The sequence below is a fragment of the Poecilia reticulata genome, chromosome 2 (genome assembly GCF_904066995.2).
Source record: "Poecilia reticulata chromosome 2, P_reticulata-male-v2, whole genome shotgun sequence".
Lineage (NCBI taxonomy): Eukaryota > Metazoa > Chordata > Actinopteri > Cyprinodontiformes > Poeciliidae > Poecilia > Poecilia reticulata.
In genome coordinates this window covers 5,304,305-5,592,662 of record NC_088831.1, presented here as the reverse complement: position 1 = coordinate 5,592,662, position 288,358 = coordinate 5,304,305, and the positions used below count along the sequence as shown (strand labels likewise).

Here is a 288,358-nt window from a genome sequence, read left to right as displayed (position 1 = left end):
CAAAGCTGTGGTAATAGCAAAAAAGCTAATCTACAATTCAGTTGTTTTTTTTTTTACCTTCTTTGTTTCTAAAATTCACTTTTTGACACATTTAGTAACCTGTTCAATAATTTTACAAAGCATGTTACTGTTTTGTTCCAATTGTTTGCCAACTGTGAGCTATTCCCCCAAATCAGCTTTTTATTTGCTAATGGGGTGTGGAGTTTTGAGGATATCATTATCGAGTTTTTACATAACTTATTGCTTACCTTTTAAAAGGTTGAAGAAATTATTATTTTTGTTCTAATACTTAATTATTAATCTTATTTTTTTAAACACACAACTGTTTTTCTCTACGTCTCCGTCATTACTTTTACCAGAACAGTCAGTTCTTACTACGACGTTCCCAAATTCTTGGAATTGGTGTGTTTAGCTCATTATTGCCCTCAATGACAAGACTATTGGCGACTTCAGCAATAAACAGCATGTTAAAAACATGACAGGGCTGGGCAGCCATTTTGGATTTTTCAGGAAATTAGAAGTGACGCTCCAGCTGATTTTTCCTACTTGGAACTTTGAGAATTCTCTAGAAATGTGGCTCTCATGGTGGCAGGGTGTTGGAGTAACTCTGTTACATTGGTTCCGATTTATTTCTTTTTGTAGATTTGTGTTAATTTTAATTTATTTATTTTTTGCACGTTTGAATAATTATTCATTCTGATTTTGGATGCTGTGCAGCTGGCAGGATTTTTTTTCTCTTACTTTAGTTTTCACCTTTGGACAATTAGCATGATGCGTAACCATGGCGACAAGGTGTCTTTAGTTTTGTTTTTTTGTGTGTTTTTTTAGCAACCTGGAGCAGGTGATTATCATCTCTATCCATCCATCCATCCATCCAAGGGGGTGCTGGTACCTATCTCCAACTAACGTTCCGAGCGAGAGGCGGGGTTCACCCTGGACAGGTTGCCAGTCTGTTGCAGGACAACACAGAGACACACAGGACAAACAACCATGCACACACACACACACACTCACACCTAGGGACAATTTAGACAGACCAATTAACCTGACAGTCATGTCAATTAACCTGACAGTCATGTTTTTGGACTGTGGGAGGAAACCGGAGTACCCGGAGAAAACCCACACATGCACAGGGAGAACATGCAAACTTCATGCAGAAAGACCGGGGCCGGGAATCGAGCCCAGAACCTTCTTGCTGCAAGGCAACAGCTCTACCAACTGCGCCACTGTGCAGCCAATGGTTATCATCTCAAAAGCTCAATACCTGACCATTCAGCCACACACAGATTTAAAGAGGAGAGGCAAAAGCAAATGAGGTGGATTAGCAGTGTTCGCCAACAATTGATGGTGTCATCCAGGACATGTTAGTGCAGAATATCATTTTTGCCATCATACAGCAACAGTCTCTTCAGTCATGGGCCTCTTCAGATCTGTTGCCAGTATGACTGTTACTGCTTCCTGCTCACAGATTTAGCAGGAAATCTATTAAAGATACTTTAAACCATAGCAGTCCCTTTTATGTTACTTAAGATTTGTGCCAGATTCATCCACACCATCATCCATGAGGTTTCCAGTAACACATTGTTAACTCCCAATTCAGCTACTTTAAAGGATGTTATGCAGAAAAGCATGAATACATAATTGAGTGTTGGATTGCTTGATGCACTTTAGCTTTCTTACAGTACAGAACATAATTCCAACCAGAATATAATTCCTCTATTTTTCAGTTTTGCTTTAGTGAATGCTTTGATAAAGAAACCTACATGTCGCATTGGAAAGTCAGCTGGGTTTAGACTCCTTTCTGAGCACCAACAGGAAACCACTTACTCCTTTTCTTCTTTTCTCCTCCGCTATTTTAGCTTAATGTATTCCAATCACAGCTTATGTGCACTAGGTCCAAGGTAGCAAAAAAAAAAAAAGAAAACAAAAAGAAGAAATATACAGTTCTGGTTAAAAGCAAAAGCAAATCATGACGAAAAAGACTGATGATGTTAAAGAGTAAATACTGACTGACTGATTTAAGAACATGACTGCATTACAGCTGAAATAATAGGAATTATGTATGGACAAGTATTTGTCAATGAGATGTGTCACACCAACTAAAGCCAACTACAACACATCCAAAACTTGTGTGGTTAGTAGTCATTTTGACTTCCTGTCAGATGATTTTAAACTGAACCACATAGCAAATATTTAAAAAAATTGCATTTCACTTCATCTAATCTGTAGAAAATATGTTTTTTTTCTTTCTGATTTAGCCACAGGATTACGGTTTTCAAGTCAGAATTCTTGTTTGTGGACTCTAATCATCCGTACTGTCTAGGTGGCGCAGTATAAAAAAATACAATTGTCTAGGTCGCCACCTACTGGTAGGGGTGGGGACAGGTAGCTGCTGTAAGGTCAACTTAATCTTTTATAAAAGACAATGTACATAAAAATAGCAGTTATGTGTAGCCACGACTTTCCTCGTGTGTTGTGTTTTGAAAGTGAAAGATAAAAAAAACATGCATACACAGAAAGAAAATGAAGCAAGCTACGCCTCCCATAGTTTACCACTAATTTGATTGACCTTGTCCTTCAGCTGTGTACTTCACCTCTTCGGACCCCACACAAAAGAGGTAAGTACCGAGTTGAGGTGTATAAAACATACATATTTCCCATGTTACATCTTCATATGTTCAGCTTAAAAAGACGCGTGGAAGAATGTTGAATCATGATTTTATAGAAACGCACACTCTCTCTGACGCGACTTTTCCGTCGACCTCCAGTGTCAACCTCCGTAAAACTGCGCCATAATGATCTAATTTTATATACAATATTTGAAAAATTCACGCTCAGATTTTCCTTTCGGCTTTCTAGTTGATTTTTTCAAAGTTTTTTGAGAGTTAAGCATTTTAACATTTTTCTTAATATACAGTTTATACAGCGAGCGGCTGTCGTTGTCTTAATGAGCTGAAGTTAGCTTTGAAGTGGAAGCTGTGAGTCAGATACTAACTTCAGTGTTTTCCACATGAAAAGCTGTCACTTGTTTATAGAATAACCCTGAATCTCAGGGGGACGCATTTAAAAGTACATATTTGAAGTTTTTCCTTAGTTGCAGAATTATGGAGCTAAATCACGGCCATTTTGTTTGTTTAAAAAACACAAAAATGTAATGACAATAGGAAACAAAGACTATTTACTTTTAAATCTATTGTTTCCTAGTCAAATGTTTTTTTGTTTTTTTTTTTACCAGGGATTCACCTTTTCCAAGCTGAATATTGTTATTCTGTTCTAAATTTGTTTTTGACCTTCGGTTTTTTATTTTTTCCCAATTTCATGTGAATTTATATCAGATGCAAATCCCCTAGCCCTGATCTGGCATGAATGAGCAGCAAAACATGATGGAGAGAATAATAATAATAATGAACAGAATGATTGGCAGCAGAAGACGGAGCAACACAGTACATTTCTAAAAGCTAAACAAACGGGTTCAAACCTATCTTTGCTCAACCTTCAGCAAATTTGCTGCACTTTATTACATATTCACACATATATGTAACACAAATGTTTATGTATTAAAATTGGTACTATTAAAATTTTCTGAGACTGAATTTTGCATTTTCATTATGGGAGCCATAATCATCAAAATGACAAGAAATAAAAGCTTGAAATATTTCACTATTTGTAGTAAATCCTAATAATACGCTAATCTCACTTTCAAAAAAAAAAATAAATTCAACTGTTTCATGATGCACTGCACAATGTTTTCTTAATTGTAACTGTTACAGGGAAGCTTGCTGTAGTAATGACAGGTGACTGCGTCTGAAAGATACACATTCAAAATAATTGCATTTAAATGCTGACATTGTAGCAACACAGCTGCAATGCAACGCGCCACTTTATAAAGCCGTCCGCTCGCTGGGGGTGAGGCATGGCGCGGCTTTCTGCTGTGTGAAGATAATGCTGGATGGCAGCATTTCAGGGCTCAGCCGCACGAACAGCAGCCGCTCTCCCTCACGCTTTTACATCAACAACGGCATGACGGAGGAGCACGATAGAATAACACAGCTGCTTAAGAACTCAGCGACTTAAAGTGTGACAGGACTCCCATCAGGCAGCTCGCTGCCACAGGTTGTGTGATGCCGCCGCTCCTGACAGCCGCGCCGTCAAGAGTGCAGGTGTCAGAGACACTCCATCAGTTAGCGGTAATATGTGATCACACCACACTGACCTCTGGGAAATTGAGTCTTTAATCACGACCACTCCAGATCCAGCCTCCCAGTGAATTAGCATTCCCGAGATGCGATCTCATCTGTCTGCTTCGACTGCCAATTCGTTCAGTGAGGGGACACTGTTTGACTTTGCGGCATGTAATGTCGATGTGATTCTGATTGATGGAACCGGGCGCTGGAGGCTGATTGACGCCTCTGTTTTCAATGTGGAAATAGAAACCAATGTCATTTAAAGGGAAGCTAAAGCTAGCGGCTAGTTTGAGACGAACTCAATAATAAATTGAACTTTGAGTTCAAACTGTAAACTTGAACAACACCATTGTGGTTATTTTATGGACACAAATTGTAGTCCTGTTTGGGCAGGTTGGTTATTTACACAGGAAATGAAGGTAGGAGGCGGTGCGCCGCCAATGGTCTTCCTGTTAGAAACATTGTCTCTGGTGAATGTACCTAGATTCACTATAGATCCTCTAGTAAAACTCAAACGCTTAATACTTTAGATTAATATGCGTGTCATTTCCTGTTGCCACTACAAGACAAATATGTAAATAAGTGCACACACCACTTTTATTTCAGCTTTTAGTTAAAAATGAACAAAAGCTGTTTTGGCTGCTTGCTCATGTTATGGCAATATTACCCCTGAAAAATGAGTAAAAGTGGTTTGCTCATGGTTCAACGGCTGCAAATGGGCTTTGGAATAATTTTGTGCAGCCACAATTGAAAAATTACTTCTGGACTTTTTGGTGGTGTGTACACATTTTAATTAAAGCACAAACTCAGGGTAGTGTTAAACCACGTAAACCTCTACACCTGAACAAAACAATGATGTACATTATGGCTACATATAGACTTAAACAGAATCAGCTTTATTTGTTAAGTTTGTGCACACAAAAATGGAAGCAAACTTCAGTTTCACTTTGCTCTCTCTCAATGAAAACATTTTAAATGTAAATATATAAAAACAAAAATAAAAGGTTTTGTGAAAACATTGTATACAGACAGTGTTTAAAAAAGAAGAAGAAGAAGAAATGAATAATAGTGTAAAAATGCATTTATGACATCTTGTTTTTGCAAATAGCGCTCTGTAGCGCAGACCTGGAGGTAAAAGTCCAATCAGTTTGTGTCCAGGATGTGTGGGGTCTGCAGGGATCTTAGCTGCTCTTTCCCCTGACCCTAAAACCTGTACATGAAAAAGTTCATGGAAACAGCAAAATTTAAAATAACTTCCTTAATGTCACCTAAAAAAAGAAAAGGTTTTTCATTAGCTTAAGGTGTTTTTTTCTGAAAAAAAGGAGGGTGAAAACACAGCCCTGTGGGACACCAGTGTTAATGGTTCTAAGGTAGGAGAAAATGCTGCAGGTGCTCAATGGACCTCATGACCACAGATGTCATGTTGGTGCTTTTGAAGGGGGTGGGGGACATGAGACTACTTCCTTCATTTCAAAATAAGAGTCTCAAACATAGTCAGAGGGTGTAAAACACTTTCCTTCCTATGTAATTCCTATAATAAAAGCTTAAATTTCACCAGATAAATTCAAATGCTGATGGTGATTGGATAATGTGTCATGAGACAGATTTCGCCATGATTTTATGTTTTATGTATTGTTAACTAATAAGCTTAAATTTGACTTGTGAACACCAACTACTTTCTTATTGTCTTGAAATCTTTTATAGATAATTAGTTTAGTCTATTCTCTCCTCCAGCAGAACATGAGCGGCCATTACAGCCCCACTAATGAGAGCAAACTAATTGGCTCATGGGAGCATTAAATTATGTTTCAATCTGGTGAGAAATGTCCCCTTACAGCAGGGGAGACTTCCTGTGAGCGTTCCTGGTTGGTCGGCAGGAGAAAAGATACGTTTCATTTTTGATCTGTGGATGAGCCTCGGTTCAATCAGACTAAATGATTTTCCTGTTGTCGACCGATCTGTTCAAGTGTCCACTTCACTGGTGAAAATAAATCATTTCTGAAAATACAATCCTGACCTTTGGGGGAAAACAGAATGGCTGGCGCAGTGACAGGAACGGAATTAAACGTGGCTGCAACCAAAAATGACGTTTGCTTCAGATTAGCTTTGCGTTTAATCTTTCTGTGTGTTTTGTTCCACTCATGCGTTAACATGGCAGAACATGTGCATCAAGAACAACTTTAAAAAGTGTCGAGGTCGCACTCATTTTCACTGCGTTGCACTCAAACATGCTCTGACACAAAGAACCAAAGTAACAGGATTTCTTTGCCTTAGACTGGAAAGTGGACGTTAGCTCCAAAAGAACATAATTTTTCGATGACACATGGTAATGGCTTTTATTACAGCAATCACTGTTATTGCCGCTGTAACTAAGTAATTGTTGCCACAGGCATAATGAGAACCTGGCGTCCTGAATGTAAGTTAGATATTGATTTTAACTGATAGACTGTGACGATCTAAGAAAGTAGTTCCTCAGCTGTCCATTGCTTTCCTAGGCAGGTGGGACTCTTGAAACTGTTGGTACCGCTGAGCCAACGATCAGTCATGTTTCCCTAAGACACCTCAGACTTTGTATGTGGTTCAGGATTGGCTTAATGTGTCTTCTGTTCTAGATATTTCTGTTGTGGTAGGTTTTGAAGACGTAGTCTGTACAACAATAATCTCACCACAAAGAAAATAATTTGTTAAGGTAAATAGAAGTGGATTTCTTTGCACTCAAAACCATCCGTCTTTGGAACAATTTTTGCTTTAGGACTAACAATACGACTGGAGGCAGCAACCCGAAGCTAAGGAGAAGAGGTCACGACAAAGTTCATGCTAACACAGCAACAGATGGCTCTGGTGGATTTGGCAACTAAACTTCAAGGTGACTGCAGGTGATGTTGCTGAATATAAAGTTTTTTAGGTAAGAAAATCTATTGTTTCTTCTTGGTTTTTAGTTGTGTTCTGTCTATATAAACATCTTCTAGCATCCCTAAATCACCTTATGTTTAATTTAGAACTGATTTCTATAAGTAGCTACAACAGCAATTTGTATTTCCTCAGTGTTTAAGCCAACTGAATGATAAGTTGTGAAAATAAGTATTTTAACTTTCATACCAACATTAGCATTAACTTACATAGATATTTAGGGCTTGTCATTCTGTGACAAATTATCTTCTCAAAATAGCATCCTAACAAGTTCTAACCCTCACAAGTGAAAGAACAGCAGTTAATATGTTTGAAAGTGAGACTTTTAGCTACTTTCATTCACTAATGACATGCTTTACACTACCGTAAGATGGCTTGTTGATAGAAAATATTTTGGTAATGCACTTAAAACAGAGCAAAGAATAGGAAACAATGCTGATCAAAACTGGAGCAGAAATCATATGTAACTGAATACTGCTAGAGCTAATGAGCTCTTAAATCTGTGTGTAGGGTGCTGATAGGCTAGATCTCCAAGCTCATGTTCTCAGACAACATTTCTCCTGACTTCCACCTCCTTATTTGACGAATGTGATACATTTGCATTAGTGTTAAAAACTTTGTTTTCTCTACTTATTTTTGATGGCCATTACAGATTGACACTTTTGTGAACTTTCTAATCACACAGCCTATTAATATACAAACAAGCATCTAGTTTACTAGTTTACTATTAGCAGCTCCTTCTGAATTCAGTTTGCATTTATTATGACTGTTTTGTTCTCTGAATTCAAGAGATAAAAAACCCTGACCATAAATGCAGTGCATAGACGATTACCACCGGGTTTTCTTGTTAAGATTCTTATTTAATGTGTGGCCTTGGGTCTATTCTACCAGATTCAAGTGTTAATTTAAAGGTCAGCAGGCGAATTGTTCAGCTTCAATCAAGCACACCGCAGACATCTGTCATAGCAGCTGACAGGGTGACGATTATTTTCAATGAACTATTTCTTCGGTATGTCATCGTTTTAGAAAAAGAAAGACCTTGCTAATATTCCTCCACAGGGGGAAAAATATAGCTGTTGTCTGATCTGGTGTAAATGCGTCAGGTGAGTTGAGCGACTCATGAATGTTGTTCTTTGACCTTGGAAGCCGCTCTGCGTTTGGGGACGACATTCTGCTCTCATTAAGTGTTTAATCTTCTCATTCATTAGAGAAGTGGGAGAGTGTCACGGTTACACCAAAGGCCAGGCGACATGGGAGCACTTGTATTTTTGTTCAGCTGACCCCAACGTTGAGAAAACGTTCCCTCTGAGAAGAATAAAAATAAAAAAAGAAGCCGTCTTCAGGTCTGTTGAGGTTTGTCTTCAACAACCGCAGGTTATTTTACTGACCTACATCACTGCTGATTTCCCAGTGTGTTTGTAGGCCTCATTTTAGGGAGCGTTCTGTCTACATGACCCATTCTCAGTTGTTGAAGCAAATTATTTAAAGGTTCTGTTGTTTATTGCTGGAGTTCTGCTATTAGTCTGCTGCATTTGGTTTGTTTTAACCTTTTGCTTTGTATCTCGGTGTGGCAGCCTCACAAGTGTGTGTTTTTCTTTTTTTTTTAGAAATTTGGCAAACTGTGAGCCAGGTAAGGTCACCTTTAAGGAGGTAATTTGTTCGTCTCCGTTCTGGTAGGTGGTACAAGGCTCTGAGGGCAAAGTGCAATTGATTTTTTTCTGTTTTGCTCTCAAGCTGCCAAATCCTCCACCGCTGATGTAAGGGCTGACTTCATCCACTTCCTGTCAACGCTTCATGGGGGAAAGCAAGAGAAAAGCCCCGGATCTTAAGGTGTGTACTTTGAAGGTCTTTCGTGTCCCTAGCTGGACTAGCTATATATTTTCTTCCAAAATATAGTTTAGAAATGTACGTGCATCAGACGCCCGATGTAGAGAACGGTGACAAACACAAACTATTTGTAAGGATGACCTTTGTACGGTGTCCCAGAAGGGTCAACAAAAAGCAAAAGTCCACTGAGTGTGATCAGTTTTCTCTGTCCAACATTGTTTTCCTCTCTGGTTTTATGCTCATATATAAACGGCCATATTTGCAGGTCAAAAATCAATAATGTGCATCAGTGTGTCGTATTTCTTTAAAGCAAGCGCAGACAAACCAATTCTTCTCCCCCACTGCTCTCAGAGAATGAGAAAGCGATGCAATCATAAGAATATTTGTGCTGATTCTCCCCTCACTTCATCTGTTCTAAACACGCAGCCCAAATAAAACAAGTTCACGCCCCGTCCTCGCTCTCCTCGGCCTCACCGCTTTCTGAACAAAATGAGTCAACAGACGTCGTGAGAGAAACTGAAATAGGTTGAGCAGGAACAAAAAATGTTGTTTTATTAAAGACTTTGCACAGGGTGCTATGCTCTACAGATAGAGGACACCATTAATATTAATTATGAGGTTGTAATTGACTGATAACGTCTCGTCTTCTGAATAGAGGTCATTATGGATGCTTGAACATCTAGTATGGCTAACTAGAAATAATTTAAAAGATAAATTAGATGAATGAAGCTACCATTTTTCTCTATGTATTAACATTTTTCTAAGACATTAAATCTGATTGGATCTCTACATGTCACCATTGTCTGGTTTTGCTGTTGATTAGCTACATTTGTTGTTAGAATCATTGTGAACAAAAATAAGTCGGATCTAGCCTGACTTTTGAAAAAATTGAATTTCAGCAGACAAGCTCAAAAAAGGCACCAAATGTTACAAGCATCTATTAATGTACATAAATCCAAAGTGATTTCCTGCAGATATTAATTTTGTGAGTTTTAATTTGTTTTAAACTGCTAAAGTCAGCAAAAGCAGACAGCGAGTGAATAAGCTGCTATTTTTTTCCCCCATTTTGAGCAAATTTATGGCGACATCACTGCGAGTAAGGCGTCATATTACTGAGAACCACCTGCAGATCTCCCTTCAAATGAATCCAGTTGTTGATTTTTAATTCTATGTTTGCCTAGCCATATTCGATTTCTTGATAGAAATGCAGCTGAGGTGGTTTGCAAAATAATCCACTGAGAAATGACTTTTTATCTGGTCATGTATGAAATAGAGCTGGATGTCTTTAACCATCTTTTCATTCTGTATAATAGCAGCGCTTGATAGAAGCACAGTGCGTGTTTTATGGGGGTATAATTGCTTTGCTGGGCCTATTTGCATAGGTAATTAATGCTGACAGACATAGCTCTTTTTCTGTTTTTAATCAGCCGCCTGAATGGGAACGAGGGGAGGAAATTGCTGAGAGTGATTGTGGGCTGTCCTCTTAATTTGTCACCAACATTCAGAAAAAAGTAAATACACAGAAAATGTATTTAAAAAACATTTAATTTCAGTGTCGCACAATTTATGCCATTAAAATGCTTCTGTGTCGGCCAGAAAGTCGAATAAAAAAATGAGATGAAAACAAGAGGGGTTCTTTTTTCCTTAAAGGGATTTTTGTAGAAACTTAACCCACAACAACATGAAAGTGACGACCAGGTTTAGTGATTCCATCAGGGCAAGTCGCCTTCATTTCCTGCCATCCGATCTGACATTTTAGTGAAATCCTCTTAAATTGGGACAACCAGTAGAAAAGGTTGATTTGCCATGATGGGGAAAATGTTGCTGTTCAGCTTGGTTTGTTCAACATAAAACAGGAAATCAAATAATTGTGACAGTTCTTAACGACTGCAGTGACATTTGTGAATAATGCGTTTTCCTCCCTCTTTTTTATGATCTTAATTTCCCTGCCACCTTTTACAAATCCTTTGCAGTCGGATTAAGATGAATATATTGCACAGCTTTAGCTTGATGGATGGAAAAGGACCTGAATACAAACGCAAGTCACAGTTTTCAGACTTTTCCATAATCACTATAAAATAACGCTCATAGCACGACAAATTGTGAAAAAAACTAAACGGATACGAATGGTTTTGCAAGGAGTCAAAAGAGTTTTATAGAAATTAGATGTGGAATCTTTTGGGTCTTCAGTAGTCCAACAAAATGTCTCTGGCAGTGTTTATTAGCTGTGCTTTAAGGTGTTAGATAAGTGTGTTGTTATTGGGGCCATAAAGAAGCCCAGGGCCGCTCATGGTCAATGATGACTGGGTTTATCGCGCCCTGTGATTATCTCCCTTTAAGACCTCGGCCGTCATATTGTCCACATTGGCCCGTCACCACTAACATTCATTGTCTTTAATACCACAGCGAGGAAGAGTAACTGCCCTCCCACCTTCGATAAAATACAGACCAAAGACGAAAGAAGGATGCTGACTTTGAACAGCCGCCCACCGGGTTATGAGCTTTCCTCCTATACTACCCAAAGTTCCTGGCGTTTGACTGCCTTTAAATAAAACCACCATCTCTGCAGAGAGAATAATATGATCTATTTTTCCCCCTCATTCACTCACCGGCCCCAAACGGCACACGCCCGGCCCCTTCGCGTCGAGTCTAAATAACAGCAGCTATTAATCTCGTCGACACTTGAGGCCTGATTGGATTTTCTGCGCAGCTCGTCTTGACACGGCGCAGGATTTCTCATCTATTCAGGCGTCACCTTGTCAGATATTTATTTATTTGCTCACTGCATACCTGCATTCAGCACCTGGGAGCCGCATGATGAATGGGGAAAAAGTGCTATAAGACCTCGCTGGATGGTCTTGAGAGAGAGAGACAGGCGAAGGAAATGAGACAATTACAGGAGGTCAGGCAGAGCAAGGCCTGGATGGAAATATTTAGTTTCAGTTGCAGTGTTTAATAATTATGTAATGTTATTACAAATTAAACTCTATGTTACATTTAATTTTGAAAAGTCTAATCCTCACAGGTTTAGCTTACTTTAAATCTTCTCTAAATCACAACTTTTAAATTAGAATGTCTTCAGATATTGACTAGAATGCTTCCGACAAGAGGCAGCAAGACTTTGTTAATGTCTATTTATACTTGGCTGATGAGCCTCCGGTCACCAGGTGGCAGCAGCGTTCAAATTCAAGGTAAAAAAAAGTCTTAAATTAAAAGTAAGTTGGCCTTAAATGTGTTCATCACAAGTTGACAGACTTTTCTGTCAGGCAAAAAAAATTGAGTCACACGCAGACATCATTGTGTTGTGACTAACTGCTGACATACCATTCCTAGCTAGCTGGCTTTTTTTTTTTTTTGCATCCATCCTGGGTAAGTTCATATATTTCTTTGGAGATACAGGTCTTAAATCTTACTGTGTTAAGTGTAAATAAAACCAGCAAAATTCCATTGAATGATTTGACTTTCTCCTTTGAGAATCTTATAGTCTGGATTAAACGTTACTTATTGAGCTAATAAACTGAACTTGGAAATTGTTTTGAGATTTAAAGCAATAAATTGAGCTCATTTTATTAATCTGTTTTGATAATCATCTTGTGGAATGCTGATTATAAATGGTTTATGCAGATATATTAAATATCATCAGATTTTCGATAGTATTTTTTATGAGTAAATTATATCCCAATGCCGAACAGCTCCCCCTTCTGGCTGGAGGGTTAATGTGTTCTTCAGAAATCGGTGTAATACATTGTTCATCTCAGATTGTCTCAGTGGTTGGAGATTAAAAGCATCTCTAAATACACATTTTAAGAGTTTGGGCTGGAATTTAAATAAACTACAGATCCTGACAATGAAAGGCAGAAAAAAATAAAAGTTCAGATCAGGATTACAGTCATTTACTCTAAAGCATTTAGTAAGATTTTCAGAAACAGATCCATTGCATTCTGGACCATTTCATAAGCAGTCTGTGGGAAAGGAGATTATCAGTTCAATGTGCTGAAGCACGATACTGAAGTGTTTATGTCTATACGTGAATAAGAATGTGCAAGGTCAGCGTTTGTGTGCTGCATCTCTTCACACTTATAAGCTATTTGCTAGTGTCTAGTTATGAAACGTTAGTAAAATACATCAGATCATGGCTGTAAACTAAAAAAAATAAGGATGTATTTTTCCCTGAAACAATCTTGTGATTGCATTTGAAAATAAAAATCCTCATGTTTGGGGTATACACTCTGTGTTTTGTGTCGACAAGTTCACAGACATGTCAGACAAGGACAACGACAATTTCAGTCTGTCTCTCTAAACCCAGAAATATCATGTCTGCAAAGCAAGCTTTGTGGAAACGGCCTTGTTTTTTTTTTTGTTTTGTTTTGCATTCAGCGCCGTGTTTCCTTGTCAGCAACACGGAAGCAGCCAAAACAATCTCTCCTTTATCTTCCGAGGCTTTCCTAAGCCGCGCGGAGCAATCCGAATCAGACGGGAGGACGCGGCGACAGAGTAGACGGAGACTTAAGCCTGCCTCAGATTTTCAGAGACGCGGCGGCGACTCGTTGGGAGCTTCTGGGAGACGGATTTAGAGTCGGGATATAAAAACAAAACACAGAGGGGAAAGAGACAAAAAGCCAACGAGAGGAAAATGCAGTCGGAAAGCGTCATAGTAGAAATGCGCACAGCTTGATGCGCAAAGTGAGTTTCCCACAACACCATCCAGTGGCTAATGACGCTCCGTTTTAGCTCCACACGAGGCCTTTCTGTTCTTTATTACTGAGGTCAACTTGTGACCTGAAGCAGAAACATGAGCAATAAAACTCCTGCTGGAAGCTAATCATTTTTTCCTACTGGCCAGGAAAGGAGAAGTTCGGTGGTGGCAGCTGGATCTCTCCTGGTCTGGCGTTTTAAAAACGGGGCTTATTCAGCTCATGCTGGGAATTAAATGAGAACGTTCACACTGCCGCCTTATCTGCCAGCTCAGCGTTGCCACAGGAAACGCAAGAAAATGCCGGAACCTGCCGTGAAAAATTTAAAGAAGGGAAATGGATAACTTTGAAATAAAGAGAATAATCTTCCAGCAACTCCACTGCTTACTAATTATAGTGAGAGTAATTATGTTTGTTGATTCCAAAGACGAACTCAATTATTACAAAGTTTGGTGTATGCAGAGGAAAAAGCAGGCTCATTATCCCGTGTTAGGAGGTTTATTCTTAGCCTTTGGTTACCAAATTCAAAAGAGTTTTGTTTTTCACCAGTATTTCTTTCAGAACATTGTTTGCTTTCAGAGTGACCTAACCAGGACTTCAGTTGGATTCAATTAAAATGACTTTATTTGTTCCCAAGGGGCAATTTAAATTTACATGTTGTTCTAACGGTACCTGCTCAGGTCATGGGTCGTTTCTGTTCACTGAAAAATGACCCAAGTTCATTTTGTGAGTTTTATTTTTTGTGCTGTGGCCTCTGGGGGTGATAATGTGCTGGAGTTTTTTTTTATTGTTCACTTACAAGAGGAGAAGAAGAAAATAACAAGGAAAGAACTTGGGTTACACCGATTGCAGTTTTGCAAAATACACAAATTTGAATAAAAAACCCTGTTTCTAACACAAAAAGTTTTTCTTAAATCAAAATACATGATTTTTTTTCAAAATTATCGCGTTTCCATTAAGCAAATTTATTTTTGCAATTCTAATTTGCGCAATTTTATGGTCAACGGAAACGCAGCTACTGAAACTCAGCGCCAGTCGTTATTCTGTATTTTTTGCGTTGTTTTGTGGCTGTGTTACAGCGCCACCGATTGGCCCGGCATGCCCACTACAGCGCTCTCAGGAGTTTTAAATGCTGTCATGTGGACGCACATCTTTTTTTTAACTGTTTACAAACATTTATCGTATTCGTCTTTGTGTAGATTGATGGTCGCTTTTGGTGGTGGCAGGATCATACTGTAGGAATGCCTTTTTTTCAGGAACAAAATCTATTGGAGAAGAAATACTGTAGGCTCAGACCATTTTGTGTTGATTCAAACACAGAAATAAACACAAGGTCAGCTTGTGTTGACCTTGGCTTTACTTCTAGTTTAGTTCGAAGTGAACCCAGCCCCAAATCTCATGCTCACGGTGAAAATTGAACAGAAGGCTACAAAAGACGAAGCATTGTGGATTGGGAAAAAAAAAACAACCTAATTTAAGAGCCGTCGCCTCAAAAGCACAAACACATAAAGACGAGGTGTGGATAAAGATGAGCTCATCCAGCAGCTCGCTTTATGAGGCCGTCAGACGCCGGACTCCCTCGCCGCCTCCTGACGGGTCGAGCGAGAGTTGCTGGTTGGCAGGAAGCAAAAGAAAACCCAGACGACACGGGCGACCTTTACAACGATGTTTGACACTCTTAGCAGAAATAAGGAGCTTTAGCTGAGAATGTTGACACGAGAAAGTCAGGCAGGCTGCTCCAGCTACCTGAGCTCCACTCCGAGCCCATGAGCTATTTATGAGGCTCCGCTCTGAAATATGCAAATATTAATAAGCTCGCAGCTGGTCATAAATATGAGACTGCGGCGCTCACAGGAAGGTGAGGCCGAGCTCTATACGCCTCCTCCAGTTCCAGGGGAGCGGCTTTCATCCCAGGACATTAAGAGTTAATTTATAGCCGCCGCTATGCAGATTCAGGCCGGCTGTCGCGCTCGTCTCCGTCAGGCGCTTCCTGATGTATGCGTCCAATTTAAATCCCATCCATCTGTTCCGGGTGACGGGAAATAATTCACGCTGTGCAGCTCTGTCAGCGACTGGACCGTTCTGTCCCGCTACATATCAGTTTTTGTGTCGTAACTTTTTGGGTTTGTTCCACGCGTCTCAGCTGTCTCAGCTTGACGCTCCTCACCTCACGAGGCTCTTTAGAGGAATCTGAAAACATACATTTGATTCGCACAACGAGTTCGACTGTTTGATTGAATCGACTTTTGCTGCTGTGCGCATTTAAACAGTGAAAGCTTCCTGCTGTTCTAATATTTGTAAATCACATACATTTCAAGACTTAAAAAGAAAAAAAAAAGTATAATCTTTAGAGTATTCGCAAATTTCCCTGAAAGCAACACGACGAATGACCTCCATCTGCTCGATGGAAAATTTGGCCCCTGTAGGTTTCAGAAGGGGCTGCAGTTTTCTCCGTACACACCTCATGGTCTAACACACACACGCACGCACGCACGCACGCACGCACACACACACACACACACACACACACACACACACACACACACACACACACACACAGCCTACAGTCAGCTTCCATCAGATCTGAACCCAACATGCCCTCTGAAACCCACACAACCCGGACAGAACTCCAGTAATATTCTTGCTTTTAGGCAACAACAACAGAAAAAAAACCATCCAGCGCTTCCAAAAATAACCTTCGGTCACCAAGGCTGCACTGACCAGGAAATGTTTCAGCAAGGCACGCATGGAGGAGCTCGGTGTCAGGCCAGCCTGGTTCTCTCACCTTGGTAGAGAAGTGAGAACGCAGATGGTGAATTATTCCAGAGATTCTCGTAAAGCCTCAAGAGTCCAAGTGACACGGAGGTCATGTGAACTGGAAGGACAATTAGCGTAAAAAGAAAGTTCAAACATGCTCAGAAGGATTAGAAAAGGGCTTAAAGAAAATAACATTTTCTGCAGCCGATTAATCCGCTTTGAGAAAATTGCCCCCAGAGTCTGAACTGGCCAACGAAACCGAGATCTCTGAGCTCCAAACTAAAACATGTTCACATCCATCCACCGTTTTCCATTTTGTCCTGTTCCACCCACCAACTTCATAATTTTTTATATATAATAACCAACACCAAGTAGTTATTAGGCGGCAGGAAAATTACACGAGATCGTAAACAGGTTTTGTCGATGCAGATCTGAAAAGTGCGGGGTGTTTATATATACACAGTGGAAACACATTTTGCTGCAGTTAGACATTTTCTGCCTTTCTTTGCTAAACAGCTCAAACTCAGATTGGATGAAGAGTTCACGTGAGCATATATTTTTAAGTTTGTCACAAATTTTCAACTGGACTTGACTTTGGACTTTGACTAGGCCGTCCTATTACATTAACTTGCTTTGATCCAAACCGGGACTGATCTTCCAGAATTGTGTTTTATTAACCTCCAGTCATCTTCCCATTAACTCTGACTCACTTCCACAGCATGATGCTGCCTCTACCAAGTCTAATTTTAAATCAAAGGCTTATATTTAGACACATCTGTCGTTCTGCTTTAAACCTCTCAATAACTTTATCCCTAACTTGTCTGCCGCTGTTTCTTGGTCACTAATGCTCGTATCCAAGCAAAAGAGGCTAAAAACAAAATGCTAACAGTTTTGAAATCCACAGTTTGTTGCTGTTATATGGGAAGACGCATAAGAAACAGGATGTGTCTTTGTACAGAAATAGAAGCATTCCTGATGGTCCAGCTCTCTGCCTCGTTATGAGCCCCATTTACCACCAACCTCGAACTAATCACACACCTTTCATTTCCCCCTCGCCTTAGCTGCTTAAACGCTCCACCACCGGGTTGCTTGGCCTATTGCAGGGCGTCCCATTACTCAGCATATTGCATCCCATTGCCACGGGGGGCAAAGAAGCTGTGAATGCCAATTATTCCATGTGTGTACTCGTCGGCAGACTGTTCCTGTGAATTTTCTGAAAGAAAATAAAGTTATTAACTGATAACGGCGTGGCAGCCGGAGGATGAGCGGCGGTCGTTTCCACACGATAAAAAACAAGCGCGTCGTGAAGTCGCGCACTGGAGTAGAACTCCCAGGTCGCGCCGTAGTTTTGCCAGAGTTGTCGGAGGAAGTCATCAAACAGGAGCGTTTGACGCCGACACGTCAGCCGGGAATATTTCCATTATGAGTTAGTCATTAAAGCCGGCGCGCGTTTTCCGCCGACAGAATACCCGAAAGGTTCCCACGGTGGAGCCGTTTGAGCGCGGCGCCTCGTCGACAGCGTTCTGTTCATCTGCGAGTGCAGAACGGAGGATGCCATTTTATTTCTCCTGCATGGAATCCCACAGGGCCGCCGCCGCTGCCAGACAGGCTGGCGGCGCTCGGTGTTATCCGTGTTGCATCCCACACACGCCGATCACCTGGTGTCACACCTGACAAGTGTCTTGCAGAAGCCGCATAGTGGATGACCTTTGAAGAAAGCCAATCAATATGTTTTTCCTTCAATTGCTTTCTTCTTCAAAGAGGGAATAAAAAGTTTTCAGACGCAACAGGAAAAAAAAAAAAAAAATGCCCGCCTCTTTTTTGCTTTCCTCATTTGTGGGCTTCTGTGAAAAAGAGCTGCCAGGCGCTAATGATTTCAGATAATTACGTTCACCGCTGCACGCGCGTAAGTGGTGACACACAGGGGCCACCACGAACACAAGTCTTTGTTGGCCTTATGTAATAATATTCATCTTATTATTCAAACTGATACATGTTAAAACAGCCCAACCAATACAGGGCCTTCAGGGAAGCATTTGAATGATTATACAGCAACAGCCTTAGTCAATGCACAGGAATGAGTAAACAACACTCCTTCAAATGTTTGGTTTAATTTCACAGAGAAAAAAAAAGTGTGATACAGTAAATTGCTGATATCGCTATATATTTCAATAGCAATCCTTATCCTAATGGATATAATTCGCAACAAGCAGCGGTCAAAGGGAGCTAATTTGTTTGCTTAGCATTTTTGCTAACTTTGAAAATGTTTACCACAGTTAGCTTCCCCTATAGGCATTTTTCCTGATAAACTCTACAGCGCTAATTTACATGGCTGTTTTGTAAACTTTCACTTCAATAAGTTTAACACTCCAAAGACTTGTTTCGTCAGACACAATCATGCAGGCAGGTGTTGAATTACAAATTTAATCTAGATATGATATAAAATGTGTCACTGACGCATTGTGGCTATCAACATGGTTAAATTTAGCATTGGCTTCCACTAAAAACTATGTTGGTTTAGCACTTTAGTATTAGTAGAACTAATATTTATGATTAGTGCTTTAGGGTTAGCGCAACTAACTTCAGAGTTGGTTATATCAGGTGTCTCGACGACAGCAGAACAAATTAAACAGCCCAATGAAACTATTAGTGGTTCCCAAACTTTTTCTCCTGGACCCCCCCAGTGGTTTCCAAACTATTTCTGGCTTACAAATAGCTGTCTGGTTGAACGATGCGTGTGAGCGAAGGGGGGGTGGATTCTTAGACTCCCTGTTATGCTCAGCCCCAGGGAATCAACTTTTTTGGGGGCAAAATGAATCATAGCTGAACATTGAGAACACCAGTAGCCTACAAGCTACTTGTTAACAAGCTTAAGGTGCTGTATTGATATTAGCTAGTCATCCTTTAGTTAACTTTACCTGCATCCAACAGCTTTACTCAACTCAGTCTGTTAGTTTGGGGGAAAAACTGTGAAAAGTTCTTTGTGTTTTGCTGGTTTGCTGCCATGATTCTAACACACACCTGCGTAGCTGCACAGCAGCAGCAGCAGGTCTCCTTCACTGCCGCACAGGTGTAAACCCAGCGTCGTAGCACTCATGTTGCGTTTAATATGAGCGCTAGGCGGCTCGGAAAAACAGGTTACGACATGTTAACAACGGATTAAACAGTTTTAACTGCTGATAAAAGTGACAGAGGACATAAATATGGGAAGTGCAGAAGCCCCTACTGTATCAAATTGACAGAGGAATAACAGAGTTGCCCATTGTAAGGTAAAAACCCAGCGCATACAGCGATCATGTTTTTTTTTTTCATTAAGATGGCTTCCGGGCGCCCCACAGTTTGGGAACCTCTGCGTTAGTCGATGCATCAATATGTGAAGGAAAAAACTTCCAAATCAAGAAGGGATTATAAGGAGGAGAGTTTTTAACAACCAGAAGTTTTTGGTGACGAGTCATCCTGGAGGATCCTCGGTTCCATCAAACTTCAGCTACAGTTTGTTGGACGATCTTAAAAAAGGTGAAAACAAGTTATAAAGCTCAAGAGTTTTTAGGCTGAATCACTGGAGCTGGTGGTCTTCACCTTTATAAGAAAGAACTTAATGGATAATAGAGTTAAGTGATTAAGTTTGTGAGTATTTATCCTGAGTAATTAAAGTTTGTGAGAAAACTTTTATTCTGATCTCTTGTAGGCGTAGTCAGACGTTATCCTGAACAGTATGGCTGATATTGCTTTAAATATTATTTAACTTCCCAGCCACGTTGTGCTGTTTTAATTTTTATCCAAAACCTTCAGTTTGGTTTAATGTTCAAGATGCGTTGAAAGTGCTGCTCACAAAACATTGTCTTGATTTATATGAGTTATTCTGTTTAGAGGTTGAATATTTGACCATCAGGTCAGCCATCAGTAGATTCTAACCATGTGATCAGATAATTGGTCACAGGGAAGAGGATTCATTTTTTATCAGAATATTGATTATTGGTGGCTTTCTACTTGTGTGTGTGCTGGGTTAATTGTTTTTACAGAAAGAGGCCAATCAGCATAAGGTTTGTTTTAAGGTTTGGCTGGTTAAAAGTAACTAATGGATTATGTTGTCATCACACCACAGCTAATCTACAGAAGAATGGCCTAAAACATAATACGAATAACAGCGGTTCACTCAACCCAAACCTTAATGTGACTGATATAGTAAACGAAAACCCAAACTAGCATGAACATTCAAGCTTTAAATAATTACACTTGACCTTACCATAACACTTTGTCACTCTGTTTTGTGAGAAACTCGCCGACAGATTCTCCTGTAAGCCATAACTCGTCTGATGAAAGATTAAAAAAATAAATAAAAAAAACGTTATTCCTGACTAATGCAACTTAATGGCACAAAATGGGCAGAAAAAGTGTGATTCATGTAGTTTGGAGGAAAATGTCACATCCTTCCATTCTGCTGTGAAACAGCGTATTTTTTGCAGAACCTCAAGTACCTTGTAAAAATGATTTTTGTCATTCATGATGTATTTCATTCAGATTTTATGTGATAGACGAGCACAAAAGGCCATAAATGTGATAGTAATTGTAATACAAAACCCAGTATTTTCACTTTACAACATTGTGTTGCTGTCACATAAAATCCCAGTGAACGACATAAAGGTTTGTGGTTGTAACAAGGTGTGTGAATACTTTGCACTGTCGCTGTAATTGCTGAGAGGCATTTTCCAGCTCATAGTTGGACAGACTTTGATTTAATCACAGGATGGAGTCTGCCTGATTTGTCCACCACCTGCACAGACAGCAGGAATGCTTCCAGAGGCAAGAGGAAGGTTTGGCGGCACTCGCTGTGAAGAGCGCAGCTGCTGGAGAGAGCGGCCGCCGTAATTAGATGCTTTCGCTCCTACGGAGAAATCAAATGTATATTAACTTCCAGGTTACGTGCATTGAAAGTGTGCGGAACAAATCAGACGTAAAATCGTATGAAACAGGTTTATTTAATCTCAAGTAATGGAAAAAGAACGAAAAAGCACTCAAAAACAGTAAGATCTGTTCTCAGTATATACTTCTCCAGCTCTCTTTGTTCAAGTAATAGAAAATGCCGCCGTTTGCAGCCTGCTCACAGCACTGCCAGATACAAAATACTCCACTGCACACATCAGAGGTTAACATTCACCTGGGAATGCTAGCAGCCATGTTCTCTCTCTGATCTGATACTCTTTAAATCTTTTAGAAAACAAAACGTCTGTGCAAAACATTGATGTTCTCTCATAAACACTATTGCGTTCAACATTGACTCATCACATTGTAGATCCACAATAGTTCTCACAATGACTGCTGTAGTATCAGATATCCAGAAAAACACCTTGATCAGAAAATACAACAAATACATGAAGAACATTCAAAAGTCAGGGCTTGCGACTAAGCCGAGCAGAGCGTCTGTCAGCTTTTCTCTCATCTGCACTCCTGGTAATTGGGGACAGTCTGTGCCTTGTATAAATGCTAAACACATGTTTATGCTTCCCCGTCATGTAAAAATCCCTCCACTGCTGGCGTGGACATGGGATCCGCACGTTCCTCTCTTGGCCCCTGCTTGAAGTTGGTGCGAACAGGATAATCCAGAGGAGTTTGCTTTGGTCTTGCACAGGAAAGCACAACAAAGCCCCCGAAAGCATCTCTGGAGGACGGATCAGTCTGCTAACATTTCAGGTGTTTCTTGCTGGTCATGTCGTTCCAGATGCGGTGCATCTCTTCCGGGGAGATCTGGTGGACGGTGACCACCCGGCGGTAGCGGCAGAGACTGTATGCCATCTTCCAGTGGTTGAAGCCGCTGTTCTGGAAAGGGTGGATGCCTAACTTGCGGAGACACACGCCAACGTACACGTCCTCCAGGTGCAGCAGCCTGGTGTGTAAGGAGGTCTTGTATATGAGCTCGGCTACGTCTGCTGAGAAGACGTATCCTGTGCCAGAGCAGAACGGTGGGTACTTGCTTTCTGGGTAGAGATCCCTTGGCATGTACCACTTGCTGCGCATGTCTCTGATTGGCCCACCGTTGATGACATAGCCTGTAAAATACCTCCGCCTTGGCTTGGTGGTGGGCTTAAGGAGGTTATAGATGAGGTTCTCCATGTTGACAAAAATGTCGCTGTCTGTTTTGAGAACGTATTGAGACTTAGGGCAGAATGTGGCCACCCAGCGCATGCCCATCAGCGTTTTAAGCGTCAGGTTGTGGTACGAGTCGATAAAATCCTCCACGACTATGTCATGAAATATCTGACTCTCCTGCTCCACCATCTGGTTGAGGACGGTGTCTATGCTCCGGCCCAATAGGAAGAGCGTGACCACGCGCACATCCGGAAACGTTGTCTCGTCGCCCCACGTCTCCCTGATGGCCTGGCGGGCATTGAACTCCTTGTGGGTGGTGCTGATCAGGATGACGAGGAAAGGTGGCTCGGCCTCGCACTTCTTGGCCTCGTTGATGAGGTAGCCAAAGTCGTGCGGGTTGAGCGAGCGCGTGCGGATGTTGCTGAACGTGGAGTTCTTGCTCACTTTGGGGGCCTTGCGCATCGGGATAGAAACTTGGCCCACGTAGGAAGAGGAAGGGCGGGAGCCGCTCAGGTACCACAGAGCGCTGGCCCAGCATACCACCGTCAGCAAGTACAGGCAGGAGACCTTAGAAGGCATCACTGTTCCCTGGGCTGGCATTATCAGCAGTGGCGGTAGTGTTGGAAAAGTTGATGCCACCCCTCCATGGGTAGTGCTAGAGCCGGCGGCGCAGCGTCTGGCTGCCTCCACAACACCGCTGACATTAATTTCAGATAATGGGTCCTCTACCGTCTACTGCTGGTGTTGTGATTGAGAAGGAGTACTAAGGAGACGCCTTAAATCCGTAGCTTCACAGACTCCCATTGCAGCTCGGAGAAAGGTCCTCAGTTCTCTGTTGTTGCATCTGGCAAAACAAAAAGGGAAAGACAAATCAAAGCCATGTAATAAAACAGCAGCAAGATCAGCATGTTAACCAGTGGAACAGATTTTATATTCCGGACGAGGCATTTATAGTGGCACAGCACATTTTTTTCCTCCCCATTTCATTACAGCCTATAAAATCAGCAGCTGTGCAGGCTTATCCTGTCACTGTGATGAGAGCACTGTAGTTTGAAGAAAGAGAATATCGGAAGGAACACTGGGGCCCGCTCTGTCTTCAGTCCCACCACTCTCTGTTTGCAAATGCTGTTTATCTCGCTCTTATCCCCCTCGGACCGAGGCAGCGGCTGACAAATCAGAGCCACAGCAGCAACAGAGAGGAGGAGGAAGAGACGGATGGAGGCCGAGGTGAAACGGTCTCACGAGAACAGATTAATATCCACTTCCTCGTCTCACTCTCCCACCTCTTCACTCTGTCTCCTCTCGCCTCATGTAGACTTTACATATTATTTTGTGAGCTGCACAGAACCTCGTTGCTAACCAAACACCTACAGTGTCTGACAGTTCATGCTCACACCATAAACTTTTCTACATTTTGTCATATAATAAAACCTCAATGTATGCAACAGCATTTCTTGTCAAATGCAACAAGAAAATAAAACCAAGTGCCTCGAAAGAAGAAGGTTGAAGTAAAAAAACTTGTTCTCAAGTATATTACAATGTAAAACAATAATCAGTAAGTACACATATGTATTTATATATGTATATATGGTGCAGTTCAGTCTCGGGCCTAATACTGGTCCTGGTGGTACCCCGCAAGTTATGTTCAACAATGGTGATCAAATTGTACAAACTGTCAATATAACATTTCAACTTCAGGCTGTACTTCTACAGCAATGCATTGTGGGTACAGACTAATCATTTCCTGCATGGATGGAAAAGTTGAGAGGAAACGGAACATCTTTACACCCTTCAAAATAAGAGCGACGTCCAAGTATTTGAAGAGTTCTTAACAGTTGACAAAACGTCAACACAGATGCCAAACTTTGTTCAACTTAATGTTTAACAAAACTGTCAAGTAAATTAGCATTTTAGAATTTATCTGGAAAAATGGAGAAGCTAGGTGAGCTAAATAAAAAAAATGAGTTCCGCTATTATTGCATTAGCCGATTAATAAGTATGCCAATTATTCTAAAAGCAACAAGTTGCTGCGTGTGTATGAATTCTCATGGAGACAAACGCAGCTCTGGTGGTGGCAGTATCATCCTGGGTTGATGCTACCCAAGCAGAGACAGGGAAGCCGGTCAGAACTGAACAGAGGTGATTTAGGAGGATCACCCGCTGAAAATATTTATTACATTTGAGTGGATTTGGGTATCAGCTGATGTCTGTTTGCTGTCAGAACGTCAAAGTAAATGAAATCCCATCTTTTCAAAGACTCTTATTCGCTCCAGATATGATGTAATCGCCTGTGATGTGACAGCAGCTCTGCATACCACAAGCAACGATAAAAAAAAAAAAAAGAAAATCAGATTAGAGATAGCACAATCTACTAAGATGCCTCTGGTGCTCTGTTCTAAGATAGTCGGGCTGGAGATGCGAGCGGCTCGTTCCTTTATCAAGCCGTGGATTCTGTTGTGTCTTGCGGGACCGCGATTGGTCTTTTCATCAAGGCGTTCGGTCCTCCTCCCTCCACTATCTCTTCCCTCTCCCTCTGAAGCAGATTCATCAATCTCATGGTCCAGTAGAAGCCATCTCATCACGTCTGCTTTCCCACACCCCCTCCCTCGGCGTGCCCTCAATCACACCCTCCGTCTCCACTTCACTGAATGCTTGATCCATCTTTATATGTCTCGCTGCCTTCCTCCCCCGCCTCTCCTCAGCCTTTTATTGTTTTTGTCTAGTTTTAGGCCTCCTACACCATCATCTTCCTTTGCTCACATCACTTGAAACTCTATTTACCCTCTCTGCCATGCTCTAATTTTTCTTCTTCTAGGGAGGAGTCAGCAATCCTTTTTTTTCTTATTTTTTCTAACTTCTTGACAGCTCCTACTTGCTACCTAAGCTTCTTTAAAAAAAAAAAAACTCGACAAATTATCATATTCACCCTATATTGTCGACCTTACTCCCAATCTTCCTGTTAGAGCATCACCTTGCTTTGCCTCAGGGAAGGTTTATTGGATTCATAAACCCGCAAAAGTACTTTACACTCACTTTTCCAGCAAACGGAACAAGCAATATCCTCCAGAGTGATGCAGCTCGCGGGATTCTGAGACTCCGTTTCCACGAGAAGCAAATTGAAAGATGGATGTACAGTTTCATGCTGCTCTGTGACTTTGAAATGCATTAGCAGTCGACAGATGACCTCTTTGTTACGTGTTTTACTTTTATGATATTCTACCAGGCGAAACGGTTTTCCAACTTTGTGCATCTTAAAGTAGGGATGTGGTGTGAGTTTACTGCATAAATTCCCAGAGAAAAATCTAAGATTCAAAAAGCATTTCGCTTGGTTATGAATAACTATCCAGTGTCCAAGGCAAATATTGATGAAATTAGTCATTTAGATCAAAATTACCAAGCTGTGGCACATCTGATTATCAGGAAATAGCCCAGTAGTTCACAGTCTCTGTTATTGCCTAAGTAGTGTTAGGTTTTAAGAATGAAAGCTAGTAAAATTACTAAAACATAAAAAAACAAAACAAAAAAATGAACAACAAAAAAAGAACTGAGCCAATCACTAATAACATAGTGACATATTGAAACAACAGCTCAGTAACAGTGAATGTTTAAAACCAGGTTTATGGTTAGAGATTTGGAGACGAGCCAAATTAACTTTAGTATGTAAATTAATGACACTAGTATGTGTTCAAACAACCAGTTCATGTTACCGAGCAGAAGTGAGGATATAAAAAAAAGTTAATATAATTTCAATAATCTTTAGGACAACTGATTTTTAATGTATTAACTATCCACATTTGAGCATAGCATTGGTCCAATTGATGTCCAGATTGACCCTCTAATTTATTGTTAACTTTGTCATGTTTCTTATTTTTGTTTTCTGGTTCATTTTAGGAGGTAATTGTTTGGATCTTTCACACTTTCCAGATTTGTAAAAGCCAAGTATAATTTTACTTTCACTTCAGCACAGCGTACTACGTGACAAAATATAGAAGAAAAAAAAATATCAAGGGCTTTGAGTAGTTTAGCACGGTGCTGCATATAGAGAAATAAAAGACTAGCAAGGTTACATGGTGACTAAGTGCTACTTTTATATAGCTCCATAATGAACGCCTTGCTCATAAAACCAAGCTAATAGTTAAAAACCACCTCGCTGCAGCGTAAACATACATTAGCATGAAAATGAAGCAGAAAGAAATTACAGTTATTTTCAACAGCCAGTCGCAAAACTCTGTACTGGCAGCGGGAACTGTTGTCATGACAGCACGACGACGAGCCACAGGAGAACCGAGTGAAAGAAAATGATGAGAAGTAAAGCAGGCTTTGTACCATATGCTGGTGTTAAGTGCTTGGGTGTGTTGAATCCCCCTCCCCCCCCCCTTCAGATGGGAAAGGATTTTAGGCCTGAATTGAGCTTTTCTGCACTAGTTATTGCTCCATTACTCCTCACGTTATGATCGTCTGCGTGTGGCAGAAAAGTCAGCTGGTAAAACAGAATACTAAATTCAGTGCAGTAATGAAACATTCATGCACTTCTCGAATGTTAGCCCTTTCGAGTGATTTTTTTTTAACAGTTAAAACTAAAAAGAAAAAGCCTAACTTGTGTAATCTGGTACTAAATTTATTTAAAGACTCTCACAAGTAATTGGGGAACCATTTTTTTATGCCTGATTGTAGCAGACGGGGGAAATTTCATTCTCATTGCAGGCTTATTTTAACAGCATACCAGTTTAGAACCTCAGAGCTGTGGAACAGCAACTATAAAAAGTCAAGATCATAACTTAACATCTGTCCAGACCTTGTAGTCGGTCGTATCTTTGGAATTCACTCATTTTGACCATGAGGAACTCAGTTAGGACACTTAGTCTACATGCTGCTCCGCATCCTCTCTGGATGTCCTGGTGCAGAACTAAAAACCTAAAATATTAATAACGATTAAAGCTGCAGCAGAAGGCTGCTCTGAAACTGACCTGATGACAGGAATCCCTCGGAGATGTCCTACTTTTTAGCTTCGAAAGTTAGTTGACGCTCTTTTTGTCTCTGCATTAGTTGTTTTTTTTTTTTTATGTGACTTTATCACATTTGTAACGTTAGAGCTGCAAACTTGACTGTATTTTACTGAGACCTTCAGCAATAAAAAAAACAAAAACAAATGTCTTTCTTCCAGTCAATTCCATAAAGGCCTTCAATTCATGCAAAATATAAGTTAGCCTGAAATACGTTAATCACAGGTCTTCAATTTTGTCATGTCAGGATGATTTAATCTTGTATATGTAGATTATTTTTCTTTTTTTCAAAAATCAGACAAAAGTTTGAAACATTTTTGCGTTTTATGACTCGAGGTGGTTGAGGCTACCGCTAACTAGCTGCTAATAAGCCTTTGCTAGCTAGATTTTTGTTTTTAAAGTCTATCATGGGTAAGTATGAATTTATCACCGGTTTATTTATCAGCATTGTTTATTTCCAGGAGCCACAAACAGACTCTAGAATGTTCCCCTATACTTATAGTTTTTTCAGTCTTAAATTTCATTCAAGGTGGAACTAAAAAGGTTTTTAAAAAGTCTTAAATTTGACCTGTTAAAGACCATATATCCTTTTTCTTCCACTTCTTGGTGTGTGTTGGTCTGTCAGATAAAATTCCCATGAGACATTTTAACATTTGCGGTTAACCAAACAAATCATTAATAAATTAAACAGAAATAAATACTTAAGCAAATCACTGAGTGCTGGTCCCTGAATCAGCTCCTAGTGCTCAGAGAATTGTTACACAAGCTGTGGAAAGAAACTCTGCCTCCAGATCTAAAGACTTAAACACCCTAGAAATCTATTAGAAGTTTACGACACAAACATTATTCCACTGGGAGATCCTAAAACACTCGTAATGTTTTTAAGAACACAAACTTCTCCAACTGTGAGACTTAAGATCTGTGAGAGCATGGAGAGAAAATATAAAACATACTATGTGTCCATGTCACAGGACATTCATCAGACAAGCTGCAGCATAAAAGGAAGTTTAACTGATTTAACTTCTGGGAAATGAGTCACTGCTTTAACTTATGTAGTCTGAGTTACATTTTTATTAAAATTTCTAGCACTTGTCTTGTAGGAAGAAAATTCTAGGTTCAAATTATGTTTTGGGGTTTGCATTAGAGATGCACCACTTCAATATTAATATCTGTGTTGGTTCCAACATTTAATTTTTTTTTTCAGATTGGGCAATTGTGACATTAATGGGCAGATCTATTCAGTCTATTTCTATGTTTTGTGTTATGAGCGATAACATGCTGAATTTTACATATTTAAAACTCCTATTTGCACTTTATGAACCATTTGAAATGTGATTTGTTCCTGTTTATTTTTGATATGTTTGATCAAGCTAGTAAGCCTATTTGATTCTTTATTTTACATTGGCTGATCTACTCCTAATTGCAGATTGAACAAATTAAAGTTGTTGTTCATGTTTCACTAAGCCTGTGAAGCCATTGGGGTATTTATGTGTGTGGATTCAGCTGATACTAAACCTCAGATATTGGTATCGGTATCGGAAGTGTAAAAAGTGGATCGGTGCGTCCCCAGTTTACAAGAATGGCCGTTTACCACAATCAGAATTATTTTTGCACAGTGCTTTATGATCTGATGAGTAAAAAGTGTGCTAATATGACTCAGACAGTCAAATAGATGTGATGCTGCGTTTCTCCTGGGGTGAGAGAGGAATCAGCTGCATCATCTTTGCAATCAGTGACCTCCATGCTACGGTTCAAAAAGCTGGAAGGCCAGAGAGAAGTGGGAGTTGTGGTCTCGTTTAATGTTGCGCCCGATAATTGATTGCAGTCATTAGTGGCGCGTGGTGTGACCTTGCTGGCAGGAAGGGGGGAGGGGGAGAGTCTGGAGCGTGAGTCAGCGAGGGAGCCGGTCAGAGAGGGAAAACAAAGAGGTCGGTGTAATAGAGTGCACTGCGTGGCGCGTGTGTTTGAGGCGAAGGGACGGGGGCCGACGCATCTGAAGGTAAATAAATCATACTCTGATGTCGGCGCTGACATCTTACATCCTCGCTGCCTGCTTCCATATTACAGATCTAACGACTGGCGGGGGAAAAAATAGCGAGCCGCCTCCATCAATTCTGCTTTTTCATGACTGCTGATTTAAGGAACGTTGTCAAAAATGTTCAGTTCTTTACAGTACTGTATAATGATGTGGTAATAGTATCTGAAAGTGAGGCATGACCTGCAAATATCACTCACTGGCAAAAATATAAGTGAGTGGATAATACATACAGAGGAAAAAAACAAAAAAAAAACAACAACTCCAGAGAGTGGAGTGGGTATTGTATTAGAATGAGTGTGTACGCTTTATGATTACAGAGCGAGCAGGTCGCCTGAGGGGACGAACTCAAACACTTTCCCTTCAAAACCAAACAGACTTAAAGGTCTGAAGGCTGTGAGATGTGAGGAATGGACCGCTGTCTTTGTATATTTGGGTTTTCTGCACTGGCCACACTTTTCTAAACCCATAAAATCAACTGTTGGAATTTCATGTACAAAACTATTTTATTTAGATTTTCATATATCAAAAAAATTATGCAAGTTGTGTAGTGAAATATTTTTATAAGATATCAGCAACTTTTTACAGTGTACTAAACTGTTCAAGTTAAATTCTAAATATTAGTTAACATTATTTGAGTTATTTATGTAAAGTTATTGTAAATGAGTTTTGAATTGACTTAAACATGCGCACTATAAAAATCAGTTTTTGGTTCATACTTAAAAGCCATTAAACATTTAAAATGTTCAACGAGTTCTAGATAAAGAATTTAGCATTGCACTGTTAGCATGTTCAGCATCCAGCAGAGAAGTAAGGCTAAAACATTTATGGCATGCATTTAAATACAAATATTTCCTTAGCAAAAGTGGAAAACTCATAAATGGTTGGGAAAATTTTATGTCGGAACAAATGACCAGATTTAGCTAGCTTAGCAACAACTAATGCTGGGAAAATGTATCTTAATCACCCAGATGGACTTGATATTAATCTGATTTAAAAGTCAGATTAATATCTGACTTTATCTGAGGAAATTGTTACACATATTTTGCATCAACAATCTGACCTGAGATAATGAGTAACATATTACTGAAGTAGTTAGAAAAGTAAAGCGAGAGCTGGTAAACTTTATTCCTGAAGTCCACAACAGCATTAGCGTTGCAGCTAAACATTAAAACTAGATACCATTTTTTGAAATCTACTCAAAGTTCTCATGTAATTTCCCAGCTCAGATGATGCCTTTCATTGGCAACAAGTTGACTTCTTTAGGATTTGTCGAAAACACATTCCCAAATAACAAAATGAAAAATAATTCAAACGGCCAATATTTAACACTCCCAACATTCCTTTTTTATAGTGTTGCGTTAACTGAATTGTATAAAACTCAGCCAGTGTTTCCGTCTGCAACCCAAACTCCACATCTCATCTCCAGCTGCTGCTGCTCCGCATGTGAATGCTCATCAGACTGTAGAATCGTCACAGAGAGAGAAAACTAAAAGCTGCCTGCGCTTTTGATCCTCTTTCACTCCAATCTTCTGTAAAGTCTGCCAGCTTTAAAACTCTGAAAAAAAGGGATAATTAATGAGACAAATGTAAAAGCAGCGGCCAGATTGGTTCGCATTCCACCTAATATGGAAGAGGCGCAATTAAAACGTCAGGGCTGGACGGCTTCCAGCGCGCCTGCAACTCTGCTGCGGCTGCTTGCATAATAAAAGGCTGGATGATCGCTGAAGAGCAGCACTAGCAGCTGGATAATCAGTATTAGCGGCCACAGGCTGGACACTCTGGGTCTGCTGCTGCGGAGCCTCTGAATGCAAAGCAGCTTTGGAGTGACAGAGGAAATGGGATATCAATAGCAGCCAACAGATTTGGCTGCGCTCTCTCCCCACTCCAGCGCCAACTTGAGCCCAAACTGTGCCGGGGCGGAGCGCGCCGCGGCCAAACAAAGTTCTCACAAGACTGACGAGGCTAAAAAGGACATCATGATTACTCAAACTTCTGCTAAGGCGGTTTGGTTGCCTCCATGTCATTAAGAAGCCCAAAGAAAATGACAAATGCTATAATTTCTTTTACAAATCAGATTCCAAAAGATGCAGCTGACATTTATATTCACCCCCTAAACGCAGCGCGCCGGTACCTTCCTGAGCAAACTCATTAGTGATGCGATCTCAGGATAAATCCAGCTGTTCGGTGATGTGGAGGCCTCAGGGGTCAGTTAAATAACTTTAGTAAACAAACAGCATCGTGGAGACCAAGAAACGCAGCAGATGGATCAGGAATGAAGGTACAGAGAGGTTTAAAGAAGAATTACCTTTAAAAAATCTAAAATTAGATACCACTGAAAACTGCAGGTGCACCGATTGCAGTCTTGGGGCCGATTACTGATCTTTAAAAAGCCTGACTTGCCGATTTTGACCGATACCCATTTTTTTGTCTGAACAGTTGCCAAGTTGGCAATAATGGGATGACTGTTAATGGCAACCTTTGCAGAGAAAGAAAAATCAGTCACACGTTTTATTGGCTGATTACTAAACCTGTCTCAATCAGCAGTTAATCGCATAAGGGATGCTTTGATTAATGAGTTTATCGATCAGCTAACGATTAATTGACAAGTGGGCATTTTGTTAAAAACCAAACTTTTCTCCTATATCAATATCAACCACTGTCTTTTCAAAACAATTTGTTTTATTTTGGATACTTAAAACATTGTCCAGTTCCAGTGTCAAAAATAAAGCTTGCTGGTCTTTGAGAGAGTGAACTTGAATTTTGATCAAATTATTACTTGAAAATAGACTCAAAACAACATTATCGCTTATCGCAATCATTTCAGGGACAATTTATTGGAGTAATATTTATTGCCACAGGCCTACAGATGACCTAAAATTAAGGACATTTGGAGTGATTTAATTTATCGGTTCAGCTTTACAATAACCAACCAAAACTTGGCTACCAAACTACCAAACTACCAAGCTAGCCAAAAACAAAACAAAAAAACTCCCATTTGCATTTAGATAAAAATGTATTGGTTGTTTTTGTCTGTCCCATAAAACCCCAATAAGAACATCGAAATGTTTGACTTTGACAAAACAAAATGCCACATGTTTAACCAGGAGGTAAGCTGAGAATCAGAAGTGAGGACCTCTGCTCTGAATGCTGATCCCTCGTTATAAATTGGACATCTCAGCTTGATTCACGGTGGTGATGCATTCGACTGTCCGCCCGGGTGACACTGCAGTTCTGCAGCAGGTGAACTCAATGTTGCATCAGGCAGAGTGGGGGCAACGCCCCGACATGACACATGAATTATGTTAATCACACTGAGGGGTACGGCCTGCGACGCCAGCTGGGCGCGACGCCGAGGCAAACCCAGACGGCTCAGTTAAAGTAAAAGCATTTAAGGACTGATGTGGATCAGCGAGGTGGGAATAAAGCTCAAAGATCTGGCGGCAGCAGTCAGGATTAATGGTGGTGATGAAACGTAACAGCTGGAGTCACCAGAGAGCCGGAGCATCCCGGGGCGAGACGCTGCGAGACCTTTTAAAACTTCTGCATTATCCAGGGCCGACTTCTGATGAGCGCTCGTGTTCTACGGCGGCCTTCAACGCGTTCAGGGGCTCGAACTTTAAGAGCTGCTTCTCCGGCCACTGCCAGCTTTGTTTCTGCAGCGTCAGGGATCTGCAGTGGAACGACGCCACATAATACTCCAAGAACACGTATAGAGAGAGGCCCATTCTAAGCCAACATCACTTGGAGGTTTCTTTGCAAAATGAAAGAATTTATGAATTTATTTTGAATTTAAGAGCTATCTATTAAATTTCAATTACTTTCTCAATAAGAGGCTTTATATTTCTTGTAACAAATTTCATTGTTCTAAACATAATGCTATGAAAGGTATTTTTAGTGGTCGGTAACTATGCAAAACTGATAACCTAGCAACTATTGCTAAGACAATTCCAGTTTCAAATGGACATGTGACGTTATACTTTGGGAACTTTGTAGCTGGCGGCCATCTTGGTAGGTATCTGTATCCAACTGTCATGACAGTTGCTATGGAGTTGCTATGACAGCAATCAAGTTGCGCTCGCTTCGTTCCTAATTTATAAACAATATAAGTGCATTACAACTATTACTCTATTAGTTTTTGAGTACTCTACTATCTTTGTGGTTTATCTATGCTTTGCCTACCAAGATGGCGGTTGAGTGGACGGATCACTTCCGGTTCAGACTTGTGGGAACTACGTATGTGAGATGGTTCATGCTTGTATTATCAATAGAGTGAAAGGTGGTTTCAAAGAGAACACATTTTGAATTTAGCATCCTAAGAAGTGTAAAAAAAGTCTAAGTTATGTTTTTGCAGCATTTCATTAATATTACCGTCATAGGTAACGTTTTATTTGAAGGGGTGTGCATAAGACTGACATGACACTGTCATAAACATGACATAACATCTGTCATGAACATAAAGAAGTCTTTATGAATGTTTATGACAGTTGTCATGAAGTGTCATAAACGGTAAATAATGACACTTTTAATGCCAAGTTGCTCTAAAAGTTGCATTAAAAGTCCATTAAAAGTGCCAACTTTGCATGATTTTGTAAATTATGATAATTTAATGCAAAGTTGGCATTTTTAATGGACTTTTAATGCAACTTTTAGAGCAACTTTGCATTAAAAGTGTCATTATTTACTGAATGACACTTCATGACAACTGCCATAGACATTCATAAAGACTTGTTCATGTTCATGACAGGTGTCATGTCAGTCTTATGCACACCCCTTCAAATAAAGCGTTACCCAGTCATAGGATGAGCATTCTGTTTACTTGCTATGACGTAAGCTGAAATCCTGTTTTCTATCCCTGCCTAAAGATTTGTTGCCGTTCATCCTGAACTTATTGATTCAGGGTTCAAAGTTCAGAGCTAATCTCGCTTCAGAAAGAGTTAATTTTCAGTCATATCAGGTAATCTGCGGATCACACAGCTCGACACGCGGTTTGTTTTCAGACTCAAAAACAAATCCAAGAAGGCGATCGATATATCAGCCTGCAGTGGAATGCACACACCAACCTCTAAGTCGTCCCTTTGGTCAACTTTTACCTTTTAAACAGACTTTCTCCATCTCTTATGATGATATCTGAACCTCCTACCTGGAAAAGCTCACTGGGTTTTTCTCTGCTTCTGTCAGTAAAGCAATAAATTGGTGTTACATACTATTGGGGGAGTATCATATCCTGGAGGAAACCTTTTATTAAAACATCCACAAAGTAATAATAGTAGAGTGACAGGTGGCTCTAAGTGATCCGAAAGGAGAGGCAGAAATATTCACATCGTTTTCTGAGGACAAAACGCGAACCTGAGCGAGGTGAACGGCATGCCAATGATTCATGTTAAAGTGTTTCGCTCTGAAAAATGAGGCAACCATCGAATGGAGGAAAAAGGAAAAAAAAAAAAAAAGTGCCACTTCACCTGATTATGAAACGGAGGAAAAATTTGGATAAGTGATCTTCCATTCTGGGCACAAATTGGCAATTTAGACACTTGGTTGATAAAATTAGATCCCTCCTAAGTACACCCTGCTCTCCACTGAAAGAATAATGAATGGCGATTTGAGCTGGGGATTATTTCCCGAAAAAGAACAACGGATGCGTTGCAGTCGTCAGCCTACAGCGGTTTTACTCTGGTTTCCTACACGGGTTTTTTTTAGGTCAAAATTTCAGACTCTGTGTTCCCTATTTATAATCAGACATGGGGTCAGTCTTTCTTTCATTGGTTTAAAGTCCTTTTAACAAGACGCCAGAGGAAGTCACACAGTAAATCATCAAGTATTCACTCTTAACATATGGATAAGCATATTTAAATGCTTATCCACTCTAGAGGAAACTTTGATGCATACGCTGCAGTAGAAAACAGGAAGGTTGAATCCGTCACAGAAAAATTGCTGCATTTCATCAGACTTAATGATTAGCATATTAGCATTTTACAAATTGTTGGATTTAGCAGCCATCTGTAAGGCTGAACTGAAAAAACACAGACAAACCCAGAGTGTTTAATGTGCTTTGAAATATGTACAACCCTTAAGCTTTTTCTCATCTTACTCTTAGTAACTGGGGTTTAATGGACAGGTCAACACAAAACAGAAGAGAAATGGACACGTGTACAGGTGGGCGATCAAATTTAAATCATTTTTAAATATTGATATAAGTTTTTGGAGGTTATAAACTCTCATTAACATCTTCTAACAAAAGTAGCACCAAGTTGATTGATTTCTTAAATATGGGAGAGCATGGTTGACCTATGACCTCTGGAAGCTTTTATTAATATCTTAAAAACGATAGAAGCACAGTTTGAGCTGGAAATTTTTGCAGACCAAACTAAATTTTTTGCCAAACAAATGAATATTTTTGCGGCACAAACGGTCGCACCAAGTTGGTGGGGGTAAATTCACTCTGGTTCTCTCCTCATGTCTCCTGGATTTTTCATCAATTTTGAACCGACTGCAGTAGTTTATAAAGCATAATCAGAATCATCAGCTCTAAACGTCTCTCCTGTTGGCAAAAGGCAGTCAGTCATGTTAACATCAGGGGAGCCAGGAAGTGTGAAGGGAGCTGTCATTTCTGGACCTCTTTTCATACCTAATATTCACACTTATTAATTTAACCCGGTAAACATCTGGAAGGAGGCTGTTGGGGGCAGAAGATTAGCTCCACTGCAAACATTCAAGCAAAGCATGTACAGTGCCGCAATCTGCTCACTGAATGCCACCGCTGCGCTTCACCCTGCCTCTTAAAGGGGGGTTTGAGGGGGTAGATGGGTTGGAGAGGGACTAGGAGTTATCAGTGAACACCATCTCAGTGCTGCCAGACAGATACAGCATGGAACAGGCTGAACACATCCCCATTATACAGCAGGGTGCAGACAACTGCACCTGTCGAGATAACACGCAGCACTCTGGGCTATAACGGAGGAGGACACACACCATGCAGCGCAGGCAGAACATTCACTGAGTTTTACCCAACTTGTCCTCACTTGCAGATGTCCCTTTGTGTTTAAAAAAAGAATACAGTTTTTTTTATTTTATTTTATTTTTTTGTGGTATTGTGTGCACACAGGTAGCCGTGCTCACACCTGCCTGGTGCCGTGATTTGGAGCTGACGGAGCTCCTCTTAGTGGCTCTGTTGAGACTGAAGAGGTGAGCGGATGCTGGATGAAGGGTCCAGTGGTAATTACCCTGTCTACTATCTCGTTCACCACACACACACACACACACACACACACACACACACACACACACACACACACACACACTGCACACACACACACACACACACACACACACACACACACTGCTGATGGCAGCATAGGATGAGGACATGCAGCTTCAGCATTCCTCACTGTAAATAACAGTCCCCTACTGAGGGGGCACAGGGAGCAGCACTCATCCTGCAGAGTCTCCAGAGCCGAGGTCTGGCAGGGTCTGGGTACAGTATGCAGGATTCAGGAAACTATTCATATACTCGGTTTATATTTGGGCCAAAAGATTTTATTTTGGTCTACATTTGAGTGAGTATTTTGACTTTATTATAATTTCTAGGTATATTTTCTACCTCCAAGCTGGATGAAAGTGAATGCTTAATGGATGTAAGCCTAGCATGTGACGTGTATCTATGTAATGAGGGAGGAGGTCAAAACCCTACATCAACATGTGCATAAATAATAGGCAGCTTCTTTTCTCTAGAAAAAAAATGGGCCAAAAAGAGAGATGTAAAGTTGTCCTACTACTCTTCATTGAACATTTTTTTGCACAAAATCATACTTAGATAATTAAATGTAGTCTGCTCAGTTCTTATTTCAGGGCCTCCTGTTAATTTTAATCCATAAGCTGCTGCTGGCCACGTCCCCTAACTCAACGTTTACACTCGCGTGAAAAAGGGTGCAGACAATTGCACAATTATACAACTGAACATCTTGGAAAAGCAGAAGTGGGGCCTCCTGCGTAACCAACAATAATGCAGCAAGTGGTTTCCTGAAGGGAAGGGTAAGTCAACAACAAAACAGTCGTCTTTTCCAGCAGCCATTGTACAGCACAGACAGCAGTAAGACCAGCGGACCAACTGTGCTGGAGACCTGCTTTGGTTGCTATTGTGACAAGGTCTTCTTTGCTAAGGTTGCAAGGTGAGGAGCAGTGTCTGCTGATTTGTGACTTCACATTCTGAAAGTAAAAAAAAACAAACAACCTTGTGCTGTTTTCAGAAGCAGGAGAAAACTAATTGGAAGTATAAAAATGTGCAAAATGTGAATTTTGCATAATAAGTCCCCTTTAATCAATTCTGAAAAGAATTAGTTTGTGATTATAAAAAAATAATCCTCATGAATAAGACTTTCCTAATAATTTTGCAGTAGTTTGTTTGGAACGTTAGAGCATATACAATGTTTTAGAGGTATCTATGCTAGCATAAAGGACCTAAAATAAATATCTGGATTCTTTGGGCTCTTTGTTTTATTAAGAAATGAAAACAACTGGCTTGTGATTTTCCCAAGCCAATAATGAGAAATTAATCCTGACAAAAGTGCTTCATGTTTGTATACAAACCTAAATCCACTGAAATCCCAGGTGGAATCAAATGTTGTTTTGTATTTCAGGCATTGATGCAACTTATAATTAACAAGTAAAACAATTAAACTGAGATCTGTAATCAGCTTATGTCGCCTGTTTAGGCTGCATTTTCATGGAGAGCCTCACTGAGTATGAATCCCGGAAACTATGAGCTGAATTTGAATTAAACTAACAGGTACGTGACACACAATGTATGTTTAAAGTAAACACTGGCAGTAAATCCTTCATTATGTCTGAACTTAGATTTAGAATCTAGAGAGTCTGTTGGCATATATTTATATTTTATTGCTGTTCTAGATGTTAATGATCATGACAGGTACTGATCAATGTCTTACTATATAAGGTCTTACTGTTGGTGTTAATATACAATAATAAATATATCTAAAGTGTTTCCTCATTTAATATGCATTTCTTTGCGAACCTTTATAATTCTAACCCTAAAAGGGTTCAATGTCGGTAAAGCACCTTGTGTCAGACTTGACTCTATAAAGCCTCTATAAATCACGTTTGATTGATTGAATATTTGCTCAGCAGATAGTTTCTTTGCCCAGAGTGACAAAGAAGAGGAAATCTGTTGCCAGGTTTCCAGTGTGTACAGCAGAACGTGAAAAACTGGACCAAAAATCTTTGGGGAAAAACCTACGGAAGTCCAAACTTGCAAAATTGCTACAAACTATAGAAATAAATGGCTTGGTAAAGTAATTAATATGCCAAATAGTACATTCAAAAAATAAAAAGTACTTTCCCACGTCATTTGTTTATAGAGTAACAAATTTATGTTTATAATTTTTAGGAGTATTGATTTAACATCACTACTATTTATTTGTACATTTTCTATCCATTCTTAATATAAACTCTATATAAATCCTTTCAGAATAAGAGTGTGATGTTGCAGCTAAGTGAATGCTTCCAACACTGAAATGAAATTCTTTGTGGTGTCTATTGCCCTATAAAGACATTCCCAAAGTCAAAATAAACCGATCCCACTTCATTATCGCATGGATCCAGCACAGAATTGACTCTGTGCTGGACTGAATGAGTAGCGCGATAACCCGCGGTTCGGCTGACCACAGCTGCCTAGGGCTCTCTGATGAGGCCGTTATCTCCAGGCAGCATGAGGTCCGGTCAGAGGCCACGCTGCCCAGCGCGCCCCCGGTAAATAAATGATTTCACCCGTCGGAGCTGCTCAGCTTCAGCTGCACTAAACAGTTTGAGTCGGCGTATGAGTGAGGATGATGAGTAGCAGAGGTTGGGGAAAAGTGTGGCCACTTCGCCTTTGATCTCAGTTTAAAACAAAAACATGAACCCAAAGACTTCAGGTCTGTCCATCTGTTCTGTGGTGGACTCATCAGCATTAGTAGCTTTAGATGCATCTATGGGTATAAAGTAGAGCTGTAGGTTTATTTTACTGCACTATTAGAGTGCAGATGTTGAATCTGGTACAGTGACCACCACTGTTACATAGATAAGGACAAGCATGTTTTTTATTGCACTGGGTTAAATATAATGAACAGCCTTAGGTTTTATTTCACTGTCTCTGGTGGACTGCCCTAGCAAACCCTGAAAATAAAATGGAGGAATTTATCAAACTGTGAGCCCAAAATCAAACTCACTCCAAAACTGACACAGATACCAAATGAATTGACATCTTATTGTGATGTGGGTTTTATTATAGAGACACTCCAGCTTTTGCAGTTAAACTACTTCATATCTTCCAGGAGGGCTACAAACAAGGTTCAGGAATGTCTTTGAGAGAATGTTTGAGCATTCCTCTTGTATTTGTGAAGTGAAACACTGATGTTGATGAGTCTGTTGTAATTAAAACCAAGTGATCAGTTCTTCTTGCTCATTCAGGTTCTTTTAGCCATTGCTTTGTGTGAGATCATGTTGAGAGGTGTCATCTATACAGAAACTAAAACTTTAAAAACAAAAAAATAGCTTGAAATGTGTTGCAGAATTAAGGGATCCTTTAACTGGAAGAAATGGCCCAAGCCCAACAAAAAACCTCACCAAACCTGCCACCAAACGTAACACCTGTCTCAACACAATCAGTCATGATTCTTCTCCTAGCCACTGGGAAACCAAACCTCGTCCATTGCAGTTCAGAAACTAGAGTCCAGGCATAATTTACCCTTCTACATCCAACTCCTGTTAATGTAAGGCTTGAATGCAGATGGTTAGACATAAAAACCAAAACCGTGACTGTTCTCAAGTTGAACCGAGGTCACTTAAAGTTTGGAAGTCTATAGTTATTAACTCTGCCAACAGTTGGCACGAGATGGTTGTCAAAGTACAATCAGAATGGGTGCATTTATACATTTGTCTGCCTTACAGGGTGCATTAAACATTACTTAACCTTGCTAATAAAATTGATTATATCCTGGAAATATAATCAGAACAAAAAGTGCTTGAAGATCCAAAACATTGTGAGGATTTACAGTTAGGCTATGCACTAACGTATGATTGTACATCTAGCTGCCTGTCTAGATCATTGACTCTTTAATGAGACCTTTTCAAACATTCCAGCCTCCAGGCCAGACTTTGACGGAGCCTGTTGTTACAAATAAGAAATGGGGTAGGTGACGGGGGCAGGCAAGTGCAAAAGAAATGTAGAGAGAACGACAGAGTGGGAGGATCAAAAATGTCGCAATGAAAAAATGGGAAGTGGTTGAAGGGACAGAGTAATGAGATGGCTTTAAACCCCTGGACTGTGATTTTTACTGTCCAAAGGCCCAAATGACCATAATATATCCGCAGTGGCATAATGGCATCGCCGTTAATCAATACAAGTGACTGATTTTTCTGCCAAGTGCTGAGGCGTCAAGTTTTCGACCTTGTAAATAAAAACACCCATTAGGTGACTCAACACCCCTTTAAAGTATTTCTCTAATTAGGATTAAGGAGACATGAACTGTGGGAAGGTGAATCAAATCGGTTTACAGGGAGTCTGCTCCTCTTTAACACTGGGCTTCCCAGATGACTTACTGACTGAACCTCTGACTGGCTTTACTGTCCCACAACGGTCTGACCATCGACCAGAGATCTGGGAGGCTTAACTCTTCTTTACTGCATGCAGTGAGAGAGCAGCAGAGAAAGGAGAAAAAAGAACCAGCTGGATCCTTTGATACAGTATCTGCAAATGGTGAATAAAAAAGAAAGAGTCTGTATTTGTGACGCCTTCTGGGGGAACCCATTAGACTCAAAATTTCAGCTGTTAACTTAAATCTGCTTTACTAAAACACTTTTAGATGCTTTACATCTTGCCTCATCTCTTTATATGTCTCTTCCAAGGAGAAGAGGTTCTTTTAAAGCCGTCAAAGCAATAGGCCTCCAGGCTTCTTGAAGTTCGTTGGTGTCTTGCAGCTTTTATTGATTTTCAGCTGAGTTGGGACTGACTTAATAGGCTCAGACGTGTGTCAAACACTCTGAGATCAGGTCAGGTCAAAGTCACAGATGTAAAAGGCTCAAAAAGAAATTCAAACATGCCCATATCTAGCAACACTCTGCAGCTCCTCACACCTACTACTACCTAGTTCTATAAAAGAAGGGAAACATGCTCTCCAGTAAGTTCTATGTCAAACCCACCCGTAGGAAAAGTCCAGAAAACATCTAAAGAAAGGAATCCTAATTTGACTCCTGAATTAACTCAGGAAATAAGAGACAGGGTCTGATCAACAGACCCCATCTCTATGACCAAAGCCTCTAGCATACTTCATTTGAAGCCAAACGGTCAAAGTATGGTCACATGGTTATAGGACGATCGTGGTCTCACAGACCTTTTATAAATCCAACAATTATTAACGATCAAAACACCAAGATCAATTTAAATCTAAGCAATCCTTCACAACTATAACTGGATGTATATTGAAAGCCATGGTCTTGGATGTAGAGAAGCTATAGGATGTTTCATACCACATAGTTGAGTTGTCTCTATTTGATTGGATAGTGAATATGAGAAATTTCTCATAGGATTTCTGGGACGTAGGTTTTCAGACAGACCCTACAGGGCCTTGATGAGCTCTTACACCCGTCCAAACAAAGCAGTCTCTGTGAAGGATCAAACTCTTGTCTATTTAAAACAAAAAACAAATAGCTCTAGTATGAAATAACCTTTAATTTGATAGTCAAGACATTATGAAATGCTCTTTTAAAATGTTAGAAGCAATTAAGATAGTTGCATAAAGAATCTCTATATTGATGAAACAACTTCAATCTCAAAGACACCAACAGACACACTGCGGCCATCGGTTATTTGAAACAAATGCAAACGTTAAGATGTTCTAACATGATGTAGACTGTCAGGACTGACTTTTTGAATTTATGTGGCTTCATGCCAGACAACTCATCTTTTTTTTTCCAGATGAAAACATCTACAGGAAGTAATAAACTTTTTCTTGATGTCTCACAACTTTAATAAAGCCAACTCATTCTTTCTCTGCATCTAACCACATAATTTGATTAAAAACACATTCACTGACATTATCACCACAACGTAACTTCATCGCTCAGTTATGCCATATTTGGTAGAGCGATGGTGAAACTGTCATCCGTTTGGTAGATAGTGGTGTTCACCCAGCGGATGATGCAGCATGTATGAGAAAAATGTGCTGCGCTACGTTATCGGTGACAGGAAGTGATCCGGCACTGATATCATTTATGACAGCTGTACGGTGGGGGACCTGAGTGATTAGCAGCAGTAAACGCCGTCAGACAGATTGATTTGGTGCAGCCAACACCATCTTCTGTGTCAGTAGGGTTAGGAAATAACCACAAACACAAAAATCTGACACTGTGTCAATTAAAATTAATGCCATTAACACACAATGTCCACAGTGAAACATGGTAGTAGCAGCAGCATGCTGAGGGGGTGTTTTTCTCTAGTTTATTACAAAAACTGTATTCAGAAGGGAAAAATCCAGCCCCAAATATCTACTTTTTACTGGATGAAAAAGAAAAAAACACTGGTAAAGAAGAAACTTAGGTTGTAAATTTTAACCAGTTTCATTTTGTCCTTTTGTTCCTTCAACACCTTGCTAATATTTTCCAATCTGTCCTTGACTGATAGCAGAGAACTCACATAAGAAAGCAGGAACATTCAGCTGCAGGCTAATGCAATTTGGGCTCAGCTAAAAAGAGTCAAAGAAGAAAAAAACGTCTCAATTCTGATGACCACAGCTCCAAAATTAAAATCAAATGAAGCTTCTTTTTCCAACTTTAAAATTATCTTTTTAAATCTCAGAGTGCCAAACAAAACCACCATCATCAGGCAGAAATGAAAGAGCCTTAATAAAGCTGTAATAAGTTGTGTCTCGACTCTTTGAAATGCATATTAGCATGCTTCCAAGAATATGTAAGAAATGAAGTAAAAACAACTGTTGTATAAGTCGGTGCAGCATAAACCAGCCACCTTTATGTTTACCTCCCTGTAAACTCAATCATTTTCAGAAATACATTTTAACATTCTGTTCCTTTCCTTCCAAAAAAAAGAAGAATCCACCAAATCATTTTTTCTGACCCTAAAATATGTAAAATCCATGAGAAATATTCAAATTATGTTTTTATAAATGCCGCTAATAGCTACGTTTTTATTTGTGAAACTTTCGCTAAACACAGTTAAATCAAACAATTTGTTTTAAACACTTCAGAAAGCAAAGTTTAGGAACAAAATTGATCAATTTCTAGGAGAAACTTTCCATTTTCCTCTGGTCTTAAATGCATCTGTGAGAAAGAAAAGAGCCATGACTCACCATTAGAGCCGAGAGCAGAAGTGAGGCTGAGCGTCCATGTCTGCTTCTGCTTGAAACTCCTGAGGAGATTTTAGTCCAGTTTGCAGGAAGATCATCTGTGGAGAAAAGAGGCAGCACTAGGTGATTGTTCAACTTCTACATACATACTTTCATGTGTGATTATACATGTTAATATAACTGCATTAGTAGTGAAAATACCCTTAAATAGACGGGTGTTTTCCCTACTGACATTAAGACTTAATGACATCAAGATTTTCTAAAAGTTGCTCAAAGTGCTTTGAAACTTTCTAGAAACTTTAGTTTAAGAGCTTTTCTGCAAGAACAGAAAAATTAAGATTCATTTGGGAGGGAAGCAACAGAGGAGTGAAGATGAGTTCACTGAAAGATGGAAATAAACGACTTCAGAAAAGTTGATCTGGGAGCTGGGAAGCTGTCTATGGACTATGAACAATAATCAGTTTTAATCTGAACGAATCAGACAGAAATATTGACAGACTTGAGTCCTGGGCCAGTTGCTCAAAAAAGGTTTTTGACTTAAACCGAGGACTTGAATTAAACTCGACTCTCACGAACAACCTTTGCGTCATCAAGCAGCATTTACAATGACTCTTGGCAGATGCTCACACTCCTCTGTTAAAGGGTGCGCTTCATTTATTCATCAAGGACATTTGCAGACTGCAGGCTTGTAATGGTTCATGACAACAAATCCATGTTTTACCACCAGAACAACAACCACATCCATGTCTCTACAACTGAAACTCTGCACTCAGTGACTTTGGGTTGATTTCAAAAACAAAACTGGCAAACAGTACCAAGAAGCGTTCAGTTTTTCAAAATAAAAGCACTTCCTGTCTAAATAATTCTAAAATGTAACATTAAGAGGAGCTACTTTCCTCTGAAAATCAAATTTAAGACTTTTTAAGCCTCATAGTGCCAAACTTAAGTCTGTTTTTATTTTTTTGCACAGAATGTATCTAACCTCAATCAGTCAGTACCCAAAATTAACGTCATCCAGCCAAAAGGCAATAAATTTGCGCTTTATGACGATGGACACAAAGAGTTAGCTAGCTAGCGAGGGCATATTAGCAGCTAGCTACTGGTAGCCTCAACGGGACGCAATACAGACGTCTTCGCATGACTCAAACCTCCGTCTGATGGAACATTTCGGTGAGAAAAAAAACCCCAGCATAGAATATTTGAGATTAAACAATCACTCGACAACAAAATTTAAGAACTGTGATGGATGTATTTAAGGCCAACTCACATTTTAAAAATGCACATTTATAACTTGAAACATTTTACATTTAGAATTTTCTTAAAATGTACATTAGTTTTTACATACATTGTTTATTCTGTAAAAGATAGATTTAAATGTTCATGTGATAAATTCTTTTCAAGATAATGACCTCAATTCAAAACCAAAACGCAAAATTTGATGTATTATTCTTATCATTACTAAAACCTGTGAATATTCTGAGTTGATTTAGACTTTGGGTGAAAGAGTTGAGACTCTCAGGTGCAAAGTGAATGTAGAACTGTCAGCGGCATTATGCAATTCACAATTCATCCCTTCATATGAATTAATATGAAGGGATGAATTGTGAATTGCATAATGCCGCAGACAGGAAATTAAACCAGGTTTTATACTCATGACAAATATGACAAAATATATGCATGTGTGCATTTAATCAGGTTCTGTTCAGAGTTATTTAACTTTCTTTTCTTGCACTCCATCAGTGAGTAATGCTTTACACTCCAAGCTTTTGTTTCCACTATTCAGTGAGCAGGTCTGCATTGTAACTTTCATTAAATCACTAATTAAAAACACCCATAATCAATGCTCCGAGTCTTCAGATCATCTTATCATCGACTTAATTACGGCTGATTGCGGTTTGTAGCAGAGCTCATTGCAACTTAATTTTAATTAAAACAAGAATTGCTAGATAAACTCACTGCAAACATGTCAAGATGGAGAGGAAGCCATCTTGCCGTTCAGGCCCGCTGGTTCGGAGTGTGACAGCGGTTGTATTTTATGTTTTTAAACAAATTACTTGGACGGAGACGGGATTCATAATGCCTAGCTGGAGGGCTCAGTCGCAAGAGGAGAAACGTTTGGATTCCTTCTAAAAGTTTGATCAGAAGACTAATCACCTTTTAGTTTCCACACAAACACGAAGTAGTGCATTACTCAGAAATGTAAATAGTTTAAAAGTCTAAATAAATTCCAGTGGAGTACTTTTCCATCAGAGGTCCTTAAGCTAATGCCTAATAATTAGACTGTGTAATTTGTTCTCAGTATAAATACAGCTGTTCTGGAAAAGCAAAATGTTCTTTCCTCAAGTAAGACCACTGACCGAGCAATGATTGCTTCCTGATTGTTGGTTAAGATTTGATTATAAGCAAGATTCTACAAGACTGTCTAAGTCTGATTATGCACCACAATCTCTTTATGCAGGTTAAATATAGCAGCGATGGTTTTGTAAAGATGAAATAAATAACCTGACTGGTATGACCTCAAGAGTGAACCTCAAACAATATTGCATTTCCAGCTTCAACATATGAGTTTCCAAATTAGTATTTTCATTTATGTCCTGAGCTGAATATTAACTGATTCAATAACAAGGTTCAATTATGGCTTTGACCAGATGTACTGGGTTAGATAGCCTGACAATGGGCAGGATGAAGTCTAACATGAATAAGCATGATTTCTGTTTTTGGTTCAATTTTTAATTAAAAACCAGAAGATAAAAAATAACCTCATACTGGTTGAATCAGACTTTCATGGGCTCAATTTTTTTTTGTTTAAAACCAAAATTCTTCTTAATGTACCAATAGAAAAAAAGCAAAATTCTACTTTGTGCAATTTTAACTAAAACTTCAACTTTTATTTATTAAATTAATACAGTAATAAAAACAGATCATGTTGAATCACAACAGCAAGAAAATTCAGGTTATAGTTTGACTATTTTCACTTCTGTGTGAACTTAGATCAAGTTTACACTTTACATGGCTAGCTGATAGCCACATAAGCTTAGTCCAAGCTAAGCTTAATCTACTTAGCACACTGCTTAAGTAGCTGGCTTCATCTAGCTTCTTAGCACTGTAGTTAAGTAGCTACAGTAGCACTGTAACACTTTCACTCAAAGTTCACTGTACTATCAGTTTTCATAAAGGAGCAAGTTGCTTCTTAGTGCTGTAACTTCTTAGCACCAAACTTGATGAGTTGCCAAAAAGACAAAATGACTTTTTGGTAACTCATTTTTGTTTTGACACATATTTTGTTTAAATATGTGTTAGTGTGCCAACTACTTCAGTCCACCAAAGATAAGCTGTGCTAAGCTAACTACTTAGCACAGGTAGCTTAGCACAGACTAACTGTGCTAAGCTTAGCACAGGCTAACTGTGTTAAGCTTAGCACAGGCTAACTGTGTTAAGCTTAGCACAAGCTTACTGTGTTAAACTTAGCACAGGCTAACTGTGTTAAGCTTGCACAGTTAGCCTAGCTGGTAGGTAGCTAGTAGGTAGCTTAGCTTAACCAGTGATTTACATAGCACAGGTTAAGCTAAGCTACCTACTTAGCACAAGTAGCTTAGCACAGGCTAGCTGTACTAAGCTAGCCTGTACTTAGCACAGGTTATCTTTGGTGAACTGTAGCAGTTAGCGCACTGACATATTTAAATAAAATCATTTTGTCTTTTTGGTAACTCATCAAACTTGGTCTCTGTTTTTGAGCTATTTGTGGTTTGATCTCCTCTAGTCAACAAGTTGAAGCAAACTTTTACAGAAACTGCTGTGTGATTCTGGCAAAGCGCAACACATTTTTCACAGGAAATGCAACAACTACGACACACGAAACTGAGTGCTGGTGCAGCTGGTAGGGAAATCATTTCTCGTAAAAGGTGGCAGCGAGAGTTTCATTGTATCATTTTAATGAGTCACGCTGTCATGCTCAAGGAAGTGATGGGCTGGATGCCGTGTTCGCTCGCAGATTTTACAGCCAGGAGTTAAGAATCTGCTGTTTAAAGTCAACACCGCTGCGACACACATTTGTATCACACACCCAGAGCCCCTGTTGTTTTAGTGCTTTCAAAAAAAAAACTTTATGATCCATAAATCTGATGTATCGGCTGATATGCAGCAGATGCTACAGAACTTGTAGTTATCCATCTCCTAAATGCCAAATAGTGCTTTCTGTCATCGAGTGCAGAGAGGGGCACACCGACTAGTTCCCCCTCTATTCTCTCAGAAATACCTTACATGTGAGCTACGTAGTGTTTTACAAATCCACTCCAAGTCAAACAATGAGGCAAATTTTATTAAATATTATAGGACTGGGAGAAACGGCACGTCTCAATATCTTCTAACACTCGTAATCCAATAAGTTCACTGTACGGCTATCAGTTTTCATAAAGGAGCGAGCCGCTGAGTGAGAACATCTTCCACACACCGGATTAGCAACGCATATAAAAGAAGCACCCTCTTCCACGGTCATTAATTAGTGAAATGACTTTCCAAATATGCCTTTTGTTAAAGATCCAATCTGAAGCTATAATTCAGCACAGACTAACTGTTGGGTTTTTGTTGGCATTGAGGGCGGAGTGGGGGATTATTTGTGCAAAGAGCTAATTTGAATCATTCTATTCAAGCAGTGTGTACATTTTATTATTCAGAACCAGGCCTCCTCTGGGTAATGGGACCTTTAGCGATAATTGTTTTTGAAGTTTCAACATTTTGCATGTGGTTTGAATTATGTAGTTTTAATCCTCCTGCTGCTCTGGTAGCTGGTTCGTTTGAACATCTATACCCTGATATTTACGTACACAGCCTAAAAAAGGACAAGTATCTCCTGTTTAATGTGTTTATTTTCCACACAGCTCATCATGCACATCACTAAGTAAAACACTATGGATTTCCTATATGAACTCTCTGTGTTGAATATATTTGACTTTCAACCTTTAATATCACGTCTCACTGCATAATTTTGCACAAGAACATCCAGCTAAGAAATCCACTCTTGGCCATCGTCAGAGTCCTGGCCTAAGATGGCATACAGAAGTCCCCCTCTAATTGGGTTGTTTATGGATTTGGAGAGTTTCCTTCAAAGTTTGGTATTAATGCATTTTAAAATTCAAAAAGCTACGTTTATATGTTACGTTTCACCTCCAAAAGAGTAGCTGACGCCAGCGCTCTCCGCAGCCATCGATCAAAACTACTACAACTATTAGACTCAAGTAAGGACAGCAAGAACGTCAATAGGACAGCCTTGGGAAAACGCCAATGACCTAAAGCGAAATAAAGATTTTCTTTAGCCACAAAGTTTACATAAGTCTTCAATAGCACTGACCACCCGCTTAATATTGAGTGTCTAAGTTTTACTGGAAAAACTGCTCTAACAAAAGAAGATTTCTTTCCATTTCCTGTGACGTGAGCATTGGAGGAAATGAGGTTATTGTTGGGGCAACAACTGCATTAGGACTGAGTGTTTTGGTGAATAACAGACTGCTTCTGGTGAAAAACCTTGGATCCAAACTAAAGAATGTTCTGCTGTTTCCATATCTGGTGAGTGCACCATGACCCAAAACTGCATGTATAAATACAAGTCTGTATTGTTGCCAGGAAATGGGGAAGATGGTAGTTTTTAAGCCCAGCTGCTAATGCTATAGCTCAGCTAATGCTAAAGCTAACTGCAGCTGCCATTAGTTCTGCGGTGCTTATAAGATAACTTGTTCTGTTTGGATCATGATTGCCTGTAGCCTGGTGTCAAAACTCAAACACACATTAGTATTTGTATTAGTGGAACTAAAGGTGCATTTGGAACTTATTTTGAAAATCCAGCTGCTATTTTCATCTTTAGTGGCTGAGCTGCTAATTCTGGATTACGCCAAATTGTGTTTTTCACCGCCATAAATTTTTATATTGTAATATTGCTTTCTAATTTAGCAAATGATTCTTGAGACATTATTTCATTAAAATGGTCTATTTTTGTCTGGTTGTTTAAACACATACAGACTTTTAGAGCTAATTTAGCCTCAATTCCTCATAACAAACTTTACTTCTTAAATATGTGTATATATATATATATAGATATATATTCAACCTGAACTGTGATATCACTGCAATATTTTTAACTAGTGTTTGTTGTCCCATTTTTTCTTTAGGTTATTAGTTTTCATATTCTTCTTTTTCGCTTTTAATAAATTAGCCTAGTCAAATAGTGTATTGGCTAAGATATTTTAACTGCATGGCAGTAATTTTTTAAATCCTTATTGTAAAGAAGAGTTTATGTTTATGCTGTGCATGTGTGCAACTAAAGGGGCTGAAGACAAGTACATGTCACATTTGTGGATTTATTTTTATTTGTACACAATGTGAAAAAAGTTCCAGGGCTTTGAAAGTGAAAACGGATCCGGATCATAAGACGGAGGCCGTGAGTCACTCCTCACTTTTTAAATCTTTTACTGGGTTTTGTTGGCTCTCTCCTCTCTGTTGTTTACAGACTTCAAGATGAAACTTTAATGCTGTCCATGCGAGGAGTTCAAAGAGAGTACAAGAAGTAAACATGTGGGAACAGGAAGTTACATGTGGGAGACGGATTGAGCGAGAACTGACAAAAACATTAGAATTACTATTTATGTGTTTTTTTGTTTTCCATAAAAAATTCTATTGAAGGTCAATTTGGAGAAAAATTATTTCCAACCCTTCTTTAGTTGCTGTAAATCCTCCATCATCTTCTTTAGCAATCTTTTGGAGTTTGGTTATGCATTTCTTCATAATAGTAATTACAGTTCTTTGACTAGGAGACTGAAAACATCTATTTCTGATTCATGTGAATACTTTAAATATTCAACATGGAAACGTGAAGCAAACACGGTCGATCTGTTCGCACACCTGACTGCACATCGACCGAACAGAGCAGCTCATGACGTTCGATACTTTTACAGCCTGAAATAATCAGCAGAGACAATGCAGAGCCCATTTTCCAGAAGCTGCGCCGCTGATTATGGTTTCTAAAGCAAGACCAATTAGCAAGACCCATCAAGCTGTGCTGCTGAGAGTCCTCGTTTAGATTTAATTACATGATAGAAGTACGGCTGCCAGCGAGAGAGAGGGTGAGCAAAAACATAACTGTTTATCAAACACTGTCCTGGTTCTGAATGCCTTGGTTAATGTGTCACTTTCCTTACTCTGCCACTGGAAAGAAAAAAAAGACTATTATTTTAAGAGCTGAATGCAAATTAGTTTCTAATTTACATAAAAAGTTATTTGATTAATCTTAGCGCCACACAGACATGTATGGTAGGAACTTGGTTTAAAGTTCCTAGTGTAAACCAAATTTGCTAGTCTGCATATCAACTGGGGTTGTCAACGTTAACGCACTGCAGATTAATCACATTCCCTATTTCATTTCCAAAAGCCTAGATCTTGTACTGCACTTTAAAAAACACTCTAAAGAAAACACTGCAATGGAAGTTTGGATAAAAACCAATGGAGAGGTCATTACGTCAAGTTGCTGCTTGTAAAGATGATTCTGAAAGCTGTTAAATCGTTTCAGCTTCTTTTCTTTTCTTTTTTTGCCTTTACCAAATTTTAAGACTTTTTCCCCCCCAATATGGGCTCATGTCTCATTTTGAGAGCAGAAAACTCAAAGTACAGAGCATCTGTGTTGGTTTTAGTCGTTTTAGTGTTTTTGATGACACAGTTTAAAACCTGCTAGCATCAACACCTCAGCGAGACGTTCTGCTGGAAATCCCAGCCTGCAAGTGGAAACAGCCTGGGGTTTGATTCCACTTCCCAGTTAATGAAAGCCGTCAGCTGTGCTTTATTGTCGCTTCAAAGGAACTGATGTAGCACAAAGTAAAACAAGTTACTGCCCTTCAGTCAGTCGGCAAGCCACTGAACGGTCCCATCGATGAAAATAATACAAATTGTTGTATGCTTTGAAAATAAGCAACAACCTGCCCTTTAGATATGCATGAAAATAGGAACAAAACCATAAAAATGCGGTTTTTCAGATTGTATTCACTTCAGTTTTGTGCTACTTGGATCTGGATCCATTCTTCTTCCTGTGATCTTTTCACGTTCTACTGGCTGCACCGAAACCCAAAACCCTAATCAATTCCAACATGTGGAACTCTTAAAGGGTTTTTATTAACTCGACCTTTTGTCCACTAAACGGTGTTCCCTTCAGAGGCCAAAACTTTCAGCAGTCATACACAAAAAAGTTTTTTTTTTTAAAATTCTGCCAAAAAATCTTGAAGAGCCATAAAAATACATTTAAGTAGCATATTATTACTACTTTAAATTTTATGCACACTATAAAATTAAATGTTACTGTGATAAAATTAAAAATAAAGTTGGCAAATAAGCCAAGGATAGCCATACTAACACTGGGAGTGCTACATTACCAATATGCTATAATTTAGGATAATTCATACTCCTGCTTTGCCTTCATAATTAAGCTAATTTTTAAAGATTAAATCTTATTCTGGAATGTTTGAACATAAAAAGAGAAAATGGAAGAAATATAGGCGTTTTGGTGCTTATGCCCCCATTTTTTTCTTATATTTTTAAATTGGTAAACTTTCTGCTGCTTGTATGGATGAGATGTGAACACATAATTTAATTCTAACTTTAACTTTGTTTACTTTTTGCAGTTTGACCTGCGTGCCATTTAAAGGTTTATTCCTTTTAATGAGATTTGTTATGCTGATTCTTCATCCACACCACATACCGTTAAACTGAAGTCATCCGAACTCGAGCAAATCAGGCCTGGATCTGAACTGAGACACCGTAATGAGCCCCAGTTTGTGGCCTCCGCTGCAGGAGAGCTCCACGCCTCGCCACTAACCTGCCGTGTGCTAATGACTGTACAGATCACGCTGTACTGCCACCTCCTACATATATACACAAGCACACATATGGACACGTGAACACCAATATGTAGACATGCACTGCTGTCGTTATGTGTTCCTACACCGTACTAATGGCCAATTATTCTAGATTTCTGTCCATTGGTAAATCTAACGAGCGTGTTTGCTGAATATACCAAACTAACTTTATCCTGTGGTAGAAGTTTCTTCTCAAAGAGGTTTTTACCACTCATATGCCTTGTCAGTCGGCATAACAGACTGAGACTGGATTTGAGATTCAAGGAGAGATGCCAGAAACCAGTTGGTGTTAAAGCCAAAAACCAGAATGGAACAACAAGAACCTGAAGTACAACAAGAAGATCACTCCCTAAAGCCCCTTCTACATTGTCAAGCCTCACTCAATCAGCCTCACTCAGTCAAAACCCTTGCGGCTTTGCCTGACTTGTACTACCTATGTAGTGGTTACAAAAAACAATGAGGAACCGGTTATAGTCTGAAAATGGAGATGAATCTGGCTGGGACTGACTGAAGAAGAAACAGTTAAAGCTTATGATCCTCTACTTTCACAACCCAATGCGAAAGTAAAGGACCAAGAGGAACCATTATGGAAAGATAAGCCCCTGTGTGGCAGGTATCAAAGGCAAATGAAAGAAAAGCTACCAATGGGTGGAGACGGATAGACTGAAGGAGAGTATAGAGGCAGTAGAGGCTCCCAGCTCAAGAACAATAGAGGATGGGTTCTACTGCACCAAACATGAACCAAGATGCCCACGAATCAGTCAAATCCAAGAAATACCAAGAAACAAAGAAAAATGACCATAAGACACTAGAGAAATACCAAAGGCTCAAAGTTGTGAAGAGTCGAGGCCCAATGGTGATATCGCCTAGAAATGAAGCTGGCTGAAGTGTAAAAAGTTTTCTTCATTAATTTATTTTGACTGATTTAACAGTTAATTATAACTTTCAGAAAATCAACTTGGAAGGGGAAATATTATGAGTGATTAAAACAGAACAGTTTTCTCCTAATCATGGCAGCCATCTGGATCATTTCCTGCTTTTTACCATTTCCTGCTCAACAAGTTTTTCCAGGGAAAGTGCATGCATGACTCATTCCAAGCAGAGAGGGGTCCATCTCTACAGAATACTGATACACCCACCACCTTCCAGTGAAACTTCCTTTATCTGGTGGTGGAGTTCAGTCACTTTCATCAATACTTTCACAGGGCAACACAAACTGAGGAACAGGTGAAGAGCAGGTGGATAAAAACCAAAGGGCACACGAGGCATACATGTGGAATGACGCCTGGAGTGTGCTCAGCTCATTAGCTGCTGCACATGATGTTTGACTGCTCTTTGAACACACGGCTGTGTCGCAGTCTGGACTGCCGTTGACATATTGGTGACATCAAAGAGAATATTTGAGGGGCTGAGCAGTACGCCACATCACACCGAGGTGACGAAGCTGCACACCCCACTGCCATCAAAGCGTTTTTGTGTGTATGAAAGGAAAGAGCTGTGAGCAGAGGAGAAAAGAGGATTTGTGGCATTATGCATATGCTAATTAGATGTCGCTTTGTGTCAAAACTTTTTGCGCTGCATACCTAAATGAGAATTGAGAGAAACACTCTGTGTCCCACTGAGTTCGAGAAAAACTGAGACTTTGAGGTTTCAATTTGGGTTTTTCCATCGAGAGCTAACCAGAGCTGGTGCTGGGTTCAGTTCTACTGGTCCTATAATGGAACCAGAGTGGTTTTCTACACTTGAGACCCAACTTTACCATATCAATGTGTGACTATAATATCGGTTCACCCACTGGAACTCCATGTGAGGGGAAATCATTCTGTGAAATTAGCTAAATTTGTGTGAAATTATGCAAAATTTTGATCTTGCACATGTAACGTGACTGAAGAAAGCTGAAAATGTTGAAATGTGTTCACCGTTATTGCGTCCTGTGTGTTGGGTTTCACCGAGGGTGGCGGAGACTTTCACCTGTCCCTGCCATTCGTTGCTCCCCACATGTCCAATGTGTCTCAATGGCAATAATTCTGCAAAGAGTGGACTACAATTCAAAAGTTTGGAGTCACAAAGTGGGGCAAACTATCTGTATTTGCCATAAAATGACCAATACATGAGCTACACTTGTTTAGAGCTAACAACAGGTTAGCTAGGTAAAGAAAGCCATAATGTTCTGACATAATTTCATGTGAAACACGTTTAGGTTCTTCGTTTGTTTCCAAACTCAACTCATACAGCTAGTTTTTAGGAAACCACCTTTTTCTAGTGCAGTTTGCTGAAGTGCTAGTCTAATGTTAGCATGTTTACTCTGTTGTGATATGGCTTATTAGTTAAGCTTCTAGCATTATTCAGTCAGGCATTAGTTGATGACGCGTGGAGAAATTCACTGAAAAAGCGGAAAAAGTTGCGTTCCAACTTCCTAAATCTTTTTGAAGGTCATAAAACTCAATTACTTGTGTTTCAGCTGCTCTCCATCGAGATTACAAACATGTTTCTAACAAGTCAGGCCCACCCCCAAAATAAACCAAGTGTGTGGAAAATGAGAAACAGGTTTGATTCTTGTCTACGTTTGAGCCGCAAAGAGAGCAGAGGGAAAATAAGCACAACACAGTGTGTGACCTCAGCCAATAAAAATTCATTTTGTAAGCCTAATGGTCCCCTGCGACTCCCCCATCGCAGGAGTTTGTGATCTCCTTTGCTGAGCAGCGGCGCCCTTATTCCCCATGCTGTCTGTTTACCTGAACGTAGTGGGGAGAAAAACTGAATCCAGCAGCAGGAGGGAGTCTAAGCTCTGAGCGATGGCTGCACCCTTGAACTCCTCCTCTGGCTCAACGTTTCGCTCAGACAAAAAGGCAATTATCGCACATTGGCTCTCTGCCTCGTCTGCGGATCCCCAGCAAATGTGGAAGAGGAAAAAGTTTTGGGGAAAAATGCCTTTAAAAAAAAGAAAAGAAAAAGAAAAGCATTTCTGCGTTGCCACGGACACAAGTGCGCATCTTCACCAACAACTCGCTATGCTGTGGGAGCAAAATACCAAAAGCAAAAAGCCTGGTGTGTGGGTGTGCGCGTGGGTGGAACATTGTTATGCACCCGGTGTGTGTGTGTGTGTGTGTGTGTGCGTGTGTATGCGTGTGTGCGTGTGTGTGTGTGTGTGTGTGTGCGTGTGTATGCGTGTGTGTGTGTGTGTGTGTGTGTGACAGAGTTTCTCATCAATTAACAAGCCACTGCTGAACTCCTGTGCTCAGGTTTGTGAACAGTTGTGCAAAAAATTTGCACCGATGATAGATTTAACACCGCTCATAGCTAAGAAATAATCCTAGAAAAATAAATAAAAATGTACAGCGTGACCCTCATCGTCTTGTTCTGCTGCCTGCATGACAATGGAGACCCTGAGCTTTCAGTGCAATGAGACAGAAAATGAACAGAGCTTGCCCAGAAAACGTTTTAATGACTCCTAATTATCATTGACATGGTGCCAAGTGATACGGTAGTCATGCAGGACAAACTAATCCTTTTAACTACTTTAACTACATATTATCAAGACATGTCTATTGAAAAATGCATTGTAGGGATAATTTGAAATCTGCTGCGTGTGCAAAGTGCTTAAAGCGTGACGTTAACACCCCCATATGCTCCGTTTCTTTGCGTTTATGTGAAAAAAACGACTTTTGCTCGACATAGAAAAGTTTCGAACAGCATTTAGTTATCTCTTACAACAGTTTGCTTTTTGTTATAAATGTTTCAGCTCAAACACCTTTTAATAAGAAGCACAGATAACATGAGTAGATGCAAAAAGCAGTTTTTAAATGAGGCGATGCTATCCGACCCAACCTGCCAGTGAAAAATGAACTGCCTGCATGTTTGATACGATTGTAAATTATCTGTTAGTCACCTTTTCTTGTTCAAAACACACCAAGAATATCCGATATACTAAAACTAATTTGGGAAATAACCAATACTGAAATGATTTCCCCTACATCTACTTACTTAAACTATATGACTTTCTCTACTTTGTCATTTTAGCCAAATGCAAAATGCTAAGGAGGCTGAAAATGATGCCACACGTTCAACGTTCATTATGTTTAATGTTAAATTTATTCATGACATCTGCTCTCTAAGACGATGACAGCAGTCAAACAGTGCACATTTGTAAATCTTCACAAAACTAAAATCAACCTGTTAAGAAGCGACAAGTGAAAAGCACATCAGTCGTACATTAATACTCAACAGTTTATGACGTTGTGCTGTGCAGCAGGCGTCATTGTCACTGGTTCGTCATAAAAACACCTTTTATATCAGTGAATTATTCTGACGGAATGGCCGATACCAATACAATGCCAATAATATTGTGTATCCCTACTGACCAGTTTCCAATCCCTACTGACCATGTCTCCGAAGCTGCTATGAATGCTCATTTTTATACCCACAAAGTTAAATGTAAGCACCGCACTGATAAAAAAAATAGCTAACTTCTCCTCTCCACAGAAACAACATCCACATAGAAGAGTGTGAAAGTTGGTCTATTCACTGATCAGAAAACGATCTGGTTCTTCTGTGAATCGCACCAATCTGGTCAACAGCTGATTCCTTGGAGAGGCTGAAATTAAAAGAGCATCAGTGAGTAGCCGGCATTCAGGAATACAACCCTGAGACTAAAGAGGATGGGTGGCCTTTTGACAGAGGGCTTCTCCTAGGAGAGGACTTTATTACTTTTCAAGGCCTCATCAGTGATTCTCTCATTAACAGCTTACATGACCCTCCATGTAAAGCACCATACATTACACAACCACCGAGTGTGACCTGCAAAGCCAGCATTAAATTACACAGGCGTAGGAAGGCAGGTCATTACGCTGCGTGGCAGATAATTTTCTGTTCAATTCTGCCAGCCTTGTTTTTACTCCCTCCTCTCATTCCATGCACAATAACCCCTCTCTCTGATGAAGGGCTTATGGCAGCAGAGATACCACGGATGGACTATTACTGAATATTTCATAGCGATACTGCATTAAATTTTTAATTAGATTTTAAACAGCCTGGTACGAAAGGATTGTTCTGAGCCACTTCTGGAGATCCTAATGTGATCGGCGATGTGAATTTAGCCGAGCTATTTCTGTGCAAATATGTTCGCAGAGAGCCTCGCGGCGTTTGCTCATGACACAGATTTAAACACGTGTTTACACAGCTCCGGGGCCGTTTTCTGATCGCAAAGATGTGCCGGGTTTTCTTCAGTGTGTTCGTTCGTTACGGGGAACCAATAACCAAACTGCTTTTTTCTAATAATAATTAATTCCTGTTTTATTTTAGAGAACTGAGTCAACATAAAGAAGTCTTTTGTTAAACCCCAAGCATGATAAAAGTTTAATTAGTTTATTAAATTCTACCAGAATAATTTGAATTCAGCTTCCTGTGTACGGTTTTATCGGTATAATGTCTCAGAAACCGATTAAACTTTCTTAGGATATCCGTAATAATAATGATAATAATCCTTGTTGTCTTCCAAATGTTGCATTATAAGCACAGATTGTGTTTTATAGGGACTTTATGTGAGAGACACACAAAGGAAAATGATGCATAGTTTAAAAAGTCTGAAAAATGCGACCTCCATGTTTATGCATCTCCCAGGATTCGACATTTTAAGGAACGAACCTTCACCGCAATTACAGCTGCGAGGTTTTTGGAATCTGTCAGATTAAATTTCACACTGGTGGAGTCTGCAAATTAGATGAGTTCCAAAGTTGCATTTGGTTTTACTCTATATAGGGGTCTCAATAATATGTACCCCACACTTTTTTTTTTGCATTTTTAAATGCACAGCATCCTCACACATTACAGTTATGATAGCCATGGTGATCTATCACATAAAATCCTAATTAAATAAACTGAACTTGAACGTTCTACTTTGGTTTACCAGACAGCAGATTTATCCCCACATTCCTGAAGCTCTGTATACAGACACCTTATTTCAATTAATTTTTTAGAAGCAGTTTTGTAGCATTAAGTTGCCTTGAAACAAGTTTCAACATTTAAAAATCCCATTTTTGTTTTCATGGACTACTTTAATGACCTTATGAGCCGTCTGTCCTTTCAAGGAATGACGGACAGGGACCCCATTTATCATTCACAGACAAGTACTAAATCTATTATCTCTTGATAAATGTAACTCATCAGTGGTATTAGTCTTAACCGACTGTTTTGCTGGTTCATTCAGAAGCATGCTGTACGATCTGACCCTCAAATGTCCATTTTTAACACAGTAAACCAACCAAACAGGAAGATGCTTCATATGCCCCTTAAATGGACATGATAACATAATAAGTCAAATGCATATTTGTCTCTGAGCAGCACTGAGACAAATATGTCTCAGTGCATATTTGTCTGAGACATATTTAGAATGAATATGTCTCAGACAATGAATATTTAGAATATTCATTGTCTGAATGAATATTTAGAAATCTAGGTAGTGTGCGCGCACACACACACACACACACACACACACACACACACACACACCCGCACGCACACACACACACACAAAAATCAGTTCAAACATGAACCAAAAAAGTCACAGAAATTTCATGAAAACTGCTTGTTAATATAAAAGATAAGATGAGCAAGTGAGAATACTAACATTCCTAAAACTTTTTGATGATCTGGTTTACAGAGTAAACGATGCCTTTAGCTTAAGTTACACACAACATTCTCTGCAGCAGGCTTAAGAAACACAAGGCTCATGACTTAAATGGTCTTTGAAAGGTTAGAATAACGCTCACGCAAATAGAAGTGATTTCAAAAGAAACGCTGGGCGGAAATCCTGAAAACTGTTTTGTTCTGCGGAGCAGCAATCTAAATCCCAAAGACAATGGAAATGTGTAGGCGACGTACAGTAAGCCCTTCTACTGTATGCTTTAATGTTGACGTCTGTAGCAGCTCAAATACCTTCAGCAACAATCCAGCTGAAGACATTTGTTTGATGTTCTGGGTACAGATTTTGGGAGTTATGTGAAAACACTGTAGATAGAACAATCTAATTAGCAAACCTATACAGATCTACATTAATGGATGAATTAAATTGCGCAGTGATAATTCTGTTTTTGATGCAATCTGGCATTACTCTGGCTGGACACTCTTAGCAGAACAGAAAGAAAACATTGAAACCAGTTGGTTTCCTTTAGGGCTGAGTTTGGTGCCATAAACAGGCTATTTATGAAGCATAATGTCAGCGTGTAAGAACCATCAAGCCTCCAATGAACCGAAAACTGTTGAAACATCAGAGCTTAGCAGAGTCAGGATGAGGCTTTTACACCACAAAGAACATCATGAAGTTTAAGAATTTAACTTCTTAACTAATGAAACTGCTGGATGATCCAACATAAAAACATCATACTATTAAAGACGTACAATGTTGGGATTGCCCCAACCGTATAGGCCATTTGTAAACTGTGCTTTACAGAAACCTACCATTTGTCACGTATCCTCCAATAAATACGCCAAATTCTTGTTGGAGACAAAAACCCTGCAAGTTATTTTGTTTGGGAAATGATTCATATTTGTGCAGCACATGGGAAAACGTTTGTGTGCTTCTTTGTAATGTACATTTCTAGCAATAGACATTCCTATAGAGCAGAGCTATTTATTTTTTGTTTTGTGCTTCAGCGTTTTTGCTAACTGTGAAAACACCTAGCGCACTTAGCTTGCCCTGAATTAAGTTTTCTAGATACATTTTGGAGTTCTAATTTTGTTGGCTGTTGAGCCAAAGGCATACAGGTATTTGTGTGACAAAATTGACCCTATGCCATGTACATGCCATGTTGCAACATGGCATGTAACAACATGGTCTGCTAAATACCATGTTAGTATAGCACTTTAGCATTAGCACAACTATTGTTTGTAATCAGTGCTTTAGGGCAACAAACTTTTTAGTTAGGCTGGTACTGATCAACTAAATACAATTTTTGTCATCTAAAGGTGCTTTAGAGCGACGGTTTGCAGCTGTGATGCTGCTCTCAGACTAAGACTGGATATAAGCAGGTTTTCCACATTTCCCATGACTCAGATTAACATCAGAGACAGAAAAAGTCTTGCTTCCTCACTCCAGCAAAGGCTCCAATAGCCTAAACTGCTGGAAATCAGAAGAATTTCATAGAGCAACTCTAGTATATCGAAGGAATAGTAAGAAAGGAGATTTAAGCTGACCCTGTCATTAAACTGACTGGGCTTTTATTCCGCTGCTCACACCCACCTGCTGCTTGTAATGCTGCCACCCACACACACCTTCAAGAATTCAGTCGCTCTGATCTCTCTAATCTCTTGATGAAGCGCATCACTCTTCCTCCTGCTGGGTTTATATCAAAGCTACACATCTGACTCTCCTAATTAATATAGAGGAGACGGTCTGTACGACGTCTCTCTGAAGAAGGTAGGACACCGCTGGTTGAATCTGCTCTGCTGATTATGGACGCGTGCCAAAACTCGCCTCTGTTTCCACATTGTTTGGTTCGACAAACTGTTGCTAAGCCACACACTTGCTTTACACCGTATCCAGAGTGGTTTGATTGAGAGTTGTGAGTGAAGGTGAAATCCTCTTACATGCTTGAGTCCACTCCTATGTGGAAACTTTATTTTTCTAAGACGCCAAGCTTTTTTTACTCTGTCCAGCCTTGAGCATTACAATACGCCATCCATTCAGTGGCATTGGAAACGGGCCTAAAAGCAAGAGATTGGATAAACACTCCAGCTAGTCGTAATGTGAATGTTTCAGCTGAAAACAGCTGTGTTTTTGATCATTCTCAGATTTACCCTATATAAATTATTCACACGCCTTTGCCACAATCAGTCAGACTAAAAGGAGTTTGATGTGATAGGTCAACACAAACCAGGCTATGCGGTATTTTCCGCACTTTAAGGCGCACCACATTATAAGGTGCACCTTCAATGAATGGCCTATTTTAAAACTTTTTCCATATATAAGGGACACCGCATTATAAGGCGCATTGAATAGATGCTACAGTTTGGGTACTCTATTATTACACATCCACAATGTAAAGAAGTGTTCCCCGAGTACTTTATATAGTATGCTGCCCCAGTTGCTGTTTCACTCACGGTTTTGGTGTTGTGATATTGTGCCCAACTGCTAAATGGGTAACACAAACCAACTGACACACTGCCACCGCAGTCTCTGTCTCTCTTCCCCCGCCCCTCCCCCTCCTGGCTTTAAATGTATTATTAAACTTTATTAACAAACCAGCGTTCTGACAAGTATCCCAGCATGGACTGCGCACTTCTTCTTCTACCGGGGAAAATGAAGTCGGCAGCTGCTTACCGTAGTTGCTAGACCTGTTGTGGCTCAATATTGGTCCATATATAAGGCACACCGGATTATAAGGCGCACTGTCGGCTTTTGAGGAAATTGAAGGTTTTTAGGTGCGCCTTATAGTGCGGAAAATACAGTAATCATAAAATGGTAGGAAAATTATGCATGGTAAAATCCAATCCAACCAACTGTATTCAGAAGTCTCTAATCAGTAAATAGGGTCTAAATTATGTCATTTATTTTCAGTCCATCATCCATCATCTTGTCAAATTTTTAAAAAGTTTGCTTAATTAAGGAAATGTTCAAACAGGGACCAGTTCCAGGATGGAAAAGACGATGTCTTAACAGTCAGGTCGTAGTTTTATACCTCAAAATGACATCAAATGAGATTCCAGTCATCATGTAATCTGTACCATGAAATGATTGGTCAGTGTTTTAAATTTATATTTCATTGACACTTCATTATCAATTTTAATTGTCTGGACAGTGGAAGGAAATTACCTGAAACTTACAGCTACAGTTTTAATAATGTGATTTGTGTTAAAGCATATTCATGTGTCCAGTCAAAGTCCAGTCGTAGATCCAATTGAAAATCTGGGGCAAGATTTGAACATGTTTAGTCATTGGTGTTTTCCATCCAATCTAAGATGGTAGGAAAGAGTCAAATCCTGTGTGAGTTATACCTTCTACATTGATGCTTCTACAAAGTATTGACTCAGGAAGGTTGACACTGTTTGGTTATAAATTCTGAAAGCCAGAAATAGGTTTGATTCTTGGCTGGGGCCCAAATGCAGGGAGTTTGTATGTTGTTCCCTTGAATAGTTGGGTTCTCTTCAGGTACTCTAGTTTCCTCTGACAGAACAACAGCCATGCTAGATTATCCGAACGGTCTACATCAGTTATGTACTTCTTGCCCATTAACCATCAGAAACCAGGACTAGATCTGATCTTGTCCTTGCAAGGATGTAAAAGATGAATTTTTACTTCGAGTTCAATTGCACACTATTTTGTGATAGTCTTAACGGACAATCCAGATAAAGTACATTGATGTTTGGGCTGTCCAAATTTGAAAAACTCAAGGGGCGTGCATATTTTTTTATAGCACTGTAAGGTTTAGAACTAACTGATACATATACAGCCAAAACAATATGCATTAAAGTTCAGTTGCAGTTTTTTTGACGGTGACTTCTGCCTGTCAGATTTGCTCCCTTCAAGGTGAGGAGAAATCTCCTCCTCACGTAGTTTATCCTCTAGAGACTTGGCTGCTTTTCCCCCTGAGCTCTGTCCTTCCTGGCAGCTGGGGCTCCACAGTCCCGTTTGTCATTTCCACTTCAATTTCTTCTGCCTCCACGATGGGGGCTCCCACTGCACTGCGCATTTTCAAGCGTCCCTTGAAAGACAAGACAAATCTCATGGGCTGCCAAGGGTGCATAGCCCGGTTTAAACCAAGAGCAACCCTTGCGAACTCTAGACTATCTGACGGTCCTGTACCTTCCGAGACAAACTGTAATGAGTAAAGTAATGAATGATGGGACCCTAATCCAGCCTGCAATGACATTCATTGGGTAGTTGGGGTCATGAACAAAATCCAGAGCAACCACTGGGGCAAAACCGAAGCAAGGGGAGGTGCTAATTGGTCCCGCTTAAGGGCAAGGGTGAGGGTTACAGTGCAGCCGTTTGCCAATGGAGCGGCTGATTCGCACACTTATTATTCTGAAGGTGTGATGGTCAGGGAGGTGGAGGAAAAGAGCTGACGAGGGGTTATGTTGACTGCTGGACCTTGTGATGATATGAACCCCCCAAGGGGAGGACAGAGAACCTAAAAACAGCATTCCACTGCATTCCACTCCCCAACACGTGACGGAGCATGTGTGGATGAGCTGAAGCCGAGCGCCAAGCAGTTAGGTGCACATTTGCAAGTTGCTGCAAGGTCAGAGCAGCCCTCATTTCTCAGTGTCATACCGGAGGACAAGAAAGAGGCGGGCAGGTGGAAGGAGGAGCTGTCATTGTGTCTGTGTGAGGATATAAGCGAGGGGAGGGCGGCGGGGGTTTCAAGTATCCGAGTCCTTGCAGAGTCCTTGAACTCCTGTCTTCTGTTGCTGCTCACAAGCAGAAAAGAAATGCCTTTCTGGTAATGGAGGATTGCAGAGGAGGAAGCGATGATTTTATGAATCCTTCTCCATCTATTCAGTGTCGGTAAGCCGAGCAGCTCTGCTTCCGGCAACAATAACTCTGACAAGTGAGCTTCATTTAAAGATGAATGAGGCATCCATCAAGTAGGAGATTATACAGCCTGAGCCATAAACTGATCTAGATCTAGTTTGCAAATTTAAACATATGTAAATAAACTGAATCAAATCCTCCAGTGTTATGCAGCACAAGGCTATGCAGAAACTAAATCAAATATTAATGCTTCAACAATATTACACTGCTGCAGACCTTTAGCATATTGACATTTTTTTTTTTGTCTAAGTGAGGAGTCAGTTTGAACCAACTTCAAACCTCTGTCCCTCAGCAGCCAGCATGGAAATATCACAAGTTGGTTTATAGAAATAAACAGCTGCAGGCTCGACTTCCTGACCCCCCGGTGACCTTCTTACTGCAAGTTAACAGCAAACTAAACATACAACTAAATAACAAAATTTAAATGCTGGGAACAGAACAAAAAAATGAGAAATTGTTTCAAATAACAGCTTTCATCTGTAGAACATAACCAATCCATTTCATAATAATCTCCCACAACATGGCCACAGTTGAAGTAGATAGCCAGGTTTATGGAGTGAACAAACTTATTCACGTGTGATTTTAACTGCGTCTCTATTTCTGTTACAATCTCAAAATTGTGTTTTTTTTCCCCGACATTAACAGAACAACGTCAAAGTTTTTATTGGAAATGCAGATACAGTAACAACATGAGATGTGGAGCAGAAATCACTGCTGCAACAATTGCTGCATTTCTAATTACCATCGCCACTTCTTCTTCTACCAACAACAAAATTGTTGTCCCCCCCCTCTGGACACGTCTGCTGGGAAAGAATAACTTTTGAATTAATTGTTTCTTTATCAGCTGGCGAGCATGAAGCCCGGGTCTGGGGTTCAGACGTCTGTGGCAGCTGCTTTTATTGTGATAATTTTAATGAGCTGAATGCTCCTGTGTAAATTCACCATGAATAGGAAAATAACTGATTATATCAGCTTATCTTTCATCATCCAAAAGTGTCATTTTTTTCCCCTTTTTGAATCATCTTGAAAGCTCATGTGTTCAGATGAGGTTTTGTATCACCTCAATGATGAAATACAAAAATGCAACATGTTATAGGTCTTTTTAAAAGTAGGCAATGTGGAAAATTGGACTTTATTTTCCTCTTATTGCGTTCAGGAAAATATGGAAGCTCCAGATTTTTTTAAATTCCCTTTTTTTAATTCCTTGAATGACATTTTTCTATCTCTGTACTCCAGTTTGCGCATTATGTTTAATATTCAGGAAGTGACATCTGCTGGTCGGCTTGCTGGCAACAAGTAGTTATTACACAGGGGGAAATAACTTCTGTTCACACAAAGTTGTTCCATTACTCATTTTTAATAATATTAATTTGATAAACACACTTTTAAAATGGGGTGACTTTAGAGTCATCATTAATATCTCCCAGACTGCATGTACTGTAATGTCTTGTTTCTACTTAGTGGGACAACACGAGTTGTTACAATTCAGTTTGCCATTTTCTGGTCCGGCGATTCAGAAAAAGGTTTCAGTGGACTCACTGGGAAGGCGGGGTGAGACCCAAACGTCTAATGTTCAGCTAAAGTAGCACCGTGACAAATATGACTCAGTAGTAAATCTTGATGTTGTTCCATCCCCCAATCAATGGACTAACTATAACATTGTCCAATGGACCTACAGGTGAGGAGGTTCCAGGAATGGCGTAGAAACAGACAAAATGGTGTACTAACCCATGGTGGAGCGCTCTGTGGAAACGAGGTGTTGGGCTACCCGTTCACAGCATCGGGTTTTGTTTCTGGAAATGGATTTACAGAGTCTGGTTTCTGCTGTCGCAGAATTATGTCACATTTCTTATAATTGCCATAAAAGTTGGATTAAATGCGACATGAATGTTCAGACGGCAGACGCTCTGAAAACCATCGGATATGTATCTGATTTAATCCAAAATATGGAAGTGGTACAAATCATATTTTTGTGAGGGAGAAAAGCTCAGAATAGTCTGGTTTTCCAAAGCGTTTGTTCGTTTCACACAAGTGAACAGCACCAGCTGAAAACGTAACAAATGTTGCAATTTTGGAGTCTACCGGACTATCAGGTGTGAAAACATTAGCATTTAAACTGAATCTTTTAGTCATTTTCTGCTCTGGAACTTTACTTGCAGCAAAAAGACACACACACCAAGGCTCTGCCAAGTCTTACTAATATCCCTGGTCTCTGTAAAGACTGGTTATAATCAGTAGTCAAGTCAAATATTTGTTTGTGTACAACCACTACAGCTCATGAGTGTGTCTGAATTGACCCTTCAAGTTGAAATAAGTCCAACAACTACTTTTACATAACATGCCACCGACACACAGCTCTTACTATGCTATCCAACCCACTTGGAGTCACCAGAATGGCCCCAGAGTTTGCACTCCCACATACAAGAGTGCAAACTAAATGTGTGTGTTGGTCTCACTTGTGTTGGTCAAAACTGTGGAAACTTTAGTGTTTAATTTATTTCTGTATTTTCAGCAGTAAACAGAGGTGTAGCAGTAAACATGAAAATGACTGATGAGCAAAGATGAACATATTCTATCGTTTACTGTGTATTTTTCACATCACGTTTTTCCCCCTGCCTTCATTTTTCTTCCTGCCTTTCCGTTCCTGTCCCCTTTAAGACGGCAAAGACAGAACAATGAGCTAGTTGACAAAACGCCGACGTGATGTATGTGCATCGAAAAATACTGGCTTTTGAACCCGTTTCTAATTTATGCAGGATCAGAACCACCATTGTCCCAAAGTCCAAGCCCCCACAATGAAGCCAAGGCAATGCGGAGCTCTATGAAGTGTGCCGTCAATACGTGGAGGGAGGGGGGCCTATTCATCCACAGAGTTTAGCTTTATCAAAGTCATGCATGGTTAAGAGTATGCAATTGCTCATTAAATACACAAAAGACTGGAGGATTTGCTGAGGAGAAAGCTTCCCAGCCAGGACTCCTTTGCTCATTTCAGATATCAAACATCCCAGTTCAAAGAGGTGGGGTGCGCCAGCTGAAAACACCTCCGGGAAATGGGAACTGCGCAGAGTATAGGAAAGATGTGAGGGGTAAACAGTGGGAGCACGAGTGGGCAAAGGAGATTTACCATACAAGAAGAGTGAAGAATCACAAAATGCACCGGAGGAGGCTGCGCCGGCACGTCTCTCTCAGGAACAGCGTTTTCATTTTCATGCGCTTTCACCTTGATAGCTTGCCATTGGTGGTTAAGCTCAAATGTGGATTTCTACTGCCGTACACACACGCAGGGTTTTCTCTTCGCTTTAACATTCAAAAGGCAAGCGAGTGGCTTTTCAGGTTCCATGGGCCATTCACACCCACAAAACATGAATGAAACAACCGCGATTTACATTCAATTCATATTAGGAGAGATGCAAATCGGAACTTAAGGGGTCAAAAAGATGGAGGTGGACTAAATACAACGGTGACGTTTTACTGATAAATTCTCCTTCAGAAGAAGTTTGTGTAAAATGTATTCAGATTAAAAGGTACACATATGGGCTGCTATGACATCACATCAATGATATTTTTATTCATTTTGTTTTGATACTAAGCAGAAATACAACAGTCATTTTGCTCATGGAATCCTAAAATAGTAAGCTAGCGTAACAGAAGTGACTCACCCCATTGGTTCCCACAACATGGCTCTTCATGTTGCTCATGACTGAAATTATTAGGCATTATTCTTTTAAACGATATATGGAAAGAAAAAAAAATCTAGATAAAATTGGAGGCATCAGTCAATAGGAATAGGTCTGAACATATCAAAAGGTTATTTTTTATTTTTAAGTATTATTTTTAAAAGTTGAACTTTTTAAATTCTTAGTGCACATTCAACTATTTTCTTTGGTTTTCAGTCATAGTTCAGCAGCTTTCAGAGACGAAAATTAAATAAAACAATGTCTGAAAAAAATGTTAATTACTTCAAATTATGGGAGTACATAAATGATTATTTTTGTAAAGTGTGTTGAGACGTCATATGTTGTGAATCGGCTCTATCTAGATAAACTGAACTGAGCTGAATTACCGTCTCACTGCTGTGATATTACGCTGTGCAGGTGTCTGAGGGGCCTTAGCGCTCGCTCTCGTCTGGGGTCGTAAAGTTTTACTCTGCGTTCTCCAGCGGGAGCCACTGGTTCAGGTGGTAAAGCAGATTTCTGGTATTTCACAACTTTGTCGGAACATGTGTTCCACGTAAGGCTGCTTTGCTTTTTTTTTTTTGTCAGACTATGCATTTTTCAGGCACATAGTGCCATTTTATAGCACAATCAAACTTACCTCCAGTTGTTATAAAAATGCTGTATATATATATCACACATAAAAGAAATTTGGCTTCACAAATTGACACCTTGAAAGAGGCCTCTGTCTCATCATCACAACCATGCTAATTGATGCTGGCTAGTCTGAAGGAGCTGAGTGACGGCAGTGTGAGGGGTAGAACGGTTGATTCAAGGATTACTAAAACATGTATGAAGAAATCAAAGCAACACTCCAGAGATGTTTTTGATGAGGGAATAACATCATATAAAGCTCAAAATATAGCTATTTAAATGTAGCCAAACATTCTCCAATTTCTTGCCAACAATATCATCTGCTGTGCCTTCCATCTTTTTTTTCTTCAAAGCACTAATTTGTGTTCTTATATCAGTCATGTCTACCTGTTATCTGAAGCTGTGAGTGCACAAGGAAATCTCACCTTTACAAAATATCAAACGACAAACACCTTCAGACTAAAATCAGGAACTCGGAACACATATGGCCATCCAGTGACTGGATATAAAACAAGCAACTGTGCTTGTGTCTGCAAAACGGTTTGCGAGCGAGAGCAGCGGTGTGATGATCTGACGCGGGAGAAGCCGTTAAAGCTGCAGACAGCTCCGGCTGGTGACTGAATGTTTATGGACTCCTCTCAAGGATGTGTCAGCCAAAAAACTTTAAATTAGCGGCGAAGTGAAAAACAACTTTAAGGAGAGGATGCGCTCCACTGATTTCAAAACAAAAACAGCTTCCGAGCTTCACTTTAGATGAAACCTTCATTTGTCAAGAGATGCTCCGAGTGGCGAGGAAAAGAGTCGTCTGCTCAAGTGAGTACGAGTTACAGCTCACCGCAACACAGAGAGGAGGCTCTAATGCTCCGGTTTTTTTTTTTCTTTCTTCACAGCTCTTTAAAACGGCAGATTCAGTGGTGACACAATTTCTAGTTTTCTCACAGATATTAGGTTTTACAAACAGGAAGTTACTGACGCTGGAGTTCTGGGGGAACATAAAGACACGGGGAGTTCTGACATTTCTGGTTTACTCTAAAACGGCTGTAGTCTTTCTTTAGGAGCCATCAAAGATGCACTCAGTTGGTATTGGTATGTGTTTGGTATTGTACTACTCAGTATTTATTTGTTGTCTTTATTAAGAACATCCTTGGAGATGATCATGATTGCGCTTTTAGCTGTTTTTCATCTTGAATCCATGAAGCGTTTGCTCAAACTGTCCAAAATGGCCAAATCTCCCCTATGTGACCTCTTCAATCAGACATTACTTTCAATTTGAGGTTCGAGTTTGTTCTGGTCGTCCCAGCAACAGGTCAAAACCAGGAGACAAGTACTAGTCTTTTATTTAACAGAGGTCTCATGATCGTATTCTTTACATTTAAAGAGGAGAGGTAAACTGGACGCCTGGTATTTTCAGGGGTTTGGGATACCAGTATTGCTAAAAACTATGGAGACTTAACATCCCCACTAAGAAAGGTTCCTATTTTAAAAGTTCAAACACTAAATATACCTTAATATCCACTGTTATGCATTATGCATATGTTATACATAGTAACACTCTTGGCACTACTGCAAAAACTAACATTTTCCTCAACTCTGCTCTTGGAGTTTCTGCTAGCCTGGTATAAACCAGTTTCCTGTTCTACGCGTTGCACGGTCTGGACCCTCGGCTATTGAGAAAGAATTGCTTGCTAGAGGCATGGACTCTGTTTAGGTTTTAAATGATTGGATCTGATTTTACCCAATCGCTATTTGACTGGGACGTATGTAATACGCCAGTTCGATGAAGCTTAGCAGAATTTACATGTCAAGTAAACAACCCAGTGGTGGTAGGGCCATGACATCTGTGCCAGCAAAAAGAATGTCATACATTCCTCTTGATCCTACTAACATTTAGCTGTGGCGTATGTCTTGTACCAGCTTTAGTGTGAAGGAATCTACACTATGAAGTTTATTGGAAAGCGTAGCCAACATGGCTCTGATCATTTCTTGCCATTGCCAGACTATAACCTTCAATTGCCAGACTACAATTCTAAAATAACCCCCAACATCATCGTTCACAACTCCCTGATTGAAGTTGAACCAGAAAAATCAAGCTCAAAGACAGACAGAGCACTGAACGAAGATGGGAATTGAGCAGAATTAAAAAAAAAAGCAATGGTCAGGTTATGGTACAACCAATCAGTGGTAAGGGAAATTAATGGCACTGCTAGAAGGGCTGCTTTCCAAAAGGTAGCCAATAGTGCCAAGTAGAATTTTTCAGCTTCCCAGGGTGCAGTTTGTTTTGGAATCTGTCAATACTGAACCACAAACAGGCGGAGATCCACTCAACTCTTTCTGACCAAAATTTTGGTGACTGACTCGTCTTGACAACTACAAAATTCAAGAATTTCCTGTGTGTTTCATTAACCCCTCAGAGTTTTAAAGAGGTTAATGTGAATGGTTACAGAAAAAAGAGTGAAAATAAGTCACTGAACCCCGCAGTCTACTGAGATCTCGTGATATTTAAAGCTCACAACATCTGATAGGAAGTCTGTCTAGAAATTACACAGAGGTTGTTAACTCTGCTAATTTCCTCATAAAATGTGTTAAAAGTTTAAAAATGCTACCATCATATGTTCTTTTAGACCCACATTTATGCTATTAGTGATTCTTGTATCAGACAAAACGCATACTCACAGCTTATACCTCTTAGAAAACACACACATTCTTAAATCGTTCCACAAAATTACCGAAAAAACTCCTGTGGATTTTGTTTCAAAGCCTACTTGTCGATAGAAACCTCACCAGATTCTCATTTAGAGTGGCAGGTCCAATCTTTTAGAACTGGCCTTCCCAGCTGTGATATTTTGGACGCCTTTCGTCAGATCGCTTTATTGATCTGACGGCACAAGAGTGTTTATTGTACTTCCCTGGCCATAATCACTAAGGAATCCCTCGAAATGGAATAATGCCAGTCAGTGAGGGCGCCAAACTGTGCAATAAAGGCTCAACAGTTTTAGCACTGCCTCTGGGTGTGCAGTCCATCAGTGTGTGCACGCTGTCACAGTTTTCCTTACAATAAATCAAGCAGCAGGTCAAGCAGAGCTCATTTAGGGGAAGCGCACAAGCTGCACTCGAAACGAGGGACGACCCTTAAGGAAAATACATTTAACACGTTCTGTTCGCGGAGATAAATTAACGTTTGCACTGACAATTAATTATGTAGAGTTCACGCATCCTCACACACGTACTAAATTCTTTTCCACTCAGCTCTCCGCCTCCCACCACGCCAAAATGGATTTTCCCCTGAGGCCAGCATTCAGGGTTTCGCATTTGTAATGACCCGCAATAATTCAGCCATGATTGATCAGCCAAATTGACTAATGGGTTGCAGCGTTCCAAGAAGTGCATCTCGAAGGTTTTTGTTTTTTGTTGTTTTTTTCCACCCAGTATTGTGCCTGCCTTCACTTTTGCTGCTTGGCGATGCAACTCATCACCACTGGATGATACTTGAGCGTGGTCGGCTGATGAGACCGTGCATGACAAATGGTGCAGTACGTTTGCAGATTTTAGCTATGACGACTGAAAAGAAAAACACCTTTGGAAGATGTACGAGTTGGTGGAGTAATGTATTCTTAGAAGAAAAGAGCAAAAAATTGGTCCCGAGACATGATAAAGTGCCCTCTGGGGTACTTTTGAAGAAGTTATGCAAAGCTGGGATCTGTGGGGCATAACGTTCAATTATTTCACCAATAGGCTATTGGATGATCACTAAACATCTACACAGACACACAAACATATTCATATCCAATTTTTGTTTACAAATTTTGACTAGTTATAATCACAAATATGCAGCCCATACATATTTCTATTTTGCTAAAATTTGACATTTTCCTTCTTCATAATTGTGGGCTTCATTTTGTTAGTTCATCAAGTAAAAACCCAATAAAATACATTAAAAATACTTTTTCTTTCAAACTGGGATTAAAATCATCTCCTAGAAGGATCCCAACTATTTAGCTAAACAGGAAGCAAATTCTTGCCTTTGTATGTTTAAATTAACATATTAAGTACTTGACAAGTCTCTCTACTGCTGATCCAAGAAAACAGGGGATGCTGTATGTTCCTCATCAATCCCACTGACATATTTATGCTTCCACTTAATGTTTTAACCTACGACGGTGAACGAATCAGCCATGCATTCACATTCCACTGGAGTTTTATGCAGTACTTATGTATTTTTTCCCCCCATTATTATATGGTGCTTTATTATTATTGATTTTTTTTTACTTCCTTTTGCTACCATCTCTACAAAAACACACTCTGTGCTAAAAATACCTAAAAGACTGCATTGGACATCGGACGTTTCGTGTTGCTTCTGCGTTTGTTCACTTCATCTGAAAGCCTGCGTTTAATTTATCTGTATTTAGACTCAAGTTTTTGAAAATGACCTTCAACAAAACTGAAACTGACAGGTTTTCCCGGCAACGAACAAAGCGAGTTTTGAATACATTCCTAACGTGACGCTTTCCTTTTCGACTGTCTTTAGAAAAAGGGAATTTCAGCGCAATTAGGCCCTTGAACGCCACAACACAGATGCAGCACCCGTTTTGTCTGGCTGCGGAGCTGCTGCAATTAAAAATGACATCATGCTAAAATACTCTTCATGGCTAAAATGCAAATTATATGCAGATTAGTAATATGATTCATGTATTAATTTACCGTGCTGAGTGGTGATTAGGTGTGTGGGAGTTAGTGGCAGTTGCAGAAGCTCGCTAATGGCTAAAAACATTATGATGGGAGGGAGAGGGGAGCTTTGGCCGGCCTTTTCCCTTCATTTACTGTGAGGGGTGACCTTTTCGCAGAGTTCCCGCTCGTGGCGTTGGGGAAGCTCACATATGTAGGGGATTTGAACTTTAGCTCATGCGGAGCATCTGACATATGGAAGATAACCGTTTCCCTCTCTGCAGGCGACCGCTTGCACTGAGCAGCAAATAGAAACAGAGTGACAGCTGCTCTTTATGTCTTATTTAAACAGACATTAGCAACAGTTTGCCTCAGTGGCCAAGAGCGAGAATAAACTGCCAGATTTACACCCCGTCATCTGAGATAATGAGGATGATGTCGAGAGACAAGAATTCGAGTAAACTTTAAAATTCATTTGTGGAGGGCTCCTCCTGTAGTGCTAATAAAAAACTTAGCAGTTGTATTTCACATTAAGTGAAAGGCATGGCTGTATGCTAGCTCAAGCCCCATAAAACACACTAATTCTTTCTCATTTTAACACTTGGGGATGTTAAACCTGCAACATTGCACTGACGAATAACACAATGTCCAGACTAAAGTTGTTATGTCTCCAGCTCTGAAAGGGAAAATTCAGGTCCATGTATCCAGAGTGGCGATGGAAGCCGGGAGAAATGTCTACGTTTATTAGTTTGGAAACGTAACCACACGATTAATATAGAAGCATTCAGTTCCTGTTCTGACCAGCATTGTTGTGGTGATGTGGACAAGAATGAGTCAGCACATTTCTCCTGACAACGTAACCAGAATAGCTGATTATGCAGGTCTCACTTTTCACCACATAAGCGCTCCATGTTTTGGCTGTGGAATGCTGCAGGAATGAAACATTATTTCAAGAAACAGGTCAAGCACTTACTTTATCCACAACACACTGCTTGATGCTAAAAACTCACTTGAAGGGAATGCCTCATATTACAATAATAAAGTCATAATATTACAAAAAGACAGAATATGACTTCTCATATGAATTTATTCTTGTAATAAAGATTCTTGTGATATTTTGACTTTATATAAGAAATATATAACTTATATATTTTTATTTTCTTAACATGGCCTATTTCTTTAAAATAAAGCCTTCATCTAACCAAATCAAAGTAAGATCCATGTGTCCCTTGTATATTAATACAACATATATATTTGACATATTGACAGAAACCTCCAAATGCAAAACGTCTTGAATCCCACTGCATGTCTGCTGCTGCCTGCATGCTGCTTTCCTCTCTACAGCCCCCCCAGACCCCCCCACTCATCACTTGTTGGCATGTTGGGGGGGTAAAACTTGTCAGAGGGAAAACTTTCACCAAAAAGTTTTGTCCAGAATTCTGAAACTGCAGTTTTTCTTCTCGTTCTGTAAAATATTCAACCTCAATCTCCTCCAGTTGCAGAAATGGTTTGGTCCGTTCAGGAGGTTCTAAAAGGCCCTGATCACCAAACGCCCAGCTGATGTTGATCAACACAGAACGCACAGTGCAGGAATGCGTTTGGCTGCTTTGTGCTCTCGTACGTTTCTCTCTTTGTCTTCTCTGTTTTGCGTTTCACATCACGAAACGTGGAGCCTGGGAGTAATTCAATCAAAGTGGGCAGCCATCTTGGGTCGATTCTAATTCAATTGAGTTCTTTTGTTACAGTGCCAATTCCCAACAAAAGTCATCTCACGCTGATATACAGAAGATTTAGTGATTTCAGTATTATGAAAGAGAATGAATGCATTGATTGACAAAAGTTGAAATCTAACTGCAAACAGAAGTAATACAGCATGTAGGGGGTCCAACATTTGTCTATAGAACTTGAAGAATGTGTTGGTGTGCCACAAATGTCGATATATCATACGGGTGTTTTATGTGGTAGTACAGAGTACAAATATGAAATGGAAATGTTTGAAAAATATGACAAAAGCATGAACGATATTGAAAGGCGGTTCTAGTCTTTCGATTCTGATATCCCTGATTAAAATCAACCAACAGCCTTCAGAACATGCATAATTAGTAAAGTCCAGCTGTGTGTAATTTAATCTAATCATAACACAGCTGTTTGGTGAAGCCCTCAGAGGCATTAGCTAACAAACAGCATCAAGAAGACCAAAGAGACACAGCAGACAGATCCGACAGATCTCTGCTCAAGCCGTCATCCCAGATTGTAACAAGTACAGCAGAAGCACAAACCAAACAAGACGTAGCTGTCCACCAAACTGACAGGCAGGGAAGGATGGAGGGGACCAATAAGCCAGGAGTACAAGAACAGGAAGTAGAAAGCCAAAAACAAAACAAAACAAATGAGGTTCCAACAAGACAATAACTTAAAAACATACAGCCTGAGCTACCATGCAATGGTTTAGATCAAAGCATATTTAAGTTTTAGAATCGCCTAGTCAAAGTCCACACATGAATCCAATTGAGGATATGTAGGTAAGACAGTAAATTATAGGGATTGTTGCAGTAATAAATTATTCTGACTATTAATTGAATAAAAAAAATTGCCACATTCTCCAGACTTTTCTTTAAACCCAAAATAAAATAAATAAATAAATTACTTTTTTAAATAAGCAAAAAATAATAATAAAATCATTGCCTAAAATGCAGAAACATACATATGGTGCATTTGAACCAGTTGGAGGTAAAAAAAAAAAAAAAAAAAGTTCTTAGAGTTTTGGCTAAAACATAATTGCAGATAAAGGTGTTTTCTTCATCTATGCAAAATGTATGTTTATTTTGTAGTTCTGTCTTAATTATTGTATTAATAAACACGCCACGCTATCATCCTCCAACTTCTTCGTTGTGCAGAAGCAGCTTTTCTGCTATCGTAATGTCTAAGCAAAGCAAGTCATTCTTGTTCAGTTTTTTTCTAAAGGTGCCAGACTTCAATGTTTTAACATGCTGAGCAAAGCTTTTAGAGTTTGTACAGTACTTAAAACACTGGCGGCAGGTGTTTCAAATAGTCTGGAGATGGCTTTACAAACCTCACCAGACTGATGGGCAGCTATAATTGCTTCTCTAAGGTTATCATTTAGACATTTTTGCTTTGTTTTTGTAACACCAAAACTGTTCTTGGATGGTGTATCTACGTTTCTGTGAAAGAAAGAGTGCGCCTCAGAGGCAAGAATAACTCCAGCCTTCTTCCCTCTTCTTGGCTTCCTTCCCGTTAAAAGCTCAGTGATGTAGACATCTACTGTGTCAGCATCTTATGAAGAGACTCTTAAAATCAGAAATGGGCTTAACCCCCAACTACGCAGTGATTTGACAAACAGACAGGCAACCTGAGGTCAGTGTAGCATGCCGTACCTGACCCTGCTGGCTGTCATCTGATGCGGCATGTCCGCCATCTAGTCACGCCATCTCTGCAAGAAAAATAAATAAAGACAAAGCAAGGTCAGAGGATCTGCGGCATTCATAACTTTCCCAACATGTTTTTCCGAAACGTCATTGTGCATCTATAGAAAATAAATCCCTTAAAGACGAATAAATGAATTTCAATTTACTTTAGCTGAACCCATTCTGTCAGGAGATAAAGACAACAGATCAGCGATGCACTGGCAAATTGGACACACGCAAACACAGCCTCTCCTTCGTGTGAACTCCAAAACAGCTCGAGTCGACTGAAATGCATCTTGACTGGAGTTTTAAGTGCAATCAAGTCGATGGCTCATCAGTATGCCGAAGCCGCCACCGCCACCCCCCTCCTATCTCCGAGCCGTGGCAACAAACAGACACGATGGAAGACGGAACGATCTTTCACCAGAACTTATCATTCAAGACCCACTTGCGCCTGCAAAAGGTCAAATGAAATTCTGTTCCATCAAGCTGGGTTTTTTCACTTGATTAATAAGCTTCTGGTGCAGACGCTGCGCCTAAAAACACCAGGCTCTCCAGAGTGCTTCAAGTCGTCTCTTACTTTGAGGATGTCAACCTTGATATGGGTCTGACTGACAACAACAACGTGACTTTCACGTTTCAGTATCTTCCCTGATCTGCTGAAACAGACTTCTCCTAACGCCTGACATGAAAATATTGAGTAAAATATTATTACTGATGTATTGTCACCGTCAGAAAAACATGGCCCCTGCAGTACAGACCAAGCATGTTTCCATGCGTCCCTCAGTCTTCACACTTTGGGTGGGGGAAGAGTCCTGTACGCACTTTACGACCTGTCGAATCTTTATACAACGTCGTAAAGTCTCTACAGTTAATCAGGGTTTCTGCAGGTTTCACCAAGTCAAATTTAAGACTTAAGACCTTTTTAAGACCATTATTAATGAAATTTAAGACCTGTATTGCAACAGAAACGTACAGAAGAACATTTCATACATTATATATGCATATCTATATCTAAGAATGAAAAACTATTGAACAAACGGCATTAGCTATAGATCTCGTCACACTTACTGTAGTCGACATTAAAGGCATACATTCTTTGAGCTGTATTTCACTCCATAGCAACAACTTTGTTGAAATAAACTTCTTCACTTTGGTGATTCATTTGCAGGTGTGGCGTATAACCCAAAGCAGCAGCAGCAGCAAAGTAGGGAACCCCAACAGTAATCCATAAAAATCCTCTAAAGAACGTCCCATGAAAGACTTGGCAAAAGAACCATTAGCAGGGAGTTTAATTGGCAAATTGCAGAAGCAAAGAGAAGCTTACGCACTCCAGGGAGGAGTGAGGTGACTGGATGTCGAAGAGGAGGAATTAGTAACAAGGAACAGGTGATGAATTGATAATAGAAACGGCAAACCATTACCCAGGAGCCAGATCAAAACAAAAGAGTACATAGGTGAAGAAATGAACTTAATTTAAAATAAACGTATACTTAAATAGTTTCATGAAAGATGCAAAGTCAAATTTGACGATGAAAATGTAAGAAACCAAAAACGGTTATCTGCTAATTACTTAGCACAAGCTAGTCTTAGCTTGTAGTCAATATTGGAAAGCAAAACTTTAAGAAGTGCAATATATTAATAATCAATAATAATAGATGGTTATGGGGTAAATCTCTCAACCCATCCTTTAGTTAGCTCAGCATTAAACTTTGTCCTCGGGTCAAAATAACCGAGATTTGTATGTGTTTTCCCTATACACAGAAAATGAGGACAACAGGAGGGTTAAATGTAAAAAACTCATAACACAATCCTCATGTTATGTCATCAGTCTTTTAATTACATATAAAAACAGTCAATTAAACTGACAATAATAAAATTATTGACCTTTTCATCAATGCATAGAAAGCAGACTAGGAAGATTAAACCCAATCAATTCTAATTTTAGCTATGTAAAAAACGCTAGAGTGAAATCAACTCCACTCTAGGATAAATATTTCCTCTAGGAATAATTTAAAACCAGTTTATTTTTTAAAGCTTGGATTAACTATTTTATGCCCAAAGCTAATGCTAATGTCAAACTTCCTAAGTTACTGAGCTTCTATGATGAGATTGTTGACACTAAACAGCAGCTAACTGCAGAGTTTGGAGGGGGGCAAGTTTACAAGCTACCTTACTAGAATACATGTAAATAAAAGGTTTACGATTTCAATAAAGTTTTATTCCTTAACCGCAAAATGCTGCGGTTTTTATTTATGGACATGGACGACAACCCAGATGAGCAAAACAAACTTCATATTTAAAATGATTTGGGTACCGTTTTAAATTAGCGTTAGACATATCTGAACAATATTTTTTTTAAAAATGCCATATCAATACCAATTTGTAACCAATGCTGCTGGTTATATTTGAAAACGTTGTTAGTGTAGTTTCTTTGCAAAAATCATATCTGTCAGAGCCAACGGGGCAGAAAAATAGATAGGAAAAAAGAAAGTTCCTCCATGCAGTCTGTGAATCAGTTGTCTGAGGAGATTGATGTATTTTGGATCCAAGAGTGGAAATGACTGACATTACTGTAGAGCTTTGCCTAAAGGAAACCCTGAAATAAAAAAAAAATAAAAAAGAAAGATCTGAAGATGAGCCCCAGTGAAGATGGAGTCCGTTCTCTGCTAGCACTCCCCAGGAAGTCTGCAGGGCGAGTCGAGTAATTGGGAGAAAACTTCCAGCCAGTGGACTCAGACTGTCGTCGCTCGGCAGTCGGCAACCCGATCGCAGCTTCACCCAGCTGTCAAGCTCAGATCCGAAGTAATCAAACACCGCCATTAACAAGCTGCTCATGCTCCAAAATGGCTCATGGAGAGAGGGAAATGACCTAACTAAACAGAGGCAAAGGAATACTTATTAGTGCATTACAAACGCAGAGCAGTCCGGCCTCACTGCAGAAGCTAATTCAGACGTCTCTGTCGTGCATTTTGCCTCGCGGTGGAATCATGCCTCTGCTTTCCATTTACATGATTTTTTCCGATGATGGGAGAAATGTGCCATTAGGAATGCATTACGCCTCCCTCCCCTCGTCACAGTGCTAATCAGCATAATGTGAATTATTGCTATCATTACAGTGGGTGGCTGAGAAATAACAGTAGGTCTTAATTATTCAACAATGAGAAATAATAAAAGGAAAGCAAATGCACCTTTAGTTTGTGCTGCCAACAGTCATTAGGCTTTGGACCCGTCTCCCCTTTGGGAACAGAACCAGGTCCTGTGTCTGTGTTGTGGGTATCGTTCAGAAGTCCAATGAGCAACGAGCCCCGCCCCCGCCCCAAACCTGATGGCAACCTTGGTGCTGTTTGTCTGAGAGAGCAGAGCGAGGGAATCATGGGAACCCAGTGGATGTTGGGATTCGCAGTAATTGTATCAAGTTACAAAGTCTCAGGCTAATTACCGTCGTTTCCGTGAGCAATTAAAAAGGAAAACTGGGGGTGTGATTTGCAGAAACTCGTTTTTAATTGATGTTCATCTTCCATTTTCCAAGTTAAAGTAGGTTGGGTTATTACTCAGAACTCTCCACACGATATACGGTCTCGTTTATATTTTTAGGTATAAGCCACTCCATGTAGATGGAGCTAAAAAGTATAGACACAGGGATAAGGGAGTAGGCCAGTTATGCTAGCTTGACTTTGACAACTTTAGCATATAGAGGTGCTGTGGAATTTGGTGTTTTTCAGTTCAGTTTAAAAAAAAACACAAAACTGTAGCATAGCCGACAACATGAAAAAAAACCTAATTTGAGTGGTTTTGAGTTATTATTCAACAGTTCTGCATTATTTTTGCTTTTGCTGCGGTGCACTGCACTCATTTAATAATAACCACATCTTCAGGTTAGCATGTAAAATAATCACCTTTTTGCTCTCCAGCATTGTGAGCTTGTGCAAAATGTCTATAACATAGAGTATATGTGCTCCCCTTAAACTCTTTCATATGTTGTATTACAGCCACTTATTTCATTTACATTTGAATTTATAGATCAGCTCTTTCTGGAGACTGAAGGATGAACCTCCAAACCCAGTTTCAAGTCGTACGTAATCCGTGATTCTTTTCATTAAGAGCTTAGATTTTCTTCGTCCTTCAAATTAAAAAAAGGGAGTGAATAAATGATTCTATGCAATCAATTAGAGTTGTAATAGAAACCTGAGAAAATATTTGTTTCAATAAGGACTACATTTAAATATGCAGTCTTAATATATCAAGTTTTTTGATGCAAGAGTTTGGGATTAATCCTTGCTTTGTCCAAAACCTGTAATAGTCAAATAATATTACAACAACATTACAATACAACTTCAACTACTGATAATGTGATAATCAATTGGTGTTAAAACCATGTAACATAAATATTTGTGCTTTTCTCTATTCTTTAGCCTATCAAGCTGTAGCAACACACATTTGGTTTCAGTCAACACATGAAAGGAATCATCACTTTATTGGCTTTTTAAAAAGCTTCACATAATTCAAACCTGCCTGCTGTGCTGCATTATTCCTGCGTTGTTGTTTTTTTATGTAGCAGTTCTGCAGAGCGACAAATTAAAATGGCCTTTTCCCCTTCCTTTGTCAAGTGAAATTAGTACTGTTGATTTTATCAGGTAAAACCTGTCAGTCAGAAAGACGTTTAATCTGAATCCCCGTTCAATCGGCTCCAGTGGGTGACGAGCACAGCCAGAGGAAGAAGCTAAGGATACCACGGCTAATCTTTAAATGTATGAAAAAAAGAATGACATCCAATTTAATCTAGTCTAAAAGCTACAGTAACCAAAGTGAGTCAAAGTAACTCCTGTGATTCCTTCTAAAACGCCTCATGCGACAGCTCCTTTTACTCGTCCCATCATGCACACTCTTGAATTTTAGACGATTTACTGCAATTGGTGGTTGACAAACACAATTGGCGCAGTTAGCCTCCCTACTGGTCAACTTATCTATCTGCATAATATAACAAAGATTCAAGCTACCTTTTGAACAAACCTCCAACACCACTCAGAAGAGAACCAGATTTGTTGACTTATCACAGCAGAGCGCTGAACAGACTGCGTGGAATTCTTGGTTTCTCATCGAATTTATAGGCAACCAGTAGGGGGCGCCAAAAACCACCAATTACAGGACAATTATGAAACATATTTTAGCAGGAATTTCATTTGCATATCTAATACCCATTACACTCAGATCCTTTTAACTTTAAATTTTAGGCCATAAAGTTAAATATAAAGTTACCTAGCTGAGGTTTCAATTGTTTTGACCAACACAATGTAGTCCATAATGTTAACTAGCAAAGGAAAGCATAGAAAGTATTGTATTTTTTTAATGTAGCTTTTTGACTCAAACAAATGTACACCACACTTTTCAAATTCTTAGTTATGAAAAAATATCCAAAGAAACACATTATATTTACTCCATTTAACAGTGTCATATTGTATTGACTTGTCACATAAAACCCCAACTGAGGACATTTCTTGTGGTTGTAAATTGAGAAAGTGTTGAAAAGCTTCCAGGGCAATAAAACGTTTTGAAGATTAAAAGTAATTTTCCTAGAGATTAATATGTGTTTGCTGCATTCAGAGATGGCACTGCAGGGCTTCTCTGACCTTTCAGAATCAGCTGCCAATCAAATTAGAGTCAATTTCCTACTTTGACACGGTGATTACAGCCGACATGATTCACAGCTTTGAACCGGCGCCCTTCAAAAGAAAACCAACTTTGTGAACGTCGGAGGAAACGTCGAGTGACTTCACCGAGAATCGGCTTTCCCTTCGGTTCGGATCCGACGGCCAACAGCCACATCCATCAGATCTGACATTTCGCCGTGACGTCCCGCTGGCGCTCCGACGACAATGCTGACCACTGATCTGTACTGCTAACTGCCCCGGCGGGGTGGGGGCCGCTGCCTTTGTGTGGCCTAAAAGGTCAACACAGATACGGTTTAGATACGGAACCGAACGGACGGGATAATTAATGTTCATCCCCGAGGCTTCCTGTCAGCCGCTGTTGGCAACATCGACAAACTGAGACAAGGAGCACGTATGGAAATTAACTTAGATTTTTTTTTCCCCCTTCCGTTTCATTTGGCCGGCCGGCGCTCGTTCTCCTCGGTGAGAGTAGCGAAGGAAATGAAATCCAAGGTCACATTTCACTCGCCCCGCGCGGCGGATTCGGTTTCAATTGAAATTCCGCCACGTATCCAGATCACATGGGTCTCTGTCAAAGCAAAGCTGCATTCCACACCCTGCCGGCTTTGCACAAAAGACAGCTCTCTTCCTTGTGAAGTCTCTCTAAAGCCTTTCAGATCAGCAGAGATGTGAATTATCTGACATATTTTCTGCATTATTAAGCAGACCCTTTCGGACGAGGGTGTGAAAACCTGACAAAACATTTATGGAGGTTCTAATGTCAAAACTGCTTACCTTGAGGGGAAGAAAACAAAATCAAAAACAAAAAATACAGGTGAGTTTTCCAGTTTAGCTCAAGTTACTGGTGCAAATATATGAATAGAACTATTGACTGATTCCTTGACAAGAAAAAAAACTTGATTCTTTGAACCAAAAGGTGTTATGTACAATGTATCAGTGAGTGTAGAGACAACTATACAAATGATCAATACAGAACTCTGGTCTGCCTAAAATCCTAGACTTCAGTTCTGTTGAAGTGAACTCTGGCGCGGTTTGAATGCATGTGAACAAAGACCGCTCTAAAAGCAGAAAGGGCAGGGCATTCTGGGTAATTACAACCAAAACGAATGCACATATATTGCTGGCAGGAGAAATGGCTCATTGTCTTTCACCAGACACCAAAGAGAAATCCTACAACCAACTGCTGAAATTTAACACCACTCCATTTTTGCTTACATTTCTTGAAGGAGGAAATTGCACTCATCTTCTTCAGAGGTCTTTGAGTCGTTTCCTTCAGTGTTTCGTGGTGCAGCGCCCCGATAGGCGAGGTGGGGGAACAAATCAAAAGGTTTGGTTTGTTGGGCAGTGTAGTGTGGAAGTGAAAACACTTGGAAATGTAACAAATGCTGCAATTTTGGTCCCCAAGTGAAGCGAGTGTACAAGACCATCAGGCGTGAAAACAGCCTTAGAGTGAGTTGACAACCATAGACCACTGAACTTGATCTAGGACTTAGATTAGTACAAGACCATTTTGGTCTGTACCTTGTGCTTAACACATTGGGTAGGTTCATCCAAACCTCACATCAGCAGGTGAAATGTAAAGCACTATGGTACAAAAACACCCACTACTGGACGACTCCATCCGTCTACCAAGCCCTCCTACATTTCACCAACCATCCATCACTTCATTTATTAATCAATCTGTCCATTCATCTATCAATTCTGTTACCTACCCCTCCTTGTGTCCGTCAATCCATTTCTACATTATCCATCTATCTGCTTATCCATTTTTATCCTATTAATTCACCCGTTTTATTTTACCCATCTGTTTAGACCATTTTAACAATCCCACTTCATTACCAACTTGCCCTCTTTTTTTGTGCAGACCGTTTTTAACCAGGAAAGCCTCAGAGGTTGGATGCATACAATAAATAAAATCTTTCAGGCTTCAGACACTTTAAATAAATCTCTATCCATCTTTATTTTTTATTTTTTGGATAAGCCAGAGCAAGTCCTCTTGTGAAGGTAGAATAACACGCTGCTGTCACCATGATTAATGTCAACCTGACTCCGTTTGTCTTTTCTGTGCTCTGTTCCACACAAATTAATGGTAAAACAGACCTTTTTCACTCCCTCTCTCTCTCAGGTAATTCTGCTTCTCTCCATTTGTTCTGCCTTGTTTAAGGAAATAAACATAAAATGGGCAAAGAAAAGCACATTTTGTCCTTTGTCCATTCAGCCTGGAATTGCTCCCTCCATCATTTTTTTTTCTTTCTCGTTATTCATCCGTCTTGGTTCCTTCTTACTTGGCTGACAGTTTAGAACAAAGTTAGAGGAGCTGAATAACAATTACACATATATCGTGTAGCTTATGTGCAACCCTCTGTTTTACCCGTAGCATTTTCCCCAGATTTTTGAATGTTAATGTCAAGCTGTTGAAAATGAAGAAAAACAGCTTTAATTTCTGTAATTACACACCTACAAGAGTCAGACACACTTGTCTTAATATACCTGTTTTGTGTTTGTTATATGACTTTTAGCTGTAAATGGTTGACATTTTCAGCAGGCACTGTGTTATTAAAACCCTGATTATGATTTTAATTCGAATCTGAGATTTAGATAATTAAGTCCTCAAATATGAAGATTAAGGGTCTCTCTCAAGCTCTCAGCATTCATTGTCGAGAATTTAAACTTGGGACCTTAAAAAAGGCAGATTATAAATATACAAACAAAAAAACGTCTTAATATGAAATTGGAGTTCATGTAGAAGCAGGGTGTGTAAGCAAAGTTTAGCCGAGACAAATCACAGGATTCTGTTTATTTTAAAGCTCAGTGGGGGCTGCATAAAAAAAAAACTATTTTAAATGTATATTAACATTTATACCAATTGTAACCTACTGACTCATAAGCTAAATAAGCAACAAATGTGGGATTGGTTCAAATGACATTCAGTTTTAGGCTTGATTGAATAAATATCACATGTGGTGTTCCTCAAGGTTCTGTTACCGGGCCTCTTGTATTTAGTATGGCCTCACTATGCTGATGATGCACTGCTTTATATTTCTGTCACCAGTTTTCAACTTAAATTTTTTTATTTGAATTTGGCTGCTTTCTTTATGTATTAGTGCTACAGACATGCCTTGACACCATAAAACTAGAAAAACTGAAGTTATGTTTTGTTTCAAAGCCAAACTGCATACTGTGTATTTTTATAAAACCCCCTTTGTGTTAATATCTCATCAGAGATAGTCAAGATAGATAGCCTATTTAATACATAAAAGGGCTTCATTACAGCTACATTCTAATATAAATTTGAATAAAATTGAGAAAACAAAAAATACTGTTAATTTACATGTGATAAAAAACATTATTCAACTAATTTGAGAAAATTAGATAATTCCTTTATTTTCTGTAGAATTAAGACAAACCTAATAAATATTCAACATTCATTTAATCTGCTACTAAAACATCAGTTTTGTGTTTCCATTCACATCTTTCAACTAGTGCAAATTTAAAATAACCCTCTTTACTGCAAATATTTTTTTCCCCATGCATAGTAAATTATGGAAATTGCATTACTGATTAGAATCACAATGTAATAAGATTTTTTTTCTCTTCCTCTCCTACTTTCAATCAGTGCAGCTGTGCAAAGGAGAAATGGGTCATATCGCCCCATTTCGCTTCTGTAACCTCTCAGTTCATAATGAATAGTTCTTAATGAGTAGGATCTCTTCAGGCAATCTTTAACATGAATTGTGTCATCTTCATTGTGCTGCACACTTAGCCTTTCAATAGATAAGTGGCCATCACCTTTCACCTGCATAGAAGTAGGAGTCTGCTGTACTACTTTGCTAAAAAGGTCCAATCTGGACAACAACCTTAACCCCATTGTAACAAAGCCTCTTAGGGGTTTGCAACAGTGGTGAGCTAGAGCTGAACAAACGTCCAACTGGTGATACATTTGTGCGTAAAGTTCTTAACATACAGGAAGGGATGTTGCTTCATTTCCATTTGTTTCATGTGAAATTTGTATAAAGAGATGACAATCACCTCCCCTTTTCCAGCCAAGCGACCGATGACATCACCATCACTTATGAGATGCAATAAAACTAGCTAGCAAGGGTGTGTTAGCATCTAGCGTACTGGTAGCTTCAACTGCCTCAAGTCAAAGAACGCAAGATGTCCGTGTGCAACCCAAAACGTTGCCCGATAGAGAAGTCCCGTGACAAAATATAAAACTACATTAACAAGATTATTGTATTTAAGGCCAACTTATATTTTTTAAAATAAATTATGGCCTTACATTTAGATATATGAATTTAAGACTTTTTAAGATTTCATAAGTCTTAAAAATTTAAATCAATTCAATATGCTGCTGCTGGAGTCCTGACCAATGCCAGAAACATTGACCAAAATGACTGTACTGGTTCCTGGGTTACATTTAAACTTTTGCCTTTGATTTTAAAAAAGTACTAAAATATTAACACACATACTGACTATGAGCCATGTAGATTTAATGGCGTTTCCAGGTTTGTACTTCAGGCCTAATGCATTTTTCTTATCCCATATTCTATTACATAGAGCAGTGTTTTCCAACCTTTTTTGAGCCAAGGTACATTGTTTTAATTGAAAAAATCACGAGGCACACCACCAACCAAAAATGTAAATAAAGATACTCTGTAGCCGCCTATATTACATATATAGTCATTCTTATCAAAGTGTCTTGAATAGGAATCAAATAAACACAAACATTTATGTTTAGCATGTTTTACATTTCTTATTTCAAATTGTACTTAACATGTCCACTTCAAAAATACACCTGAACAGCCACAACACTGTTGTGTGTGATGAATGACTGTAGTAACATTCATGCGTCACTAATTCTCTTGTTTTAACTCAAATGCTCTGTACCTACTGCCATCTAGTGATAATAAAATTACATGCTAGTCACTACTACAGCAGAGACACTAAAGATGGCATTATTTGCAGATAATTAATTTGTTTTCAAAAAAAATCTTTTAAGACCAATTACCGTATTTTGCCCTATGAGAGCACCATACTATAAACCGTACCTTCAAAGTTTTTTGACCTCTCCCCCCAACCCTCCTGGAAACGTACATATATCAGCCGCACCAGGCTACAGGCCGCTGGTATCTCTGCCGCTCTTGGTTTTCCATAAGGACCCAGCAGAGGGCAGCAGAGGGCTGCGTCCTAATAACTGCTGGATATATTAAGGACTCAGTTCTCCGTCTCCAAATCCGGTTTTGTTCACGCCGAGTTTACGTGCAGCGGCTTTATTTCCCTCCTGTAGTGCCAGATCGATACTCCTCAACTTAGAAGCTGCAACATATGAGTATGAAAACATTTCTCTGTCACGCCTGCTGCTAGCATGTGCTTGTTCTAAATGAAAATTAGTGCGTTCTTCTTTGATTTCCAATTTTGACTTTCAATGATTCACTTCCTGCTAAAGAGCCCCCTGGTGGTTGAAGAAAAGTCCACAGAAAAGCCGCATGTTCAAAGTGTAGAAAAAAGAGTAGCAGCTTATAGTCCGGAAAATACGGTAGGTGAAATTGGATAATTTCCACGCACACCTGACGATCACTCACGGTACACTCGTGTGCCGCGGCACAGTGGTTGAAAAACACTGACATAGAGCACATCACCTTACTAAACAAAAATAAATAGCACCTTGATTTAATCTCAAAATACATTTATATTAAATCTATTTTAATGTGGAAATTAGGTAGATCTCTCTGCAGGTTTAGCCAACGTGAGATTAGTGGAGTCTGACATATTTGAAGTGACACATGAATGAGCAAACAAATTACGCATCCCAAGTCAAACTTGTGCTGATCAGTGTAGATTATGAAAGTAATGTCTGGTAATAAAGCAGCAAGATGTTCCCTCAACCATGAGCAAGTTCTTATAACAGACAGCCGGGTAATTAAGTTTTACAAATGAAAGAGGGAGACAGAAAAAAAAAAAAGAAAAACATTGCAAGGAGGTTTAGGTTAAGCTTATTGTGATATGTTTTTTCAGAAGCACAAATTTAGGATTAAAATTGTTGAGACTCCTCAAAGAAAATAACCCAGACAAAAGATGTCCAAGTATAAAAAAGAGCGTTTGTGAGGACTAACATTGTTCTAAATAAAACCCAGATAATTACACTGCCACTCAAATCTAATTCAGGTTAACCTGCAATGTGCACAAAGCATGACAGACATTGTATTCAATTCCTGACAACAGCTAGAAGAAGTCTTTTCTTTGCAGGTCAATCTCAATTATCAAGCCGTGGAGCCTCATGTCTGACTATTTCTTAAAAAAAAAAAAAGAAATCAAATTTTTCTTGGTCACTGCTCCTGTCTGAATGCACTCTCTTCCATAGTCTGCAAACATTTTGTTGGATTTATGTACTGGTACCACAACACTGAATCCAAATTGGAAAAAGAAGGGCTACATCTCACTGATTCATGCATTTTATATTATTTTAAGGTTGTTTTGCTGCCATTGGTGGAAGTGCATGGGATTATCCGGCAAAACATAATGAACATGGAAAACTCTATAAAACTAGAAGAGCATGTTATGGACCATAGCACAGCAAAGTAGCGTTTTATAATAAAGTTATTCTTTTAACTTTTTTTGTTCATTTTTCGCTTGCTCGTCTTAAATCAGCTGTTTCAAATAATCTGAAATCAGTGTAGAATAATTTACTTCATGCTCAAATCAAACTAAGCATAACAAAGGAAATATTTTTTCATTTGAAAAATACATTTAAAAATAAAATTCTTGAATATTTTATAGATTTGAATGAGAAATAATGAAAGTCCAGGTTTTCTTAAAAAAACTGTAGTAGTCTTTCAGTTTAGTCCTGATCACCAGTTTAGTCACCAGGAATTAGATGCTAACATCAGCATCATTAGCGGCTAGCCGTTAGCCGTTAGCCGTTAACGTATGATGGTATTTTCTTATAACGGTTGGAAGACTGTAAAACCGCATCTTTTCTACCTGGTATCCAAAGTGCAGGAACATAAATAAAATGGGGTATACTTCAATTTTTATGTAACCAATATGTAACGTTCATATTAAAAGAACCAAACAGACAAAACAAGAAGGCAACTCAACTACTTCCTGTCAAACAGACAGCGTTTTAACCACAACCCATATTAGTAACTTACAATAAAGTCAGAAAAAAATAAAACTGACAGAAACTAGTTAGTAGGGATACACAGATTCACTTTTTCCACTTCTGATACAGCTATCTTCTAACAGAACAATTACGTTTAAACAGGTTATTGTTGAAAACCATTTCTAATTTTTTCCTACAACACTTGGAGAAGCTGGAATGCTATTCAGAAACAATATCTCGGACACTTGCAGTCTAAAACCTATTTTTCAGTTTAGGTACAGGCAGATTTTCCCAGGCAGCTTTTAGGGTTTAATGCTCCGAGGCACAACTCTGCAGATCCCAGATCAGCTCAGGGTTTCCTTTTAGTCCAAACTCTCAAGCTCTGTTCACCCTGGGTTTTTTTATTGAGAATCTTAATTCACAAAGCCATTATTTCACCCAGTCACTCACTCTGTTTTATTAATATTAATTCACCCCATTGTCAAATTTACTTGTCAGGCTTTAAAGATACACACTTTTCATTACATTTCAACATTTCTTTTCAGTCGTTCACATCCGAGCAACCTAATTACCAGCTTGTCACTCACTTCACTTGATTTGAAAAAGAAGAAAAAAAAAAGTGAGCCGCACATATTGCATTGCAAATTCATGCAGCTTTCAGGGAAAGTGCAAAGCAAATCATGTTATATGCGGAGCCGGAGCGAGCCGAGCCTGAAGCCTGTTGAGGCGTACAGAGTGACGGAGCTGCAGGTAAAAGGATTAAGCTCCTGTTATGGATCTACAGCATCTTTCGCTCTTCGTTCTCTTCCCCACCAGTTTAGCCCCGTCAAAGGGAAAGACGAGACAAGTCCTCGTCGAGCTCACCTTTGATCCCTGTCAGACACTCCCGCTTTCTTCCTCCCGTCAGAAGGCTCGGTCTGTCTGCTCTGCTCCCTCACCTTCCCGCCATTTTATCCTCACACCCTGCGGTTCTCCGAGGCCCGCCGTGTCCCAGAAGGACCTCTGAGTCCTTCCTCCTCCCTCCCTTAAGCCTGGTGGCTGATTGGAGTGGACTTTTTGTGCCATTGGAAGTGCACCTATTAGTCGGCATGGAGGGCTCATTCCTCCCCGTTAACAGCTAACTGCTGCAATCACTCCACTGAAGCACCAACAACGAAGCGGATGAGTGCTAAGAACAATGAGGTGCTACGTTCAATCCACCGGCATTGATTCCACTCTCACATTAAATGTGCATAAGAGCTTCGTTAACACAGCCTTTACCCCCCCCCAGTTTACTTTGTAAGCCAATATATTCGAGGGGTTTCAATCCAAGCGGAGGCTGTGATTTAGGCTTCTTATTTACACAATGTTTAGCAAAGGTAACATCTGTTGAGCTTTTCTTGAGTTTTATTAGGATTTAGGCAAGTATAATGAAACAAAATAGGAAGGAATGTTGGTATGAAATGGCTGTTCATGTGACTACCCCTGTATAATTATAGTAGAAGTGCTTGTACATGTAAATAATAATCAAAATCAGGGCTTACTGAAAGGAGGTTTGGAAAACAGCAAAAATTATTGCAGAAAATATTTTAATGGATCCTGCCCTGTTTTTCTTGAGATTATGTCCCTGTGGTGATAAATATGGCCAGAAGGACCATATTTTTATAGATTTGTCTCTCGCATGCCCCCCCAAAAAAGATATCTATTGTATTCCTTTGCAAAAGAACACATAGTCCAAGTGTCATATTTTGGATTAGACAAATGTTAAACCTAGCTTAATCCATCTTTATTGTCATTGTTACTGGTGTATAAAATATTAAAATAAACAATGCTTAGCCTGGTGGGTGGGCAAGTAAAGCCTGGTTGCCTGCCAGGCTTATAATACACAGAGGGAAACCATGATTTTATTTGTTAAAGAAGCAAAATTTATTGGTGAAGAAAATTAAATAAGATTTGTGGGACCCTGATTGACAAGGTTAAAGAAAATCATTAAGGTTTGAAAATGTGATTGTTTCTATTGTATCTTTTAGAGCTTTTTTTGTTTTTCTTTCTGTCTCCTGATAGTATGCCAATTTAACTGTTTGGTTATTTTATTCTGACCTAGATGTTCGTATAATATGCTTATACATTTGCAAATATGTGTGTATTTGGGCTCAATACAAACTCAGATTATACAAGTATGTCTTGTATTTCTACTGTTATGAAGAACACACCGACTGTATGAATGGTTCCAATGAAATATTCTAATAAAAGTCTCTTCAACTCTTATGCAACGGGTAAGACATTGAAAAGTTTGACAGATTAAAGCCAATTCATGTTTTTGAATGGCCTAGTCAAAGCCCAGAACTAAATCCAACTAAGAATCTGTCAAGATTGGAAAATTGATGTTAAGACAACCCCTGTCCGTTGCTATCGAACTGGAGCTTCAAGGCAAAGAAGAATGAGCTGCAACTTCAGTGTTTAAATGTGCTTAATGTTGAAAATGTGAATGGGGTGTCTGGTCTGTTGCAAGGAACTTTAATCCAAACTACTACATTTTATCATCATGACAAATCTCAAAGCAGCTTTTGCTCCAGAAGAATAGTTAGACCAGGGATTTACACGTGGCATCTCTCCAACCTGTTATTTGTTATCTTCCCACGAAGAGACCCGGCGACTGAGCCATGCCTCAACGAAGCAATGAGCCGAGCCACTTCACTCTCTCGTGCTGCTACATATTCAATTAAATCCAGAGTCTCCTCGTTGGTAATAGTGATGAATATGCAGGGTGTTAATTTCTTTGTGTCACAGTCTCAGATGAAGGAGACATTGGGGGGTTGGCAAAGCGTGGAAGTTGATTGGATCCCTTGTCACTACGGGGCAGACTGGTGGAGGTTAATGTTTCGCGAGGAAGGACAAAGTGTTCTGAATGAGACGTTCCTCTGCTCCACGGCGACTGGCACACTTCATAACGCCGCGAATCACAGGCAAATTATGCAAGTCAAGTAGAGATGCCTTTCAAGAAAGGTTCTCCAAGTAATCCTTTAGAAACGCACTGAGATATATAGCAGGCCTGTATTAATTTTTAATAAAGTTCTGGGTTAATGAACTCTAATCCCTGGCCCCATCTGGTAGTCTTTGAGCGGCATTTCCCAATTTGATACACTACTGATCAAAATCTTAAGACCAGTGAAAAAATTGCAAGAATTTGCATTTTGCACTATTGGATCTTAAGAAGGTTCTAAGTAAAGGTTCACAATGTTAAAGGAAAAAATCAGTGCAAGAGAACTTTTGAGCAGGTAATTTTCTGAAAACTGCATTTACACTCAAACATGATTTTTTCAGCTGATCAAAAGTTTAAGACCATAGTCTTTAAGAGCCAAAAGCTGTGCAAAAATCTGGATTCCATGTCATTTTCTGTCAAGTCTTTACACTGTCAAGACCTCCTGATGGCAAAAACAAAAAGCAAGCAAGGCCTCTCACAACGTGCCATCGCTGCTGAGGTTGGATGCAGTAAGACAGTCATTTTGCAGTTTTTAAATGATCCTGAGGGTTATGGAACAAAAAAGTTAAGTGGTAGACCCAAAAAAATTTCACCAGCTCTGAGCCGCAGGATTCGATTGGCTGTCTGTCAAGACACGGGACGATCCTCTACCCAAATTAAGGCCATTACTGGTGCTGACTGCAGCCCAATAACCATCAGACGGCATCTGTGAGAGAAGGGCTTCAGAAACAAAACACGTCTTCAAAGGCCACGTCTTCTTCAACGCCACAAAATTGCCCGTTTGGACTTTGCAAGGGTTCACCAACCATGGGACATTGAAAGGTGGAAGAAAGTTGTCTTCTCTGATGAGAAAAAATGTAACCTTGATGGTCCTGATGGCTTCCAACGTTCCTGGCATGACAAGGAGATCCCACCTGAGATGTTTTCTACACAGCACAGTGGTGGGGGCGCCATCATGATTTGGGGTGCGTTTTCCAGAACAATGGAGCTTCAAGTTGTGCAGGGGCGTCAAACAGCAGCTGGCTATGTGGAGATATTGCAGCGGGCATCCCTCATGACTGAGGGCCCTCGTCTGTGTGGTAATGATTGGGTTTTTCAACAGGACAATGCTGCAGTTCACAATGCCCGCCTGATAAAGGAGTTCTTCCAAGAAAATAACATCACTCTTTTGGACCATCCTGCATGTTCCCCGGATCTAAACCCAATTGAGAACATTTGGGGATGGATGGCAAGGGAAGTTTACAAAAATGGACATCAGTTCCAGACAGTGGATGCCCTTCGTGAAGCCATCTTCAACACTTGCAGCAACGTTCCCACTAGCCTCCTGGAAACACTGGCATCAAGCCTAAACCATTGTTTGAAGTCATCAACAAGAATAGTGGAGCTACTCATTACCGAGTCCTTTTTTTTGACACTTTGATTTCTGTTTTGTGTTTTTTTTTTTTTTTTTTGAGCTATGGTCTTAAACTTTTGATCAGCTGAAAAAAATCATGTTTGAGTGTAAATGTAGTTTTCAATTAATTCCTCGCTCTAAAGTTTTTGTTTCTTACGCTGATTTCTTCTTTTAACATTGTGAAGCTCTACTTAGAACCTTCTTAAGATCCAATAGTGCAAAATGCAAATTCTTGCAGTTTTTTAACTGGTCTTAAGATTTTGATCAGGAGTGTACATGGATACGGTCCTGGTCAGGTATTGGTGCCTCACATAAATCTGCGGAAAGCAACTTGTCACCTTGCATTGCTGTCACACAATAAAATGATTAAATATTTAGTGTTGATCCATCCTCTACATAACTTCTAAAATGCAGATTTATGGAGGTGTATTGAGCTCTTATTAGTTCACTTGTGGGTACAGTATCACTAACGTACTAATAGCAGAGCTAAGTTTTCACTTAGTGCTTTAGCTCTTTAGCTAACTTTGAAAATGTTTATCTCACTTAGCTTGCCCTAAATTAGTTTTTCCTGATAACTTCTAAAGTGCTAATTTACTTGGTTGTTTTGTAAACCTTGAATTGAATAAACTTGGACATCTGTGTTGAAGTTTTAGTCATTGACTTACGAATTACTCCACTAGTTAAACGTTCATATTATATTTATGCTCTTATTTTGAAGTGGGTGAAGACTGTTTCCTCAGCAGTTCTGTTTCCCCTCACGTTTCCCTCCAGAATAACTTTTTTTCAAACATGCAACATATAGGAACTAAAATAAATTCTTCATGCGACGTTTAGCCAACTCTGCACTGGTAGTGAGACATTTTTTTCATTACCTTCGTCAGTAGGAGACAGTTTTAAAGCTCGTTAAGTGCTTTTGGACATTTTGAAACATTCAGGTGGAATATTTCTAATACAATGGTACTGTATCTGCAATCATTTAAATACAAGGTGTTGTATTTAAATGCATATTTCCTTTGGAGTAAGCATTACTATAATAGGGAGATACTTTAAATACATAGTGACATGTATTGTAAGGTCCAGTAAAACCAAAGATCAGTGCATTGATGGAATAAAGACGTTCTTCAGATTTGATTTGATGTTTACATAGAAATCATCTGTTTAGCATTTGCAGAAAATTCTTGTCGGTGAACGATTTGAAAAGCTAAATCCAGCTATACATAAATTAACTGCTTATATATTTATGGCAAGGCTTTATATCTGACTGTAGCAGTAAATTTGAGTTTGGAACATATCCAAAGATGACTGAAAAAATAGTCTGAAAAGTAAAGTAACCAACAGAAAGCACACAAAACTAAGAAAACAAAAGGATTTAAATCAGCCATGTTTAATGTATTTAAAGCTTACACAGTCCTTATAATGTTTATTTCTTATTGTTTTCTATGTATGCAGGTAAAATAACTGTCCAAACACGACTCACTTCAAACAAAAGGGGCAGCCAGTGGTTGCCTTAGGAACCCTCAGTTTGAACTCTACATGAAAGGCATTTGTTCATCATTAAACCAAAGACATCGCTCTCCTTAAGGGAAAAACCATTATGAGTTTTAATGGTTTCTGATTTGAGCAAAACTTGAAGTCATGTGCAGCTAACAAGCCAAAAATAGTTTCCACTCAAACAAGAGGCAGGTCTCCAAACCTTGGAGACATTAGTTGGTTTTAAATGACAATATTTCTAAATCACCACTAAGATCTTTGATGAGTAGAATAAATCGTCTGGATGCAAGTAGGAAACTGTTAAGGTACACTAAGATGCTTCAAAGACAGTTTCAAACCTGCTAAAATTATTCACCATTTAATTTCATCGGTTAAAAATAAGATACCCAAAATTCCTGAAATGCTTCAAGATATTTTTGTCCTTTTAAAGCACAAAATAGTACAGCACTAGTTTGTGTGCATTACTAGTCCTGAAAGAAGGCTAGAAAACTGCTCTCATATATACGGGGCTAACCAAGGTTTCCTCCAGAAAACTTGCTAAGTCTGGTGGTTGTGGAGTCAAGAGTAACCTTCTATCAAACAAAACCACTGACACATAATTTCATGGACCTGAACAGTTCACATGTACACTTTGGGATGAGGAGATTTAGTTCCCTATACTTATTCAACTCACTTTTTAAGAAAAAAAACTCTAGCTAAAACCAACTACCAACCAAAACTGAGAAAAACTGACAAAAACGAGGTTACCGTGCAACCAGCGCCACTCGGGTCTCAAGATGGGTCTTGTAAAAGTAGAAGGCTAACATGAGCATGTTTAGTCTGTTCTAATATCATTCTTTGATATTTCTCACATCCCCTTTCAATATGACTTAATTTCATGTGCAGATAAAAAAAACAAAACACAGTTGTCACGCAAAATTTAAAATCTGGAATTTTTCCAGGGTGGCATCCGAGTACAAGCTGCGGCAGCCAACACAGTCTCTCACCCTCATTGCCAACGCATAAAAATACAGTCTGTAAATTAAGAAAATAGTTGTGCAAAACTTAAAAATAAAAAAATTGCAGACGCCAGCTGTTGGCACTCTGATACTGATGATTTCAAAAGCCCTACAGCAGCACAGTGAGGACACCTGGGATCGAATGAGAACATTTGTAGCTTAGATATCATTGTCCTCTCATTACTCTGCTTAAACCAACACTTCATACACTGTTAGACATTTTTTCTAACAGAGCCTCCGTTCCCTTAGGGAAGTAATCTTATCTAACAGTAGAGTATGGAATGTTTTTTTTATCCACTTAATGAATTTGGGTTTAATTATCTTTTAATATATCTTCATTTAAGCTGACTCGTGTTTGTAAAGTGGGAAAAAAAGTTCCATCTTTCTTAGATGTGACAAATACAAATCTTTAAGCAGAACTCTACACCTGTGATGATAATCTATCACATGTGGCCAGATCTAAACACACGTCATCCAATCTGCTGATGTTTTCCATAACAATAGATTTAATCACCTGAACTAAACTATTGATAAAACACTAAACCTGAGTGAAGTTGCCCCACAAACCCCAACTTATACAACTTCAACTAAATTGGTGTCAAACGTTTGTGCAGCAATTTATTTTTGTTTGTGCCACTATCATTTTAAAGACATGTTATCAGAGGTCAGTCCACAAAAAAAAACAAACAAAAAAAAAAAAACCATTAAACAAAATGTGTTTGATGCTACGTGCTGGTATGTTATGTTACAATTTTTAAGATAAAAAATTATAAAAAAGAATGAAACAGAAAAAGTTTATAGAGGTCAACAAAGATCAACCTGCCTCCAACCTTACCAAAATTGTGCTGCTGAATTTTTGTGTAGTGCAGTTGATTGACACATAATTAGTTTGAGTTTATAAATTTGGGGGATTGACCTTTGACTTCTGGAAATGTTAATATGTTTAAGATGATAGCAGCACAATTTCAAGGTTTTTGCAGCACAAACATTTGACACCAATTTTGTTTGACTTGAAACAGGTGGGGGAGGGGCATATTCACTCGGGTAGATATCAATGAGGATTAGATTTCTGAGCAGCATTTTTTTGCCAAGTTGTTCTTATAACCAAGTCTGTTAATACTGTGTAGCATAGTGGCATTTCCCTTGATTTTATTGTTTTGTGTGTTTTCTTTTTTTGATGTCATTTTTACTGTAAAGTGTCCAGTCACAATAGGTGGTTGCTATTAAGTGCTATATAAATCAATAAGGATAAAAGAGAAGGAAAAAAGCAATGTCTATAAAGAACAGGAAAAAATAGTATGTCTTGCAAAATAATTCCTGCTATTATGAAAGCTAAAGAAAATGACTGAAATGCAAAATTAAAAAACATCCAAATAGTGTGGTCCATCACATAAAATCTTCCTAAAATACATTAAAGTTTGGCTGCTACATAAACAATGAATGATGTTTTTGTCATTGGGCTAACATGTTGATGGAAGGTGACTGAACTCTGTGTGTGAGGAGAAATCTCTGGAGGATCACGGGGATAATGAAACATTTCATTTGGCTCCAGCGCCTGCGTTTCCGCCTGTGGGCATCGTCACGTCATACTTTTATGATCCCGCTGAACGAGGCTGTTAGCTGGTGTGAGGATGGAGCGCTTTAATTTAGCCGATTATTAGAGTCGTTCCCATTCATCCGTCTTCTCCAAAGATGGCTGTATTAAAACACGGGGCGGTAAGAAACACAAGCTGTTTTGGCTTCTGTAATCAGCTCAGTATGGGGAGGCTTTCCTAACAAAGCCCTTCACTCCTCTTCATGACTACTTTGACGGCTCTGCCAAATATATCTAGTTTATCTGCTGGATTTCCAAACCCTCTCTCCCCTTCCCCTGTCACAACATCCGCCGTGGAAATCGATGATGGTGACAGAGCGTGGGAGGCAGAGGCTGCCAGAACAGTATCATCCCCAAGTCGCTGATGTCACCTCCAATGCTCCCTGCCACCGGGAGCGCTGCCAAAGTCAGACTTTTTCCCGCTGATTCAGCCGGCAGCCGGGCCTGATGTGCATCTTGGGATGTCTGGAAGTGTCATTAACTGGCATGGAGGAGTGTTGGTCCTGGCAGGGCACTGCCACATGCTTCTGGCTTCACACGGCCAAGCACCGCTGCAACGCTCGGGGGACGGAGGAGAGGCAGAAACAGGAGGACAAAAAGGGTAGTTGAGAAGTTTAAGGAGGAATAAGTGGAGGGATGTAAGTAAACCCGAGAGGGACGGCGTGTTCTAGCCGACAAAACAAAACGAGGTGAGACGGAGAGAGAGAGAGTCTGGCAGGCTCAGTTCCCCGAGGCTCAGCTAGAAAATCCTCCGTTTCTTTTCTCCGGCAGACAGACACTATCCCTGCTCGGCTTTCTGCACTTCCTCACACTCAGATTCCGCACTTCACCAATCTTCTGATCCACTTTTTAATCTATTAACATGAACGATCGGGAGGACTGACGGCAGATGTTTCAACATGGAGCAAAAACCAAAAAGAAAAACGAAATGATGGGGGGAAAGAGAAGGATGCAGAGGAAAGAAGAAGGGAACAAAATTGCAAAGAAAGAGAACAAATGAAAAAGAAGTGAGGGAGAGAAGAAGAAATGTAACGGAAGGAAGGAATGAAGTATGGAAGAACATTTAAGGCCGAAGGAAACAATGGGAGGGTAGAAAAATGTAAGAATGAGATGAAAGACAGTAAGGAGGTAAGGAAGAATGAAAAGAAAACAACTGCTGGAAGGAAGTTAGGAAGGAATTTGAGAGAGGAGAGGGGAGGAGGAAACAAAGGTATAAGGATGGAAGAAAAGAGGGAACAATGGAGGAAAAGAATGGTGGAGAAAATGATGAAGAACAAAACAACTGAGAAAAGGAAGGCAAAAATGAAGAGGAGGAAGAGAAGGGAAAAGGAAGAAAAACAAGACAGATGGAAGAAGGAAGAGAGAAGAGAGTAGTGAATGGAGGATAAAAGAAATGGATGAAGTGAAAGATAGAAAATGTGGAAAGGAGGAAGAATCAAAGGATGGATAGAAGGATAGAGATTAGTGGCTGGATTAACAGATGAATGAAAGTCCTCAGACAGGAGTCCAATAAGGTTTCTAGTATATTTATGCTTTTTGTACTTCAGAGCAGAAAAAGTATTTAGACCAAAACTTCTAACCCTCTAAGACTGAAATTAAACCACTTTAGGATGCTAAGAGAACACAAAAAACAAAATCACACACGACTGCCTGTTTTCCAGCGTCACTCCTGAACCCTTATCGTTTCTGAAGCTGCAGTGAGTCAACCCTTCCAGAAGCTGCTCCACACTGTGTCCTCCTCACAAACCCCAACTTCAGACGGCAGAATAGAGATCTGTGTTGTAGATCAATAGGATTAGAGCTGTCGTTAGTCCCTCTGAGGTGAAAGAGCCCCACCTGCAGGGGGCGAGCCAGGGGGTGGGTCCATGAAAGAGCCGGAGGAGGATCGCTCCGTCAGCACGTTGTCAGAAAACAAACAGTATTCCAACCAGGACCCGTCTGCACTAAACCAAACTGCCTACAGCACAACAACATGGAAGAGAAAGGAGAGTAGGACAGAATAAGAGAGTTATCAGCACCTGGTTCACCCTGTGGAGCTGCAGAGTTATGTGTTTCAGTCAGAGAGAGAACTAGAGGCAGTAATTGGCCACTTTCAGGAGCACCTACACAGGTCAGCACTTTCCATCCAATCCGGTCAGCTGCTTTCAGCCCATTATGTCCAACATGGCTGATTCCAGGAAGAACACACAGCATGGTACCCCGGGCAAGGCTTTAGAAAGGGCTGACAGGGGCAGTAGCCTAGGGTGGCAATTTTTGGCGGGCAACCACAAATAACTTTTTTTTTTATGAATGCATATTCTTCAGATTTTGTACTTTACATAAGAGTAATGGTCCCAAACTGAATGAGTTTTATGTTTTGGGAGTTATATGAATACAAATTGATTTTTTATTGAATTGTATTTAAGTTTTAATCAGGTAAGTTGATTTAGAACAAACTTAAGAAAACATTAAATCATCATACAACAGAACACAGGAGAAAACAGAACATCCTGAAACAAAAATATAGCCATATTCATACTGACGAAATGTACTATAATGCACATATGTTAACTGTTTTATGATGAAGTATGGTTTTTACTGAGTTGATAAAGGTCAATACTGAAGTTAGCTTTGCAAATTGAAAAACCAAGTATTTGAAAATTATAAAACTATACGTTATTTTTTTTAGGAACAACATTGATATACTATCGTCAATGCATAGCTTATTATGTATAGAAATGTCTATTAATGCAGTGTTTTTCAACCATTGTGCCACTGTGATTGTCAAGTGTGCCGTGGAAATGATCCAATATCACCCACCGTATTTTCTGGACTAAGATGCTACTTCTTTCCTACACTTTGAACATGCGGCTTTTCTGTGGACTTTTCTTCAACCACCAGGGGGCTCTTTATCAGGAAGTGAATCATTGGAAGTCAAAATTGGAAATCAAAGGAGAACACGCTAATTTTCATTTAGAACAAGCACATGCTAGCAGCAGGCGCGACAGAGAAATGTTTTCATACTCATATGTTGCAGCTTCTAAGTTGAGGAGTATCGATCTGGCACTACAGGAGGGAAATAAAGCCGCTGCACGTAAACTCGGCGTGAACAAAACCGGATTTGGAGATGGAGAACTGAGTCCTTAATATATCCAGCAGTTATTAGGACGCAGCCCTCTGCTGCCCTCTGCTGGGTCCTTATGGAAAACCGAGAGCGGCAGAGATACCAGCGGCCTGTAGCCTGGTGCGGCTGATATATGTACGTTTCCGGGAGGGTTGGTGGGAGAGGTCAAAAAACTTTGAAGGTACGGTTTATAGTATGGTGCACTCATCATAGTCCGGAGAAAACGGCAATTGTTCGGATTTTTAAAACATTCAATTATCTGCAAATAATGCCATCTTTAGTGTCTCTGCTGTAGTAGTGACTAGCAGAGTAATCATGTAATTTTACTATCACTAGATGGCAGTAGGTACAGAGCATTTGAGTTAAAACAAGAGAATTAGTGATGCATGAATGTTACTACAGTCATTCATCACACACAACAGTGTTGTGGCTGTTCAGGTGTATTTTTGAAGTGGACATGTTAAGTACAATTTGAAATAAGAAATGTAAAACATGCTAAAAATAAATGTTTGTGTTCATTTGATTCCTATTCAAGACACTTTGATAAGAATGACTATATATGTAATATAGGCGGCTACAGAGTGTCTTTGTTTACATTTTTGGTTGGTGGTGTGCCTCGTGATTTTTTCAATTAAAACAATGTACCTTGGCTCAAAAAAGGTTGGAAAACACTGTATTAATGGATTGTAATTTGCATTAACAAAATAATTTTCTTTTAGTAGACAGGGCACCAAATGGTTTCCAGCCCAGGAGCCCACCTTCTTCTAAATCAGGCCTTCAGTGAGACCAGGATACATTTTATTGGTTTCTACAATCATCACAAATTGCAGCAGAATTACCGATTAATATAACATTACCAAATAATTTTTCTCAAAACTGATACTCCTGTTTTAAGAGGTAAATTACTACATGTAATATAAAAACATCCTGGATGAATGGAAATAACTTTCAATCTACCAGCTGTTTAGATAATTTAAGGGCTTAACTGCACTTGGAGAAAATAAACCCTTACCCTTATTTATGAGATTTCTTAAAGTTTGCCAACATTTCTAAATTCAGCATGTTCTTTGACAGACAGAAACTTAAAAGAATAAAACTGAGCAAGTTTGCTGCAACATGTTCGGTCGCCCTGTTCTCTACAGAAAGGCTTGCTCTCTCTCGCTCTCTCACAGCATGAAGGAAGGTCTCTCGCCTTGTCATAGAAAAAACAAACCCAGAACTGTTCCCTGTAAAACTCCAATACGCTTCCTCCAAACACTTCACTCATTCTGAAAATAGCTTCAGTTTTCTTCACTCTTAACAGCCACAGTGCTGTAAGCGTAACATAGTAGCAGTGTGGTGTTCACTGACCTAAAAGAATTCTCAGTTTTCTAGTGGAAAAAACAACTGTCGGCACGGCATTTAGTTTTAGCTTGTGAAGGTAAAGATCACCTATTTGATACTTCATCAGTTTTGCACATGAGCAAAACTTGTGCAAAAGTTTTGCTCAGGGCACAACACTATATGTTGTGCCCTCAACATATAGAGAGAAATGTTGAGGGCACAAATGGGAGTCCTTTAGAAGTTCAGCTCTTTCCCACAGCGCTCTTCCTTTTTTGATGTGAGAAATTACAGCATATATAGGCCAACTTGTTCAACTAATTGTGGATCCATTTAAGACTTTATAGTTGCTGTTTTTTTTATTGTCCATAATGACTTCTAATAAGAAAATTGCCTAGTGATATTTTCAGATTTTTAACACAAAAAACACTCAAGACGTCTTTGTTCCACAACTTGTGCACGTTTGTTCCCTGAGACTAGATGCAGTAAGTCCTCAGAGAGCAGAAGACATAAAAACTAAATCTGAAACAGGAAAGTATTCTTTCCCACGTGTATTTTCCAGCATCTGATGTCTGTGTGTGAGCGTTCTTCCCATTCGTCCCTCACCTCAAGCAGCACCAGATGGATCCTCTGGAAATAGCCAGGGAGAAAATTAAGAACAACAGCTGTCAAATCAGAGAGCGAGGTGCGCAGCAGCGAAAGAGGATGGAAGGAAATGTGGGAAGAGGTAGGGGGCAAGACAAAAAAAAAAAACAACAAAAAAAAATATCCGCAGTCACACGTCATACAGGTAAAGTCAGATTGACATTTAGGGAATAGCTTATTAGGAAATTTCATTGCAGTGTTGAAGTGATTATCCTGAAGCTGTCAGCTGGAAACAGCGTGTCAAAGTGCCACCTAGGCATCGCCCCCCACCTGCCTCCAGGTTCTTGATGTGCTGCTGCAAAGAAAACTGAACATATGCTGGAAGAATGATGTCTGACAAGGAGGAGGAGAGGCAGGAGGCTTATGGGTACACCAGATTGTGGCCAAACAACACGCATTTATATCGCTCAACACGAGCGCGCCGTCGTGTGTTTGTGTGCACTGATTTGAAGCAGCGAGCTGCTAATAAGGGGTGTGAATGGATGAAAGTGTGTCATTCAGTTTCCTGTCTGCACTTCCAGCCTGCTGCGCTGTTCAATCATCACAAATGACCCATAATGCAGTTCAGTCCACGTTCGGCAGGGGAAGCACCTTGCAAACAAAAATTTATTCCATCAATTAAGAGGAAACCTTTTCTGACTGTTACAGCAGCCAAAACGCTATAAAGTATAAACATTTATCAGATTACTGCAACAGCAGAAGATATGCCACTGTCATTTAAAAGTGAGAAAAAATAAGCAGCAAAATGAATCTGAGAATTCTCTGTATGACCATTACTGACATTTCAATCTAAAATTATTAATAAGCAAGTCATTGTATAACATCCTTTTTTTTAACTTTTAGCCTTAAACAAGTTGTTAAATCAGAAATAATTGAGATATTTTTGTTTGAACAACCAATAGAAAGTGAACTTCAAAAGTATCTCAAAAATCAATGCTGTTGTTGCTTCTTGCATTAAATATTAACCTAAAAACCAAACAGAACATCTAGTACTGTTAGGAAAATAATGTTCAAAGCTCCTAAAGGGACACTGAAGGAAAAAAATAAATAAATAAAAAGTTCTCATGTGCACCAGATACTGCCTCGTGCGCACAGGTTCACGAAAAATAATTTTGCTCAACGGAAACACTTCGATTAAAAAAAAAAAAAAGATTCTTGATACGTTTTTGTGTCCAAAAACGACTGATGAGGTTTTTCAGCCGTATCAAAATTTGTGCATTTTGTAAAAATACACTGTGTGATATGAAACTTTTTTCATGTCACACAAGACTCTTGATCAACAACTGGAATAAGACAAAGATGATGTCTTTGATGGCGCGGCATGTTTTTTAATGTCTTATCACGTTATTAAATGAGTGTTTCTCATTTAAAGGAAAAAACGCAATTGCAAAATTGTGTTTCTTTTTTTTTATATCAGCGGAATATAGACAACATTTGTAATGGAAACACAGCTACTGTCTCCATGCTTAAAATTAAGAATCGGTCTTAGACACTTGATTCTGTCTGGATTTAAAAATCATGGTTCGACTACCCACCGTTTCGCTGATAAACTTTTTTTTTCCCTTCTTTTTCCGACTTTGTGCTCAGCTCCCTGATGGCGCTGGCTGACAGGACCTCTCTAACACAGACGGAGTTTTTGCTGTCTCCGTAGGATGGAGAAGAAAAACAGGTAAACAGCAGAATATGAGCAGTGTGTGCTTGTTGCAGCAACAGCAGGAGAAAATACTGGCAAATGGGAAGGAATGCAGCAGGCTGAACATCTCCACAATTGCACACCAGGGAATTTTCCTTTATAACATTTTCTGTTTGGTGTAAAATAATCAAGTCAAAGGGTTCAAGTTGCAGTGAAGTCATTCCTTATTGGTACGAAAGACCAAATCAAATCCTAAATCCATTGTGACAAATAACAGAGTCTAAAGTCCTTAAACTTATGACTTGGTCTAGGCCAGAGGTTCACAAACTGTGGGGCGCGCCCCCTAGGTGGGGTGCCGTGCCATTGCAGGGGGGGCGCGGGTAGCCGTCTGGATGAAAAATAAAAATATGAACGCTGTATGCGCTGGGTTTTTACCTTGGAATGGCCAACTCTCTGTTATTCCTATGTCAATTTGATACAGTCGGGGCTTCCACACTTTCCATATCTGTGTCCTCTGTCACTTTTATCAGCAGTAAAACTGTTTAATCCGTTAACATGTGGTAACCTGTTTTTCCGATCCGCCTTTAAACGCAACATGAGCGCTACCACACTTGCGCTTTGCTTACACCTGTGCGGCAGCGACGGAGACCTGCTGCTGCTGCTGTGCAGCTACGCAGGTGTGTGTTAGAATCATGGCAGAAAACCTGAAAAACGCAAAGAACTTTTCACAGTTTTCCTCCCAAACTAACCGACTGAGTTGAGTAAAGCTATTGGATGTAGGTAATGTTAGCTAAAAGATGACTAGCTAATATCAATACATCACCTTAAGCTTGTTAACAAGTAGCCTGCAGACTACTGGTGTTGATGTCTATGTTCAGCTACGTGCATTCATTTTGTCTTTAAAAAAGTTGATTCCTCCCCCCTCCCAATAAATCTCAATTAAATACATTAAAGTTTGAGGTTGTAACTTAACAAAATGGGAAACAGTGAGGCAGACACTCCTGCACCAAACAAGCTGACTCAGATCCATGCATTCAGTACACAGAGTTGTAGAAAGAATAGTCATGACCCGATTCCTCAAAGTCTGAATTATTCAGGTAATTAGGTTCCCTTTGTTCTGCCAATCTTTTGTGTGACACATTAGCAGTGCATTATCAAAGGAATAAAAGATATGCGGTTCATAAAAGTCTTCTCAGTCTGTATTTTTCTCTTGGTTCCTAAAGAAAAATGAATAGCAGAAGGAAACCAATGTGAGACAGGGCGGTGGAAACGAAGGAAGAAGTCATTTTGCAGAGCTTGGAGGTCAACAAGTAGAACAGTCTGCTGACTGAGCAAGAGTCTGGGATGAGTCGAGGGTAAAAACAGGTGGCGGAGAAATTGTCTTACCACTTTCATTTGTAGTTTCACAATGATGGATCAAGCTATCGGGTACAAAGACTTGTGTCTACGACCAAGAATCTCTTGAAGGGACCATCTCATCTCCAAAGCCCTCCACCCAAACACACACATTGCCTCCACAGAGTGCTTGTAACAACATAGCATTTTTTTCCCCACTTATTGCCACTGCTTTTTTTCTTCTAGGTAACCAATCATACTGGCAGAAACCATCTCTGGGAGAATAAAAATGGAACACCAAGCCCGCTTTAAAAAGTGTGACTGAAATAACCCCAACTTTTTTACATGGTCTAAAAACATAATTTCAGAATGTACCCTGCATAAAACTCAGTTTAATGGCATTGCGAAGACAAAGAGTTTCTTCGAGTTAAATGTTTTGACATGTAGAGTTAAACTCCCTTACTAAGACTGACAGCTTACATGTTTCTGTAAGCTGACGGTCATTACAGCTAAAGTGGAGGGGGAAAAAAACTTAATTTTTCCCAATTACAGCTACAAGCCACAAGGGTTAGCATGTCTGTTGTATGTAATAACACTGCTATCGAGGCTAATCATAGTCTAGCTCAATGAGCCAAAATTCTGAAATTGGCTCTCATTGTCAAAGTTGCGTGACAAAAAAAAAGCAGTCATTTGTTGTCAGGCTCTCAAACTCCATGGTTAACTTTTCTTGCCCCTTGTGCATGTGAAACTATCGTGTGATTGGTCATAATTTTGTGAGTGTGTTTATGTGGGAAAACAGGTGTTTTTTCTACCAAAAAGCAGAATGGACAGCTTTGAGGTGCGATTGGTCGAAGTCGTGAGAAAGTACGTACTATTGGACCATAACACTAACTTCCTCCTGATTCTGATCAGATACAGCGGGCAAACATCGACCGACGTCTTCTGGTATATTTTGGCGTACGATAACATGCCAATCTCCAAGAGGTGGGGTACGACCTGAACAAGTCACAAGTCCATCACAGAGACATGCAAACAAGTCCAATCAGACAATTCAGGGCAAGTCAGGGTGACCAATTAGCACAACTTGAATGGCTTTGGTTACTCAAAACATAGATGTACTGGGAGAACATGGAAACTCCATGGTAGAAAGATTGCCATGCAAATTACACACTATGCTAAGATATTCAAATTCATCAGGTCTGTATCTGTCAAATCTTCTTGTGGATATTTTTCTAACAATATTAGAAATTGTCATTACTCCCCACAGCAATGTATTAGACCAAGTTTGTAAAATTATACTGATGATCAATCACAATAGCGCCACCATCCTTGGGAATGAGGCGGTGGAAAGACTCCTTAAAATCAGCAAATAATGAACAGGCGGCATGATTGTCCTTCATCTACTAAAGAGGACTCTTGAGTTTTTATTTCTTGTTCCAATCTGCTGCACTCCTACAACCAAAGAGTGCACTCTCAGAGATTTTAGATCTCTTTTCCAATTACCTACAGAACTGTTCTGTTAAAAAAAAAAAAAAAAAAAAAAAGATCTCAGGGACAAAACAGGAGCTGTGTTTCAGTATTCAGACTGACATCTGGAGCCGACGTCTCCTCCACACGGTTTGAGCAGCAGGTTTATTCATGGGTCATCACACTTGATGGTGACTCAAGCTCAACTGAAGCACCGGCGAGATGAAGTAAGTGACAAGGCTGGTGAAAGGAAGGTCTGCCTTCATGGTTGGGCTTTCAGGTCGAGTGTGTCAGCTCTTTGGGTTTCCAATTAAGGACAGAAACAGCTGACAAGGAGGAGACATCTTACAATTAGATGCCGTTTTGCACCTGGAATCCAAGCCAAGGATAGCTTATAAATAGCCGAAAGCAGAGGTGTCAGAAGGGAGAAGTATGGAACCAAAAACATCCAGGGAGTTATACTCAAGAGCCGATTTGGGCTCAAATTCAAGAAAGGGTTAGGGTTAGGGTTAACCCTAACCCGGGCCTTATCCTGTTACTTCTGAGAACTTTTTACCCGCCCCCTCCAAAAAAATTCTGCAAATTTATTTTCATAATTAGAATTTTAGCAATTCCATGGCCAACAGAAATATAACTACTGAGACACGACTTCATGTTTTAGGTATGTAATAATTTTCAACTCTCTTTTAAATGAAAAATGAATCACTACTTTGTTTTCGTCATTAAAATACAGCTTGGCTCATCTTTGAGCATGTCAAATGAAAAATACTTCCAGAATTATTTTTGACTGACAAAAACTAAATTCTCCTACGGGGGCAGGGCGTGAACACCACGTACACAAGAGTGATTGACAGCGCTAAGACCCTCCTCCTGGCTCAGAGTGGTTGTTTCTGACTGGGACGGGTGCATTTCTGCAGATGGTAGGACCACTGGAAGGAGGCAGAGGAACCTCATTTTTTCTGTCTCATACTCTACTGTCACAACATAGTGGCAGTTTTAAAAAAAATATGTAAAAAATATTCACTTTTTAAATTGAAGTTACATTCTGCAGTTTTAAGGTTTTACATTTTAAAACATTTTAAATCAGGGCAAGCAATTGATAAGAACAAGTGATACATTGCTTGCAACCAAACTGTTCTAGTCTCATTTGTTAAACAAGTCTGAATTTTGTCAGCCTATTTTGAAGTCAGTGTTAAATTAAACGCAGCTTTGTTGAAATTCCTTAGAAATATAGTGCAAAAGTAAAATTAGAACAATCAGTCTAAAGGCTCATTACTAGTTGTTCCAGACCTAATCTAGAACCAGATTGTGACCTTTGAGTATGTGGGTGTAAAAGCATTTTGTTAACTGCAATAATCAATATGTTGCATTACTGTAGAAAGATTGTTTTTCTTTCAAATGTTTGTTATACAGTAGAAGCTCATGCCTCTAAACAGATGCTTTGTGCTTCTGTTTTTTCTCCCCTTTTTGTTTTATTGATTCCATGTTTTCATCCACTTTATTAATAGATGAAACTGCAGTTTGTTTTAAAACGAGCATAAACAACTTTGAGAGACGCTCCATTTGGACGTTTATGGTGTTATTTTATTTATCGGCCTTTTTAAAGCATACCTACGCTCCTAAACCTGCTTTCACTTTGTGGCGGCTTGACAATTTACGAGTTGGGGGCGGTGGGGGGGAATATTGTTATCCACGGGAAATTCCCTGGAGAGCTCTCCGTTGCCTTTATTACCCTTCCTAAAACATTCTCTCAGGAGTCGGCCCGGATCTTTCATACTAATACGGCGACAGATTTGGAGTTTGTTGACAGAGAGTCTCATGCCGACACGTCGGAGTAACAAAAGAGTCGAATTTAAAAGTACAGTTAATTCCTGATGGATGAGATCGCGGCGTAAAACATTAGGGAACAATAACGCAAAGTCGGGGCCTGTCAATATGCAAAACAAAATCTAGTGTCTGCATTGTGTAATAAACATATTTCCAATGGAATTGTGTGGGCGATGAATGAATAGTGAAAAGCAATTGCAAGAGGAAATATCAGGCGAAAAGATTGTTGGGGGAGTAAAGGAGGGATGTGTGTGAGGTTGGTTTGTATGCAGTGTCGGACGGTGGCTGAGGGAACTGATTAGCGGCAACATCTTGTGCCAAACTACTTCTTAGCCGCACTGATTTCACACTGCTCTCTGTATTCATGTATGCATGGAGCCGTAGCGGAGGATGAGTGGAGTGCAAAACAGCATCTTTTTTTTTCTTTCCCCCCCCCCCGCCCCCCTCTTTTCAGCATGCACTCCTCTCAAGTTTTTATTCCCTCGGATGTTCCGGTTCAATATTGTCAAAAGCAACATTTCAGGATTCTTATTTTGAGTTTGGATAGTAGACTGAAGAAACATCATGTTGTCTTTTTTATTTTATTTTTTAGATTTTTGATCCCACTCGGAGTCCTCCTGCTGAGAAGGAACAGTCTTAATGGAAATAATAACGAAATGACTTTGAGGGAGCAAAACATGAGTGGAAGCGGACTGCTGTGCAGTGCGCATCATCATCAGGCTTTCAGCCTCCTCTCTGCTCAATTATTGGCCTCGTTTTTGATGGTTGTTAGAAAAAGACAACAATGAACATCTCTGTTCTTTCTGCAGAACTGACTGATTTCATTGTTGGGGCCTGCTGCTGGTAGACTGCTGCTAGAACTGAACAAACAAATAATCCGACTTGCCTGCTTTTTTTAAATCTATCATTTTTATATAATTTAAGTCTTTGTCTCCTATGGTGCTAAATAATACTATATCAAAGATGACAAAAAAAAAAGAGACTTCACATTTTTTTTAAAAATATTTAGAATACTGACATCCCAGAAATAAATTACTGGTTTACATGTTTTTTTAACAATTAAATATTAAATCACTCTTGTCAATATGTTGTAAAATGTAATTTTGGCAATACAGGACAGATCTTAGTTTTCCACAAATCTGAATTCGGAATAAGAGTTGTCGAATTAAACAAGTTGGATTTTTTAAAATATATTTTTAGTGCGTGATAGAGAATTTCACAAGTTTTTGGAGTTTGATCTGATGGTTAGAAAACAAGCTCAAATTGGGTCTTGAGACATTTTTTGCCAAGTCAACTCGCAAGTCAATTTTTAAGTCTTTTGGGGGAAAAAATTCATGTCAAGTTTCAAGTATTTTTGCCAAGTTAAATTTTCTAAAGACAAGTCCCATGTCTTCAGAGAGCAAAGTTCACGTTAAGAGCAAGCCCAGGTTAAATCTAAAGTCTTAAGCCTCTCACCATCACAAGTCTCTGATCTTCTGTCCAGTCTGAGTAAAATGAACAGTCTCACACTGGATGTATGCTGCATTCTTCTAAAACATCAACTCAACATATAAAAAACATAACTGTTATAAAATAATTTCCAAATTTCATAGTCTTCCTTTGTAAAGCTATATAGACACATTTATGTTAAGAGCAAAGTGGATGATATAGCATAGCACCTATTCAGGGTTTGTCCCACAAACCTGGTGGGCTGCCAGGTTTTTCTTGGCCCCCGCCAGGCTGAAGTTAGGTTAATAGCTGAAGCATTGAACTGTGTGCAAGTCAGTGTCACCGTCTGCACCCCTGTGTGTTGGCCTCATGAACTGACAGCACCTCAGTGTGGATCGTGTGCGCCACTTTTTGCTCAAAATGGACAGTTTGGAAGGGGCTCCTTCAGTTGAAATCTGTAACTTTGTCACTCAGACATACAGCCTAAACCTTTCATAATAATACATTTTAAAATCAATAGTGTTTTTAGTCACTTATTACAACAATGAAGTCAATTATAACACAAGCTTCATATTTTCACACAAAACCTGCTAAGTGATCCCTATAAACTACATCAGAAGCAATTTCTGACACTTCTGGCAATAATTAGAGAAGAGGGGACTTAGAGCAGCTGCTGGTTTCTGGAGGGCTTTAAAAAAGCCCACACATGGAAAACTCCACTCTGAGCCCTACACCACTACATTCAGCACCAACAGTAATGATGGCCTTGGCACAAACCCTAATGCTCGCTCACTACCACATTTGTTAACATGGGGGCATTAACAGCTGAGCTGGTCACACAATATGCTTCTACAGAAACACACTGGCGAGGAGCTAAATGCTACAGAAATAAATATAAACCCATTTTATTAAAGCATGATGTATCAAAGTTGCTACCAGACTGAACACAGCAAAAGAAAAACTGCTTAAAACAAAAACAGACACACTCTCTCTTCTCTTTTCTATTGCCTTAATTCATATGCAAGTATGCAGCTGCCTTTCTATTTCATTTGGCATTCATAGTAAAGTGTAATCTGCACACACAACTCTCCGATAGCTGCAGGTCATCCAAGATGCTTCCTGTTTTTACACCCCCCCCCCCAAAACACCTCTCTGCTGCATCACAGGAAATCAATACATCAATAATTCTAAACACACCAACTTAGCCGATTTTTTCCTGCTGAGCTTACATGAGAACTATTCTCTTCTTTTTTTTTTATCTAGTAACATTCTGTCCTGATGAGGAGAAACACTTCCATGTTTAAATGAGAGCTTTCTGGGAGAATTTTAGAAAATAACCACATTAGCTGCTTACTATGAAACCTACATATTTTTCTATCACATTCTCTTTTCCTGCACAACCTTTCAATTTGGTTCGCCAGAAGTTGCTCTGGCAACAACTGTTTAACTGTGTAGAAATGTTGATCACTACTTTCACTCAACCGTTCCGTTCATAAACCTCCAGTAACTATACATCAGACTGTAGTGCATGTAGTTTTCAGTCACATTATCTTTGAAACATCACATATTAAAATTAAACTACAAGAGACATTTACATTTTAAGCAAACACTTCAGAAGTCTAGAAATATTAGTATTTTGTAAATTTTTGTAATATCCTATGAAAGTTTCCTGCCTGAGCGGACATGTTCAAACTAACTCCAAGCAAATCTACAAAAACGGTTTGTAGATAGATAATCAAAGAACATAGAGTGAATCAAAGAACAGAGTGACATTGTCATTGGCACAGAAACAAAATCACCATCTCTTGGGAAGAAGACTATTTTCTTACTGATATCAGCTGTAAACCCATCTGCCTTATTCACAATCAGTCCACTGTCATTCTAAAGGAGTACAATATCCATGGTCACTATTCAGGCTTTTCACATCACAAAGGTATCTGAAAAACAAAACCACGGAAGTTCTGCCTAAACTCCGCTCTCAACAAAGCACCTTGGCAGACCAGCACAGCGCTATATGGGCAAGCTTTTAGATTTCTTCACTAATTGCCCAGCCTGGGAAATCATATTCAATGGGGGAGTTTGTTAAGTTGAGTCTGTCCACAGCGGCAGCATTAATGTGCCCGTCGCAAGCAAGAGCTTCCTTGCAAATCAGTCTCTCAAGAAACGATGCAACACGTCACATTGAGGCCATGTCTCTGAAAAGTAAAGCTTGGGAATGCGTTGCCTATTATTCTTTGCCACAAACATTTTTGATAACTTTTGGTTTCCATTTGGGGACTCCAAAAAAAGGAAAAACGTAGATAATTATAATATGTTGGAAAATTTGTCACATGTATTAAGTCTTAGCACTTATTATCAGGAATCCGTGCACACCACATTAAAATGACTTAAGTTTAAGAAGCGTTTGCATTTTGATTGTTATATTAACATGTTTAGTTCTCAGATTTTAATTTTGACCCTCAGAGAAAAAGTCTGGGCACCTCTTGGTAGTTTTTCATATGATGTAGCTTTCAGCTGCAAAAAGGTTGGCGACTCCTGATCTAGCAGAGGAAAAAAATGTTGCACTTTTCTAACAACCTGTTTATCATTTTCACATTTGAGCGGGGAAAAAACCTGGTTTGCAACAGACTCTAACCCAGTCTCTCTAGACTAGCGGTTCTCAACATGGGTGGTACCGCCCCCCGAGGGGCGTTCAGAGGACGGCAGAGGGGGCTGGCGGAAATTTTTACAAAAGGGGGGCGCTGGGATTCCTTTGGGGGGGCGTTTGGTCGAAGGTACACTTTACACCTTAAATGAACAACAATACCAGTTTAGACTTTGAGCAACTTGCTGAAACTGTATTGTGTAACATTAAATCATGCTTGGCTGCAACTGTATCGATGGCAGCTCTTCTTCTATTCAGTGTTTGTAGCTTCTTGGCGCAGCTCCTCTCCTGCTACTGGTAGCTTCACCGCAACAGTTAAGCTTTAAGCCGGCTGATGATGTTGCTGTGATTCACTTTGTCTGGTATTTTTGTACATATGTTTTGGCAGTTATGTGATCATGTCAAAGCAGCAACTTATATTACAAAGTCTTTTATTTCTGTTTGAAGGCTGCCCGCTTCCATGGAAGGACAACAGAAAATCGTTCTTATAAACATATAATTACTAAAATCACGATACCCTGACTTTGTATCCCTCTGAAAAATAAACCCATCTAAATAAAGAAATCCCTCCACGGATGATACCACGATAGAGAGCCTTCATTTTATAGCGTTAACACCGGTACTGTAAGTGGTCCGACATGAAACGGGTGTGATAGAACAACGGCACCACAGCACTTTTAAATTTCAATAATCAGAATACCGAAATTGTTTTCAATGTTTTAAAAGGTTTATGTCAGTCTGCCTTTTCCCCATCGATACGCTTCCCAAATGCTGCGCACCTTAGGGGGTTAAAAAAAAAAAAAAAAAGAGGCGCACATTGTGCAAAACTCTGAAACAGGAGAAGCGGGACATAAAACGGAGCGACGAACTAGATGTGAATTATGGCATAAAAACAGAATCCGACGCTGAACAGTGAAAAATCAACACATGATGTGAAACACATGGCGATGAGGCGGCGCGGCAGGTGATGAGTGAAGATTGCTGATGGTGAGCGTGCCATGTGGGTGAAATTTTATGGAGAATACTCTGATGTCCCATTCTCCTGAAGGCGGCACAGAGCTGCACCACCAGAAACTCACAGAAACACTAAAGAGAAGAAGAGCTATGATGAATGTAGTTACAGTTCTATCCATGTTTTAATGCTGCAGAGCTCAGTCGTTTTGCAAATAGTTCAAAGTTTAAACTGCCATTGTTGTACATCTTTTATCTGGTCATTTTGTGCAATATTTAAACTAGAAAATGGCTAAGAACAAGAATGTTTTTCCACTCTGATTGGCTGCTGCTAGGCCTACCAATTTTAAGTTGAATGTCCATTGCATTTTTCTTAGACACCTGTGAAGATAATTTCTATTCCCATGACTTTTTTGTTCTCTGGGAAATTATTTTTGATGATAAATACAGAAACAAGAATAAAAATAAAAACATCTACAATAGTGATAGTAACTTTAATAATAAAATAATAGTCCGTGCAAAGTAGCCTACAAGTTCTTTGGTGGGGGGCGGTCAGGGACCTAGATAAAGGTTAGGGGGTCGCCAGCCGGAAAAAGGTTGAGAAACACTGCTCTAGACACTAAATGGCTCATTAGGAGTAATCATGTTTTCCCATTCCTAGAAAATGAGATCTTTAGAAACCCAGTGGTAAGAAAAAAGAAAAAAAACAAAAAAAAACAAAAAACGGATCCATCCATCGGTTCAGTGCATGCCCACAGGGACATGCGACAAGCAACAGGGTAACCACCCCTGGCTTCGTATTCACAGCTGAACATGAAGTATCTGCTTCAAACTCTGCATCCAAACAGAGCAACAAGCAACACATGGGGCCATTACGGAGTGAGCCGTAACGCCACCCTTCCCTGGCACACGAGCCGCTTTTGATTTATCATCAGGCTGCGCTCCACACTGTACGGAGAAGGAGCCGTGCTGATGTGTCCCCAGAGTCGCATTGCGATAAAATGAACTGCCATTGTTTTCTCACAGAACTATACAAATTGCTTCATCAAAGCCACAACATGGGTCCTCCACCTCTAGCCATTAATCTATGAGAGAGACGTAGGCGAATGTGCTTCCCGTAGAAGAGCATCAGGCAGAGATTCAAGGTTTCCATGTTTTATTTAAATAAACGACCAAGTGGTGTTGACAAGGCTGAGATGTGTTAATGCACCCACGCCACTTGAGAATCATGTTTTATTCAAACTGTACATTTTTCCCCTCTTGCTTCTGGGAAAGAAAGTTTGCATGTGTCCACGTGTCAGAGACAAATATCTGCCGTTGCTCCAAATGACATTCAATGTGATGGAAGTCTCAGCGGCGCCTTGCTCCTAAATATGGAGGAGATCCATAAATGAACAGCAGTGCTTTGGGAATAAATTAGAGCCGCTGCGGGCTGAATTCAAATGACCGGGTTAACCTTTGCTAACAAAGTTCCCACTGACGTTTTGAAGCGGAGCAAGAGCGAGAGGGCTCACTGTAGTTTTCCATTTGCGCTCAACTGTTCTTTCAATAATTTTCCACTTGTGTGTTCACAGTTTTTTAAGTTCCTAATTAGGATGAGGCTTGTGAGGACAAGGCGGATGAATTTCATTCAATTACCAAAGAGTGGTTTAATTTCATCTGCAGCGTGGCGAGGCCCTGCGTTTTTTTTATTAAACCAGAAACAGAAAACAGAAACCTTTGTTTCTGTTTTACATTTTTAAAATCAAGAAAAACTTCCTGCGATGGAGATGACGGAACGTGAGTCGGCTGCACTAGAACAATCAATCAGAGAAGTAGTTCTGTGGAAGAAGGTGATTCGGTGAAATGACTTGACAGAATTTTCTAGCTTGCAGAAAATATGGGGTTTGGTCACCTTCAAAATTCCTACACGAGAACGCTCCAGCAAGAAGACCGTTGACACAGACTCAATGTGGACATCTGCCAAACACGTCTGTGCCAATGTCAATATTTTCGATGCCGTATGTGAGAATTCTCCAAGAAAAGGACTAAATGCTTCCACATACTTGGGGGTACTTCACTCAGCAGAGATCGAGGTGAACCAAATGCAGACATCGCCCAGATACGTCTGCGTAAAATGTTTTACGACAATGTATGTGTACTGTGTAAACTGTTCATGGCACTAAATTGATACCGTTCTGCACTGACAAGTGTGTGGTGACTTCCCTGGTGGAGAAGAAACCAGGCTAGACTTTGATCCAGCTCATCAAACTTGCGAATATCCATTTGGATTGTGGGAAAGGAAGTCAATTGTCATGAGAAATTTAGGTAATTGGTACGCTCAACTATCGATTGGGACAGCAGAGTCAACGTAACTCTCAGAATAATACGTCAAAGTATGTGGGATCTTTAGGTGTATAAAGCAGGATTTTATTCAAACCAAGCGCTTTTAAAATATTACAGATCTGTCAACTGATCAAGAGGAATCAAAAGCCATTCATAAAAAGCATCAACAGGAAAGCTGGTCAGAGATTATGGGACTGTAAACGGAGCTGAATACAAAATCCTGGACAAAAATCTATTAAAAAAAAACTTGAAACCGAGTTGAAGGTGCAGATCTAAGTATTGTGACCATAACCAAACAACTATAATGCAATGATTTAGATCTAAACATAATCGTGTTAGTTCAGAGTATATCCAATTAAATGATCCGTGGCAAGACTTTAAATTACCATTCACAGATGTTCTCCCTGTGCTGAGATGGAAGCCGAAAGAGAAAAAGACTCAAACTCAGTCAGATCGGATCAGATGGACGGTTTGTACAAAGTGATGCAAAGACACTGTGACAACAGAATCTGAGCTCTCAGCAAACAAGCAATTCCCCCTGAGTTAAATCTTTGTGGTCACTCAACATAAACATACAATATTTAAAGAGGAAACCAAAGAGACTCTGTGTAAGCAAGAGCACGCAGACATTTAGAGTGAAATGCAGCAATGAATATGTCAGAATACATGCATCACTTTGACTGTCCATATAAATCTTACTTTCTTTCCCTTCGACGTTACAGAAAAATAATTAAAATCCATTTCAAAGGCCTCTTGACTTTAACAGGATTATTAATCTAGTAAATTCTTTAAAAAAAAAAAGATCAACCCAATTGAATAAATGTACTCAAATTAAAAACATTTGTAAATGCAGCTAACACTGTTAAATCTAAATCTTTTACTAAAGCACCTCTGGTTGAGCACTCAATACTTGATTGGAGTATTGAGTTAACCTCCACCAGGTTATCAATTTCCAGTACTTATGAACGTTTCCTCTCATCTGTCGCTCATTTGTGAAGCAACAAAACTGAGCCCAGCGGACGAATCGTGTCGCAATCCACTGATTTATTGAATCAATTTTTCAGGACAGCCACTGATTAATTGAGACACAGTTTCTATGATTTATGGGAATGTGCCACAGAGGAGCGGTCTATGTGATGGTGAGTGTGCACACAGCTCTCTGCTTCCAAGTGCTGCTGGCAAACGTCCGAGTTTGGGGAAGCAGACGCACAAAGCCAGAAAGGAAATTATTCCTGACAGCCAGTGGACATCACACGGAACATCCGCAGCAGGAACAGTTTGAGATCATCATGGATATGTTGACCAGGTTGCTACACTGCGTTCCTGTCTGTGTTCTCGGTGCTAAAAGACCTTCAATACTAAACCTGCAAATGCCAGAGTGTGAAAGGATGAAGGGATGAACTAAGAAACAAGGGAACAAGGACACTGAATGTAGAGTGAAGCACTTTGGGGTCCTCGGAACTTGATAGAGAGCTATACAAGTACAAGCCTTCTACAATTTTACAACTTTTAGACATTGTCCACATACCATATTAACCCACTTTAACTCAAGTACATACATTTGTAGGGAATTTTAGGTTAAGTCCCCTTCCAAGGGCACATCAACATGCAACAACAAGAATCTAGATTTGAACCTGACCAGTCTTCTCACTAGCTTGGCCATAAAAATCCACAAATTGGAATTTCAAAAATGAATCTGCTTAATGGAAACACAATCGTGAATGTCCTGCAAACACATGCGTTGTTGACCGTTTGAGGTCTGAAGTAGAGGGGTTCCTATAACTGTTGCGAGAACAAGTACTTCATATAAGGTACTTGCCAATTCCTAGTACATATACCAAATAGTTAACGAGATGGTACTTGTTCATCACACAATAACTTTTGAAAACATTTCTTTCATTTAGTAGAAAAGTGGTATTGGTTTGGAGTATCTGCATGCTTTTACAAGTACTTATTGCAGGTCCAGACCTTCCTATGCTGTAGGAACCCCGTTTCATAGGCAGAGTACAACTGTATTCTCACCTTATAAACTGCTGAACTCAGGTGCTGCAAGATCAGAGCCCAAAAACAAGTGGCACTGACTGACTAGGCAGATTCTTATTCCCTCCCAAGGAGCTCCAACACAGGAATAAGATGTACCTTTTTCACAACTCGCACTCTGCTTTCAGTTGAAGCTCGAGTCAAACTTTGTTTTCAACCTGATTTCATCCTCATCTCAACATCACAAAGACTTTGTCTGTGAGCCCCAGATTCTAGCTGCTGCTTGCCAACCCACAGACAACCTCTCTCTCTCTTTCACAGCTTTGCACATAAAAGAGTCACGTCCCACCCGTCCAATTAATATAAATTGTGATGTCACACAGCGCGCATCTGAAGACTTTGCGTCCAGGCCCGGCTGCTGTCTGTTTCCAGTAATTACCGTGTCACACTGGTTGCACACGGTGTTCAGATAACATTCCAAAGGGGCTGTTGGGAAACGGCTGAAAATTCAGCCAGGGGTGGGGAGGGGAAATGGTTGGGATTGCACGCCAGCATTTCATCCCTCACTAAGCAGGGAAAAAGGCATTGTTCTGGCATGATTACAGCAGATGGTGACCTGCCTCCAAAACAACCAGAGAGATCAGAGGAGGTAGAATTAAAATGTTTGGATGCACCTCTACTCTTCAGAATGATTCCCCTCATCCTCCTTACACACATGCACACACCTTTTTCTTCTAAAACTGTGCTGTCAAATTAGCTTTTTCATCGGCTTGATCCAAATGTCAAGTTCCTCCAAAAACGTCACTTCAAAAATAGCATCAAAGATTAGATTCCTCAAAGCAAGCAGCCCCAACACCAAGGGGTTGGAAATGAACTCGATGATTCCGGTCGATGGAAACCAATATGGTGACAGGCATTAGCCGCAGGCGTGCCGAGCCTTAGCTTTTTATTGCTTCTGAGTGTAACAGTGTAAAGAGCTCTATAAAGGCATACAGTGGAGATTATGCTGCTAATCTGTTCTGACAACCACGCACGTATTGATTATTAAAAGGCTAAATCTGTAATCCAGAGGCACACAGCGGAGACGCCTTGCTGCAGAAAACCTAAAACGTTTGCTTTACTGTCGAGAAATCTTGATAGGAAAACATTAAAGCTGAAGGGCTTGGTAAAAACTTGCTCTTGAACAAAAATCTGCAACATCACTTCGGTGCATTGGTTAATAAAAAGCTTGCAATAGTTTAAAAACCCATTTGGAGTTGATAGGAGCATTGGTTTCAACGCTATGACTGACCATGTTTTACAATTAAATATTTCTCTACGTCCACACTGATCTCTTTTTTTTTTTGTCTATTCAGAAAAGTTCAACTCAAACATAGCAGGCACTAAAAAACTTGGGTTAGGGCTTCTTTTGCAAGAAGTACTACAACAGAGAGAATGGTCAATCAAATCTATTCAAGAATTTGCGGGAGCTTGTCAAAAGTTCGCCGACCTCTAAACACAGATGAATACTACACATCGGCTTATTTAAGGTCATGCCTTATCTTTAATAAGAAAAAAATAGAAATTGACTGTTGCTCAGTGGTTCAAAGTTATCTTTTCAGATGAAAGCAAAGCTTGGATTTCACTTGAAAAACAAGGTTTCAGTCTGGAAGAAGAGTGGAGAGCCACACAATCCACGCCAACTGACCTCAGCAGAACCAAAAGCTGATTGTCTCCATGCTGGATGTTACTACTGGTGGAAAATACAAAAAAGACGACAGGAAGTGGTAGGAGGATGATGACCAAGAGTGATTTCGAATGACCTATCACACGAACAAACTTATTTATGTGTGATTTTAATTGCATTTCTTATTTATTGGAAATGCTGCAATTGGATTGTTTTTCCAACATTAGCGGAATATTGACAAAGTTTTGCACATATTTGTGATGGAATAATTCATGCAATACGAGCTCCAATCAAGTATTGAGTGCTCAGACACTGACAATTTTTTGGAAAACAAACAAAAAAAAATTGTTGCAACATTCCACTTTTCTGACACGGTGAATTTTGTGTTTTTTTTCTTTTTCTCTAAGCCACGATCAGAAAATTTCAAATGTAAAATGCTATTAAATTACATGTTAACAGAAAAAGCAGCAACGCAACATCACTGTGGAGATATTCCACTGTCAACAGACAAAGCATACAATGGTTGCCTACTGAGGCTTTTATTTATTTCTGCTAAACTGAGAGGAAAATGAAACCCGTCAGGAATGGATTTCCCTTGTTAGACGTTTGCGCTTTCAGTGGTGGCAGATGAAAGAGGAGGGCATGCCTGTCACAATTAATATCCCGCCTTTTCACCACAGCCTGTTGTATTGTGACAAAGGCCTATCATTTGTTGGCACACATGCCACTTCTGGGTGCCAAAGCCTGGAGATCAGCATCCATCTTTCCTCCCCAGACACCTGTAACGCTGCCGTCTCTGTACAGTGCGTCGCATTGTTTCTCAGCCTTCCAAATTAATCTCTCGATTCAGGGATCGCGTTTTGATTCGTCTTTCCTCCCAGACGATCGTCATGCCACGTTGTTTTTGGTCTTTTACAGATGGGGAAGCCAGGGGACAGATTAGACCGAGCACATTTACAGCAGAAACAGCAAACGGGAGGATTGTCTCCATTTGTCGGGGACCTCGGCTCGCCCCTCGACTAGCATCCCTGCACCTGCTTCGGCCCTCCTGGGTTTACGTGCTTCGTTGGATTGGAAGCAATTCTTTGCAGCACCTGTGCCTCACTTTCACCAGACGGTCCATGGCCTTTCCCTTACAGAGGAAGGAAAACAGCCAACGGCATGGAGGAGGCAATGCTTTTATCACTGTTACCGCGGTTTCATCTGTGAAACGGCTATCAAAAAATACATCCCATTTTTATGATTCATGTAGCACAAAGAAAAATAACAGGATATCAGGTCAGTGTGGGTTGAAAGCTGTCAGAAAGATATGGAGCAATCATTTTGTTACTGTAATCTTTAAGAGACGTTTCTGGATTTGTTATTGCAGTGCCTGGAAAACAGATTTATACCGTCACGTTACAACAGTTAGCAGGTACTTTATTGTCTCTATGGAAGGTTAAGAGGGACAAAATTAAATCAATGCATAGGTATGCATAGGTAACTAATTTATTAACTAAATGTACTGTGAAATAAATAGTCTTTAAATGATTTATTTGGCAATAAAAGGGCCATCATGATTTTTAAGGAATCGGGCAAAAGTATCTGTGTTAACTGATTGCAATAGGTCATCACAATAATTGGAGTATCCAGAAGTTTGTCAGAAGAGGAAAATTGGGACAAAAATCGGCATAAAAATAAAACAAGGCATAAACCAATGAGTGAAATTAAAATATTAAACATGGTTCTAATTATTGACAGCATGAAATGGAGGTTTCTTTAGTTCTTGTTAGCTTACTTGTGTGTAAATGTTAGAATTTATTCAAAATCTCTGGAGGATGTTTCTACAGCAGCCATGTTTAAAATAAGAAACCTGCAAATCTCAGAGACAAACTTTTAAATAACAAAAAAAAAAGTTCCATTGTTACCCAGACCTGACAGTTCCATTCCTGTAGTTTGCAATGTGACAAAATGGACAAGTTTTAGATGACTCCTCACAATATGAAGTGCGGAGGAAAGAGTTGCTCCACACTGTGAATCAAACAGTATGGCGGCCTTTCAAAATAAGCTGGCCTTAAGGAACCAACTCCGACTCTTTATCATCAAACACAAGCCCCCATGAAATTGAAGAAAACACAAAGTACAGATAACGCAAGCGGAGCGTGTAAATTCACCGCGCGGCCCGCAGCAGAAAGCCAGGAGGGATTTTATGCACAAGGGAGATGACTTGCAGCGACACTATACAATGTTTAATCCCCTTTGTGTTGGCCACAGAAAGAAAATGTGTGCCCACGGTTTGTTTTGTGCCGAGTTTGTGCTTGGCCAGTCTTTTGTTAAAGCCTTAATATCTGATAAAAAGGTAAAGAAAGAGAACAGCTGGATGGACCGAGGCAGCAGCTGGTTGTGAGGATCTTTTATCAAAATCTCTACACATGGAGGATAAATATGATACCTTGGAGAAGCCTTCATGGTCCTTGAAATTTCACATTTTTCTCGTCTGTAAGGATAATTTGAGGTATTTTGGTGGGTTTTAGACCAACTTGCCTGTAATTGGTCTGTAGTTATTTGAGCTTAATATAACTTGTAAATGCATGTTTTTATTTTACATTTTATTTATCCATGGAGACGCAGCATTCACTTTCTATGCACCACAAATCTAGAGCAAACTTCCAGAAAACTGCAAAACTGCTGAAACAATATCTCCCAGTTCCAGAGTTACTTCCAATATGTTATGCTTTTAGTCACTTAGAACTTGTGTTAGGATGTCATTATCAATATATTACTTGAAAATGGTCTGAAAATAACATCGTCCATCGCAAAAACTTCTGGGATAATTTATCACCCAGCAAAATCGTGACAGGCCTCCCTCTGCCATGGTCACAGAGGAAAATCAACTAAAATCAACTAAGACAAAAAATACAAGTTTGTGATGGTAGTATGACTAAATGCATGTAAACACTAATGTGAGAAACTGGAAGATGATTGTGGACATGTTTAAAATTGCAACAGCAGAAACAATGTAAAAAGAAAAAACAAAACTAGTTTTGTGTTTGTTTTTGTTGGACTCAGCACAGTACTGAGATGACCCGACTCTTGCGGGAGGTGGCTTACTGTTGGTAAACAGTGCCTGGCCTGGCATTATGGACTCCTTGCTGTTCTCATCAGCATTCCCTCCGGGGAGCACCTGCTGCTGAGGTGGATGCTCCACGAGTTATTGGATTGCTAATCTCTTCCTGGGAGGCCTTTTCAGCCCGGCCAACAGACGAGGGCAGGAAAGGCAATAAGTCATTTTAGCAGGGAAGCTGATGATAAACTTGAGTAGGGAGGCAGGCACAGAAGAAGGGCGGATTGAAGGAGGGTGGACGGGCGGGGGGAATGAGAAACGTACGTCCATATACACAGCTGAGGCTGGGAAGGATGGCTGTCTGGCTTGCTGGGACATGCCTGCCTCTTGATTTCGTCCTCCACAGGCGGAGAGTTATTGCTTTTATTTGAAGACGGCTCCAGCTTTCTCCCTCAATAGATCACGGCGCTCGATAAAGTGTTGGGGAGGAGGCGGGGGACGTATCGGGGGGGGAAGAGGAGGGGGCTCAAGGTGATTGAGGATGAGCGGGTGAATCTGGAGCTGCCATCTACACTGTGTGCTTCTTCCAGCCTAAGCCAGGCTCCGGTTCTGCTGATTGCCTTCTTAATGGTGATGAATGCGGGGGGAAATGGCGAGCCCACTGCCGCAGACGCAGTGATGGAAGGGAGCAATAACTCCACATCATGAGAGCCGTCCAGCCACAGCACACTGTCATTACAGCAACACTGAGATGAGGGATATTAGGGGCCCGGCTCATGCTTTTTACCTGATGAGATGAACTGTAGTGCTTGGACATAAACGCTATTTGAAACTGATTTACTTCATCAGGGTCGCATTTTTTATGCTGTAAATAAGGGGATGTATCTTGCGCTTACAAAGTGATCCAATCAGAAGGAAGTCCGACATGGTTTAGCAGAGATATTCATTTTATATACTTCTCTGGTGTGACAACTAGGAGATGCAACGCCGTGCAAAATTATTCAGACAACTTTTTGTCGCATTAGAAACACAAACTCGTATGTATTTTATCCTACAGATCAACACAACGTAGCTCACAGTTCAGACGGAAACAAAAGTATATCTGAACTAGGGCTGAATAATCACGATTAATTGGACTGGCCACGAATAATTGGATTAGTCTGATTAATCGATTATTGAAATAGTCGTCTAATTTGGTAATTGATTCATCGTTAACTGTAGTATACACTCAAAAATGGCAAATTGCTGAAAGAAAAAATCATAAGCTAAAACTTTGCAACAAATACATACATTTTTCAAACACCTTTGTCTACAAATAGGTTTTACCCAACACTCCTCAAGTGGTAAAGTTTTAGCTTCACGTGGTTAAAATTCACTAAAGGAATGTTGTTGTTGCCTTTTAGGCAATAAGTTGGTTATGTTCTTGTCATGATCGTGTTTCTGTGTGTTTATTTTTAGAGTTTTTTGTGTTCAGTTTTCTTCCTGTGTCCCTGTCTCTGCGTCTTCTCTGCTGATTGATCCCAGCTGTGTCTTGTTCCTGTGATTACCCTCCCAGTGTATTTAGTCCCACCTGTTGTCTGTGTTCTTTGTCGGGTCCTTGTCAAATGTCCACTTTGTCTGCATCAGTCTGTCCGTCGCCCCAGTTGTACTGCTGAGTCCTGTGTCGTCGTCAGCTCTAGTGTTTTCAGTCTTTGTGGTCAGTTGCTACCGGCATCTAGCTGTGTGCTTATCTGTCTGCCGTGCTGCCTGTTCCTGGACTGTTTATGAGCATTATTATTATTATTATTATTATTATTATTATTAAAACCATCTTCATCATCTCATTTGGGTCTTCTGCGTTCTGTCCTCACCACTTCACCGCTCATGACAGTTCTTATTTAAACAAGAACTGGAATCATATTTTAATGTATTTCTAACATTGTATAAGAAGGTTTAGGCGATTTGAAGAAAAATCTGTATTAAGTTCCACCTTTTATACAATTAATCGACTAGTTGTCAGAATAATCAAATGATTAATCAATTACTACAATAATTGTTGGTTGCAGCCCTAATCTGAACAATGTGTAAGGACGAACCGATGAGGAAATTTGTTCCAGTACCAGTATCGGATATTAATACTGCTGCTACAGCCGAAGATCGATGTACACAGATATCTACCCTATCCTTTCAGTGACCACACCACTTGCATTACTTCTCTGCTTCAACCCGTGACCTTGGGCTTTATCACATGACCAAACAAATACTGCTGTTTGTATATGACACACATATACAAACAGCAGCCAGATGGAAGTAAACATCCGGTGTAAATGTCAGAACAGTTTTACTTTTCAGACAGATATGTTAAAAATGAGCAACACTGACCGATACCGATCTAGAGTCCGATATATTGTGTATCCCTAATGACATTGGATGGTGAAGTCTAATTATTCCAATACATTGTCTCCCTCTAGACTGCAGTTTTTTTTTTTTGTTTCATTTTCCTTCAGCTTTATAAATTCATTCTTGTGTTACCAATAATGCTGTCGTTTTGAGACCATTTCCACCAATATAATGATGGTGTATTGCATAAATATGCAAGTACACCGTGTCAAAGATCAATAAACAGTTTTCTAAAAGGACATTTAACACTGGAACTGAAAGAGATTTTAAAATATATAAATAAACCAAAGATGAATACAATTGATTTTGAGGTCTCTAAACAAACTTGCCCTTCAAAATATATTCATTAGACTGAAAATGGGAAACGGGCAGTAATGCCAATTAGGACTTTAGTGGGGAAAAAAAAGTGTAAAGTTACTACTGCGTACAGAGTATCAAATGTTTGAAGCAACTCTGCAGAAATTAAGCAAATTGATTTAGTGCACACCATTTTGTGCTGGCCGGTTTGTATTTTGTCGTTTAAACACTGTAGTGATGGTGGTCCGACAGCAAAACAGAGACAGCCCATCGGTTGATTATGTTTTAGATGCAGATACGGGTTTGTTGTTTTGTTCAATGCTTAGGCAGTAATTAAATGTTTCACAGCTGGGATTTAGACCATCAAAAACAGACATTTAGAGAGGAAAAATAAAACGACATCTGTTTTCTTGGTCATCAGAGGTAAACATGCATTTAACTCAAAATGATGTCCCGTCCTCCATGTTTAGAAAACCCATAAAAAATTCAACTTCACTTGTCGTGACAAACAATAATCAATCCAGCAATGTTCAGTGAAGTTCAAAGAACTTCCTTTCTGAAAGTAACTTAATCTGAGAAAGCAACACACAATAAGCCTGTACATTTATTCTACAATAACAAAACTGTAAGGCCTGGGTTCATTTCCTCTGTAGTTCAGTTATGCTGAAATCAAAGATGTGGGCTCACTGCGTTTCCCTTCACTATGCTGCTGCACTGATTTATTGGACTGCTACGTAGTGGCTAGCACACACAGCTGGGCGAGTCCACAGACCCAGGAAGCCTTGCTTGAGCTTGTGTTCTGAGTTAAACACCCTCAATGTGTTTCATGCTGTGCAGCTCGCTGCATGCTGCTGTGCAGCAGTCGTGTGCAGACTTCCATGCGCCATGCACAATGCAGAGTGGGTTCTCTCTGGTTTGTATGTAGGTACATGAGAAACACATGAGATCTGATTTTTCCATATACTTCCAGCAGGAATTTTCTAAGTGTTTAGCATCTGGTCACATTAAGGTCTTACTCTACAGACGATGTTCCACAGCCTGAAAGATATCAATGTTTCTAAGATATTGCTGTTGATGTCAAATAATTTATAATTATCTTAATGTGCCGGTTGAGATTATATGTGGAAAACTGATTGATTTAAAATTATGCATGTGATAAAAGTTTAAATTTGGTCAGCCTAGATCAAGATTTTGACCTAACCCAGTTAAAGAAATTTTGCTTACAATCTGAACTTTCATGTTTATTTTTGATTTTCTTATTATTTAAAAGTATATCAAAATGTTATATTATTCACTTTAAAGCCTTCCGTATTTGCTTTATAGCACATGCAGAAAAAGTTGTGCGTTTCACTTTGAAGCTGCAGGACTTCTTTAGACGTCACAGCTCATCAAACACCACCGCTCACCCTGTGAGGAGGTAAAGCTGCAGCTCTACAAACCACAAAGCAGCACCGTCATCCTGCGCTTCATTTCACGTGGGCCGGGTTGTGTTGTAAACATGGAGACCTGACATCAGCAGAGCAGACTATGGGTTTTGTGGTTGATGTGAGATTTCTGTTCGTCCTCTTTAAGACGATGGCAGCTAAAGCTACGTGGTCGGGGTGATCCGCTGAGGTGAGCGTCTAATTTCCCCCTGAAGAAGATTATTGCTTGAAAGGTCAGCAGGTGTACACTGGGGAGCCAACTGTGCCCCTTCCTTCAGGGAAAATGGATGACGACGGTAATGAATGAATAAAAAATTACCCCAATATCCTTGCCGCCGGGCTGAGCTGTGAAGCTGAGCGACATATAATCAAGGAGCAACGACATTATTTTCTGCTCCTACACAGATCAGAAAAACTAACAGAGGATTTATTTTCTGCTGATAATGCCGATTCATGTCGGGATAATCAGGGTTTCTGCAGGTTTCACAAATTCAAATTTAAGGCTTTTTAAGACCGTTATGAATATTTTTTTAAGACCAATATCAAGCTATCTTTTCTTCCCCAAGGTTTTTTACACATCATAATACTATGGGTTGGCAACAGAAGCAAAACAAACGTCCAGTCGCCTGTCAATACATTTACATATAACCAAGATAGAAGCAAAATAAGCTAGCTAGCAGAATGAAGGAAGTGGTGAGGACGTACATTGTCCAGCTGTTCAGAAATGTACACATGTCCCAAGATGGATGCAAAAAAAAAAGCTAGCTAGCAGAAGCGAGCCAGTGGCGAAGATGAATGCTGTCCAGCTAATTGTTAAGTTTACATATACCCAAAACGGATACAAAAAAAGCTAGCTAGCAGCGGATGCGAGGAAGTTGTGAAGACGTACATTGTCTGGTCAACTGCTGATAAATTTGCACATGGATGCGAAAAAGCTAAATAGCCTGTTACCTGACGTACATAGAAAACGTGGGATTGACTTTGAAAACTGTGAATAATGTATTTAAGGCCAACTTACATTTTCACAGTGAAATTAAGACATTTTAAGGAAGCGGACAAAATGGATAATTTATCAGCACCGAGTCTCATGTGCCACAGAAACATGCAGAACATTCTTACAGGATTCTACAACAACCTTTGTTAGCTAACCAGCAACCTCCACCTTTTTCTGAGTAAACATGAAAAAATAATGTAACCAAGTGTATATTGGAGAAAGCCTAGAGTTCCTCTGAACAAAGCACTCAGTCTGGGTCCATTTCTTTCCATTTCCTTACTGCCTAGAAGATAAGACAGACATTCCTGAAGTAATCTGGGAAGATAAAAGAATTCGTAGAGCTATAGCTCCATGGAAGCCATTCATCATCTGCACTTCATGGTATTCATGTTGTGAAGCATGTATGCAGTCTAAACTCTCAGGCTAATGGAGTGCAACAAACAGTATTCAAATCTATCCACAACACATTTAGAAAGCCTCCCTGGAAAAATACGTCTGCCTGGAGAGGAGAAGCAGCAACAACAACTAAACAGCCTCCAAGAAATGATTATTCCAAACAAACCTTAAATGCACTTTGTCTCTATCCCTGCGGTTTCTTGGGTGCTCAAGGGGAAGGATTTGTTTTTCCATCGTGACAAAAAAAAAAAAAAAACGGCATGCACGGTGGAGAGGAAAATAAAGCATTCCCGCTGCAGCAAATAAAAAAGAAGAATGGAGTGTGTGCACCTGCTTGGATAAACTCCCGACGTTGTTGCTCATTTGTCAATATTTCAAACACCTCGGCTTTGGTGGCCTACGTGATCCAAACACAACTACTTGGTGCTTTTCTTTTTCTTGTCATGACCACAAGGGCTGCCATCCAGACATTAATCAAATCGATTATTTCAATCAATATTAGTTTGCTCTAAACCATAGACCTCGGTAGAGAAAGACATCATGATAGCTGCCTAGAAGCTGGTGGAGTAAATGATCAACAAAGCCCTCCTAATGGTGGTTAATTTTTATTTTTTGTTGTCTTTCATTACAAGTACAGCATGGTGTCATTTAGCACAGTTCGGTGAGGCTTTAACGGCTCATTTTCACAAATCTGAAGAAGACGAGCTGTTAAGTTGCATAAAAACCAGTGACTGCACTTCAGATGTTCAACTCCCACTTCCTTCATATCAGATAGAAACTTTCACAGCTCCAAGAGAAGTTTTTAAACACGGTACATTTAGATGAGAAGAAAACCAGACCGTGAATGACCGCAGGTCTGTTTCTACGAACAGAGATGTGAAAAAGTATTCGCCTACTTACAGATTGTCTGTTTTTACTTTGTCACACTTTAATCTTTCTGATTACATCTAATTAATTATTAGACTATTTGAACCAAAAGAAATACAAAATCCACTTTTCAAAATAGTTTCTATGTGTAATAAATGGCAACTTCCTTATTTTGTGGTTCATTTCACAATCTCTATCTGTAGATTAATTTAAAAAAAAATAAAAAAAATCGCAGAACGTTTCAAACTTGAAGTATGCAAACTGACCTATAAAAGTAACCAATTGCCCTGACCTACAGGAACAGATGAGTTCATCATACTAGAGAGATTTGCATCATATCCATTGTTTTGATACATCTATTATGAGTATTTATGGAATATTATTTAAATTAGCATCCAGGCTTTAAATGTTTAAAATCTGTTTAAAATCCTTAGCGCAATTAATCAATAAAAATAAAAAAAAATTTTATAAGCAAAAGTCCCCAGGTGGAACTTTTGTATTTGTGTATTTCTGGTACACCTGAAAATCCAACAAACAAGAAACATTGGAAAACCAAGATGGACGACAAAGCCACTTCTCTTAGTCCACTTGGGATGTAGTTTTTGCTGCAAAAAGCAATCTGATTGGATGCTGGAAAAACTATTGTTGTGTGCAAGTTATGCTAAAAGGAGTTGAGGCCTAAACTAGCCTCTCAATGCTAACCACATTGCAGCAGCACAGATGTCAGCGTCTAGTTCGCATTTCTATAGTATTTTTTTTCCCAAAGAATTCACATAAACGATCAAAGCGATTTGCATCAATCCGATGGTTGAATAATCTAAATGCATTTAAAACAAGTATTTGTCATTTAGCTCATGTGTCTATTCAACAATTAAGCGGCAAAAAGTGTTTTAGTTGAAAATGTCGCTTATTTTGTCGATATGTGGTTTTTGATTTAAAATGCAATCAATTACAGAGCCCACAATTAACTTAACAAAAAGATTTAATCAAGTCCCACCACTAGTAAAAATCATATTAACTGCATTGGATCCATTTTTAAAATAAAAACTAACATACCTGCTGAATTAGATTAGGCTGAAGTTTGAATGTTTAAGCAGATCTCTGTAGAGAGTAGTTTTCTTCTTTCTTCCGCAAGGTCATTTATGAATATCTCAGTAATCTTAAAAAGAAAAAAAGCTAAATTTGAGTCATCATCTCAGTAAAACCCTCCACATGAGAGTATTTTCAGTCCTTATGCTGAATTTACTTAGTGGTAAAAGTAATACGAAAATTGCCTCTCTTGGTAACCAGCCAATTTTTAAGACAAAGACAAACAGAAACTCAAAATAAATTCTTGAAGTAAATTCATCTCCAAAACCAAAGATTCTCCAAGGTTTCAAGTGGCTCCAGTCTGTGCTCTCTGATCTGTTGAAGTTGTTTCCAGGGAAAAAAAGGAATCAATGAGAAACACTGACAAACCCCCCCCCCAAAAAACATAACTCCGTCTCTGTCTCTTTGTGCATGAAAGCTTTACCTCCATGTTTGGAGCACAGAGTATCAATCTATTCACTCCTCGATAGGCTTCCACTTTGCAGCTACAGTGAACCTGTACAATGGAGCAGCTTAGCTGAGAGCGTTCGCCACGCTTTTCTGGAACATGTCAGTCATTTAGAACACAAAGACATATTGTTACTGCAACACTAGTGAGTGGTGTGGTTTCTTTTCTTTCGCTGCAAGCCTTCTGGCTTAAGAGGGTTAAACATGACCGATAAAGAAAAAAAGAGAAAAAAAAAATGAAGGAAAATCCTGGTGGTGACTATGGCAGATTGAGCAAAAAACAAAAAAAACATTTGAAATCAATGGTTAATGTTTTAAATAATTTATGCCCCATAAAGCAGGGTAAAAAAAATAATTAAAAAATCTCCATTTTGGCACTATCGGTATCATAAAAATGAGGGGTTTTTTTTATAGAGCAACAAGATAAGAAGCTATATTCAATGAATCACATTAGGGGTAAGTAGTCCACTTTTTGACAATTTTTTGTTTAGAAAGTCTGTTTATGTTCTATAGAAAGGAATACAGAACAGCCTGGAATCACATGGATTTCCACTGGAAGATGATCATTTTCCATCCTTATTTCTTTAGACACTGGAGGAACCCTGGCAGTCGCTGTAATAACGTCTTCTGATTTATTCTGGAGTTAATCTGTGAGTACAGCTTTAGAAAAGATCTATAGACTCCTGATTCACACCTCAGGCTTCTGCTGAAAACAGAACCTCAGATCTGTGGGAAACAGCAGCGCTCTTCTGATCCCTCCTCTTTAAATAACTCTACCTCTTTAGCAGTCATTATATGTGTGAATACATAGATGCAGATTTCGACCAAAGTTAGCGCTGACTAGCGGTAGCAGCGTTCTTGTCTACGCCTATAAACATGGTGTGCAGTACCTCTTACAAATATTTTAAGTTTTATTTTCCATTAACAAAAACAGATTTTCATTTATTTACAGTTGTAAGTGCTACATGTAACATTCTTACATGAGTCTTACAACTTATTACGGTTGATGCGAGGACCGGCCATATTGGAGACAAGTCGTAACCGGGGTAGTCGGAATTGTTCCCAGTCTTGCGGTGGGAAGTCCAATTTCAGAGGTGATGTTTTTCCCAACATTTAATTTCCATTTGGGATAAATTGAACCAAACCAGATTTGATCCGTTTGGAATCAGGATAAATAACTTGCTTTCCTACTCTTGAAAAGGTAATCTGCCACCGACACTGCAAGGCAACCAGACTAGAGATGCAAATCTTTTCATGCCTAGTGACTTGATTCAGAAGGTCACAATTCGATACAGAAACTATTTTTAATTCAGAAATAAATTTTTCCATTCAAACAGACTTGAGATTCTGTTTAAATTATGTGACTGGCAACAGGAAGAGAGAATTTATAGCAACTCTATAAGGTTTCACACTGAATCAAATTACATCATATGCTTAAACAAACGCCCAAACTTCTTCCAAATCCCGTCGCTCTGGGCAGCTGCCAAGAACAAAAACTGCCTCTAGTAGAAAACGACACCAAAAAAAAAAAGTATGATAAAGTTTAAAATGATGATTACATGTATGGCATTTAATCTGGCAGCACTGATGATGATGTAAACCTGCTGCTGCTGCTTCGGTGTGAGAAGACACAGGAGGTTTGGAGTTCGACGGTGATTGGAATCACCTGGCTGAAAGGTCAGCCGAGATAAAAGTTCATTATCTCATCCAGTAAAAGACCATGTAAATATTTTTCTCGTCTTTCTGCGGAGCCCGTTAACAAGACCAACAGGGAGGGATATGATGATGATGATGATATTCAAATTGCTCTGTGTTACGTCTGCTTTCCCTCGAAATTAATTTGGCAGTCACCATTTTAAGAAGCAAATGTCAAATTTAAATATCAGCCTCGGAGGATAAAGACGCTTTAACGTGGATCGAGGGGGACAAACGAATCAGACAATTGTTGCTGCATCTGGTAAACAAAAGATTATTGATGTTCTGTTGGTGAACGCGCTATAAGTAGGTCTACAAGTCACACATACGCCACCGAAATGAGCCAGAGGGGCCCACTGAGAGCAGATGCTGACAGATTTCAACCATGCACATTGAGAGATATTAATATTACCAGCCGGATTACACCAAAGGCAGCAGAAAATGTAAGATACACAGGCTCCAAAAAGAAAAATTATGGAGGTTTTTTTTTTCTCTTCGGTGGCAACAGAGGGCCAAGCTGCTCCCTGAATTTAATTAATGAACTCAAAGAACTGAAAACAGAAAGACTTACTTTTCATCCCCTGCCCTCTGGTAAACCCCCCGCCGCATACAAATATCGGCATGAGTCCGTGTGGGGCTTTTAGAAAGAGGATTAGAGAGAGGAGGTGGGGGAATGGAACAAAAAATGCTTTTACTTAGAGTCTGGCATCTGTCTGCAAAATGGAAATGGATAACAGCAGAGTGCAGCTGCTCAATATGTCCGTCATAATTGTGGGAAAAAAAAAAAGTGTGATTTCAAAGCCTTGAAATTTTGCTCGATCTAATAGATGACGTCAAATCACAGCTCAAACTTTAGGAGCAGGACAACGACGAAGCAGAAATGATGGAGGAGGAAAAGATAACGGGATTATGACAAGCAGGAGAGCGAGCGGATCAGGTTGATTGGATTGGACGAAATGTAGACTTCAACATTTGTTTTTTTTTTAAAACCAAAGGATTTCAGTTTGTAATGCCTGGGGAAAGCAAACGCCCTCAAAAGTCAATCAACTGACAGATCAGGTACATTTTATTTTCTAGTTCTTGGATGCTCCACCCCTTTCTGATGCCACCCTGGGTAACTGCCCATATCAAAAACCACCAATGTTTCGCAAAATGTTAGTGTCAATATTTCTTCTACTACTGTTATAGTCTGCAATCAAGATGGAGAGTATATTCTTTAAGTTTCTTAAAGAATAAAAATGTTTGTGTCCAGTGTGCTGTCCTATCATCTTTTTTCCTCTATATGTAGATTTTGAAAGAGCTTAATGAGAAATAAAACATTGTAAAATTCCCCATTAAGCTCTTTCTAAAGTAACACCAAACAAAATCAATGATTCTGATTGCTAAAAAATTAAAAATGGAATCCTAGAGAAACTAATTATGGTAACAGAAATGAGAGGTTCAGGTATAAAATAATAAAATCATGCACTTGGTTAAATTTTGCTATAATTTATAACTTTATTCAATGAAGAGATCTTGTCAGCCTACAGTTATAAATTAGGAATTGTTCATAATCTGTCTTCTCTGGATAAACAAAAAGGTTAGATAAAAATAAATAAATAAATAAAGTGACGCAAATGTTTAGACAGCTGTGAGTGGGTTTAAAATAATGTCACTGCGTGAATCTGGAATGGGTGTGTGATTAAATGCTGACAGTTTAACAGGCCATTCAATGGCACGAGATCATGAGCAGAATGTAAGGAGCTTTAAACAGTCTGCTGATCTCTGCGTACCTGAGCGCTTAGTTCCCGGGAGCAAACAGATTTTTTAAATGCATAAGGTTCAGCGGCTGTTCAGATCTTTTTAAATCGCATTTACAAAGGAGGAAAACTGTGTGCTGTAAGGTCGGAGCGGTGCAGGTGCTCTTCACTGGAGGAAGTCAGGAATGAAAACATTCAGACGCCGGCCTCTCAGCATGACGAACACGACTGGAAACGTCTGACATTTAGATCAGAGTTATTCCCCGGACAGCTGGGTTTGATCTCGCCCTATCAAAGTATGACTTAAATTCTTATTTCTGGCAATTAAAAGCAACAAGAAGTTGCATTTGAACGCTTTTACTTGTGCGGGGAACTACGTTTCATTTCATCGCCTTCCATTTTTGGATTTATCAACTCGTATTTTTACAAGGCGCGCTGTAGGGGAATGTGAGCCTGGCAAGCAGCAAAATCCCACCATCAGATGGTAGTTTAAAAAAGGAAAAAAAAAAAAAAAAAAAGGAAACTATTACCAGGGGATCCTCTGCTCGTCCCGTGCCAGAGTGCAGCGGAGGAAAGAGATCAGCAGACTTTGCGGCAGGAGCTCTCAAGTGGAAACGGGAAGGCGAAGGCAGCCAAGCTGCAACGACTACAGCTGGTGGAGGAGGAGATAATAGGAGCTGCTGGGAGCGAACACTGCCATGATTCTCCAGCTACCATCAGGAGCAAGAGCTAATGTGACCCACAAAGAGAATATGCATTTAATCCATTCACTTCCTTCCTACTTTTATTTTTTATTTTTTAACACCTTCTATGCTGTAAAATGAGTTTCCGTGCGAATAAGACTAACTGAATTTGAATTAAAAGCCAAGCTGGATGTGTGATGTTTTCCATTTCCATCAGACTGGACTGTAAATTGCATGCAGTCCTTATAAAAGTCACACATTTTTCATTATTATTTAGACTAGTAGCCGTCTCTGTTGTCGCTATGGTTTCTATGCTAAAAAATAAAACGAAATAAAAAGAGACCAAAAAAAGTCCCACAAAATCTGCAGCCTGTTTTCTCACAACATCCAGTCCAACTGCATAGGTTAGTTTGCCCGACTTCCACTTCCAGAATCTATCCAATGCACAGATAAATCGTCTGCGTCTGCCTTAAGTTTGGGAGATTAGAGATCAGTTGATATTTCCATGTGAAACTGATCTTATCCACTGATCTCATCTTCCACTGCAAAGGTCTGAAAATCAGCCACTGTGGTCCTTTGCTCTGAAGTGACAGAGGACTGACTGACCGTCCGACCAGCACTCTAGTCAAATCAGGACATATATATATATATATATATATATATATATATATATATATATATATATATATATATATATATATATATGACTTTTCAGACAAAAAAATAAAAAATCTGGTATCACCCAAAATCGGAATTGTCACATCAGAAGATCGGCCAGAAAACTGCGATTGGTGCACCTCTAATCAATCGCATTTGATATTTTGGATAAAATAAAATAAAAAAAACCTCAAATGATTCTTTTCTTCTTTCCCAAAACGTTTCTATTTTTGTTGTACGATATATAATGACACAGTGAAATATGTGTTTAATATAACTTGGTGTCACAGTTAGATAACTTTAGAACCTGGTAAAGACTACACTGGCTTCATTAAGCACTAGTGCTGTCATCCGATTAAAAATATCACATATTATACTCTGCTTAAGTTTGAAAGCTTGAAATGTAAAAACAAGCATTTTCAAAAAATGTTTAATTGTCTCAAGCCAAACATCTCAGCACTATAAACTGCTTTGTGCTTCAGTGGAAGCAGGGTTTTCCCCGGTGTATTAGAAGGATTTTACTTGCCGCCCTGCTCGCCAGGCTGAGTGTTGTTTCTGTTTTCATAAAAAAATCTTTAAAAAAAAAGCAGTACAAGACCACGTAACGCCTCCACTGGAGAGAGGCTTTTTGGTCAAAATAAGTAAAGCATTTAATCTGAATAATGTAATATTAACGCGTTAAACTTTTCATTCCCTGATATCTACATTAGAAATATTGGGTTAATAAACAACAAGTAATAATGAGAACGGGTGATAGTGGCTGTGATTCGAATGCCGCCGAGTCAGATTTGGTAAGCACATGTGAAAGTGAAAACAAACCACCAGGCTGTTTACAGTTTCATTCATGTCCAGTTGAAAGGAACGGTGGGTAGAGAAAACTGTGTGTGATCCCAGCGTGATGCTGCTGGATATGAATCTATCATCTGCAGAGGCGAGGGACGCATGTGGCTCGGCTCCAGCCAACGAGATTATCAGATGATCCAATAAAGTTTGGACGACGGTCACAGACGCAGACCTAGATGAAAAACCCGGCGCTGCTTTCTGATGCTGGCTGGCTGCAGAGACGACCCCAGAGAGAGAGAGTGAAAGGTTGAGCGTGAACAGTACAGGTCAGAGCGCGTTGCCGTGAAGACCGGTGGAATCAGAGAAGCATCAAGACAGTTTCCTGTTTTCAGTAACAGAAACCCAATCAGCCCGGGTGCAGTTTCTTGTTGGGCTGCTTTTGGAAAGTAATTAATAGATTTTTAACTAATACAATGATTTGAATTGCAGATGACCTAATTAAAATGCAGGACTGCCTTTGCGGATGAATCCTTTGAAGACAAAAGCAAACGGCCAAACTGGATCTTTGCACAACGCCTCTTTCAAATCTGTTTCCAGCAGGTACTGAGAAGACCAGGTTAAGCTAGTTAAGAATGATTGGATATTTAAACTAAAATTTCTTATTGGGTTTCATCATTCTCTTTTTTTTTATGTAGATGCACCAATCAGAATTTGATTTGATTGACTTTTTATTTTTAAAACAGAGTTTTGATATGTTGATACCTATTTTAGGCAACTTAGCAAGATTAACGTGGCTAGCGCTACTACTACTTTTAATGCAATGCTCAAAAAGCTGTCAATTCTTCAATTTCCATATTTAGGGGAAAATAAAATTTTTTCTGTTATTTTTAAATTTAGCACAAGAACGTTGAAAGCTTCATGGGAACTTTTGGCCTTCCTGTTATCCAGTGTTTCTCAATTCCGTTCCTCACATCCTCTCAGTGCATCCCTATCTTAATACCGGTAGTACATCCACATGTTCTAAAGAAGTCCCATGTGGAGAACCCCAAGGTTCAATCCTCAGAACGCCCCTATTTCAATATCCGCATGCTTCCACTAGCTCAGGTTATTACAAGAAATACGATTAGTTACCATGGCTGCACAGATGATGCACATATGTCACTTGGTGACTGACAATATCTAAGCACTGAACAGATTTAGATGATGGAATTTGACAAATGTAATGTTTCCTGCTTGAAACAATTGGTCAATTTATAATCTATCATGTAAAAGCACTTTGAAATGTGCCATACAAATAATCTCAATGCTTAGAGTTCCAGACTGCCATCACTGATTCGCATTTCACAACCAAGTGAGGACCAGAGGGGTCAGTTCCCCCTCCCACACTTCAAACTTGATGCCTCACCCCCACTGGCACCAAACGGACAGACTTTGCAGTATGATTTAAGGAACTGAGGCTAAGTTTAATGAGTTGCAGCATTTATTGATTTGACGTCTTCTTCGTCCTTCATAGCATGCCAATTTTAAATGTCCACTCACTGACTCCCGAGCCTGCATAACAATATCACACACATATCACACACACTCCAGACGTTTGGAAGCCGTCCCCATCAGACGCTCTTTGAGAACTTTTCTTAAGCACTTCTCCATTATGCGATATTGGTTTCCAAGAGGAAATTTTCAAACCAAACACCAGCGCACCCAAGAAATATGTCCCCTAATTGTCTTTGCTGGTGTAACAGAACCAGGAATCTACAGTCCTTAAAGGTAATCATTAAATCATTAAATATTTACAAAGTTTCTCCAGTAGAAGTAACCCAAAGATTGATGTTAAACTTGGCTTTATGTGAGCGTGTTAGCATTAGCTTCCGCTGAATACCGTCTTGGTGTAGTGCTTCAGCATTAGTGGAACTAATGTTTATAATTAGAGTAACTAGCATTTTAGTTAGCCATCTATCATTGCTAATTCCTGAACACAATGCCTTTAAAACGTTCTACAACAACATATTTCTTCAATTACAACTATACTTTTGGAGCGCATCTTCACCAGTTTTGCATATTTAGAGAATGAAATGTTTACACATACTTCAAGCTCAGGTAGATGGGTTCAAGAACATCTGCAAACCATGTTAGATTCTGGATTTTCAGTTTCATTTAGGTATTGAATTTGACTGGAATATTCTTACAAGTGAATGTGCAGACAAATAACTTTTTGAAAATGCTTATATATATATATATATATATATATATATATATATATATATATATATATATATATATATATATAAAACAGCGAAAAATTTGTGGTGGTTGAATGAATAGGAAAATTTTAAGGCGAATGAACATTTCTTTTTTGAAGCCACTGTGTCAATAACATATTTGTGTTTGCTATAACAGCTGTCAGTTCACCAAGGAGGAAACCATGACTACTGTCTCAGACCGCAGCTTCAAATTGGCATTTAAGGTACCTCATATTTTGGCACCTCTACATTATCGCTTAATGGTGACTGACACTAATTCCAAGCGTGATGTGAAGCCAATGCCGGTGAAAGGAAAATGGGCCCAAATTCAAACTGATAGTCTTTATAAAGTGGCAATTTCCAAAGCAGACTAAAGAAACACAGCTGACATTTGACAAGCCATGCTGTACTGTTCCCCGAGGGCACCCAAATGCCATCACGCTAACAGCAACCAACAGCAATCTACGGGCTGACAGATTTTCCCATTAAACCGAGCTGACAAGAAAAGCAGCATCAAAAGCATAAGTACATTGAAAGTATGAAATGAGTTAATAAGTCTGCCGGTAATCCACTTTTCTTTTGCGGTCTTTACAAACACCATTCATCAATGTCACGTACAGTTTATCTCATCTTGGAGGGCTGCATGTTGGGCCATAAATCGAAATCCAATCATTCCCAGCACTGAAATATGATGTAATTAAAAAGAATCTGATTGTGGCCTAAGGGGCCTTTCTTTCACCCCCCCTTTCTAACCCAGCCAAAAATACACCTTCAATTTCCTATCCGTGAGAGAACTGCATGAAGTGATTTAATGTAGAATATGTGGAAAAGATCGATGCTTTTAGTCGCTGCGTAACTCAGACAGGCAGGATGCCATCACAAGTAGAAAGCCCTGGTGTGAAGGGCTGAATGAGTGAAACCCGGGCGGATTATGCGTGAGCCCCGGAGCTGGCTTCCTCTCACAGGATGTCAATAAGATTTAGCTTACAACACAGCAGCCGTAAACAGAGCTTTTACAGATATAAGGACTGTGATCACAGGAGGAAGTGTTGAATAGTAACTTTTCGCTACGACTTCTTGTTTTTTTTTGTTTTTTTTTTTAAAAAGGCGGATGGGAACCATTGATTTTGGAGGAGATGCCTCAGAAAAAAAAAATCATAACTCTTTCTGACGGTGCATTAGTGATTTATTGATCTGCGGCGGTTGTCGCTTTTTGAAAGATTCCAGCAGATGTGAGGAGGGCAAACGGAATCAATGAGAACATTTGTTGGAGTTTGGGTTCCACAGAAAAAAAAAAAAGTTAAATAATTAAAAAACAAGACATTGCCCAAAGGTATAACATTTTCCTAAGATCACTGTAAAGCTTTGCAAATAGAAAACATACAATTTTTTGTCCAGTCTTACATAACGCAACCTCACTATAATTAATCAGAGAGCAAACTATTGTATGATTCTCATTTTGATTCAAGTCTGAGGTTTGACTAGGCCACTGATCTGTAACCTGGCTAAGTCTTTAATAAGCTTAACCAAGATTGTAAAGAACTGAGCAATGATTTAAATATCCAATTTAAACGTGTTGTCAACATAAACCAGAATTACATACGTTTAATTAACTTTTTATTATTAGGTTGCAAATAGTTTTTTCCCAACATTTTTCATAAATAAGGATTTCAAGAAAATGTAGTCATTGTCTTTCTGTAAAAGTATTGTTATCCTTTTTATAAAAGCTAGAAATAGAAGTATTTTTGCTAATAGGTATTCATAAATAGTACAAGAGTCATTTTGCTTTTGCAGCTCAAGAAGGCAAAACAATTGCTTAGATTGATAAAGTTTCCCAGATTAATCCCATTTAATCCATGAATATGCTTCAGTTTAAACCAATCACAATGCAGCTCTGGCTGTATGTTTAAGGTCATTGTCTCTGTTTCAGTCTAGGTTCTTTTGCAGCTTCCAGCAGGTTTTTGTCCAGGGCTGCCCTGGTTCTGCATCCCCACAGGATGCTGCTGCCACCAGGTGTGTTCAGAGTAACACGACTCCTTGAGTCACATTTTGCAAGCTGGCAGAAAAGTTACACTCTGGTCTCATCTAAATGCTTACAGAGTCTTACAAATGGCTTGAGGTACTTTATTTGGGGGTATCAAGGTAAAAGGGGTTGAACAGGAATACATGTCACATTATGTCATATTTGTTTGTAAAAAGCTTTTGAAACTACTCTGCTCTATTTTGCACAATGTACGAAGAAGTGAATGTTGGATCGTCTGTTTTTCCATTCTGTGTCTAAGTAGTTAAGTCAAACAGACACCTTGTGTTAGTTTATAAAAATCCCAACAAAATGAGTTTGTGATTGCTAAGCAGAAATGTGAAACATTGAAAGTGGTTTTAAAGCTTCCAGGGTTTCTTTCTGTTTTCATCCTCAGTGGTGACTCAGGGCTGCCAGTGTTAACTACCCAGGCTGTCTCTTTCAGGTTGAAAGCCAACAGTTGCTTAAAAGAAGAGATGAGCTCTGCTGCTCTGGTGTAACCCCAGGACTGGAGAGGTATTGATGTAACCACATCAAGGAGCGCTGTAATTCCAAATAAAAAAAAAATAAAAAAAAAAAAAGACGAAGGAGAATCGGACATGTAGGAGGGAGATCCATGGTGTTCGGGTTTCAAAGCTAGGTGTGAGAATAAATCTCTAGAAGGGGATTTTTTCCCCCCCTCGGCTCGCAGCATGAATTACTCTGACCCTTTGACTGGCGTGTCACTAAAGGTCGTATCCAGAGCTTTCCATTTTCTCCGTTAACCTAGAGTGTACTGTGGTGACACTCAGCAGAATGTGGCATGGATCTACAGCCTGATAAACCACTTACACTCATATTAAGCGTCAAGGTGCACAGCAGTATTAAAAAGGCAGCTTGCTCCCATCTACTTCTATATATTCATTCCCTTACTGGTTTGTTTTATCTTCCTTATTGGCATTTATTGGTTCTCCTCAAATCTGCTTCAGCTTAACAGTGATAAAACAGAGGTTCTTCTCATTGGTACCAAATCTACTCTGGCCAAAATCAAAAGCTTCAGTCTTGTAATTGATAACTGTCCCGTTTCTCCCTCCCCTCAGGTAAAGAGTCTGGGTGTCATCCTTGACAGCACCCTGTCTTTCCAGTCTCATATTAATAACATAACCCGCTCGGCTTATTTTCACCTACGCAACATCAACCGCCTCCGCCCCTCCCTTACTCCCCATTCCACTGCCATCCTTGTTCACTGTCTTGTGACATCACGCCTGGACTACTGCAACTCCCTTCTGTTTGGTCTCACCCAGAAATCTCTTCATAAGCTCCAACTGGTCCAGAATTCAGCTGCCCGTATCATTACCAAAACCCCATCCATGCACCACATCACTCCTGTCCTGCAAAGACTCCATTGGCTGCCCACCAAGTTCCGCATAGATTACAAAATTCTTCTGTACACTTTCAAGGCCCTTTACAATCTCTCCCCACCATATCTTTCAAATCTTATTCATATTGCCATTCCCTCTCGCTCCCTCAGATCATCCTCCTCAATCCATTTCACTGTCCCCTCTGCCCGTCTCACCACCATGGGGAGCAGAGCTTTCAGTCGCTCTGCTCCCCAACTATGGAACTCATTACCACCATACCTTAGAAACATAAAGTCATTATCAAATTTTAAAACCGAACTCAAAACACACCTTTTTAGATCTGCCTTTTCCACATGACACAATTGGTTTGCCTGATTTTACATAGTTTTTATATAGATACATTGTTTTGTTTTATTTATTTTTATCTACTTTTACTTGTTACATTTTATTTGTTTCTGTCACAGTTTTTTATTATTGTACGGTGTCCTTGAGTGCCAGAAAGGCGCCTTTGAAATAAAATGTATTATTATTATTTACGCATGTAAATGCCAATAAGAAAAGCATCAGTGATCCTTCCTCTTGTCTAAATGATGGCATGCACTTAAAATGACAGATTAAGTACAGCAGTGATCCCAGGTTTAGCTATATTGCTCCAATAGGCAGCATCTTATGGTAGTTATCATTAAAATGACAGGTTAAATGCAGAAAGGTAAAAATGTAGCTTAAGTAACTATATTTCTCACAACTATGGTGCAGCTACAGATCAAAGAAATCAGCGAAGGTCAAATAGCGTGTTCTTAAACAAAGCAGCAAGCCATTTAACTCAGTTTCACTCCCACAGGCAGCATCCCTCCAGCAGCTGACAGCCCGAGGTGACCGTTTTCATCGCCAGAAAACACACACGCTCACCTCAAAACACACACCCAGTGGTCCGCTCTTCTGCAAACACCTACCCGCGCCAGCGCTCCCGGCTTCCTCCGTTCCAATAACTTGTCCCGGGTCTCTCTCAGCTCCGTCCTCTCCGCTTCTATCCTCGCCGCGCGGCGTCTCTCGCGCCGCACGCCGCTCTCGTGCTGCCGGTGCCGCGGAGGGAGAGAAGGGAAACGGTGGTGGTAAGGGGGGGAGCCGTCCGCCCAATCAGCGGAGGACTGACGGGGAGGAGGAACTGTAGCCAATAGGGACCTGGCCGCGGCAGAGAGCGGGCGCGAGCGCAGCGACGTCGGGGTTTTTGTTCCAGCGCGAGATAAGACTTTGAAGCAACAGAGCGAGCGCTCGAGCATCTGATCCAAACTACACCCACGTTCCGTTTAGACAGCAGGGGAGGCTTCAGCACAAAGCCCGACTGCTGTTCGGAAACACTCTCATGTTACTGCGGCTGATCCAACACATTGGAGAAAGTTGAGAAAGTATCCACACCCATTGAACTTCTTCAGAATGTCATGTTACAACCAAAAACATATTTTATAGATATTTTCTTGTTGATATATTGCGTTAAAATCTGTTGTTGGAAATACCAAATATCTGCAGCGCATTTCAGAAAATTATCTTCCAGGAAGTGATTACCCTACTAATGTTAAATTTTTTGGTAAGCCATCTTTTTGCTGCATTTAATTTATCCCAGAAACTGGAACTACCACCAGGAGGTGACATCACACGTGACTGAGTGCATTTTATTTTAAAGTCCAGAATTTTAGGTTTCCAGTTGGGAGGAAAAACAAAATATACCTGCAGCTGGGGTCAGACTTCCAAACTGAAAAGATGTCCGAGTTCAAAATGGCAACAATAACAGTTAGCTGGATCACTAAGAACAGCCACAAGGTTTCCCCCAGAAAATTTGCTAAGCCCGGTGTTTGGGTGCTGTGGCAGTCATTTATTCAGCAGCCCGTCGTGTTTTTGAGTTACAATTGTTTAAAGTTGACAGGAAATTTGAAAATATCATTTGATAATTATGTGTTATTGAAAGATTGGAAAACTAATACCTGAACCAACCATAAAGTCTTAAAAAAATGCTCAATTTGTAAACAGACTTAAATAAGCAACGCTTATCCAGGTGGGCACACTAGGTTTGCTAACTGTTGCAATGCAGTGAACCGGCTAACAGCTAATAGCAAGTATACCAGTAGTTTTTGACTAAACTGTATAAAGAACTTGTTCTTGAGTACATGTTGTACAATACTATGTGTGCAACTGATATTACTCAATATAAAACGGTCAAAGGTGAACCACAAATAGTGTAACATGCAAATATTGCAGTCTACACACACAGTGGTCATATTGGACTTTAATGTTGAGGTTCGTAAGAAAATCATGGGGTTTTTTTTCAGGTTAAAACATAAGATTGTAAAAATGTTTTGTTTTCACTTGGGAAATTTAAAAGTTTCGAGTACAAATGCATTTACTATAAAATAAAATGGAAAATCATATTCATCTGTAACCAAAGTAGCTGTTTTAAATATTCTATCAACCTCTTCTTATTGAACACAGACTGAAAAGCTACATTCAAAGTACAATTTGGGAAATAAAATCCTAATGAACAACTCCACAATCAAAGCTCATATTGGCCGCACAAAAGGACACTTTCATTATCAAAAGCTAAGGTTTTGCTTTTTTAGTTTCTTTCACATCCTTTTTTATAACACATTTTATTTTAAATTATTAGAGTGCTGAACAAACAAATCATGTTGAAATCAAATTAAGTGGAGCCTTGGAGAAAGTAATGAGCCGCCATATTGTGGCCACATTTTCTCAGCATGCAGTTGGTCTGTCATTTCTGAAAATAATGCTCCAGCTGGCCAAGGCCTCACCTTGGACGCAGCTCTTTCAGGACAGACTTTAATTGCTTTCTGCTGATTTGTCGACTGGATCTGGTAGCTTTTCATTACTGCAAGTTGCACAGTTATACTCAATGTGCCCAAATGTCTCTTGAATGGTCCTTAAAAAATTATTTCATGATCATAAAAAAAAATGTTCAATTGGGTTTTGAAGACGTATTTCAGATGTAATAATGTCCAACACAACTGTAAAAGATGCAGTATGAACAATGGAAATGGGAGTGTTGTAAGAGATTTGGGTTTGTTATTTTAGATGCAGCTACAGTTAGCCTGAAGCTGCTGGCAGGCTGCAATGAGAAGCGGGCCGGAGGTGGTAAGATCATTTCTTTCTTTTTCTACACCCCCAGATCTAACTTTAAGCCTTCAAACTCACACATTTATCCGAATTTATAAAGCTCCACAAAGACAAAACAGAGGAACTGTTGAAAACACATTTCATTTCTGCTTTCTTGGTACTAAAATGTCACCTGAATCACATCTGAACTACAAAACAAGTCACGGTCTCTAGTGACCCATTAATGTTTTACCAGCCTTTCCTTTGCAAAGCACTACTATCAACTATAAACCATTTAAATATAAAAAATACTGAAATATCCTTGTTTTAAATCAGAATTTTAGATTGTGTTCCGTTTGTTTTCTAATCCAGCTATTAAAGATACTGTATTATTTAAGACTCCAGTGAATCTGACCCAAATGTTGAGAACAGTACAGAACAAATAGGATATATAGTAACTGATGTCATGGTTTATGCATATTCTATAAAACAAGATCTACTGACAAACTATGTAGAAATTTTATATCAATGGCACATACTAGTAATTTAATGTTCATATTTTCTTCTAAAATAAAAATATATATAATTAGGCAGTGAAATACTGCTATTTCCGGTCGCTACTGGAAGTAAGACCCATGATCGTTTCCACACCCTCCACAAAGAGGATAGAAATACTAAAATACAAGTACTGTAACTTACTGAAGTTACATAAAGACAAGTAGACAATGGAACAAGTTCAGGTAAATTTTAAAATGTGAGGAGGACGCAATTGCGTCATTGGCCTTCATCAGATACCCAACAAAAACTATTTCAGTTGCTCAAAAAAGCCATAAAAGCACCAACATGACCTTAAAAATTGGCACAACAGCTTCAATACAAACGACACCACCAACAAACTCTCCTTACCTTGAATACGGTTTCATTTTTGGGTGCGTATAGTCTTCAACAAAGCCAAGTCAGATGTAGAACTCAGATGTACCGTATTTTCCGCACAATAAGGCACACCGAAAAACCTTCAATTTCCTCAAAAGCCAACAGTGCGCCTTATAATCCGGTGCGCCTTATATATGGACCAATATTGAGCCACAATAGGCCTAGCAACTACAGTAAGCAGCCGCCGACTTCATTTTCGCCCGTAGAAGAAGAAGCGCGTGGTGCATGCTGGGATAGTTGTCAGAACGCTGGTTTGTTAATAAAGTTTGACTGACCTATCTACCCATAGACATAATATATCTTATATCTTATATTATGTCTATGTATCTACCTACCGACCTGATAATCAGGTGGTCTGCAGGTTATTTAGCACCACGTACTCCATGAACATGCTGTGCGCGAACGGAGAAGGGTGACCATCGTCCGGCTCTCCTCTCCCACCCGAGTCGGACTGTTTTGTTCACATTCTTTATGTCAACAAAGTGGGTTTAGACATTCATCCGGGGTGCTTCTACTAAGGTTACCAAGGGACCAGCCTCTATACATTTAACGCCGGGGGCGGGGGAAGAGAGACAGAGACTGCGTCGGCAGCGTGTCGGTTGGTCTGTGTTACCCAGAAAGCAGTTGAGCACAATTTCGCAACACCAACACCGTGAGTGAAACAATGACTGGGGCAGCCTACTGTATAATGTATTCGGGGACCACTTCTTTGCAAATGTGGATGTGTAATAATAAGAGTACGGAACAAATTGGCAACCCAAACTTAAAGGTCTATTCTATGCACCTTATATATAAAAAAAGTTTTAAAATAGGCCATTCATTGAAGGTGCGCCTTATAATCCGGTGCGCCTTATAGTGCGGAAAATACGGTAGTTTAATCTAAGTAGAGGTGTGTTAGTTGGATCCTGCTGGGTTTTTCCTACCGGAGAAACGGTTCCAGCTTGTTAAAACTTTATTCAAAATTTCTAGTTAACGCACAGTTAAATGTCCTCCTAACTAACGGTAAAGGAAGTCAAAGGTTAAAGGCTGAAATTGGCTAACCTGCACATCCCGCCACAAGCTTGGTTGGGTTTAACCGGAAACAGCCATGTCTCCTGACCACCAATCAAAATCCAGGAAACTCTCAGGTGTGGTGCAAGAAATACGGTGCACTTATCGAACACTAGGGGGCGCAAAATCCTCACTAGACTATTTACACAACAGATTTTAAAAAAAAAGTCTTTCAGTAAGTAACCACTCTTATTCATAAATACCAGAGGGGAAATACAGATACGCAATTTTTTTTTAGATTATTTGTAAATATTCCCGAAACTTTAGATTGGTCTTTTACATAAAAATAAAATACAATTAAGTTTGTGGTTGTAACATGACAAAAAAAAGCAGAAAACGTTCAAATGGTATGAATACAGTACTGAGATCCAATATAATGAGAAGACTAGGCTGTTTTAGCTGCAAATGTGAATCTACTCACAACTAGGAGGCTGGTCATAATGTCCAGATATGTCTTGATAGAAATGTGCAATTTCGGTTATTTTTGTTATGTAACTCCATATACATTCTTCCTTCCCCTGATTCTACACTTTCTACAGCAACATGTAACCCCCTCACCCATTACCTTTGACTGTCAAGAAAATCATTGCTGGGGAAAAGCTCCAATTAAAAAGATGCCAAGCGGCAAATCAGAACAGGATGCTGAGTTGTTCAACGGGCAACCGAGGAGAAATCCGCATGACTCACAGAAACTGTGAAGTCATCACTTTTATGGCACTCTTTAGCTGCTGTAATTAACAAAGGCGTATACTGTCTTCAAAGCCAATTACGCCATGTGGTAAACCTGTAACTGAGAGGAATGGAAAATTCTGTAAGGGCTGTCAAAAGCCACCTAATGGGAAAATCTAAGTTCTACGGCGGGCTGTTATCAAGGAAAATCAATACGTCTTTTTCCAGAGACCTCAGGTGGACAGAGTTTTCGAGGTGGTTTATGCAGGGTCAGGCACATTTAAAACTACAGTAACACTGATCCACAAGGAAAAACACTGTTGGCTATTATGTGTATTAATAAGTTTCAGTTAGTTTGTAATGGACTCCACATTACAAAAAAAGTCCAGAAAATCTACCTGCTACAGGGGAGTACTGTTAAGAAAAAGATATTTTAAAAAAAATGCTACATATTGTTTCATGAAAGTATGAGGATATATATGAAAAAAATTATAATCATTGCTTTGTAACTCTAGATAACATATCTTCAACATTTAGCCATAAATAGTTGTAGTTTCATAGATTGCTCTTTTGACGGTTTCTCTTTCCAGCTTGACCACTAGATGGCAGTGGTGCATCCACACTTCTTCTTTAATGTACATATGCAAATTACACCTGTTAAATTATCTTTAAGCTAAAAAACTTTGGATTCTACTTATGTATGGACAACTTTACTTTTCTGACTTTAATCTCAAATTCTGTAAAACAAAGTCGGAAGTCCATATTTTTCAGTGGCTCTTATCCTCTTTTGTACTTATTTGAGTCCATCTCTTTTGTTAGGCGACTTATTTTCAGTTTTTTTGGCTAGACATCGATGCGTCTTTAAAAGTGGAGCGATCTTTATTTTTTTATAAATAACCACTTTACCTTGCCAACATTTAATCATGTTACAAACCCAAACATTAATTCTTTTATTTAGAATGTTAGCATTTGTACTCAGCTCATTTTTTGTCAGATTAATGGATTACGCAGTTGATTACAGTCAACTTTATTTTGGAGTAACAGAGTAAAAGAGGATCACTCTTCAAATTTTGTAAAAACAAAAATGTGAAATTGATTCCGATTCACAAATGTGTGCTACTTCCTGTTGGTTCGTCATATAAAATCTCAACAGGAATACATGTAACTTGGTGGGGGATTTTTATGTGAGAAACCTGAATAAATCTTAAACTGTTGGAATACTTTTGCAGCTGCATGTCACAAACTTGGTGTGAAAAAAGAAAGAAAACATTGGGAGAGGGTTCTCCAACATGAGTGCCAACAGAAATGTTTTACGAAGCTGTCAGGTGTAAGAATCAATAACAGGAGGTTTGGTGCCGGCTGTCATGCAAGTAAAAAGGCCTGGAAATAATATCGGGTCTGATAGTGGTGAGTAGCATGTTGAGTCTATGTCGACTGAACCAATATATCAATCCAAGAAACTGTTTTCTTTTTCTTGTAATGTTGTGCAGTCAGATTTAAGAGTCTCGAATTCACACCTAGGAAAGGAAAAAAAATGAAAAGAGGGGAAACTTTTTATTCAGACACAAAGAAAGCTAATGAAGAAGCTACGCAACATTCAAGGTGCACACCAGGTGCATTCAGTCAGCATCAAACAAAGCTAGATAATGAATAAAGGAGCAGATTTCAAACCGAGTACAAAACACAATGATTTCAGAGCAGTTCGTCTCTCCATGGACACAGATGGGAAATTACATATTGTCGAGCACTGCCTGATTGTTAGCTGAATCGGCCAAACTCAAGCGCCATCGCTTTCCTCGCTGTCGTAGCATCTGTTCCGCTTGATTATCTCCTCCGCTGTCAGGCCTTCTTCCTCCTCAGTCCAGACAGAAGTGTCACACCTGTCTGTGCGCTGCTCTGCTACAGAGCCAACGCCGCCGCTCTCCGTTTCTCTGTCCTCCTCCTTCTCATCTCTCATCTCTATCCCGAAATCCAAAAGGTCATCTAGCGACGACACCGAAGGCCTTCCCCCGGCAGGCTGACTGAAAATGTCGGAACCAAAATCAGATTGCAAGCCGGAGCCGCTGCCGGCGCTCAGGCCGGCAAAAATATCCTCCAGGAAGCTTGATGTGCCAATCGTTTGCTCTGTGGCCGGGTGTTTGAAAGCGAGCCCTCCCTCGGCCGCGTCGGTGAGGAGAGGCGCGTCTGTGGCTTCGGAACATTTGGCATCTGCTGGCACAAAAGCGTCATCCCTCTGTGCCAAAAGTAGCAGTTCACTTGGCATCCAGTCCGAATGGGTTTGAACATAATCTGTCGTGTTTTTCTCAAAAAGAGACAGCTCTTCCTCATTAAGGCCATGACCCAGGCTTTCTAGGTCACGGAAGGCCTGACTATTATTAGCGTTATTGTTATTATTGGAATTTCCATTTAGCTCCTGTGCTGCCGCTGCCTCCTCGTCTATTAGCGTGACCTTTACTGCCTCCCCGTTGTTCAAGTTGTCATTATTTCCCTTATCTGCCTCCTCCCGGTCCTCCTTTTTAAAAGCCGTGCTTTCCACCTGCCCGTCATGTCCATTCACTTTCACTTCCTCCATCTTCTCTGCACTTTTCTCTTCGTTTGCCTCCAGCACCTCTACGCTGCCCCCACCTCTGCTGACATTCTCTTTGTTTTCTCCTTTCTTCCCCACTCCGACGCGCACTTCAAAGTCCATTTCCGAGCCCACTTGAGCCGCAGTATCAGAGTCGCCATTTGATTCCTCACTCTCTGGAGTGTGAGCATTAGGCACTGGCTCCACGGGGTTGCTGACGGCAGAGCTCGGAACGTCTAAAACTGGAGGAGACTCTACTTTCGCACTGTCACCTTTGGCTTCCTGGCTTCCATTTTGTTCTTGAACAGCAGTCTCGTTTAATGAAGGCTTTGTAGGTTGATTTGAGAGGGAGTTTTCTTGGTGTGACGCATCGGGAGGGGGCCACGACGGCTTAACTAACTTCAGCTCCTCCTCGACAGCGAAGGATTTCTTTGGCGAGTCCACCTGTGGAGGCCAAACCACAGAAATTTTGCTGGTGGGCCTTTTGTTTTCTTCCTCTAATTTGTTGACGATCGTCTGCGTAGAAGGATACGTGGAGTCTATGGCTTTCTTCTCAGGTGTTGGTGATTTAATGGGTGAATTCATCTGGTTCTTGTTATTCCAAAGTTCTCTGTGTGGCTTTTGTCCAAATCCTTCATCATAATTTCCTTTGGACTTGAACAGTTGCTTGTAGTGTGGCTTGCAGTACATTTGTCCATGGAGAGAGGCGTAGTTGCCGAGGCTATTTAAAAAAACAGAAACAAACAAGAAAAAAGTTAAATTAGTCCAAAAAAAAGTACGGTAAAAACCCTTTTGCAATGTGAGTGTATTCTACCTTAGTTTGCCTTTGCAGTGTTCACAGCGAAAACAGTTTTTATGGAAGTTTTGTTTGTCTGCGATCAGAGACTCCATGGGGTACACTCTCTTCCGACACACCTTGCACAGTTCGGACTCTGGAACTCGAATTTTCTGCGAAGAAAAGCATAACATTTCTTGTCCAGACATGGAAATTTCTTACAAAATCATGAGTAATATTCTGGGTAGAATTTTGTAAACTTGAACTAAAAAAAAAAAAGTTCTACAAACTGAGAATGATTTCCCAAATTAAAACAGTGGCCTTGATTACAAACTCAGCTCACCTCTGAGTTTGTAATCAGAGGTGAACAATTCACAGTGTTCAGCTTCGTCAGGAGGTGGTAAGTTATTTTTTGTCATAATGTCGCATCCTCTTCTTTTCCTTCAAAACCTGACGAAGGCCTGATTGTGAGCGCCCCCCAGGGGTCAAATAATTCATCAGCAGAGACAGATAAAAACTGTTGAGCATAAATGACCTTTATAACTGTGCATATTCACGTGAATTCTCAATTCAATTAAATTTTTTTGATAATTCAAAATTCCACTGATAAGGCAAAAAAAAAAAAAAAAAGACTGAATGCTGCCCAGAATATTTCCCATTTTGGTTTTAGATTAGTTGAAATTAAAATGGAAAAACAACAACATTTTGTCAAAGCAAAGCAATTTGATTAACTAGCTGTAATTATTTCAACAGAGTTTAAGTCCTGCCTGGAGCCACAAAAAATATTAGTATCCGAATTGCAAAACATTTTATCCAGTTTCTTTCATTTCCTAAAAATGTCCAGAAGTGCTGTTACTCAATCCTGAATAAAGCTAAGCAAAAAATGTTTTCATCATGCAGTTTTCTCTTTCACTCAGAGAAATCAGCTTTGCACACTCAGGAAGGAAAGATATTAGCTGGATATGTCAGCTTCGTCGCCAGCTTCACACTTCAGAGGCATGAATAAACAGACCCAAGTGCAACCGGAGGATACAAAAAGCTGTGAAACTGCCAGTTGCCAAACCGTGAGCTACTCCAAATTAAAAAAAAGGAAAAAAAGGAATAAGAAAAACAAATGGAACAAGCAATATGAACATGGAAATAATTATTTCAAACCAATGCAACACGTCCAGTTCTTTCACACAGTGCAAGTAATGTCTCAGAAGATGTTAAACACACCAGGCCTTTTTAGTAGCGTCATGCTACACAGTTAAGATTACCCGCCACAAAGGTCTCCTGCTGGTGTGTTATAGTTTGGGAAGTTCTCTGCTCAGTGACGCTGAACCCCAGGTTCTGGAAAACTCCTTGGCTCTCAGCCCATGACTGCTGGAAGTTTTTCAGCATTTCCTCTGTGGAGGCTTCGGGTGGTACAGAGACAACATTACCCCTCACTACATCAGCGTAGGATGGAGGGTTACCGCGAGTCAGCAGGCTCCCAGAATGCGTCTCACTCCTCGTCTCTCTCGTCACGTTACCGAAGTTGTCAACACTGCAGAACTGCTCAGAGACTGAAGTTGTTTCGGTGTGACCCACTGGCTCATGTTCCCGCCTTTCTATTTGTTCTCTAAGCTCTCGGGCTGCTTGAGAACCGTGCTCTCCGGTCTCAAAGACGTCCTTTATCGCTTTGACGTTGAAAGTAGGGATTTCTTCAGTTTTCGGTGTATGCGCGTCAGCCTCTGTATCTTCAGTATCACTCCCCAGTCTCTCTGATATAACAATGGGATCTTTTCTTGCATAGATTTTTGGTTTGGGAGACTCAAATCTGTTCACTAGCTTTGATAAATCAACCCTCGGGAGATCTTCTTTCATAAGGTCTATGGTCACGGTCTCCGTGGTTTCCTCAGCATCCGGTCCCAAACGTTCAGGGATGTCAATGGGATCCTTCCTGGTGTACATTTTGTGCACTTCAGCCTTCTGCGCCTCCTCAAAGAAAGACTTTTTGTCCTTCACCGTCATCATGGAATCCACCATCTCTGTAACATCCACCACTCCGTGCTCGCTTCCGTCAACACCGGTCGTCATGCCACTGAACGAGGATGTGCGCTCTCTTTCAGAAACAAAGTATTCTGGTACTGGCATGGGAGGGGGTGAAGTCATCCCACGTGAAAGTTTTGAGGTTGTATCCCTCAGTTTCATGAGATTTTCGGAGCGGCTCAAAGTGGGAGATGGCGTGGCTCTGCTGAAAGTAGATGTAGGGGTGTAAGTTCTGCGAGGAGGGGGTGGTGGTGTCCCAACTGACTTGTACAGGGGAGGAGACGGGGTTACTCTGAGTGGGGAGTCTACTCTCCTTGATTCAATTGTAATAAAAGTAGGCGATGGTGTTCGAATGCTTGCTAAGGGGGAAGAAATTCTCTGATCGGTCACTTCCTGATGGACTTTGGTCTCCTGAACAGACCTTTTCTGTTTTACCACCCTTTCCATTTTGAAGGAGCCACCAATAGGCCTTGTATGTTTTCCAGCTGTCCCACAGATGATGTTCCTGTCAGGCTCAGGTGGAGATGAGGAGACTGGCGGAAGCATGGGTGGCTCTTTTTCTTCTTTAACTTCCTTTTCTACTGTTGTCAGGTTTTTCTCCAAAACTGTGAGTTTTGTCTGAATAATATGCTTCACATAAACCATCATCTCTTTCAGCTTTTTCTTGCTCTGCTGTTTAGCGAGTTCACTGAAGTTCTTTTTCTCGACCGAGCCCATTACCCATTCGGGGACTTCATCTATAAGTATCCTGATAGAGTTGGAATCTACTTTGCTCGGTGCATCTTCAAGTTCTTTTATTCTGGCAACCAGCTTCTGGTTCACAATACATTTCTCTGAATCTGTAATATCTTCAGTATGCGCTTCATCTTTACAAGATAATTTACTTATATCTTTCACCAGCACTTCCTTTGACTCATCTTTTGACTTCCCTGCCTTTACCTGCTTTTTCGTTGTCTGTGTTGCTTGTAGCTTAGCTAGCTGTTGCATGCGAGCTACCTCTTGCTTCTGAAGGTCCTGCTGTACCACTCTCTCAGTCACGACAACTTCCTTGTGTGTCTGAATGTGCTCTGTCTTCATGCTCTGCTGACTATGGGAGACAGACACAAGGTTTTGTCCTTGATGGGTTGGCACAGATGTTACCATAGCCACCAGAGGTGCTGGAACAGTAACCGATGGAGACGACTTTACGTCGGTTTCACTTTTTGCCAGTTGCTTTCCCTTCTTTGTGTGTGCCTTCACTTCAACCTTCAAAGGTGGCGGCACTTGATTTTTATTCTCTTTAACTTCTGTTTTCATCTCAGTTCTTGCTGAGGTAAGCTGGTTGCTTTCCAAATGCACTTTTGATTCAGCACTCTCTGACACCTGACTTTTCTCTCTCTGTGAATGAGTTTCACTTTTCATTATTTCTTTTTGCCCCAAACTGTCAGACTTCTCATCTGTCTTCTCTGTTGGCATTTTAAATGTTTTTACTTTGAAACTGGGAGTTACCTTTGGAATTTTAGTTGGCAGAGAGGGACTCATTTTTACCTCCTGTGTCAGAGCCACATTGATATTCTTTACATCCTCTGTTTTCAATGTGACCGCAGCCCGGCTTTGAAGATTTGCATTATCCTGGACAGTGTTCTGTGAGGCAGTGATAGACTTGGTGCTGGATTTCTTAATAAACTGCTGCTGCTCTGCGACTGAGACAGCGACTATGTTGGAACGGGACTGGATTTCTTTTTCTGAGGCCTCGTGATGAGACCGAGGCACATCAGATGAGGTGAGGGCTTTTTCAGAGGCTTCAGTGCTGGATACTTGCTTTTTATCTAAGAACGCATTTGAAGATCCAAGGGTTGACTTTTTATTTATTACTGAGATTGACGCTTTGCTCAAAGGGATTTGGGAAGGTGTTTTCTTGACAGGTGAATCTTGTGCCTTTATTTCCTCCTCATTCTTAGCTTTTGTTATCTCCAAAGTCTCTTCTTTTTTGCCACTCTCTGCCGCAGAAAGTTCTGCACTGGCTGCTGAGGATTGTATATTAATTTGTGGTGAAGTTGGAGTCAAGACTTTAATCTTTTCTTCTTCCTCTTTCTCTCTTTGCAGGCGGTACCTTTCCTCTGCAAGCATGAGAGGGGTTTTAAATTTCCGAGCATATGGTCGGTCCGTTGGGGCTGGAGCAGGGTCTGGAGGTGGAGGCAGTTTGAGGGGAGGGACAAACACTTTTTTGGGTGGCTGTGGACTTTGTTTTTGATCTGGTTTTACAACTGGAATGTTTGAAATTCTTGTCGATGACACCACAGCTGTTTTAGACTTATTCCATGCCTCGGTCTGTTGGATTGCTTCCTGTTTCACCTGTTGAACTTTAACCTCCTCTTTACGGACAGTTGACACTGCTGTTTCTTGACCGGGAGGAAGCTGGGGGGAAGGTGGTGGAGGCGTTGGCTGTTTTTTCTGCCACTTGGGTCTGAGCTGTGTGGGCTGCTTTGGTGGTTGTGGCTGCTTGGGGATTTTAAATAAAGGCTTTTCAATTGGCTTCCCTTGTTTTGCGGGAGGAAGTTGAGGCATTGCATTAAGCTCTTGCTGTGATGGAGGAGGAGGAAGAAAATCTTGGCCTCCTACAGAAGATGGTGCTGGTGGAGGGGGAGGTGGTGGGAAAAATTCAGGCTCAGACTTCATGCATTCCACAGGAGGTGGAGGCGGTGGGGGCGGAGGTGGCAGGTCACTGTCTTGCCTCATGATATGAGGCCTAGAACTGGACAACGTCGGGCTCTCCGTCACTGGTGATGGTGGCGGAGGGAGGGAGAGCTCAGACTCTGATGGTGGAGGTGGGGACGTGGGGGGTGGGGGGAAGTGAATCTCTGGTTTTGACTTTTTAATGACGCCCTTCGCTTTCATGTCCAGATTTCGGTGATCACTCTTCAGATTTCTGAAATTCTGCTTTTGTCCCAGAGCCTTGTTCTCCATGTGCCTTTGTGATGTTTGCTCTGACACCGTTACGTTTTGTTTATGCACAACAGTCTTCTCAGTCACCGAAGTCTGCACCTGTTTGATTGTTTTTGTCTCACACATTTGTTTGTTTGAAATATTCATCTGTGTTGTGTTTTGCACCTCTTTCATCACAGTCACATCCGCAGCTTTATTCTCTGTTTGATCATTAATAGTCTTCTGCGTATTCTTTATCATAATAGGCTTAGGAGCTTGTATTTTGTGTGGGGGCAGCACTTTGTCTTTCTGTTCTTTTATGCTCTTCTGATGAGAGGCCCCAGCAGGATTGTCTGTTTTGACTACAGCAACAGAGTGGTCCTCTTGGGTTATTACCTGCGTTTTCAGCGATTTGCTTTCATGGTGCCTCTGTGTGTGCCTCTGTGACTCACTGCTCTGAGAGAGGTTTTTCACAGTGGGGGTTGGAGTGAGAACAACATTCTCACTCATGGCTTCATGTGAGCTTTCATGCTCCGCTAGCTTTACACTTGATGGATTTTTCACGGGCCCTTTCGCTTTCTTGGCAGAATGCATACGCTTCTTGTTTGAATACTGTTTCCTTTGCATCAGGGACTTTATTGCCCCTTGAACGTCACCTTTAACAACTTCTTCTTTTTCCAAATGCGCCGCCTCCTGGCCTTCATAAAGAGATTTTATGGATGTTTTGACGTCTCCTTCGATGCTTCCTCTACGTTGCATTTTTGGAGAGGTGGTTGGCTCAAGCAAAAGCTGAATGGTGGCTTTAACGTCCCCTTGTTTGCTTACTTGGTGCTGGTAGGTCTTTTTCTCACTTGATGCCTCATGCAAATTTTGTATGGCAGTAAAAATGTCTCCTTTAACTATCTCCTCTTTCTCCAACTCTTTAACAGCTTGCTTAGCCTCCTCTAGGGATTTGAGGGTTACTCGTATGTTGCCAGGAACTAAATCGTCAACTGTTGCTTCCGTTTTTGAGGTTGCAGATTTCTCCAGTGATTCAAGAGCACCTCTTATGTCACCTTTGATAATTTTAGGCTTTTCCAGTTCTTTGGCTTGACTCTTGGCCTCCTCAAGAGATTTCAAAGTGTTGGGAATATCTCCCTTTACCACCTCCTCTTTCTCTACAACCACTTTCTGGTTGATGGCTTGGGTCAATAAATCAAGAGTTGCATTAAGATCACCCTTAACAATGTCCTTTCCCTCTAGGTTTTTGTAGGCATCAGTGGGCTCCGTCATGAATACCTTAACAATGCTATGAACATCACCTGGCACTATGTCATCTTCAGCCACAGTGCGGCCAATCTGCTGCTGATTCTTCCGCAACAAGAGTTTGGTCTCTTCGATATCGCCACCAATGATACTCTCCTTCTGCACCTCTTTGTGAACCTCATCAGACTCAGATTTCAGCTGTTTGAGGTAGTCCAAAGCTCCAGACTCGATGCATGTTGTGTAAAAGCTAACATTACCCCTTTCAGTGTCCCCAATCCTTATCCTTTTAGAGTCCTCTTCTCCTGAGTTGGACAGAAGACGCTGAAGGGCTTTGCTGACATTACCTTGAATTATATCCTCTTTCTCCATACTAGATCGCTCCACTTTATTTAGTAGAGAATAGATTGTCATCTTTATGTCTCCTTTTTCGTCTTCTTGAATAAGGATTCCATGCTTAGAGGAGCCTTCATTCTTCAGTAGGTTGCCTATCGCCTCTTGGATGTCACCTCGAATAACTGCCTCTTTCTGAACACTTGTTCCCCTCTCCTGGTTAAACAGCTGTTTCACTGTGGTGTTGATGTCTCCTCGCTCCTCTTTATCAATAGTTATGACCCTTTCAGTCGTCTCTGTGCGATTCAGTAGGTTCATCATTATATTGCTTAGATCTCCTTTAATGATCTCCTCCTTTTGAATTTGAGGAACCTCCTGGTTCATGAGTTTGTACTTGGCCATGCGGACATCTCCGATTTCATCTGCCTCAATGAGGATCCCCTGGGAGTTCACCATTTTCTGACAGTAAAGTTCTTCAAGTGTCTCCTTTATGCTCTTACCAATTATTTCGGTCTTTTCCATGCTGCTTTCGTTGAATTCATGAAATGGTGTTGTTTCGAACAGCCACGTAGTCGTCTTCACATCTGCCTGTGGGATTTCCTCCTTTATCACAGCAGGCTCTGTGACATCAGTTTCTTTTATTCTGTCTAGGGGTTGCCTCTCAAAGAGCCACACAGACTGTTTAACATCCCCTTTCATCACTTCCTCCTTTGTCACCCTCTCCATTGCATCGTACTCTTCGCTATCACCGCGGATCTCGTCGATTGTGCGGGTTTCAAACATCCATGTTGCAGATCTGACATCGCCTTTCTGAATTTCACTCACACTTACAGTTCTAATGTACTTTTGAGACATCTCATCCGTCTCAAATCGCTGCTTGTTTGTCTTTACATCGCCCCCTTGGATATCCGCCACTGTTTTCGATCGTACTTTTATCTCCTCAGTAATTTCATCCAGGGGTTGTGTCTCAAATTTCCACCTAGCAGAGCTAACGTCTCCCTTATTAATGCCTTCCTCCGTCACTGCTTTAATAACATATACCTCCTCCGAATCTCTAATTGAATCCAAGGGTTTTGTCTCAAACAGCCATCGAGCCCCCACCACGTCTCCTCTTATGATTTCCTCTTTAGTTACAGTCGTGACTTCATGATAATGGCCCTCCTTATCACGAATGGCATACAGCGGCTGGGTTTCAAACATCATAGAGTAATTTTTCACGTCTCCTTTTTTAATTTCATCTCCAAAGATACTAGTGAGTTTTGAAATATTTGTCTCTGCCGACTCATCTTTGATTTGATCCAGAGAGTACGTCTCAAAAATGAAGCGGCCCTTGTCCACATCACCTCCCTGAACATCGGTTATGGTGCGGATCTCCCTCGCCTTTGTGCTGTCGTCACATATAGCATCGATTGGCTGGTTCTCAAACTTCCAGGTGCAGTTGACCACGTTTCCTCTTTGGATGTCCTCGGCCTGCTGCTTCTTCAGCTTCAGCATAATTTCCTCTGACGTAGAGCTCATAATGTCAGAGGAACGATTCTCAAAGATGTATTTCATTCTGGAGACATCACCAGACTGGATGTTGATTTCTGTGACCCTCCTGAAAGAACTGCTGTCCTCACCCGTGATGTTTTCCAGGTTCTCGGTTTCAAAGAGGAAGCGAGCCATTTGAACATCTTTACCTTGAATGTCCTCCTGCTTTACAGTGCAGGTTTTCAGAATTGTCTCGGCTTCTGATTCTGAGTGATCGCGAATGTTGTCAAGTGTCTGGGTCTCAAAGAGCCATGTGCATGTTTTCACATCCCCTTTTTGCACTTCCTCCACTCCTGCCTCACTTTTTTCCACCTTTTCATACAGAACATCCATCGGCTGGGTCTCAAAGAGCCATCTGCATGTTTTTACATCCCCTTTCTCAATTTTAATATCTTCCTTAGTCTTATGTTCTTGATCCTCAAAATTACTGAAAAATTTTATAGCATCGAGTGGCTGAGTTTCGAACAACCACTTGGCTGTTTTGACATCCCCAGATTCAATCTCCTGCTTGGAAATCCCTTTTATTATCTGGAACTTATTGATACTTTCATCAAATTCATCGATTGGACGTGTTTCAAACATCCACCTGCAGCTGCGCACATCTCCCTTCACAATTTCCTCGCGCCTTACGGTTCTCACCTCATGGTAATGACCCGAGCTGTCCTGCATTGCATACATTGGAGTGGATTCAAACAGCACTCTGTTGGACTTAACTGACCCACTTGGGACACCTTCTACCTGGATTTTCTGTGTCCCTTCACATTTACTTAAATCTAAGGTTTCAAACCTCTCTTTGTAGTTTGTCACGTCTCCTTTGTCAAGGGCTTCAATGTTCACAGTTCTTGTAATCTCCTTTTTTTCCTCCCGTATGCTCTCCAGTGGCTGGCTTTCAAAGACCCACTTCTGATGTCTCACATCACCCTTCTCTTCCTCGGAGGCAGTCACCTTCTTAAGTTTTCCGACTTCGGTTAGTTCTTTCAGGTTTTCCATGGGTACCGTTTCAAATCGATGTTTGGTTGACTGAACATTTCCTCCTACAATCTCCTCTGGGGTCAAAGGTCGAGCGTTGGCATTATCTTTCAGTGTATCCATAGGCTGAGTCTCAAAAACAAGACAGTGTCTCTTAACATCTGCTCCAATTATTTGTTCCTTCTGAGTTCTTGAAGTTTCCCATTCCTCATCCTTAATAGTGTCAAGAGTCTTTGTCTCAAAAAGCCATCTGCCTTTGTTCACGCCACCTTGCGTATTGTCCTCCATGGAAATACCACATATCAGCTTTACTTTTGCAGGATCTTTGTTGATCATATCCAGAGGCTGGGTTTCAAACATCCACCGCGATGTCATAACATCTCCTTTCTCAGTCTCCTCCCGCCGGATGGTAGTAATTTCCAACATTTCACCAGAATCCCCCCTGATGACGCACATGGGCTGCGTCTCGAACATACGAGTGGTTGTCTTCACGTCCCCCTTTACCTCTTCCAGCTCAGACTTCAGGTTCAAGAAGTGACTCTCCTCAATGGTTTCTGTTTTACCCAGAGAATCCAGATGCTGCGTCTCAAAGAGGTACCTGGCAGTTTTCACATCTCCGCCAGTGATGTCTTTGGTGACCACACACTCGTTCTCCTGCTCTTCCTGGTGGATCTTATTCAGGCAGTCCAGGGGCTGAGTTTCAAAAAGCCAGGTTGCAGTACGAACGTCTCCTCGTGCGAGTTCTGCCTGCTTCTGCGACTGTTGGGTTGCATCTTCAGTCTCTGCCCCTAGAGCATCTATGGGTTGAGTCTCAAACATCCACGCTGTGTATCTGACGTCTTTGCCTGCAATAATTTCCTGCTGGGCAATATTTCTTCCCTCACTTTTATCTGGGGAGTCATCTTTGATCGTATCAAGTGGCTTGTTTTCGAACATCCACCGCATTGATTGCACTTCCCCTTTGAGGATTTCTTCCCACTCCAGGTATTCTCTGTCGGGACTTGAGCATTCACTGGAGCTGCTGCCGTCGTTTTCAAACATATAGCATGTCTGCTGGACGTCACCTACCGTTTCCTTGCTTTCCAAAGCTGCCTTTTCTGCCTCCGTAAGCTGACTCATGAAGTCTTCCTCAAGGTTCTTACGTACTTCTGGATGTATGTGCTTGTAGAGGCGTTTCAGCTCAGCCATGCTTTTGTGTTTGAAGTACTGCTTCTTGTCAAGGGTAAACTTTTGTTGGTATCCTTTTTCCTGGGACTGAGAGGAGAGGCTATGTTCTTGTGCTACCTGGATTAAGTTTGCAGGTGGAGGGGGGAATTGTTCTGTTGCCTCATACGTCACCGATGAGGTTGATGCAACTGCAGAAGCAGTTTTTGCAGTAGAAGACGAGTCATAACTAGTTACAGTTGACGTTTTGGATGACTGGTGTAGTGGGGCCCACTGAAACTGGTTGAAATCAACATCAACCTGTGGTTCATAAGTTATTTTATTTACGGAGAGAGGGACAGTAGAAGGATAAGAAAGTGGTTAGAGAGGATTTTTTTTGTCTTCAAGTGATATAAAACACAGAGAAAATGACAAACGATTAAAAACTACTTGATACAACTATCAAAAAAGCAAGCAGACATACAGTGCTACAATTGATTTAAGAATGAATAAATACAGTACTCATGTCACTTGAAATTTTACACAATTTGTCATGCTAAAGCCTAAAAATCCAATGTATTTTATTGGGGGTTTATGTGATACACTACAATAAAGAAGAGAAAATAACTGCAAGGAAAATGATAAAACTACTCACAAACTAAAACCTGAAAAGTGGTTTCGCTTCTAGCAGGAGAATCCGACCAGAGGGAGCTACAGTGGTCGGTTCAAATTGAAAAAATGAAACTTTGTAATTTTTTTATTTAAAAAAATGTATAACAGTGACGTGCGGTCAGGGGAGGCAGAGCCTCACCTGTCATCATGGGAAAATAGTATATAATAATAAAATCATTTATATTGCTATTTTCACCCTGTGGTTTGTACTATAAAGTAACTATTTTTTACTTAGCTTAACCAATTCTGATGATTTTTTCTTCAAAATCGCTGGATTTTCGCATTTTCCCATTTAAATGTTCAGAAGCAAAGCCGGTGAGGCAGCAGTGAGAAGAACCTCACCTGGGATTGCGCAACCTCTCACTAACTGCACTGGCTGAGATTCTATGGGAGTAGTCTGTACGCCGGCAATAAAATGGCTAAAAAACATTTAATATATGGACTGATTTTCTATAATTTACCTTATGTATATAATGTAAAGTGTTTTTCATTGTCACCAACTGTGTGTGTATCGTGTTTTGTGTGCAGAGGAGCGACCAGAAACGGCAGAGAACAGACTCGAGGTGAGGCAGGCAGTTCTCTTGCCTCATGGCAGGGGGCGCTCATGATCCCAGATATTGTGACTCCACAAATGCAGAGTAAGACACAGTGAGCTAGCCATGGAACTAGCCATACAGTAAATAAGTAAAGTACAGCGATATATTTGTTTTCTCCTCTCTTCCAACGTTAACATGAAAGACTACATTTCTACACTTAAACGGTTTTCTAAAGTGGATTTTCAATTGAAGCAGGAGATAATAACTAAAGGAAGACCAACACTGGAGCTGAAAGTTTTACTTTGAGACAGTTTGAGGATTCTTAAACGGAGTAGAAAAATAGACTTTTCCAAACAGTGTTTGGAGAAAAAAAATCAGACCCGACTTTGTGCAACGAACTTTTCTCCGCTGCTCACAAAAAATGATCTGTTCATTGCTCTTTTAATTCTGCATAATAGACTTAGTAAAAGCGGGAGAAGGGGGCGGGGGGGTGTAGGGGTTAATATTTGCCGTGAAAATAGCTGATAAAGCCTCCAAGTAGTTGTGAAGCATTTTGCGCTTACGTCACTATGACGTCACCGCGACTAGTCGTCATCGACTCGACTATTATCATGATGTAGTCGACCTTAAAAAATATGTAGTCGTTCAACCCCTAGCAACAAGTCTGCGTGTAGATCGGCGGATACAGAGCAAGAAAGTGTTTTCTCGCTCTTTCCCTTTGCTGTGGATCATAGCACGAAATTAATACCTACATTTCTAAGTTTCACTGAGTTAACGCGGTTATGGATGACATGTAAAAGATGAGTCTTTTTGCCCCACAGCGTTGTATACCTGCGCGAAATTTCCGTAGGTCCAATAACATGCATGGTGTCCATGTAAGTCGTAAGTCAGTGCCTCACCAGCAACGAATCTCACCGCACGTCACTGATGTATAATATATTAATATTATTAACATTATTATTAGTAATACATTGGTATTACTAATAACATACACCTATATTCATAGCAATATATGTGTAATGTTTCCATTACATCTATAGAATTTAAATTATTTTAAATATGCATAGCATAAACTGCATTATAATGTATTTTCACATTTACTCTTCACAATGAAAGCAACAGACCGATTCGTTGTGATTAAACTGGAGAAAAGTTATATATGAAAACATAATCTCTGCATGTTTGAAAAACAGTTTGAACACAATTTAGCTGAAGTTAAGTCTGGAATTGCTGAGTTTACACACAGCATCTGCTTCTGAAGGAACTGTGGTGCTAAAAAAATAAGATGAACTCTGAAATGTTTGGGCTTGTTTAGAGAGGGAAATTCATTTCCGGAGAGGCCTCAATGGAACGAGGCGCTGTGAGGAACACAGATCGTTGTGACAATAACAGTAAGTCTATGCAAGCTGTTCAATTCTGAAATCTGAACCCTGCCCAGAAGTATGAAAGAACAAGGCAGAAGTTATTTGCTTGGAGGAAAAAAAATAGTTAAATTACTGTTTAACAAATAACTATGCAAAGTTTTCGCTTTGGGGTGAAGAATTCTGATCGGTGCAAGAACATCAGTGGTCTAGATCAAGTCATAGTCGTGTCAGAATGATTACAGTGAGGTATAGATGTGAAATTAAGTGGAAATCTGTTGTGAGAATTAATATTTATACTTCCTTTGCCTCACAATTCTGCACTTTTTTATGTTGAACACATAAAATCCCAATAAAATGCATTGAAATTAAAAAGTGTAAACATCCAAGAGGTGTGAATGCTTATGCTAAACACTTTAAATTCCCCTACTTTCAATCTGTCAGGTATTTTAAGTGATACTAAAAATAATGACTAAACTGCAAACCTTAACGAAAACGATTGTTTTAGTGAAAGATTTTTCTTTAACGGGGGAAGAAAATGTTCAGTTTCCATCAGACGTTATTTACTCAGTCTAATTATTTTTCCCGGTATGCACAATTTCCCTTTGGATGATTTCGTAATGCCACTTCATCTTCATGTGGATTCTCCATTAAAACAAGAAACTTATCGTCGGTTTAAATAAACAGACAGGATCATTACCTTAATTTCCTTCGCTGGTGCCGCTTCCTCGATCGTTTTTTCGTACTGTTGCTTCAAAGCCTGGGTGGAAACCTTTGGTAGGTCCTCTCCGCTGACGAGCATAACTGAATTAGACATAAGAAGAAGGCTGCCTCATTAAGTCATTCCAAGTGAGGAGGCTCAGGGGAGCAGGAAAGAGAAATAAATCATTTCATTAAAAACCTGAGTAGTTTTCATTTTCTGAAACCATGCGGCAGCGATTGCCCAATTTCCACTTTCCAATATTTTACCTCTCTGACTTTGCCCTGATTAGATTTGGCGCCACGCGCCGAATAGAGAATCATCTGCTCTCTGACTCGCTTTGAGAGCTCATCCCTTATTCAGCCCGGGGGTGCCGAACAATCATTAACATACAGGACCATAAGCAGCGCTGTGATATAAATATATATATAAAAAAAGCCCCAAATTACAATATAAAAGGCATGAGCAGAATAACCTGTTTCATCGTAATGGTTCCCATAACCCGCGGCCACGTTGTTATGGTGGACTCCTTGATCGCGGATCACCTGGGAAGGAGCGACATCAAACTGTTAGCGCTCCGACTGTGTTTCCAATCAGTCACCCGTAAATGACTAGAGATGACGTTCGTATCATAATAAGGACTGCAGGTTTTAGTGAGCTTGTAACAAATACCTCTTGTCGCGAAATGCTTGTTGCCGGAGTCGTCTCTCTGGCGCTGCTCTTCACCGTCACCTCGGAGGAACTCGACACTTCCTGTCAAACGTAGAACAACGGTGTCACTGACACAGAACAACTGGCACAAGGAAGAAGGTAAATAACGTTTAGCTGTGTGGCGCTTTTTACGGATAAAATCCCAAAGTGCTTCACGGTCAAAACATGATCACAATGATATAACTGAAAACACCTTGAAATGCTTTTAAAAAGTTTTTTTTTTTTTAAAGAAAAGTTCAACTCTCAAAATGTTTTCTTTGTCTGTGGATAATGGCGTTTTGAGAGCTTCACAATTTAAAATTTAAGAAGAGAATTTAGTCTTTCATTTAGGGCCAAATTAGCTGAGACAGTTTCTTCTACTTAATAAAATCTTCATTGAAAAGTGAGTTCTTATTTTGTCTGGCAATGTCTCAAATATGTAAAATGACTAAAAGAGAAAAATGAAATACAATAAAATACAAGAAGCACTTAAGTCTTGGATCTAACTCGAGTTTTTTTGTAACATTAATGAGAAATTGCATTTTATTTGAGAAATTGTAACCACAGTTTGAATGATTAAGACCATTAGCAACCTCTGGACTGAAGAGGAAAAGGAAGAAAAAAGTCCGCCAGAGATATTTTGGGGTACATGTATATTTTTTTGATGCCCTAAAGCTACAATTTAAGTTTTAAAAGGAGTTTTTACATTTAAAAATAGCAGGATTGATGTTGGCTCTTTAATTTGTTCAGCTAAAATGCATTTTGAACCATCTTAACTCTACTGAATTGACTTATTTAAACATTTAAACGCTCTAAAAAATTGCACGGTAGTCACCTTCAGTTCAGGTTTTGATACCAGGATGAAAGCAATTTCAAATGAGCTATTTGGAGTTATGCTCAAGTGATTAATGAAGCAAATCCTTAGCTGGATTGTGACAGTCATTAACATAGTGCCATATATTCTGTAAAAGTTTAAATACGTAAAATGAGGAATGAACACGACCGACTACACAGCCTTGAGGAACCCCACGAGACAGAAATGCAATTTTTTTACTGATGTGACCTGATTTAGACAATGAAAACAGACAAGACTAGTTTTATTTGACCAATCAGCAGAAATACCTCCCGAAGAAGTAACAGAGACAAAAAAACAAAAAAGTAAAAGCGGTGAAGATGAACACAAGGTTGAATACACAAAAGCACCCAACACTGCTTTATCACCTCCTGACTGCGAGCTGGAAGAAACAGTGGGCGGGTAAGTAATTTTTATATTGTGGGGAAGCTTAATACAATCCCCTTCTGTGGCTGCTAACAAATGCTTTTCCATTACCGCGCTGCTTCCAAAGGGAGCTGCTAAGTTTGAATTCTGCCAAAGGAGGATTTCAGCGTTGGGGGGGAAAAACAGCAGTGGATTACGAAAAAAAAACGGCACAAAACCGAATCAGACGTTTGCTCCTTTGAGATTCATGCAATTTGAAGGAGATGAAAGAGAAATGTATTTCCGCTTGTATGAACGCTGTTAACATGAAAGATACATGGAGGGTCGGTGGGGGTGGGGGTGGGGGTGGGGGCGGGGGCGGGGGATGTCCTGTTCTCCTCAAACCACTGGCACCGCATTTCGTTTCCATCCTGCTGTAAAACAGAGGCTGGATGTCACACCTGTGGAAAGGCGCTTCCAAGTTGCTGCGAAAGAAGCAGCGAGTTGATCAAACGAGTTCTGACGGTTCACCTCGTGGACCCTGATGTAAAATTCACGATTCAGCAAAGGTTCTTTTTGCACTCGACGAATCAGGTCTGCCTCTTCGCCTGAATAAGCAAATGGGGGGAACTGGCCTTACTACACTACAAAAAAAAAAGAAATAAAAATCTGGCTGCAGCCCAGCGCCGCCGCTGACGAGTTCTGGCATGATGCTCACACACAGGATGACAGATGCACACAGACGAGCAAGTTCAAGGTGCCCTCTTTGAGTCGATCCGCTGGAAAGGCCTCCGCCACACCAGCCGAGATTTGTTAATAAAGAGCAGAATGTAAATCGTTCATATCTCTCGCTTTTAAACAGAGAAAGGACAGCAGCGATCTGTCTTTCTTGTTTTCTTCGCTTGAAAGAGGGGGGAGAAAAATTGCCCCACTTTCGCCTGCAATCATCAAAACACAATTTGCTGTTTATGGAAATGCTGGAGGCTTTGCATCATGTAATAATATCACATATTCAGGATCTCAAAGTCTATCCATCGCTGTTAGAATGTCAGGTTCTCATAAGATATGAGACGACTTTATCCAACTTTGATGTGATCCGATTTTTGCGCACGAGAACTGGGAACAAAGTCAAATTAAGCAACCCTGAAACTTCCCTGTTACATTTTGATTTCAATTTAGCATGCAGTCTTTTTGTGTGTTTACACTTGCCTTCACTTATAGAAAATCTGAAGAAAATCTGATCTATGTGCATTCAAAGGTATCAGTGAGGATCAGTCAGTGATTGAAACTGTCCGGAATTGAATAATCAATTTAATCAATTACTCTACTCTGACTAAAAGGCAGTTCTGAGGCTGATTTGCAAGAATTTTTAAGATTTCATAAAACTCAAAAACTCTGGAAGATCTGAAGCAGATGTCTGCTGTAGGTTGGCTAATCATGGGAATCACAGTGCTTACAAATCCCTTCTATTCTGCCTGTCACTCTGTCATCTTGTCTTTTTTTCCCCACATAGTAACCAAAATGTTGCCTCAAATGTTTTCAAAGTGGTGGAGTTTTCTTTATCTATATGTAAAGTTTCACTCACACCGTTTCCTGTTGTGGAATGGAAGATAACGTATCTAGAAACACATTTTACGAGGGTCTAAACATGAATAAATGAACCGCATTTTATGCTACATCACAGTGTGACGTAAAGGAGGAATAATAACTGTTTTGTGTAATAATGCATGCATTTTAGGATGAGAGGTGAACATTTTGCTGTCATGCGGCAACTGTATAGCACCAGCATAAATATTTAGTGTCTCGAAGTTGTGAATTGTCAAGTGATTTCTGGACGCAACGACCTCGTTGCAACAAAACCGTCCTACGATTACGAAACACAAACGCAGAGATGGAAGATGGTTCAAATCTCACCTGGACTGTTCTCTTCTGAACATGGTACTGGGTGACGGTGGACTGGGAGGACGAAGAGCTAAACTCGTGGCTCTCAAACTGCCTCTTCACAGTAGCCAGACCGCCAGGCAGTGAGCAGGCCTCAGACTCGTCCATCACCTATCAGCAGACGCAGACACCAGGAGTTACCCACAAAAACAGAGTTATAACCAACAGTCTGAGTTACCTCCAATTGTTTTCTGGTTTTCCAATTTTTGTCCCACTTTAATGTTTCAGATCAGAGCTAAATAAGATATTTTTTACACATTGAAAGGTTGATTTGGATAGCTCCCCCACCCCCGTTGATAAATCGTTTAAGCGTTTTGTAGTTGCTTTGGTTACAAAAATGCAAAATGGTGAGGAGGCAAACACGTTCTGTTGATTAGATGAGGCTGTGGTATAAAACATTCAACTTCTTTCATCACCGCCTTGAATGTATATTATGACAGGGCAACATCAAAGCCTTGATCTAACAAACTGCATTAAAAATTAGCTTAACCTAAACTATGACAGGCTTTCATTTTTAATAGATTTACTTTATCAACATTATTTCCGCACCAGAGGAACACGGGAGAATAACCTTTGCTAAATTATTCATTTTACAGCACGAAAATGTTTTAAAACGCCTCATTTTAGTTTAGTAAAACTAAAATGATATATCATATATATCATGATACATATGATAGTATAGCATATCATATGTAGGATAAAGCCAGGAAATGTGAAAACTTTGTAAGGAAGGCGTTCGAGGCAGAGAGCTGAAGACAACTTTGGTATGGAAGAAGAAATCCTTTCCCCATGTGACTTGGGCAATAATGGACTCTATTTTATACAATAATCTCCTTTTGGTATAGTCAATTACAGCCCTAATAAAAGATTTATGTGCAGGCTTCTGCATATGGCATAAGGAAAGTGTAATATACATGAGACTTTCTATGAAACGTCTCACCTCTTTATGAATATATTTGTGAATTAATACACGGTTTATATATTTTTTCAGACATCTAAGTGTCGTTTTTTTATACAAAGAAACAAAAGCGACTTCTTTATTTGTGCATTACAGCAGAGCGGAGGTGTTACAAAGCAGGGTGTCCGTGTTATAAATGTTTTAATACAGAACGGGGGGGGGATGCTTCAGAGGAGATTACTGTCATGTACGTACTGTCACCCTTAGCATCTCTAAAAGTAGACAAGAACTTAAAAGAAGACTTGATGTGAGTCCCAGAGGAAACCTGACCCAGTTCCAGCCATTTTGTCAAGAGGAATGGGCCAAAATTCCAGCAAACTGACCCGAGAGCCAAAATGTTTGACCCAAATTGTACAAGGCAATTTTAGAAAACTTGCTGATGAAATTCTCTCAATCTTCTCTCAATCTTTACTGTGGCATTTAGTAAGTAAAAAATTATTTTTGATAGTCACGACTGACCTAAATCAGGAAACGTTTAGTCCAACTTAATGTCACCTTGTGAAAAAAGAATTAGAAGTTTATTTTAACACAGATCCTCCATGCACTAAAGCAGAAGTAAAGAATAAAAGCCCCTAAATATGGACTTTTTGTGCAGAATATTATATATATTTGTGCTGCTTATCAATATTAACAGAGAAAAATTAGAGTTACTGGTGAAAGAAAGTTATTTTTATTCTAGCTGTCACAGGATATGGATTTCCAACATCAGAATTAGTCTTTCTTGTAATTTAGCCAGCTGACTGGATTATAAATAGCAATAAATATTTGAGCCTTTAACTGTTCATAGACATTTCTTGGAACTCCACTTTAGAAGTCCTGAACTACTCTTCTAATGGAAAATTCATGAATTAATAACCCAATTTTTTGTTTTTCCTACTCACTCGATTAACAGAAACATTAGATTAATTAGAATGAACTTGTCCTCTACTGCACGTTAATATAAACATGCTAATCAACAGCGCTGCCATATTTAGAGATGCAGAATATTACACTCATATGTGCAGACAGCAGTTGTTTTCGGTAGAAAGCATAAATCCAAAGACATTCTACTTTCCTGACCCCCACTAGTGTTCACATGTACCCCTCGAACCCCCCTCAGACACATATAGATTACCAACATCAACACTCAGCTGTCTGTAGGCTCCACATGCTTTAAAGTTAAGCTCAGCTGAGGCCGTGGCGGTAGCAGCGCCACCACTCTAACGTCCCCTACCAGCAATTCAGAGAGCGTTTATCAGCGACTCCTTCCAGAAGATGATTCCCAGAAGGGCAGAGCTTATCTGCTCAGTTTAAATTTACAAGTGCATTGGATTTCTGGGCTGTTATTTAAACTATCCTTTTTGCGCAATAGGCATTTAATAAAAGCAACAAGTCACTCGAGGAGGAAGTTTTAGATGATACTTTGTGTGCCATGGCTGGATCTGCTCTTTAAACTGTGTCTTCTATTTGCAGTGTTAGCATTAGCAGAAATAGCTCTTACAAGACACCTGCGCAACCCAGCAGTGGTGCTAACTAAAATGTTAGCTGTGCTAGCCCTGAAGCGTTAATTGTAAACATTAGTGCCACTAACCCTAAAACACTACATTAGCACGGTATTTAGCAGAAGCTAATACTTCAGTTTAAATTACATGGGCTCTTCAAAGACTGCTTTCCTCACTCACCAGTTTAATGTTGACATTATCGTTTACATGTTCTATAATGACCTGAAATATTATATATCTATCTTGTACTCTAATGTCCATGTTTTGTTCTTGTATGTTTCTTGTTTGAAATAAAGCTAAAAATAGAAAGACAGAGAGAGAGAGAGAGAGAGAGAGAGAGAGAGAGAGAGAGAGAGAGAGAGATAACATGGGGACAGGAAATAGAACTGCTGCACCGACTTCAAAATAAAAGCATGAATATAAACATCAAACTGATTGAAGAATTGTCAAGTCAATGACCAAAACTTCAACACAGATGTCAAGACTCAAAATTTACAATCCACAAAGATTAATTTAGGGGCAGCTACGTATACAAAGTGTTTTCAAAGTTGGCTAAATGAAAAATTAGCTCTGAAATTAGCATATTAGCAGATTAGCAGATGTGTGCCCACCACAGCCATAGACATGAATACGTAGACGCCTCATGGAGCGCTAAGTCGTACGTAAAAGCGTCCGCCATCTTCTATGTGGCAGCAGGGCGATCAGAGCTCCTTAAGTTCTGTGCTATGTGGACTTGTTTCAACCGTTTTACCAAACAAACTGGATTCATTAGGATTACCTTCCTCAGGTAAGGATGAAAGATCAGAATTACTTGACTTTGCAGCCAGAAATTCGCTTCTAAACAACCCGAAAATATTTCCTATGTAGCTAAATTGGCCCGAAATAACCGCTGATTGTTAGCATAGCAGCTAACGTTTTCGTACTGTTTTCTAATGAGAGAGAGCTGATGAGAAACCGGTGTTAGAGGGGAAGTTGATTAAAGACCAGGGGATTTAGTGAGGAAAGATCAGTCAGGATCAGAGCTGGAGCTGCTGTTCTTCAGTCTGTTTCCAGCTCAGCTTCACCATGTCGGTATTTAGCTATAAAGATGCTACGAGTCAGAGCCCAACATGCTGAAAATGTCTTTTTCTGAATGTGAAGGAAACATATACCGTAGGTATTTATACATACGGTATAAATACATATCGTATATCGTATGTATTTCGTATATCATATGTATTTTCTATTTCACTTTTGGATAATTTCTCTTTTATCCTTGGCTTTAGCCTGTGAACCAGGACGTCTCAGAAGTCATTGAGTTCTCCCAGTGTGACCAGCAGACTGAAGCCTGTGGCCAGTGTTCCCAGTATAATAAATACATGTTTTATTCTTTCACTTTTTGTGTATTTTTAAATATCTCAACCTGAAGTATTAGTGTAATAATGTAGCTTTTGTAATGAAATAAAAATAATTTTCTCTGTTAGAATTATTTTCACTCTTTGCTGTCAATAGCAGAGTTGACATACTGTAATAAATATTTATTCTCTGGAAAAAAGTAAGAAAAATATGTAATTTAATGTTTGACAATGATTGATTTATAAATCAAAAGTCATTTCTCAATAACGTATAAAAAATAAATACAGGAAAATTATTTGTTTCTTGTCTTGAAATGTTAAATGTACATAAAATTATAGAATTATGTAAATATATTCTTTAATAAAACACTGTAAAAGTGTCTGTTCATCAATTTCAATATAAAAATTATCAGAATCATTTCTATCAAATAAAACATTGTGCTCTTTATTCAGAAATGCCCCAAAACAATTAAATAATCACATCAAAAGTTAGAAACGCTCTCTTTAGTAATTTCTTTGATTACCAAAGCTATTAATGTGTGTGAGAAAATGTGTCAATGACAGGAATTAATTTAAAATACTTTGTAGAACGGCACTTTCTGAAGTTCGGTCCATTCACTTGTCTTACTGGCACATATTCCACATTCAATATGGCGGACGCTGCGCCGTATCGCAGCAAGGGGCCGGCCCGCTCCATGAGGTGTCTACGTATTAATGTCTATGACCACAGCAACCCACTTTTCTTTACAATGTCTAAATTCATTCAGAATATTCAGAACATATTTTATTTTGAAAGTTCAGAAAATTCAAATTTATTTACATTTCTAGACTTTAAAATCCCAATCAACAGGACTTTAGAGGTATTTTATAGTTTACAAGTCCAGGAAACAGCAGCTGCCTCCAAAAATTTGGAAGGTCGACATCTATAAACATACCTGTGAGGTCAGATGATACTTTATAATCATCAGATCAACAGACACAGGAAGTTTTGAAGGGGAACTACTAGATGCTTCCTTTTACATGTTGTTGAAGCTAATGCAACGGCTCGGCAAAAACACTTAAGCTGGGTTATAAAACCAAAAGCAAAAGTTTTCTTCAAAGAAAAACTTAAATTCAGAAAAGTGTGGCCTTATTTTTGCCTGACCTTGTCGGCTCGTGTTGTAGAATTATTACGGGTTTAGAGCACGGAGGCTCTGCAAAGTCACCGAGGATTATTTTCTCGTCCTTGATGATAAATAATGACGTCGATATTCAGAATTTTATTTTCCACTGTTTGTGCGCTCAGATGAAGGGGAAATAACGGGTGAAGTTCTGCTTTTATTGAAATGGGGGGGAGGACTGACTTTCAAAATTTCTCAGAAACAGAAAGAATAAAGTGGCTTAACAGCACGAACTGCCAAGTTACAGTTCAGAAATACGTTTATCCACTTCCTCCTTAAAATAATCGACATCTGGAACCTTCCAGGCTATTATCTTGCTAAGAGTGGATTCCATGTTTCTAACTAAAACGATGTTCTTGAAACTTCTAACCTCGTCCATCGGGGGGTTTAAAACGAAGCAGCGAGGAGACCAGGGAAGGTAAAAAAAAACCATACGCAATAACAAACACTAAATCCCTGCTCTGTCGAGAAATATGCGTTTTACTCCAAGTAATTTGTTTTTAGTGAGCGCCAATTAAATCCTGTGCAACAAGTTGTGTTTTGAAAATGCTTCATTATGCTTTGGCGTCACTGGATCAATATTCATTGTGCGAGTTTGTGCAGTTTATCTCGTGGAGATTAAACGCAGCGAGGCAGAATTCCTCTAAATTCCCTCGCGTCGTTAAGGGTTCAGATTTTTTAAAAGCCGCTCGGAGCGTTTCTGAGCAGTCAGCAGCACATCGAGAGGAGACGGCAGGCGACGTTATCTCGGTTTAGAAAATCGGGGGGCAAAGTCTTATGAGGGAGTGAAGCTGAGAGCCACTCACAAGACGCTCAAGACTCATATCTTCAACTCACTCCTGTAGAAATACTCAATTTTGTAAATTTATGATCACAAATTTTACCAGCTTTTCATGGGATTTTATTTGAGAAACAAACACAAATCAGCAAATGACACCCCATAATAAAAATGATTCCTTTCAGGATAGCCCTGAAACTGGAAGTTGGTGATATGGGCTTAAAGTTTTATCAGGATATTTTGCGATATTATTATGATAACAATGAGAAGAACTTTTTATTGCTTCTTTTTGAGGTAATAACTGCATGACATCAATATGAATGATAAAGGCCAATCTTGATCTAAAACCCATACAATTAAATACGGGGCCCGTATGGGGAGGGAATTGTGCTGAAAAACTGGATTTATAAACGACAACGCTTGGCAGAAAAATGTAACTATTGTGTCTGACATGTGCTGACCAGCTTGAACTGATTTTCTTAGATCCCATTTCAGACAAAGTTGGGAGTCCAACTTGTTTTATTTGGTAAAACCATAAAAGAAGGCCAGGTGAGTGGAGGCCCGTACGCAAGTTGACTTGAACTTATCTCCCTTCATTTCTATACTTTTATCTAACAAAAAACTCCCATTAGGATGTGACACACTGAGCCCGTGTGTCGCCTGCCCGGCTGCTCTCTACATCAATCCAGTTACATACAAGTGGAAGTTCTCGTCTTACCGCCACGGAGGAAGCACCGCCGCTCTCCTTGCTGGACACGGCTGCCTGATACATCGCCAGTCGCTCTTTCACCGACACTGGCTCAGCCTCCTGGTTCTCCTTTGAAGACCCGGCTCTACCTGCGGCTACACAAACATGCAGAACATTAAAAAAATGTACAAGACCTCTAGACTAATATACGTCTTTCATAGGGCAATCAAAGTCGTGTTAAGTTAGACTTAACACGACCGCTGGATACGTCTCCTCAAGGGGTTTGCTGATATTTGCTACCTACTCATTACTCTTTTGGCACATCAGGGAAAGCTGTGGAGGAGCTTGCCATTTAGTAATTGGTCTTCGGGGACAATTTTGTACAAAAAGGCCTTTTCTTTTTAATAAACTACAACAAGCTAAATCGATGGAATAGATTTTTTTTACCTAAAAAAAGAGCAGCATCCTTACTAAATCATCAAGATTACTAAAACTTCATGTGAAGAAGAATAAAAAAAAAAGGATCTGCCTTTTGTTTGAAACCTGAATTCGATGAAGACACTCTCTAACTTCCAATGCTCCACATTCAACAAACTGGGCAAAAGATATGTAGAGGAAAATTGAGAAAATAAAAAAACAATCCGTGTTTCTTTTTGCGGTTCCGAACATCCCCGCAGACAGCCAATTAGACAAAAGTGTTGATTCTACATTTGACTTTTTGAGCTACAAAGCATCATTAGGCTCCAGAGGAGCCTCTGTTAAGGCTCAGCCTCCGCCCACACCCAACCTTTCAGCTCTTGGCATGTTATCTCGCTCTGAGCAGCAGCTTCCCCGGGATGAAAGGCGACCCTAAATAGAAACGATTTCGTCTTCTTCACATACTCGCCCCGTAACCTTTTGACTCGCTGAAATCCTCCTCCTCCTCATTTTGTTTTGAGGTTTTACATGTTTTCTTTTTTCCACGAACATGTATGTTTTCTGGTTGAAGAAAAAAGGGGAAAAAAAAGGAAGGAGTTTTATGTCCCCAAAGACGGAAAGATCAGGAAGAGCAGGCAGAATCCTTCTTTGCTTTTTCAGTAATAGCAAAGTTCAAATTTAACGAAAACAAAACTTTTTGATCTACCCTGAATGTACCATCCTTACTGCAAAGCTCATGCTTTGGGTGGCAGAATCATGATGTGGGAGGAATGCGATTCACATTTACAGTGTCTCACCTTTACCGTACTGGTAATGGTCAGTACTGTACTGAAATTTGACCAACTTATGTTGCTTGTTAGATGTATGCAGATGATGTGTGCATATTTCAATGGAAAAACCAGCAAATACACAAAATACCTCATCTGTAATTATTAAGATCTCTGCCTGTTTATTAACACATCTGAATTTTTATGTTGACAAAATAGGGGATTATCGGTAAATTCATTAAACACATTTAAAAAAATTCCAAGTAGAGGACAATGCAAGATCTTTTACTAATAAAAATCTTAATGGTAAAATGTACCATTTATTTCCCAATAAAAATCTTAAACTGTGTGGATTTTATATGTAGTTAGCTTCCTGGGTCAATACTTTTTAATAACCACATTGCGATGCAATGATAGCTCCAAGTCTATCAGTTTTGCACATTACTTGTGAATTTTCCTAAACAGTGTTCTTTCGTCTTTACCGATGTTCTCCAACAAACGTCAGAGGCCAGCTGGTCACACCAAGATAAAATTACAACAATAAAGTTCCTCTGTTCTGCTGAAATTGCAGTCTGTGGACAAAATGTAGAGGTACGAAAATCTTTGCGAGAAACATTAGGAGACTTCAAGGTGCCTCGCGGTTTCTCCGATTTCATTCAGGTGGCATGTTAAGAAAACATCCCATCGCACCGCTTATAGCTTTTTTGCTACTTTTGGCAAAGTAGTCGAGGGGAACGGGGGCGAAATAGACCGTTGAAGATAGCAGCATCCGCTAAATCCTATAAATATGAGTCAGAAATCCTACACCTGAGGCTGTGGCGCATCCTAATAACGGCTTGATGACAGAAGCACAAGGATGATTCCCTCATTTATCACCTGGGATAAAGGTTCACGTCATGGTCTGCGGCTTTGAAGCACGGGTCAGCCACGTGAAGGTTTAAAAGTCTGCGTGTGATGACAACAGCCCTTCGGTTATCTCCGGCTTTTCAGAATGATAAGTCATATGCAGAGCTGCCATACCACAGAGTTGAGGTAAGCAGGCTTTCGGGGGTTGAGGGAGAGAGAGGAGGGGGGTGACTGGAGGAGAAAAATAAACCCAGCCTTTTTATAAACCGGCTCTGTCTGCAGCGTCATGTTCCCCCGTAACAGGCAGCTTCATGGGGAGGAGGTGCGTGTAGGAGTACATATGTGGAGACGAAGAAGTGAACGCAAAGATTAGGGATATCTTCCGTTAGGATTTTAAGCTATTCACCGTATCCAATGTGAGAACTAATTAGTTCTGGCGCCGACTCACGCTTCGTTATCCGTAATACAGGCTGTGTTATGCGTAATGTACCTCAGGATAATGAGGGCAAAGTCTATGGGTTCAGTTTTTTTGTGCAGGATTTGCCTTTAAACCGGTTGAATTTCTTTTTTATTTTGTATACTATTGGACTGTAGCCAATTAAATTGGGTTAACAATTTAAATACAGTTTCTATAGTGTAGATGTTAATCCATATTTTTGAGTGAAATTTGTTAAAGTTTAAAGCTGCTAAATCAAATAAGTTAGTTAAATACTTCTATTTAGACAATTTTGGTTATGGGGTTATGTTAAAATGAATATGAAACCATGAAAAAGTATTTGAACTCTTACTGATTTCTTCTATTTTTTTGTTTTTTCAAATAATTTTTGTACATGTCTAACATATTCTGTGGGTTTTATTGAAGATTTCATTCATTAAGTAAAAACACTATCAATAACAAAGTCATTGTTTGCCTTGGTAAACCATAAAATACTGTAATTACTTTTTACTTTTGGTTTTATTTTTGCAAACGCAGTTGTGAACAGTATCAGACCTGAGGAATCACTGAAATACAACCTAACAGCATGAAGTATGCTAAAAGGTCTCAGAAAGCAATTGAATAAAATCCAAGAACAGATGACAAACAGTCGTCTGTGATTGTGGGAGGTAATATCTGAGGCTTTGGGACTGTAGTGAGAACCGTTATCCAACAACAGAGAAAACATGGAAGAGTGTCCAACTTATTAAAACAACTCCAAGAGCTCACTTTAACAAATCATCCAAGAGGTCTAAAATCACCAAGAACAACTCCTAAAGCACAGGAGACCTCACAATATTTAGGGTAAGGTATTTTCATCACTCAATAATAAGAGACCAGAAATGGTGTTCATGGGGGAGGTCCAAGGCTAAAAACTATGCCTGACCAACAGTAACAAAGACCTGTCTCACATTTGCCAAAAACATCTTGATTATTCCCAAGACTTCTCGGACAATAATCTGTGGGCTGCTAATGAAGCGCTTCCATTAGCTGTAGAAATATCATGAAGCTGGACACAACAACGCTTTCTCAACAACTCTCTAAACCTTTAACTGAGTTGCTATATTCATTCTTTGCATACCCTCTATTGAAATTACAGAATTTTAATGGAAGCTATTTTGTATTTTTACACAAAATTTTGTCCATACCGTGTAAATTCACTCGATTTAGGAGCAAACAGACTCAGACTGAGTAGGTTTTTCTTTTCAGATTTATATTCCCTTCAGACCAAGCATCACAATAAAGGTAATAACACTGGCTGAGAGGGTAATGGAAGCGGGGGAAGGCCATGACGAGTCAACAAGGGAGGCCTCGCTGCTGACACCGTACAAGACTCGGCGGCTATATTGAGCTTAGCTAAGGCCCGCCAACCTCTAGGCCCTGTCTCCACACGGATGGCTCCTCTAAAGGGACCGATTGAGAGTCGCTCCACTCTCGACTCAGCTAGAGCTGAGGCAAAAGGTGAAGAGCAAAAAAGGGGATCCACCATGCCGAGAGACTCGACATGTGATAGCAATTTCAGTGTTTAAGGACCAGAGAGGCAGCACGACTTGGCAGCACAAAGAAAGTTCAAGGACCATAGATCTGCAACAGGCAGAGGCCATACACAAATCACAGAGGCGTTCCCACCCACCCTTCTTGTATGCCCCATCCTCACAATAAAAGCCTCTGGCAACGCAATTTTCTGTTCAGTACTTACTGGCCAAACCTTTTGCCTGCTGAGGTTTGACAGGAAAGCAAAGAGAGCTACACTAATTGAAATGTCAGCCTACGGAGGGTGATTTCTATCTCACCGGCAAAGTAAAACAGGCACAATAATTAAGCTGTCAAATTTATCAAAATAACTTCTTTGCAAGGAGAGTGAATTGTCCTCAAGCACTTCCTCATGCCGGCTTGGCACTTTGTCTCCGATTCGATGTGCTTTCAGAATATTCCAGATCAGAGCTGCTGCTGGGAATTGCTCACGGAAGGGAACACAAAAAGACCCATGTATGTTTTATGATAACACGCAAATCCTTGTGGCATCATGGACACGAGCTAAATAAAAAAATAATAATTTTCCACCAATTTTGAGTCATGTTGAACAGGGGCAGTACATCAGACTCTTCATTCTCTGGGGAGGCTGTTCAAGTCACTTACCTTCAAGATGTTCTTTAAGGGAAATGGTTATAGAATCCAACAGTGTAAAAGAGGGCCTTGGGTTGTACAGAAAACCCCCCAAATGGGATTAGTTAGCACCCTTCACCCAAAAACAAAGAAAAGAAGGAAAGTGTGTATTGGAGACCAGCTCCAACAGTGCAGCTCAGTGAGTGGGACCCGGGCGTATGGTGACAGCTGATTTTATTTTAGAAGCTCCCCACTTAAAAAAAAAAAAATGGGATGGACTTCTGGGAGAGGGTAAGTCAAGTGGAGGTGGGCTTGCTTTTTTAGTGCCAACCCTAGAGGTACCCTACATTCCTTTGACCTTATGTCATGGTAGTCTTATGGATATGAATCTCCCACTACATGAGCTAGAAAAACACTCACACTTAGTGTAGCTCTCATTTATAGATGGGCAAAACGGGAAGACATTTGACATTCGTAATGTTTTCCTGTTAGTTGGCTGTAAATCAGGACTGAGCGTACACACTGCCAGAAGGTATTCATGGTCAATGGTACTTCAATGTATTTTATGTGATTGACCACACACAGTGTAGTTTATTTAAAAACCATTTAAAGCCAGAGCATAGTTTAAGAAAGAAAATTAAAGCTAAAAATATTTTAGCCTTTTGTGGGCAAATACCTGTTTCCTTTCAATCATGCATCTTAACAAGTATACTTTAATTAGGTGATTGGGTTATGCTGAATTTAATTTAGGGGTATTAAGGATATTACACCTACCACACTATCAAAGCTGACTGAACCCTTTTATCAAAAGTAAAATAAAAGCTGCAGAAGGTCAGAATAACTCCTGTATGATCCAGTTTGCCATAAGTAGAACTGCCTGTTCTTGCAGCCAAGCATTATGATTTGTCAACAACAGGGACTTCTAGTGCTAGTCTAGAATAGGTTTCTGTGTACAAATCACTGTAAAACTCTTACAGGACAAATATATGAAAGCTGTAATGTTTCCAAGAACCAGACTGAATGTTCTTTTTTTTTCCTTTTTCTTTGCTACAGTAGGCTAATTTGGAGTTATCATGCAGATGCAGGACTGGTATTGATCCTGCTATTGAACTCTTAGTTGGAGAATCTAATTATAAGAATGTGACTGCAAGATTTGCTGGGAAAAGAATCGGTGGGAATGTCGGAAACAGCAGCTGCTAGCGGATTGGGAGGTAAATGTTTTAATGTCAGCTCTGAACGACTGCTTGACATCGAATTAAATTAACCCGACAGTTTGCGTAACCAGTCGTGACTAACGTAGATCAATACAAAACAGAACAACTTGGACTTTTTTTTTTCTCACAACTTAACGGCTGAATTGTAAACATCAACCTAAAAACAAACAGAACAAACTGAAAAATGTGATTTGGGGATACTGATGTAAACAGTGGAGGAGATGTAGAATTATGCTAGCTACATTCACTGGTATGGGAACCAAAAATGGACATTCTTAGAGATGTGTTTTCATAACGTTATATCAAGGCATCAGATTATTTTTGTTATCTGTTGCTTTGAGTAAGAAAGGATTGTTACCAGAACCTAAAATGGTTACTTATTTATGTTTAATCATGCTAGCTACTGATTTACCGATAAAGGACGCCCATATGGTATTAGCTAAAACCTGGCTGTACCTGGTGCTTCGACAATAATTATTCTGACGTGAGCTAGCTCAGGTCTTTGAAAATCTACAGCCACATGGGCTCGATTGAGTAAACACCGCTTACGAAACCTGCTCAACCTTGAGTGATTTCAATGGTTTAAAAATATTATGACGAATCGTGAGGACGAATCTGTTCCCTCTACGTCTGGCCTCAAGAGATCTTTGAGCCGATTTCAAAGGCAGCTCTTCAGATAGAAAAGCATTGCAGCTAATACAATGGGAGGGTATTCGGTGGAAGGCCTCTGGTGGAAGGATAGAGAAAATAAACTATTTCTGACAGTATTTTTTAAGTTCTCCAGCTTGGGAAATACTGACTTCGATGCATTGCCCTAAAGCAAACAGCAACAACACGGGTCCTCCTTCTTAGGTGCAGTCTATTTATTTTCTTTAGGCTTTTTTTTTCTTTCTATCTGGAGGGATTTCTCTGAAAATTTCATTTTGTGTTCATATGTCCTGTATATTAAACTCCAATCTTGGCCATTTAACCTCAGAGGCACCGTGTTTCCCCAGAAGGCGGCACAGCGAGGAGAGAAAAGCGTGGGTACCGAGCCGTCGAGATTATCCGTCGATAATCCCGGTGAAATTGGGAAGGATCTGCCATTTCCCAAAGTGGAAAGCAAACACTCGGAGAACGTCTCATGAAAGGGCTTGTGTGGATCCTCAAATTAAGATGCGGAGATTCTGATTTTCCAGAACGTCCCAGAGAAATCAAAGATTGACTGAGATTTGCATGTTGAATGTGAAACGCAGACTGTTCTCACAGCGAAACTGATATGATCGGAACTAAAATGTAAAGCTGATTTTCCCTGGTTAAAAAAAATAATTTTCAGATCGTGAGACAGTAATAATGCCTCAAGATGAGCAGAAAAGACTCCAACAGTTTTACTTAATCAAAAATACAACAACTGAAACCCCTCTATGCTTAATCCACATTTGAGTACTACAGTCTGTATTTGTCATGTTTCAAAGTCCATCATTCACAGAACATGATGTTGAAAATGTTTGTTTTTTTTTAAGCCCTAATCTTCTGTGAAGGCAATTTATTTATTTTTACACGTTAAAGAGGATATTCACACACTTGCTGTTTGTTTGTAAAGCTAAATGTTCTACTCAGCGATAAAGTGCTGGATTTTCATTGTACCCATGACAACAGGTTTTACTCCAGCGTCAAATCATTCTTTCACGTTCTCAGGTAAAGTTTCTGTGAGACTTAAACGAGTCAACATGTCCGCTCTCAAACAGACACACAACATCGTCAATTTTCAATTTCTAAACGTTCATGCGTTACGGGATCGTTTGCGTCCCGTAATATCCTCTAAGTGGATCATGTCTGAAATTAACAGCCAGAAAATCTTTGGGTTTTTTTCCACGAGATCCATATTAAAAAGACATCATCATGTGGCAGGACAATCTGGAAGGAGATTAATCAAAACAAAAACAGCAATTTGGGCAAATCTGTTCTGCCATAATTCAAACACAGGGGAAAAAAATTACTTAGCACTACCTCCTTCCTGGATATTTAGAGATAAAAAAATATAACTTCTGAATGAAAAAAATAAACAAATTTAGATTTACACGGTGCCACAAAAGCCCGCCACGGCGTCACGCTGTTATTCTGGTGGAAAGCAAGCAGAGTGCGTGTAAACAAGGACGCCCGCTACGAAGGAGCCGCAACGCGGAGATTTGGAAGTGAGCTTTGCATCTGTTTAAAGTGCAGTTACTCCACGCTTGTGCTTTATTTAAAAGCAGATTTGAAGGAGGCAGTTCTGTTCCTCTCGGATCCTTTTCCTCCTGCTGTCAGTCACTCCGCCTGGCAGAGATTACGCGCCGTCTTCGCTGTCGGCTCGCTCGGCGAGACGAAAGCTGTCGCTCAGTCAGGACAACGCCAGGGATCATCAGCAAGCTCTAATTTTAGATGCAGGCCTGATGGATCCCAGGTGGATGATAAAGATATCAGCCAGCATATATAAATATCATTAGTATCTGTATGTGTGGGTGAATTTATGAGCGCGTGTTCAGGCGTGGGATTAAGACCCGTCAACAAATTATTTCACATCCTCACCCTCAACTATCGCGTTGCTCTTATTTCATTTTTATCCCATAATGCATCTAAAACAAGGTTTGTTGTTACCTGGAGAACACGGTCGAGCACCAAAACAACTGAGGTCTGACCTTTCACCTCCAAGAGTGTTTATATGATGTTATTTTCTACTTAACAACTCAGAGAGATGATGCTTGGCCCACAGTTGGAGAGGTGCAACACCTGTCGGTCCTAAACGTGTTCTGTGTTTTCAAAAAAGGCTTCCAAACTGAGGTTCAATTCAGGTAGAATAGCTGGTTTTTCTACACAAATCGTGACACATTTTGAATAATCAAGGTTATTGTTCCTTCTTTTTTTATTTGGTTTGACCCAGACTCTGCCTCCTCTATCCATTTTGTAATATCTATCCATTTTGTCTCTAGCACAGGCTTGGTGAAAAAAAATGAACTGAGGATTGAGCCTAGTGGGACCCCGCAGCTTAGAGAGGTGATGTTAGAGGAAACTGTATTGAACACAATAGCATTGTGGATCATAAAACACCTATAATATAAAGCAACAAAATGGAGAAAACAAACTGGTTATTGATATCGGCCGATACCATCGATATATCGTGCATCGCTAACTTCTGTACTTGAATTGTTTTGAAGTGTGAAATATCCTGATCAACAAGCAAACAGTTCTTCTCTGCTAGTGAAAAGAATGTTAACTTTGTTATTAAAGTCCTAAGTCATTTTACATTCAAAGTTATGTGATTATTTATGATGACACGTGGTAATTATTCACACTGAGCGCTCTGTGGAAATGTGGATTGCCACAGCGGCGCGCACTTTAACATGAGAAATATATCTTATCTATAGTTGGTGCATTTTGTAACTGCAGTCTGCAAGATTCATGTGAGAAGATTTTTAAGTTCCCTCCATAGTGGTAATTAAAACAGAAATTCTATCCTGCACTCAGCAAAGCCTGCTGATCACCCCATAACTTATTTTCTCTTTCAAAGCACAGTCCTGGTGGCTTAAAAGGAAATATTTAAGTTTCCTCGCGGCAGGAAGACTTCTTAATTCAGGGCAGGCTATGAGCTCAGCTTGCAATTTCTTTTGTATCAAAAATATATATCTATATATTTTTTTGATGTCTTATTCCTCTAATCTAAAAAAATAAATAAAAAATAAAAAAAGTTGTGACTCCTGAAAACTCATCATACAACTAGTAGATACTATTTTGGGTTGAAAGTTGCTGATTTGGATTTTATTGGTGAGCTTTTAATCAAAAACTCTCCTAATATATCAGGCACAAGAAGCTACAAGTTGCTGTAAAGAGCCAAAATATTTAGGAGATCTCACTGTAAACCCTTGATTACTGATAAACAAAAATAAATAAATAAACCAAGGAATATGTTGTGTTTGAAGGATGAAATGACCAAGAACTATACGTAACATTTTACTGTCTCCCTATTCTATCAAGGCATCTGATGAAAGGGCAGCGCCTCCCACGGTTGCAGCCTCAGGCACCTGGCTACCCAGTTCTTATGCTGCTTGTTATTTGTTCTTTGGATGGGATGTATTGAAATGTCAATTCCCTCCCAGAGGATTAATAATGTATAGTCATTCATTCATAAAGAGCTTTTTAAAGGTCCATAAAATAAAGTTAGAGTGTAGAAATGTTCACTAATACTTTAATGAACAAGTCCATAGATTAACGGCAAAGTGAATGTATACATTTATGTCCTTTTAAACTAACCCAAAGAGGCTAACTGATGTCATTCAATTTCTGAATGAATGAAACATGAGATGCTTTTATTTTGAAGGACCAAAAGTGTCTAGGTAAATTAGGGCCATTTTGTTCTCAAACCACTTAATGTCGATATGGGCAGCAGTTTCGGAAAATTCCATGTTGTCACCGTTGTGATGCTACAACAGATATAAACGGGTTGCAATAAACCAGCAACAGCCACAAGACTTCCTGGTTCACAAATCAAACACACAATCCCTTCCAGCGTATTTCTATCAGACTTGAGGTCTGTGGTTTACTTCCTGTAGAAAACCCCTTACATGCTGTGCCAATCGTTTGCATCCAGTACGGTATCCCAGAAGTGACAAAATGAATCATTTTCAAGATTCAAGATCCAAATAAAGTGGCGTTTAGAGAAAAGTGTTTGTGTTCTTGAACGTTTTGCTGTTTTTTTATACACAGATGGACATAAACAAAGGCAGTCCCCACTCTGTGATGTGCTAACCTGTTCTCTTTAGTTAGGTTACAGGAATGGAGGTACCTTGCCTGAACCCCATCTGTGTTTTTTATGTTATCTGCCGTAGGCGGAAAATAAAGTGGAGGTAGCTACTATACTGGTTCTCTGCCAGAAATGGAATTGCAGCGTCAAGGGAGCGTCTGGATTGTCAGAAAAAATAAGAAAGTAAAAAAATTGCCAGTGAGGCAGAGCCTTATCTGGAAATGAACAATCTAGTTTTTCAAAAAGCTGCTTTCCGCCAAATGTTTATCTCCCAGAACAAATGGCACGAAACATTGCATTAACCATCCCGAGGGCTCGGCTGCTCGGCTGACGGAACAGTGTAACCATGATGCAATCACAGCACTCAGACCCAATATTAGATCCAATCTTTCAGTAGGATAGCTCTCACAAAGTTGCCAGTCCTGAAAAAAATTGGAAAAGAGTACGCAAATTGTGTTTATATGATTGTCAAATACACATAATCACAAGCAGAGAAAATGAGCTACAGCTCAATAAATGGAAGTTTAAGGGAAATACGTGGTACAATAAAATGTTCTAGCTGCTTTTCGAAGGCATCCAGAGTCAGCTAGAATAAGTTACACTAACTGATCGCTCTATGGTCTTAGATTTTAATTCTTTACAAGGAATAGATCTGGTATCTCTATTCTGATTGTAAAGAAATTCCTGCTAACAGCTGTTGTAACGCTTTGACATTTTAACCAGACCCAAAACAGGAACCAATGGCTGAGTTCTTCCTGAATTTGCTTAAAGCCCCCAAAAAGTACGGAAATAACACTTAATTTTATATTGTATTCCTCAGTCAGGAGGTCAACATCCAAAATGTGAAGGGGCAACATTTTAGAATCCCGCAGCAAATTGACAGAAAAACATTTAATTAAAAAATAAAAGTAAAATTGCAATTTTTCCATACTTATCCAGAGCTGGAAAGTATAAAAGATTTTTGAGATTTTTCTAGACTTCATGGCTGTCATTGTATAGACAAATTAATATAAAGGCTAATGTAGAAACTTCCTATTAAAAGGAGAAACATGAATGAGAAATAGATTTAAATTATCCAAAAGGAAAGATTACAAACGTGAGACTTGACTAAGTAAAATAAAACGAGTGCCTGACTGACTCTAGCTGGAATTTGAGTGGGATTTGCTATACATAAAGAATTAAAGAATGGACAAGAAATGTCAGAATGAGACTGAATGATAAGAGAATAATTAATAAAGTACATTTCCTGTCAAAAAAAAAAGAAGAACATTTTGGAAAAAAATAATGGACTAAGGATCAAGCCTAGTGGAACTCCGCAGGTTAAAGAGGTAATGTTAATACACTGAGCACCATGTAACACATATAATGTAAAGTGTGAACAGATTTCATTTTACTGAAAGTTTCAATACTTTCACATGGAGTGTGTGGTACTTTTTTTATAACACGCTGATTTTTTAAAACTTTTAAATAACCAAAAAAGTTAGTCTTCAAATGAACTGAATAATAGTGTTTTAGGAATTCTTTCCTTTGCAAAAAAAAAAATATATATATACGTATCACTACGCAGTTGACTGAAGGTATATACTTATTTATATATTTGTTGACAGAGAAAAAGTTATCTTAAATTCTGCATAAAATCAGAGTGCTCAATATGTTTTAATATAAAAATATTCGAGCAATTTAGGTTCAGAAATAAACAACGTTTTGTTTTTTTTTGGTATTTGCTCAGTGCTGTTCCAGACCTTGGACCTTATCTAGAAACCATATTTGGACTTTTAAACATGAAGTGTGAAAACCCCACAGGGGAGGGTTGTTTTAAAAGGGTGACAAATCTCTGTATTAGATAATAAAATAAAATGAAATAAATACTCACTAAGGGTGGCATCCATGTTCTGATGTGTTGTTGACGGGACAGTCTGAGTGGAGCTAATGGATGTCACTTTTTTGGCCGGAGGAGTGGCTGCCACTTCCTGGTTCAAAGAGAGAGAGAGAGACATAGAGAGAGAGAGAGAGAGAGAGAGAGAGAGAGAGAGAGAGAGAGAGAGAGAGAGAGAGAGAGAGAGAGAGAACTATCAGAGGAAACACCTGGACTGTTTCCACAGCATGAAGAAGAGGCGACAGAAACAGCTGGCACACGCTAACACACCTGAAGTTTGGAAAATGACACCGCTAGGTGTCGGATGACATTTTAAACTCTGGATTCCAGTGACACACACACAGACACACGTACACGCGCACATACACACACGCCCACGCACACACACACGCACACACACACACACACAGCAGGGCATAATCAAAGACCTTGAGCACAATGTGAGCGTTAGGCATTGACTGGAAAGCAAACAGCACTTGGCTGAATTTTAATGGAGCAGACTGGCTAAAACCAGACATGTTTTCATACTACATTGGAACATGACATGTCCTTCTGCACGTGCTACACGTTTTACTTTTTTAAATTATTTTTTAAACTAAAGCAAAAGTCAGCTACAACAACACTCCCATTCAATTGCAAATCATTCCCAAGGAGAACAAACACACCTGTGTCTGTGTGTGTTTGCAAATGTGCAGGTGATTTTTTTTCTTTTTTTTTTCTGCCATTTGCAAATCAAATGCGTTCCCCTGTGGAGCTTTTTTTTTCTTGTTTTTTACAACAGCTTCTAGTTGAGTATCAACACAGAGCGACAGAAAAACTCTCTGCACAGCAAAAACCACACGGTGCGACATGTCCAGTCCGGTTTCAGTTCGCCGCAAAAGTTGGGCTTTTGGGCACAATTTTTTAAAAAAAAAGAAAAAAAGTGCAGCACAAAAACAAAAAAATTCCATTTAACCAATTCCCAGTAGATCTAATAGAAATATTTTTGAACAAATTCACACATGTAGTAGATATAAAAGTAACAATGCCATTTTTAAGAATGTTTTCTTTACTATCCTCTTTAGTTATGAACCGACATCTGTCTGAAGTGTAAATTTGAAAAATAAATTCAGCTTTCAAGCAGAAAACTGGAGATTTTTGGCCAAACTGTTTTAGAACGACTAATTTTTCTGAAGAAAAGTGTGATACCATGTCTCACTGTGGGTAAATGCTTCTCTCCCTGACTTAATTACATGTTTTTTTATGAGATTGTAAAGAGCAACACACATGAGTTATCTTCTACTAAACAACAAACACCGGCAGCATTTTGTCGTTCAGAAATAAATCAAAAGTAATCACTTTAAGGACGATGACTTCTGCAACCAGGTCATTGCAGCTTCTAAATTTTTCCCTCTGACAGATTTGTTTATTTTCAACTTGGATTGTGACGCACAAAAGGTGTAAAAAAATTTTTTTTAATTATCTTTTCCGCTCCTCGACGTGGAAAGAAGCTCAAACCCGAGCAGAGCCCCGTTTCGAGACTTCACATTGAACCACGCCGTTTATCCAGCCAAGGTTTTCGCTTTGCTCCATCGATGACTGACAAGCGGGAGTTGTCTTCAAAGGCGGATGCTCGACAAAAGCCAGGGCGTGCGTTTGAGGTGGTGTGAGCTCATTACTTCTCGACAGAACAGCGGAGAATGCCACCGAAAGAACCACTGAAACGATTCCGACGTTTAACCTTCTTCACTCGTCAGACGGGTTCGTTTACCCTCTGCGGACAGCAGGCGTGTGCGGTGAATTATTATTCCATGCAGTGGAGGCTATTTGATGGATGGAAATGCTGCAATTGATGGATAAAAGTGATTTTGTTTGAGAAATCAGTGTTCCTACATTTGATTCTTCTTTTTTTTTAATGTTTGATGCTAATAATTAATAAAGGATTTCCAGTTATTTGACTGCTTGATTTCTAAAGAATATATAATAGATGTACAGGAAGGGAAATAAAGAGGTGAAGAATAATGTGTGCCTCCACACACTAAATAGCTTTTCCATTCATTTCCGTGACAGGCACCAATTAAAGCACTAATCCAAAACACTCCACCTTTTTTTTGGGATAATTACTATGTACTTCAGTTGAAGGTGCAGTGAGCATGTGAGCTTGAATTAGGAACTGCTGCCAACTAAAAAGAAAAAATGCCTTTCTTTAGTTTTTTTTTTTTACCCCAAACTGTGAAGGACGCAAAAACTGAGAAAAAAGAAGAGTTAGTTTTCAACAAACTTTTTAGAAACATCTGAAAAAAACAAAAAATTACCAAAAGGTTTATTTCTGTAACATGCAGTGGTTCAAATGCATGCCTGAGCAAATCCAATTAGAAATTAGAACTGAGACAAGATTTGAGTAAACAAATTGACCTTTAGTTCAGAAATCGGGATAAGGACGACTTTTTTCTCTTTCCTCAGAGGATATTGATTTGAAGGCAGCGTTCAGAATCAAGAAGGGAAAAATAAATAAGAGATTGATGAAGTGTGGAGGCAGGCTCTTCTTCAAATCTGACTAGAGGTTGAGCTGTTCCACAAAGAAAATCTGCCAAATGTTTCACTCTGTAAATGTGGTAAAGCTGATAGACAGCTTTACCACACACACTCTGAAATGTAAGAGACACACTGCTGTCCTGCAGAAAGGTAAACACCTGCCCCAATATCGAGACTTTTTTTTATAGATCTCAAGAACCTGATCAGATTTGTTCTAAGGATGCAACGATTAACGTTTTTTTTTTTTTTGTTACTTCCGATGTCGATATCTGAAGTTTAGTATTGTCCGATACCGATCCAATACAAAAAGCAGTACTAAATTGACTTAGAATGTTTCTTGTTTTTAAACACAGACATAAATGTACTGAACTATAAATATACTTGATAACTCTGCACATTTAAACACACCAACAGCTTCGCATGCTTGGTCAAACATGTAAAAACAACTTTAATTTGTTCAGTCGGTGCAGTTGGGCATTTAACAGTTAATAATAAATAATAAAGAAGCTGAAACTGACAAAAACAATAAGTTGGCTACCCTGGTCAAAACATGTAAAATTAATAGCAACAAACCTTTGCTGGTGTAGAATAACAAAATGAAATAATAATTTTTTTTTTTTGGACTTTATGAGACATAGCAGCACTACAGGGAGCAGCAGATTGATGGCCCGATGCTTCATGCAACTGTCAGCAAGTGTTACGGAGCTCTGAATCGCCGCCATATGTTCTTTTTTGCACACATCGGCTGGATTAAGAGGGGAACGGCTGAAGAGAGCTGCTAGACGGGTGAAGGGACAGAGACCCTCTGCATATCTCTAATAAGACACACTGCTTGGAGAAATCTGTCAAAATGTTTCTGGCCAGCTTGTCGCACAAGATAATCCCTGTGGGGAGAAAAAAAAAGAAAAAGAAGGCAAGAGAGAGATCACTGGATCCTCTTAGAAGAAGCTGTGCTAATGAAATCAGTGCTGGCCATCTGGGAGCATTTCATGTGTGACAGACGCCTACAAAGGGGACAGTCAGAGCCGTGATGGTGGAAACCATGGTAACTGGAAATTGTACTACATGGGCCGACGCTGTGATTCCCGCCATGTTCACGTCGGCGCCTATTAGAGCGGCGATCTTCAGGGCGCCCAGGCCGGTCTGCAGGGCTGAGCGTAGCGTCACATGTGAGGGGAACGCTTTACATTTTCCTCTAAGCTGTTGACACGTCTCCTAACGAGGAGAACTTCGGAGAGGACAGGCCTCTGCCTCGTAATCTGCCCCGTTTCCACACCGTCACTCCCTGTTAACAGAAACTGAGTTGAAATGGAAAATGGAACAAATTTTGCAATTTTGGTCCCCAATCGAACCGGATCTACCTTTCTATCAGCAGCCCCAGTTCCTGTTTGGACAGTATTCCAGACCCTAAATTCCTAAAAAAAAATATTCTCTCAATTTGTCTCCAATAGTCAGATACCATTTCAACCAACTTCGTAAGATTGTTTCCTACAAAAGTACAAACAGCTACCTGGTTTTGAAGCTCAAAAGGTCCTCTCATCCTTTACATGAGCAATAACTCATGGACCTTTTTTTTAAAAAAAATCCTTTTTAATAAGTACATTTGGGCTAAAACTGTTTTGTTAACCATTCTGATAGTGTTGCACAAATCAAAAATGCATTTAGGACAGGATGTTTTTAGCCATTCTCAGAAAAGCTCAGCTTTGCTAATGTAAAAGGTGTTCCTTAATTCTGCAAGAAAATGTTGAATTGAATCCATTAGAGTAAAGATCATTCGCTCAGTTCTTAATTAAGGAGCTTTCTAGTTTAAGTCACTGTCAATCACACACAGTCAGAAGAAGAGAGGATACATAGTTCATCTTTTATATCAACTAAACTTATGCTGAGTCCACACAATCAATGCAAACCCAAAGCACCGCCCTTCTCTTAACTGCATTTTTCTTACCACTAAAGACATAAGAACGCAATATTCTTCATTCACAAAAACAAATGCGCTCTCATCAGTCTCACTGCATGTGCCACAGCCTAAAGTGTATTCCCAAATCAATCCTTCACTTTCAGGTTTAGTTGAGGTTCCTGGACATTTGGTATCGAATAATTGGATCAAACCAGTATCAGGGATATTGGATTGCATGCGAGTATGAAACAAATAATTTTGAATTGGATCTCTCTCCTTAGGTAAAGTGTATTTTTTTATGCTATTTAGTGAAAATATTTGCACTATTCATGCAGAATTTCCACAATTTTAAAAGTAAAAAGGATTTATGGAACAAATCAAACTGAATAAAGTAAACTGTGAGGTACTCACTAATTGCTGTTGGATTTGTGTGCTTATGTTTGGAAATCATTGATCATTACTAGTTTCAGGAGAACTCACCGGCTTCCTAAAGCCTCTATAAAGGCTGATCTATTTGCTGCTCCTCACTCCTTTGAACTCGGACAGCTCAGGATTTGCTCAGAGGGGTTTTTGCTGAAGCTGCTGGAGCTCTGGCAGTTGTTAATTCAGAAGGTAAGAGGACTCCTCTCCTCAATACGACACACTGAACTGTGTTTTGTTTTGGATCACAAATCATTTGCATTCTGTTACATCTGCATAATCGTTTTCCTTTCCCTTGCTTCCTCTTACGTTCCTCTATTTTTGATGTACTCTGTCTCTGCAAGAGATTTGTTATTCTGATTATCTTGTATTTTTTCTCACATTAATTCCCCCAAACGTTAACGTATTCTATTGGGATCTTAAGTGATAGACCAGCTCAAAGTAGAGCGTCATCGTTAAGTGGCTGGACGGCTTTCAGAAATTCTGTGAAGTTTAAAAATTCAAAACAATCCAAGAAAACAAACCTGTTAGGAGGAAGACCACAAACCCTTAACAAGAGCCAATTCCAGACACAAACAGCCCACCGCCTGGCTGCGTCGATTTAAACAAGATGCTGTTTAAAATCAGAAAACAGTACCAAAAAAAAAAAAGATTTATGCACTTGGAGACACGTGCAGTGTTTCAGTCTCAGCCGACTATTCACAAGCCCTCTGGCTGTGAATGCGTCCATATGCATTTGCTGGCATGCTACAAGGGTGATTGTTGTCAAACAGATCGCTGTTAGTGATGGAGGAAAACGGTCATCTGAACACATCTGATGCCTCGCCAACAAGTCACAGTGTGCAAGTATGCAACAACGCAGCTATCAAATGAGTTATCCATGCCTTATTTGGTAGTTCTTCTTTTGCTGTTATTGTTGAATTTTCTAATCTTTGTCTAAAATATCCATAAATTACGTTGTGTTATTTATTCTGGCCAGGTACAGGCGACAAAAATATCCAAGTTAGGAGGCAATACATCATTATTGCTCCAAGTTTGGTTCTAGAATGTGAATGCAACTTCCCCATTATGTTAATTTACAGTGGGGCAAAAAAGTATTTAGTCAGCCACCAATTGTGCAAGTTCTCCCACTTAAAAAGATGAGAGAGGCCTGTAATTTTCATCATAGATATATACCTCAACTATGAGACAAAGGGAGAAAAAAAATCCAGAAAATCACATTTTCTGATTTTTAAAGAATTTATTGGCAATATATGGTGGAAAATAAGTATTTGGTCAGCTACAAACAAGCAAGATTTCAGGCTCTCACAGCCGTGTAACTTCTTCTGTAAGAGGCTCCTCTGTCCTCCACTTGTTACCTGTATTAATGGCACCTATTTGAACTCGTTATCAGTATAAAACACACCTGTCCACAACCTCAAACAGTCACACTCTAAACTCCACCATGGCCAAAACTAGACAGCTGTCAAAGGACACCCGAAACAAAATTATAAACCTGCACCTTGCTGGGAATACTGAATCTGCAATAGGTAAACAGCTTGGTGTAAAGAAATCAACTGTGGGATCAATTATTAGAAAATGGAACACTTACAAGACCACTGATAATCTCCCTCGATCTGGGGCTCCACACAAGATCACACCCCGTGGGGTCAAAATGATCACAAGAACGGTGAGCAAAAATCCAGAACCACAAGGGGGAACCTAGTGAATGACCTGCAGAGAGCTGGGACCAAAGTAACAAAGGCTACCATCAGTAACACACTACGCCGCCAGGGACTCAAACCTGCAGTGCCAGACTTGTCCCCCTGCTTAAGCCAGTACATGTCAAGGCCCGTCTCAAGTTTGCTAGAGAAGCATTTGGATGATCAAGAAGATGACTGGGAGAATATCATATGGTCAGATGAAACCAAAGTAGAACTTTTTGTTCAAAACTCTACTCGTCGTGTTTGGAGGAGAATGAATGCTGAGTTGCATCCAAAGAACACCATGCCTACTGTGAAGCATGGGGGTGGAAACATCATGCTTTAGGGCTGTTTTCTGCTAAGGGACCAGGACGACTGATCCGTGTAAAGGAAAGAATGAATGGGGCCATGTATCGTCACATTTTGAGTGAAAACCTCCTTCCATCAACAAGGGCATTGAAGGTGAAACGTGGCTGGGTCTTTCAGCAGGACGATGATCCCAAACACACCACCCGGGTAACGCAGGAGTGGTTTCGTAAGAAGCATTTCAAGGTCCTGGAGTGGCCTAGCCAGTCTCCAGATGTCAACCCCATAGAAAATCTGTGGAGGGAGTTGAAAGTCCGTGTTGTCCAGCGACAGCCCCAGAACATCACAGCTCTAGAGAAGATCTGCATGGAGGAATGGGCCAAAATACCACCAACAGTGTGTGAGAACCTTGTGAAGACTTACAGAAAACGTTTGATCTCCATCATTGCCAACAAAGAGTATATAGCAAAGTATTGAGATGAACTTTTGTTATTGACCAAATACTTATTTTCCACCATATTTTGCAAATAAATTCTTTAAAAATCAGAAAATGGGATTTTCTGGATTTTTTTTTCTCCTTTTGTCTCTCATAGTTGAGGTACATCTATGATGAAAATTACAGGCCTCTATCATCTTTTTAAGTGGGAGAACTTGCACAATTGGTGGCTGACTAAATACTTTTTTGCCCCACTGTATGTATTTGGTCAATGAAATCAATCAATCTAATTTTATTTATATAGCACTTTACAACAGTAAGTACTGCATATTGTTTTTAGTCGTTTTAGTCCAGGGATAAAAATGAGGAAAACAACTAAAACACAATGAAATATTAATCAAAACATAAACATGACAAAATACTACAATTCTAAATAAATGTGTCTTCAGCTTTGTTGTCGCTAGAGCTTTGTTGCTAACAGTTAGCCACAGATGCTAGCCCTTTTGAGAGCCCAGCACTAACTATCATAAAATGCTTGTTTTAAAATCAGTTCGTATTGATTCTTCTTCTTAGACAATCAATGAAAACATAAGACAGTGGTGGAAAAAAAAAGGAAACAGCTTCCATTTAAGTGACCGTAAAAAAACAATTCCAAATTACAGAGATATTTAAAAAAAACAAAAAACAATGCTCAGTTGGACTTACGTCAATCTTGTTAGACTTGTTGCAGCTGCATCACTTTATGTTCATAATCCCAACTGTCTGAACTTTCTCTAAAAATAACACAAAAGTTACGGTTTGAATTATTCCTTAACAGTTCAAGTATATATATATATAAACTGTAAAAAATAATAAAGAAGTTCCTAATTAGAATGTTATTTTTTAAAATTACTTGACTAGTTGATTAATCTAAGAAAAACTGAAGTAACGTATGCTTTAAATTTCCCAGTTTTTATATAGCTAATTAGGTCTGAAACTGTGTGCCCATAAAGCAACCCAAGATAATTAAGAAATAATTCAAAGTGCCTCTGCGCTAAAGGGAAGGAATATGTGAGAAAACCAAGTAGCTTGTCAAGAATGAAAGCTTTTTAGCACAAGAAGGGTCACTCCACCAAGTCCCAGGAACTGCTAATTGGCCTTTGAAAACAGTTTTATAATGTCTTTAATGTTCTCCGAGGCTCTGCAGGAGCTTAACAAGCCCGAGAAAACGAGGCTTTGGAAAAACAAATTCACAACAAAACCATCCAATAGCAGCCAAATTCACGTGAAACTGTATGCAGACGAGAAGGGAGCAAAAACATAAATCTGCTCTCCACATTATTGCCTTTAGACAGTCTAGATTTTGGCCCTCATCTACTATATACACTTGTCCACTTCCTGTACTTGAGTTAATAACAGCCATCTGTCCTGATCCTGAAAGCCTCCATCATCAGGAATCAGTGTGGAAATGGGCTGGTTTTCTTTGCAGAACCAAGTAACGATATTGCAAAAGAACCATCACAGAATAAGAGAACAATATTATCAGGTTTTCAAAAAAATGAAACTATAGCATCTCGTCTTGTTCGCGAGGGACAGTTTATTACAGCTGAAGAGGAACCTTCGACATTCCAATTGGTGTTTTACTTCAAATTTTTTGATTTGGAAAAAGAAAATTTAACTTAAATGCATTAGATCAGAGCAAACAGGCAATATTTCAGAGCATTTATTTATTGGTAATAGCGAATCCATGGTTAATATTGACGTCATGGTTAGTTTTCATCCTCGTTCCTTCGGTTTTATATCTTGCTGACCCATCAGCCCATTCTCACCTCCTCCCAACACAGATCATGTGCCACATTTTCTCTACAGTTCCTCCTTTTCTTTATCATTATTATTTATAGCAGTGAAAAACAAAACTAGATTTTCCGTGTGCTAAAGTTTCACGCTTCCACGCCCTTTCAAACAACCTCAACCTCTTCCTCATGTCCACTTTACTGTTTTATCTACTTCCTCAATGTCTTCTGTTTCATTTATTGCTTTTATAATAATGCAAAGCTTGTCCAAAAACTCCCAGCCATATTTTCTAAACAAAAGTAATAGCCAGCTGTAAATCTTGCACTCGTGCTGTTGGTTTTCACAGGGGAAGGATTTATCAACATTTACTGCTTCCTTGTTTCGAGTATCCTCCAGCCTCTGATTTGGTTTGAGCCTCCAGAGGTTGCAGTTGGCTGGAGACGCTGGTTTCTGTCTCAACCTCTAGGCTGTGAATAAATAGATGGGTGAATGAATTCATGTGTGGCTGTGGAGGGCCGTGGGTGATTATGTGAGGTAATTGTCACACTGAAAGGCACTGCCACTGCAGAGGGACGCTGATTTGCACACAAAAAAAAGAGGATCTAATAAGATTCACTGAGAGGTTGGTCGGTTTAATTTCAGCAGTTGATGGATCACAATTACTCCAACAATTTAAATATGTTCACTTGTGTCCTTTAATGAGAACAATTTTTTTAAAATTAAAAATCAACTGTCTACATAAAAATATGTAGACAGTTCTTAGCATGTAGGCTATACATGCTACCAGCTCTCTAAATGGTACTGTCTAAATGCTAACTGTCTAAACATTACAACTTTCTACACGCTAACAACTCTTTACCTGCTAACAGCTTTCTACTCAGTAACAACTGTCTACACTACCAGTGTACATGCTTGCAACTTTCTACACACTAACAGCTTTCTACATGCTAACTGTCTACACATAATGGTCTGGGTGTGCTTTGCTGCTTCCAGATATGAACAACTTGCTAGGCTAGGTTAAGCTAAAGGGCAATGTTCAGTTGTCAATTTGTGAGCTTAAGCCCAAGGTGAAGTTTCGGATGTTTATGAATTCCTACAAAAACCAAGCACTTCACTGCCAAACATTAAAAGTATAAGTACCCATACTCCAAGTGTGGCTCAGTCTTGACTTTCACGTCGGTTCTCGCACCCGCAAGGTTAAGAACGAAAGATGAATAAAATGCTTCACATCAAGCCAGACACTGGGGAGGAGAATGTTGACAGAACAGAGCCACAAATACTGCCGAAGGAAAAGTCTTGACTAAATGTTGCATCATGCATTCAGCGCAACCAGCAGGGGATGGGATGAAAACACATCACATGAGTTTATTATGTCACAAAACTGCCTGAGAGGAAACTGAGGCAGAAGTTGCAATGACCAGACCAGTAATTTACACAAATGTATTCTTCGCTCATATACAGACATTTAAATTGTTAAACTTGTGATTTGTTTGTCATATTTCCGCGGCCTTGTCAAGTCTATCAGAATGCGACACTTTTGACTGTGTTTGCCTGTTTGTTTTGGAGGTAATCCTTTCAGTCTTGATTTGGCTTTGGAGGAGATAAAGCCTTCTAAAGCCATCTCTCTCTGTTCTCACCCTGTTTTGTATTCCTACAACAAAAAGCCAACAGTTACTTTTCCACACTAGTCTTTTTTTTCTTCCCTCCCACTCTGTTTCTGGACCGTGCTTCTATTGTGGCCAGGACTGCCTGAAATCTTGACATGGTCAGTTCACACTGTTCCTCGACTTTGTCAAAATCAGACGTTTGAAAGCATAATGAATTGCTTTTAAACGACTTTTTAGATTATCTAAGGGAGACTTTAAAGCACAGAGTCTGAGCACAAGAAGACACAGGAAGGAGGAGTCGATGAGAATCTTGAATGACCTTCCACTGAACAATGGATGTAGTAGCTGCTTTGTGAATTAACATGGAATGGGAGATAGAAGAGCAGAAAATGCAAAAAGAAAATGAGTACAATATTTGATTCTGTCAATACATTTACCAAATACAATCACAGAAATTAATTTAGGTTGTGTTTTTGTGAAATATAATAAAATCTAGTGAAGGATACCAACTGCTGTCAAAATTCACCCTGAATGCAGACTGCAAGATGCTGAAAGAAGTCTCCAAAAACTCATCAGTCATGTATTCTGAGACAGTCTTTGAAAAAAATTAATCTAAGGCAGAACTGCTCCCTGCAACACAACAACAAACCAAAACATACTTTAGATACTTGAACTTGGGGACGTTTGCTACTCTCCACTGCGTGAGCTCGACAACCGGCACAATGGGAGGGAACACCAGTGTACATGGTAGTGCTTATTTAATGTGTAAACATCAACAATAACTATTGGGTCAAATAACAGGATCATGTCAAACAAATACCATAACCTTTTTTTTTTTTTTTTACTAAAGTTAGCAACTTTAGGTTCACAATCTGAAGTTTTCTCTTTCGTCCTTTGAGGGTGAGACAATGCAAGTTATAGTAAGTTTCAAAAATTGCTAAACCGAAATTTTGTTCAAAAAACAGAGAGAATAAGTGCAAAACATACATTTTGCGTCTGAGTGACTTCTACATGTTGTCTAAATCTAACCTCAGTTCAGACGTTGCTGTTTGAAAATAATGAGGCCCACGTTTTACAAAAACTGACAGGATCTGGTTAAATTATGTATCCCAGCAACAAAAGCTGTGGTGTAGTAGATTTAGTAAAACGTTTCAGCATCTATATGAAAGATTTCACCCTTTTCTAAAACCAAACAGTAGTTGGGCACAGACTGTACTTAACAACATAGCCTTATAAGTAGGTCTGTCACAATAAATGATAAATCAATTAATCGCACGATAAATTAAACCTATCGACCTCATTTTAATTATCGGCTTTATCGTCTCTTCCTGCCGTTTTTTTCTTTCTGTTTATGACACTAAATGAAATAGGCTCAGCTCCGGTGCTCTCCACTGACCCTCCCTTCCCATTTCCTTAGTGTAATGTCCAGCTTACACTACACAAGTTGTCGGTCCATTTTCTAAACCTGACAGACCACACACTAGCCTACAGAAATCCTAGGTATAACGATTCAATCGGGTTCGATCATGCTGTGTGATGTCCAGCCACATGGGCACAAAATAATGGCTACAAGTCCAGTTAACTAATTTTAAATCAGGCAATAATCAATGCTTTACTAGAATCTACCTGTGATGCATGTGGCTATAGAGTCAGCATAAAGTCCTGACTGAATGAAAATCATTATAACCTATTTATGTCACGTTAACGAAGAGCAGCTGAAAACTTACCGGGTTTATCAACTGCGGTAGCAATTTGGCTCCAACTCCTCTCCTTGTCATTTCCTTTGCACGAAATGTTGAATAAATATTAATGTTGTTTCCACATATCATCTCCGATGTCCGATGGACTTCGGGTTGCGCCGTGTCAGCTGTTTGGGATTCCCCTCCATAATTTCCCCTCAGAAAGCGTGGAGGAGAATCCGCGCTTTCTGATTGGCTGTCACATTCAGTGTTAACGCTCCCGGTCGGGGAAAACCCCTGATTTAGATCGAGCGGCCACGACAATCTAAATCACACTACAGGATGATCGGTTACGAAATCACCAGGACAATCTTAGATTGGCCAACAATCTAAGATTGTCTTAAGGAGAAAATAGGGGCAAAAAATCGTGTAGTGTGAACTACTGCATTAGGTAGTCGGATGTGCCCATCTTCTCTATTTAAATCTAGTGATTACTGATGGGCAATATTGTAGTATACAGACTTCATAATCTGCACTCTTTTTGTTGAATGCAGTGTTTATTTCCACTTTGGCTTTATGTTGTTTAGTTTTTATTTAAGTACGTTTTTTGTTAATGGAGACTGAGAATCCATTTTATTTTTGTTTTTGGTTGTTTTGTTTATTTAGTTTATCAGTTCCAGTGTGATGTGTTCTTTTGGAAATAAAGTGTATCTATCTATGGCAGGAAATCGCGTACATTATTACGTCATTTCCATTAAATCAGTGTCAAAAGGTCTTGAAACAATATTATCGTTTATCGCAATAATTTTTTAGACAATCGTCCAGCAAAGTTTGTTATCGTTACAGGGCTACTTACAACGTTACGCGTTGCTGAAAATATTGCAGAGACGAGCACTGAATCTGTTGCGGGAGACAGAAATCAATCTATAGTATTTTTCATTTCAGCAGCCGCTTGCACCCATTTCCTGTTTTCCCTATAAATACTACCCTGTCGCTGACTTCAAGGCGCCAATAACGGCAGGAGTGAGTCTTTGGGCTCTACCTCCACAGTAGATAAAGCTTTCTCATTATAACAGGCCTCAATATAATCCATCACATTGACAGGCAAGCTTTATTTATAAGAGTCATAAGATTCATCTTTCAAAAAATTTCAGTGTCTCGTAACACTGAAACCGGGAGCGACATTTGACAAGTTCTTACAAAAAAAAAAAAAAAAAAAAAAGCAATTTAATTTGTACTTCTTCATATTCCATAACGTTACAGTCACAAAGAGTGGAAGTTCTCACTGTATTTCATTTCAAAGAGGCTTCTACAGTAAAGCTGATTAACGATGTGCAATGCTGCACAAATATGTAAATATCAAACACTGTGTGGGTATAAGTCGGCCTAATAAGTTTACAACATGTCTAATATTTCACTAAATATTGACATTCATATTTTATATGGATATTTAATATTGATAGTCATATAACACATTTAGCTTTGTATATAAATAAATATTTGGATTAATATTTAATGTAGATAAATAATAAGGTACAAATTTTATTTAGATTAATGCTTAATTCAGGTTAATATTGTTATACCTAAATATTTAGTTCCAAATTTAGTTTGGAAACATAATAATTAAGTAAAAATATTTAGACAGATATTATATTTAGCTTAATCTTTAATTTATATAAATATTTCAGATAATGCTGAATCCAGCTAAGTATTTTTATTTGGAGCTGACATGATTAGAAATATATTTATAGTTTTAAGTCAAAAGTTTAAGTAAAAAAAAGAGACTTAATTTGTAATAATATTTTAAAGAAAACATTCCATTCCTTTTATTTGACCATGGGGTAGCACTTTGTGATAATTAAACACACAATCTCAGTAAAATACGTCGAATTTGTAATGTGGCAAAAATGAAAGTTCAAGGAGTATGAAAGATTCTTTGGAAAACTGGAACTCACAAAAAAAAAAACCCAGACATGTTGGATAAGAGTTCTGATGGTAAAATATGTTCCCATTCAGTCATTTAAAACGCCACAGCCAGGAAAGCTATGTCGATGAAAAATGTAATAAAAGAGTATTAAAAAGCGACCTTTACTGTGTAAACAAAAAACACGCGCACAGTAAGAGTTGGGTTTGGACAAATTAGATTGTAAGGGATTTTATTTTTGGATTGGTGACAGAAAATCCTTCAAAAACAGAATTTGCATCAGACAACTAAAATTTCAAACAGATACACTGAACAAGGCACTTCCAGAGCTGAAAGTGCCTTGCTCTGGGACACAATGGGAATATTTAGTCACCACAACCGGGACCACTTGCGAGTGACAAATCGGACCCACGTCTTGTTAGCAGTAGATAATTCAAAGCCCGATAGATGCCCGGGGACTTCGAATTTGAAAGCTGAATGGCAGAAGCTCGCTGTGTGTACCCGCAGCTTCAAACCAGCATAAATATTAATGGTTCACTGAGGCAGGCTGGAGGTGTTCAGCGGTTTAACACAATACTATGAGCAAATTACTATTAGATTTCTGCCAAATGTGTTTACATCAGAAACAGCAGCTAAACATTTGTTACATCCAAAATGTTGAATGTAAATTAACACCGGAATGAGTCGGAAATACTGCGAGATAACCAAACATGACATAAGATTTTTTGTAAAATTTAAAAAAAAGAAAAAAAAATTATACACAACCAACTGAATGTGTTTACTATGCGTCTCTGGCAGCAAGAATGTATAATTAGCTCGAGTTCTCCAAGATTTCCATGACTGCCCAGGAAGAAATCTTGCCAACACACCTTCAGGTGAATTTCTAGTAAACAATTTGACAAACAGCACGCTTGACGTGAAATGAAGTGCTGCACTAAAGCGGAAAATTGAAGCATTTTTTGGTTACTTGTTGTTGTGCTTGGCCATTTTGACAGCTTCAGTTTCATTCTGTATTCCACTGTAAGAGCTAATGAAGCAATGAGACGCTCTGTTCTGACAACTAAAATTAGACACAAATTGAAAATATTTTATTTACATTTGCGGTTAAAATGTATTGAGATATTCCTCTTGTTGTTGTACTAACAGATTCTGCTTTACGTTTGCAAGGCACTACTTGTCTTTTTGTTAAAATGCTGAATATTTTAGTACAAGTTTACTAGTCATAAAATATTTACGGAGATGTGAAGAAGACTAATACACATTTCCAAAAGTATTCATTCATTGAGCTCCAGTGCATCAGGGCTGTAACAGTTTAAACTATTTTTAAAATTTTTCACCATTCTTCCAGAAGTATATTTGTGAGGTCAGACACTGATGTTGGAAGAGGAAGCCCAGTTTCTCCACCCTAACTTATCCCAATAGTGTTCTGTAGATTTGAGGTAACAAAGGAAGCTTATAAAAAGACTTTTTTTGTGGATTCCCTTACAGTTTCTGTAAGAAAGTGTGTTTGGATGTGTAGTCAGAGCCAAGACTGGTTTGATTGTGATGTGACGCACTTCAGTGAAAAAAACTTTTTTATTAAGTTCATAATTATAACTTTCAGCCATTGTTTACGTCCTGGTTGATTATGTCTGGAGTAGAATTATGATCAGGTATGTCTGAGGTTAATGACAAAAAGTTGTATAAAATATGACATGACTCTTTGAAAACAATAGAATCCAAGTTAGTACCACATATGGAACTTTTTTAGGGGGTAAAAAGATGGCAATTGGGCCGTTTAGACTGTGACAAAAAAGCCAGATATAGGTATCATTTTGTTTTCTTTTTAAAAAAGCATATTTGGGTCGAGAATTTACCTATGTTGGAACATCAACCAAACAGGAAACCTTTGAAAATGTCTTGGTATGTGATTCTTTTTACTGGAAGTAGAGGGCCAGGTCTAACACCTGGAAAATGTCTACCCGATCATGGCTCAGACCTGCCAGACCTAGTCTCCATCCGTCTTACTGCCAGAGATGATGTTTTTCATTGCAGCTGGTGATGTAATGCTCTGATACAGCTACTCAGTCATAAAAACAGACCATGTGCCTCAGTGGCTGCTGTGATTTTATGTAGCTGAGTTGCAGTCGCTACCTATTGCCTCGATTCTGTTGTAATACCACTAACATTTAGTGGTGCAGAAATTTTACAGCTGGACTCCTCGCACATCCTATTATGGGACCACTCTGAAATCCCCGGAGAGGCTGAGAGTGACCCGCTCTTTCAAAGATGCTGTGTCTCCTTATGCCTTGGTGCTGGATTTTACACACCTGTGGCCAAAGAAGTTATTAGATCACTTGAATTCAAGGATTCGGATGAGCGTGCTTTAAACATGTTTAAAAATGTAGTGTATTCAATAATACATCTCTGCAAGAGAGGGCCTCTGTTGACATAGCTCGCTGTGTTCACTTTGTACAAAACACAGCGACTCCACGCTTAAATCTCAGCTCGTCATTCTTTGCTCTCGTGAATTTCGACCGGGCTCTTCTTCATTTGCCTGGCACAGAGGGAAATCCCCTGATAAAAACGACATCCTACTTTATCTTGCTCTCGTGTTCATATTTAGTCCTGGCGTACAGCACGGTTCCTCGCGCTGCACCCTGGGCTTTCCTCCCTCCATTATTGGCCTCCTTAATTCAGGCCGAGACCTGACACACATTCGCTCACGCCCAAAAAGAAAACATTAGAGGCAGAACTCTGCGGCCGTGGAAGCGCTTCGTAAAGCTAATTATTACTGAAGTATGGGGTGTAATTTGCTAATCACATTTCTGACCCGACTCACCTATTAAAACATGAACTCGTTTTTCACGTTAATTTTTCGTCCCCCACTTGTTCGCTCTGAATCGCTTCCCTATCTATCTTCATCTTCATTACCATCTTGCCCGTCCCTCTTTCTGAACTCTCTTCCACAATTTGGTCTCATGCTCGTTGAATATAAATCACATTTCAGTCTCTTTCATCAGGCTCCCTTCGCTCTAAATGTCCATTGAGCATCACCAGGCACTACTATTTTTACACGGCTGCTCTAAAGTAGCTCGTCCTCCGGCTCTGTTTTCAGCTCCTCCAAATATACACCCGGCCACTGGGCTGACATCAGCCAGCATTCCGCGTGCCTCGGTCATATTCAGGGGATTTACGTCTATAATTATGCGAGCGTGTAACACAACCTGATACAGGTGAACGAACTTGCTATTAATGTATAATGAACTGAATGTGAACTGAGCCTCATGCAGACAAACCTAGTGTTTCTTTATTCCAGGGATGCTGTAAATTCATTAATAAAGATCTCTTCCAACTAATTTTTATGAATTTTCTGACACTCTCCTGAATGATAATTACAGCCAAAATGTGTCTCCTGCTCTTCAGTGAACCTGCTGCTCATTGCCTTCCTTCGCTCTCTTAGACTCATTAATAGGCTGTTATGATGCCAGTTACAGGTAGGGCGATGCTATTCTCGTCTATCAGATAATTACTCTGTCAGCGATCATTCAGCTGGATGCCAAATGCAATTACAGAATTCATTCGGTATTTTGGTTGGATTTGGTACAATTACATTCAAGGAACAAGCTCTTATCTGAATTCGCTGACGTCTATCTGTCTGGAAACGGTAACAAGTTCCTTTCTCAGGGTGTAGGACTCTAGCAGGCCACAAACCCAAACTTGGGACATTGGGGAACCATCACAGGAGAGGCCGTCATACAAAAATTACTGTAAGAGGTAATCAACGACTCATCCAGGAGGTCACAAGAGAACCAAAAACAACATCTAGAGCACTGCAAGCTTCATTTGTCTCAATTAAAGTCAGGATTTTATTATTTGACGATAAGGAGACTGGCGTCCATAGGGAAAAAAGGCCTGACTCATTTGCCAAAAAACATCTTGACGATCCAGAAAACTTCTGGTAAACCAAACTAAAAGTAGAACTATCTGGAATGTATGGCTTCAGTTACAATCTCCATGACATTCACACATTTCTCAAGGAGAACAACAAATATGGTGGTGGTAGTGTGAATTAAAGTAGTTCTGTAAAGACGATCGGGCCAATGTTTCTGTAAAAAGTCAATGACGGTTATCACAAATGCTCGGTGATAGCTGTTAACGCCAAGGATGAAACAATCAGTTATTAAGATTAGAACTAGTTTTGTATCAACAGAAATACTAAATTCGTCATGAATCTAATTTTGATTCTTACTGTAACACATTTTCATGCAGTGTCATGTTCAAGTTTTTATCTTCAGCACTAGACATTTTACTAAAACAGGTATTTCTATATTCCAACACATAGAAACCAATGCCAACTATTGGTTTATTGTTGGTAGCCAACAGGTGTTGTCTTCCAATGCCAGATCCCAACTTTTACAAGGTTTAATATGTTATACAGCTAAAGCATTCTGTATACCTTAACTCTAAAAAACAGCTATTTGAGCTACTGTTGCCTTTCTTCAGATGTTTTGTCATTTCCTTCAGTGTTTCTTGGTGCTGCGCCACCATAGACAAGCAGGTTGCTCAAAGGGTTCGAACAGTTTAACACAATGCGGTGAGACCAGCTGAAGATTCAACAAATGCTGCTATTTTGGTGCCCAATTGAACCGAGTCCACCTGATTATCAAATGTGAAAACACCTTCAGTCACACAGCATCAGGTTTTCACAGTTATGGTTCTTGCGCAACATGGTTTCGTTTTTGGTTTTCCCCCGTTGCCCGGTCCCCCAGCTCTAGCGGCAATGTTGATTCCCCACTGTTGCAGATGCTCCTTGATGATGTCTATCCATCTGGTGAGGGGTCTGCCACGCAGGCTTTTCCAGCTGGGAACCGTTGGATTTAATCAAATGATGGTATGTTTTGGTTTGTCCAGGAGAACAGAGAGCTTTGCTGCATCGTACATGAGGCGGCGCCACAGGGGCTTATGGAGGGACTGCAAGCACAAGCCTGATCTTGCCGTTGTTAGCAATAGTCAAGTGAAGATAAATAAAAAGTGCTGGTACAATCCACAACACTGGAGCCAATGTTCACGTTTTCACATCTCAGTGCAAAAAGAATGGCCTTCCGCCTCATTTCCAACAACACTACTTAGATTTCTAAAGCATTGACGACTGGCAGAGATGATCAATGGCATCCTGGCGCCCTCGTAGTTACACAACGCCACAATGAATGATTGAAACGGCAGGCCTTGAAGTCTTTGGCTCATTCTCGAACACATATGGCCTTGTTATTGTTTGTGTCAAGCTGTGTTAGAGAAGAGACCATCTGAGTCACACAAAAAGTCTGCATACGGAAAAAGGCTCGGAGAAATGCATTCAGCTATAATAATGGATTATTTTACATTGGAGTGAATATGCACATGCTACCCAGCGCAGTACGCACGGAAAACAAGAGCCCATTTTAAAGCTGACAGCAGTGCATACGTTTGTGGCCCTAAGCAAATTGCACGGCGGGTGTAGGCAAATGAGGCTTAGTTCAAATAAAGCAGGGAGTTTCAGATCTGCCTCCTCCTGCCAAACCACATAACAGTACAACTGTTCACATATCAAAAGGAGACGAGCAACAAGTTGCACAGCCGAAAAGCAATGCTGCCAGCTCCATTAACAGATTTGAATGTGCGAAACCGAGGCGACAAGGAAGAGTTAATGGAATTTTTACGAGCTCAATGAACTTTAATGAGGACAGCGGTGTTCTCATCGAGTCTGGATCAATTTCTTGCAGACACATTTCGGCTTTTAGGTTATTTAACATTTAATTGACTTCGTTTAGGTACGCTGCTGCATATTGATCCAACTTTTTTTTTTCATTTAAAGTGAGGGCGATCCGATTTTTCATCGTTTAACCTGTCATTTAACACCTTACGGCGAAGTCATTAAATGTGGCAGACTGTCAAAAGTGCTTTGCTTTAAAAAGCTGGAAAAAAATAAAAAGGGTGACATTAAACATTTGCCGCCTTTTGGATCAGATGCCGCTTTTGAAAAAACAGTCGGTGCATTGAGAGCGTATTATAAAAGCTCCAAGTCTCTTCAACCCTTTCAAATAGCACGAGAGTGAGGTCGTCGCAGTGATGATTCATGTTATGAAAATAAACCGAGGGAGCATTCCAGACCTGTCTGAATTTATGTAGACGCCTCTGTCAGTCAGAAACCAAAGAACACGAGACCTGCTCCTAAAAAAAAAAGAAAGAGAGACCCCACCTCTGTCTTCAAGCATGTGTGTTATCCTCTTACCCAGGTGTGACTCAGATTATCCCATTATATGAAATCCTTTTAGACTCTTTCATGCCGCGTTTGAAATTTATCAAGTGCGCCAGCATAAGACGTCTCACCAATTATGCAAATTAGGAAAACCAGAAAGGTTTGCAGATGAAGAATTTTAAGACTCCTTCGGGCTTAAAAATAAATAACTAAATAATCCTAATTAACACAGGTGATTAGTAATTGTTTCACTGTGATGCAGACCTGATTGGGGTATATCTATAATCTGCCTTCGCATGCATCTTAAACAAACCAGTTTTCCTGAATCACCATCAGCTGTTAGGCCAATCTGTGCTACAGTGCCATCCACTGGCTAACAGCCGCCACTACAACATGAAACCTTGATTGAAAATAAAAAAATTGCTAATAGTGCACCAGTTTGCAGGCATGTTAACTGGATATATTTGATCAACAGCTAGGAGGCAAAGAAATAAATTAAATGCAAAATAACAATTGCAAAATAATAGATAATATACTTTAATAAAGCTGCATAAGCTTTATTAAAGTATAAGGATTTTTTTTTCGTATTATTTAGTATTAAGTCAATCTCTTAACAATTATTAGTCCCATATCTACTGAATAATCAATCTGATGTATGTACTACTATCAGAATGCATAATTTAAAAAGAATTTGCATATTTATCATAAAATTTAAAGAAAGGGTTTGTTACTCACTGTTGAGTATACCTCATGATAATCTTTGGTTTGGGAGAAGAATTTCTTTAAATTATTGCAATTTAAAAAATTTTTTAAAATTGAACCACCTTGGACTTCATTGATGTATTAAACACAGTTTAACCATCATGATAAAAGTGATAAAAGAACAACGTTCTTGAAGTCCAAAGTGGGATGTTTGTATCAGTTAGCTAGCTGCCACTTTAGCATGAATGACTGGCCTGTAGAACGGAGAGAGTAGATGGATTTTCTGGATTTGGATCTGAATTTTTTAATTATTTCCTCCCCACTTTGCTAATCCCAGAACCAAACTGGATATTTAAAAAAAAAGTGCAGTTGAAGGAGGTCGCTGAACAAATTAAAAGTCGGCAATAACTTCAAACGAAAACCAGATGAAAATGCCTCAAGTGACTCCTTTCAATGTGACAAAGCAGAAACATCGCAAACAAATAAAAATGGCAAAGTAATTCAAATTAATAATGAGATAAAAGATTGATTTAACCTAGTGTGTTGATGAAAACAACTTTAAAAAGCTATGGTGAGAGTAATTAAATGTCTTTAAAAGATCTATTATTTTTGCTTATCTGGTTTATCCTCAGATGTTAAAACAAAACAAAAAAGTAGCAACTGGTTCATAACTAGGGAAGAAAATGTTACTGAAATAGTAAGAAACTTTAAATCCATTATATCAATGTAACAACTAGAGCTAAGGTGTGCTGTTCTTCATCTAGTGTTCTAGTTCCTTAGCTAGCTAAATAAGTTCCTTAACTAGCCAAGAACTTAGCTAGCTAATACTATTAACTGTAATATTAGTACTACAACTAAACTAGCTATAAATTCTTGCTCCAAATGTCACAAATATTGTGACTAATTTTTTGTGTCAGTGTAATCATCTACCACAAAAATATTAAAATTTTGATCAGCTTGCTTTGCATGTGATTTAATATTCTTGATGTACGCATTTTCCTCATGTGTATAGTCCTGACCAGAAGGTCGGACAGATTCTGGAAAGAAAAACAAACCAGAGTCCCTGGAGGAGAAGTCGACTGCCGAGGGAGGACAAAAAAGTCTGTTCTCTGCACACAAGTTGAGCGGAGTGCATCTCTTCACAGGAGAGGCTGTTGGAACCTCGCTCCGTCTCCTCCCAGGTCCTCTCAGTGAGAGGATTCCTGGCTGCGGTCGTGCCGCCACCTGGGAGTCCATCAGTCATTGTTACGGCCGGCCATCCGTTCCTGTTGCTCCGCTTAAATAAACTGAATGGGGCACAGACGGAAAAATACTGCGCCCCATCAAATGTTAAGCTCTGCAAAACAGACTATCTGGAAACAAGGTCAGGTTTTATAACCAGAAGGCTGCAATGTGTCTGTCCGCTTCTCTCTCTGGGAATATGGAGGAACTGCCCATATGCTCTGCTGACACCAACTGCACCTTTTTTTTTTAAAGATGAGGCACATAAATCATTTATGACAATGCAAGGGTAAGGCATGTGTTGCAGTGCCATCTGACATTCTGGACAGCAGGACAGCTTGTTATTTATTTATTTTCTAGAGAAAAAAAATGAAATATGATTTTAGCTCCTTTGGGTCGTTAACACTTTGAAACATAATAATGTAAAAATAGATAAGTGGTGTTTTTTTGGTATGCAAATGCTAATAATTCAGACTGCTCTTTCAAAAAATTTTAAATAAATCACAACATTCAAACAAATTTAAGCCTGGACCTGAAGTAAACCACTCAAAATGTCAAAGGTTCTTGAGTATACGCAAGGTTTCCCTCAGAAAACTTGCTAAGCCCAGTGAAGCGCTCGGCAGTCATTCATTCAGCGGCCCGTCGTGTTTTTGGGTTAAAAATGTTCAAAGTTGACAGGAAATTTTAAAATATCACTAGATAATTGTGTGTTATTGAAAGATTGGAGATTACTATCTGAACACCAAATAAAAAGTCTTAAAAACTCAAACAATTTAGAAAAACTTTAATAAATAAGCAATGCTAAGCCTAGTGGGGGCACAAGTAAAGCCTGGTGACCCGCCAGGCTTATAGTACACTAGGGGAAACCCTGGTAAGGTCAGAAACTTAAGAACTTCTTGTTCATGAATTTGTGGTAAAGAGCAGAATTACTAATTCCCCCTCATCATGTGAACTTGCCCAGGTCTTGAAACAGCAAATTCACCACAGACCACCATTATATTTGGCTGCATGTATTATGTCATTTTTTCTGAAATGTTGCTAGCTTTATTCCACATCTAACAGGACGCGCACCTCTAAAAACTTGAGGTACTCGTCTCTTTGAGTCCAAAGATGTTTTTTTTTTTCTCAAATATGGAGGAAAAATGTGTGGATCTTCAAAATGTGTTGTGGAAAATGTCAGGCAGACCTTTGTGTTCTTTCTGCTCAGCAGTGCTTTCTACCTCGGAACCATTGATGTCATTTCCCCACAGTCTATTATTGTTGAGTCATAAACACTGACCTTAGGTGTAAAAAAAAAAGTCATCCTCTGTGGCCTTTCTTCGTCTTTGTATTTCAGTAGTTTCATGAGTTGTTAAGATAAATGGATAACTGTTTAGTTTAATTTACTGAACTGAAATGTGTTACACCCTTTTTCCAAATGGTTCTGACCCTTGTTTGGGCCAAGTTGACTCTTAAGAACTATGACTGAAACCTTTGTGGGTGGTATAACCACATTTCCTGACAAGGCCCCTTGAGCTGAACGTAGGAAATTACTTCATGTTACTTTAAGTTGGAAACAACAATTGGTAATAAGGCAAAATGACAAATGAGGTTATTTATTAACATTAATCTATAGCAGCTTTTACCAGATTCTTAAATGCTTCGTTGGTCAGATCTCTGGCTTTACTTTTGGTTTGATGAGATTATTCACAGAAACACAACAACTTAAGTAGAATTTAGATCAAACTTATCCATTGTTTATCCATAAACAAACTCCAAATTGCCTCCAAATAGCTAGTAGACGATGTTCTTCTTCGCGTACAGATCCAAATAATCTGTAATAGAGCTATATCAAAGCTCTAATTGTGCAATGCAGCCGATATTAGTCTTAAAACCTGAACTTCAAAGGAAGCCATCATTTAATCTTGGCCAAAGTAATATTAACCACAGTATTTTAGAAAACCCCTTGATCTCAGGAGCTAAATGTGCTACTGTCCCGACCAACAGTAGTGGCTTGGTATTGATGTTTCAACATGTTTACATGATGGATGTGAGTCTTTGGCCATGTGTCCAGAAGCACATTACCCTGGCCACTGCCTTTCTATGCAACTCTGCTTGATTCTCTAAAGAGAAATTTGAAACATGTGAATATCTCTTAGCAGATTTTCTTCCAGGATTCCTCTGTATTATGGGTCCATCCATCTTCCAATCAACTGTGGCCAGCTTCTCTGAATTTCAGGGGTCTCCATCCTCCCCCCCCATCCTCCACGGCTGACATCCTTAGATGCTCCAACGTGCTTGAATCCATATGGCTAATTTACCTCCTTAGCAGGAAGTCAGGCTTCACAAAGCTCCGCTGGTGACCTAATTGTCTGATTACAACGCGCTGGTGCAGATAAATGTGTGAAGCTGTAAGCCACCAGCAGCCGAGACTCAAAATTTGAAAACTGAACCGAGCTTGACCAAGAACTGGATCTGCGTCCATCACTTTCAGCTCTATCCGCTCATTCAATCCGCATTACTGTGTATGTCTGCCTTCACTGCATCAACCTATTGCACATTTCACTGTCATGATAAATCAGAGACTATAATTCATACTTCACAAACACTCCACGCAGACTTTGCCATATATGGCACTTTAATGTCGATGCTAATGTCACGGATCACCTTATGCGTACACTTTGTTCTCTTCATACTTTAAAAACTAGTTTAGCACTATATATCTTTTTTGATTTTGAATTTAATGTTTATTTGCTTATTGCACCATTATTCTGAGAGTAACATAATTTCAATTTTGTGTATGGCAGTAAAATAAAATAAAAGTTCTGCAACTCTCACTGAAAAACTGAAAAATATTCCTACAAATATGAATTCTTCCAGTCTGGCATTGTTTTGTTTTTTCCCCACCTGTATCTTCATGACGGACAACACCAAGAAAAGGACCGGCGGTGTTGTTTTTTTAAAAAATAAAGTAACTTTTAATGACCTATGATACTTACATTTATTTCAAACTCCAATAAGTGTTCAAAATATAGGCAATAAATATGTATATCTCATTTGCTTTACATTTTTTTAACATGTATTTGAAAAAAAAATTATTATTTTTGATTATTTAGAGGAAATGCTGACAAAGCATGACATTGCTCAGAGCACACAGCATAGAATTAGACTGAACAAATCTACGCTAATGGGTCGGACACAGTCACAAAGACGTGATCTAGAATTTTTTCAACATCAGGACCGATACAGATATTAATATCAGATTGATGCGTCTCTACTTCTCAATGTTTTGTATCCGTTTGCTTCCCCTTTACCATGTAAAATCCCAATAAAACACATTGGTGCCTGTTTTTGTGACGTGATGAAACGTTAAAAAAAGCTTTAGGGGTGTCAATTCACAAGGCACAGTATCTGCTCTGATACAGAAGCTTCCAACGGCAGACCGCACTGCAATTACAAGTTTATTTTTGAAAACCTGCTTAACCATAAAGCGCCCATAAATAGGTCTTAAATAACCGGGTGTCGGATGTCTGCAACCCCGTGGATCGCTGCCACCAGTTGCCACTACTAATTGCTCCTGACTACATTCCCCATAATTCCTCGGCTTCCTGTGAATTACTTTTTTTTTTCATGCTGAGACTTTGGGCAGGATGAGGTAAAAGGTTCCAAAACATCTTCACTAGACGAGCTCCAACCACATGAGGAGAAAGAAGGAGGTCGTCCGGGCTGATAATTGGGACATTTTGGTAACAGAGACTTGTAATGGAACGAGTTCGGTTCCAGCAGAGTTAAGATTTTCCTTCTGGAGAAACCAGCAGGGACGGAAAAACAGAGGAGAAGGAAGGCCTCCTCTCAGCAGAACAGGAGACATTCCCTCCTGTTTAATTTTAGAAGATTTTGGAAGAAAAATCAAAGCTGCTGGTGTGAACAAGAAGCAAATGAAACAATGGTCTTCAGTCTTATTTTCTATGTGAGTATAAAAGAACTTTTGTGGCCTTGAACAGACTAGAAGTTTATACTTTCTATCTCTCTCATGACTTACTAAATGTAGGATTTCCAGATAAAGGACGTTTCAATCCAAATGTGAGAGGAATGACTTACAGTGGTCGATGCGGCTGGCTTCTCGAACATCCTCTTCAGGCTGTCCAGCTGAATATCAAACCTCTCCACCCTCTTCGCCACCTGCAGGTCCTCCCTGAGTGCCGGCTCGTCTGATGTCACTACCTGCGGCCCGGCGGGAGCGCAGGAAACGAAGCCTGAGGTCGCGCTCACCACCTCCTCTCCATTTCCTGATTGAATTTCCATTGTTGTAGGGGACACTGGACACCTCGCCGCTTTTTCCCTGCAGAGTGCTGCCGCGTAAGGTGAAGCAGGAGGAGAAGGCAGATGTTGCAGGGAGTCCTTCTCCATACGAGAGGCTTCTTTGGGATTGACCGGGCGTTCCGAGAGGTTGTAGGAGGGAGGAGGAGAAAGGAAAAAAAAAAAGAAGTTCTCCCCCCCCTTTACTCCTGTGCCCTGTAATTACTCACGCACATGAAGGCCTATGTAAGCTCACATGTGGGTTTAGGAAAGCATGTTGAGGTACGAGCAACGGGCCGAAGCGGTGACGACAGGCCAGCTGAAAAAGCCCATTTTAGATTTAGGCATCTTTAGTTAGTTCACTGGAGTTTTTCTTTTTAGGGGTAACCGATGTAAAAGGTAAACAAAATTGCAGCGTTTTTGAAGTTATTTTTGATAAAAAAATATAAAAAAAAAATAAAATACATACATTAATTCCCTTCCCCTTCAGAAATAAGTGGAACTCAATACGCTGAGTTCATTAAAACAAATTCTCAATAACTTGTAACCTAGCAACGTGTTCGACGGCTGTAGTAAGAAAAACTAAAATTACGAGTAAGTCATAACATTATGGAAATAAAGTCATCTGAGAATAAGGTTGAAAAGAATTACCAGAACAAAGTTGCACAAGAGCAAAGTTGACTAGTAATACGGCTTTGTGGTAGATACAGTAGATGGCAGCTCAGCTTACAGAGATAAATAAATGTTGCAATGAACCAAAAGTCAAATTATAGAAGATGTTTTAATAAAACACCAGGAAAAGAGAAAGTAGCTTCTACATTTACGTAGAAACTGTGAGATTAGTCGTGCACCATGTATCAATCTCAGCAGGATTCCAGGAAAGTGACTTCTTCCTCACCCGTTCCTTATTAAACAGGAAAGTGATTTAGTTCTGAACAAATCAAGGCGAGGCCCTACAGCTTTAATCTGTTTGGCCTGCAGCAGGGATTGTCCGTTTTCCTCCAGGCGTTCCAGCTCTTCCCGCAGCGTTTTCCCGTAATGGGGGCTCGGCCAGAAGTGAGAAATTAACACGTCGACTTGGTTTCCTGCATGACTCGGAGATAGGGTGTCTCATCCTGTCACGGTCAACGAGTGAATCTGTGCAAATCAGGGCGAGTCTAAATACAATGCTCGGTGAGTGAGGCGCACCGAGAGACTGACAGGAGGAAGAAGACGGGGGGGGGAGGAAGGGGGGAATCAGGAGATACCTTAGGGATAAGACCGGTTGGAACCAGTGGAGTTGCTAACTGGCAAATTCACACTTCAATTTAAGATTAAAAAAAATGTTTTAAATGATTGAAGGGGAAATAAAGAGCAAACCAAAGTATTTGCCCCTGAGCCCCATAGCAGCCTCTCCATAATCTCTCATTTTAATCTCTGTAGAGGAATTCTGAACTGTTTGAATTCTTTCGTATTGGAGTGTTATTCATAACTCGATGAATTAGAATATTACTGAAAAGCCCATTTATTTCTGGAACTTTATCACTAAGTGAAACTAATTATATAGATTAATTACACACAGATGGATGTTTGAAAGCCTATTTTTTTTTCCAGTTAATTATGATGATTTCCCACTTGCTGCTAATAAAAAACATAACATTTAAAATTAGATTACTACAAGAAACCAATAAAAAAAAATTAATACAGAACAGTGGGCTTAGTTTATTAATTCTTTTAAGGATGATTTTCAAAAGGTACTTTTAACGAGCCTCATCAGAACACATTAAAATTTATTAACTATTACTATAGAGCGTGGACATCCTGTCTTAGGTCACTAAAACCTTCATTTTGTGTTTTAACGCTGTAGACTTCATGATGACATTATCTTTTCAGAGAGCAGAGGTTTACTATAAATTGACCATATGATTAAGCATCATACTGCCACCACCATGTTTGCCTCTTAGTATGATGGTCATATTCTCAACGAATAGATTTTTCCCTCCTTTTAATAAATAAAAATCATCATTTCAAAACTACATTCATGCCAAATGTGCAAGTAAGAAAGGCAAAAGCAGGAGAAATCTTGTAACATGGTTTCTCACAGGGTGGGGAAGAATGGAAAGATGAAGCTTTCCAAATCCAATCTTAGGGAATGAGTGGTCATGATATATACCTCTGATAGCAATTTGGAGAAGCTGGAGGACACCGTATCACTGCATTCACAGCAGCCAAAGATGCATTATTCAGAGAGGGCCACAAGTTTGTGTCACTTTCAGCTGGATCCTGTTTCCAACGAGGCCACTCGCCTTACTGCAGTGACTCACATACCAAGAAGATGTACATTATGTCCACTCAGGCCAGTTTTTTTTTCTTCCTATTTCTGTCATTTCTTTTTACTCTAATTATTTATATTCCATCTAGCGAATACGGTAGGCTTAAAGAGAAAACCGGCTCTCAAAGACCTGAGCCGACGGAATACTAAAGGTTTTCTGTGATGTGCATGTCGATTTGCTGTTTAGCGAAAGCAGCGGGTGGACATTGTTCAAAGTGAAGTGCAGGATGAATTAGGCATGAGAGCCAACAGAAAGAACTGCAAACCGGAGTCCAGACAAGCTGTTATTTTATGCCAGAAGACAAGAAACGGTGCTGTAAAGATTTAAGACCGCTTTTATTAGGTGAACAGCGGTAGGTTCTTGTTATGTTCCAGTCCCTATTTGAATTTCTCACCATGTCTGACCGAGCATGAATTTCATGAGAATGCACGGCAGAGTCTTGTAAAGTTACTTGTCTTATAAACCAAAATTTTGTACTGCTGCTGTTCAACAGTACAAGATGATCGGCTTAACTTTTATTTAGTTTTTTGATAATATAATAGTTTTTGGTGGCATCTTAAAACGTAGCAAGTGTATCAATGACTGACGTTATACTCTGATTTTGTCATTTTATGAAACAAATACATGAAAACAAAGGAGTTTTTTTAATAAGTAAGTAGTTGAGTAAGACTGTTGCAGTCAGTAACACAACTCTAGATGTATTTCAGGCACTGCACACATAGAGACGAGTGCGGTGCATTTTTGTCAACAAGTAGGGGGAAAAAATGCAGCGCGATATGCAGCATTACAGAAAACAATGTAGTTGCTATGCCGGGCCTATCGGTGGCGCTGTAACACTGACAAAGGACGACACAGAAAACACAATTTTGAGATGCATTTGAAATTGATACATTCATTTACAGAGTGATATTCTCTATTTTTATTTGTAACAAACCAGTTCCAAAATAAGTCTGGCTCAAATCTACAGGTTCAATTTAAAGAACCAGAGTGTTTAGAAACAGAGATCATTGCACCAGTTTAATAACACCAGAATTAAGACTGACCTGAAGTTGGCAGCTAAGGATAAAGTGAGTGAAGAAGACAAGAGAGCAGGGAAAGTAATGTTCTTTGAGATGAAAGCAGGTTGTAGGGGACAGATCTTTATTGAACATATGCCAGAAGCTTCCTTAGCTAATACTTGTCAATATTGAGTTGTCAATCGTCTTCCCAATACACTTGGCAGGAATTAAGCTCCTCCAGAGAATCAATACTACAGGCAGTGCTGCTGAAAAGCACAACTGGATCTCCATTTACCCTGCCCGATTCCTCTACTTATGGTGTTAGCTACATGTTAGCAGATCTGCTGCTCGCTGGAAATATCCACAATTATTTGCTGATGAAAGCATTTCAATTTCAATAACTTCATCTCAATTTTCTTTCTAGAAACTCCGTTTTGGGAAACACTGAATGAAAGCCCATAGTTTTCTGCAGGTTTGCTATTCTTCCTGCTTATGGTACCTTCCCTTTCACTAAATCAAATAGTTACGTGCAATGTCTCATTTTCCAGAGAGGAGAGGGCTTCGGGTGCATTATGGTGGAACCAAAGTCCAGTGTTAGTCCATGCTGTGCAGTGAAAGGTTAGCTAATTACCTCAGGTGAGGAACTTGAGATTATTGTTCCCTCCTTTACAACCTGGAAATTAATCCTAATGTAACACATAAACAATGATGCGCATTCACTCTGTAATGCATGAGCGTGACTGAGCTGCACACATGATGAAAGTGTGGCTGTGATGATGCAAGTCAGATAATAAAAACTTGTCTTTGACGTTTAATTGCTCTGTCGCAAGAATGAGTTTGATCTGTTCGGCAAAGAACAATGTAATGTTTGAAGACAGCTGGTTGTGCGAAATTCTACTTAGGGGTATCAGAGTTTGCAGGTTATTTGTAAAAATAAGGACTGTTGGCGTATAGCCCAAAACGCACCGAGGTTTGGCGCTGCAAAGTGCAACACGTCCTAATCACTCTCGAGGCAGACAGAGATGGTGAAGATCAGATTACAGGAACTCCACTCCAGTTACTGAGCTTTTTTATTTCCTGCCTCAGTTTCATTACAGAGCAGCAGACCATCTGATAAGTTCCAAGAACTGCGTGGCACTAGATCAGCAGACTGCAGCACCAGCAATACGGCTGGAAGCTTCCAGGACCAGGGATTCAAACTTGTTTCAAAGTTGAGGGACTTCGCGGAGCGTGCTGTGGAAGCCGCGACATCAAACGGGCCATCGTAGGCCGGCTGGTGTAATTAGAAGCTTTGCCTGCGGCGCTCTTTAAACGGGCCAGACAGACGGAGAGGCCATCTGCTGTACTGACCAGTTCTCAACCTCATCTTCTGCCTCCTCTCCATGAAAAAAAAAACAAGTTCCCAACTCTTAGTCACATTCGCTGCAACCGACAGCCAACCTTTACACTCCGTTATGCTATTTTACATTTAGTACTGAGCAGAAGTGGGAAGAAATTGTACTCAAGTAACAGCAGCTCTACTTCTATATCCTACTGAAGTAAATAAAAGGTTTTTTTCCCCCCATTTAACTAGTTATTACTCACCTCTGGAGGGAATGAAACTGAATGCTGTAGCTTTGACCTAAACCTCAATATGGGGTAGTTTGGTTCTGCATGATGAGCACAAGCTTGTTATAAAGGACAACTGTGCCCTCTAGTGTTCAGTTGCCAGAAGCGCAGAAGAGACTAACAGTAAACAGATACTTGCATACACTAGAAGAAGAAGAAAAAAAATATATATATTTTTTTACATAACATCAAATTAACATGTGGATGTGGCACAACTTTCCTCCAGCTGAACAGAAGCAAAACTGAAATTATTATCTTTGGATCCAAAGAGGAACAATCTAGAGTCAGCACACAGCTTCAGTTGTTCCAGCTGGAAACGAGAGATCAGGTCTGAAATCTGGGCGTAATGATGAACCTGAACCTTCAGAGCCACATAAAGACTGTTACAAAGTCAGCCTTCTATTGCCTGAAAAACATCTCCAGGATTAAACGGTGCTTTGTCCCAGCAAGATCTAGAGAAACTCATCCATGAGTTTCACAGGTTTTAGTTTCACCGCCTTCACAGGTCTGCCTAAAAACATCTGTTGCAGTTGATCCAGAACGCTGTCTTTTAGGTTTTCACTAAAACCAAAAAGACAGAGCACATCACACCACTTCTAAAATCCTTACACTGAGAGAATAGACTTTAAAATCCTGTTGTTACTTTATAAATCACTGAATGGTTTAGCACCACAATACATTACAGATCTGCTGTTGTTGCATCAACCTTCCAGAACCTCTCAGGTCTTCTGGTTCTGTTCTGCTTTGCATCCCCAGAACCAGAACCAAACAGGGAGAAGCAGCATTCAGCTTCTATGTACCACAAATCTGGAGCAAACTTCCAGAAAACAGCTGAAACAGAGCTATAAGGCAATACAATAGCTAATTCTTTCCATCTTACCTTTCATTTTGTTGTATTTTTTCCTTCCTTCATTTTTATTTATATATTTTTGATGTGTAAGTCAAAATGTGAAAAGTTCCAGTTTGTGTAACAGTGTGCAGCTCCTTTCTAAATCCAATGTCAAGATAAAATTTGAAATTTTGAAAATAATTTCAAGCAAGATCCACATTTTCTCTTAGATAGAACATCTTTGGTTTCGGGAGCAAAGAGAACAACGAATCATTGAACAAAACGCACAATCACACGTCCATAGAGCAAATTTATCTCTGTAATGCATCTAATTTAGTCACATGAAGTTCACTGATTTTTTACCCTCTGGTGATATACAAGTCCTGCTCCATTACAGAAAAGAGTCCGGATCATTAAGCTTTGTTTTTCTGTTTTCCGAGCAGAGGGAGCTCCGTGCGTCTAACTTTATCTTCCTCTCTATCAGACATGCGTGCACTAATCTGTGGCTGATGCTGCAGTGAGGCAGCTGAGCCATTCGTTCGGGTCCCAGAGGTATCAATTACACCCAGCCAGACAGCAGAACCAGACAGGAGCTGGGAATTAATGATGGCTTCATGACTCAGGCTGGAGGAGAAACACACTGTGGAAAAGACACAATCTCTGAGCGACAACTCCCCCTGGTGGACGCTGGTCAAACTGGACTGATTTTTCTTTTTTTAATAAAGTGCTTTTAGAGTTAGGTAAAGTCATGTATTTATGTCCATGAAAATAAACAATAATAGTAATTTTAACCTGACCAAACAACCAAATTAAACAGCTGAACTCCCTTAAAAAGCACAAAAATAACAAAATAGTCTTAGTGACTTAGAAAAAGACGAACACGAACAGAACCCAGAGCAGTTGCTATCATAAAATCTAACAATAAATTCTTAATTTATGGCTCAAATTCTAAATATGCTTCATGAAACCTGTAAAATAACAAGACCAGGATCATTTCAGGTTTGTGTCTGGCCACTTCTCCCACCAATTTCTTACATAATTCATTCATTACTACATTTTATGGACGCTGATGAGGTGACAAAAAATAACATTTGGATGGAGGGGGGGAATTGAAAGAGCTCATGTTCATTAGAAGAATCCATTTCCTGCACAAAAACGCATCGTTGCACATCTACTGATTGAGTTGAAAGGTTTTATCAATGACAAAATGTGAAAACCAGTTTAAAAGTAAAACCTTTTGAACGATTTGGGGGTTGTTTTCTAAAAAAGTCAAAGTTCAAAACGAGGCACATTGTCCCTAGTTTCATCTCAACTGACCAGAGCATCTTCTTCCATGTTCTCTCTTTTATACCAATCGCCACATTTAAGTTTCCTGGCAACAGATTCTCCTACCTGAGGCGTGGATCTCTGCAGCTCCTCCAGAGTCTGTCAGGTTAGACGGTCGGCCTCGTCTTCGTCCATCTCCATAGATCTGTGAAGGACATATTTAGTTTAGACGCTGACGCACTTTTAATGTTCTTATTTGTAAAAAGGACAAAAGAAGAAGAAATTACTGCGTCCTTATACACAATCTGTTGATCTATCAGAATTCCCAGTGAATAACATTGCAAACATTTTTTCAGGTGCTGTATATACTACAATAGCTTCTTACTACAAAAAAAAAAAAAAAAGCACCAAACCTTCATGTTAGAGCCACATCACAGCCCCCTCCTCCCTCAGACTCCTTTAGCTGCCTCCCTCCTCCATCTAGCCCCCCCGGATGCCCCTCCCCCCATCGCTCGTTGCCATGGAAGCTGATTGGAAGGATCGCTCCGTCTCCCCTGCACATCGGTGCCGGAGACGAGCAGGACAATCCAGAGACCAAACCCGACAGGATTCAGCCGTTCACACCGAAAAAACTGTTGGACTCTGAATGAATTTGATATATCATTTATATTTTATACTCGTCTCAACACGCAGACGCAACATAACAAGAACAGTTTCATCTCCTCAACAAGACCTAATTTGCTCATTTTCATTTTAAAATGGATACCCTTATTTCTGGGCTTTATTTAAAATCAAAATATGTCCATATTTTTTAAATCTTTTTTTAAATAAGGTTGTAAAACTATATTTGTAAAACCATTTCCTCAGAGTCTGCACTTCGCTTAAATGCAAACAGAAAAAGAAACGGCGTGTTCACAGCACACAAACTCAAGGCTGCGCCACTTTAATGAGAGGACATAACATTCCGGGTCCGGCATCGCTATGGCAACAATATGTGTGGGGGCTGAGCGGCTAATCATATCATTTTTGTTGACATTGTTGACTACGTGGATGTTAGTCACAGCGTTTACATTGACTTCAGATTGGACAATTAATCTGTTGTAAACACAAACGCAAAATAGAGATCAATTCTGGAAAGTAAGGAAAAGGTCACAGATTTAAAAAAAATGTTTTACTCTGATGGTGAAATATGGCGTTGTAGGTATCATGCTGTGGGATACTTTCCAATCTCTAAAAAAAAAGCTACAACTTATTGCAACTATAGTCGTAATCATCTCCTATTAAAACAGTAATCACTTAGTTTGCTATAATTTGATATACTAATTAACCCTCTGTGGTTTCTTTGCTTTGTGTTTCAACTGTGGAGAAAAAAAAAATATTTTGATCCTCAAAATCATAATAATAAATATATTGATATTTTTTCCCAATGTACACAATAGTCATATTTTTTTAAAAACAGTTCATTAAATGCCTGTTAAAGAGATAAAAGGCTGCAAGAAATAAAAAAAATATATTCACATTTTATACTATTTGCATTAACAAAACCAAAGGAATGAAAAAATAATAAGTGAAAAAGTCCAACAGATTTGATCTGGGTTTCTGTAGGTTCACCATTTCAAATGTAAAACATTTTAAGACATTATAGATAAAATTTAAGATCTTTATCTCTACAGAATTGTGCAAACTTTGTCCAGTTCATTGCTGATAAATTTGCACCTTTGATAGACACAAAAAAACTTAGCTAGTTAACTAGCTAGCAAGCCAGGTAACCTCAACCGACTAGTCATGTAATGAGTGCGACTCAAACTTTTGGCCTGACAGAAAAATCTGATGAGAAAAGAAAAAATATATAGAATATATGAAATTAAATAGTCTTTTTTGTCAGATTTTCCTTCTACTTCTTTAGTAATGCTGGATTCTGGATATTTTTCTGGCCAAAGCAACATGATTGAGTTTCTCCAGATACGGCTAGAGATGCACCGATCCAATATTAATATCTGTATCGGCAATATTCAGCATTGCTTTTCTGAATCTGATGTGATACTGGCCGACACTAAACCTGAGATATCGTATCGGAAATGAAAAAAGTGGATCGGTGCATCACTAGACATAACCCGTTTCCTCTTATTTTTTTGGTTCTTGCCATTGATTTGAGATTCAACGCAACAAGAAGAGTGATCGGACAAATAAAGCCCATCGCATTTGCATTCTAAAAACTATTTCTCTTATTTCCCCTCCTTGCCTCACTGAGCATACACAGACTCTTGCGCGTGCACTACTTCATTGTACGATCTCGGCGAGCTTGCTTCACCTCTGTCAGGCTCGAGCGCTTCCAGCGGCAGCGAGCTAACAAGTCTTTGTGAGGAGCGAGGGAGAGGAAGAGGGGAAGGAGGGGTTGCGGAGCAGGAGAGAATCAGACGGCGAGGGAGCTGACAGCGCCAGCACAGAATGAGGGTGCAGCGGGAGCAGGCATAAGACAGAAACGGAGGCGGCACAATAGTGCGAGGTGCTGCTGGAAAAGAGAGAAATAAGGAAGAGCACGCATCATGGCAGCGCTCACTGCATCGTCACGGCACATGGGAAATTCTGGCCGCCGCTGCTGAACATTGCGTGATGCAGAGGAGAGAGTCAGGAGGACCTCCGGGAAACCAGAAGCAAGAGACGGAAACAGGTCAGTGAAGACGGTCAGAGCAGCGGGGAGCCGGACCATCTCGGCCTCCGGGAGGTTCTCTTACGTCACATGGTGGCACTGACTTCCATTTGTCAATGAGGAAAATCTCATGTCAGTGTTTGGGATGAGGACATGAATGGGGAGTGGGAGGCTGTGCGTGCATGCGGGCATTAGAAAGTAACGGCGCTCGCTCGCTCGCTCAACGAAGGATTTGGGGGATAAAACCGGCGCATGGATGGGGATGGAAGGTTTTAAGCATACAACACTGATTGCCGATTTATCTACAACACCATCGTGCCCTTTCGTTTTCTTGTGCCGAAACGGAAAACGAGAATCGCGGGGACTTTTGCACTGATAAAGAAAATTGTATAACACTGTAGGAGGCGAGACAAAGCCGGTCCAAGAGGAAAACCTTGGCTCATCATTCAGCCCTGCTGCATGTGATGTAATCCTCAACCAGCCCAATGTCTCTGCTGAATAACTTCTTCTGATTGGAAATAAAAACAAACAAAAAGTTGACAAGGGTTCCCCTAAAGAGGCCACAACAACTAATTGTATCTAGAACTGCTGTTTCATTGCTCATCAACATAGAATAGGATGACATCTGGTTTGCCCAAATCTAGACAAGATCATTTCATCTTTGACATGACTTGTTTTCTATTTGCAAGGCATCACAAAAAGGCAAGGTCACCCAAGAACACTCAACGTCTATTAGTGGAAGATCCATTTATATAGTCAGTACATGAATAAACTCTGTTCTTCCGTAACTTCAACATATTTCACTGAGATTTTAAGTGATAGACCAACAGAAAGTAGAATGTTAAATTGAAGTAGAAGAGCTAGTTTTCAGTACTATTCTGGTTCATTTGTGGATAGTGAGGTGGGGAAATAAGAGAAATAGTTTTTAGAATGCAAATGTGATGGCCATTATTTCTCTGATCACTTTTCTGGTATAAATCTGTGTTGGCTGCCTTAAAAGTAAAGTCAAAACGTTACATATTACCTTAAGCACAACATCCCTACAGTGAAACAAGGTAGTGGCTGCAACATGGTGTGTGGATCCTGCATCAAAAAGAGAATCAGCAATTAAATGTCAGTCTTTCAAACTTGGAAAGGTGTTAGAAGAACATGTTACAAGACTTGACTTGAATTTTTGAGGTCGGTTCTGACAAAAATAATAACCATGGGGAAATGTATACAAATATACTTTCTCTGCAATTATCCGAACTTTCCCACAACAAAATCTGGAAAAAAGTTGAATGGGTTATGAATATATTCGCAGGCGCTGTATGGACATCATTCTGTCATGCTTAATTCAGAACATTTACCTTGCTAATTACTTTTGTTGGGCTGGTAGTTAAGACAAAGTTTGTTTATGTTTTGGAAACTCCAAAATTTAGATGCAGAAGCATCACATGGCACATCTATATGTCACTACGGGTTTGAATTCACAGTTATACAACAGGAAAACAAAAAGGTGTTTTATTTAGACTGGATTATGGTGCATTTCCTTTTCCTTAATTTTGAAATGTCGAAATACTTCAAATGCGAGTCAGAAGGCCAGGAAGTCGTTGTGCTGGGTTAACAGGCTAACTACTATTAGCAAAACATGCCAATAACGATGCTACAGGTCAAACAAATATGCCTTTAAATGCTGAGCAAATTGTTCAGCAACCGAGGATGTACAGTATGTGCAAATAAACATGTTAGAGCTGCAACTCTCAGAGCGTGGTAGCTACATTGTAGGGTGAGGGTTCTAGTCAAATTTATTAACTAGACTAAACAAAGCAAAATTTAGAGTTTTTATTGTCCAAAGCAACAAATTGTATGCTTTTTGAAAATAATGTTGTCAAATATTCAGCATTCGTAACCACATTAAGCTCTTTTGTAGCTTTATAACTGTCTCTTTTCACAGCTAACACTATGCTACATTTGCTAGCCTATTGCTACCTTTTGTTAACACTGAGTTGGTGGATTTTTGTGTCTCAAAAAAGCTGCCTTGTGACAAAGATGAATATATAAAGTTGTGGACTAAAACAAACAAACAAAAAAATTGAACAAAAGGACACAAAGTTGGTTTGCTACCATTTGCGAGCAACATGCTAGCTAGATGGGTAGCTTGTTGTTTGCAAAAAAATATGCTTCAATTTAAGCTAAAGGATAAACCAAATTATTCCAGTATTCTGTCTGAAAGCTTTCAACAAATTAAAAGGCTAAATCAGTTTTTGAAAAAAGTGGTGAAGTTTCCTCAATCTGCTTTATGTCGATGTGTCTGTGGCACAGGTGTGACCAGCGGGACCTGCTGCAGGATGAGCGGGATCCTGAAGAGAAAGCTTGAAGAGGAACCGTCCTCTTATTTGTCTCTGCAGGGCTCAGAAGATGACGAGGTTTCCTGCAGCGACAGCGGCAACAGCAGCGATAGTCTTAATAATTCTGTCCCCTCCGGGATTCTAGATCGTAAGATCTCACCAACAAACCTTTCTTGTTTTATTAACCTGATTGGTAATGGTTTTCAGAATTCAGGAGGCAAAGAGAATTACAATAGCCCTTCACAGCGCTTAGCTGCGGGCCTAATGAGCTTTAATGCTGCAGTACATCTGTACAATACTGTTAAGGGGGGAAATGCTACCTTGCTTTGTGCCAACAAACTTTGTTCATTTGGTAATTTGTCTGGCATATCATTCAAAGTATTTTAAGCTTCATCCATGGCTTCATAGAAAATGTTTTAGTATTTCTCCTATTAAAGATTTTCTGCTTTTTGCTGTTTTCGTCACACAAGCCATTTGAAAAGAAAGGTTAAGAAGCAGTTTCAAACACTTTGGGACTTTAGTAGACCACAGTAAGATTCATTAGGGACAAAAGGAGAATATCTATCTATACGCTATCTATACACAGACACTATAGATACAATATGTAGCGCATGTATGTGAAATACCCTTTACAAACATGTTTTGTGTCTCCTACACTGCTTCAGTTTTATCATTGGCTTGTGTCTCCCTCTTCTATGTCTCACCGTTAGCCTCTATCCAGAGGCAGTCAAAGCGACTGCGGGGACGTAATGTGCACTTTGAGAGCGTCACCGTGTACTATTTCAGCCGGCGCCAGGGCTTCACCAGCGTGCCGACGCAGGGTGGCAGCACCCTGGGGATGTCGCCTCGTCACAGCGGGGTGAAGCGCTTCACCCTCAGGGAGTTTGCCATGGAGCAGAAACGGAGCCATCGGAACATGCTGAGGGATCATCTCAAAGAGGAGAAACTCAACGCCATCAAACTCAAAGTCGGTGGAGCAACCCATCGCAAGGTTTCGAGTTTAAATACGTGTAACATTCTTGGTTCTGTCTCTTCAGCTAACCAAGAACGGCACGGTGTCCTCCATGGAAGCCGATACACTGACGCTTGACGACATCTCGGAGGACGACCTGGACGTGGACAACACGGAGGTGGACGACTACTTCTTCCTCCAGCCCCTCACCACCAGGAGGCGGCGCGCGCTCCTCCGTGCCTCTGGGGTCCGCCGCATCGATGTGGAGGAGAAGCACGAGCTGCGCGCCCTGAGGATGTCTAGAGAGGAGTGTGGGTGTCGCTGCCGGGGGATATGCGACCCAGAGACCTGTGCTTGCAGCCTGGCCGGCATTAAGTGCCAGGTAAATGGAAATGTGGTGAGGCACATCTATAATACTAAAGTTTTGTAATTGTCTGTCTGTGTACGAAAACACATCAAATATAAAATGACTTCTTAGTATCAGGAGGATTTATTTGTTCTTCACTAGGATTAATCACGATGCAATTACCTATGGATCTGTTATTTACAAGTTGGGAGAAAAAAAGTTATGCAAGGGATTAATTAAAGATGCCCAACACTTTCAGGCAGATTGGCCAGTAGGGGATGTAGCGACATAAAATATTTGAGTTGACAAAAACAGATATGGATAAAATTTGAACAATACTTTTAGGAAAACTAAGTATCCACTTTTTTTAATTTTCAATAAATAAGGGATTCATGAATAATAAATTGTCGTAACTGGAAAGTCCCAGTGAACAACTACAGAATGAAAATACATTTAAACAAAGATTAGCTTAAATGTTTCATAGATGCTAAGGCAAAATTTGGCTTAAGTGATCAATGTTTATTAAGTCAAGGACTTTTGTATGTCATGTTTTCATTATAACTGCAATGACAATACTTTTTTTTCTAAATACAAACTAAACTACTTCTTATCTGCCTTTGAGATTATTTTGTTAGCATTGTGTTCCGAGGGACTCGATAAAACAATGTATTTCTAGTTGGAAACTAACAATTCTTGTTACAAACTGAACTTTACCTTTTATGATTTCAAGGTTGTGTCTTGTAATAAGTGCACAGGTGTTAGCAAGACAAATTATCACACTGTATTTGAGACTCTTATTTTGAAGTAAGTAAGGAAGTAGTATTTGAGTGAATGCTGTGGTAAATTCACATTGCTCTTCAGACACCACTACTTTCTCTGCTACTTTTATGTAATTTTTGCAGCAATATTTTGGATTCTTGTCAGAAAATAAAATGAGTGACCTAAAAGATTTAAACTCGGTGGTGATAAGCTAACCGCTCACAGTTAGGATGCTAATATTAGCATCTGCTTCAAAGCTTCCCTTAATTGCAAAAGTTATTTCTGAGTTTTTTTTCAAGAGTCTGGACAAGTTTTAGTCACATGGAGTTACATATCTAAAATACTGATTAAACTTGAAATGGATAATTAAAACAGAGATCTTTTGAAGCTCAGCTTGAAGAGGATTTTTAAAGCATTTATAGGACTTTCAGTTATCTTAAAGGTCACCAAGGTCACAACAGAGATTTGTGGAACAGACTTTATGTAGATGATTAAAAAATTGTCCTACAAAATCAAGTGTCAACTGAATAAAAATCACTCAAAGCACGTTACGGTTTTTTTCTGTTTAAAAAGGATTAAAATGATCCTTTCCTTCAAAATTTCCTTCAGAATCGCCACAAATCTAAAACATTGGACAAATCAGGCAGATTTATAAACCAAGACTTATACATGGTCCTCTTTTAGTCATTTTGTTCACCGTAAAATGAATCACTATCATAGTAAAGCATAATGCCTAAATAGTCTAAATAGAAGAGAGTAGATGATGCTATATTGATCCCAATCATACAAAAACAAAAAAAGTTACAATCTCTAAAGGTGTTTTGCTTCTGGAAAAGATGACAAATGACGAGTATGTGCAAAATAGCAAATAAATGTACTTTTTTTCTCATATTTTTCAAATTTCCAAATCTTAGTGCAGACCCCTGAGGGTAGTTAGTATTTTTTTTAATTCTATTTTTTCATGGCTGGGTGTATCCATTAAACAATACAGGATGGGCGCATCATACGTGCATTTTCCAGTAGCGCTGCAGATGTGGTTCCAAATCATCCGCAGCAGATTCTGAACTTCTCCCTGACTCATGACTGGCTCTGATTGGCAGCTGCCTCTCCTGTGTGTGATGCTTGCCCTCCCCACTCCAGGTGGACCGCATGTCCTTCCCCTGCGGCTGCAGCAAGGACGGCTGCAGCAACAGCGCCGGGCGGCTGGAGTTCAACCCGGTCCGCGTGCGCACCCACTTCCTGCACACCATCATGAAGCTGGAGCTGGAGAAGAGCCGCGAGGAGCAGTACCAGCAGACGGAGCAGCAGCTTGTAACCAGTGGCAACGGTTACCACGGCAACACCACCTTGATCCAGCAGCAGCAGCAGCACAGCCCTCAGTCTCTGAAGATGAACAATCCCATCATGCATCTCCAGAGCACGGGTGACTCCGACTCGCATCTGGACGAGGACGAGGACGAGGAGGAGGAAGAGGAGGACGAAGATGACGATGAAGAGGAAGAGGACGAGGCTTACGACGAGGACGGCAGCAGCGTCTGCAGCGGGCTGTCGGACTGCAGCACGCACAGTCTAGAAACTCTCGACCCAGAGGACGCAGAGGAAGACGACGAGGACGAAGAGGAGGAGGAGGACGACGAAGAGGATGAGGAAGATGATGAAGAAGAGGACGAGGAGGAAGACTGGGACTGTTCGTTGCACGGACTGAATCCTCCCTTGTACTCCGTCCCCCTCCCCTCTGTTCTGAGTTACACCAACAGCCCCCTCGGCCTCAGCGGCCCGTTCCACGGCGGCCCCTCCTTGCAGCCCTACCAACTGGAAGGCTCGGCGAGCGAAACGCCAGCCTTCCTCGGCGACAACCTGAACGCTGCCGCACCCATGCTCCCCTCGGTCGAATCCGCGCTGGAGTCCGAAATGGGAGCCGAGCCGCAGAAGCGTTTCTCCAAGCTCGGTCCTGGCCTCCGCAAAAACCCAGACTGCGCTGACTCACAGGCAGAGCGAGAGACGATGTGTGGAGACGTCAGCCACACAACGGCCTCAGAGAACGCCTGATGAGGAAGGACCGACATAGATTGTTGGCGTTCTTTAGAAAGGAAGTGAAAACATGTCCCACCCACTCCCTTACAGATTTTGTTCAATTTTTACTTCTTTTTTTTTTTGTCGCACGTACACGCTTCAAAATCAAACTAATTAGTATCAATCCTGAGTAAATATAAAATGCAGTTCTCAATGATGACGTCATAGAAAGAAACTGTCCCATGAGTCACTAATCACTCTTAAACTTCGTTACCAAAATTACTCCAAAACACATCGGCACAAGCTGCGTTTCCATTACAAAGGTTCGCAAATCTTTGTCTCCATTTTGCTGATGTCAAAAAGACAAACTTCACAAACACATTGGCCGTGTTTTCATTAAACAAGAAATTAAATGAAAACCACATGTAAATAAGCTTGTTTACGCAATACGTCATGGCAGTGACAACTCCATGAGGTAAATGCATAATTCAGCTATGGCGCCAGATGGGCTGTCTGAAAAAAAACTAACTCAAATCATCCTCCTCCTAACACTTCCTGTCATTTTCTTCATGGTTTCTGCCAGTAGTAACATCCGGTTGGTGCTCAAGTGACTCGTGTGATTAGAAAAAAAGTGTTTCTGCTGCAGTTTTGAAAAATACATTTATTTCCATACGGCCGAAAAACCACAGCGCAAAAACTTTTTTTCAAAAACAGTTGGGGGGGTTTCCGAAATTTCCGTTTTTCCATTAAATACATTCTATTTTTGTATATTCAAATTGCACAATTTATAGTTAATGAAAATGCAGCTAATTTATTCAGGCAGTCACAGAACTTCTGGATACTGCAGCAGAGACTGGACATATGAACATTTAATTATACTCTTTTGTGGTAACAACAAAAATGACAATAGAAGATATTTAAAAACGTATTAAAGTATTTATTCTGTGATTAGATCTTAAGGTTATGACTTAATATCAAACATACCTATTATGAAACAGGCTGCATTTTGTACTTACTCAGGATATCTGATATCAATATTTCTTGGATGGTCTAAGACAGGAATGTCCAAAGTGTGGGCCCGGGGCCATTTTTGACCCTTGAAGTGATTTTGTTCGGCCCGTGACAACATGTCAACAACGGTAAAAATGATTTACGACACAAAACAATTGGAAAAATTGCTTTTTTTCTTTCAAAAAGACAACAGTCGGAAGCCTTATTACGTTTTGGATCTTTAAAGTCATACAAGTTTTGTAAAAACAAACAACCCCCCCAAAAAAATCTAACTATATTTTGCATTTTAGATTTAATGAATTTTGACACGCTAAAAATATCACCTGGTTTGTCAAAGATTTGGACATCACTGATCTAAGACATGCAAGTTTGACAAAATTAAAACAAAAAACAAAACCGATAAAAACGGTAAAGTAGCAAAGCCTTTTTCACAGCTCAGTACCTACAGACGTTTGCCGTATTGTTGATAAGTGCACTTTGAGGGACCCAGAATGCATTCATTTCGACCCAGAATGCACCAGGAGTTGAGTCAGTCTAGGTTGTCCTCAAACCCATTTAAGATTGTGTAATATGACAAACACGGAGAATAAAACAATAACACAGTGGTTAGGTCTGCTACTTTGTATTTGCACTCTATAGTTTGCCGTTCGGGCTCCGTTTTCGACGTGTTTGCTGCATGTTTTCCCGGTTGTGTCGGCATCTGTGACGAATCGGAAACCGGATTTCGAGGTGCTTGTATTGGTTCGGTATTTTCTGTTGTGCTACTGTTGCTGCCAATGTTTGTGCAGTGCTTCTCTGTATCGCATGTGTTTGGTTTACTGGAGATGTTCCTCGGTGTGCGCGTTCTGTACGATTAAAACATCTGTTGCGGGTGAAAAACACACCTTTATTGTAAAGACATACACCAGTCAATGACCCTGTTGAGAACTTCGCAGTGCTTTGCGAAAGTATTCGCACAAGTTGAACTTTTTCATATTTTGTCTCAGAAAAAGAATCTAAAGTCTTCACATCAAGCCACAGTAAAATACAGTACATTAAAGTTGTGGTGCAAAGGTGACAAAATATGAAAAGGGATCATATTATAAATACTTCTGGAAGGTACTATATCTTGAACCCATCATTAAAGTGTCCTCGTTTTCCAACGATATCGCGTTAATTTTTTTTAACTAATGTTCTTCTCTCCTAAAACCTATCCAAACTGGCTTTATTCAGCCATGTCCTTTGCTTACTTAAAATTTACTTGAAAACAGAATTAGCAGGGTGAATTTTAGGGTCATTGTATTTATAAAATTAATTTAAAGGTTTTTTTTTCTTGTAGGTGTTTGGCTCATCAGAATTTTGAACAGTGGACCACCTCTTAGCCCAACATGTCTCAAATGTATAAAGGTGATGAAAACTTCAGGTCAAATATGATAATTCAAGTAAAACCAAATGTTTGTCACCGATCATACTTTAGCTTTGTGATTAGGCACAACAATTAGCAAATCCCAGTTTGCAACTAGACAGCCACTTGAACAACTATTTCCAAGTTTATACTTTCAAAAAATTAAGACAAAAGGGACACGAGACAGTTTAGGACTATACTTATTCCAATGCTCAACATCTTCTTTTGCTTGTTAGCATGCTAGCATCCTTCTGTAGACGTAGCTTAGACTAGTCAGGTTTCTGCTGTAAATTATGACGTGTTTGAGCAAGGTGTTTAAGCAAAGTTTATATCACGCTAACTTTTGCATGTTTACCAACAACAAGGTATACATGCATACTTTTTTAGGTTATCAGCATTATGCATATAATAGCTGAGGATAAGGTGTTGCTAATCACACATCTACCTAAGATTTTCACCATATTGACAGAAGTGTAAGCCACTGTACACATATCAGTTGTGTACAGTTTGTGAATCAAAGTTGCACAAGTCATTTAAGCGATTTTTGACCTAGTAATTAATTAATTTAAAAACAATAAACATTCAGAGATGCTGCATAAAAATCTTTCAGCTGATCCATATTATTACCTGTTAACTAAAAACTGTTTTGAGGTTTTCGGATATGGTTCTGCTTTTAGTTCTACTGGATTATAAGGTGTTATAACTCTACAGAAAACTCACATTAGAAATGACGTTGTTAAAATGTATTTATTAAGACCGGCTGTTTGTGATAATAAATATGATAATTTGTTGATGCATTTAAAAACAGATAGCCTAACTACGAGGTGCTCTTAAATGCGCAATACCCACAGCAATAATGCTGCTAAAAGTTGTCGTTGGACTTCTGCCAACACTAGTTTTAAAGATGGTTATAATTTAATTAATATATATATATATATTGATATTGAAAAAACTACGTCAGACTTACCACTCCAGGTTATGTACTGCCGCTGACAGCTGTCCTGTTCATTCCTCAAAATTCACGCGCAGCAATTTTCTGTCATCATGGTCACCTATAATCCGGATAAAGTTTTACATGAGTGAAGGATTAGAAAAAACGTAACAGCATGGTTAGACGATGTAGTATATAACAGCTTCAGGGGCTCTTACACTTTCTGGAATCAGCGTTTGTCCTAGGTTGTACATCCATTTTTTAAGTCCACAGATCTGTAGCAGGCAGATAAACTATCGGTTAATAACCTATAGAAACGTTGGCGGGACTTTTAGACTGAAAATATGTCTAAAAAAGGAGAAGGCACAGAAAGAAGCGGCCATTGTTGATAGAAAGCGAAATTTGAGGAGTTTTGTTAGCACATTACCGTCTGAGAGGATTTCGGTCGCCAATAGAGGCAGCAGGTGTGGAGTTTTGTTTGGTACATAGTTCCCACGAAGCTGAACCGGAAGTGAGCCGCACGCGCATACCACTGCCCCCGATAACATTTAGTTTACTGCTTAGTGAACATGATAGCATACACCATGGAGGAGCTTTCTAGCCTGAAATTCATTTACACATACAATGAGGGTTTCACTGGCTTTGTATAGGACGTACAAACTCTCCACATGAATTTAGTGTTAATTATACCTGACAAAATGTAAGTTTCCTCTAAAGGTAAGTATTATTCATGGGATGAACAAAAAAAAACGTGATTTTCTCATTTTCATCCAGCAGATGGCGTTTCACTCCTAAAGAACCAACTTCCTGTTGGTTGTCGCTGACATCATTAAATACGAGGGCAGCTATTCTTCTTGACTTAGGTGTATTTCTTTATTGCACTGTTTCCAAGTTACATTTTCAAGAACCTTTAACTGACTGTTACACAAACACAGACAAGCCGCAGGTTTCTTGTAGGGATGTTTTTGTGTGAATGAAACATGGTGACTGTGATTGGATGTTGTTACGCCTTGGAACCTCTAGGGTGCACTGCTGAGCTAACCACAACCATATGGATCCTATGGGTGAGGCTTGTTTGACCAGCTTGTTTTTAAAGCACTTTATTTCTTTATGGCTCATTGTATAAATCACACAATAATAAGAGCTAACAGCAGGCGATGTGCACAATATGAGCAAATAATGTAAAGCAAATACAGCTTTAAGATCATTCAACAATGGCATAGCCTTACAATGGATTCCATTAGGAACACGAACGCGTACAATGCACGTCTGATAAGGTGTGCTGTGCGTTTGGAAGGGGAGGAAGGGAGTTTGCCTTTTTGTTTGCAAGGTATTATGGGTAGGCAGGCTGCTGATCAATCACAGGCAGCAGAGCTGTGATGTTGGGTCGCTAGGCAACAGGAGGGGAGAAGAAGCAGAAGCGAAAGCGTTTGAAGGAAGCTTCAGGGTTGGGGGTTGTCTCAGCTTTTTGTCCCCGTCTCCTTCCTGCCTGTTACACCGAGCAGCTTCTCCTTCACGTCTTGTCAGACGGAGAACATCTGTCCGAGTCTTTTTGAGATGATTTATCTACCTAGAAATCTAATCATTCTAATAAGAAACAGAAATGAAGATCGAGGTAACATCTCCATATTAATCTAAATCCTTGATTTGATTAAATAATCTCACAATAGTATCCACTCGTTTCACCCTCTGGCAGGGGTGATTGACCTACTTTCACACTCCCAGTGGTCAACATCCTCCCCAATATCTTCATGCTGAAAACGCAGTCACATAATATATAACCCATAGTGCCTTGCAAAAGTATTCAAACAACAAATATTTTCACGTTTTGTCAAGTTAAAATCACAGCCCATGGAGGCGTTTTATTAGAAGTGAAGCAACATTGTGACATATTAGTCTCACATCGGTTTTCTTTTATGTAAAAACAAATGTTGCACCTAAATTTTGTTGGCCTATCACAAAATGACAAACCGCCTCTTACCTCCTCCCGTCACTGCTCTCTCTATCAAATGAATGCATCTGGCATGCGCAATAGGTTTTCCAAAATAGGTTTTATTCTGGAATTCTAGATTTTGTGTTTTGTTGCCACATCTTTGGTTATAACAAAAAAATAAAATAAAAATAGTCACTTGTCACATTTTGCAAATCGATACAGAGGTGTAACATGAGATTGAATCACATGAATGATCCTGACTGACCTCTAAAGCCATCGCCTTTCATCACACTCCAGGACGTCGATGAACTCAAAGAGTGATGTGGGAAATAAAAAACGAAGGAGAGGAAAAAGTAATAATAATAAAAATAAAACAAGCAATTACAAAAAATATGTTCTTTATTCTTTTGGCTTGAAAATGATATCATCATGTGAGTGGAGAGTAGTCACTTCCTGCATGCAGTTCACTAAAACACTACAAGCGCAATGAGAGATGGCTACGGATTGCTTCATGGTTCCTATCTACAGACATGGGGACCAAACATGTGTTTCATCGGGTGTTACAGTGCAGAAAAAAAAAATAAATAAAAAAAATACATCTTATAAAAAAGAAAAATAAATCAGAAATTAAACGCGAAGACGTGAAAATGCACTCATATCTACATTAAAAATGTTATTTATAATCGGCAGAACAGAAGCGACCTTCGGAGCCCGGTGGCACACAAACACACTCGCTCAAATAAGAGATGGATGGTGACATTCCCGCTGAGTCTTGCGCAGATACGGACATGTACAACAGCCACGCGTGGAATTACATAGCAGTGGGGATAAAAAGTGCTCTTACATCAAATGTAAGTAAGTGTGATGCATACTGTGGGCCCAAATAGCTATTTACAAACCGAACCACTACATTAAAAACCACTCGCTTCTCAATTGAAACAACATGAACGGCATACAAACATTTTTGTGATATTACAGCTTTTAATTGTCATGTTCTAGCTTGAAAGCAGGTAGAAAGACATCTTTTTTTTGTCTTTGTATAGTTTGTTACTTAAAGACATTTTGTTTACAGGAGCTCTGTGGGATGTAGAGAGGAGGGGGACGGGGGTGTGGAGGATAAACAGGAGCACAGTGAATGCAACATGACAGCGGGTGAACAAGTAGGTCGGAGTGTTACCTTAAAAGACAGACTTTTTTTGGGAAATTCGCTTAACTTTGCTGCCAAGAGATAGATGAGGATATTAATACCACTCCCGTAATGGCACACAGTGGAACCTTTTGCAGGGAAAACAACTAAATACGTTCTGCTTTGAAGTACATACAAAACTACCATTATCCATCAAGGTCTGGTCAACGTATCTGGTACGAGTTGCATCCACCTATTGCTAAGAGGTCTAGTTTCAGTATTTCTTGCCAACATATGAAATGGTGCCAAAAAAAGCCAAATCTCTGTCAACAAGATGTGCAAAGTAAATTAGGAAGACCCATTCTTTAATGAACAGAAAAATTGCATCTCAGCTGCCTCAGGTGCCGGGCTGTTTTCACGAGTTTGCCATTTTGTACCCAACTTTTTTCCAGGTACGAAACGAGCCGTGAAAGAGTGGGTGTCTCAGACCAATCGTGGTTTCAATTGGCTGCTTTGACAACCGGGTATTTAAGGAAACTTTTTATAATTTACATACATATCATTTACAAAGTCTGTTGTCAGGAAATCAGGACTGTTTTGGTTTATATTCTCTTATATTTTCTGAGAGTAGGCAAAGAGTCTCCAAAATCAATGGAAGAGTGATACAAAATCTTTAGAAACTAATATACATTAAAAATAAATTAGATGTTGTATTTGTACTTTATCATTATTATAATTTCTAATTATTCAAAAATATCTAAGCAGAAAGAAAAAATAAATTACTGCACAATGGATTAAGCATATTTGTGGAAGGGTACAAAATGGAAGAAGGGATGGCATGGTTCCGAAATAGCATAAAAAGGAATTGACCACGTTCCTAGCTAACTCTAACAACTTTATCCAAGGTCAGTGCTTGAAATAAGCATGACTTTTTTACTAAGTTGATCTTTGGAAAACACAGCTCAGCTGCTATTTGCACCATTGGTCTTTAACCACAGGACATTTAATATGTAATATCAATCTGTGCCCACCAGGGTTACGTTCCAACCAAGAATCTACTTATATTCTAATGTAGGGAATTATAGCTGTTTGACTCCAGTAAAGAATATCTCGATCCATTTAATGTGGTCCAAACGAATCCATACACATTTAGTCAACCATGCATGTTGATATATTCCCTATTTCTCCCCTTTGTCTTTAAACCGCACTCACACTTTGCTTAGTCAGAAGACAAAATGATCTCTTCTATGTGTTTTCGATAAAATTTAGTTTGGATGGTAATATAAACAACAAAATATGTATTTATGCTAATGACAATAGCAACATTTGTCAGGGTACCTGCCACTCATTAAAAATATATCCATAAGTGGTTGAGCCTTATATTTGACACAATTCTTGATTGTAGCCATAGTCTGAAACATGATTACTAAACAACGCCACAAAACATTTATCAGCAGTACCTTACTGCTGATAAGGTAGCTAGTACTAGCAACTAGCTTGCTATTTAGCAAGCTAGTTAGTTTGCTAACTATCTAGCATTTCTTAGAAAGTCTCCTTTTTACCATTTAAAAAAGTGGATGGTGGTCTTTTTCTTTTCTCTACACAACTACAACAACACTGATAATGAGAAGTGTTTAACATTCAGCACTGAACCTTTTCACAATCTCAAAGTATGAAAATATGATTCGACTGACAGTTTCCATAAAGCAGATATGCTAATGAAAGGAATCCATTATTGCGGTGAGTTTAGAATGGCTCAAAACAATCCATAGTTTAAACCATTACAAAATTAAGGGACACAAAACAAAAAACAAAAAACATTTTGGTGTATGAATATCAACACCTACTGTTAAGGACAGACACATAGTTTGACATAAAGACTTGTTTAGTTATTTTTTTTACATTTAGATTAAAAACAGGCACTCTGATCAGATCAACAGTCTGATTTAGGTTGGGTTCTGCCAGACAGACGTCAGATGGGAACACTCCTGGACATAGCTTACCTAGAAATGGAGTCTAGCCTAGGCACAAGAGTGGTGCCAATTGTATCATCGAAATCTTGGCAAAAAAGCAACCAAGAATATTTCCCAAGTTTCTTTAATTGTGTCTTTTTCCTCCAGATTGCATACATTCAGCTTCTCTGTTTTTAGAGAGGGATTTTTCTACTGAAACTGGAACATGGCATTAGACAGTGATTTCATAAGTCACCGATGGGACACCAGTGATTACAAGTTATTCACTCATTGCACTTCAGTGGTTATGTTCCAGTTTCACATATTGTATGAACCACGAGCATTTTGGTACTGACCCTGCACTGTGCGAGTTTCAGACAGCTGTAGTTTCCAGCATCGACTTTTTCTGCCCTTGGTGATTGTACGTGAGTGAAAGCAGTGGAGACATTCTCAAAAATAAAGTAGAAAACATTCTTTTTCATTAAAATAAAATAAAAAATCCTGAACTGAAACAAAAGACAATGCAGAGAACCTGTTAAGTGATACAGCAATTTTTCAATTCAAGACACTGGATTTATAGAAGTAGCAGCAGCACTAGCTACAGACAAATTAACAGTACACTCAAGTGTCAGATAGTAACAACAACCAAAAGGAAAATCACAAGCGTTTTGCAGAGAGGCTGCACTATGTTCCACTCAATCTCTGGCAGTGTCTGCTGGATAACTTGCTTCCATTTTCCCTCTCTGGGAAGAACCCACATTTTTGTATTTATTATAACAGCGCTCCCATTTTAGGCCTCCCTGGCACAGCGATCCTCATCTCCAAACAATCAATGGATAAGCACACATCTATCTACCTCCTCTAGAAGCTGTAAACAAATTTCCCCCATATAACTGATGCATTGTTTGTTCCGTTTTGTAGAAGTCTATTTTTTTCTATCTTTCAAGTCTTTCCCTTTGTTTTCCTTTTCCCTGTTTTCCTTTTCGTATTTGTCCTTGTCCGACTTCGTCACGCTGTTGTAGGAGGGTGGGGAGGCGGTAGACGGAGTCATGTCTGTTTTGTCTGAGGTGGAGTTCTCGTTGAACTTGCTGATGACCATCACATCCTTGTCTGGGTCGCGGACACCCTCCTTTAGCTGCTCTTTGTAGAGAGCGGAGGCCTTTTTCATGGCCTGTTGGATCATGTAGCGCCGGAAAGCTCTCTGGATAACTATGGCCGACATTTCCTCCTGCTTGCGGCGCAAGGTGGTGGTAATAGGCTCATAGGACACTTTAGAGGGGTTGGAGGCCATGAAACGCTCCTCCATCTGTCCACGCAGCATGTCCATCTCCCCACCTTCGCCCAAAACTCGTTTGGTGAAAGCGAACAAGATGTCTAGGCAGTGAATGCGTTCACCACTCACCATTGGCAGATCCATGGCTATGAGCTGGATCATGTTGGGTTTGGCAATGCGAAGCGGTGGATCGAGGGCATCCGCAAAGTCAGAGAGCTTGTTGTACTCCACAAACTGAGTGGCGTCAGGATCGAAGCGCTCCCACACTTCGTAGAACATCTCAAAATCGTCCTCGCTTAGTGGTTCGGCGCTCTCCTCTGTGGCCACACTGAAGTTCTCCAGGATGACGGCAATATACATGTTGACCACAATCAGAAAGCAAATGATGATGTAGCTGACGAAGAAAAAGATGCCTACTGAAGGGTTACCGCAGTTGCCTTTGTAGAAGTTCCCAGGGTGCTCTATCTTGCTGTCACAGTCTGGCTCTCTTTTGTTCAGGATGGGCGCCAACAGGCCGTCCCACCCAGCTGATGTTGTGATCTGAAACAAGCAGATCATGCTGTTCCCGAAGGTCTCAAAGTTGAACATGTCGTCGATCCCCGACTCTCTCTTGACGTATGCAAAGTTGGACATTGCGAAGATAGCATAGATAAACATAACCAAGAAAAGTAGAAGGCCGATGTTGAACAAGGCAGGGAGTGACATCATCAAGGCAAAGAGGAGAGTCCGGATGCCCTTGGCACCTTTTATAAGGCGGAGGATGCGGCCTATCCGGGCTAGTCGGATCACTCGGAACAACGTTGGGGATACAAAGTACTTCTCAATAACTTCGGATAAAAACATACCTGCAAAAGGAAAAATTATTAGAATGATCCAAGCAATTTGAAAAATAAAAAAATAAAATCTATAAAAAAGTCAAATAAATCTGAATATTCTCTTACCTACAATTGAAAGAATCACTACCACAAAGTCAAATATGTTCCAGCCAACAGTGAAGTAAAAGTGTCGCAGAGAAATCATTTTGAGTGCACACTCCCCGGTGAAAAGCACAATAAAAACCAGGTTGATCCAGTAGAGGATTTTGTCCATTTCCTTGGTTTGGTCATCTGTCTCTACCATCATCGTCACCATGTTAAGACAGATGAGGATCATGATTACAATATCGAATGCCTGCTTTGTGACACAGTCAAACACAAAGCCTTGAAATGCGTTCTGAAAGAAGATGGACAAAGAAAACAAAAGCGTTAATTTTTCACACCAATATTTGCAGTCATTTCACTTCAACTGAGCAAAGAATAGCCTTACTGTTGGCCGAGGAATTGGCTTTTGTGGTTTCTTTGAACCCAACTTCTTCATGGCATTGTAGTATTTCTTCTGTTCTTCTGTCATGAAGATATCTTGACCTCCAAAGTAAATGAGAAACAAAAACAACTGGTTACAACCTCACTCTGTAATGTTTCCCATTACAAAGTAGAAAAGTGTGCTAAAAGTAAATGCATGAAAAAGATGTTGTATTTTCTAATAAATTTTCACAAAGTCCACCATCTGGAAAATCATTCACCATGCTCACCCCAAAGTCAGACCATCTGCTAGTCCTCTGTTTTGCCATTCAAAAGTATTTGTACACTTTGAAATGTTTTTCATTTCAGGCTGATCGGTGCATTTCCAGGAGAACATGTCTACGTGGCCAGTTCAGAAAATCAGCTCACCACAAGCTAACTCATGCTTTCTAACCCACAGCTATGCCTGCATCTTGCCAAGCAACAGAACTGTATAAATAATGAAATGCAGCATGAATAATTTAGTGTTGACTATATGAAGGTAACAGTGGTGTTTTAGGACGAGATTAACAAAGGAAGTGTAAAAGTCAAGATGAAGCTGGCTCACATATCAAGAGAAAATTATTATAATACATTTTTGTTTTTATCCACTTCGACCAAATCCAAATAGAAAATATATTGAATTTCTAGGACTTTGGGACTCCACTTTTTATCTACTCTTGTTTTCTTGATTAAAGGGGCAACATTATGTTTTTACCAGGCACATAGTGCCATTTTATAGCACAATAAAGTAACTATGTTACCTTTGTTTCTTATGAAAAAATGCTATATACATATCAAATATGATTTACATAAATTTTACTTTAAATTGGGTGTCTGACTTTTTTAAAACTCTTGCTCTGACTCAAGTAGACATCACAATGTGGTGTCTCTATTAATCTTTTAACAATGTTTTTACCAGCGTTGCACTGAGAAGTAGCTCCTATAATGAGCTCAGCAGATGCCCAATTCCCCCAGGTGTTTGCTAATTGCTGCTGGCTAGTCTGAAGGAGCTGCATTGGGTAGTTGCGGGGGGAGGTTGCTCTCTGAAGTGGAAGCTTGGAAACTGCAGCTCCGAAGGTGGTGTTAGGTTCACCTAAGCATTTTGCACAGCTGTATGGTTGCCAAGGGAGATTTAAGGATTTGTCAAACATGCATTAAAGAATAAAAGGAGAAACACTCCAGGTACGTTTTTGATGCGTGAATAACATTATAGCACAGTGAAACATAATACTGCCCCTTTAAAACACTTAAGAGTGTGAAAAAAAAGGAATCTGTAAGAAGGAAATACTTTTTTCACTATATTCATTTACCATACATTTCAGCCAGCGCAGTAACTGAGCTGTCACTATGCAGTTCACTGAGTGCGTGTCTGCAGGGAGGACTGGTGTCAACCATCTGTGTGAAGCTGTGTCTGTGGGGTTGGATGCTCCACTCCGACTGATCCTGACTCAGTTAAGTTATCCAGCCAGCCTGCAGCAGACACAGAGCAAGCCCTCCACCCGTCTCCCTCTTCACCTCCCCCACCACTTGGGCGTCGCTAGTCCTTCTCGTTAGGTCCTGGCTGAACGAGAAGACATAATGCCAGACCGCATTTGCTGTTGGCGCTGCATGCTTTGAGGGCACGCAGGGTGTTTCTCGGTGACTCATGCACCCTCGGTGATCCTAGGCTGCTGCAGGTCCTTCTCTGTGCAGCAGCCGATCATTAGTTTGCGTCTTTCTTGAACGCAGCTGTGAGTCTGTGAGCTAAATTCGGGGCTCGAGTTGCTCTGTGTGGAGGCTGCTGCTTGTGTTTGGCCCTGTGTGACGCAGCACCAGTACCTGCTGCTGTTCCGTTTCAAAAATGGCAACACCGCGGAGTGAAATGAAAGACGCCCGTGTCGACGTTAATAGTAGCCAGCACTGTAAGGTAAGCAATAATTTGCTCTTCAACTTCTTGTCAGAAATGCCAGACTTTTCAAAAATATTGCTCCCTCTGCAACCGATATGGGGAACAAAAAGCAGTTTTACTATGGCGCTGAAATGTAAGGAGTGGAGATGAGCAGATCAGGAATGATTAAACTTGTGGCATCAGATTTTAACTACACTGCAAAAACACAAAATCTTAATAAGAATTGTGTAAGAACTGTATCTATGCCAAATCCATCAAATCAAATTAATTAGTGTTCTCATTCTCAATAAACTAATATATACATTTTCAGATTAATAGATAAAATTCAGTTCTGTTTCCATTTAAAACAACTTTCCCGTCTATGACTGTTAGGAAATGCAACTTATCTTTTTTTTCTGCTGGTTGAAGTTGTCGATGATGACGCCAATAAACAGATTTAGAGTGAAGAAGGAGCCAAAGATGATGAAGATGACAAAGTAGAGGTACATGTACAGATTCACTTCATACTCAGGCTGCTCCTCCAGCTACAAAGGAAGAAAGAACAAATGAGAAATTATATTTAGAAATAGTGGAAGGTGAAGAGCAAAATTGGTGTTACAAAAAAAATAACAGGGTGAATATTATATATTTTTACCCCACATGAATAAATGTACTCAAATTAAGAGTTGTAAATTTTTTTCAGATTTTCAGAATAGAATTCTAGTACTGCCATAAATTACACATTTTTGGTTTTTAAACATTATCAGGGGTGTGAAATGTGAATGTTTTAGTGAGTATCATAACAAGCAGCAAGAGACTTACATTTCTAGAGTCCACAGCAGCATACATGATGTCCATCCAGCCTTTAAATGTCGCCTAAGAGCAGAAAGAAGATAGAATAGTGAGATTGTGTGTATTTTCCAACATATTAAGTACATGTAATTTAATATGCTTATAGGTAATACAATAAATCTATTCTTATCTGATTTAACGAGTCAAAAAGAAACAGAAAACATTTTTGTCACATTAATTCCACTGACAGTTTTTTCTACAAAGGAAGAGGTTTCTGTATTTTAAAAAAATCTAAGACTTTCTGACCTTTCTGGAGTTGAAAAAAAGAACTCATAAACTAATTTTGGAGTTTACATAAAGGTAATATGAAAAAAGGAAGTAGGTATTCAAAGTAAAGTATCTAAGACATCTGGGTATAACCTTATTTGATCTCTCTTGCTGACAAAGCTTACAGTGCAAAAAAATTGATTGCTACCAAAATCTTTAAAAGGGTTATTAGTCTGGGTTCTGAATAGTAAGTCGGGTGGAACATCTGGGAGAGGAGACGTCAACAGGGCCGATCAGCCAATCAGACGTGGAATTTAAGAAACCATCCAAACCACATTGCAATACACAGAAAATAATATCTTTCTTCTACGTTTCTTTAAACTCAGAGAGGAGAATGGAAGATAAGACAGATGTTGAAGACAAAAGTACGGTCATTTATATCCAAAGGACACTTTGAAATACATTTACAGGCATCCAAACAGCTCTTAGTCATAAATCAGACTTACCACTTGTAGCAGAGCCAGGTAGCCAGCTCCGACGTTGTCAAAGTTGATCTTGACGTTCTTCCAGCGGGCGCTGTTGTTAACCAAGTTTAGGCAATCCGACTTGTTGTTGACGACACTGATGGGGAAGAGCTCGTCTGTGGTGGTGTTGACACAATGGTAGTACTTCCCCGCAAAGAGGTTGACACCCATGATGCTGAAGATCAGCCAGAAGATGAGGCAAACCAAGAGCACGTTCATGATGGAGGGGATGGCGCCAAGTAGAGCGTTCACCACAACCTGAAGGCGATCGAGTACAGGCCTGGATTTAGTCGTCTGCAGTGGCTCAGTCAGAACTGGTCTGATTTTAAAACTTTACTGCTTGATTTCATAGAGCCACAGAGGATATACTTTACTTACAAACATCAAAGTTATGTGAAGATTTAAAAGGTTATCAAAAGCTATTACTCAACTATTTTGTATAGACACATAAAGCACTTAACCCCACACACAGATATTTACAAAGAAAATTATAGGTGACGAAGAAGGTGAACAGGTGAAAAATCTTAACATTTGATAGGTAAAAAAGCAAAACAGAAAAAACCTTAGAGAGGCGGGATGAAGTCACAACATTTTTGTTTGACTGTAAATGAAAAAAAGACACACAACAAAGAAAAAAATTACAGGTTAAAGGCACAACACGAGCAACATCAGAAACCAACGCCCGAGGACAGCAGTATCACAGTTAATCCATTGAGACAGAGTGAGCAAAGTCATGCATGCAGAAGAGTTGTGTTGAATTGCAAGGAGAGGAAATGTGTAGCAGAAGTAGCAGTAGGCATGCAGTCTTACAGGCAGGAGCCCTAACCAGCCATTTAAAAACATTCTGTCTGGAAAACAAGATGCCACAATGGAGAGCAAATTATGAGAATGAGAACAAAAATTATACAGTGTCGTCGTCCCTTTGGAGCACAGTTTTTGCTGGTGACAAGCAATTGGTAAGAAACCGCATCGAAAGCTTCGCGACATGGAAACAGAATGATGTGATAGGAATGCTTTGTTTTGTGACAAAATGGTGGGCAAACTGAAAAAAAAAACAGTAACAAGCGGTCTGGCAAACAGGTTAATGGGTTGAAAAGTTAAATTTTTATAAACGTATCTGACAAATTAAAAGACTGTGGAGGTTATTGTGATTGTGGGCAGAAGCTGCTGTGATATTAGCTTAGCATAACACTCAAGACTTAGCCTAGCTAACAGGAAATATGTATTATGTCTAAAACTAAGCTTTTTGACAGTTTTACTGAGTTAGACAGAGTGTTTCCCCTCATCTGATTTACAGGTTAAACTAAACTACAATTACAACTGCTTATTTTTTTATTTAAATTTTGTTTGTTTCAACTAAGAAGCAACAAATGCCACATTAAGGTGGCCGTTGTTCATTTTGCCCCTTGGTCCATTTGTGCCCCCATTTTTTTGGAGTCATCAGACATACCAGATTTCATACCTACCAGGCGTCAGTTTCTTCCCACATTGAAAACTTAATTAACGATCTGGCGACAATTAAACGTCACTAGAAATTCTCAAAACCTCACTGATTATGTGATTTTAAAATCTGTCAAATCCACCCTGGGTGTTGGGAAAGGTTTGTAGTTGATTTAAAAACCGCTTTCCCTAAAACCTTTGAAAGAAATGGTAGCTAATAGAGGTGTGCCGATCGATCGGTCACCGATCATAATCGGCCGATTTTTGTGAAAAAGTGCATGATCGGTGATCGGCGATCATTGGCTCTTGTTGCCGATACCGATCACCTGCATCTCATTTCGCAGCCTGCCTGTGCAGCTGGTCTCCTCTTTCCTTCACACTGCGCAAACGCGCAGCAACAAATCCTAAGCGATGTGGAACTATAACGCACTGAGTGAATGGGGAAGTTTGCGTGTTGCGGCGGAAAATTGAAGCACGTCAAAATGCATCAACACAACGAAGCTAATACGACATAAAAACAATGCCATACTTGACGGAGTTTGGCTACATCGAGGCTCACTGCAGTAAAAAAGACATATGGAGGATCAGATAGCAGGTAAAGCAGCGCACAGCTACAAACACTCACCCGGATTAGCATGATGGTCAGAAAGCTAAACAAATAACCTGCAAAATTATTTAAGTCTTCGAGCTGCGGTGTAAGATGCTGGTTCTGCTCTCGCTGTTGAACCGCTGCTACGCGCTACAGGTAGCAATATTTGACAGACGTAGTGCCGCTTCTGCTCCACCTGGTAGTGACTCTCACACCGAACCTCTGTTTAAAGCTGCAGCATCTAACCTAAAAAATACATTTTACATACGTATTAAAACTTTCGCTGTCCTAACATGAGACAGATAATCTCTAAAAAAATAACCGATCTCCTCCCTGCTCTGCATAATTACTCCGCTCAGTCAGAAACAGCCACTCAGAACTAGCAGTAATCAGCTAGCCGCCATGCTATCAGGAAGTTTTCATTCAGTAACTCTGGATTGTTTATTGTAATGGATCCTGTTTTTGCCTTTGAATGTTAAGTTTTATACTTGAATTTTTTTGGCAATGTTGAGAGGTTTTATTTTGGCTCTTTGCATTATTTAGCCTCTTCAGAGCCTTCATATGTTATCAGTCTGTTAAAGATAGTATTACCGATAGCAGTACAATTTGCAGAAGGCCTGTTTTGTTTAGTTTTCTTCTTGGAAAGTTATTAAAACAAGTTTTTGTATAAATTAAGGTAAATTCATGGTTCCTTTTTCCACATAATGTAACCGGTAGTGTTTATCATTTAAAAAAATAAATAAATAATTATGTGATCGTATCGGTGATCGGTATCGGTGACCGGCCCTCATGGGTCATCGGTATCGGTATGGGCAGGAAAAAACCTGATCGGCACACCTCTAGTAGCTAGTTATTGGTCTGTGGCTTGAGAGAACCCAAAGAGTCATTTTGAAGTAAATAGTTTTGAAATAGTTTGTTTTAGAAAATAGAAGCTGAAGAAATGTCAGTACAGGGTACAAATTGGAGAAAGGGCAAATTGACCTACAGTCTCTAAAGGTTGAGTTTATATCTAATAAAATACGTTTTAGTAGAAATTTATGAGTCAGTCTGATTCAAAATAGTCACCACCACGTTAAGTACAAAGTAAATGACAGTGGAGTGCATATTAGAAAAGAAGAGACATAAATAGAAGAGAAACATGTTTTCAGTTTGCCCACTGATAATCGGCACAGAAATATGGTTCTGTGCCGCTGTTGTCCCTCCTGTTCTTACCCTCATGCCCTCAAACCGAGACAGGGCCCTCAGGGGCCGGAGGGCTCGCAGTGTCCTCAGAGTTTTGATGGCGCTGAGCTCAGAGTAGCCCAGAGCGTTTGCTACGAGGCTCACCAAGGACACCTGGGAGACGATAATGTCACAGACAAGCAGGGTGAGGGATCGAAGGGAGCTGTTCGCACACCACACCGGAGTAGAGATTTCAAGAATATGCGTTAGAGTTAAGAGAGTAACTACAATTTTTTTTTCCTAAGCATTTTTCTGAAATTAAGGAATAATAAAATCTTGTTGAGCATCAAGTTTTAACACAACACCAGATTTATTTTCATCCACATTAAGTCTAATATACTCACATCTACAATGAGGAAGTCAAGCCAGCACCATGCATTGGTGAAGTACTTAACGAAGCCGTACGCCACCCACTTCAGCAGCATCTCCAGGATGAAGATGTAAGTGAAGACCTTGTCTGCGTACTCCAGCACGGTTTTGATGGTCCGCCGCTGCTCAATGTAAACATCTTCGAAAGCCTGAAAGATTCAAACTCTGGGATGTAAGCTTTGATCTAAAACACACACCAAGTAACTGCCCAGAATAGAGAGTTTGACACTCACCAGCGCTCCGCTGCTGAGGAGGATCATAAAGATGATGAAGGACTCAAACCAGTTGTGCTCCACAATAATAAAGCAGGTTTTTCTGAGCGTCCACCAGCTCTTGAACCAGCCCACTTCCTCGCTGACCTGGCAGCACTGGAATCTGCTCACACAGCCTGCAGACAAGTAGTAGAAATTAGATGACAGGCACTTGAAAAGGTGCAAGTTGACCTAGCTGACCAAAGCTAAAAGTCCCCACATTTCATGTTATGCTTCCCTCACTCAACAGCAATCTGCTAAAGACAGTTGTACAAATCTTGAGCGACAGTGAAAAGCTACCTGCTATCCAAACACTCCTCCATGAACATGAAGAGGCTTCCCCTGAGATCTGCGTGTGTGCGTGTGTGTGTGTGTGTGTGTGTGTGTGCGTGCGTGTGCGTGTGTGTGTGTAAGGTGAGTGATCTTTTACATAGATTGCTGTATGAAGAAAACAGCTGTGAAATCAGTGCCAAAGCCTTTGGGATTCACCATGCTGTTTGTGGTTATGATACAACCATACAGCTAAATTGGAGGTAAACACTTTTTCACACCACTGTATGTCATGAGAAATCTTCACATGGGAGTGAGTGTTAACAGAGCTCTGTGACCTGGACGACTTCTATCCCCAAATAAATCCAAATCATCATATAAAAATAGTTTTATGTGTTTACTCTTTGTCTGATACAAAACTTACTTGATTAAGTGAAACATTCAAGTGTAGCAAATCAGCAAAAAAACTTTTTAAATAAAATAAAAACAGAAGAGATCTGGAAAGCAGCATTGCATTTTTGATATTTGTAACACAAAGCGAATTCACTGCAGGTGTTTTAGACAAAATGTCATCTTCCGTTCCGTCCCGGTGACTATTTCTTGCCTGTCTCGCTGAGCATTTGCGTTCACTGTCACTCAGCTACAACAGGCCACTGCTAAGCTAAAGCAGTTATAACAATTTCCTCTTTGACATAAAATGCGCTCACCTATTCCTTTCTAGAATCCCCCTCCTACCCCAACATCCTCACCTTCTGTAAAGCAGGCCTCTGGGTCCAACGACTCCTCTGGCTCCAGTTCCACAGATTCGGCCCCATCTCCTGGGGGTCGAATATCTACTGTGCTCCCTTCTGACGAGCTCAGGGGTTGGGGGTCTACGTCGAGCTTCTACATGGACGGAGCAGAAGGCGGTAGGACACAGTCACACGATGCTGCTTGGGAGCATTGAGGTTCATTGGTTTTAGGAGCCAACCGTCTGAGCTGCTAATCATGGTCATTCTCCGTTCATGTGCTCTCCACTGCGTACCTCTACTGAGAAGACTCTTATAGCTCACAGAGTTGGGCTCTTCTGAAACTAGCATTGTCATCGTCGCATGCAGCATCGATCAAATGTACCGACAGGCTTTGGTGTTAGCTGTGCCAGATGGCTTCGAATTAGATTATGCGCTTGAGGCAGAAGGTTGGGTTTACGGAAATGCACTGTGGGTACGTTTGATGTGACCTCGGTTCGAGGACGAGTGCATGCAGTATTCCAGTGCATCATCAGTCAAAGCCTGAAATAGTACCAAGCAGAACGTGGGGTCAAGTATTTTCATGTCCACTGGAAAAAGGGATCCCAAGTCTTATTTGCTACACCATTTCCAAAAGGTTTCTGTGGCTCACATGATGGAATGTTTTACCAAGTCTCTTTTATAAATCTGAAGCCACTCCAATGAGGAGACAGAACTCTTTCCTCAGTGACATGAAAACACATCATTTTCATTCCTTGAAAGCAGTGTAAAAAAGCTTCTTCTGTTTGAGTTGAAGTAGACGAATAACCACATTAGCTTACCAGCAAAAACCAGTACTGTGCACTGTTTGAAACACAGCATGTGCTGTGCAGTTGGTTTTGTGTTTCCTGTTTGGAAGACCTACCGAATTAGCACCGATGCATACCCAGAAAACACACAAGACCTAATAGAGGACTCAGGCACTCATTGGTGGTAGTAAAGGTAACACATAAAAGGACGACAGCAGCTCCTATTTCCAGGATTTTAAAATTATCTTAAAGTCTAAAATGCTTTAGTTATTAACTAATGTACAATCTAATATCATCTGCATATTGTGAGACTTTTTGGTGACATGAGGCCTCCTGTCTGTTTTCTCTGGGTGTTTTTTGGCCTCATGTCAGGGGTCTCTGAAGTTGGGGGTATTGGAACATGTCAACCTACACAGTGCAGCAGCCCTGATTGCCGTGGGACCCAGCTAATACGGCATGGGAATGATGGAAGCATGCTGCTCGCAAGTGCATTGTTTTTACGGAAAGGTATTTCCCTCCGACTCTCCGCTCCTCCTTTGGCACAGACAAATCTGTTTTAGTTGTTAGCCTCACAGTTTACAGCTTAAAACTGACAGATTATTTTTATTTTATTTTTAGGAAAGTTTACCTTTTTTAACATAAAGTGATCACAGCGAGACAAAAGTGGATAACACAAGCATCAAAGCCAAATGCTAATTAATTGTGTTTACATATTTTGTTTGGTTGTCTGTTTTTTTGGTTTGAGATTTTTCACGATACTCTCGTCTAAAGTGTTGTAACAATCAGCAACGTGTTATCTCTTTTGAAACTCTGCAAAAAGTTATTTTTTTAAATTCATGTTTATGAAAATTAACTTGAATCTTTCATCATTCCACTATCGTTCAGATTACACAGGTAAATACATACAGATTTTCAACGTGTGTGTGCATGGGGTTCTGAGCCAGACAAATGAATTTTGTCCAACCACAGCAAAATTCATTCCTCCATTCCTTCTCGTCTACTGCACATTCTCCTCCACCTCCTCCCTTCCTTCATTCTCAAGCTCAGAGTGTTGGATGCCAATCAAGTCCCAAAACCAAGTCAAAAACCAAGCAATGAAACCAAAAGCAAACATTATGCTTGATGAGTTTGTCTATCAATGGATATAAAAAAGGTGCTCATTCATTAAATGGTTTGGAACTGCAATACAGCCTGATGCCTTGAGGTTAATTATGAGGGGGGAAAGGGGATAAAAGGAAAAGAAAATGATCACAGCATTGGGTGTGCTGCTGAATGGGGCAGGGAGGGGTAATAAAGCAAAGACGGTGGGTGGTGGTGGTGGCTGGGGGTTGAGGGGACGGAGGGCAGACCAGGCAAAGAACGAAAATGGGCAATCCATTGAAGTTATGAGAAAAATATGTTTGTCTGTAAATGGCATAGGCAGTCCTCATGGTTAGTGCAATAAAGTGATCTTACAATTCTCTTCTCACTGAAAACCTTGAGAGCGTCTGTGAAACAGCTGGAATAACAAACGAGGGGGGGTTAAACAGAGTGAGTTACACACACCAACGCCAGCACATAAACTCATGATACTGGCGGTTCCATAAGGTCACAGTTAGAAGACTTAATCATCTCAGAGACACAAATAGAAACAAAATCTATTCACTGGTTACACTCAGTAAACACATGCTGGTGTCGCTAAACAAATATACATCTGCTAAAACATGAATATGTCCTTTTTTTCTTTGTTTGTTTTTAGCATACAACATGTAAAGAGCAGCTGTGATGTCAGACAAATGGTCCATATATGGAGCGTGTGGTGTCATGGCCAGAAATAGACTCCTGGCTTGTTTTGAATCACAGGGAACTGGCACCACACCCACAGTGACAGATTCCCGTCACCAGGGAACTCAAGTCCCGATGCTCTGTCAGCTTGACGACACTCAACGGCAAATCGTGCTTTTAGCTCTGACGCAAAGGGCAAGCAGTTGCAAAAAAGGTTAAGTGGAAAATGTGTCGTATCCTCCTGAAGTTTTATCTATAGTACAGCCACAAATTTCTATGTATCTTTGAGTTTTGTGGGATAGATCGACATAAAACAGCTCAGGATTGTGAAAACCATCTGAGTCATCTGATTTTACCTCAGGTGATCAGTTTCTGTTCACAATTATCTTTACTCTGTGATGGTCTGTCACATATGGGAAACAAGGAAATTTGTGGTCATGTCGAGAAAAATGTGAGAAAATTTATCTAAACACAAAAGCATAAATCACTGTAATGACACCGTAAGATAAGACTTAAATATGTGTTTACGAAGCTACTGGTAAAGCAGCCCTCTCCAAAACAGTGAGTCATGCAGCTTGATGATAAAACATAAACCTGTTGCTGTGGACAAAGACTAATTTGAGTCTCTTTTTGGCTGCCATGGCTCCCAGGATTCTAGGTTTGAGATAAGACTCCATTAGCACAGCGTGATGCATGTTCATGTGAGTCAGCACTTGTGTTATTTTCAAACTGCTTGACTGTCAGATAATTGTCTGAAAAGGCATTTCTATGCAAACCTTTATATGTCCACGCTCTCATTTGTATTGCGTGTCAAATAATGCAGACATCACGATTTAATCGAGCTTTAAGAAAGACGCCGACGTGATTTTTTAAAGCCAACGGAGAGGTCGGCCATGTGGTCAGCCATCTTACCTCTTTGCTGCCCTCCACGTCAGAAGAGTCGCTGCTGAAATCCTCCGTGTTCAGGTTTTCAAAGTCCGACTCGCCCACAGCGATGGGCACAGTCACCGTAAGGCTGGGGTTGTGGATAAAGGACATGTAGTCACATTCTTCCATTGGGTACTTGCTCGTGGTGTCCCCGCCTACCGCAACCACCAGTCCCCCTGGCTTCCCATTGCCCTCCATCATGTACACCCCACTGGGGTCTTTGGTGATCTCCAGTGGCGTGTGGTTGGAAATGCAGTTCCCTTTTCCGTTGCTTTGCAGGTCGTCCAGGGGTTTGCTCTCCTCGGCCAGGCCGGAGCCCTTGCCTCCGTCGAAACAGAGGCTCTGGAGGAACTGCCTCACTTTGGTTTTGACGTAGGAGATGCCCCGCTGGATGCGGCCAACAGCGATCTGGAGGTTGTTCATCTCACTGTCGTCGTCGGTGGCCGCCAAGTTGTCTGCGCTGAACGAGCTCAGGAGGAGGGCCAGGAAAAGGTTAAGGACCTGGAAAGAAAGTTATAGATGAAGAAAAATCTTTTTTTTTATTCCTTCATGTTGTCATAAACCTCTTCCATAGAAACCAGAGCCTTTAACACAGAAAACAGTTTGTACCACGAGGTTTCCGATCACCATGACCATCATGAAGACGATGATGCACATCGTCTGCCCCGCCACCTCCATGCAGTCCCACATGGTCTCGATCCACTCCCCGCACAGCACCCGGAACACGATGAGGAAGGAGTGGAAGAAGTCATGCATGTGCCAGCGCGGCAGCTCGCAGTCTTCCGAAATCTTGCACACGCACTCCTTGTAGCTCTTGCCGAATAGCTGCATGCCCACCACGGCAAAGATGAACACGATGATGGCCAGCACCAGCGTCAGGTTGCCCAGGGCGCCCACGGAGTTACCGATGATCTTGATCAGCATGTTCAGAGTGGGCCACGACTTGGCTAGCTTGAAGACCCTCAGCTGATTAGAGACACAAATTGCAGGTCATGTAAGGGAGGAATATCATTATTATTTAAACAATAACACATTATAATTAATCATTTTATTAGACAAGAAATAAAATATAAAGCAATTTTTCCTTTTAATCAACACCTGTACACATATTGTGCCCTCTATCAGTATTAGTAATCATAGTAAAAAAAAGTTAATAAATTTGGTGCCACGCTTACTTGAAAATAGTTCTAGGAACTATAAAAACAGAAGAGTCTGAGTTTTCCTTTTGTTTTGTGAAAGCTACTGATTGGTTGATAATCTCACACCAGAACCAAGGACATTTTGAAAAGGCAACATTACAGAAAGCACGACACCTATCAAACACTTCAAGTTTAATAAAAAAAAAATAGAAGAAATGATTCACAAACAGGTTTTAAAACGAACCACATCACCTGTATTTTTTTTAAGGTAGGGTAAGTTGGTCTTATTTTAAACTCTCCTCAGCTGTTTTTAAACTATTTTTAGTATCCATTTAAAACAATTGCCATATGACTCATTTGACCTAAAATGCTGATAATTACACAAAGCTACTGGTCACATGATACCATACTTGTTTTAAACTTAAAACAGTCCTGTTGTGACTGTGTTCTCCAGTTAAACATGGGATGTTTTAATAGGTGACTGTTCTAACAACTACTTGTTCTCTTCTCTCATACAGTGTCTGCTTTTGTGATTACTAGTCACTATGTAGCATGTGTGGTGCCATTGTTTTTCAGGTTGGTTAGTATTTTTCTCAAATCTAGTCTAATCTTTCTGTCCAGCCTGCTGTTTTTGGATAAGATTATAAAGATTTAAATAAATGACGAATCTCACCAATCTGAAGGATCTGAGCACAGACAGGCCCTCTACATTAGCCAAGCCAAGCTCCATGAGACTGAGACTGACAATGATGCCATCAAAGATGTTCCAGCCCTCCTGAAAGTAATAGTAGGGATCCAGAGCGATGATCTTGAAGCACATTTCTGCCGTGAAGATCCCTGTAAACACCTGAAATGAACAGAAAGAGAAAAGCTGAACCCAAATCTGCATTAAGAAAGGAAGGCAAAAAGATTAATAAAATTCTTTACGACTGTAAGTGTAGCAAACTCTCACCAGGTTTCCGATTGAAAGGAGGTTATCAAACTCTGTGGTCATGGGGTAATGCTCCATGGCCATGAAAAGAGTGTTGAGGACAATGCAGACGGTGATCGCTAGATCCACGAAGGGATCCATGACCACCATGCTGACGAACTCTTTGATTTTCAGCCATGCCGGACAACAGTCCCAAATCAGGCAGGTGTTGGCGAATCTATACCAGCAGGGCGGGCACTTCTGTCTCGACTCCTCCAGCTCTGGAAAACAAGGAGCGTTCTTTGAAAAATCAATCAACAAAAAGTGAAAAACGTAAGCTTGAAACGAGAAGCGCAGAAGGACGCTGACCTTCCATGGTGTTGGTGAGGATACTGGCCACGCTCATGGCTCTCTGGCGCCCCCCTGGTTCATCTAAATAGTCCATGGAAGGCTGGAGGAATCCTGATCGGCGCTTCTTTATCTCAGTATCTGTTGTTGTTCCCTAATAAATAAATAAGAAAATCTCACTCAGCCCAAAACTGGTTTAGCTGTTGGAAATTTCGTAGAAAAAAGTTGCAGTAAACCAATTCGAACAAACCAAATACTAAAGAGGGAAATGTTCAAATAATAACCCATAAAACAATAAAGTCACCTCAGGCAGCAGGAGACCTGCAGGGGAGGTTGTTACAGATGTCCCACCGACCAGCGACACCACACCGTTGCAGTCTACGGAGCAGTGCATCTTTCCGTTGGCGGGCAGCACGATCCGTGGCGCCCCCAAGCTGGTCTGGCTGACGGCGCTGCAGCGCCGCTCCAGGCGCCGCGGCAGGAACAAGGACCCTCGGCGACTGTCGTTCTCCTCGAAGGTGCTGTGCTCGTCGTCAGCGAAGTCGTTCTCAGAGCCCATGTCTCGGGCTCGGCCGCGGAAGCTAAACAGGCTGGTGCGGCTGTTCCTCCGCGGCGAAAAGAGGGAACCGCGGACGCTGAGGAGAGACTAAAGAGACACAGGAAGCGTGGAGTTACTGGGACTTGTAAAAATCTTTCACGTCAGAATACAATCATTAATATTTGCATCCTTGCCCCTCAAATAGTATGTTTTTAATATTTCCTGTTAGCCACTTTAACTTCAGGATGACAGGGATTTTTCTAGGCTTTTAAACCAATAATTGCTGTAGAATTTTATCCTTTTTTTTTTTTTACTTGAATGAACATTTTGTCACGTCAAATGTTTTTAACTCAACTCATCCTATTCATGAAACTTTAAAGTAATAATATGTGTCAAAATCAGAAACTGAGGACTTTGCTGTTTGCGAGTCTCAAACCAGCCATTAACTGGAAAAAAAATTAGGATGTGTGACAGACTGAGAGACTCGTCTTAATGATTAGCAATAGCTTCTGCAATTTTTTATGTGCATGTGAAAGAAAGATTTTGCTGAAATATTTGATGATCTGTTGCACTACATGTCAAAGGAGGTGACACCAGATTATCTTTCAGGGAATCAGAGGAATCTGATTCAGAGGAAGAGGTGGGTGAAAACAAAAGCACGCCACACTTTTCAGATTTGTTTTTGTAAATACTTGGAAAAACACATACCACTTTCTCTTCACTTCACAATTCTATTGTTTACTGATCTATAACACAAAATCCCCCAAAAATCAATCAAAAGTTTGTGGTTGTAATATGGAAATGTTCAAGGAGTGTGAATACTTTTGCTGGGTTTTGTCTTTTCACTTGTCAAGTTTCATTAACTTAGCTTTTAAATCCATGATTCGTATGGATCTGCCATGTAAAGTTCGAACCCACCTGGTTGGGTGAGGAGCATCTTTTCTCATAGGAGAGGCGGTTGGCATCGATGGAGAAGCGGAAGCTGGACCTCTTGATGCTGTCCTCGGACATGGACTTGTGGAACTTGTCACACACGCCCCTCTCCTCCTCCTCCTCGCGCTGCTTCCTCTTCTTCCGCCTGTTGCGTCGCTCCTTGGCGCTCTTCGAGCTCAGCTTGGACGTCCCCGAGGAGGACTCGGAGGTGGGACCCCCTCTCCCGCTGTACTCGCCGCTCTCGGTGGCTGCTGCCGCGGCAACCTGCCAGCCAATCAGAGCACAGAGACAGTTGTCATGGAGACCCGGCGCCTGTCTCGGGAGTGGAGAAGAGAGCCTGGCATGGAGAGCCGAATCAGCCTCAGATGCCTTTCTATAAATGGATGTCTGAATGTTTTCACCCGAACCAAAACATTGGGTGCAGATGGAGGGGTACGACGGTTCCTCTTTGCTTCCGAAAAACAAGAGAGACAAAAATCTATGGATCTAGACAGCATCGAACAAAGCGCCACACATATTTTCCTTTTGATTTACTACAATGTGAAAAGAGCCTCAACAAAATGCCAGAAGCTGCTCCCACATAAAACTGAAGCTGGAACCTTTCAGCTGCTGTAAAAGTGAACGCACCTGCCAAATATATCACACACTCCTTCAAGTATTTTAGCATTCACTCCAAGAAATCCTTTTATTTCTGTTGTTCAAAACATAATGCAAACAAAGTAAAGGAACGAGGATTTAAATGTCTGTCGCCAGTGTGTGTGTTACAGATAATAACACACAACTGAATTAAAGAATGTGTGTCATCTGATGTTTTCAATACGTGCTAAACTAGGAAGTCAAATAAGCAGAGACATGTTTAAAATGGATTTTCCCAAAATGGAAAAGCAGCAGCTTTTCCATTTTGGCTCCATCTTTGTATTACAAATAAAGACATTTTGGAGTATGTTGTGGAGTATGTTTCACAATCTGGTAAACATCAGACAATAAAACCCCCGGGGTCTCCAAGGCAACTCTGCCTCACGGTGAAAGAATCAGTTAGGGCATTTGCATCTGCTGAATACTAAACAAATAAATCAGAGCACTCGATAGGTTTTGCATACGTTCCGGTTTTCAAACCAACAAAAACAAATGTCTGCCTTGATGTAAAGTTGAATATGTGGGGGGGGGGAGAAGCTTCCTACCTGCGCCTCCTCCTGCTGCCTTTTCAGCTGCTCCAGCATGGCTTGGAACTCCTCCTCCTTCTGCTGAGCCTCCTCGATGGTGGCCTGGTTCTGTTCGTCGTAAGCCATGGCTACCACAGCCAGGATCAGGTTAATGAGGTAAAAGGAGCCCAGGAAGATCACCAGCACAAAGAAGATCATGTAGGGTTTCCCTGCAGCACGCAAAGTCTGATTCCACCAAAGCAAAGCAGAAAAACTAAGTTGGCTTTTTTTCTTCTTTTACGTTTCTCTACACTATTTTAGTAGAAGAGAACGTGGAGAATGTAAGCGTTGATGAGAAAATGTGCTTTCCGACAGACCTGTTGGTAGAGGTTTTCCCAGAAGTCCTGCGTCATGAGTCGGAAAAGGGAGAGGAAGGCCCAGCTGAAGGTGTCGAAGCTCGTGTAGCCGTAGTCTGGATTACGGCCCGTTTTCAGACACATAAAGCCCTCTGGACAGAGTCTTCAAGACACAAAACGGAGATATAAGTGACTTAATTTGAAGCAAATGCCAACCAGATTTACAGGAAACCCAAGCAACTCCGACCAAATAAAAGATTTGACATCCTTGGTCGCATTACAGCCAGTGGCAGTTTTTGGTCTTGGCAGTTGCCCAGAGTGTCATTCGAAGAGGGTCAGCTCAGACAAGCACCTAATGTTTAAACAGAGCCGGCCCAAGGCATCTGTGAGGTAAGCAGCTTCTTATGCCCCCCACACCACTAGGGGGCCCCCAAGAGCACAAAGCTAGCATGATCATTTTTTATAACATTGAGCAATACAGCTGTTAATTGGGGAAATATGATATTAAACTTCTTAACTTGTTTAATGTAAAGTCAAGTTTTATTTTTTAAATGATGTTTCTTTCAAATAGTTAAAATAACATGGCACACTTTAAATTCCACTCTACATTCCAAAATCAAAATTATTAATTTTTTGCTTGCTAAATCAATAGCCATGATGACATCAGCATGATGTAGGCTAATTATAAATGGCTGTATGTTACATACATATTAGAAGAGTAGCTTATGAACAATTAAGCATCTGGTGGAGACATGTTGGTATAGGGGGGACCAAATAAATATATGCTTAGGACCCTAAAAATGCTTAGGCCAGCCCTGTGTAAAAAATATAACACCTGTGCCCTGAACAAGTTATCTTTTTTTTTTTTTGAATGACCAACTGTAACTTGCAGTACTTCTTTCTTCTATGAAGCTAGCAGCAAAACCATGTTTAAATCTTGAAAACAAAAGCTAGAGTCTTTCTATGTATGAACAAACAAACCCAGTACATCCCGAGGAGTCAATATAAGCCAGTAGTTTGGAAGCTCGCTGCACTTTCTGGAATCGACTCTAACTGGGTCTGCTCCGCTTTGCTGTGCGTCTAATTGGCCACATAAATAAAACATGTCCAGTCTTACCCGGCACCGCTGCCGTTTCCACAGAGCAGAGCATCCCTACGGCCAGGGAGGTGATAGTAATTACCTGCAGAGGAGGGAAGACAGAGGGACAACAGTCTGAGCCGCATCATACAGGATATTAAACAGACAGAGCAGGACGGGCATCCTGTGGCTTTTGTGAGCAAAGATTAATACACAGCTATGCAGAAATATTATGACTACTTCAAGCGTGTTCACATGTTGTAATGTTTTGAAGTATTTTATTGTATTTCAGTTGATAGATCAACACAAACAGCTGCATAAGGCTGAAGCAGAAGAAATTAGACAGTAAAATATTGCAAATAAAAATCTGAAATGTGCCTTTTTTGTTCAGCCAATATCAGATCAATTACAGATGCTTCTTTTGGGCTGTCTCCACCAATTTTTTGACATCTAGAAACATTTTTCATGTTCATATTGAAGAAAAGCATCCCCACAGCATGATTCTGCCACCACTATCTTTCAGTGTCTGGAGAATGAATTATCCCTGAGCTGTTTGTTTCTTGGTCTTTCTGATTTAATTTGTTTTCTAAAAAGCCTCTGAGGTGGATGTATACTGACACACAGAAATGGACTCTACTTATGAAATAATTGATTACTCAAGACAATTTGGTTGCAGTGGGTTTAATGTAAGTTTTCTGAATAAAGAGGGCAGAAAACAAATGAATGCCACATTTGTTAAATCGTTCCTTGTGAAACAATTTGAAAAAGATGTTGCATTCTCTCACCTTCCTAAGATAAATGGTGTAAGTCATCTTTTGCCAAAAGTTTTTTTTTTTCAAAATCATTTTGGCAAAAAATGACTTGGAATATTATTTTAGCAAGGCAATGTTTTCCTTCCACTTCACCATCACGGACAATTTTGTATCAGTCTGCTACTTAAAATCATTACATGAAATTTGTGGAAGTAATATCGAGAAAATGGGAATAAGCTCAACAGATGTAAATAATTTTACATACAGATCCACTTTTTCTATCCATCTAGATTGGATTTTTTTTTAGGATTTTCTTGTATCTCTGACTGTAAATTAAAATCTCGTGCCCGTTCCAGGGGCTGAGCTACGCCTCTGTCGCCTTGTTTGTCTGCGACTCTGCCTCGGTTTGTCATGTAGCTGGTGCGTGTCTCCTTGGTGTCCTGCTGGCGGTCAATGACTCACTCTCCTGCAGCACTTTAGGCTGCTCATGCCACACAGATGGGCTACGGGAGAATGACGGTTGCTGGTGAGGGGGCGAAGAGCGGAGGGGTGCGGGGGTGGAGGGAGGCTCTCATTGTTGGGACGATTATCCGCCGTGCGACACACAGATCGCTGCAGTCCAACCTAAGCTAACCCCGCTGCGTGTCAGCTTACTCTCATCACTGATGAACTCGGTCCAGTTCAGCGTGGTGTTGAACAGGCCCATGTCGTTGCCCGTGACGCTGGCGTTGCTGCTGTTGCTGCTGCTGGCGTTGCTGAAGTTTGGCACGCGCACACACTTCTGCCTCAGGTTGCCCATGAAGAGCTGCAGGCCAATCAGAGCGAAGACGCTGAGGCAGAACACAGTGAGGATCATCACGTCCGACAGCTTCTTCACCGACTGGATCAGAGCGCCAACGATGGTCTTCAGGCCTAAACCGGGAGGTGGGGCAAAGTTAATGAATCGCAGTTTGACCAGAGAAGACACGGTTATTAAGAAATTACAGTAGCAGGAAGTGAAAGTTCCTGTATGAATTATTTGCTGTCAACCAGGAATCAGGGTGACAAAGGTTTTGGGGTTTTTATTGTTTTGTTTTTTTTGCTCAGTTTTGTTTCTTAAAACATATAAAAGATTCCAATAAAATCCACTGATGAATATAAAAAAATAAGGCGAGGTGTGAATACTTTTGCACTCCAGCATTGATTCATTTTCCTTCTGATAACTTCCTGTTGCCACGGCTACTATTGTTGCAAATCTTTTCTATTGGTTTCTTAACATAGAAAACAAATGTGCAGGTTCTGGTTCTGTGTGCTTTGTAGTGCAGCAAAACCAAAACCAAGAGAATTTAAAGTCGGACTGAAGCAAACGTAAATGTTCATATGATGAAATGTCCAACTACCTTCCTATAAAGGCTGGCAATTGCACTGCAATTGATTTTACAGGGTTTTTAAAGGGTGGAGAAAGAGTTCAAGTTAAAGTCCTAAATAGGCCTAACAACATGTAACCCATGAGCTAGTGGGCTAACTTCTCTGGCTTCAGGTCGGCTGTGTAACAGAATTTAAAGAACGTATTTGCAACGTTAAACGTGATATGGGCCAGATTTTTGTTTTTGAGTTTTGTGGATGTTCACAGGTATCGACTGTCGCAGAAATTCAGCTCTGTATACAACGTCCTTTTGTCCAGAACACTCACCATCCCTCCTCTTTATATATCCAAACCATCTGGATGCATCCTCCTCTGCTTTACTCAAACTCCAAATGTTTGTTTTAACAGCTATTTAGTAGATATTTGGTGACAGTCCTCTTTAAGTAAAGAGCTAATGGTGTGTTACAGTGCCATTCATAAGGTTATACACACTCATCAAACATGAGTATCATTGATTTGGAGTCGTACATGATGCACTTGAGTTGCCTTTTTTTTCCCCACATAATTCAATGATGATGAATTTTGAAATCTGGATTTAGATGTATGACTTCTTAAACAAGTAATGAGGGTGTATGTATCTATGTATTTATTCATGTGTATTTCTAACCATTTAGATCAGAGATCATTTGTATAGAATTTAAAATCATTTCATTTATCTCAAAGAGAAAAAAAAGGCTGAAATGCATCATAAGACAAAACCTATCATGACACCCAATTAATGTATGAGTATGTAAACTTCTGAACCTAGCTATGTGTGTTGTGTACCATTTTGTACCACTCACTGTGCATTTTTACTATAAAAACACACAACATTGAACAAGACATGCACAGGAAAACAAGGTAAGGGAGGAACCCTGCACACAGACACACACACACGCACACACACAAAAGAGCTTGCCACAAGAAAATCGGCTTTTGCAATGTCTCATGCAAAAAAGGAAAGAAAGAAATAGTGCACAAACTCTACTTGGAAGGCTCCCAAGGCAAGAATAGATTTCAACCAAAAAGAATTCTGCCTTAAAGGATGTGTCTTAAAAGCCGAGAATCCTGTCAATCTGTGCAGATTGGAGCCAGATTCCAGCTTTTACTGGCCTTGGGACGAAGGCAGCATGAGGGACGGCGACAAGCGTCGTCAGGCTTAGCTACAGTGAGATGAGCTGAGAGGAGGGGGCAGGGGGGCGGGCGCATGGGTTTGGATGTTAGCGAAATGTCAGTTAGCCATTAGCGTTGTATGTTAACCTTATTTCAGCCTTGATGGCTCTCTCACCTGGGATGACTGAAATTGTTTTCAGGGCTCGCAGAACCCTGAAGGTTCGCAGTGCTGAGACATTGCCCAGGTCCACAAACTCTGTGACATATCTGTAAGGGAATGCAGTGGAGGGGAAAGAGGGTAGGTGGGAGGAGGGGGGGAAGGGGTTTTGGAAGGGGGTGGGTGGGGGAAGGTGTGGGACACACACCCCACATACGTACACGCATACACAAATCAGACATCCACACACAAGGCGTTACGAGACGACAAGGAGGGCCACAGGGAAAGGAGGAGGAGGGTCGGGGGGAGGAGGAGGGGGACGGCAAACGGTCACACACAGAGGACAAATGGCAGGAGTTGCTGGCAGCAGGCGCTGGCGCCCTTACCTGGGATTACTGAGATAGTTTTCAAAGCTCGCAAAACTCTGAATGTGCGCAGAGCTGAAACATTGCCTAGGTTTACAAACTCTGTTATATACCTGCAGGATCAAATGCACAGTTACTGCAAAGCAATGCACAGGCAAACCTACTGCTCAAGTCATAACACATGAGAGAAACAGTCCAGGTTCGGAAAATGTGGGATAATAAATGGGAGTCTGGAGCACGACGCTAGAGATGCACCGAGGAAACAAACTTGCGAAACTCAAAAGTCACAACACCACGATATCCTTCAGAGTTCTTCTTAATGAGGGAAAAAGACTGCTCCTCTTCCTGACATTAGTCATTAAATATCTTAAAAAGTTCTCAAAGGAATAAGCACAAGCTGCGTTTCCATTACAAATGTGCACAAAATTTGTTGAAAAAAATTTTTTTTGCAATTGTGGCGTTTCCATTAAATAAGAAACTCAATTAAAATCACGTGAATAAGTTTGTTCATGTGATAAGTCACTGAAAAACATCGTCGCCCAACTACTTCCTGTCAACTTCTTCTTTTCGGTTCCCTCCAATAGTAATATCCGGTTGTCAATCACATGTCTCATGTGATGTGAAAAAAGTGTTTCCATTGCAGTTTTGCAAAATAAACCATTTTCAGTACAGCCAAAAAAAAAAAACACACCTCATCCTAGAGCCAAAACTTTTCAAAATGTGCAATTTCCTATTAAGCAAATTTGTCAGATTGTGATGCTATAAGGTCAATTCTAGACAGAATTAGCATTAGCATGTTAACCCCTGAAAACAAACTCTCAAAAGATTTGAAGTGAGCCATAAAACTCTGATCGGTGCATCTCTACATGATACAATATATAAGATACAAAATCTTTACCAACAAAGAGGCATGCACTGTAACACTCAAGGCTTTGTCTTGCACTTTAAAGACAAATAGCTGGAATCGCTGAGGCGTGATTCAAATATGGGCCAATGTGCGTGCTTTAGGGGCTCACATCCATTATGACAGAGTATATTTATGATTCCCTTAGCCATGCTTTCTAAAGGTACACTTATTAAGCTTCAGATTGCATTCTGCTCATCTTCTCACATTCAGGATGTATTAATCTTCTGGGCAGATTAACATTAAAAACCTTTGGCTGCTTAATCTGTGGCAGATCATTTCAAGACGATCCTAACAAGACTTTGTGGTCATACTTACGCCATGAGGATGACGCTGAAGTCCAGCCAGTTCCATGGATCCCGCAGGAAGGTGAACTTCCCCACGCAAAAGCCCCTGGCCAGGATCTTTATTAGGGACTCGAAGGTGTAAATCCCTGTGAATGTGTACCTGGGCGGCAAGGTGAGGAGGAGAGGAAATGAAAACGCACGCAGAGAGAAAAATTGGATCTGGCTGCCACCGGCAACGAGGCAGAGAGAAGCTAAGACAAACACAGAGCAGAACTCAACCTTTGTGTTGAACACAGTGCATTGCAAAAAAATGCATCCCCCTTGTGACAATCACATATTTCAATGCCAGGTTTTGGGAGTTCCCGTCACAGACCAACACAAAGTGGTGAATAAATGTGACGTGAAAGGAAACGGATACAAGTTGTCCTAATAAAAATCTAAAAAGTACACAGTCGTGCACACATTCAATCAGCACCACATATACCTGGCAAACTATGAAGTACCATGTGTAGTTGGTCAAAAATGAATTATTTGGGTTATTTAGCCTGTCACAGATGGGAGATTGATATTTCAAAGTTGTATTTACACCATGTAATTCATTCATTCTGAGTTTCAAACTAAACATTTAATTGCCATGATAAATAATTTACAATTAGCTCCAATTTAAAAATGTAATTACAGCTAAATATTTAGCTCATGCTAAATATTTAGTTTGAACTAAATATTTAGTTCACAAGCTAAATATAATTGAAACAAAATTTTTAGTTACTTAGTGAGATAATTTTTTGATTATAATTAATATTTTGTTAGCTAATTATTTGGCTTCAAACTAAATATTTTGGCAAGTTGGATATTTTGTTAGTCTCAGTAGTTTACAAATGAAATACTTAGCTTGGTGGTGAAAGCTAATAATTTACCAACACAATTTCATTTGCAAACTCGGTATTTAGTTTACAAACTAAACAATTAGCTCGATGTGACATTTATAAATGAAAGAATAACATGTTGAAAAATGGAACCCCATTTAAAATCTCAAATTAATGCTGTTCATTTTTCGCTGCTTACAAATGAAACCCCATATAGGACAGGTCAGTTGGTGCTTAGTTTTGTGTTTTCATTGTAACAAACTGTGGGAAAGCTGAAGGAGAATGAACACCTCTCACATTATTATAAATATTAGTGGACGTCTGCGTACTTACTCTACATTCTTTGCCCACTCTGGAGGGTTACTCAGGGTCATGAAAGCACAGTTGGTCAGGATGGTGAACATGATCAACATGCTGAACATCGTAGGAGCAAAGTTAAGGTGCACAAGGAAATCGGCTGATTGAAGGAACAATAAAACCAGTCAAACAACGTCTACCCAGGCAGCATTTAAACCAACACTGCCCTCTGGTTGTATTTTAGTGATGAGTAGATCAACAAAGCATTCAGAGCCACACAGTCTTTACCAGCAGCTCCTTTAACTCCCTCTATTGTCTGATAAACCCCTTTAATCCAAATCGAGCTGCATCCACCAGAAACTCTGAAAGGATATGAGTGCACTAAAACTTTAATAGCTATCCTCCTCAGAGGGTTGAAGGGGTTTAGGATGTACAAGGCAGAAGTGGCATTGAAACGGAAGATTGCCTTCCCACGATTCAATACTATGAAGGTCTGAAAGACACAAAAAAGACCCAAAAGGGTTAAGATTGTCATAGAAAACATTGTACAGAATATGATGCACAGTGATCATAAATACAGAAACCGAACCTGGCTGCTACTGGAAACTTATCCATGAATTAAATTGTTAGAAAATAAGATAAAGAAAATGGATTATTTGTTTTTCAATTAAAGACGATGCTGATTCCAAGGTACTTACTTCCATAAAGAATATTGACACTTTATTAAGTGTTATCGTATCTACTGCTGTGCTATGCAGGAAACAAATAACTTGTTTATCTAAATGATGCTAAATTGCCCAGTTTTTATTACAATACTAAATAGTCATGCTTTAATTGAGTTTTTATCTTTACTAGAGAGAGCAAAAATGGTCACTGCAGTGTTGAGGAAGTTATCAAATATGGAGTAACTTTCCTCCTTTATTTTATGGAATGAGTGACATGATTGCCTTTTTGTGTAAGTATGTTTGGGGTTATGTACTTTGTGCATCGTAGGATGCAGGTTTTCTTCATGTAAATAAAACACTATTAAAAATGCATGTGATGTCATTCCAAGATCTGAGTCTTGACGTTAAATTAGCTTCACAGTAGGTTAAGCTAATCGTATACTGACTTCAAGAACATCGTGTTCATGTTTACGTGTGATAAATATTCTAACTCAATAAGACATTCACTACTTTATATGCTTTGATATGGGATATTAACTTAAACAATCTGAGAAGGTAATTTATTTCTGCTAATTAACTCAAGTCAAACTTGTTCTGTTTTATTACACAGTAATGGCTTTGGATTTGGTAATTTTGATGATTGTGTTTTACAGCTGATGGTTGCACAAAATCCAGTTTCTCTGGCAAATAAATACTAGAACTAAAATGTATAATTATGTTTCAATATTTCCAAGTTTCACTTTCTAAATGTAATTACTGAAATACATAAACTTTTAATAAAGGTCCACTGAAATGATATGCATATGCATGTTAAGTTGGGTTATTTTAATTTTTATTTGCCCTATGACTAAAAAGAGGTTTAGCTGGAAGCGGATATCATGTAAAAAATTTTTTGAAAGGAAATGGATGAAACATGAAACTCCTGGAAATACAGCTGTTGATTTTAATGAAGCATAAGATTATTACTTTTTAGATAAGACACTATCTTTGAGTTACAGATGAATTATTCTGGCTTTATTTTTAATAGTAACCAAAATGCTGAAAATGTTCTGTACAGAGTTCATGAAACTTTCTATGCAAATAAAAGTTTGATCACCAGAGAACAAACTTCAACCTTTCATGAAAAGCCAGAGTCTGCAGAGCTGCAATCATTCAAACTTGACTGCATGAGTCATACCTTAATCTGAAGGACAAATGAATGTTATTATGGGAATGTGTTTATGCTCCTTTGTTTCTGTCACAGAGGCCGAGTGAAACCGACCTTCTGGTTGCTGTAGAAGGGGTCCAGGTCCTCCAGAGGGGTTGACACCAGGCCTGGAGGGATGTCCCCGTAGATGAAGGGCAGGGACTTCCCCGCCTCCAGGTCGCTGTTGGGCTTGGGCCCGTTTTCGTCGTCGTCATCGCTGCGACGCTCCGCCCGGGGTCGCCGGGCCTCCTCCTCGGCGATGCGCCTCTCGATGGCGGCCAGCGACTCGGGGACGAAGGGGCGGAAGCTGTCTGGTCCGGGCGGTACAAGCAGCTGCGCCATCTTGTCATCCTGCTCCTTCAGAGGGCAGCGAGGGGCTCAGCTATGGAAGAGAGCTGCAAAGAAATAAGTGGGGGAGGGGGATCCAAAACACCGGGTGTTGTCATCACTTCTCTATTAAAAGCTCTTATTTTGACATGAGAACCTGCCATCACATCTGGGTAGATGTTAGGAGTGGGAAACAAGGACGCAGCAAGCCCGTTTCACATGCTAATGCTTCAGAGTGACTAACGCTCTGGATTACTTTTCTGTTGAACACAATAGTCTGAACATGTTGGGTTTTATAACTGATGACTGATGATGTGAGAACATGAACAGCTTCACATTTATTCAGCATCTTTTTCCAGACAGAGCTCTGAGGAGAAATAAACAGATACAGCCCCGAGGAAAAATATTTGTACCCCCCGATTGTTTCCACTCCACTTTAAACAATGAATGTTTTCCCTCCTTCACACATTTAAGTGCAACTTTATTGAAGATTCTTCAGGATGTCCAGAAAATAACAGACAACCCGAACCCTGTGTATTCTCTTGGTGACAGGGTCTTCAGTCAGAAACTTCAACAGACTTGCTGTATTACAGACTGCTACAGGAAATCGCAGCCATCAGCATTTAGAAGAACTCTAAAGAAAATGCATGAATTCATGTTAATGTTATGTTCTACATTAAGTTCAAGTTTATTTGTATATTACATGTCAGTGACCAGGCAGCTCAAGACAGTCATTAAATAGGCAATAAACATTACATTTTGTCAAATGCCATCAGATAAATCATCAATACACATCAAATATTTTAATCAGTGTTTCATTTACTATTAATTAAAGGTAACTGTAAACCAATGGGGTTTTTAGCCTTGGTTTGAAGGAACTCAGTGTTTCAGCTGTTCTGTAGTTTTCTGGAAGTTTGTTCCAGATTTGTGGTGCATCATTATAAAATGTAGCTTTCCTCTTGGATTGCTAACAGAAATGAATTTCAATTTGTGCCAAAAACAAAAATTCCAGTTTGCAGTTATAATGTGGAAACCTTCAAGGGGTATGAATAATTTTGCAAGGTCATGTAGACGATGTAAGAAGAAGGGAAACAGAGGTCACCAACGTTACATGTCGTTAACTTCTTAAAATAATCATCAGTCAATTTTTTCTTTTTGCTAAAAGTGATATTGGCAAAAAATAAAATCACTTTGGCAAAATTTCACTTCAGCCTTCATTTTAGGAAAGTAACGCTATAAGAGAAAATAGAGGTATAAATGTATTGTGAGGCAGCATTAATCTAACTAGTCTTCCCTATGTAACTCTCTATTTTGTCTTTTTATCACTGTGTTCTGCCTCTTGCTACCAGACTCAAAGGACATTTTGTCCTGCAGTAATTAACTACTAGATGGTTTCAGATTAGAACATGAATAAACTAAAACCTCATGAAAAACACTTAGAATAAACCAACGCGATGAGCTGCTGCCATTTTCTTAATCGTTAGCAGCACCAGTTCCTCCCCACTGTCAACACCCAGGCCCGGTTTGCTCCCGCAGGACAAGTGGTGAGAAGACACACAAACAAGTTCCTCAACAAAAGAGAGAGAGAAAAAAACCCTAGTGAGCCATTATCAGCAGCTGCTTGGTGCTTCCCCTTGTGTGTGCGCGGTATTATTTCTAGAAATCTTCCCATTGGCCGGAACTCAAAAGAAGTGATCCCTGTTTGATTCATCACACGCTGTCAGTCGACGGTTGTTTCTGTTTCAAAGAGACAGACAGTCGACACGAACAACCAGGTGTAGTCAGTCAGCCTGTCACGATCAGCAATAAATCGAATAATCACGTCATAAATGAAAATGGGCACAACAATTCCCAACAATCGTCAGAGATGATCCCCTTTAATATCGTTGAAAAGCCGCCATTTTGAGAAACGGCAGAAATATTTGACAACCAGTATGAAGAATTTAGTCTGCACTATCTGCCATTTGTGCCTGTTTTCCCTGTCTAAGATGAATGACTATTATTTTTTTAAACGCAACTGTGGTCACATCCTGTTAATAACAATCACAGAGACTTCGTAATGCTTTGTTTTATTTTGGATATTTAAAATGTTTTCTGGTTTCTGCTTTAGAAATTAAAGTGTTTGAGTGGGTGCACTTGCATTGTTATGTCATTGTTACTATGTTACCTAAAAATGGTCTCAAAATGACAATGTTACCGTTTATTGTAATAATTTCAAGGACAATTTTAACATCCAGCAAAGTTTGTTATCACGATAAACCTAGTAGTAACTATAGATAATGTTCAGATAGATACTAAAGATGTCTGGTAATATGTTATGAAGTGATAAAAGAAATCTATTTTTTGGGAGTATTATGATCTGTGGCGGGCTGCACAGTGGTGCAGTTGGTAGAGCTGTTGCCTTGCAGCAAGAAGGTTCTAGGTTCAATTCCCGGCCGCTGTCTTTCTGCATGGAGTTTGCATGTTCTCCCTGTGCATGCGTGGGTTTTCTCCGGGTACTCCGGTTTCCTCCCACAGTCCAAAAACATGACTGTCAGGTTAATTGGCCTCTCCAAATTGTCCCTAGGTGTGAGTGTGTGCGTGCATGGTTGTTTGTCCTGTGTGTCTCTGTGTTGCCCTGCGACAGACTGGCAACCTGTCCAGGGTGACCCCACCTCTCGCCTGGAGCGTTAGCTGGAGATGGGCACCAGCAACCCTCCCGACCCCACTAAGGAACAAAGGTGTAAAGAAAATGGATGGATGGATGGATGGATGGATGGATGGATGGATGGATGGATGGATGGATGGATGGATGGATGGATGGATGGATGGATGGATGGATGGATGGATGGATGGATGGATGGATGGATGGATGGATGGATGGATGGATGGATGGATGGATGGATGGATGGATGGATGGATGGATGGATGGATGGATGGATGGATGGATGGATGGATGGATGGATGGATGGATGGATGGATGGATGGATGGATGGATGGATGGATGGATGGATGGATGGATGATCTGGGGACCAGAAATTCACTGACTAGAAATAGATGATTTTCTGTTTTACTCAGGAAATAAGAAAAATATCTGATCTTTCTCTCTATTAGTGCAAACATCTTGCCGAATAAACACTTTAAGGTTGTGGTTGTAATAACACTCTTCTATGTGGAAGTGTTTACTAAAGGAAAACAAATCATATTTAGCCATTTTGTACATGAGTCAGGTGTTTTAAATGAAGTCATAATTGTTATGGCGATTATCTTGGTAAATATTGTGATTAACAGTTCCAATATGTGCCCGTTTTCTTCTTTATTTCTCATCGGAGCTTCATGGTTGGGACAGCATGAGGCATCTTTGTCACACTTAAATCTGCTGCAGGTTTCAAACCGCGGTCAATAAGGATCTTTGCGACAGAAGATCCATTAAACACATCTGTGTGTGTTCTAAAATCTCCCAAAGGATCTTGTGTTGTAATGTGTGGCTTGACGGCTTGTCCAGCTGTTTGTAAATACATTAGTCCTCATCTTCGCCTCCGACCCCACACCTAAGCTCAACTGTCATGGTGGCCGTCTGTACAGTCAAATTTAACATGACAGACTGACAACATGGACGGCCAGAAGATATTTCTGCTTATGGAAGGATTACATAGCTATAAACGTAAGATATGGTCTGACTCACACATACAAATACTAACTAGAGATGTGGACAATGAGCGACATACAGTCATCCATTAATTGCTATTCTTTATAGAATTAAATGATTACAACAAAAACGTTAATGCTAATTGCAGGATAATTTGTTCAAACTACTGTAAATAGAAGCAACGGTTGCTGGTATTTCTGGTGCTTTATGTTGACCTAATAAGAAAATAATAAAAATGTAAAATATGTTAAGCTTAACTGCTGGGTGTTTGTGGTTTTGTTTACTGTGGTTTTAAGAGAAATGCAGAAACCTGCTTAATAAGAATGTGACATCTTTTGTGAAAGTAATGATAGTTTAAGAATGCCTAAAAATTTAAGAGGTGACAAGAGCCCTGCTGGATCCTCTTGAAAATAATCTATTACTGTTATAAAGGTAAAACTACCTGAAAGTATGGTTGGCATGCTAAAAGGCAAGAGCATCAGGTCAGCAGAGGACTACTTCCTTTAGACAAGTTTTACTCAATAACGAGCAGAATACATGTTTAAAGTTAACTAAGAAATAATGCTAGCAAAACATCTTGTTAATAACAATCACAAACCAGACTGGGATTTAAAGGGTTAAAATTTCAGCACATTACTGATTATTTATTATGTAGGGAGAGAACGACGTTTAATAATCACATCTGGCAGATGGAAACAGTCAAAAATGGTAACTACATAGAGTCTCAGGGTAGTCTTCCTCTCTTTAATATTACGCCTCCATTATCAGTCATCATGCTCAGGCGTTCGCTATGATTTTCCATGGACAGATGGTTCGCTGTCCATGGTGCTGAAGAGGAAGGCAGCTGTCTCCAAAACAAACAAGTGGAAACCTCGATTAAAGTCGTTTATTTTTCTGCTGAAAGTTGTCTAAAGCCTGCCATAGAAATCCAGCATAGATGGGCCGACATGGACTTCTGTACGAGAAGCTGCTGCTGGCGGAAGGAAACATGTTAGGTACGTTTAATTGGCTGAATTTCAGAGAAAGTGACCTTAGAGCAACTCTGACAACGTTTCCACGCGCTAGAAGCTGATACACAAGCTGGTAATCAGGCAGGAACTCCGCGCGCTGATTTCTACCAGCGTACATGTGAAGGCTGACGAGAAAGAAGAAAGTCGGACGGTACCTGAGTTGTCGCGACTTCACAATGAGCCACAGCAGCAGCAGCAGCAGCAGCAGCAGCAGCTGTCGCCATGTTGACGAAGTCTCCGTGTTCACCTCAAAAGCGTCACGTTCGCCACTAACGAGAAGCGCCCTCTGGATACTCCCCCAGCAACAACACAGTAAAAACCTCCCCAGGAGTAAACACTCATGACAATATAAAAAAAAGCCCCGTAAGCGTGGGTATTTGCACGCGCACAGGTGGGAGACTAACCGAGGTTGAGTGTTTTATTGGCTTTAGAGACGGCAGCAGCAGTAGACACCCTCCACCGCCACCTCCTTCTGGAAACCGGCTGAAGTTGGCTTCTGATTCAAACCACTGAATAAAGACCTGTTCCGCATATTTTACTGACTCCTAGCTTCCTTATTTCAGAACATAAAATACCAGAAAAATGGCTAAGTTGTTCTATGCCAGAATGTTTTATATTTGGCAATGTAAACAGTGTTGTTGAAAAGGTTTTTCCACCTGTTCAGAGTTTTTCCTATTTCCTCTTTTGTCACTTAAAAATGACAGATGTTAATATCAGAAATAGATAATGCCCAACCTTTATTTAACATAGGACAAATAATTATATTTACACGACAATTTAAAGCAAATCAGTATGACATGATTTATTTAACTGGTTATTTTCATACTGATAAATAGATTATGTCAGAAGTATGAATAAACAACATAAATGCTACCTTTAGCTAGCTAAAGGTAAAACCAATTGGAGGGATTTTGTTTTGTATTCCCTAAAGTAGGCTATGTCAATATTTGTTTTAGAAAAACATTGAGTCTTACCTGGTGGAAGTCATTCGGATATTTTTTTAATGCAAAGGATTTCTAAAATTATTGCACAATGTTAGCTTCTCTTCAGCAGAGCATGTTTTCAGTTACTGGTTACAAAATAAAAATATTATTTCTGTTTTTGCTAAAACCTAGCCTGAGAAAAATAAAATTAACGACTTCTAGCAGTAATATTATAGCTTTTTGGGGTTTCCTGTCAAGCTGTTAAGCATGGTAGTGGTAGCGTTTGTGCCTGGAAACCAATCAATGTTAATGAGCTCTAGCAATATTGCCAAAAAGAGAAGTTGTTATCCAGCCAGAATCATGTCTATTTGCTTCCAGTTATGAAAGTGAGTGAAATAACCCTTTAGAGAAGTTTCGAATCGCAAGCCAACTTCACCGTCCTCTAATGAACCGATCTGTAAAGTGCAAAAGGGCATTATTGCCAAGCAGACAGAGGACGACTTTATTTTTGATAGTCTTAACTTTATGTTACCTTATGTGTTATTGAAGAGTTTAAAGATGGCTACTCTCAAGAATGACGAACAAGGGAAAAACGACTGGTTTATAAATGAGTAAACTATACATGTGAAAGGTGATGTAAAAGTGACAGTTGAACAAATGGTTCTGAATGAGTCTGGGCGTGTCCTTCCCAGATGTGTGTGCACAGTTGTCATTTCCTTACATACATACACACACGCACACTGATTTTCCAAAAATAGATGGAGGAGGTTTTTTTCTCCCCCTGTCACCTCAGTCACACGTAGGTCTTGCCTACCTGGTCGAAACCTGGATGAATGTTGTCCGTTTCTGCGTCACATACCCTCGGGAATAATTTCGACAACAACAAAAAAAAAAAAGAAATCTCGAAAACATTATTTACCAGCACGCGCACGTCGTGAAAGATTCTAGTTTTTTTTCTCACACAGGTTTGTTTGTCACGACGAGAAGATAATTTGATTCGTAACAGGGATAGATTTCCTCTTTAATGATTGGCTGGATTTAAATTAAGGAAAATATACATTAACCTTTGTTTTACATTTTAAACCTCATCACTGAAGTAGAAAAAAAAATAATTATGCATAGGAACAATGCTGAATATGCCTGGCACGCGCGCAATTAGCGGAGGGATATCATAGAAAAAGATAAAAACACCACCGAAGCATTGACGTTACGTGGATTAATTTATCACAAAAAACGCTTAAAATGACGTCACACAAAATTGGCAATTAAAATGGGAGAGAAACCACATATTACTGAGTCCCAATAAACTGTCAGGCTACATATTTTTTATGTTCAGTAAAATATATGTGAATACTTACCACCATTACGGTGCCCAGCAGGTGGGGACCCTGAAGGTAGATCCCATATCCAAAAGAATAATCCTACAGTGATTAAATGGGTGGTCAGTCAATGCGAGATTTATAGGCTTTCCCCCTTCTTTTGTGAAATCCCGTTAGGCGAACGGTTAATCATCTAATAAGCGACTCTTTGATGTTTTTTTTCTCCCCTCCTTTTTTTATCCGCCCTTGCTTGCCGTGGAGAAATCATTCCGCGCTTCCGGTTGGTTAGGCACGGCACGGCGGTCTGAGTGAGTGTCGTTAGCACGGGGACCGTCACAAGATGGCCCGTACGTGCAGCACTTCTAGAACATTTCCAAACCACGGTTCGAGATGCGAGCAACCTGTTGTTCGTCACCAAAAGCACCAATTAATTTCTCAATATTTTAGTTAAAGTTCAGGTGATATATTTTATAGGTCGATTATTATTATTATTATTATTATTATTATTATTATTATTATTATTATTATTATTATTATTATTATAAAGTTTACTGTTGTTTTATTATTATTTACTTTATTGTTATTATATTATTAATTATTATATTATTTTTTGCAATTATAATAATAACAATGTAAGTATTATTATTATTTGTTATGTTTTGTTAAACATTTTTTATTTTGCTTTCTTTTCACTCATAGTCCATATATAAAAACAACATATGAATTATGACGTATCAATGCTGGGGGTTTTTTCTGATCACCATAATTCACAAAGGCTAAATAACGTTCTCGAAACTTGTTTAGGTTTTCAGACACGTGCAACCTCACGTGGCGACCACCTTAGTGTCCACAGACCACTTGTTCAACGAACGAGGCGTTTCACTCTGTCCATCTTTTCTGGAGAAACACTGCCACCTGGCGGAAAATTTGTGGAATTACATAACCTATGTTACATAAGGAATATGAGAAGTTTATTCAATGTTGTAGCGGAAAGGAAAAATGGCCTTTGTAAAGGAAGTTATATCGTTAGAAAACAATGACGTGAACAAATATAAATACAATTATGTATCTGGAAAACAGATTTTGTTTTATGTATTAACACACATATTGGAAGAGTTTCAAATCAGTCTGAAACTGACAAACACGATTCTCTACATATTTTATATTAGTCAATGCCTTAAAAAGCAACGTCACTCTACAGTCTACCAGCTATTTTCAAATTATCTAAAGTCCTTTAGTCCCTACTATACACAGTTTAAGAAGTATTTATGCGTTTGTCTGGTCCAGAAAGGTTTTAATTAAAACAGTGCCAAGTGGGAAGACATCAGCATGACCTTTGAGAAGAAATTGTTGTTGGATAAAAGACGAATTCCAAACAAATTGAAGTCCACTATTCTAGACTGAGAAAGACTGTAAGAGTAGAAAAAACATGTCTAGACAGACACTCCAAGAGCGTACAGCATTGTTTCTGAAGCAATTGTTTCTGCCTATATTGAGAAGTCATTAAGGCCACTTGAAATATGAGAAATCCAATACTCCACGCTGTGCTCAAAGACATAATAAAAAGATCTATCTTTTAAAAAAAAACTGAAAACAGAATGCAGAAGTGTGAAAAAGTAGCTTCACGTTTGCTGTATTATGATAGGTACTGTGGAAACTTCTTAAAAACTTTGTATGTAAAGTTAAAATTAAAACCACAAATTTTTATTTCCTCCCAATACTGAAGTACAGTTACAGTGAATGTTTTTCAGAATTTGGCAGCAGGTCTTAGGTTTGCAAAGTTACATCTGGCATCTCCATTGCACGCTTGGATTGAGAAAAGCATCGCCATCTTTGCACATAACTGTACAGCTGTGGTTACGCATAAAGCATTGTGCCTACAATAATAATAATAATAATATTAAAAAAAAAACATTCAAATATTGTCAGTTGAACAAAAACTCTGTTGTAGAAACGGGAAAGCGTCATTCTCAGGGTGGACACACACCCCTGTGCTCAGTGAACCATGTCCTTTTCACATGGGTGAAAGGAGTTTCACTTCAGTATGAGAACATATGTGACACCTCATATGAACACACCCTTATAACCAGGCTTGATGAATGCATTTCAGTTAGTGTTTTGTAACCTTAGAATTTTACAGAACGTAACTCAAGATTGCTGCCATACACCAAAATGGGTACACCCGTACCCATGACTCTATAGGGTAGAGTCACTAAACTTTAAACTAACCCTAACCCTAACCCGAAGTCATTAAGATGTAAGATGGGAGAAAGTAGATATGCTCAAAGTCTACAAAACATCATATTTCTGAGGTATTACTTTGTGTTTTTCCAGCTATACAGAGAACTTTAAGCTATCAAATTATGGTATGTGCTAAATCTTTATGTTGGATGTTCGTATACACACAAAGCTACAAGGTAACATATCAAATCTACAAAGAACACATTTGTAATTCCAGTGTTCATGCTCCATGCCCAACTGAGCTAAGTCACTTAGAAATATACTGTCAGATATATGCAGGGTTGTAAAATTAGTCAATGCAAACATCCTCTAAAACCCCCACCAAAACATTATGTCATGTTTTCCTTGATCGTCGTATTTCACAGCTCTTTGTGAATTTGCAGTCTGTTTAATTAGCAGCAGAGGGAGAAATGTTGAAGCCTTGTTCAAACTCTGGCTAAAGGTGGCTTGTTCTTCACATGCCTTCATCCCCGTTGCCTGCTGCTTTATGTGCGTGAACATTTGAGATGCTTAAATTGGAGTAAATGTGAAAAAACACAAATGTTTAGGAAATCCTAATGTGTACATCACTAAAAAAAACTTTGTTTTACAACCTAATAGAGAAAAGCTTGATTGCGGAGGAATGCTGCACTGCAGCGAAATGCAGAAATATTAAGCCGCCTTGGGCCTTTTTAATATCTTATGTTTATTTGGGAGGATTTGAGAAAAAAGGGATGAATAAAGCTGCATTCCACCATTTTCTGACGCGTGTCTGTGTGCTTTATCTATTTGCTGCGGAGTCGTTCCTTCCAAGAAACAACAGATTCAGCCGTGACACATGGAAGCAGCCTGGGTGGTGACGAAACAGGCTCTCTGATTATTTCACAGTCATCAAAGAAAGCTCGTTATACCAGACAGTCACACAGTGATCTGTTTACCGCAGCCAGCCCCCGTAGAAACCCACCGAGTCCCCAGTGACAGACTTCATCATGAGATTACGAGATTACAGCAGGTGTGGACATGTGTTTCCCGGACTTGATTTGATTAAAACAGCTACTTAGACACTCACATGTTCTCAGATGAAGACCACTTTGTGTTTATGTCCCACAGCTGTGTGACTCTCTTTTATTTATTTTTTCCTACTCAACCAGACTGCGCTCGATTTCCTTGAACATTTTCATTATCATTATGTCCCTAAGCTTACCTTAAACATTTCCCTTCACTGCTGATTAGCTACTGTTCTCCTGTGGTCCCCACATCATGATGTTACCACCACCTGATTTGTTACATTTTTCAAATTTATTTATTTCTTCTTTTTTTTTTTTCATTCAATTGCATTTTTATGAGTATAACAGAGCTTTGCTTTATAGGGTCACCAGGAGCAGATGCATCTCACTCTCCACTAATCAGGTATGCATCACACACACAAACACAGACATGCAAAGTGCTGTCATGTGACTGGGCAGGGCCTCATAGGTGTGGTGGCCTTAGACTGCTAAACGGGGATTAGAAGGGAATAGAAATTTCTCCGTCTCCCTGGACCAACTCTTTCTATCACTTCACAGAGCAGAAGAGACAGCTGAAGGAGAATGAGACCAATCGGCGGACACGGGTTAGTGAACAGCGTACAGATGGATTTATTAGGAGAGTTTCTGAATGTGACAGCATGTCGTCCTACAGCTCTAATCCCTCTGCTTTAAGGAACACAGTAAGCTTATTTAGAAGCTAGCATTACAGGGAAGCTAGCCATGTTTACAAGAGTTTAGCTGATGGTGTTGGTATTATCAAATATTTTACTTCTTAAATTAGTACCCTCTTTTACATATGTAAAAACAGCACTTTTCTGTTTAATCCTTTATCTATCCATATTCGTATCATTTAAACTTTTTAATATATTTTTTTTATATTACAACTTCAGTCTTGAGTATTTTTAATGACTGACCAAGAGCGCAATTGCGAACCTTTTGGTCTTTGTGCAAAACTAACAGATCATCACAAAGGTGGAGCATGGTGGTGGTAGGATTATGCTGTGGGGATGCTTTTCCTCATTATCCATAAGGAAGTTGGTCAGAGTTGTGAACCATGCAATTCAGAATTTTGTATGTGAAAATCTAATTTAAAAACTACTTATTTTCTTTTTTCACAATTAAGTGCTATTTTGTGTTGGTCTGTCAAAAAAAAAAAATCCTCTCTATAAATTGATGTTTGTGGTTGTCATGCAAAATGTCGCTGACAAAATTAGAAGATGTCTTGATAATATCTAAAGGAGAAAGCAAGTCACCGCTCCACAGATTCAGAAATTGATAGATTTCTAAGGGAGGGGCTAAGAGGAAGTACGCCATTCCTGTAAGGACCGCACCTGATACAAGCTACATTATAAATTAAATAGATGCTCTTTGTAATATCGGCTATGTAGACAACAAAAGCAGCTGTAGGTAAAAATAAGCGGTGGTGGGTAGTCGTGTGTGCGCGCGTACCACCGAGCTAGGATAAAAATGGGGCGGGTATGAAGCAGGCGCGTGCTGACGGGTTGACACACAGCTGTTTAGCTGGCACGCGCCACTGAACTGATGTAAATCTTGGAAAACCCAGTGAGACGGGCTGTTGGGTTTAACCGAACTGGTTGACGAGGCCGAACTGCACCAAACTGAGTTTAAGCTGAGCACAGAGAGCTATTAAAAAACGACTGGCAAGGACGAAGAGTGACAAGTAAAACTTACCGAGGCAGCCGACGGTAAGTTGCTCCGTCATTCCCTGGGAAACGCTTGAGTTAGCAGCTGTGGTTTCAACTGAAGTCTACCTTTGCTTCTTTAACTTTTGAGGAACTTTACAAGGCTGAAGTAGAAAAGTGACATATTTTCAGCATTTTATTTTGACTTGAATTTGATAAGCGAAGTAAAGGAGTTGCTTTGTTGTACTTTAAACAGCTGCGTTGCTACATTTTAAGTGAAGACAGAGCCGATCCAAGATTTTATGGGGTCCTATGCTTGAGTTGTGTCTTGGGCCAAAGGTGCCACACTACACTGTATAAATAATTAGCTTTTATTATTGAAATAAAATTATAAATACATAAATATTAAACATGTCTAAGTTTCTTAAATATATAAATAATTTTGGGACTCATTCTTGAAACACATTTTATGTAAAAAAAAATAATTTAATATATCTCAGTTTTTTAAATTGCTTTACATTTTATGTACTATAGTCTATCTTGAAATAATTTAATCTGCCACCTTAGTTTGTCAAGTGGACATCTGAATCAGTAGATCAGTTTAACTGCAGACCTGCAACATGAAATAAACATGCTGCAACTCTTGAGTATGAAATATTCAAAGTAAATACATGAAATATGTTTTGAAATATTTCCCACAATGAAATATTTTCCCATATTTTATTGACTTCACACCCTTCCCTCTAAAAAAAGATCTATTTTAATCAATTTCTATGTTTTGTTAAATCTTATGAACTTTTATTTTTTTCCCCAAATTTCCTAAACGTATTTTCTACCAAATTTTAGTTTTAAAATTTATACCCATTTTAGTCATATCTAATCACATTAGTAATGTATAAAACAAATTACGCTCAGTCAACTTTAAACATCAATCCATTCATTTTCTTACACCCTTGTCCCCTAATGGGGTCGGGAGGGATGCTGGTGCCCATCTCCAGCTGGCGTGCCGGGCGAGGGGCGGGGTCACCCTGGACAGGTCGCCAGTCTGTCGCAGGGCAACACAGAGACACACAGGACACACAACCATGCACACACACACTCACTCACACCTAGGGACAATTTGGAGAGGCCAATTAACCAGTGTAGTCATGTTTTTGGACTGTGGGGGGAGGCTGGGGTACCTTGCCTCCTCCCACGCATGCACAGGCAGAACATGCAAACTCCATGCAGAAAAACCAGGGCTGGGAATTGAACCCAGAACCTTCTTGCTGCAAGGCAACAGCGCTACCAACTGCGCCACTGTGCAGCCCCAACTTTAAACATTTATTTTAAAATAAGAAAAGCTGCTCCTCATATTTCATGCAACAGTAATGAAGGTATTTTTGTAAAATAAAATCCCTTGAGGCAGAAACTGTATTTTCCATGATGCATTTTGCTATATATTAAAGTTCTTGAAATCCTTTTGCAAATCTTACATTCTGTGTACGAACTGCTTTTTATTAGGTGCAAAATCTGTGTTTCAGGAGATTAACCTGATACTGGATGCAGTCTCCGATTCCCAGTGGACCCTGAGTGCTCTGACTGTCCCCTGAGATGGATGAAATAAATTCGCTCGAAAGGGAATACTCGCTGTGCGTCGTTCTCCCAGCGGGGATTGAAAAGAACATTACAGTGCATGGAAGGTGAGCTTTTTTTTTTATCGCTTTTTTAAATTTTTTTAACAAACTGCGTCTGCTGGAATCTGTAAAACCTTTATGTGCAACAACACATATCACAACTAGAGTGAGAACACCTAATGAAACTTTTTTTTTTCTCTCTCTTCAGTAAACCAGTGATGGACTTACTGGTGACACTGTGTGCAAATTACCATCTCAATCCTTCTGATTACACTGTTGAGTTCCTGTCACCTAACAAGAACAACATCAGCTTCAAGCCAAACTCTCCTATCGGTTTGTTAGAAGCGGAGAAGATTTTGTTGAAGCCTAAAGGGACTGAAGAAAAAGCAAAGAAGCCGTACATGCCCGAAGTAGGAATTATTAAAAACAAGGCGGGGGAGGGTTAGAAGCAAAATGTATTTTTTAAATGTATTTATTTTTTTACATTTCAGGCAACCGTACGTTTACTGATCAACTACAATAAGTCCCACAAGACAGTGTTGCGGGTGAATCCCACGCTGCCGCTCGAGACGGTTCTGCCGGCAGTGTGCGACAAGTGTGAGTTTAACGTGGAGACGACCATCTTACTGAGAGACCTGCAGTCCAAAGAGCCGCTGGATTTGACCAAGACCTTGAATGACCACGTATTGAGGGAGGTGTTCGCTAAAGACACAGCAGCTCAGGACTCTGCAGACTGCCAAAACAAGTCAGCTGGAGGAGGCATGTTGAATACCAGACACACAGACACCCTCTTTTGGCTTTTATTTTAAGATATAAGGTGTGTATCGTCTTGTACTTCTCCATGTATGGGAAAAAAATAAATTTTTCTGTAATGGTGAGTGGTTTCTCCACCATTAGCGCATTCATGAGATTGATTGACAGCGCCAAGATCCTCCTCCTAGCTCTGATTGATTGTTTTTTTTGTCGGGACCACTGCATTTCTTCAGAGTAGCACAGGGAGGAGGCGTAAAAGCTCCATATTTTCACAGATTTTCTGCCTCATATGAAACTGTCACAACATGGTGTTAGTTTTAACAAATGTTTTGTTTACCAACTTGTACTATAGGTTGACTTATGGAAACTAGAATCTGCGAGAAAAATGAGAAGTAGCTGGGAGTTTCTGAATGAAAAGCATATTTTTCTATTTCGTAGAAAAATAAAACCTGAAAAGATTTTCCTGTTTTCTTGTTTTAACAGCTGTCACACCAACAGAGGTCATCTCACCAACTCCGTCACAAGGTAGCACACACACGGATGCATGTCATGATTTAAAATTAATTATTTAGTGTGTAACATGCCAGCTTTTTCTCTACTAATGTTGGTATTTCTTAGACTTGCAAAGGAAGGAAAGAAAACAAAGGAAAAGAAGCTTCTTTAGCTTTTTCAGAAGACGGAAGAAGAAAAACGAAACGGTATGCTTTCCGCATTTGCTGGAACTTGATTGAGAATGTTTTATTTTTACAAGCTTATGTTTTACTGTTTGGTAGAACGGGTCGGTGAGTGCTCCTACGTCTCCCGGCCTGGGGAAGCAAGTGAGAGTCCGTGGGAATTCGGAGAGCGTTTCGTCAACCAAGACCCTGCCGGCAGACACGCCCAAAAAGCGCCCAGCGCCGCAGCCCCCTGTTGCCATGTCCCACAGCGTCCCTAGCAACCTGAGCACCTGCTGTATCCAAGGAACGCAGGTATACCAGGAAATATGCGTTCTCTTCCTGTCGTTTTAACAACTCCAAAACATTTTTATTGTACCTTGAAATGAATTCAGGCAAACAAAAATACATTGTGCAAAAAATGTGTCTTCCATAGTCATCTGGAGAATCTACTTTAAGGAGTACGAAGAGGAGGGCTCCACAGCCTCCTTGTGCAAATACACAATATGAGCGGAGAGAGGAAACTGATGTGGGAGGTAAGATTGTCCAGTTGTCTTTATTTTGCCCCTTGGTGTTTATCAATAAATACCGCTTTTATAGTATTTAAAAAGAAATTCTCTGAATTACCGATTTTCCCCCCAAATCCTCACAGCGTCACTCAATGCCAAAAGAGGTCACATTAAATCAAGATTAAAATGTCACTGCAAATGGCATCAAATGGAAGATTTAGCAGCTAAATCCGTAGCTTTTTATCAGTCCCGAAACAGTTTAACCCCCGTTTAGGGCAATTAAAGTGACCCTTGTTCATAAAGCGTATTGGTTCCTGCCTGTTTGGAGATAAATCCCTCTATTGTCCACGCTTTCATTCCCTCTGTATTAATCTGCCTGCTGTTTCCCTACTGCTTCCCCTCTGGCTGCATTGCTCCCTCTTATTGATTCGCTTTTTGACACAGGAGGTTGTAGTTTACACGAGAAACATTTGATCGTGCCATTTTTTCTGAGTGCTCCAATTAACGACCTAATTGCTTGCAGCTCCAGCTTTGTTTGTGTGTTGAACCAACGTATCGCTTTGCTGAGCTGGTGTTGATGTAAGTCTGAAAAAAGCGACTCCCAGCCAAGACTTAACGGTCAGCAAACATCCTCCTTGCACAGTGGAGGCCTCCCGTAATCTATAACTCCCTCTCTGTTGATGGATTTGCTGGTCATTTGCTGCTGTTTGTTGGAGGTTTGTGAGCGTCTTTGTGGAAACCTTTTAGACTGAAGCTGAGCTCTTTCTCCTTCCTGCTGCAGACTCTGTTCCCTGAAGGGAGTGATTGAGGGATCTGCTCTTCCTCTTCTCCTTCCACCACCCCCCTCTTCCTCTCTCCGTCTACTTCCTGCATTGGCTTCTTCCTTCTTCCCATCCGTCTGGCTTTCATGGACATTGCCTTTACATCATAAATCTGTTTTCAACCTTTTTGTCCTGATCATATGTGATCTTTTTTTTAACTTCAGTTTCATTACGGGTGGGATTTTACAAACACATCATAGTGCCTCTTAATCAACAAATTTGACAAACTATGGGAGCATTATTATTTCAAAATGATAAATGTTCAGTTTTATTCTATTTCTTGATATAGTACACATTTACTTCTGTCAACTTATAAGTCGTTTTTATGTTCTGTTCTTGATTAAATGTGTTTTTTTGCAGTTTGTTTTTTTTATTAAATTTTTTGCTTTCAAAATAAAAGTAAACAGAATTTCAGTACTTGAGATAACACGAATGCCTTTGTTTTTAATTTTTCACAAGCTGTCGAATCGGCAAGCATTTCTCCTCCGCTGCATTTTTTTTAGATTCAATTTTGAAATGAATTGCTAAAATAATAATTTATTGTGGCAGCAAGCAAAACTAAAAAAAAATAATTAGGCATGGAAGTTCAGTGTTTTTACAATAGATCAACACAAAGTTGTGCATAATTGTTTTTTTTTTCCTTAAGATTTTCTTTCAATAATGTATACTTTTTTCTTGCTACTTTTTCATAAATGCCAAAAAGTCTAAAAGACACACTGGACTCCTTTTAGGTCATAAAAAAATCCAAGATGTGAAGGCAGTAAAAAAAAAGATAATGCTATCTGCACCACAAGTATTTGAATCATAAGTGCTTCACGGAAACAATTTCACCCAAATTGGCAAAAAAAAAAATTTCTTCCAATTTTATTGTTTCCCTTTTTGAGAAGAGCTCATATTTCAATAAAATTCTTCAGATAAGTGTTTTCTATTTTTAACCTGTAAACAACTTGAAAAGAGCTTACTGAGAACCTTCTAAGGCAATACAAAGACAATTATTTTTCACTGCTTTTCCACTTTAGAATAGAGGAAAGTGTTCTTTCTTTCTTTTCTTTTTATAAATTGTCGATTTCTTTCCAAAGAGTCCCTGAAGACTCTGGAAGAGCTGAGAGAGACTGATGATTCCTTGTCCACTTCAAACCCGTCACTGACTCGTCTTCATGAAGCGCCCGACTCGTATCGCCCTTCGTTTCGAGGGAGAGACATATCCGACGCCCGCTCGGCTCTCGCAAAAGTCCTCACATCCTCGGTCTCCAAAGGGACGCTGGTGAGGCGTTTGAGAAACTCCGCCGCCTTCCCAAACTTTAATGTGACGTCCTGCGTGTCTACAACTTCAAAGTGTCTGGATGACGGAGAACCCGGTGCAGAGCGCGAGTCTGTTTTCAGATCTAACCTCCCGACTGAGAGCGAGTGGACGGAGCCAGAACAGAGGACTGGATGGACTACCTTTAAAGTCGTGCCCCTAAAGAAACCGGCTTCCTCTGATCAAGAGATGATGCACGACACTCAGGACCACTCTGAATTACCTTTAATTGATGACAAAGAAACAACCGAGAATCGGAAGGAAGAGGAAGAACCAGAAGTTACACCTGCACCAGTAGATGGTTGTGATGGTGAAACGGCCAATGATAACTCAGAAAATCAGAGCGAGTTTGGTCTGAGTCCTAATGCAGACATGGTTCCATGTAGTTCATGCACTGATGAAAAGGTTGAAGAGGATGTTTCACATGGAGAAGATGAGGAAGCTGCCTTTCCTCCCCCTCCTCCACCTGTTGTTTTCACAGAGGACATGGAAACTGTGGAGAAAGAAGATTCTCAAGCTAGTGCCATCTTGAATGGGCACACAAATGCATTTAGCATAGCTCACAACAACGCTTCCTCTGCCGTATCTGACCAGACGACTGTAACGCCGTCCAGATTTGCCCAGGCAGTAGCCCTGGCCGTGCAGAGGGCCCGCCTGCAGAGACTGGACCTGGGTGTGGGCTCAGGCCCTCAAGCCTCCGGCGGTCCAAACGGCACCCTTCCATCACATTCCAGGTCTTCGTATCAGTATGGTAAGTTCCTACCTTTCAGTGCCTTGCAAAAATATTAAGACCCTTTTTCAATATAAAAAAAAATTCTGTCCTTTTGTCTAGTTGGTGTCTTATAAATAAACACCGAGTACCTGTGAAATGGACATTTTTGCCCTTTGTTTTGTTCTAAATCATTCACTCAGATTGGGTGGAGATCATCTCTGGTCATCAATTGTTACAGAATCTCAATTAAATTTGGTCAAAACACAATAAAACACATTTGAAGTTTGTGTAATGTGACAAAGTGGAAATGATGACCGGTATCAATACTTTTGCAAGGCACTGCAGTATTACCTGTTGGTTAATTCTCCGCTTCTTAAACATGTTTTTTTTTTTTTTTTCTGTAGGTGCCTGACCTGCGTCTGTGTCCAGCTGCATACGAGGTTCAGCTTTCAACACGAACTAAAGACACCGGGCTTGTGGTTTGACCTGACCTAGACCAGCTCATAGTTTTCCATAAGCTATACTGTTTTTTTCACTTTTTAGTTTTCATTTAATGTTTGTGTTTAAACAAAAACGCTGCTCTGGAGAATGCCAAATATACAGGTTCGAGTTGCTGATGTATGTATGCATGTGTGTATATATATATATATGCACACACGCGTGTATTCTTTTCTTTTCAGTCAACATGTGCCAAAGTGGATGTAATGCTGATTTGAGAGCTTTTTGTTGTTTATAACAAAGAATTAGTAACCTGTATTAGTACATATTTTTTGAGAAATAATTTTTTTAGGGTGGTTTGGTTTTCAGCCAGCAGGTGGCAGAAGAGTGTTGCTTGTAAAATTTAAAATCCAAACAGTATCTTTTTTTTTGTTAGTTTTTTTGTAAGATTGTCATATAATCCATTCAAGTGGATTTATCCCTGAAAATACGCCACACAATTTTATTGCAATTTTAACCAAAAATATTTGTTTGTGTTTACCGAGTAGCCATGAAAGCAACGTCCCTTTCAGGGACACGCCTAGAATAAAGAGTCCAACAAAAAGCTGCATGTATTATTGCATTTTTGATCATTCCCAGCAAACAAAATAAGGGGGGGAGGTAAAAAAAAAACAACAACTCCAACATTCTTGTTGGAAGCATCAGTTTTATGCCAAGCATTTCATCGCCCTTGTGAGTAAACTCAGTCCACTTTGCTCACATGCACTCGCTGTTGTCTTCAGCGGACCCGTACCTTGGGGCAATGCTGCGCAGCTATACTTGGGTGCCAAAAGAATCCGCGCTACTATATGTATTGATCCAGCCGTGGCCTTGGAGGAACAGCGGGGAGCTGTGTGAGCTGGAGACCCAGCCAGAACCGCCTGTGGCTAAAGCTCCCAGTTTGCCAGGCCTGGACTGAGTGGGCTTGCTTCAAGACTCCCTCTTTCTCTCTCCTTGCTCTATCTGAAGGCACACAGAGAGAGAGAGAGGAGGGCGGGTTGCTAGAGGATGATGGGAGGTGACCATTGACCCTGTCGTGTTTCTGAAGTGCTCCCCCCAGAGGGGGCGCCTGGCCCTCAAGGGCACAGTTGTGTTGCACTGCCATTGTCATGAAGAATGCCATCATGGCCCCTGAGGAAGAATGCCACACCGAACCTTTTATTTAAGATATGTGTGTAAATATACATAGCGTGGCCTCTGGAGCCTCTTTATACTTGTGTCTTGGTCTAAAAATGTGAAAAAGTTTTGACTTTCCAGCTCAGAATTATGACGTCCAGCGTAGCTGACAACTTTGGCATTATCATTTTATTTACGAAAAGGTTGAATCCCAACATGAGCACAACCAACCCTGATCACACAGACACAAGAAAGCCATGTCTGTAATGCAGGAGAGCATTTAATGCTGCCCTGTCATGGAGAATTACAGTAACGGTACTAATTGATGAGCAGTACTAAGAGCCTATTTAAGAAATTTTGTTAATATCAGGTGCAAAAACACAAAATCTCACAAAGTATTTTTTGTGTAGGTTCCAGTGCAAATGTATTAGTTCACTTGAAATAAGACAAAACTTGCAAGTTTTGTCTTTTTAGAAGCTTATTTTAAGTCCATAAGTTTTTAATATTGATCCATTGGCAGATTTTTTTTCACTTCTAACATGGGGAAAATGTCCCCATGTGATAAGTTAAATTATTTTACTTTTATAAAACAAGCTCCTATTTCTTGCTTAAAAGTTACTTGTAAGTCAGTTTTGTCTTATTTCAAGTCTAGTAAGATATTTGCACTAGAAACTAGACCAAAAATACTGAAGATTTTGTGTTTTTGCAGTGTGTGGGTGAACTATCGGCGTAGAGGTAGAAGATTTTTAGAGTTTCAGATGACAAATGTCAGCTAGAACATGACTGTAACCCTTTTCCCACCTGTTGCTGCACACTGCTGGTCAGCTAGCAGAAAGGAGGCAGTGAAAATGAAAATGGAAAGATTTGGATAGAAAAAAAAACTCAGTAAGATGCTTATTTGAAATAAAAAAAAATTGAAGACAATCTCTTTCACAGGGATTCACAGGGATC

The 288,358-nt window shown here is 39.8% G+C and overlaps 5 protein-coding genes across 19 annotated transcripts; 2 read left to right on the top strand and 3 right to left on the bottom strand.

Annotated features, from left to right (window-relative positions):
- Window positions 1–21,332: 21,332 nt before the first annotated feature.
- LOC103474330 (beta-1,3-galactosyltransferase 1-like) lies at window positions 21,333–143,725 on the bottom strand. 3 transcript variants are annotated; one of them, XM_017303782.2, is made up of 4 exons: window positions 143,208–143,725; window positions 76,637–76,692; window positions 43,855–43,949; window positions 21,333–23,303 (listed from the first exon to the last, which is right to left on the bottom strand). In XM_017303782.2, exon 4 carries the CDS (start codon window positions 23,057–23,059, stop codon window positions 22,052–22,054), a length of 1,008 nt encoding a protein of 335 aa, XP_017159271.1. In that variant the 5' UTR covers window positions 23,060–23,303; window positions 43,855–43,949; window positions 76,637–76,692; window positions 143,208–143,725; the 3' UTR covers window positions 21,333–22,051. The 3 variants fall into 3 exon arrangements, with proteins under 3 accessions (XP_017159271.1, XP_008423420.1, XP_017159272.1); XM_008425198.3 differs by having other exon boundaries at window positions 143,252–143,725; XM_017303783.2 differs by lacking the exons at window positions 76,637–76,692; window positions 143,208–143,725 and adding an exon at window positions 55,478–55,663.
- Window positions 143,726–151,205: 7,480 nt separating this feature from the next.
- Window positions 151,206–234,156, bottom strand: xirp2a (xin actin binding repeat containing 2a). 5 transcript variants are annotated; one of them, XM_081615691.1, is made up of 14 exons: window positions 233,957–234,156; window positions 233,748–233,804; window positions 233,566–233,650; window positions 224,828–224,886; window positions 221,280–221,358; window positions 187,482–187,578; window positions 175,058–175,182; window positions 168,602–168,739; window positions 165,472–165,552; window positions 165,275–165,344; window positions 164,800–164,903; window positions 152,656–161,851; window positions 151,436–151,569; window positions 151,206–151,342 (listed from the first exon to the last, which is right to left on the bottom strand). In XM_081615691.1, the coding sequence occupies exons 6-13, from the start codon at window positions 187,495–187,497 to the stop codon at window positions 151,475–151,477; spliced, it is 9,825 nt and encodes a 3,274-aa protein (XP_081471817.1). In that variant the 5' UTR covers window positions 187,498–187,578; window positions 221,280–221,358; window positions 224,828–224,886; window positions 233,566–233,650; window positions 233,748–233,804; window positions 233,957–234,156; the 3' UTR covers window positions 151,206–151,342; window positions 151,436–151,474. The 5 variants fall into 5 exon arrangements, with proteins under 5 accessions (XP_081471817.1, XP_008423373.2, XP_008423383.2 ...); XM_008425151.3 differs by lacking the exons at window positions 221,280–221,358; window positions 224,828–224,886; window positions 233,566–233,650; window positions 233,748–233,804; window positions 233,957–234,156 and adding an exon at window positions 213,943–214,277; XM_008425161.2 differs by lacking the exons at window positions 221,280–221,358; window positions 224,828–224,886; window positions 233,566–233,650; window positions 233,748–233,804; window positions 233,957–234,156 and adding an exon at window positions 195,445–195,579.
- Window positions 223,360–232,359, top strand: LOC103474282 (cysteine/serine-rich nuclear protein 3-like). 2 transcript variants are annotated; one of them, XM_008425120.3, is made up of 5 exons: window positions 223,360–223,824; window positions 226,108–226,281; window positions 226,844–227,100; window positions 227,171–227,482; window positions 229,331–232,359. In XM_008425120.3, exons 1-5 carry the CDS (start codon window positions 223,767–223,769, stop codon window positions 230,237–230,239), a joined length of 1,710 nt encoding a protein of 569 aa, XP_008423342.2. In that variant the 5' UTR covers window positions 223,360–223,766; the 3' UTR covers window positions 230,240–232,359. The 2 variants fall into 2 exon arrangements, with proteins under 2 accessions (XP_008423342.2, XP_008423347.2); XM_008425125.3 differs by having other exon boundaries at window positions 223,361–223,824; window positions 227,171–227,467.
- A 3,404-nt stretch (window positions 234,157–237,560) lies between the features above and the next one.
- LOC103474271 (sodium channel protein type 2 subunit alpha-like) lies at window positions 237,561–274,905 on the bottom strand. 7 transcript variants are annotated; one of them, XM_081615697.1, is made up of 28 exons: window positions 274,599–274,905; window positions 267,428–267,747; window positions 265,877–265,994; window positions 265,538–265,628; window positions 264,370–264,498; window positions 263,169–263,260; window positions 260,783–261,040; window positions 259,416–259,479; window positions 258,320–258,461; window positions 257,982–258,188; window positions 256,786–257,064; window positions 255,634–255,975; window positions 255,351–255,483; window positions 255,024–255,262; window positions 254,745–254,918; window positions 253,542–253,898; window positions 252,918–253,433; window positions 249,475–249,610; window positions 248,438–248,592; window positions 248,180–248,353; window positions 247,827–247,949; window positions 245,148–245,186; window positions 244,568–244,843; window positions 243,825–243,878; window positions 243,410–243,547; window positions 241,119–241,223; window positions 240,755–241,025; window positions 237,561–240,658 (listed from the first exon to the last, which is right to left on the bottom strand). In XM_081615697.1, exons 2-28 carry the CDS (start codon window positions 267,692–267,694, stop codon window positions 239,466–239,468), a joined length of 6,072 nt encoding a protein of 2,023 aa, XP_081471823.1. In that variant the 5' UTR covers window positions 267,695–267,747; window positions 274,599–274,905; the 3' UTR covers window positions 237,561–239,465. The 7 variants fall into 7 exon arrangements, with proteins under 7 accessions (XP_081471823.1, XP_081471829.1, XP_081471834.1 ...); XM_081615703.1 differs by lacking the exon at window positions 263,169–263,260 and adding an exon at window positions 262,801–262,892; XM_081615708.1 differs by lacking the exon at window positions 274,599–274,905 and adding an exon at window positions 274,055–274,149.
- A 3,274-nt stretch (window positions 274,906–278,179) lies between these two features.
- LOC103476843 (uncharacterized) lies at window positions 278,180–286,860 on the top strand. Of its 2 annotated transcripts, none has more exons than XM_081615683.1 (10): window positions 278,180–278,391; window positions 280,974–281,132; window positions 281,275–281,476; window positions 281,558–281,825; window positions 282,303–282,344; window positions 282,438–282,517; window positions 282,593–282,787; window positions 282,909–283,008; window positions 284,882–285,853; window positions 286,219–286,860. In XM_081615683.1, the coding sequence occupies exons 2-10, from the start codon at window positions 281,044–281,046 to the stop codon at window positions 286,224–286,226; spliced, it is 1,956 nt and encodes a 651-aa protein (XP_081471809.1). In that variant the 5' UTR covers window positions 278,180–278,391; window positions 280,974–281,043; the 3' UTR covers window positions 286,227–286,860. The 2 variants fall into 2 exon arrangements, with proteins under 2 accessions (XP_081471809.1, XP_081471804.1); XM_081615678.1 differs by lacking the exon at window positions 278,180–278,391 and adding an exon at window positions 279,102–279,513.
- The last annotated feature ends 1,498 nt before the right edge of the window (window positions 286,861–288,358 follow it).

Coding starts and splice junctions, on each gene's coding strand:
- LOC103476843 (XM_081615683.1), top strand. CDS start 281,044: ATGGATGAAATAAATTCGCTCGAAAGGGAATACTCGCTGTGCGTCGTT. Junction 281,477..281,557: donor AGAAGCCGTACATGCCCGAA/GTAGGAATTATT, acceptor TTTACATTTCAG/GCAACCGTACGTTTACTGAT. Junction 282,518..282,592: donor GGAAGAAGAAAAACGAAACG/GTATGCTTTCCG, acceptor ACTGTTTGGTAG/AACGGGTCGGTGAGTGCTCC.
- LOC103474271 (XM_081615697.1), bottom strand. CDS start 267,694: ATGGCGCAGCTGCTTGTACCGCCCGGACCAGACAGCTTCCGCCCCTTC. Junction 245,187..247,826: donor CTCGGTTTGAGGGCATGAGG/GTAAGAACAGGA, acceptor TTTCATTTACAG/TCAAACAAAAATGTTGTGAC. Junction 243,548..243,824: donor CTGCTGTGGACTCTAGAAAT/GTAAGTCTCTTG, acceptor CTTCCTTTGTAG/CTGGAGGAGCAGCCTGAGTA.
- LOC103474282 (XM_008425120.3), top strand. CDS start 223,767: ATGCAGAGGAGAGAGTCAGGAGGACCTCCGGGAAACCAGAAGCAAGAG. Junction 223,825..226,107: donor GAAGCAAGAGACGGAAACAG/GTCAGTGAAGAC, acceptor TCTGTGGCACAG/GTGTGACCAGCGGGACCTGC. Junction 227,483..229,330: donor GCCAGGTAAATGGAAATGTG/GTGAGGCACATC, acceptor TCCCCACTCCAG/GTGGACCGCATGTCCTTCCC.
- LOC103474330 (XM_017303782.2), bottom strand. CDS start 23,059: ATGCCAGCCCAGGGAACAGTGATGCCTTCTAAGGTCTCCTGCCTGTAC.
- xirp2a (XM_008425151.3), bottom strand. CDS start 214,251: ATGGAGAAGGACTCCCTGCAACATCTGCCTTCTCCTCCTGCTTCACCT. Junction 187,579..213,942: donor AGCCAGCCGCATCGACCACT/GTAAGTCATTCC, acceptor TCTTTGAACCAG/GAAGTGGCAGCCACTCCTCC. Junction 175,183..187,481: donor GAACATGGATGCCACCCTTA/GTGAGTATTTAT, acceptor ATGTTTGTGTAG/CCGCAGGTAGAGCCGGGTCT.